The following is a 288,358-nucleotide window of genomic DNA, read 5'->3' as shown; positions in this document are numbered from 1 at the left end:
TGCCATAACTCATCTGCTGCCTGCTGCCATATCCCACCTGCTGCTATAACTCATCTGCTGCCACAACTCTCTGCTGCCTACTGGCCTATACTCCATCATTATTGCTAACTGTGCCCGAGTTTGATGTCATTCCGGTCTGCCTGCTGCCCTAACCCATCGGCTGCCATAACTCATCTGCTGCCATAACGCATCTGCTGCCATAACACATCTGCTGCCATAAGTCATCTGCTGCCTGCTGCCATAACCCATCTGCTGCCATAACGGATCTGCTGCCTGCTGCCATAACTGATCTGCTGCCATAACTCTCTGCTGCCTGCTGCCATAACCCATCTGCTGCTGGCTGCCATAATTCTCTGCTGCCCACTGGCCTATACTCCATCATTATTGCTAACTGCGCCCGAGTTTGACGTCACTCCGGTCTGCCTGCTGCCCTAACCCATCTGCTGCCTGCTACCCTAACTCATCTGCTGCCTGCTACCCTAACTCATCTGCTGCCATTACTAATCTGCTGCCTGCTGCCCTAACACATCTGCTGCCATAACGCATCTGTTGCCATAACTCATCTGCTGCCATAACACATCTGCTGCCTGCTGCCATAACTCACCTGCTGCCGTAACACATCTACTGCCATAACGTATCTGCTGCTATAACTCATCTGCTGCCATAACACATCTGCTGCCTGCTGCCATAAATCATCTGCTGCCATAACTCATCTGCTGCCTGCTGCCATAACTCATCTGCTGCCATAACTCATCTGCTGCCTGCTGCCATAACTCTCTGCTGCCATAACTCATCTGCTGCCATAACCCATCTGCTGCCATAACTCATCTGCTGCCTGCTACTCTAACCCATCTGCTGCCTGCCAGCATGATGCATCTGCTGCCCTAACTCACCTGCTGCCATAACACATCTGCTGCCATAACTAATCTGCTGCCTGCTGCCCTAACACATCTGCTGCCCTAACACATCTGCTGCCATAACTCATCTGCTGCCTGCTGCCATAACTCATCTGCTGCTGCTGCCATAACTCATCTGCTGCCTGCTGTCATAACGCATCTGCTGCTATAACTCATCTGCTGCCTGCTCCCATAAATCATCTGCTGCCATAACGCATCTGCTGCCTGCTGCCATATCCCACCTGCTGCTATAACTCATCTGCTGCCACAACTCTCTGCTGCCTACTGGCCTATACTCCATCATTATTGCTAACTGTGCCCGAGTTTGATGTCATTCCGGTCTGCCTGCTGCCCTAACCCATCGGCTGCCATAACTCATCTGCTGCCATAACGCATCTGCTGCCATAACACATCTGCTGCCATAACTCATCTGCTGCCTGCTACTCTAACCCATCTTCTGCCTGCCAGCATAATGCATCTGCTGCCCTAACTCACCTGCTGCCATAACACATCTGCTGCCATAACTAATCTGCTGCCTGCTGCCCTAACACATCTGCTGCCATAACTCATCTGCTGCCTGCTGCCCTAACACATCTGCTGCCATAACGCATCTGCTGCCATAACTCATCTGCTGCCTGCTGCCATAACTCATCTGCTGCCATAACTCATCTGCTGCTGTTGCCATAACTCATCTGCTGCCTGCTGTCATAACGCATCTGCTGCTATAACTCATCTGCTGCCTGCTGCCATAAATCATCTGCTGCCATAACTCACCTGCTGCCTGCTGCCATAACTCATCTGCTGCCTGCTGCCATATCCCACCTGCTGCTATAACTCATCTGCTGCCACAACTCTCTGCTGCCTACTGGCCTATACTCCATCATTATTGCTAACTATGCCCGAGTTTGATGTCATTCCGGTCTGCCTGCTGGCCTAACCCATCGGTTGCCATAACTCATCTGCTGCCATAACGCATCTGCTGCCATAACACATCTGCTGCCATAAGTCATCTGCTGCCTGCTGCCATAACCCATCTGCTGCCATAACGGATCTGCTGCCTGCTGCCATAACTGATCTGCTGCCATAACCCATCTGCTGCCTGCTGTCATAACTCATCTGCTGCCATAACTCATCTGTTGCCATAACTCATCTGCTACCCTAACTCATCTGCTGCCTGCTGCCATAACTCATCTGCTGCCTGCTGCCATAACCCATCTGCTGCCTGCTGCCATAACTCTCTGCTGCCATAACGCATCTGCTGCCTGCTGCCATAACTCATCTGTTGCCATAACTCATCTGCTACTCTAACTCATCTGCTGCCATAACTCATCTGCTGCCTGCTGCCATAACCCATCTGCTGCTTGCTGCCATAACTATCTGCTGCCATAACTCATCCGCTGCCTGCTGCCATAACTCATCTGCTGCCATAACTCATCTGCTGCCTGCTGCCATAACTCTCTGCTGCCTACTGGCCTATACTCCATCATTATTGCTAACTGTGCCCGCGTTTGACGTCAATCGGGTCTGCCTGCTGCCCTAACCCATCGGCTGCCATAACTCATCTGCTGCCATAACCCATCTGCTCCCATAACTCATCTGCTGCCTGCTGCCATAACACATCTGCTGCCTGCTGCTATAAACCATCTGCTGCCTGCTGCCATAAATCATCTGCTGCCATAACTCACCTGCTGCCATAACTCATCTGCTGCCTGCTGCCATAACTCTCTGCTGCCTACTGGCTTATACTCCATCATTATTGCTAACTGTGCCCGAGTTTGATGTCACTCCGGTCTGCCTGCTGCCCTAACCCATCTGCTGCCATAAATCATCTGCTGCCATAACTCATCTGCTGCCATAACCCATCTGCTGCCATAACTCATCTGCTGCCTGCTACTCTAACCCATCTGCTGCTATAATCCACCTGCTGCCTGCCGCCATAAGGCATCTGCTGCCCTAACTCATCTGCTGCCATAACGCATCTGCTGCCATAACTAATCTGCTGCCTGCTGCCCTAACACATCTGCTGCCATAACTCATCTGCGGCCTGCTGCCCTAACACATCTGTGGCCATAACACATCTGCTGCCATAACTCATCTGCTGCCTGCTGTCATAACGCATCTGCTGCCATAACTCATCTGCTGCCTGCTGCCATAACTCATCTGCTGCCTGCTGCCCTATCCCATCTGCTGCCATAACTCTCTGCTGCCTACTGGCCTATACTCCATCATTATTGCTAACTGTGCCCGAGTTTGACGTCATTCCGGTCTGCCTGCTGCCCTAACCCATCGGCTGCCATAACTCATCTGCTGCCATAACGCATCTGCTGCCATAACCCATCTGCTGCCTGCTGCCATAACTCTCTGCTGCCTACTGCCATAACCCATCTGCTGCCTGCTTTCATAACTCTCTGCTGCCTACTGGCCTATACTCCATCATTTTTGCTAACTGTGCCCGAATTTGACGTCACTCCGGTCTGCCTGCTGCCCTAACCCATCTGCTGCCTGCTGCCATAACACATCTGCTGTCATAACCCATCTGCTGCCTGCTGCCATAACTCTCTGCTGCCTACTGGCCTATACTCCATCATTATTGCTAACTGTGTTCGAGTGTGACTTCACTCCGGTCTGCCAGCTGCCCTAACCCATCGGCTGCCATAACTCATCTGCTGCCATAACCCATCTGCTGCCATAACTAATCTGCTGCCTCATACCCTAACCCATCTGCTGCCATAACCCATCTGCTGCCTGCCGCCATAACGCATCTGTTGCCCTAACTCATCTGCTGCCATAACTAATCTGCTGCCTGCTGCCCTAACACATCTGCTGCCATAATGTATCTGCTGCCATAACTCATCTGCTGCCTGCTGCCATAACTCATCTGCTGCCATAACACATCTGCTGCCTGCTGCCATAACTCATCTGCTGCCTGCTGCCGTAACACATCTGCTGCCATAATGCATCTGCTGCTATAACTCATCTGCTGCCATAACTCATCTGCTGCCTGCTGCCATAACTCATCTGTTGCCATAACTCATCTGCTGCCTGCTGCCATAACACATCTGCTGCCATAACCCATCTGCTGCCTGCTGCCATAACTCATCTGCTGCCTGCTGCCATAACCCATCTGCTGCTTGCTGCCATAACTATCTGCTGCCATAACTCATCTGCTACCTGCTGCCATAACTCATCTGCTGCCATAACTCATCTGCTGCCTGCTGCCATAACCCATCGGCTGCCATAACCCATCTGCTGCCATAACTAATCTGCTGCCTGCTACCCTAACCCATCTGCTGCCAAGGGCCATCTGCTGCCTGCTGCCCTAACACATCTGCTGCCATAACTCATCTGCTGCCATAACTCATCTGCTGCCTGCTGCCATAACTCGTCTGCTGCCATAACACATCTGCTCCCTGCTGCCATAACTCATCTGCTGCCTGCTGCCATAACACATCTGCTGCCATAACGCATCTGCTGCCTGCTGCCATAAATCATCTGCTGCCATAACTCACCTGCTGCCATAACTCATCGGCTGCCATAACTAATCTGCTGCCTGCTGCCATAACTCTTTGCTGCCTACTGGCTTATACTCCATCATTATTGCTAACTGTGCCCGAGTTTGATGTCACTCCGGTCTGCCTGCTGTCCTAACCCATCGGCTGCCATAACTCATCTGCTGCCATAACCCATCTGCTGCCATAACTAATCTGCTGCCTGCTACCCTAACCCATCTGCTGCCTGCCGCCATAACGCATCTGCTGCCATAACGCATCTGCTGCCATAACTCATCTGCTGCCTGCTGCCATAACTCATCTGCTGCCATAACACATCTGCTGCCTGCAGCTATAACTCATCTGCTGCCGGCTGCCATACCTCATCTGCTGCCTGCTGCCATAAACTCATCTGCTGCCATAACCCAACTGCTGCCTGCTGCCATAACTCATCTGCCGCCATAACTCTCTGCTGCCTACTGGCCTATACTCCATCATTATTGCTAACTGTGCCCGAGTTTGACGTCACTCGGGTCTGCCTGCTGCTCTAACCCATCGGCTGCCATAACTCATCTGCTGCCTGCTACCCTAACCCATCTGCTGCCATAACTCATCTGCTGCCTGCTACCCTAACTCATCTGCTGCCATAACGCATCTGCTGCCACAACTAATCTGCTGCCTGCTGCCCTAACACATATGCTGCCATAACTCATCTGCTGCCTGCTACCCTAACTCATCTGCTGCCATAACGCATCTGCTGCCATAACTGATCTGCTGCCATAACCCATCTGCTGCCTGCTGCCATAATTCTCTGCAGCCCACTGGCCTATACTCAATCATTATTGCTAACTGTTCCCGAGTTTGACGTCACTCCGGTCTGCCTGCTGCCCTAACCCATCTGCTGCCTACTGCCATAACTCATCTGCTGCCTGCTGCCATAACCAATCTGCTGCCTGCTGCCATAACCCATCTGCTGCCATAAATCATCTGCTGCCATAACTCATCTGCTGCCTGCTGCCATAACCGATCTGCTGCCTGCTGCCATAACTCTCTGCTGCCATAACTCATCTGCTGCCTGCTGCCATAACCCATCTGCTGCCATAACTCATCTGCTGCCTGCTGCCCTAACACATCTGCTGCCATAACGCATCTGCTGCTATAACTCATCTGCTGCCTGCTGCCATAAATCATCTGCTGCCATAACTCGCCTGCTGCCTGCTGCCATAACTCATCTGCTGCCTGCTGCCATAAATCATCTGCTGCCATAACTCACCTGCTGCCTGCTGCTATAACTCATCTGCTGCCATAACTCTGCTGCCTGCTGGCCTATACTCCATCATTATTGCTAACTGTGCCCGAGTTTGACGTCATTCCGGTCTGTCTGCTGCCCTAACCCATCGGCTGCCATAACTCATCTGCTGCCATTACGCATCTGCTGCCATAACCCATCTGCTGCCAGAACTCATCTGCTGCCTGCTGCCATAACTGATCTGCTGCCATAACCCATCTGCTGCCTGCTCCCATAATTCTCTGCAGCCCACTGGCCTATACTCAATCATTATTGCTAACTGTTCCCGAGTTTGACGTCACTCCGGTCTGCCTGCTGCCCTAACCCATCTGCTGCCTACTGCCATAACACATCTGCTGCCTGCTGCCATAACACACTGCTGCCATAACTCATCAGCTGCCATAACTCATCTGCTGCCTGCTGCCATAACCAATCTGCTGCCTGCTGCCATAACCCATCTGCTGCCATAAATCATCTGCTGCCATAACTCATCTGCTGCCTGCTGCCATAACCCATCTGCTGCCATAACTCATCTGCTACCCTAACTCATCTGCTGCCATAACTCATCCGCTGCCATAACCCATCTCCTGCCTGCTCCCATAACTCATCTGCTGCCTGCTGCCATAACTCATCTACTGCCCTAACTCATCTGCTGCCTGCTGCCATAACTCATCTGCTGCCATAACTCACTGCTGCCTACTGGCCTATACTCCATCATTATTGCTAGCTGTGCCCGAGTTTAGTGTCACTCCGGTCTGCCTGCTGCCCTAACCCATCTGCTGCCTGCTGCCATAACTCCTCTGCTGCCATAACCCATCTGCTGCCATAACTCATCTGCTGCCTGCTGCCATAACTCATCTGCTGCCATAACTCATCTGCTGCCTGCTGCCATAACCCATCTGCTGCCTGCTGCCATAACTCTCTGCTGCCTACTGGCCTATACTCCATCATTATTGCTAACTGTGTTCGAGTGTGACTTCACTCCGGTCTGCCTGCTGCCCTTACCCATCGGCTGCCATAACTCATCTGCTGCCATAACCCATCTGCTGCCATAACTAATCTGCTGCCTGCTACCCTAACCCATCTGCTGCCATAACCCATCTGCTGCCTGCCGCCATAACGCATCTGTTGCCCTAACTCATCTGCTGCCATAACTAATCTGCTGCCTGCTGCCCTAACACGCCTGCTGCCCTAACACATCTGCTGCCATAACGCATCTGCTGCAATAACTCATCTGCTGCCGGCTGCCATAACTCATCTACTGCCATAACACATCTGCTGCATGCTGCCATAACTCACCTGCTGCCTGCTGCAGTAACACATATGCTGCCATAATGTATCTGCTGCCATAACTCATCTGCTGCCTGCTGCCATAACTCATCTGCTGCCATAACTCATCTGCTGCCTGCTGCCATAACTCTCTGCTGCCTACTGGCTTATACTCCATCATTATTGCTAACTGTGCCCGAGTTTGATGTCACTCCGGTCTGCCTGTTGCCCTAACCCATCTGCTGCCATAACTCATCTGCTGCCATAACCCATCTGCTGCCATAACTCATCTGCTGCCTGCTACTCTAACCCATCTGCTGCCATAACCCATCTGCTGCCTGCCGCCATAATGCATCTGCTGCCCTAACTCACCTGCTGCCATAACACATCTGCTGCCATAACTAATCTGCTGCCTGCTGCCCTAACACATCTGCTGCTTTAACTCATCTGCTGCCTGCTGCCCTAACACATCTGCTGCCATAACGCATCTGCTGCCATACCTCATCTGCTGCCTGCTACCATAACTCATCTGCTGCCATAACTCACCTGCTGCTGCTGCCAGAACTCATCTGCTGCCTGCTGCCATAACTCATCTGCTGCCTGCTACCATATCCCACCTGCTGCTATAACTCATCTGCTGCCATAACTCTCTGCTGCCTACTGGCCTATACTCCATCATTATTGCTAACTGTGCCCGAATTTGATGTCATTCCGGTCTGCCTGCTGCCCTAACCCATCGGCTGCCATAACTCATCTGCTGCCATAACTCATCTGCTGCCATAACGCACCTGCTGCCATAACACATCTGCTGCCATAAGTCATCTGCTGCCTGCTGCCATAACCCATCTGCTGCCATAACTGATCTGCTGCCTGCTGCCATAACTGATCTGCTGCCATAACTCTCTGCTGCCTGCTGCCATAACCCATCTGCTGCCTGCTGCCATAATTCTCTGCTGCCCACTGGCCTATACTCCATCATTATTGCTAACTGCGCCCAAGTTTGACGTCACTCCGGTCTGCCTGCTGCCCTAACCCATCTGCTGCCTGCTGCCATAACTCATCAGCTGCCATAACCCATCTGCTGCCTGCTGCCATAACCCATCTGCTGTCATAACTCATCTGCTGCCATAACTCATCTGCTACCCTAACTCATCTGCTGCCTGCTGCCATAACTCATCTGCTATCTGCTGCCTGCTGCCATAACTCTCTGCTGCCATAACTCATCTGCTGCCTGCTGCCATAACTCATCTGTTGCCATAACTCATCTGCTACTCTAACTCATCTGCTGCCATAACTCATCTGCTGCCTGCTGCCATAACCCATCTGCTGCTTGCTGCCATAACTATCTGCTGCCATAACTCATCCGCTGCCTGCTGCCATAACTCATCTGCTGCCATAACTCATCTGCTGCCTGCTGCCATAACCCATCTGCTGCCTGCTGCCATAACTCTCTGCTGCCTACTGGCCTATACTCCATCTTTATTGCTAACTGTGCCCGAGTTTGACGTCAATCGGGTCTGCCTGCTGCCCTAACCCATCGGCTGCCATATCTCATCTGCTGCCATAACCCATCTGTTGCCATAACTAATCTGCTGCCTGCTACCCTAACCCATCTGCTGCCATAAGCCATCTGCTGCCTGCTGCCATAACGCATATGCTGCCTGCTGCCATAACGCATCTGCTGCCATAACGCATCTGCTGCCTGCTGCCATAACACATCTGCTGCCTGCTGCTATAAACCATCTGCTGCCTGCTGCCATAAATCATCTGCTGCCATAACTCACCTGCTGCCATAACTCATCTGCTGCCTGCTGCCATAACTCTCTGCTGCCTACTGGCTTATACTCCATCATTATTGCTAACTGTGCCCGAGTTTGATGTCACTCCGGTCTGCCTGCTGCCCTAACCCATCTGCTGCCATAAATCATCTGCTGCCATAACTCATCTGCTGCCATAACCCATCTGCTGCCATAACTCATCTGCTGCCTGCTACTCTAACCCATCTGCTGCTATAACCCACCTGCTGCCTGCCGCCATAACGCATCTGCTGCCCTAACTCATCTGCTGCCATAACGCATCTGCTGCCATAACTAATCTGCCTGCTGCCCTAACACATCTGCTGCCATAACTCATCTGCTGCCTGCTGCCCTAACACATCTGCTGCCATAACACATCTGCTGCCTGCTGCCATAACTCATCTGCTGCCATAACTCATCTGCTGCCTGCTGTCATAACTCATCTGCTGCCTGCTGCCATAACTCATCTGCTGCCATAACTCACCTGCTGCCTGCTGCCATAACTCATCTGCTGCCTGCTGCCATAACTCATCTGCTGCCTGCTGCCCTATCCCATCTGCTGCCATAACTCTCTGCTGCCTACTGGCCTATACTCCATCATTATTGCTAACTGTGCCCGAGTTTGACGTCATTCCGGTCTGCCTGCTGCCCTAACCCATCGGCTGCCATAACTCATCTGCTGCCATAACGCATCTGCTGCCATAACCCATCTGCTGCCTGCTGCCATAACTCTCTGCTGCCTACTGCCATAACCCATCTGCTGCCTGCTTTCATAACTCTCTGCTGCCTACTGGCCTATACTCCATCATTATTGCTAACTGTGCCCGAATTTGACGTCACTCCGGTCTGCCTGCTGCCCTAACCCATCTGCTGCCTGCTGCCATAACACATCTGCTGCCATAACCCATCTGCTGCCTGCTGCCAAAAGTCTCTGCTGCCTACTGGCCTATACTCCATCATTATTGCTAACTGTGTTCGAGTGTGACTTCACTCCGGTCTGCCAGCTGCCCTAACCCATCGGCTGCATTAACTCATCTGCTGCCATAACCCATCTGCTGCCATAACTAATCTGCTGCCTGCTACCCTAACCAATCTGCTGCCATAACCCATCTGCTGCCTGCCGCCATAACGCATCTGTTGCCCTAACTCATCTGCTGCCATAACTAATCTGCTGCCTGCTGCCCTAACACATCTGCTGCCATAATGTATCTGCTGCCATAACACATATGCTGCCTGCTGCCATAACTCATCTGCTGCCTGCTGCCGTAACACATCTGCTGCCATAATGCATCTGCTGCTATAACTCATCTGCTGCCATAACACATCTGCTGCCTGCTCCCATAACTCATCTGCTGCCATAACACATCTGCTACCTGCTGCCATAACTCATCTGCTGCCATAACTCACCTGCTGCCTACTGGCCTATACTCCATCATTATTGCTAACTGTGTTCGATTGTGATGTCACTCCGGTCTGCCTGCTGCCCTAACCCATCGGCTGCCATAACTCATCTACTGCCATAACCCATCTGCTGCCATAACTAATCTGCTGCCTGCTACCCTAACCCATCTGCTGCCATAACCCATCTGCTGCCTGCCGCCATAACGCATCTGTTGCCCTAACTCATCTGCTGCCATAACTAATCTGCTGCCTGCTGCCCTAACACATCTGCTGCCATAACGCATCTGCTGCCATAACTCATCTGCTGCCTGCTGCCATAACTCACCTGCTGCCTGCTGCCGTAACACATCTGCTGCCATAAATCATCTGCTGCCATAACTCATCTGCTGCCTGCTGCCATAACTCTCTGCTGCCATAACTCATCTGCTGCCATAACCCATCTGCTGCCTGCTGCTCTAACCCATCTGCTGCCTACCAGCATAATGCATCTGCTGCCCTAACTCACCTGCTGCCATAACACATCTGCTGCCATAACTAATCTGCTGCCTGCTGCCCTAACACATCTGCTGCCATAACTCATCTGCTGCCTGCTGCCATAACGCATCTGCTGCTATAACTCATCTGCTGCTGCTGCCATAACTCATCTGCTGCCTGCTGTCATAACGCATCTGCTGCTATAACTCATCTGCTGCCTGCTGCCATAAATCATCTGCTGCCATAACTCACCTGCTGCCTGCTGCCATAACTCATCTGCTGCCTGCTGCCATATCCCACCTGCTGCTATAACTCATCTGCTGCAACAACTCTCTGCTGCCTACTGGCCTATACTCCATCATTATTGCTAACTGTGCCCGAGTTTGATGTCATTCCGGTCTGCCTGCTGCCCTAACCCATCGGCTGCCATAACTCATCTCCTGCCATAACGCATCTGCTGCCATAACACATCTGCTGCCATAAGTCATCTGCTGCCTGCTGCCATAACACATCTGCTGCCATAACGGATCTGCTGCCTGCTGCCATAACTGATCTGCTGCCATAACTCTCTGCTGCCTGCTGCCATAACCCATCTGCTGCCTGCTGCCATAATTCTCTGCTGCCCACTGGCCTATACTCCATCATTATTGCTAACTGCACCCGAGTTTGACGTCACTCCGGTCTGCCTGCTGCCCTAACCCATCTGCTGCCTACTGCCATAACCCATCTGCTGCCATAACTAATCTGCTGCCAGCTACCCTAACCCATCTGCTGCCATAACCCATCTGCTGCCATAACCCATCTGCTGCCTGCCGCCATAACGCATCTGTTGCCCTAACTCATCTGCTGCCATAACTAATCTGCTGCCTGCTGCCCTAACACATCTGCTGCCATAACGCATCTGCTGCCATAACTCATCTGCTGCCATAACACATCTGCTGCCTGCTGCCATAACTCACCTGCTGCCTGCTGCCGTAACACATCTGCTGCCATAATGCATCTGCTGCTATAACTCATCTGCTGCCTGCTGCCATAAATCATCTGCTGCCATAACTCATCTGCTGCCTGCTGCCATAACTCATCTGCTGCCATAACTCACCTGCTGCCTGCTGCCATAACTCACCTGCTGCCTGCTGCCGTAACACATCTGCTGCCATAATGCATCTGCTGCTATAACTCATCTGCTGCCTGCTGCCATAAATCATCTGCTGCCATAACTCATCTGCTGCCTGCTGCCATAACTCTCTGCTGCCATAACTCATCTGCTGCCATAACCCATCTGCTGCCTGCCAGCATAATGCATCTGCTGCCCTAACTCACCTGCTGCCATAACACATCTGCTGCCATAACTAATCTGCTGCCTGCTGCCCTAACACATCTGCTGCCATAACTCATCTGCTGCCTGCTGCCCTAACACATCTGCTGCCATAACACATCTGCTGCCATAACTCATCTGCTGCCTGCTGCCATAACTCATCTGCTGCCATAACTCATCTGCTGCTGCTGCTGCTGCCATAACTCATCTGCTGCCTGCTGTCATAACACATCTGCTGCTATAGCTCATCTGCTGCCTGCTGCCATAAATCATCTGCTGCCATAACTCACCTGCTGCCTGCTGCCATAACTCATCTGCTGCCTGCTGCCATATCCCACCTGCTGCTATAACTCATCTGCTGCCACAACTCTCTGCTGCCTACTGGCCTATACTCCATCATTATTGCTAACTGTGCCCGAGTTTGATGTCATTCCGGTCTGCCTGCTGCCCTAACCCATCGGCTGCCATAACTCATCTGCTGCCATAACGCATCTGCTGCCATAACACATCTGCTGCCATAAGTCATCTGCTGCCTGCTGCCATAACCCATCTGCTGCCATAACGGATCTGCTGCCTGCTGCCATAACTGATCTGCTGCCATAACTCTCTGCTGCCTGCTGCCATAACCCATCTGCTGCCGGCTGCCATAATTCTCTGCTGCCCACTGGCCTATACTCCATCATTATTGCTAACTGCGCCCGAGTTTGACGTCACTCCGGTCTGCCTGCTGCCCTAACCCATCTGCTGCCTGCTACCCTAACTCATCTGCTGCCATAACTAATCTGCTGCCTGCTGCCTTAACACATCTGCTGCCATAACGCATCTGCTGCCATAACTCATCTGCTGCCATAACACATCTGCTGCCTGCTGCCATAACTCACCTGCTGCCTGCTGCCGTAACACATCTACTGCCATAACGTATCTGCTGCTATAACTCATCTGCTGCCATAACACATCTGCTGCCTGCTGCCATAAATCATCTGCTGCCATAACTCATCTGCTGCCATAACTCATCTGCTGCCTGCTGCCATAACTCTCTGCTGCCATAACTCATCTGCTGCCATAACACATCTGCTGCCTGCTGCCATAAATCATCTGCTGCCATAACTCATCTGCTGCCATAACTCATCTGCTGCCTGCTGCCATAACTCTCTGCTGCCATAACTCATCTGCTGCCATAACACATCTGCTGCCTGCTGCCATAAATCATCTGCTGCCATAACTCATCTGCTGCCATAACTCATCTGCTGCCTGCTGCCATAACTCTCTGCTGCCATAACTCATCTGCTGCCATAACCCATCTGCTGCCATAACTCATCTGCTGCCTGCTACTCTAACCCATCTGCTGCCTGCCAGCATAATGCATCTGCTGCCCTAACTCACCTGCTGCCATAACACATCTGCTGCCATAACTAATCTGCTGCCTGCTGCCCTAACACATCTGCTGCCCTAACACATCTGCTGCCATAACTCATCTGCTGCCTGCTGCCATAACTCATCTGCTGCTGCTGCCATAACTCATCTGCTGCCTGCTGTCATAACGCATCTGCTGCTATAACTCATCTGCTGCCTGCTCCCATAAATCATCTGCTGCCATAACGCATCTGCTGCCTGCTGCCATATCCCACCTGCTGCTATAACTCATCTGCTGCCACAACTCTCTGCTGCCTACTGGCCTATACTCCATCATTATTGCTAACTGTGCCCGAGTTTGATGTCATTCCGGTCTGCCTGCTGCCCTAACCCATCGGCTGCCATAACTCATCTGCTGCCATAACGCATCTGCTGCCATAACACATCTGCTGCCATAACTCATCTGCTGCCTGCTACTCTAACCCATCTTCTGCCTGCCAGCATAATGCATCTGCTGCCCTAACTCACCTGCTGCCATAACACATCTGCTGCCATAACTAATCTGCTGCCTGCTGCCCTAACACATCTGCTGCCATAACTCATCTGCTGCCTGCTGCCCTAACACATCTGCTGCCATAATGCATCTGCTGCCATAACTCATCTGCTGCCTGCTGCCATAACTCATCTGCTGCCATAACTCATCTGCTGCTGTTGCCATAACTCATCTGCTGCCTGCTGTCATAACGCATCTGCTGCTATAACTCATCTGCTGCCTGCTGCCATAAATCATCTGCTGCCATAACTCACCTGCTGCCTGCTGCCATAACTCATCTGCTGCCTGCTGCCATATCCCACCTGCTGCTATAACTCATCTGCTGCCACAACTCTCTGCTGCCTACTGGCCTATACTCCATCATTATTGCTAACTATGCCCGAGTTTGATGTCATTCCGGTCTGCCTGCTGGCCTAACCCATCGGTTGCCATAACTCATCTGCTGCCATAACGCATCTGCTGCCATAACACATCTGCTGCCATAAGTCATCTGCTGCCTGCTGCCATAACCCATCTGCTGCCATAACGGATCTGCTGCCTGCTGCCATAACTGATCTGCTGCCATAACCCATCTGCTGCCTGCTGTCATAACTCATCTGCTGCCATAACTCATCTGTTGCCATAACTCATCTGCTACCCTAACTCATCTGCTGCCTGCTGCCATAACTCATCTGCTGCCTGCTGCCATAACCCATCTGCTGCCTGCTGCCATAACTCTCTGCTGCCATAACGCATCTGCTGCCTGCTGCCATAACTCATCTGTTGCCATAACTCATCTGCTACTCTAACTCATCTGCTGCCATAACTCATCTGCTGCCTGCTGCCATAACCCATCTGCTGCTTGCTGCCATAACTATCTGCTGCCATAACTCATCCGCTGCCTGCTGCCATAACTCATCTGCTGCCATAACTCATCTGCTGCCTGCTGCCATAACTCTCTGCTGCCTACTGGCCTATACTCCATCATTATTGCTAACTGTGCCCGAGTTTGACGTCAATCGGGTCTGCCTGCTGCCCTAACCCATCGGCTGCCATAACTCATCTGCTGCCATAACCCATCTGCTCCCATAACTAATCTGCTGCCTGCTACCCTAACCCATCTGCTGCCTTAAGCCATCTGCTGCCTGCTGCCATAACGCATCTGCTGCCATAACTCATCTGCTGCCTGCTGCCATAACACATCTGCTGCCTGCTGCTATAAACCATCTGCTGCCTGCTGCCATAAATCATCTGCTGCCATAACTCACCTGCTGCCATAACTCATCTGCTGCCTGCTGCCATAACTCTCTGCTGCCTACTGGCTTATACTCCATCATTATTGCTAACTGTGCCCGAGTTTGATGTCACTCCGGTCTGCCTGCTGCCCTAACCCATCTGCTGCCATAAATCATCTGCTGCCATAACTCATCTGCTGCCATAACCCATCTGCTGCCATAACTCATCTGCTGCCTGCTACTCTAACCCATCTGCTGCTATAATCCACCTGCTGCCTGCCGCCATAAGGCATCTGCTGCCCTAACTCATCTGCTGCCATAACGCATCTGCTGCCATAACTAATCTGCTGCCTGCTGCCCTAACACATCTGCTGCCATAACTCATCTGCGGCCTGCTGCCCTAACACATCTGTGGCCATAACACATCTGCTGCCATAACTCATCTGCTGCCTGCTGTCATAACGCATCTGCTGCCATAACTCATCTGCTGCCTGCTGCCATAACTCATCTGCTGCCTGCTGCCCTATCCCATCTGCTGCCATAACTCTCTGCTGCCTACTGGCCTATACTCCATCATTATTGCTAACTGTGCCCGAGTTTGACGTCATTCCGGTCTGCCTGCTGCCCTAACCCATCGGCTGCCATAACTCATCTGCTGCCATAACGCATCTGCTGCCATAACCCATCTGCTGCCTACTGCCATAACTCTCTGCTGCCTACTGCCATAACCCATCTGCTGCCTGCTTTCATAACTCTCTGCTGCCTACTGGCCTATACTCCATCATTTTTGCTAACTGTGCCCGAATTTTGCGTCACTCCGGTCTGCCTGCTGCCCTAACCCATCTGCTGCCTGCTGCCATAACACATCTGCTGCCATAACCCATCTGCTGCCATAACTCTCTGCTGCCTACTGGCCTATACTCCATCATTATTGCTAACTGTGTTCGAGTGTGACTTCATTCCGGTCTGCCAGCTGCCCTAACCCATCGGCTGCCATAACTCATCTGCTGCCATAACCCATCTGCTGCCATAACTAATCTGCTGCCTCATACCCTAACCCATCTGCTGCCATAACCCATCTGCTGCCTGCCGCCATAACGCATCTGTTGCCCTAACTCATCTGCTGCCATAACTAATCTGCTGCCTGCTGCCCTAACACATCTGCTGCCATAATGTATCTGCTGCCATAACTCATCTGCTGCCTGCTGCCATAACTCATCTGCTGCCATAACACATCTGCTGCCTGCTGCCATAACTCATCTGCTGCCTGCTGCCGTAACACATCTGCTGCCATAATGCATCTGCTGCTATAACTCATCTGCTGCCATAACTCATCTGCTGCCTGCTGCCATAACTCATCTGTTGCCCTAACTCATCTGCTGCCTGCTGCCATAACACATCTTCTGCCATAACCCATCTGCTGCCTGCTGCCATAACTCATCTGCTGCCTGGTGCCATAACCCATCTGCTGCTTGCTGCCATAACTATCTGCTGCCATAACTCATCTGCTACCTGCTGCCATAACTCATCTGCTGCCATAACTCATCTGCTGCCTGCTGCCATAACCCATCGGCTGCCATAACCCATCTGCTGCCATAACTAATCTGCTGCCTGCTACCCTAACCCATCTGCTGCCAAGGGCCATCTGCTGCCTGCTGCCCTAACACATCTGCTGCCATAACTCATCTGCTGCCATAACTCATCTGCTGCCTGCTGCCATAACTCGTCTGCTGCCATAACACATCTGCTCCCTGCTGCCATAACTCATCTGCTGCCTGCTGCCATAACACATCTGCTGCCATAACGCATCTGCTGCCTGCTGCCATAAATCATCTGCTGCCATAACTCACCTGCTGCCATAACTCATCGGCTGCCATAACTAATCTGCTGCCTGCTGCCATAACTCTTTGCTGCCTACTGGCTTATACTCCATCATTATTGCTAACTGTGCCCGAGTTTGATGTCACTCCGGTCTGCCTGCTGTCCTAACCCATCGGCTGCCATAACTCATCTGCTGCCATAACCCATCTGCTGCCATAACTAATCTGCTGCCTGCTACCCTAACCCATCTGCTGCCTGCCGCCATAACGCATCTGCTGCCATAACGCATCTGCTGCCATAACTCATCTGCTGCCTGCTGCCATAACTCATCTGCTGCCATAACACATCTGCTGCCTGCAGCTATAACTCATCTGCTGCCGGCTGCCATACCTCATCTGCTGCCTGCTGCCATAAACTCATCTGCTGCCATAACCCAACTGCTGCCTGCTGCCATAACTCATCTGCCGCCATAACTCTCTGCTGCCTACTGGCCTATACTCCATCATTATTGCTAACTGTGCCCGAGTTTGACGTCACTCGGGTCTGCCTGCTGCTCTAACCCATCGGCTGCCATAACTCATCTGCTGCCTGCTACCCTAACCCATCTGCTGCCATAACTCATCTGCTGCCTGCTACCCTAACTCATCTGCTGCCATAACGCATCTGCTGCCACAACTAATCTGCTGCCTGCTGCCCTAACACATATGCTGCCATAACTCATCTGCTGCCTGCTACCCTAACTCATCTGCTGCCATAACGCATCTGCTGCCATAACTGATCTGCTGCCATAACCCATCTGCTGCCTGCTGCCATAATTCTCTGCAGCCCACTGGCCTATACTCAATCATTATTGCTAACTGTTCCCGAGTTTGACGTCACTCCGGTCTGCCTGCTGCCCTAACCCATCTGCTGCCTACTGCCATAACTCATCTGCTGCCTGCTGCCATAACCAATCTGCTGCCTGCTGCCATAACCCATCTGCTGCCATAAATCATCTGCTGCCATAACTCATCTGCTGCCTGCTGCCATAACCGATCTGCTGCCTGCTGCCATAACTCTCTGCTGCCATAACTCATCTGCTGCCTGCTGCCATAACCCATCTGCTGCCATAACTCATCTGCTGCCTGCTGCCCTAACACATCTGCTGCCATAACGCATCTGCTGCTATAACTCATCTGCTGCCTGCTGCCATAAATCATCTGCTGCCATAACTCGCCTGCTGCCTGCTGCCATAACTCATCTGCTGCCTGCTGCCATAAATCATCTGCTGCCAAAGCTCACCTGCTGCCTGCTGCTATAACTCATCTGCTGCCATAACTCTGCTGCCTGCTGGCCTATACTCCATCATTATTGCTAACTGTGCCCGAGTTTGACGTCATTCCGGTCTGTCTGCTGCCCTAACCCATCGGCTGCCATAACTCATCTGCTGCCATTACGCATCTGCTGCCATAACCCATCTGCTGCCAGAACTCATCTGCTGCCTGCTGCCATAACTGATCTGCTGCCATAACCCATCTGCTGCCTGCTCCCATAATTCTCTGCAGCCCACTGGCCTATACTCAATCATTATTGCTAACTGTTCCCGAGTTTGACGTCACTCCGGTCTGCCTGCTGCCCTAACCCATCTGCTGCCTACTGCCATAACACATCTGCTGCCTGCTGCCATAACACACTGCTGCCATAACTCATCAGCTGCCATAACTCATCTGCTGCCTGCTGCCATAACCAATCTGCTGCCTGCTGCCATAACCCATCTGCTGCCATAAATCATCTGCTGCCATAACTCATCTGCTGCCTGTTGCCATAACCGATCTGCTGCCTGCTGCCATAACTCTCTGCTGCCATAACTCATCTGCTGCCTGCTGCCATAACCCATCTGCTGCCATAACTCATCTGCTACCCTAACTCATCTGCTGCCATAACTCATCCGCTGCCATAACCCATCTCCTGCCTGCTCCCATAACTCATCTGCTGCCTGCTGCCATAACTCATCTACTGCCCTAACTCATCTGCTGCCTGCTGCCATAACTCATCTGCTGCCATAACTCACTGCTGCCTACTGGCCTATACTCCATCATTATTGCTAGCTGTGCCCGAGTTTAGTGTCACTCCTGTCTGCCTGCTGCCCTAACCCATCTGCTGCCTGCTGCCATAACTCCTCTGCTGCCATAACCCATCTGCTGCCATAACTCATCTGCTGCCTGCTGCCATAACTCATCTGCTGCCATAACTCATCTGCTGCCTGCTGCCATAACCCATCTGCTGCCTGCTGCCATAACTCTCTGCTGCCTACTGGCCTATACTCCATCATTATTGCTAACTGTGTTCGAGTGTGACTTCACTCCGGTCTGCCTGCTGCCCTTACCCATCGGCTGCCATAACTCATCTGCTGCCATAACCCATCTGCTGCCATAACTAATCTGCTGCCTGCTACCCTAACCCATCTGCTGCCATAACCCATCTGCTGCCTGCCGCCATAACGCATCTGTTGCCCTAACTCATCTGCTGCCATAACTAATCTGCTGCCTGCTGCCCTAACACGCCTGCTGCCCTAACACATCTGCTGCCATAACGCATCTGCTGCAATAACTCATCTGCTGCCGGCTGCCATAACTCATCTACTGCCATAACACATCTGCTGCATGCTGCCATAACTCACCTGCTGCCTGCTGCAGTAACACATATGCTGCCATAATGCATCTGCTGCCATAACTCATCTGCTGCCTGCTGCCATAACTCATCTGCTGCCATAACTCATCTGCTGCCTGCTGCCATAACTCTCTGCTGCCTACTGGCTTGTACTCCATCATTATTGCTAACTGTGCCCGAGTTTGATGTCACTCCGGTCTGCCTGTTGCCCTAACCCATCTGCTGCCATAACTCATCTGCTGCCATAACCCATCTGCTGCCATAACTCATCTGCTGCCTGCAACTCTAACCCATCTGCTGCCATAACCCATCTGCTGCCTGCCGCCATAATGCATCTGCTGCCCTAACTCACCTGCTGCCATAACGCATCTGCTGCCATAACTAATCTGCTGCCTGCTGCCCTAACACATCTGCTGCTTTAACTCATCTGCTGCCTGCTGCCCTAACACATCTGCTGCCATAACGCATCTGCTGCCATACCTCATCTGCTGCCTGCTACCATAACTCATCTGCTGCCATAACTCACCTGCTGCTGCTGCCAGAACTCATCTGCTGCCTGCTGCCATAACTCATCTGCTGCCTGCTACCATATCCCACCTGCTGCTATAACTCATCTGCTGCCATAACTCTCTGCTGCCTACTGGCCTATACTCCATCATTATTGCTAACTGTGCCCGAATTTGATGTCATTCCGGTCTGCCTGCTGCCCTAACCCATCGGCTGCCATAACTCATCTGCTGCCATAACTCATCTGCTGCCATAACGCATCTGCTGCCATAACACATCTGCTGCCATAAGTCATCTGCTGCCTGCTGCCATAACCCATCTACTGCCATAACTGATCTGCTGCCTGCTGCCATAACTGATCTGCTGCCATAACTCTCTGCTGCCTGCTGCCATAACCCATCTGCTGCCTGCTGCCATAATTCTCTGCTGCCCACTGGCCTATACTCCATCATATAATTTCTCCCATACACCCAGAGGGGTGAGGGCAGGAGCCCCCCCAGCCCTACAGCCCAGCAGAGGATCCACAGCAGGACCCAGGCACGGAGCGTGCCACTGTGCAGGGCCTGCCTGACCCTGTCCGGAAGAAGTGCCTGACTCGCCCATGCCGGGCGCATCGCGGCACGATATCGAGGCTGAACCTCGATTTGATCTGAAAGAACCGCCGGCAGGCGGAATCGCCGGCGGCCAATCCTAAGGCTATACAAAGGCCTGTTCTGCGCCTGTTACGCGCATGGCAGCGCGGAGTGGCCATCAACTCGGCTCAACCTACACCCCACCCTCCACCAGAACCCTCTCGCATAAGGAGAACGTACTGTAAGTACCTGCAAGTACCGGGACATTACTGCACGCATGTACTTTTAGCCACCTCTACCCAGATGGTCTAAGGTCACTACTACCAGTCACACACCCTCTGGTCATATACTGTGTTGTGCCTTACGGTCGTATCTAGACCACACTACTGTGTTGTGCCTTACGGTCGTATCTAGACCACACTACTGTGTTGTGCCTTATGGTCGTATCTAGACCACACTACTGTGTTGTGCCTTACGGTCGCATAGTGACCTCACTACTGTGTTGTGCCCTATGGTCGCATAGTGACCTCACTACTGTGTTGTGCCTTACGGTCGTATCTAGACCACACTACTGTGTTGTGCCTTATGGTCGTATCTAGACCACACTACTGTGTTGTGCCTTATGGTCGTATCTAGACCACACTACTGTGTTGTGCCTTACGGTCGTATCTAGACCACACTACTGTGTTGTGCCTTATGGTCGTATCTAGACCACACTACTGTGTTGTGCCTTACGGTCGTATCTAGACCACACTACTGTGTTGTGCCTTACGGTCGTATCTAGACCACACTACTGTGTTGTGCCTTATGGTCGTATCTAGACCACACTACTGTGTTGTGTCTTACGGTCGCATAGTGACCTCACTACTGTGTTGTGCCCTATGGTCGCATAGTGACCTCACTACTGTGTTGTGCCTTACGGTCGTATCTAGACCACACTACTGTGTTGTGCCTTATGGTCGTATCTAGACCACACTACTGTGTTGTGCCTTACGGTCGTATCTAGACCACACTACTGTGTTGTGCCTTACGGTCGCATAGTGACCTCACTACTGTGTTGTGCCCTATGGTCGCATAGTGACCTCACTACTGTGTTGTGCCTTACGGTCGTATCTAGACCACACTACTGTGTTGTGCCTTACGGTCGCATAGTGACCTCACTACTGTGTTGTGCCTTACGGTCGTATCTAGACCACACTACTGTGTTGTGCCTTACGGTCGCATAGTGACCTCACTACTGTGTTGTGCCTTACGGTCGTATCTAGACCACACTACTGTGTTGTGCCTTACGGTCGCATAGTGACCACACTACTGTGTTGTGCCTTATGGTCGCATAGTGACCTCACTACTGTGTTGTGCCTTATGGTCGTATCTAGACCACACTACTGTGTTGTGCCTTACGGTCGCATAGTGACCACACTACTGTGTTGTGCCTTATGGTCGTATCTAGACCACACTACTGTGTTGTGCCTTACGGTCGCATAGTGACCTCACTACTGTGTTGTGCCCTATGGTCGCATAGTGACCTCACTACTGTGTTGTGCCTTATGGTCGTATCTAGACCACACTACTGTGTTGTGCCTTATGGTCGTATTTAGACCACACTACTGTGTTGTGCCCTATGGTCGCATAGTGACCACACTACTGTGTTGTGCCTTATGGTCGTATTTAGACCACACTATTGTGTTGTGCCTTATGGTCGTATTTAGACCACACTATTGTGTTGTGCCTTATGGTCGTATCTAGACCACACTACTGTGTTGTGCCTTATGGTCGTATCTAGACCACACTACTGTGTTGTGCCCTATGGTCGCATAGTGACCTCACTACTGTGTTGTGCCTTATGGTCGTATTTAGACCACACTACTGTGTTGTGCCTTACGGTCGCATAGTGACCACACTACTGTGTTGTGCCTTATGGTCGTATCTAGACCACACTACTGTGTTGTGCCCTATGGTCGCATAGTGACCTCACTATTGTGTTGTGCCTTATGGTCGCATACTGTGCCCTGATTTTGCTGCCCACATAGCATTCTGATTCTAGTTGTGCCATGTTGAACGATACCCTCGTCATGCCTCAACAATCCACTAGCTCACCAGCTGCCCCACTGGCATTCCCCTCCAACATTCCTCCTACCTACTTCCTACCATCATTCTTCACTGAAAGTATCCCCACAGCACGTCACCCTCCACCCAGCATAACTTCCTACACTAGACCCATCCACACCAGGAACCAACTCCTAGGTCTCCGTTCTAGATACCCTAGATTCACCCACCAAGCACCTCCCACCACTCTCAACACGCCTAACACGCCATCCCTTACAGTCAAAACACCCTTACCTAAACCCACCATGCCGCACCCCATCCCGGCGACACCACTCAACACCACCCCTACCTCGGCCCAACACACACACAACCTACAGTGTGCCCTCATAAACGCCAGATCCATCCCTGCCCATGCCATTGAAATTCACGAACTCCTAATTAGCTTGGACCTTGACATCTTAGCCATCACCGAGACTTGGCTGCACAGCGCTGCAGGGCCAGCCCTCAACCTTACTATCCCACAGGGGTACGCCATTATCCGGCAAGACCGCCTCTCCTCAGTAGGTGGTGGGGTAGCATTCATCCTGAAAGATCACCTCGAGGCCAGACAAATCACCTCCAATCTAGGTGACACCATAGACTCTCTAGCTATAAAAATTGCCCTCTCCCCTAACTCCACCATCACCTTCAACCTAGTCTACCGCCCGCCCGGCCCACTAACTGAGTTCCATGAGAACCTTGTACACCGCCTAACAGAAAACCTAAAACTCACCTCCAAAAGCATCCTTCTAGGTGACCTTAACCTGGGGTATAACGACAAAAATGACAAGCCAGCTAAATCTCTTGCACTAGCCTTAAAAGAACTAGGCTTCGACCAAAAAATAACCTCACCCACACACAACAAAGGCCGTATCCTGGACTGGATAGCTGACCACAATTGTCACGTCGACATTAGCTCCATCACCCCGACTCCTTGGTCAGATCACCACCTCATTCACTTCTTTATTCCCGCCGTATCTAACACAAACAAACCTAACCCCATCCCCCCAGCACTGGCAAGATGTGTAAAAAATCTCACGAAAGATAAAATTACACCCCACCTTCACATCCTCTCCACAGACCTCAAGTCATCTGACCCGTCAGAATTAGCAGATATCTACAAGAGCACCATAAGCACCGCCATTGACGCCATTGCCCCCTTGCAGACCAAAAAAGCCAAAACTATCAAACACTCAAATACCTGGTTCTCCACTGAACTCAAAGAACTCCGCTCACAGAAAAGAAAAGCACTAAACTCCTGGCAGAAATCGCCTTCCCCAGCCACCCTATCCTCCTACAAAAAAATCACTGCCCAATACAAAAAAGCCATAATCACAGCTAAATCAGTCTCTTATAATGACAGAATTGCTAATGCAAGCTCCGAATCCAAAGAACTCTTCGCCATTTTCAACGAACTCACCACACCGGCCACCAAATCACAAGACATTGTTAAAGACCAAATCTGGTGCAACTCCATACAATCTGCCTTGTTAAACAAAATTGAACTCCTACAAACAAAAATTAACGAGCACCACAAAAACCTATCACTGCACCTCAAATCTCCCACCACCACGAGCCACATGCCCACCCCTAGCTCGGGAACCACATCCACCAAAGCCCCCACTACCCCGTTCAAATTCAGGGAAGTCACAGAACACGAAGTTATTGAGATAATGAACAAGATCAAACCATCCAATTGTAAAGGAGATCCCTGCCCCGCCAGCCTGATCAAAGACTGCACTGAAACACTCGCACCTTTCCTTAGATCATTCATTAATGCCTCTTTCAAAGCCAATACTGTCCCTGACAGTCTAAAAGAAGCCTGGGTGCGCCCGCTTCTAAAAAAAACCACCCTCGACCCTGAAGTAGCTACCAACTACAGGCCCATCACCACTGTGCCTTTCCTGCTCAAGATTCTGGATAAAATGGCCTACACACAAATCCAGGATTATCTCGAAACCAACCATATCCTAGGAAAAAGACAGTCAGGCTTCCGACCAGGTCACGGAACAGAGTCAGCCCTACTTGATCTGAAAATACAGCTTGCAGACACTATGGATAAAGGCAAACCTGCACTCCTTCTCCTACTGGATCTATCTGCCGCCTTTGACCTTGTCAACCACGATATCCTAGGCATGCACCTAAAAAATGAAGCACACTTCTCCCCGGAAGCCATTGCATGGGTGGCCTCTTTCCTAAATGGCAGACGCATGAAAGTCTTCTCAGACACTGCCTCGGCAACCCCTACCACCATCCACTGCGGCGTCCCACAAGGCTCCTGCACCGCCCCCACTCTCTACAATATATTCACCCTTCCTCTCTTCAATGACCTCGACTGTCGTAACATAGCGTACACCAACTACGCAGACGATACGCAGGTACTACTCCCTCTAACTGGTACCTACGAAGAAGATGCGACAGCATTAACCAAAATCTACACAGCCATCCAAACCTGGATGGCGGCCAACGGCCTCTGCCTAAACGGGGACAAAACCGAAATCCTCATAGTAGGGACCAATGAAATTCTCAACAAACTCCCCCCCCAATACAAATCCTTCAACATCGACAACTCCACCATCACAGTCTCCAAGACTGTTAAAACCTTAGGCGTTCACCTAGATGCCTCACTATCTATGTCTCGCCAGGTCAACGCCATAGCCTCTTCCTCGGCACTTACCACCAAGATGATAAATGCTGTCAAGCCTTTTCTCTCCGCTAAAAACTGCCTGTCCATCGCCAGAGCCACTATAGGGACAAAACTAGACTACTGTAATGCCCTGTTCCTAGGCACCTCCGCCCACAACCTAAAAAAACTCCAAATCACGCAAAACAATGCGCTCCGGGCAGCACTGTCCATTCCAAAAAGAGAACACATCTCGCAAGCAAGGAAAGATGCTCACTGGCTACCCGTGAAGGAACGCATACTCTTCAAAGCCATGACCATCACACATAGATGCCTATCCCTGGATGCCCCACCCTATCTCGCAGAAAGAATCACACCGAAAGCCTCCATCAGACCCACCAGAGCTCACCGCACCAACATGATTGATGTCCCCACGTTTCAAAGATCCAGGGCGGGAGGAACCAGCTTCCAACACCTCGCACCTAAAAACTGGAACTCCTTACCTACCTCACTAAGGAACGAAAAATCATACCATACCTTCCGTAAAAACCTCAAAACCCTCCTATTCCGCTAAAGTCTACCACATGCACTCTCATGCTTGCATTGTAACCACAGCATAGCATAACCTTTAAGCTCAATGTTTATTACCAATGTGAAATGTACTCTGTAACTCGGTTTACATCTGTAAACACATTCCTATGCTTGTGTTCATGACTAAGTCTGCTGTAACAGCGCCACGATGCCCCAGGGCAGTTCTGTGCGCTTTATAAATGCAAATAAATAAATTATTGCTAACTGCGCCCAAGTTTGACGTCACTCCGGTCTGCCTGCTGCCCTAACCCATCTGCTGCCTGCTGCCATAACTCATCAGCTGCCATAACCCATCTGCTGCCTGCTGCCATAACCCATCTGCTGTCATAACTCATCTGCTGCCATAACTCATCTGCTACCCTAACTCATCTGCTGCCTGCTGCCATAACTCATCTGCTATCTGCTGCCTGCTGCCATAACTCTCTGCTGCCATAACTCATCTGCTGCCTGCTGCCATAACTCATCTGTTGCCATAACTCATCTGCTACTCTAACTCATCTGCTGCCATAACTCATCTGCTGCCTGCTGCCATAACCCATCTGCTGCTTGCTGCCATAACTATCTGCTGCCATAACTCATCCGCTGCCTGCTGCCATAACTCATCTGCTGCCATAACTCATCTGCTGCCTGCTGCCATAACCCATCTGCTGCCTGCTGCCATAACTCTCTGCTGCCTACTGGCCTATACTCCATCTTTATTGCTAACTGTGCCCGAGTTTGACGTCAATCGGGTCTGCCTGCTGCCCTAACCCATCGGCTGCCATATCTCATCTGCTGCCATAACCCATCTGCTGCCATAACTAATCTGCTGCCATAAGCCATCTGCTGCCTGCTGCCATAACGCTTCTGCTGCCTGCTGCCATAACGCATCTGCTGCCATAACGCATCTGCTGCCTGCTGCCATAACACATCTGCTGCCTGCTGCTATAAACCATCTGCTGCCTGCTGCCATAAATCATCTGCTGCCATAACTCACCTGCTGCCATAACTCATCTGCTGCCTGCTGCCATAACTCTCTGCTGCCTACTGGCTTATACTCCATCATTATTGCTAACTGTGCCCGAGTTTGATGTCACTCCGGTCTGCCTGCTGCCCTAACCCATCTGCTGCCATAAATCATCTGCTGCCATAACTCATCTGCTGCCATAACCCATCTGCTGCCATAACTCATCTGCTGCCTGCTACTCTAACCCATCTGCTGCTATAACCCACCTGCTGCCTGCCGCCATAACGCATCTGCTGCCCTAACTCATCTGCTGCCATAACGCATCTGCTGCCATAACTCATCTGCTGCCTGCTGCCCTAACACATCTGCTGCCATAACACATCTGCTGCCTGCTGCCATAACTCATCTGCTGCCATAACTCATCTGCTGCCTGCTGCCATAACTCATCTGCTGCCATAACTCACCTGCTGCCTGCTGCCATAACTCATCTGCTGCCTGCTGCCATAACTCATCTGCAGCCTGCTGCCCTATTCCATCTGCTGCCATAACTCTCTGCTGCCTACTGGCCTATACTCCATCATTATTGCTAACTGTGCCCGAGTTTGACGTCATTCCGGTCTGCCTGTTGCCCTAACCCATCGGCTGCCATAACTCATCTGCTGCCATAACGCATCTGCTGCCATAACCCATCTGCTGCCTGCTGCCATAACTCTCTGCTGCCTACTGCCATAACCCATCTGCTGCCTGCTTTCATAACTCTCTGCTGCCTACTGGCCTATACTCCATCATTATTGCTAACTGTGCCCGAATTTGACGTCACTCCGGTCTGCCTGCTGCCCTAACCCATCTGCTGCCTGCTGCCATAACACATCTGCTGCCATAACCCATCTGCTGCCTGCTGCCAAAAGTCTCTGCTGCCTACTGGCCTATACTCCATCATTATTGCTAACTGTGTTCGAGTGTGACTTCACTCCGGTCTGCCAGCTGCCCTAACCCATCGGCTGCATTAACTCATCTGCTGCCATAACCCATCTGCTGCCATAACTAATCTGCTGCCTGCTACCCTAACCAATCTGCTGCCATAACCCATCTGCTGCCTGCCGCCATAACGCATCTGTTGCCCTAACTCATCTGCTGCCATAACTAATCTGCTGCCTGCTGCCCTAACACATCTGCTGCCATAATGTATCTGCTGCCATAACACATCTGCTGCCTGCTGCCATAACTCATCTGCTGCCTGCTGCCGTAACACATCTGCTGCCATAATGCATCTGCTGCTATAACTCATCTGCTGCCATAACACATCTGCTGCCTGCTGCCATAACTCATCTGCTGCCATAACACATCTGCTACCTGCTGCCATAACTCATCTGCTGCCATAACTCACCTGCTGCTGCTGCCAGAACTCATCTGCTGCCTGCTGCCATAACTCATCTGCTGCCTGCTACCATATCCCACCTGCTGCTATAACTCATCTGCTGCCATAACTCTCTGCTGCCTACTGGCCTATACTCCATCATTATTGCTAACTGTGCCCGAATTTGATGTCATTCCGGTCTGCCTGCTGCCCTAACCCATCGGCTGCCATAACTCATCTGCTGCCATAACTCATCTGCTGCCATAACGCATCTGCTGCCATAACACATCTGCTGCCATAAGTCATCTGCTGCCTGCTGCCATAACCCATCTACTGCCATAACTGATCTGCTGCCTGCTGCCATAACTGATCTGCTGCCATAACTCTCTGCTGCCTGCTGCCATAACCCATCTGCTGCCTGCTGCCATAATTCTCTGCTGCCCACTGGCCTATACTCCATCATTATTGCTAACTGCGCCCAAGTTTGACGTCACTCCGGTCTGCCTGCTGCCCTAACCCATCTGCTGCCTGCTGCCATAACTCATCAGCTGCCATAACCCATCTGCTGCCTGCTGCCATAACCCATCTGCTGTCATAACTCATCTGCTGCCATAACTCATCTGCTACCCTAACTCATCTGCTGCCTGCTGCCATAACTCATCTGCTATCTGCTGCCTGCTGCCATAACTCTCTGCTGCCATAACTCATCTGCTGCCTGCTGCCATAACTCATCTGTTGCCATAACTCATCTGCTACTCTAACTCATCTGCTGCCATAACTCATCTGCTGGCTGCTGCCATAACCCATCTGCTGCTTGCTGCCATAACTATCTGCTGCCATAACTCATCCGCTGCCTGCTGCCATAACTCATCTGCTGCCATAACTCATCTGCTGCCTGCTGCCATAACCCATCTGCTGCCTGCTGCCATAACTCTCTGCTGCCTACTGGCCTATACTCCATCTTTATTGCTAACTGTGCCCGAGTTTGACGTCAATCGGGTCTGCCTGCTGCCCTAACCCATCGGCTGCCATATCTCATCTGCTGCCATAACCCATCTGCTGCCATAACTAATCTGCTGCCATAAGCCATCTGCTGCCTGCTGCCATAACGCTTCTGCTGCCTGCTGCCATAACGCATCTGCTGCCATAACGCATCTGCTGCCTGCTGCCATAACACATCTGCTGCCTGCTGCTATAAACCATCTGCTGCCTGCTGCCATAAATCATCTGCTGCCATAACTCACCTGCTGCCATAACTCATCTGCTGCCTGCTGCCATAACTCTCTGCTGCCTACTGGCTTATACTCCATCATTATTGCTAACTGTGCCCGAGTTTGATGTCACTCCGGTCTGCCTGCTGCCCTAACCCATCTGCTGCCATAAATCATCTGCTGCCATAACTCATCTGCTGCCATAACCCATCTGCTGCCATAACTCATCTGCTGCCTGCTACTCTAACCCATCTGCTGCTATAACCCACCTGCTGCCTGCCGCCATAACGCATCTGCTGCCCTATCTCATCTGCTGCCATAACGCATCTGCTGCCATAACTCATCTGCTGCCTGCTGCCCTAACACATCTGCTGCCATAACACATCTGCTGCCTGCTGCCATAACTCATCTGCTGCCATAACTCATCTGCTGCCTGCTGCCATAACTCATCTGCTGCCATAACTCACCTGCTGCCTGCTGCCATAACTCATCTGCTGCCTGCTGCCATAACTCATCTGCTGCCTGCTGCCCTATCCCATCTGCTGCCATAACTCTCTGCTGCCTACTGGCCTATACTCCATCATTATTGCTAACTGTGCCCGAGTTTGACGTCATTCCGGTCTGCCTGTTGCCCTAACCCATCGGCTGCCATAACTCATCTGCTGCCATAACGCATCTGCTGCCATAACCCATCTGCTGCCTGCTGCCATAACTCTCTGCTGCCTACTGCCATAACCCATCTGCTGCCTGCTTTCATAACTCTCTGCTGCCTACTGGCCTATACTCCATCATTATTGCTAACTGTGCCCGAATTTGACGTCACTCCGGTCTGCCTGCTGCCCTAACCCATCTGCTGCCTGCTGCCATAACACATCTGCTGCCATAACCCATCTGCTGACTGCTGCCAAAAGTCTCTGCTGCCTACTGGCCTATACTCCATCATTATTGCTAACTGTGTTCGAGTGTGACTTCACTCCGGTCTGCCAGCTGCCCTAACCCATCGGCTGCATTAACTCATCTGCTGCCATAACCCATCTGCTGCCATAACTAATCTGCTGCCTGCTACTCTAACCAATCTGCTGCCATAACCCATCTGCTGCCTGCCGCCATAACGCATCTGTTGCCCTAACTCATCTGCTGCCATAACTAATCTGCTGCCTGCTGCCCTAACACATCTGCTGCCATAATGTATCTGCTGCCATAACACATCTGCTGCCTGCTGCCATAACTCATCTGCTGCCTGCTGCCGTAACACATCTGCTGCCATAATGCATCTGCTGCTATAACTCATCTGCTGCCATAACACATCTGCTGCCTGCTGCCATAACTCATCTGCTGCCATAACACATCTGCTACCTGCTGCCATAACTCATCTGCTGCCATAACTCACCTGCTGCCTACTGGCCTATACTCCATCATTATTGCTAACTGTGTTCGATTGTGATGTCACTCCGGTCTGCCTGCTGCCCTAACCCATCGGCTGCCATAACTCATCTACTGCCATAACCCATCTGCTGCCATAACTAATCTGCTGCCTGCTACCCTAACCCATCTGCTGCCATAACCCATCTGCTGCCTGCCGCCATAACGCATCTGTTGCCCTAACTCATCTGCTGCCATAACTAATCTGCTGCCTGCTGCCCTAACACATCTGCTGCCATAACGCATCTGCTGCCATAACTCATCTGCTGCCTGCTGCCATAACTCACCTGCTGCCTGCTGCCGTAACACATCTGCTGCCATAAATCATCTGCTGCCATAACTCATCTGCTGCCTGCTGCCATAACTCTCTGCTGCCATAACTCATCTGCTGCCATAACCCATTTGCTGCCTGCTGCTCTAACCCATCTGCTGCCTGCCAGCATAATGCATCTGCTGCCCTAACTCACCTGCTGCCATAACACATCTGCTGCCATAACTAATCTGCTGCCTGCTGCCCTAACACATCTGCTGCCATAACTCATCTGCTGCCTGCTGCCATAACGCATCTGCTGCCATAACTCATCTGCTGCTGCTGCCATAACTCATCTGCTGCCTGCTGTCATAACGCATCTGCTGCTATAACTCATCTGCTGCCTGCTGCCATAAATCATCTGCTGCCATAACTCACCTGCTGCCTGCTGCCATAACTCATCTGCTGCCTGCTGCCATATCCCACCTGCTGCTATAACTCATCTGCTGCCACAACTCTCTGCTGCCTACTGGCCTATACTCCATCATTATTGCTAACTGTGCCCGAGTTTGATGTCATTCCGGTCTGCCTGCTGCCCTAACCCATCGGCTGCCATAACTCATCTCCTGCCATAACGCATCTGCTGCCATAACACATCTGCTGCCATAAGTCATCTGCTGCCTGCTGCCATAACACATCTGCTGCCATAACGGATCTGCTGCCTGCTGCCATAACTGATCTGCTGCCATAACTCTCTGCTGCCTGCTGCCATAACCCATCTGCTGCCTGCTGCCATAATTCTCTGCTGCCCACTGGCCTATACTCCATCATTATTGCTAACTGCACCCGAGTTTGACGTCACTCCGGTCTGCCTGCTGCCCTAACCCATCTGCTGCCTACTGCCATAACCCATCTGCTGCCATAACTAATCTGCTGCCAGCTACCCTAACCCATCTGCTGCCATAACCCATCTGCTGCCATAACCCATCTGCTGCCTGCCGCCATAACGCATCTGTTGCCCTAACTCATCTGCTGCCATAACTAATCTGCTGCCTGCTGCCCTAACACATCTGCTGCCATAACTCATCTGCTGCCATAACTCATCTGCTGCCATAACACATCTGCTGCCTGCTGCCATAACTCACCTGCTGCCTGCTGCCGTAACACATCTGCTGCCATAATGCATCTGCTGCTATAACTCATCTGCTGCCTGCTGCCATAAATCATCTGCTGCCATAACTCATCTGCTGCCTGCTGCCATAACTCATCTGCTGCCATAACTCACCTGCTGCCTGCTGCCATAACTCACCTGCTGCCTGCTGCCGTAACACATCTGCTGCCATAATGCATCTGCTGCTATAACTCATCTGCTGCCTGCTGCCATAAATCATCTGCTGCCTGCTGCCATAACTCTCTGCTGCCATAACTCATCTGCTGCCATAACCCATCTGCTGCCTGCCAGCATAATGCATCTGCTGCCCTAACTCACCTGCTGCCATAACACATCGGCTGCCATAACTAATCTGCTGCCTGCTGCCCTAACACATCTGCTGCCATAACTCATCTGCTGCCTGCTGCCCTAACCCATCTGCTGCCATAACGCATCTGCTGCCATAACTCATCTGCTGCCTGCTGCCATAACTCATCTGCTGCCATAACTCATCTGCTGCTGCTGCTGCCATAACTCATCTGCTGCCTGCTGTCATAACGCATCTGCTGCTATAGCTCATCTGCTGCCTGCTGCCATAAATCATCTGCTGCCATAACTCTCTGCTGCCTACTGGCTTATACTCCATCATTATTGCTAACTGTGCCCGAGTTTGATGTCACTCCGGTCTGCCTGCTGCCCTAACCCATCTGCTGCCATAAATCATCTGCTGCCATAACTCATCTGCTGCCATAACCCATCTGCTGCCATAACTCATCTGCTGCCTGCTACTCTAACCCATCTGCTGCTATAACCCACCTGCTGCCTGCCGCCATAACGCATCTGCTGCCCTAACTCATCTGCTGCCATAACGCATCTGCTGCCATAACTCATCTGCTGCCTGCTGCCCTAACACATCTGCTGCCATAACACATCTGCTGCCTGCTGCCATAACTCATCTGCTGCCATAACTCATCTGCTGCCTGCTGCCATAACTCATCTGCTGCCATAACTCACCTGCTGCCTGCTGCATAACTCATCTGCTGCCTGCTGCCATAACTCATCTGCTGCCTGCTGCCCTATCCCATCTGCTGCCATAACTCTCTGCTGCCTACTGGCCTATACTCCATCATTATTGCTAACTGTGCCCGAGTTTGACGTCATTCCGGTCTGCCTGTTGCCCTAACCCATCGGCTGCCATAACTCATCTGCTGCCATAACGCATCTGCTGCCATAACCCATCTGCTGCCTGCTGCCATAACTCTCTGCTGCCTACTGCCATAACCCATCTGCTGCCTGCTTTCATAACTCTCTGCTGCCTACTGGCCTATACTCCATCATTATTGCTAACTGTGCCCGAATTTGACGTCACTCCGGTCTGCCTGCTGCCCTAACCCATCTGCTGCCTGCTGCCATAACACATCTGCTGCCATAACCCATCTGCTGCCTGCTGCCAAAAGTCTCTGCTGCCTACTGGCCTATACTCCATCATTATTGCTAACTGTGTTCGAGTGTGACTTCACTCCGGTCTGCCAGCTGCCCTAACCCATCGGCTGCATTAACTCATCTGCTGCCATAACTAATCTGCTGCCTGCTACCCTAACCAATCTGCTGCCATAACCCATCTGCTGCCTGCCGCCATAACGCATCTGTTGCCCTAACTCATCTGCTGCCATAACTAATCTGCTGCCTGCTGCCCAAACACATCTGCTGCCATAATGTATCTGCTGCCATAACACATCTGCTGCCTGCTGCCATAACTCATCTGCTGCCTGCTGCCGTAACACATCTGCTGCCATAATGCATCTGCTGCTATAACTCATCTGCTGCCATAACACATCTGCTGCCTGCTGCCATAACTCATCTGCTGCCATAACACATCTGCTACCTGCTGCCATAACTCATCTGCTGCCATAACTCACCTGCTGCTGCTGCCAGAACTCATCTGCTGCCTGCTGCCATAACTCATCTGCTGCCTGCTACCATATCCCACCTGCTGCTATAACTCATCTGCTGCCATAACTCTCTGCTGCCTACTGGCCTATACTCCATCATTATTGCTAACTGTGCCCGAATTTGATGTCATTCCGGTCTGCCTGCTGCCCTAACCCATCGGCTGCCATAACTCATCTGCTGCCATAACTCATCTGCTGCCATAACGCATCTGCTGCCATAACACATCTGCTGCCATAAGTCATCTGCTGCCTGCTGCCATAACCCATCTACTGCCATAACTGATCTGCTGCCTGCTGCCATAACTGATCTGCTGCCATAACTCTCTGCTGCCTGCTGCCATAACCCATCTGCTGCCTGCTGCCATAATTCTCTGCTGCCCACTGGCCTATACTCCATCATTATTGCTAACTGCGCCCAAGTTTGACGTCACTCCGGTCTGCCTGCTGCCCTAACCCATCTGCTGCCTGCTGCCATAACTCATCAGCTGCCATAACCCATCTGCTGCCTGCTGCCATAACCCATCTGCTGTCATAACTCATCTGCTGCCATAACTCATCTGCTACCCTAACTCATCTGCTGCCTGCTGCCATAACTCATCTGCTATCTGCTGCCTGCTGCCATAACTCTCTGCTGCCATAACTCATCTGCTGCCTGCTGCCATAACTCATCTGTTGCCATAACTCATCTGCTACTCTAACTCATCTGCTGCCATAACTCATCTGCTGGCTGCTGCCATAACCCATCTGCTGCTTGCTGCCATAACTATCTGCTGCCATAACTCATCCGCTGCCTGCTGCCATAACTCATCTGCTGCCATAACTCATCTGCTGCCTGCTGCCATAACCCATCTGCTGCCTGCTGCCATAACTCTCTGCTGCCTACTGGCCTATACTCCATCTTTATTGCTAACTGTGCCCGAGTTTGACGTCAATCGGGTCTGCCTGCTGCCCTAACCCATCGGCTGCCATATCTCATCTGCTGCCATAACCCATCTGCTGCCATAACTAATCTGCTGCCATAAGCCATCTGCTGCCTGCTGCCATAACGCTTCTGCTGCCTGCTGCCATAACGCATCTGCTGCCATAACACATCTGCTGCCTGCTGCCATAACACATCTGCTGCCTGCTGCTATAAACCATCTGCTGCCTGCTGCCATAAATCATCTGCTGCCATAACTCACCTGCTGCCATAACTCATCTGCTGCCTGCTGCCATAACTCTCTGCTGCCTACTGGCTTATACTCCATCATTATTGCTAACTGTGCCCGAGTTTGATGTCACTCCGGTCTGCCTGCTGCCCTAACCCATCTGCTGCCATAAATCATCTGCTGCCATAACTCATCTGCTGCCATAACCCATCTGCTGCCATAACTCATCTGCTGCCTGCTACTCTAACCCATCTGCTGCTATAACCCACCTGCTGCCTGCCGCCATAACGCATCTGCTGCCCTAACTCATCTGCTGCCATAACGCATCTGCTGCCATAACTCATCTGCTGCCTGCTGCCCTAACACATCTGCTGCCATAACACATCTGCTGCCTGCTGCCATAACTCATCTGCTGCCATAACTCATCTGCTGCCTGCTGCCATAACTCATCTGCTGCCATAACTCACCTGCTGCCTGCTGCCATAACTCATCTGCTGCCTGCTGCCATAACTCATCTGCTGCCTGCTGCCCTATCCCATCTGCTGCCATAACTCTCTGCTGCCTACTGGCCTATACTCCATCATTATTGCTAACTGTGCCCGAGTTTGACGTCATTCCGGTCTGCCTGTTGCCCTAACCCATCGGCTGCCATAACTCATCTGCTGCCATAACGCATCTGCTGCCATAACCCATCTGCTGCCTGCTGCCATAACTCTCTGCTGCCTACTGCCATAACCCATCTGCTGCCTGCTTTCATAACTCTCTGCTGCCTACTGGCCTATACTCCATCATTATTGCTAACTGTGCCCGAATTTGACGTCACTCCGGTCTGCCTGCTGCCCTAACCCATCTGCTGCCTGCTGCCATAACACATCTGCTGCCATAACCCATCTGCTGCCTGCTGCCAAAAGTCTCTGCTGCCTACTGGCCTATACTCCATCATTATTGCTAACTGTGTTCGAGTGTGACTTCACTCCGGTCTGCCAGCTGCCCTAACCCATCGGCTGCATTAACTCATCTGCTGCCATAACCCATCTGCTGCCATAACTAATCTGCTGCCTGCTACCCTAACCAATCTGCTGCCATAACCCATCTGCTGCCTGCCGCCATAACGCATCTGTTGCCCTAACTCATCTGCTGCCATAACTAATCTGCTGCCTGCTGCCCTAACACATCTGCTGCCATAATGTATCTGCTGCCATAACACATCTGCTGCCTGCTGCCATAACTCATCTGCTGCCTGCTGCCGTAACACATCTGCTGCCATAATGCATCTGCTGCTATAACTCATCTGCTGCCATAACACATCTGCTGCCTGCTGCCATAACTCATCTGCTGCCATAACACATCTGCTACCTGCTGCCATAACTCATCTGCTGCCATAACTCACCTGCTGCCTACTGGCCTATACTCCATCATTATTGCTAACTGTGTTCGATTGTGATGTCACTCCGGTCTGCCTGCTGCCCTAACCCATCGGCTGCCATAACTCATCTACTGCCATAACCCATCTGCTGCCATAACTAATCTGCTGCCTGCTACCCTAACCCATCTGCTGCCATAACCCATCTGCTGCCTGCCGCCATAACGCATCTGTTGCCCTAACTCATCTGCTGCCATAACTAATCTGCTGCCTGCTGCCCTAACACATCTGCTGCCATAACGCATCTGCTGCCATAACTCATCTGCTGCCTGCTGCCATAACTCACCTGCTGCCTGCTGCCGTAACACATCTGCTGCCATAAATCATCTGCTGCCATAACTCATCTGCTGCCTGCTGCCATAACTCTCTGCTGCCATAACTCATCTGCTGCCATAACCCATCTGCTGCCTGCTGCTCTAACCTATCTGCTGCCTGCCAGCATAATGCATCTGCTGCCCTAACTCACCTGCTGCCATAACACATCTGCTGCCATAACTAATCTGCTGCCTGCTGCCCTAACACATCTGCTGCCATAACTCATCTGCTGCCTGCTGCCATAACGCATCTGCTGCCATAACTCATCTGCTGCTGCTGCCATAACTCATCTGCTGCCTGCTGTCATAACGCATCTGCTGCTATAACTCATCTGCTGCCTGCTGCCATAAATCATCTGCTGCCATAACTCACCTGCTGCCTGCTGCCATAACTCATCTGCTGCCTGCTGCCATATCCCACCTGCTGCTATAACTCATCTGCTGCCACAACTCTCTGCTGCCTACTGGCCTATACTCCATCATTATTGCTAACTGTGCCCGAGTTTGATGTCATTCCGGTCTGCCTGCTGCCCTAACCCATCGGCTGCCATAACTCATCTCCTGCCATAACGCATCTGCTGCCATAACACATCTGCTGCCATAAGTCATCTGCTGCCTGCTGCCATAACACATCTGCTGCCATAACGGATCTGCTGCCTGCTGCCATAACTGATCTGCTGCCATAACTCTCTGCTGCCTGCTGCCATAACCCATCTGCTGCCTGCTGCCATAATTCTCTGCTGCCCACTGGCCTATACTCCATCATTATTGCTAACTGCACCCGAGTTTGACGTCACTCTGGTCTGCCTGCTGCCCTAACCCATCTGCTGCCTACTGCCATAACCCATCTGCTGCCATAACTAATCTGCTGCCAGCTACCCTAACCCATCTGCTGCCATAACCCATCTGCTGCCATAACCCATCTGCTGCCTGCCGCCATAACGCATCTGTTGCCCTAACTCATCTGCTGCCATAACTAATCTGCTGCCTGCTGCCCTAACACATCTGCTGCCATAACTCATCTGCTGCCATAACTCATCTGCTGCCATAACACATCTGCTGCCTGCTGCCATAACTCACCTGCTGCCTGCTGCCGTAACACATCTGCTGCCATAATGCATCTGCTGCTATAACTCATCTGCTGCCTGCTGCCATAAATCATCTGCTGCCATAACTCATCTGCTGCCTGCTGCCATAACTCATCTGCTGCCATAACTCACCTGCTGCCTGCTGCCATAACTCACCTGCTGCCTGCTGCCGTAACACATCTGCTGCCATAATGCATCTGCTGCTATAACTCATCTGCTGCCTGCTGCCATAAATCATCTGCTGCCTGCTGCCATAACTCTCTGCTGCCATAACTCATCTGCTGCCATAACCCATCTGCTGCCTGCCAGCATAATGCATCTGCTGCCCTAACTCACCTGCTGCCATAACACATCGGCTGCCATAACTAATCTGCTGCCTGCTGCCCTAACACATCTGCTGCCATAACTCATCTGCTGCCTGCTGCCCTAACCCATCTGCTGCCATAACGCATCTGCTGCCATAACTCATCTGCTGCCTGCTGCCATAACTCATCTGCTGCCATAACTCATCTGCTGCTGCTGCTGCCATAACTCATCTGCTGCCTGCTGTCATAACGCATCTGCTGCTATAGCTCATCTGCTGCCTGCTGCCATAAATCATCTGCTGCCATAACTCATCTGCTGCCTGCTGCCATATCCCACCTGCTGCTATAACTCATCTGCTGCCACAACTCTCTGCTGCCTACTGGCCTATACTCCATCATTATTGCTAACTGTGCCCGAGTTTGATGTCATTCCGGTCTGCCTGCTGCCCTAACCCATCGGCTGCCATAACTCATCTGCTGCCATAACGCATCTGCTGCCATAACACATCTGCTGCCATAAGTCATCTGCTGCCTGCTGCCATAACCCATCTGCTGCCATAACGGATCTGCTGCCTGCTGCCATAACTGATCTGCTGCCATAACTCTCTGCTGCCTGCTGCCATAACCCATCTGCTGCCGGCTGCCATAATTCTCTGCTGCCCACTGGCCTATACTCCATCATTATTGCTAACTGCGCCCGAGTTTGACGTCACTCCGGTCTGCCTGCTGCCCTAACCCATCTGCTGCCTGCTACCCTAACTCATCTGCTGCCTGCTACTCTAACTCATCTGCTGCCATAACTAATCTGCTGCCTGCTGCCCTAACACATCTGCTGCCATAACGCATCTGCTGCCATAACTCATCTGCTGCCATAACACATCTGCTGCCTGCTGCCATAACTCACCTGCTGCCTGCTGCCGTAACACATCTACTGCCATAACGTATCTGCTGCTATAACTCATCTGCTGCCATAACACATCTGCTGCCTGCTGCCATAAATCATCTGCTGCCATAACTCATCTGCTGCCTGCTGCCATAACTCATCTGCTGCCATAACTCATCTGCTGCCTGCTGCCATAACTCTCTGCTGCCATAACTCATCTGCTGCCATAACCCATCTGCTGCCATAACTCATCTGCTGCCTGCTACTCTAACCCATCTGCTGCCTGCCAGCATAATGCATCTGCTGCCCTAACTCACCTGCTGCCATAACACATCTGCTGCCATAACTAATCTGCTGCCTGCTGCCATAACTCATCTGCTGCTGCTGCCATAACTCATCTGCTGCCTGCTGTCATAACGCATCTGCTGCTATAACTCATCTGCTGCCTGCTCCCATAAATCATCTGCTGCCATAACGCATCTGCTGCCTGCTGCCATATCCCACCTGCTGCTATAACTCATCTGCTGCCACAACTCTCTGCTGCCTACTGGCCTATACTCCATCATTATTGCTAACTGTGCCCGAGTTTGATGTCATTCCGGTCTGCCTGCTGCCCTAACCCATCGGCTGCCATAACTCATCTGCTGCCATAACGCATCTGCTGCCATAACACATCTGCTGCCATAAGTCATCTGCTGCCTGCTGCCATAACCCATCTGCTGCCATAACGGATCTGCTGCCTGCTGCCATAACTGATCTGCTGCCGTAACTCTCTGCTGCCTGCTGCCATAACCCATCTGCTGCCTGCTGCCATAATTCTCTGCTGCCCACTGGCCTATACTCCATCATTATTGCTAACTGCGCCCGAGTTTGACGTCACTCCGATCTGCCTGCTGCCCTAACCCATCTGCTGCCTGCTGCCATAACTCATCAGCTGCCATAACCCATCTGCTGCCTGCTGCCATAACTCATCTGCTGCCATAACTCATCTGTTGCCATAACTCATCTGCTGCCTGCTGCCATAACCCATCTGCTGCCTGCTGCCATAACCCATCTGCTGCCTGCTGCCATAACTCTCTGCTGCCATAACTCATCTGCTGCCTGCTGCCATAACTCATCTGCTGCCATAACTCATCTGCTGCCTGCTGCCATAACCCATCTGCTGCCTGCTGCCATAACTCTCTGCTGTCTACTGGCCTATACTCCATCATTATTGCTAACTGTGCCCGAGTTTGACGTCAATCGGGTCTGCCTGCTGCCCTAACCCATCGCCTGCCATAACTAATCTGCTGCCTGCTACCCTAACCCATCTGCTGCCATAAGCCATCTGCTGCCTGCTGCCATAACGCATCTGCTGCCTGCTGCCATAACGCATCTGCTGCCATAACTCATCTGCTGCCTGCTGCCATAACACATCTGCTGCCTGCTGCTATAAACCATCTGCTGCCTGCTGCCATAAATCATCTGCTGCCATAACTCACCTGCTGCCATAACTCATCTGCTGCCTGCTGCCATAAATCATCTGCTGCCTACTGGCTTATACTCCATCATTATTGCGAACTGTGCCCGAGTTTGATGTCACTCCGGTCTGCCTGCTGCCCTAACCCATCTGCTGCCATAAATCATCTGCTGCCATAACTCATCTGCTGCCATAACCCATCTGCTGCCATAACTCATCTGCTGCCTGCTACTCTAACCCATCTGCTGCTATAACCCACCTGCTGCCTGCCGCCATAACGCATCTGCTGCCCTAACTCATCTGCTGCCATAACGCATCTGCTGCCATAACTCATCTGCTGCCTGCTGCCCTAACACATCTGCTGCCATAACTAATCTGCTGCCTGCTGCCCTAACACATCTGCTGCCATAACTCATCTGCTGCCTGCTGCCCTAACACATCTGCTGCCATAACTCATCTGCTGCCTGCTGCCATAACTCATCTGCTGCCATAACTCATCTGCTGCCTGCTGTCATAACGCATCTGCTGCCATAACTCATCTGCTGCCTGCTGCCATAACTCACCTGCTGCCTGCTGCCATAACTCATCTGCTGCCTGCTGCCATAACTCATCTGCTGCCTGCTGCCCTATCCCATCTGCTGCTATAACTCTCTGCTGCCTACTGGCCTATACTCCATCATTATTGCTAACTGTGCCCGAGTTTGACGTCATTCCGGTCTGCCTGCTGCCCTAACCCATCGGCTGCCATAACTCATCTGCTGCCATAACGCATCTGCTGCCATAACCCATCTGCTGCCTGCTGCCATAACTATCTGCTGCCTACTGCCATAACCCATCTGCTGCCTGCTTTCATAACTCTCTGCTGCCTACTGGCCTATACTCCATCATTATTGCTAACTGTGCCCGAATTTGACGTCACTCCGGTCTGCCTGCTGCCCTAACCCATCTGCTGCCTGCTGCCATAACTAATCTGCTGCCTGCTGCCCTAACACATCTGCTGCCCTAACACATCTGCTGCCATAACTCATCTGCTGCCTGCTGCCATAACTCATCTGCTGCTGCTGCCATAACTCATCTGCTGCCTGCTGTCATAACGCATCTGCTGCTATAACTCATCTGCTGCCTGCTCCCATAAATCATCTGCTGCCATAACGCATCTGCTGCCTGCTGCCATATCCCACCTGCTGCTATAACTCATCTGCTGCCACAACTCTCTGCTGCCTACTGGCCTATACTCCATCATTATTGCTAACTGTGCCCGAGTTTGATGTCATTCCGGTCTGCCTGCTGCCCTAACCCATCGGCTGCCATAACTCATCTGCTGCCATAACGCATCTGCTGCCATAACACATCTGCTGCCATAAGTCATCTGCTGCCTGCTGCCATAACCCATCTGCTGCCATAACGGATCTGCTGCCTGCTGCCATAACTGATCTGCTGCCGTAACTCTCTGCTGCCTGCTGCCATAACCCATCTGCTGCCATAATTCTCTGCTGCCCACTGGCCTATACTCCATCATTATTGCTAACTGCGCCCGAGTTTGACGTCACTCCGATCTGCCTGCTGCCCTAACCCATCTGCTGCCTGCTGCCATAACTCATCAGCTGCCATAACCCATCTGCTGCCTGCTGCCATAACTCATCTGCTGCCATAACTCATCTGTTGCCATAACTCATCTGCTGCCTGCTGCCATAACCCATCTGCTGCCTGCCGCCATAACCCATCTGCTGCCTGCTGCCATAACTCTCTGCTGCCATAACTCATCTGCTGCCTGCTGCCATAACTCATCTGCTGCCATAACTCATCTGCTGCCTGCTGCCATAACCCATCTGCTGCCTGCTGCCATAACTCTCTGCTGTCTACTGGCCTATACTCCATCATTATTGCTAACTGTGCCCGAGTTTGACGTCAATCGGGTCTGCCTGCTGCCCTAACCCATCGCCTGCCATAACTAATCTGCTGCCTGCTACCCTAACCCATCTGCTGCCATAAGCCATCTGCTGCCTGCTGCCATAACGCATCTGCTGCCTGCTGCCATAACGCATCTGCTGCCATAACTCATCTGCTGCCTGCTGCCATAACACATCTGCTGCATGCTGCTATAAACCATCTGCTGCCATAAATCATCTGCTGCCATAACTCATCTGCTGCCTGCTGCCATAAATCATCTGCTGCCTACTGGCTTATACTCCATCATTATTGCGAACTGTGCCCGAGTTTGATGTCACTCCGGTCTGCCTGCTGCCCTAACCCATCTGCTGCCATAACTCATCTGCTGCCATAACCCATCTGCTGCCTGCTACTCTAACCCATCTGCTGCTATAACCCACCTGCTGCCTGCCGCCATAACGCATCTGCTGCCCTAACTCATCTGCTGCCATAACGCATCTGCTGCCATAACTAATCTGCTGCCTGCTGCCCTAACACATCTGCTGCCATAACTCATCTGCTGCCTGCTGCCCTAACACATCTGCTGCCATAACTCATCTGCTGCCTGCTGCCATAACTCATCTGCTGCCATAACTCATCTGCTGCCTGCTGTCATAACGCATCTGCTGCCATAACTCATCTGCTGCCATAACTCACCTGCTGCCTGCTGCCATAACTCATCTGCTGCCTGCTGCCATAACTCATCTGCTGCCTGCTGCCCTATCCCATCTGCTGCTATAACTCTCTGCTGCCTACTGGCCTATACTCCATCATTATTGCTAACTGTGCCCGAGTTTGACGTCATTCCGGTCTGCCTGCTGCCCTAACCCATCGGCTGCCATAACTCATCTGCTGCCATAACGCATCTGCTGCCATAACCCATCTGCTGCCTGCTGCCATAACTCTCTGCTGCCTACTGCCATAACCCATCTGCTGCCTGCTTTCATAACTCTCTGCTGCCTACTGGCCTATACTCCATCATTATTGCTAACTGTGCCCGAATTTGACGTCACTCCGGTCTGCCTGCTGCCCTAACCCATCTGCTGCCTGCTGCCATAACACATCTGCTGCCATAACCCATCTGCTGCCTGCTGCCATAACTCTCTGCTGCCTACTGGCCTATACTCCATCATTATTGCTAACTGTGTTCGAGTGTGACTTCACTCCGGTCTGCCTGCTGCCCTAATGTCATGCATGCTGGACGCTACGCTCGTAGAACAGCTAGACCGTTCTACTCCAAATGGAGGCTATTCGATACGTTACCGGGAAAACGACGTTTACACTTTTCACGTCGCTAACTTCACGTGACTTTTGCTTCGTCACGTGAACTACGGTATCACGTATTTAAGCAGCGTAGAAACTTCACTCGCTGCTTCTGATCGTCTCTATTGGCGTCGTGTAGCTGAACCTCTGATCTACATCCTGGTATATTCCTACAGCTACTTTTGGGCCTTCGATAGCGTGTGTTCCGCCACACGCTGATTCCTGGAGCTATCCCTTCGCGTGATAATCCACACGCGCTCTTTGTCTTCATACGCGGCTGGCCAAGGCTGCGTGAATCCTGCCCGCGTGTAAAATCCACACGCGCTCTTTGTCTTCATACGCGGCTGGCCAAGGCTGTGTGAATCCTGCCCGCGTGTAATATCCACACGCGCTCTTCGTCTTCAAGTGCGGCCGGCCCAGGCTGCGTGAATCCTGCCCGCGTGTAAAATCCACACGCGCTCTTTGTCTTCATACGCGGCTGGCCAAGGCTGCGTAAATCCTGCCCGCGTGTAACATCCACACGCGCTCTTCGTCTTCAAGTGCGGCCGGCCCAGGCTGCGTGAATCCTGCCCGCGTGTAAAGTCCACACGCGCTCTTTGTCTTCATACGCGGCTGGCCAAGGCTGCGTAAATCCTGCCCGCGTGTAAAATCCACACGCGCTCTTCGTCTTCAAGTGCGGCTGGCCAAGGCTGCGCGAACCCTGCCCGCGTGTAAATCCACACGCGCACGTTGTCTTCACACGCGGCTGGCCCAGGCTGCGCGATTCCTGCCCGCGTGTAAATCCACACGCTCACGTTGTCTTCAAACGCTATTTTCTTCTAACTCCTGCATCTGTGGAATTAACAGAAGGATTGATCCCAAATTGGGAAGGAAGCCTTTCAAGGATTATTGGAAGTGACTTTGAACTGAACTTTGGACGCTATCCTGTGGTGAATTCAACCCGTATCTAGCGTGAGCCTCGTTCCGTCCGGGATAAGTCTCCCTTACTAATTTTCCCTTCCCTGTCGTTTTGTTCTTCATTTCAAATCCATCAAGAGACTTCTGGATTGTTCTACCCAGAGATACAGGTCAGTGTGATCATTCCTGTCATTATCTAACTCATCATACTCAGGTTGGAGCAGTTATTCATGATACTTTAATTTGTCCTAGGCTGGATTACTATACCTTACCCACGCCCTTTCCAGTGATCCATCGCTCTGCCTGTTTTATCAGCCAGAGGGTTGTATCATTTGGAAGGTCTTTGTTGACTTCACGACTATCAAGTCGGGTGAACAGGGATCCGGAAGACCCTACCTCCTGTATCCTTTTGAATATTGTATCCTTTTCGGTTGATACTTTGGTGCATTCTGACAGAATCAGAAGCCATGGAGGGTACGGATCCTTTAACTGTTTTGACACAGTTGATCCACGATTTGAGAAACGAAATGGTTACTGCACAGGACATGTTACGGCACCGTATGGACGTTATGCAAGACGCCCTACATGGTAGTCCTCAGGGAACACAAGCGCCGATGGCTACCGCATCCGGATCTGGGACTACGGCACCCCCACAGGAGACTATTAACGTGGTTATGCCCACTCAGTTTCCCTTGGCCCCTCCAGAAAGGTTCACGGGTGATCCCAAAACCTACAGAACCTTTGTAAACCAGTGCCGACTCCATTTCCTTTGCCGTCCTACATCTTTTCCTGACCTAACCACAAAAGCAGCCTTCGTGCTTTCCCATTTAGGGGGCACGGCTGCTGCTTGGGCTAACCCTTTGTTGGAAACTAATAGCCCTTTGTTGTACGATTGTGACGATCTCTTGACTGCTATGAGTAAAGTCTTTGACATGCGTTACTCTACTCAAGCCACAGATTTAGAGTTGCTTAACCTACAACAAGGCAGCCAACCCCTTATGTCTTACGTCGCCCGGTTCAATCAACTGACGGCGGAAACCCAATGGCCTGACAGCAAGAAAACGGCTGTTTTTTACAAGGGTCTTTCTGAAGAACTGAAAGACGCCTTATCTACTGTTCCTACGGGTTTCCCAGAGCTGCTCGATTTGGTTCTACAAATCGACGCCCGAAGGAATGCTCGAAAGGGAGAGAAAAAGCCCTTCATGCCAGTCTCGGGGCGGTCAGAGACACCAGCAGTCATCTCTAACGACCCTGAACCCATGCAAATAGGCGCCGTGAGAGGCCGATTGTCCAATACAGAACGGGAGAACTGAAGAAAAAACCACTTATGTATGTATTGTGGTTCTTCCGAGCATTTATTGGCAACATGTCCTAAAAAACCCGTCAAGCGTGCGGGAAACGCCAAAACTCGACATTAGCAGGAGTCCCTATGTCGAGTGTTTCATCGGACTCCAGTACCATTCCTAAACATGCACCTGTAATAGTTCAGGTGACGTTACTTTGTGATGAGCGAGAAGTGGTTTCCAAGGCCATGGTTGATTCTGGAGCCACCAGCAATTATATAGACATCACCTATGCCAAGAACCGTTCCTTACCCCTAGTAAACAAAAAAAAACCTGAAACGGTGAATACCGTGGACGGATCTGTGTTAACTTCTGGTATGGTAACCCAGGAGACGGTACCTGTTCGGATGACGTTATCAAATAACCATTCAGAAGAAATCGTCTTCGATGTTATTGCTGCTCCGCAGTACGAGATCATACTTGGTCTTGCATGGTTAACCCTTCACAATCCTACTGTTGACTGGGTTTCGGGATCGCTCCAATATCCTTCGACTCATTGCAACGAACATTGCTTTACCAGTCAGGCGGTGTCAAATAAACAACACATATTGGCCTCTGTGGTGGAGGATTCTGCTATCAGCGTTGTACATCAATGCGACAATATCATACCATGCGAATACGCTGATTATGCTGATGTCTTTGATAAAGGCCAGGCAGAACAACTACCTCCTCATCGACAGTACGACTGTCCTATCGAACTGATTCCGGGTGCCAAAATTCCTACAGGCCGTGTTTATTCTTTAACACCTAAAGAAGATGTCGTGTTAAAGGAATACATTGACAAGGCGCTAGCCACGGGCTTTATACGACCCTCGCAATCTCCTGCTGCATCTCCTCTATTCTTTGTTCCTAAGAAAGAGGGAGACCTCAGACCCTGCATTGATTACAGGGCACTTAATGATATCACCATCAAAAACCAATACCCCTTACCGCTAATAAACGTGCTGTTGGATCAGTTAGGCACTTCCAGTTACTTCACCAAACTGGACTTGCGAGGTGCATACAATTTGGTTCGCATTCGTGAAGGCGACGAATGGAAGACCGCTTTTAAGACACGGTATGGTCTTTACGAATATTTGGTGATGCCTTTTGGTCTGTGCAATGCTCCCGCCACATTTCAATTCTTCATGAATGATATATTCAGAGACATCATGGACCGATTTGTGGTTGTCTATCTGGACGACATTTTGATTTACTCCTCATCTCTATCGGAACACGTCAGACATGTTTCTACAGTCCTACAAAGACTTAGGGAGAACCACCTTTATGTGAAAGCCGAAAAATGTGTCTTTCATTCGCAGGAAGTGGAATTCCTTGGTTACGACATTACCAATCTAGGTGCTCGAATGAGTCGTTCCAAGGTAAAGGCCGTCTTGAATTGGCCAATTCCACATAACGTCAAGTCGCTACAGTCTTTCTTGGGCTTTGCGAATTTCTATCGCAGATTCATCCATTCCTTTTCCAAAACAGTAGCTCCTTTGACGGCTTTAACTAGTTCCAAAGTACCTTTCTGTTGGAACCAACATGCCCAAGCAGCATTCGAAAAACTGAAGGAAGCATTTACCACTGCACCCGTGCTTCAACATCCGGATCCTGATCGCCAGTTTGTCGTTGAAGCGGATGCATCCAGTGTCGCTATTGGCGCAGTGCTCTCGCAAGTCTGCACAGAAACCAAGGAGGAACACCCAGTGGCTTTCTTCTCTCGTAAACTCACCTCATATGAACGGAACTACACCGTTACTGAGCGGGAACTACTGGCTATCAAAGATGCCTTCCGAGAATGGCGTCATCATCTTCTTGGGGCCAAACAACAGGTGTTGGTGTACTCTGACCATAGAAATCTCCAAGCATTCAAATCCATGAAATGCCTTACGGCCCGTCAGGCCAGATGGCATGTCTTTTTTGCCCAATACGATTTCCAGGTCACCTATCGTCCTGCCCGAGAACATGTTAAGTCGGACGCTTTGTCCCGTATGAGTAAAGAGGCGCAGGAAGAAAAACAAGTACAGATCCAGCTGTTGGCAGATCATGTGATTTGTGGTTGTTCGGTTCAACCATCCTTAAAAACCGAAATACAAGAGTGGGTAAAAAATAATCCACAAGTAGTCCAGGATATGAATCTAGACGTGCATAACGGTTTACCATTCACACAGGGGGTGCTTTATCTATCAACTCCTTCAATGCGGGATAAAGCCCTCAAATGGAATCATGATTCCTTGATTGCAGCCCATCCTGGACAGAAGAAAACACTGGACCTGCTCAAAAGGTGGTGCTGGTGGCCATCCATGGCAAAAGACGTTATAAACTACGTATCTTCTTGTTCCGTATGTATCCAATGTAAAAATACTCCTGGTAAACCAGTGGGCTTACTCCAATCCCTGCCTGTCCCTACCAAACCATGGGACATGATATCTATGGACTTTGTGGTGGAACTCCCCCCAAATCAAGGATACGATACCCTATGGGTCGTAGTGGATTATTTCACTAAATTGGCCCTATTTATTCCTTGTATTGGTTTACCAACTGCTACTGTTCTGGCTGATCTATTCATCCAACATATATTCCGTTTCTTTGGTCTACCATCAGTAATCATTACTGACAGGGGCTCGCAGTTAACGTCACGCTTTTGGAGAGCCTTAACATCTGCATTACTAATTGATGATAGAATGTCCAGCGCTTATCATCCTCAAACCGACGGACAGACTGAAAGGGTCAATTGTACTATGGAACAATATCTGCGGTGTCTGTGTTTGCAATACCAATCGGATTGGCTCACGGTACTGCCGGCGGCTGAATTCGCCTATAACAACTCTTATCATAGTGCCATAGGCACTTCACCGTTCTATGCTCTCTATGGACAACACCCCCGATCAATACCTCTAGATTCCGGTCTATCCCTGGACACGCCTGCCGCAGGCCGTACGCTTCGTGATCTGAAGAGTTTACAAAGAAAGGTGAAGCAGCAATTGGAGCAGGCCAAACGACGTGACAAGTTCTATGCCGACGCTCATAGGGTGTCCGCACCTGTCTATAAGGCTGGGATGAAAGTCTGGCTATCCACTAAGAACTTAAGAATTCCGGGCAAAAAGAAATTGTTGCCTAGATTCATCGGTCCGTATGTTGTGCTCCATGTTCTTAATCCTGCTGCTGTACGTCTGGCTTTGCCACAACGATGGCGGGTGCATCCTGTATTCCACGTCTCGCTCATCAAGCCTTTCTCTGACACTACTAGACTGCCGGTACGGCCTGTTGCTATTTCTGTGCGGGGGTCTGATGAATACGAGGTACAAGACATACTGGATATGAAACTCCGTTCTGGTAGACCATATTATCTGGTGGACTGGAAGGGCTATGGACCCGAAGATAGGTCCTGGGAACCTCTTTCCAACATTCATGCTCCTGCTTTATTGAAGCGCTTCCACACAAGAAGGGGAGAGGTTGTCCCTTTGGGGGATGGCACTGTCATGCATGCTGGACGCTACGCTCGTAGAACAGCTAGACCGTTCTACTCCAAATGGAGGCTATTCGATACGTTACCGGGAAAACGACGTTTACACTTTTCACGTCGCTAACTTCACGTGACTTTTGCTTCGTCACGTGAACTACGGTATCACGTATTTAAGCAGCGTAGAAACTTCACTCGCTGCTTCTGATCGTCTCTATTGGCGTCGTGTAGCTGAACCTCTGATCTACATCCTGGTATATTCCTACAGCTACTTTTGGGCCTTCGATAGCGTGTGTTCCGCCACACGCTGATTCCTGGAGCTATCCCTTCGCGTGATAATCCACATGCGCTCTTTGTCTTCATACGCGGCTGGCCAAGGCTGCGTGAATCCTGCCCGCGTGTAAAATCCACACGCGCTCTTTGTCTTCATACGCGGCTGGCCAAGGCTGTGTGAATCCTGCCCGCGTGTAATATCCACACGCGCTCTTCGTCTTCAAGTGCGGCCGGCCCAGGCTGCGTGAATCCTGCCCGCGTGTAAAATCCACACGTGCTCTTTGTCTTCATACGCGGCTGGCCAAGGCTGCGTAAATCCTGCCCGCGTGTAACATCCACACGCGCTCTTCGTCTTCAAGTGCGGCCGGCCCAGGCTGCGTGAATCCTGCCCGCGTGTAAAGTCCACACGCGCTCTTTGTCTTCATACGCGGCTGGCCAAGGCTGCGTAAATCCTGCCCGCGTGTAAAATCCACACGCGCTCTTCGTCTTCAAGTGCGGCTGGCCAAGGCTGCGCGAACCCTGCCCGCGTGTAAATCCACACGCGCACGTTGTCTTCACACGCGGCTGGCCCAGGCTGCGCGATTCCTGCCCGCGTGTAAATCCACACGCTCACGTTGTCTTCAAACGCTATTTTCTTCTAACTCCTGCATCTGTGGAATTAACAGAAGGATTGATCCCAAATTGGGAAGGAAGCCTTTCAAGGATTATTGGAAGTGACTTTGAACTGAACTTTGGACGCTATCCTGTGGTGAATTCAACCCGTATCTAGCGTGAGCCTCGTTCCGTCCGGGATAAGTCTCCCTTACTAATTTTCCCTTCCCTGTCGTTTTGTTCTTCATTTCAAATCCATCAAGAGACTTCTGGATTGTTCTACCCAGAGATACAGGTCAGTGTGATCATTCCTGTCATTATCTAACTCATCATACTCAGGTTGGAGCAGTTATTCATGATACTTTAATTTGTCCTAGGCTGGATTACTATACCTTACCCACGCCCTTTCCAGTGATCCATCGCTCTGCCTGTTTTATCAGCCAGAGGGTTGTATCATTTGACAGGTCTTTGTTGACTTCACGACTATCAAGTCGGGTGAACAGGGATCCGGAAGACCCTACCTCCTGTATCCTTTTGAATATTGTATCCTTTTCGGTTGATACTTTGGTGCATTCTGACACCTAACCCATCGGCTGCCATAACTCATCTGCTGCCATAACCCATCTGCTGCCATAACTAATCTGCTGCCTGCTACCCTAACCCATCTGCTGCCATAACCCATCTGCTGCCTGCCGCCATAACGCATCTGTTGCCCTAACTCATCTGCTGCCATAACTAATCTGCTGCCTGCTGCCCTAACACATCTGCTGCCATAATGTATCTGCTGCCATAACTCATCTGCTGCCTGCTGCCATAACTCATCTGCTGCCATAACACATCTGCTGCCTGCTGCCATAACTCATCTGCTGCCTGCTGCCCTAACACATCTGCTGCCATAACGCATCTGCTGCCATAACTCATCTGCTGCCTGCTGCCATAACTCATCTGCTGCCATAACTCATCTGCTGCTGCTGCCATAACTCATTTGCTGCCTGCTGTCATAACGCATCTGCTGCTATAACTCATCTGCTGCCTGCTGCCATAAATCATCTGCTGCCATAACTCACCTGCTGCCTGCTGCCATAACTCATCTGCTGCCTGCTGCCACAACTTTCTGCTGCCTACTGGCCTATACTCCATCATTATTGCTAACTGTGCCCGAGTTTGATGTCATTCCGGTCTGCCTGCTGCCCTAACCCATCGGCTGCCATAACTCATCTGCTGCCATAACGCATCTGCTGCCATAACACATCTGCTGCCATAACTCATCTGCTGCCTGCTGCCATAACTCATCTGCTGCCATAACTCATCTGTTGCCATAACTCATCTGCTACCCTAACTCATCTGCTGCCTGCTGCCATAACTCATCTGCTGCCTGCTGCCATAACCCATCGGCTGCCTGCTGCCATAACCCATCTGCTGCCTGCTACCATAACTCTCTGCTGCCATAACTCATCTGCTGCCTGCTGCCATAACTCATCTGTTGCCATAAGTCATCTGCTACTCTAAACCATCTGCTGCCTGCTGCCATAACACATCTTCTGCCATAACTCATCTGCTGCCTGCTGCCATACCTCATCTGCTGCCATAACTCATCCGCTGCCTGCTGCCATAACTCATCTGCTGCCTGCTGCCATAACCCATCTGCTGCCTGCTGCCATAACTCTCTGCTGCCTACTGGCCTATACTCCATCATTATTGCTAACTGTGCCCGAGTTTGACGTCACTCGGGTCTGCCTGCTGCCCTAACCCATCGGCTGCCATAACTCATCTGCTGCCATAACCCATCTGCTACCATAACTAATCTGCTGCCTGCTACCCTAACCCATCTGCTGCCATAAGCCATCTGCTGCCTGCTGCCATAACGCATCTGTTGCCCTAACACATCTGCTGCCATAACGCATCTGCTGCCATAACTCATCTGCTGCCTGCTGCCATAACTCATCTGCTGCCTGCTGCCATAACACATCTGCTGCCTGCTGCCATAAATCATCTGCTGCCATAACTCATCTGCTGCCTGCTGCCATAACTCTCTGCTGCCTACTGGCTTATACTCCATCATTATTGCTAACTGTGCCCGAGTTTGATGTCACTCCGGTCTGCCTGCTGCCCTAACCCATCTGCTGCCATAAATCATCTGCTGCCATAACTCATCTGCTGCCATAACCCATCTGCTGCCATAACTCATCTGCTGCCTGCTACTCTAACCCATCTGCTGCCATAACCCACCTGCTGCCTGCCGCCATAACGCATCTGCTGCCATAACACATCTGCTGCCATAACTCATCTGCTGCCTGCTGCCCTAACACATCTGCTGCAATAACGCATCTGCTGCCATAACTCATCTGCTGCCATAACTCATCTGCTGCCTGCTGCCATAAATCATCTGCTGCCATAACTCACCTGCTGCCTGCTGCCATAACTCATCTGCTGCCTGCTGCCATAACTCATCTGCTGCCTGCTGCCCTATCCCATCTGCTGCCATAACTCTCTGCTGCCTACTGGCCTATACTCCATCATTATTGCTAACTGTGCCCGAGTTTGACGTCATTCCGGTCTGCCTGCTGCCCTAACCCATCGGCTGCCATAACGCATCTGCTGCCATAACCCATCTGCTGCCTGCTGCCATAACTCTCTGCTGCCTACTGCCATAACCCATCTGCTGCCTGCTCTCATAACTGTCTGCTGCCTACTGGCCTATACTCCATCATTATTGCTAACTGTGCCCGAATTTGACGTCACTCCGGTCTGCCTGATGCCCTAACCCATCTGCTGCCTGCTGCCATAACCCATCTGCTGCCTGCTGCCATAACCCATCTGCTGCCTACTGGCCTATACTCCATCATTATTGCTAACTGTGCCCGAGTTTGACGTCACTCCGGTCTGCCTGCTGCTCTAACCCATCTGCTGCCATAACTTATCTGCTGCCAGCTGCCATAACTCATCTGCTGCCAGCTGCCATAACTCATCTGCTGCCTGCTGCCATAACCCATCTGCTGCCATAACCCATCTGCTGCCTGCTGCCATAACTCATCTGCCGCCATAACCCATCTGATGCCATAACTCATCTTCTGCCTGCTGCCATAACTTATCTGCTACCCTAACTCATCTGCTGCCTGCTAACATAACTCATCTGCTGCCAAAACCCATTTGCAGCCTGCTGCCATAACTCACCTGCTGCCATAACTCCTCTGCTGCCTGCTGCCATAACTCATCTGCTGCCATAACTCTCTGCTGCCTACTGCCATAACCCATCTGCTGCCTGCTGCCATAACTCTCTGCTGCCTACTGGCCTATACTCCATCATTATTGCTAACTGTGCCCGAGTTTGACGTCACTCCGGTCTGCCTGCTGCCCTAACCCATCTGCTGCCTGCTTCCATAACCCATCTGCTGCCATAACCCATCTGATGCCTGCTGCCATTACTTTCTGCTGCCTACTGGCCTATACTCCATCATTATTGCTAACTGTGCCCGAGTTTGACGTCACTCCGGTCTGCCTGCTGCTCTAACCCATCTGCTGCCTGCTGCCATAACGTATCTGCTGCCAGCTGCCATAACTCATCTGCTGCCTGCTGCCCTAACCCATCTGCTGCCTGCTGCCCTAACCCATCTGCTGCCATAACCCATCTGCTGCCATAACCCATCTGCTGCCTGCTGCCATAACCCATCTGCTGCCATACCTCATCTGCTGCCTGCTGCCATAACTCATCTGCTACCTTAACACATCTGCTGCCATAACTCACCTGCTGCCATAACTCATCTGCTGCCATAACCCATTTGCTGCCTGCTGCCATAACTCATCTGCTGCCTGCTGCCATAACCCATCTGCTGCCATAACTCATCTGCTGCCTGCTGCCATAACTCATCTGCTGCCATATCCCATCTGTTGCCATAACTCATCTGCCCCCCCGGGCGACCGTGCGCTTTAGAAGTAAAGTTAACATAACATAACATCGCTAAACCTCAGCAGAGAAACAACCTTAAATGGTTTTCAAATGGTTCTTCCTGCTTGCTCAACGACCCCATACTTTATCTCAAAGTGGGAGAGGGGTCCGAGTAATCCATGGTCTGTGGGAAATGTCTTGTATGCTGGATGATTGTGCAGGCCTCCAGTGTGGTATTTTGCAGACGCATTCCAAGATGTTGCTGTGCTTTGCAGACTATTAGCCTGGGCTGTGGTATCACCAGTGTACCCACCAAGGAGGCAGCATTGCATCACCTGTGCCAAGGGGCAGATGTATAAGCAGGTGAGGGGCAATGGAGGAACCACAAGAGTGGTCAAGGTCACTGCGGAGGATTAGATTGTGAAGTGGAGTCTAATGTCGCAGTCAGTTTGGCGGGGGAATGTTCTGGTCAGCAGTGGCATAGTCAGCTGAGGAGGCAAGGGGTACCGGCACACTTTTTCCAGGGACCTGGGGTTTGCCCCAGTTTTGGTTGCTCTAGCTAGATTGAACTGCTCAACATCTGCCAATAGTTGATTTTCAAAACAAGCATTAAAATACTGTGCCATTTACGCAAGCGTAGATCCCTGCTCTAGGGTTACTTTCCGGATTCCAGTTGGGCCACTTTTGCCTAGTGCTAAAAAAAAAAATAGCAATGCCATGAAAGGGTCCTATGGTTTATCTGGAAGCTCGTAACAGAGTGCAACTTGGGCGCAAGCATAAGTTGGAGGTCTTGAAATTGCTGGGAGCTATTTAGCTCCTGCTTCTGCACTAGGAGAGCCTGGTTAGCTTAACATCAACAGTTACCAGGAGCTACTTTTGTCTCCCCAGGGAAACTGGTGCCTTATAAGCAGCCTTTAGAACGGCCGGCCCCTGTTTCACGGACACGTTCGCGACATTTCCGCTTGGAACATCAGCGATAAATCATCTCTTTACATTTAGAGATTTCATCGGGGCGAACTGGCCAGTAGTCAACAGTCTATAACTACACAGCCGCACAGTTTGAAATTGATCTCTGAAACCGCGAGGCTCTGTTCCTCATTACACAGGTCTTTTCTCCAAGGGACAACCTTTTGGAGCCACCAAACAGCAGAGAGGGAAATCTCGGCACACAGTGCCTACGGTGGACTGTTTTGCAGTTGACATTACAGAGACAGTGCATTTTTCGCTTGAGAACGGATGCTCACAATCGAACATCGCCAAGTAAAATATTTTAGAAAACAGACAAACTTTTCGGCAAAATCAATTCATCATACACCAATGCGATCCCAAAAGAAAATTGCTTTCTATGTCCTGATGAGGGCAGGGCGTTGGTAGGAGAAATTCCATCAAACCAGGCTCGAAACTCGAGTCGACATGACAAGTTCCTTCTTAGGGTCTTGATTGTATTTTGGTTCACACAAATACGTACGGTAATTGAATATATTAGAGCAATCCGACAATATAGGCCAATATTCTATTAAACAATCGATGCATTTTTTGAATGTCGATTGATATGAATGTGTTGATATATGAGATCACAGTATGGTGTGTTGCTTTTACACAATGGAATTGTACAAGCTCAGTGCTGAATGTATTTTTTCATTAAGGTTTTAATGATTGTCAACCAATGATTGTCATTTTAGTACACAGTCTTTATATATGATTAGGATGTTGATAAAAGAAAAAAGAAAATAAGAATAAAATAATAAAACAGTAATGACAAAATTCAGTTTCTGAAATCAATTTTAACAAGAAGGTATTGTATTCAAATTGCTTATAAATAATACTAATGACAGTTAACAGGAACTACTTTTGTCTCCCCAGGGAAACTGGTGCCTTGCAAGCATACATATGTGACATTAACTTTGAGTGTTTGAGAATGTAAATCCAGAAGACTTTAGACATGTCAAACTATACTAGATCATATATAAGGGACAAGAAGTTAACAGGTGGACCTCATGTGAACGCTGTGTACTCTCTCCTCTTTCCCCAGTGGTGGGTCTTGTCTACTGTGTGATGCCTGACACAGAGGAGCTGCTTTTAGCTCCTGCTAACCAAATATTCATTCCAACTCTGAGTTGTAGATTGGTTCCATAGTGTGTCAAGTGGGGGTCCAGGACACTTGACTAATGCGATCTCCGAGAGCCATGGAAGGTATCGCAGTTCCTCACAGCACAAGCAGCTGCTTACTGTGAACTGCAGGGTGTAGCACAACAGCTTTGCTCTTGAAGGCATTCGAAGCAACGTTTACAAACAGAAGGTCAGTGAAGCACATTTCATCCATTAATTTGGTGATAAACACGTATGGGGAGGGCTGTCCAGCCAGTAAACGCCCACAGTCATGCAAAGCCCATTAACAGACAGCTGCAATCAGTTACCCGCTGCAAAGACAATGCCAATGGGTTGATTGCTATCAAACTCTGCAAAATGTTGAGGGAGGTAAAGGGTATCTAAAATAAAGGTTTCCTTTGGTCAAAAGCTGGCCCCATTTGAGCAACATTTTGTAACAACAAAACATTCCCAAAGCAAAATGGCAGCCATGGAAATACAAAAAGAGCTCAAACAAGAGTTCCCATTCAATTACCATGGTGACCCACGAACCTGCGGACGGAAAACTCAGGTATGACTTCATTAACTTAAATTAAAAAACAGTCAGTGTTCTTGCAGGAGAGGAGCTGAAGGTGAGATGGTGCCATCAGAAAGAGCAGGATGTGGGAGTCAAACCAACAAATAAGTTCAGAACCTGGGTTTATAATTACATAACCTTTCTTCATAACATTAATTTCATAGGAATTTTAAATGTAGGACCAAACTGCAGACCATGATCATTGAAAACACACAGGGGCCAGTTTCGCACCCCCGAATCTGCCACAGCACTCTTCTGAAAATCTCATTATTCACAAACCCACAAACTGAACCCTCCTTTCGTCCAAGTTGTGCTGCACGTGTCACTTGGAAGGTTGAAGGTTAGATTTATTTTGTTGCCCATTCAGAAACCCAGAGACATCCGCCCCGTCCAGCAGGAGTTGGTCCTCCACTCTCTGAAGCACCTAGTCCCACTCCGAAGACTGAAGACGATTGGTCAGTCCCTAGCTGTGGACCCAGAGCAGCCTGGGCTTTTGGGGCCAGGTTCAGTGAATGGTGCTGTGATGTGCTTCGCAGGACATGCGGTTCAGACTTCAGAGTTTGGAGGTGGCCTGGGCCACCTTAGAACCGCTCTTCCTGTTCAGAGATCTGCAGATAAATGATCCAGCGTCTAGAACCTTCTGCAGATCCACGCCCTTTTCAGGAGAAGAAAACAAACAATTAGAGGCGAGAAAAACACATGCTTACATTCCGTTTAGAAATAGGATGTGAAGGGCAACTGTGCTACATGCAGACTCGTGCAGTGTATGCAAAGCTCAGACACACTGCAAGCTAGTAGCTTGGGCCATGTCTCAAATGCTGTGTACAGGGGTGTTATTATCACTCCACGCCTATGGTCTACACACTACAATGAGATACAAGGCCCATGAGCAAAAGCGGCCGCACAGGGAGTGACCAAGCCCCATGGAACGGAAGTGTGCGCGTGTGGGGGAAGTGCAAGCGAGAGTGGTCTCAGTGTGGTGGTCTATAGCCTGTGTGTTATTAGCCGCTTGCAAGCATGCCAGTACTCAGTGTGTGTGCATTAGAGGATGAAACTGTGGACACCCACATCTACACCAATACTACTAGCGCATGCTTGGACCAAGATGGGAGCAGTTCCACTCACAGTGCGTATTCCGAGCCCGTGGAGCATATACACGACATCCTCGGTCGCCACGTTGCCGGACGCCCCGCGTGCGTATGGACAGCCGCCGAGGCCAGCCACAGAGGAGTCCACCACACTCACGCCCATCTGTAAGACAAAGAGGTAGAGTGACACATGAGGGGACAGAGACCAGCGTAACGGAAAAGTCCCCCAACAGAGACCAGAGTAACAGAACAGTCCCCCAACAGAGACCAGAGTAACAGAACAGTCCTCCAACAGAGACCAGAGTAACAGAACAGTCCTCCAACAGAGACCAGAGTAACGGAACAGTCCTCCAACAGAGACCAGCGTAACAGAAAAGTCCCCCAACAGAGTCCTCCAACAGAGACCAGCGTAACAGAAAAGTCCCCCAACAGAGACCAGAGTAACGGAAAAGTCCCCCAACAGAGACCAGCGTAACAGAAAAGTCCCCCAACAGAGACCAGCGTAACAGAAAAGTCCCCCAACAGAGACCAGCGTAACAGAAAAGTCCCCCAACAGAGACCAGCGTAACGGAAAAGTCCTCCAACAGAGACCAGCGTAACGGAAAAGTCCTCCAACAGAGACCAGCATAACGGAAAAGTCCTTCAACAGAGACCAGAGTAACGGAAAAGTCCTCCAACAGAGACCAGAGTAACAGAACAGTCCTCCAACAGAGACCAGAGTAACAGAACAGTCCTCCAACAGAGACCAGAGTAACAGAACAGTCCTCCAACAGAGACCAGCGTAACGGAAAAGTTCCCCAACAGAGACCAGAGTAACAGAACAGTCCTCCAACAGAGACCAGAGTAACAGAACAGTCCTCCAACAGAGACCAGAGTAACAGAACAGTCCTCCAACAGAGACCAGAGTAACAGAACAGTCCACCAACAGAGACCAGAGTAACGGAAAAGTCCCCCAACAGAGACCAGAGTAACAGAACAGTCCTCCAACAGAGACCAGCGTAACAGAACAGTCCTCCAACAGAGACCAGGGTAACGGAAAAGTCCCCCAACAGAGACCAGGGTAACGGAACAGTCCTCCAAGAGAGACCAGAGTAACAGAACAGTCCTCCAACAGAGACCAGGGTAACGGAAAAGTCCTCCAACAGAGACCAGAGTAACAGAAAAGTCCTGCAAGAGAGACCAGAGCAGAAAAGTCCTGCAAGAGAGACCAGACTAACAGAAAAATCCACCAACAGAGGCCAGATTAACAGAAAAGTCCTTCAGCAGAGACCAGAGTAACAGAAAAGACCTCCAACAGAGACCAGAGTAACAGAACAGTCCTCCAACAGAGACTAGAGTAACGGAAAAGTCCCCCAACAGAGACCAGATTAACAGAAAAAAAGTCGTAAAGTCCTCCAACAGAGATCATAGTAAAATAAAAGTCCTTCAACAGACTAACAGAACGGTCCTCCAACAGAGAACAGAGTAACAGAAAAGCCCTCCAACTGTTAGGCAGAATTACATGCAGTACCCTTTTGGAACACCACACACAATTAAGACTACAAGTGACAGTACAAATTCACCTTTGGTACAAGCCTGTACTACACAGTAAAGGTAGTAGCGATGGCTAAGCAGCCAGACTTATCTCAAGAGTAAGTGAGCAGTATCAAATAGTTACACAAAGGACAGCAATTACTATGATTAAGGCAAACACCGACTCAAGGTTTTCAAGTAAAAGAATATACATTTATTTCACTCTTGAGTTGTATAACATTTCGCTATTCTAAGCACTTTAAAAATCACTCTCTTAATGCACCACACCACTTCCCTTAAATTTCAGACAAGTTAAGCTCACAAAATGAAGTGGGAGCAAAATGGCACTCCAGCAATTTAAAAGGGAGGGAGAGACAGAAGTTAACAGAAATTGAATCACCCCAACAGGTAAGTACTCAGGGCAATCGAACAAGAGAGAATACAATGGTAAAATCAGATAGAAAAGGCTTAGGACCAAAGTCAACGGTTCAGAAGTCTTTTGCTCAAGATTAAACAGTTCAGTGTAGTTCGCGGTAAAGTTCGTGGCATGGTTTCCGGATGAGGTTGGTTGGTAGAAAAGTTAGTTCAAAGAGAAGAGAAGGACAAGCCCACAGATTGGAGAAAGATTTCAAACACTTTCACCGCGGCTGAACGAAACGAACAACCGGATTTGCACAGTACCTTAAAACAGAGAGGGAGCTGTAGCTGAGGCAGAAGTTCCTGGTAGTTCCTGCAGGCTCACGGTTCCTGAAGCAACTGTTGGACTGACAAGAAGTAGGAAGACTGGAGGGTCCTGCACTACCCAGGGAAGAAACCAGCAGCAGAGCAAAGCAACAAATAAAAGGTGTGCTCCTTAAAACCCAAGCAGGGTCCGACCTCCCTGGCTATACGGCCCACTTTAGCTCTGTACAGTGAATTCGACCAGAGGAGGGGTCCTGGCTTGCAGTTTGGGTGAACTGGTTGGTCCCACCAGCTCAAGGGTTGACGTTTCCTGGAGGATCTTCTCTGTCGTCGGATTCTGACGATTCGGACCTGCAGCAGGGCTTCACCGGGCAGTTCAGTCGTGGTAGGGGTCCTCTTCCGTCAGTTCCTCGTAGGTTCTTTCGTTCAAGTGGTGACTCTGCTCTTCCAGTCCCAGAGACCTGCTTATTATGCAGTTTTCCCCCATTCACACAGCCTGGCTGTCAATCACACAGCAGGGTGGCTGTCCTGGCAAGGACAGTCGCCCAGCCAATCAAACAGGAGTGCGACTTGGGTTACCAAGAGAACCCATGGCAGGGGTCCTAAAACCCCTCCCTCACATCCTACCCAGACTCTCAGACGCCTAAAGGAGGGCTTCTGTGTGGAAGCCTGCGAAAAGGCGATGAACAAAGGGATCAAACCTGGTTTGGCGTGCAGAGTGAAACACGAGAAAGACATTTACAAAAAGAAATGGCGAATAAACCCAGCCAGAACCGTAATAAATTATATATGGTCAAGCGGGTTTATGTTTGTGGCTACTATAATAGCCTAAAACAATACCATGGTTATTTAAGATAACCGCGGTATAAGAAATAGGGTAGATACCACTGCCACCAGCCAAGTCTTAGTGTAAAGGGAGCGAAACAATGCTCCAAGAGACAGACAAAAGAGATAAGAATTAACCCTTTCCAATACTCCATGGAAGATGGGGTGTACTGGGTCTGTGGTAAAAGTGACAAATGGAGTCGGTGGGAAGTGTAAAAGCCAACCCTGTGTTACTGCACTGAAGGTACTGTGTAACACACATGGAAGAAATTGGTGTCATGGAGTAGGTGAGGCTCCAGTGCCCAAGATCACACAAAAAGTAGAAATACACATAGCAAAACACATGTAAGAGTGGGAAAAAAGGCTCACACACTTACCAGGTGAAAAAAATAAATCCTAGAAATCCAGCAAAGCTGCAGAGGGACTCAGTAGGTAAGGGAAATCAACCGTTTATGAGAATTCTCCCTAACACCAACAGAGACCAGAGTAACAGACCAGTCCTCCAACAGAGACCAAAGTAACAGAAAAGCCCTCCAACAGAGACCAGAGTAACAGAAAGGTCCTCCAACAGAGACCAGAGTAACAGAAAAGCCCTCCAACAGAGTAACAGAAAAGTCCTCCAACAGAGACCAGATTGACGGAAAAGTCCCCCAACAGAGACCAGAGTAACAGACCAGTCCTCCAACAGAGTAACAGAAAAGTCCTCCAACAGAGACCAGAGTAACAGAAAAGCCCTCCAACAGAGTAACAGAAAAGTCCTCCAACAGAGACCAGATTTACGGAAAAGTCCCCCAACAGAGACCAGAGTAACAGACCAGTCCTCCAACAGAGACAAGAATAACAGAAAAGTCATCCAAGAGAGACCAGAGTAACGGAAAAGACCTCCAACAGGGACCAGAGCAACGGAAAAGTCCTACAACAGAGACCACAGTAACAGAAAAGTCCTCCAACAGAGACCAAAGTAACAGAAAAGCCCTCCAACAGAGTAACAGAAAAGTCCTCCAATAGAGACCAGAGTAACAGAAAAGTCCTCCAACAGAGACCAGAGTAACAGAAAAGTCCTCCAACAGAGACCAGAGTAACAGAAATGGAAAATCTCATAGTCTACATCCAATTTTTTTATTAGGTGTTGCGAGCCCACAACCATGAGCTCTGTCTTGCCTTTGTTAAGAGCTAGATTATTCTGGATCATCCAGTATGCCACAATGGCAAATACCTTTATTGAGACGATGTTCATCATACTCATGGTTACTAGTGAGGGGTATCAGACACTGAGAATCACCTGCATAGGTAGTACATTCTATGCCATTAAAATCAAGGTATCGGAAGAAGGGTACAGTACAAATATTACATATACAGGGCAATAAACAGGCTCCTTGAGGAACCCCAAATTTTAAAATAATTGGGGGTTAGGGGGGGGTTAACTCTGCTTCACCAGAGAAAACCCTACATTCCCTATCACGAAGAAAAGATGAGAGCCACATGGATGCCCGGCTGGAGATGTTTGCTACCTCCTTCAACCTGGGGATCAAGATGGTGTGATCCACCAGGTTGAAGGCTGCTGAGAGATTTAGTAACATTAGCACGGATGGCAAGCCTCTGTCCATATGATCCACCAATCTCAACTTCAATTGTAATAGGGATGCTTCAGTGCCGAACCCCTGTCTGAAGCCGAATTGGTGGGAATGGAGGATGGGATGAGCGTTCAAGTGGGCAGTTAGCTGTATATAGGCTACTCAGTAGATAATTGTAGTGTGAAGGAAGTTGCATTTCCCTCAGGTGCATTAGCCTGCTGAGCTAACCATATTACATATTAGGCCCTACATATATGGCTGCATTAACAGCTAAGACTAATACCTTATTCGAAGTGTGTACTAAATGCTGAAATAGAACTTTATAAATGGATTAGTAATGATTTAGTAGCGCCTACATACCAAGCATAGTGAGCTACATTGAACGTGCAGGTGTCAAAAGGGTGGAAGGTTACATTCATAGCTTGCAAAGGCAGGGCAGAGGCCCAAGTTTAGTAGCTAATAGAGACCTGTATTTGAGTGCTTAAAGCATTATAGCGCTTAGATAGCCAGTCTTGTAGTATCAAGACACTAGCTAGCAGAGTGCAGGCCCGGTAAAGTTTCTCACTAGGGGTTAATGCAATGCATATTATTCCAGCTTCTCCTGGAATACCATGGCTCTGCCATACTGCTGCTTCGACCCTAGCAGTTCATACACCCAGGGCTCCACTCATAGACTGAACCCTCGGCAAGCCACTGCCCAAGCATTCCCCGAGAGACGCCCTAGCAGTTCATACACCCAGGGCTCCACTCATAGACTGAACCCTCGGCAAGCCACTGCCCAAGTGTTCCCACAGAGATGCCCTAGCAGTTCATACACCCAGGGCTCCACTCATAGACTGAACTCTCGCCAAGCCACTGCCCAAGCATTCCACCGGAGACGCCTTAGCAGTTCATACACCCAGGGCTCCACTCAGACAACCCTCGACAAGCCACTGCCCAAGCATTCCCCCAGAGACGCCCTAGCAGTTCATACACCCAGGGCTTCACTCATAGACTGAACTCTCGCCAAGCCACTGCCCAAGCATTTCTACAGGGATGCCCTAGCAGTTCATACACCCAGGGCTCCACGCCTAAACTGAACCCTCGGCAAGCCACTACCCAGGCATTCCCCCAGAGACGCCCTAGCAGTTCATACACCCAGGGCTCCACTCATAGATTGAACCCTCGCCAAGCCACTGCCCAAGCATTTCTACAGGGACGCCTTAGCAGTTCATACACCCAGGGCTCCACTCATAGATTGAACCCTCAGCAAGCCACTACCCAAGCATTCTCCCAGAGACGCCCTAGCAGTTCATACACCCAGGGCTCCACTCAGACTGAATCCTCAGCAAGCCACTACCCAGGCATTCCCCCAGAGACGCCCTAGCAGTTCATACACCCAGGGCTCCACTCAGACTGAACTCTCGCCAAGCCACTGCCCAAGCATTCCCCCAGAGACACCATAGCAGTTCATACACCCAGGGCTCCACTCATAGATTGAACCCTCAGCAAGCCACTGCCCAAGCATTCTCCCAGACACGCCCTAGCAGTTCATACACCCAGGGCTCCACTCAGACTGAATCCTCAGCAAGCCACTACCCAGGCATTCCCGCAGAGACGCCCTAGCAGTTCATACACCCAAGCCTCCACTCATAGACTGAACCCTCGGCAAGCCACTGCCCAAGCATTCCCTGAGAGACGCCCTAGCAGTTCATACACCCAGGGCTCCACTCAGACTGAACCCTCGGCAAGCCACTGCCCAAGCATTCCCACAGAGATGCCCTAACAGTTCATACACCCAGGGCTCCACTCAGACTGAACTCTCACCAAGCCACTGCCCAAGCATTCCACCGGAGACGCCTTAGCAGTTCATACACCCAGGGCTCCACTCAGACAACCCTCGACAAGCCACTGCCCAGGCATTCCCCCAGGGACGCATTAGCAGTTCATACACCCAGGGCTCCACTCATAGACTGAACCCTCGGCAAGCCACGGCCCAAGCATTCCCACAGAGATGCCCTAACAGTTCATACACCCAGGGCTCCACTCATAGACTGAACTCTCGCCAAGACACTGCCCAAGCATTCCCCCAGAGACGCCCTAGCAGTTCATACACCCAGGCCTCCACTCCTAGACTGAACTCTCGCCAAGCCACTGCCCAAGCATTCCCCCAGAGATCAATGTCACAGAGATCCTGCTCAGTCTCATATCGTACCTCCAAGATTCCACTGACGGATCATACCCTCGGCGAGCCACTGTCCAGTCACACCCGTCAAAGTCATCCCAAAGAAATTGAAGTGACACACACCTGCAAGGGGCCCTTTCAAACTGGTATCCCCCCCATGTTCCTACCACTCGCTGCTTGCAGAGGTGTTCATTTCACTGTCTCACATTGCCAGTCAGTATGTCTCCGATAGGTTTTTGAACATGTGCCACAAGGATCTGGGAATTGCATATGTGGGATGGGAGCACTGGGGAGATTCCACTCATAACAATAAGCTCGGAGCTAAGGGCTATGTTATGATATGATGTGGCATTTATAACGCGCCTGTACACAAGTGTTTCTATGTGTGACAAGACAAGGAGGGGGAAACAAAGGGAGGACAAAATAATGATCTTACTAGGCCTTGTGTCATTCAGATCGCGCAAGTGAAGATAGAAGGCGAGAAGTGCCAGCGGGGATGGGGAAGTGCAGTTACCTCACAAGTGCAGCCAGTGGGTGGCTCATAAGTGCAGAGAGAAGGGACAGTAGGGTTGCAGATACAGCCCCTTAAGTGCTGGGGACCCCGGGGGCCGTGCAAGGGCAACTTGACATGCAGGAGCCTGGGCCCGAGATCAGAGGATGACCAGTGCATGGAGCAGTCAGGTGCATCAGCAGGGGAGAGGAAGAGAGAAAGCAGAAGCGAAAAGGAAGGTCTTGAGTTGCTTCCGGAACCAGAGGTGGTTCTGCTCAAGTTTGAGAGTGGCGGGGAGGCTATTCTAGAGGGAGGCCCCAGCCAAGGAGATAGATCTGCCCCCAACTCACTGCTTGGAGAAGCGACTGACCCTCAGAGAGTTGGAGGTGGATGAGCAGAGAGCTCGAGAAGTAAGATGTTTTGGAAGAGAAAGTTCGAGGTAGAGCGTTCCCAGGCCCCAGAAAGCCTTGTGGACAATGCAGAGGGTCTTTAAGTTGATCCTTGCAGTCCCAGGGAGCCAGTGATGAGGCCAAGGACAAGTCTTGCAGTACTGTTCTGGATAAATTGTAAAGGGCGAAGAGTAGAGGCAGGAAGATTTAGAAAGAGGCTGTTGCAATAGTCCAGCCTAGAGAGGACGAGAGCTCTGGAGACAGTGAGCTTCTGGGGGAAAATTAGAAAAGGAAGAATACCTCTGAGGAGGTGCAGCTGATAGTTTGACTTCTTAGAGGCGTCAGAGATGTGAGGAGAGAAGGAGAGGGTGGAGTTGAAGATGAGACCAAGGTTCTTAGCCTCACAGGAAGGAGTAGGAAGAGGGCCCAGAGTGGGTGGCAGGAGAGAGAGAGGAAAGGAGGGAGCGAGTGTCCCAATGAGGAGGATCTAAGTCTTATTGGCATTAAGTCCGAGATCATTGGCGGCACACCATCCCTGATTTGCGGCCAGGCAGTCTCGTATGAGAGAAGAAGCAGGGGTGTCTGAGGGGAGCCTGAAAGAGAGCCGAGTATCATCCGCATAACATTGAAAATTGGAGCAGAAAGTATCGATGCAGTGGGCAAAAGGCACCAGGTAGTGGTTGAAGAGCTAGCGAAAGAGGTTAGACCCCTGGGGAACAACACAAGTAGAGAGAGATATAGAAGAGAGGAAAGACCCCAGTTGGACCTGAGAAGGTCGGTCGGTGAGAAAGGAGGTCAACCAGGCCAGGGCCTGATCAGTAATACAAAGGTTGCTGCGGAAACAATTGAGCAGGATGGCATGGTTGACTGTCAAAAGCAGAGGATAGATTCAGGAGAATGATGACAGAAAGGAGATTAGAGTCAAGATTGGAGAGCAAGTCTTCACAGGTGTTCGGGAGAGTAGTTTCCGTGCTTCTGCCAGCTCTGAAGCCAGACTGGTGGTCATGAAGGCAACCAACAGATTCAGTATGTAGATTAAGCTGGGAGATGGCCAGCTTTTCCAAGCGTTCGACCAGAAAAGGAGTGATGGAGATCGGGTGACAGTTAGCCGGAGTGGAAGGATCGGCCGATGGCTTCTTTAGAAAGGGGTGCACAAGAGTGCTTAAGGGGGGAAAGTTGCTAGGGAAAAGTTCCAGTGGCAAAGGAATTATTGCATAAATTAGCCAAGGCTGGAGCAAGGGTGTCGATGCGGTCCTTGATGGTTCTGGATGAGCAGGGGAGAACCTGCTTCGCCAAGACTTTCAAAGATCGGATTTGTCTAGAAACATTGTCAGGGGTGAACAGGGAAAATGAGGAGGAAAGACGGCCTAAGGCAGGCCAGGAGTGGTAGAGGAGGAGGAAGAGAGGGTGGACTGGATGTCCTGAATTTTAGTAGTGAAATGAGAGGTCAAGTCCGTACAGAGGGCATGGGAGGGAACAGGAGATGTAGAGACTGCAGCAGGATTGGCCAGCTCCTTGCAGATTTCGAAAAGTTTGGCCGAGTTGTTAGATGGTGCAGAGATGCAGGATTGGATGTAGACTCTCTTTTTAGAGAGGACAGAGAGTCTGTACTGCCTTTGGAGCAGGCAGCAGGCCAGTTTGTCAGTGGGTGCGCCTGATGCCCTCCACTTCCTCTCCGTAGCCCTACACTTGTCGCAGAGGTTGCAAAAGAGTCATGAAGAAGGGCTAGTAGCATCCAGTTAAATGTTCAAGTCTCCGAGGAGGAGAAGTTGAGAGGTAGAGCAAAGAAACGAGGAAGAGAGGTCAGCACACTCAGAGAGGAAGAGGGTGACCTGGCCAGGTGGCCTGTAGATAGCGACCACAGTGAGAGAGATGCCAGGAGAGATGGAGAGCTTGCAGACCAGGCATTCAAAGGAGGAGGAGTGCTGCATTGGAATGATAGAAGCAGGGATCCACTCTGTGAAAATTAAGGCTACACCCCCACCGGGATGGTTGGTTCTGGGTTCAGAGTGGATCTTGTAGCCATCGGAAAGTGGTGAGTCCAAACTCGTGATAGAGCTGGCCATGAACCAAGTCTCGGTGAGACTGAGTACATCCAAATCAAGCTCTTCCAGGAGACGGCAGATGTCAGAGGAGTGTTTGACAGTTGAATGAGAGTTGAGAGTAGCAATGTAGAGAAGGTTGCCACATTTGAAGGACTTCTGGGGAGGGGTATAGGCCAGAGGTACACCCTGCAGAAGTGTTGGAGGTGCCCGAGAATGGGCAGAGGAGGAAGGAAGAGAAGGCAGAGTAGTCAGAGAGGGAGAAGATAGTGCCAGAGGGGAGGCAGGGGAGGTAGGCAACAGGGTGGCCAGAGAAGCAACAAGGGGTGCCGAAGAGGTGGCAGAGGAAGGAGGTGGCAGAGGAGACAGGGACGGGTAAAGAAGGGACAGCAGGAGAGGAAAGGAAGTTGATGAGGCTCGGGAAGCATCTATCAAAGAGGAGGAAATTGGCCTTAGGGCCCTGGACCAAGACGGTGCCATTTAAGTAGACATTAATGATGGTCGTAGAGGAGTGGAAGGGGGCCAGGAGGGCCTCCCAACGGGTGCCACCATTAATAGGAGAAGAGGAAAAAGAAGAGCGAGAACAGAGACCATATGAGGGGTCCATAGGACTGGAGAGGAAACGACAAAGAGGATGTCGGTAAGGGTCTGTCTGGAGGAAGCACTGGTATAGGTATTGGCGATAGGAAGGCATGGGTTGGAGACCAGGATGTCCCTTTTGATTTTCCCCCTGCCAGACGTAGTGAGGGGGACAGGATAGTCGATAGAAAAGCAGTTAGAAAAGAAGGGGGGTGGGGAGAAGGGAGTCCAGTTAGGGGGGGTTGCGCAGGAGGGGGCAGACAGGAGGGAGGCACAGGGGAACACACGAAAGGGAGAAGGGGCACATCGAAGAACAAGAACAACAGACCTAGAGCACAATAGGGAACCTGGAAGTAGAAAATGCAGATGCAATACAGGACCAAAAGCAAAACACAGAGGTCAGCAGGGAACCTAGACGTGAAGAATGCAGGCAATTGCAATGTGATGCCACAAACCGTGGATAGCAACATAATATCAAGAACCGTAGAGGCACAGAACACAACAGAAACCTAGAAGAAGAATGCAGGCAATGCAAAGTAATTCCAGAAGAACCGTGGAGCACGAGACAGTGTCAGAATAGTATACAATCGATCAAAGAGGGAAAGGCTGAGATGTGAGAGAAAGGAAGGGAAACACGGGGGGGAGGCGGAACAGATCCGACTTTCCTAAAAGGGGAAAAAAAGGCTACTTTTTTAGCACAGCACAATACAACACACCCACATACGACTTACCTGATCAGTTGCAGCAGGTCGACGGTTGCAGGCTAGGTGCTAACACGGCGGACACTGGCAGACACCACTGGAGCTGTCCTTGGCTGAGGGGCTGCCATGGCAGGGGGTGCCTTGGGTGGCCAATTTAAAAGGCTACGCCAACCAATGGGAGCCCGGTGGGAGGGAGGGAGGGCCAACAAACAAGGAAGCAACCAGGACAAAGGGAGGGGGGAGCAGGCACACACGTGGTGCGTTAATTGAAAGCAGCAGCTGGTGAAGAGAAACAGCTGATTGATATCTACAGTGTCCGATCATACACATCCCTGGGAGCCACAGTCAGATCCTACCACAGTCCCATGAAAGCTACAGTGAGCCACGGTTAGTTCCCAACAACCCCTCTCCCAGTGAGCAACCGCCCTATCATACCCCATTACACCATTGTCCCATAAAACCCAAAGTGATTCACTGTCGGCTTTAACACCCCCGTCCCTCAGTGAGTAAACGTCCTATCATACCCCCATTACGCCACAGTCCCATGAAACCCACAAGGAGCCACGGTCAGATCCCAACACCCCCCCCTCCCCGAGTGAGCAACCCTCCTATCAAACCCCATTGCACCAAGGTGCCATTAACCCCACAGTGAGCCACAGTTAGTTCTTAAACCTCCCACCCCCGGTGAGCAACCGTCCTATCATGCCCCCGTTGCACAACAGTCCCATGAAACCCACAGTGAGCCACGGTCAGTTCACAACAAAGAGCCACCGTCACTGTGAGATCTAACCCCACACCCTGTGTGCCAAAGTTCAATAATACCCCTAGGGCAGCCAGAGTTTTTCATAACATACAGAGTGCCATCAGATTATACCCCCATGGTGCCACCATCACTCCACCATGTCTCTTGATCTCCCCAGAGCATGAAAGGAGGGGGGGGGCATCTGGGAGGAGGAGGCTCATGGAGACAAAAGGCTATTACTGCTGACAAGTCCAGCAGGGTCTAGCGGTACCCCCTCCCTCGGTGTGTGGTCAAGGCAAGGGTAACAATCTTAGCTCGGCAAAGCTCATTTGTTCCCACCACTACGCAATACGCAAAGGATGGTGGGGCTAGTTTTAAGTACGGAATAACCCCCCACACACTTTGGTTGTCACGGCATGGCGTCAGCATTGGAGTGTCCCATTATGTAAGTGCGCAATGGTTAGAGACGGCACCCTCCGCATTCAGTTGTCAGATTAAAGCCTTGGTATCAAACATTATACACAGTGTATTAAATCAGAAATATTTGTATTCATTTTTCTTCGAATTGGTTAGGTAAGTAGGCACATTTAAAAACCATAGATGGGGTGGGGCAAGGGGATAGGATAAGGTAGGGGGGAATTGTGGGGGGGATCTCCCCCCACATAAAAAAACAGAATAAAAACAAATGAGAAGATTTCTCCTTTAGAGGAAGTGGATTCGGTGAAATTACAGACATTCCTGCTAATTGCCTCTGCATTCACCTCTGCATTCCTGCTAATCGCCTCTGCATGTTACTGCCTGAGATTACACGCGCAAGGTGCAGAGTCTGCTTACACCCTCAGCATCACTGCTCAGCACTATGTTCAGTGCACAGACTGTGCTACAATCCTACTCATGATATCACCTTGCGTTCCTTCTCCTGCCACCATGAGGGCAAGGATGCTTGATCCCTGTGAAATGCAGCCTCAGCCTTGAAACACAGAGACAGAATGAGCGACTCTTACCTGTAAAGCCACCAGGATGTTGGCAAGCGCCTGGCCGTATGTATCATGGCAGTGGACAGCCAGCGCCCCCACTGGCACCTCATGTATGACTGTTGCAAGCATCTCCTGCATGTCGCCAGGTGTACCAATGCCGATGGTATCACCCAGTGAGATCTCGTAGCAGCCCATCGAGTACATCTTCTTAGCCACCTAGAGGGCAAGAAAACACAATTCTGCAACGTCCATTTTTCACAATCCTCTACAAAATATTCCGAGCATCACAACTGTTTGAAAGTGTCATTTTATTATAAAAGGGGCAGGAATGGCGCCCTCCAACCTCCAGCAGTAACTCTTGTACCCATATCCACACTAATCTCTTGCCCTCCTCGTCCTACGCAATAGATGTGCTCAGCAAACATCAGGTCCACAAGCACCACTGGCGCTGCAAGAGGACTCACCAACATCAGGTCCACAAGCACCACTGGCGCTGCAAGAGGACTCACCAACATCAGGTCCACAAGCACCACTGGCGCTGCAAGAGGACTCACTGACATCAGGTCCACAAGCATCACTAGCGCTCCAAGAGGACTCACTGACATCAGGCCCAAAGCACCACTGGCGCTGCAAGAGGACTCACTGACATCAGGTCCACAAGCACCAGTAGCGCTCCAAGAGGACTCACTGACATCAGGTCCACAAGCACCACTGGTGCTGCAAGAGGACTCACTGACATCAGGTCCACAAGCACCACTGGCGCTGCAAGAGGACTCCCTGACATCAGGTCCACAAGCACCACCTGCGCTCCAAGAGGACTCACTGGCATCAGGCCCAAAGCACCACTAGCGCTCCAAGAGGACTCACTGACATCAGGCCCACAAGCACCACTAGCACTGCAAGAGGACTCACTGACATCAGGTCCACAAGCACCACTAGCGCTCCCTGACATCAGGACCACAAGCACCACTGGCGCTGCAAGAGGACTCACCAACATCAGGTCCACAAGCACCACTGGCGCTGCAAGAGGACTCACCAACATCAGGCCCACAAGCACCACTGGCCCTGCAAGAGGCCTCACTGACATCAGGTCCACAAGCACCACTGGCGCTGCAAGAGGACTCACTGACATCAGGTCCACAAGCACCACTAGCGCTCCAAGAGGACTCACTGACATCAGGCCCAAAGCACCACTGGCGCTGCAAGAGGACTCACTGACATCAGGTCCACAAGCACCAGTAGCGCTCCAAGAGGACTCACTGACATCAGGTCCACAAGCACCATTGGTGCTGCAAGAGGACTCACTGACATCAGGTCCACAAGCACCACTGGTGCTGCAAGAGGACTCACTGACATCAGGTCCACAAGAACCACTGGCGCTGCAAGAGGACTCCCTGACATCAGGTCCACAAGCACCACCTGCGCTCCAAGAGGACTCACTGGCATCAGGCCCAAAGCACCACTAGCGCTCCAAGAGGACTCACTGACATAAGGTCCACAAGCACCACTGGCGCTGCAAGAGGACTCACTGACATCAGGCCCACAAGCACCACTAGCACTGCAAGAGGACTCACTGACATCAGGTCCACAAGCACCACTAGCGCTCCCTGACATCAGGACCACAAGCACCACTAGCCCTGCAAGAGGACTCACTGACATCAGGCCCACAAGCACCACTAGCGCTCCAAGAGGACTCACTGACATCAGGACCACAAGCACCACTAGCCCTGCAAGAGGACTCACTGACATCAGGCCCACAAGCACCACTAGCGCTCCAAGAGGCCTCCCTGACATCAGGTCCACAAGCACCACTAGCGCTCCAAGAGGCCTCACTGACATCAGGTTCACAAGCACCACTAGCGCTCCCTGACATCAGGACCACAAGCACCACTAGCCCTGCAAGAGGACTCACTGACATCAGGCCCACAAGCACCACTAGCGCTCCAAGAGGACTCACTGACATCAGGTCCACAAGCACCACTAGCACTGCAAGAGGACTCACTGACATCAGGTCCACAAGCACCACTAGCGCTCCCTGACATCAGGACCACAAGCACCACTGGCGCTGCAAGAGGACTCACCAACATCAGGTCCACAAGCACCACTGGCGCTGCAAGAGGACTCACCAACATCAGGCCCACAAGCACCACTGGCCCTGCAAGAGGCCTCACTGACATCAGGTCCACAAGCACCACTGGCGCTGCAAGAGGACTCACTGACATCAGGTCCACAAGCACCACTAGCGCTGCAAGAGGACTCACTGACATCAGGCCCAAAGCACCACTGGCGCTGCAAGAGGACTCACTGACATCAGGTCCACAAGCACCAGTAGCGCTCCAAGAGGACTCACTGACATCAGGTCCACAAGCACCATTGGTGCTGCAAGAGGACTCACTGACATCAGGTCCACAAGCACCACTGGTGCTGCAAGAGAACTCACTGACATCAGGTCCCCAAGAACCACTGGCGCTGCAAGAGGACTCCCTGACATCAGGTCCACAAGCACCACCTGCGCTCCAAGAGGACTCACTGGCATCAGGCCCAAAGCACCACTAGCGCTCCAAGAGGACTCACTGACATAAGGTCCACAAGCACCACTGGCGCTGCAAGAGGACTCACTGACATCAGGCCCACAAGCACCACTAGCACTGCAAGAGGACTCACTGACATCAGGTCCACAAGCACCACTAGCGCTCCCTGACATCAGGACCACAAGCACCACTAGCCCTGCAAGAGGACTCACTGACATCAGGCCCACAAGCACCACTAGCGCTCCAAGAGGACTCACTGACATCAGGTCCACAAGCACCACTGGCGCTGCAAGAGGACTCACTGACATCAGGCCCACAAGCACCACTAGCACTCCAAGAGGACTCACTGACATCAGACCCACAAGCACCACTAGCACTCCAAGAGGACTCACTGACATCAGGTCCACAAGCACCACTGGCGCTGCAAGAGGACTCACTGACATCAGGCCCACAAGCACCACTAGCACTCCAAGAGGACTCACTGACATCAGGACCACAAGCACCACTAGCCCTGCAAGAGGACTCACTGACATCAGGCCCACAAGCACCACTAGCGCTCCAAGAGGCCTCCCTGACATCAGGACCACAAGCACCACTAGCCCTGCAAGAGGACTCACTGACATCAGGCCCACAAGCACCACTAGCGCTCCAAGAGGCCTCACTGACATCAGGACCACAAGCACCACTAGCCCTACAAGAGGACTCACTGACATCAGGCCCACAAGCACCAATAGCGCTCCAAGAGGACTCACTGACATCAGGTCCACAAGCACCACTGGCGCTGCAAGAGGACTCACTGACATCAGGCCCACAAGCACCACTAGCACTCCAAGAGGACTCACTGACATCAGGTCCACAAGCACCACTAGCGCTCCAAGAGGACTCACTGACATCAGACCCACAAGCACCACTGGCGCTGCAAAAGGACTCACCGATATCAGATCCACAAGCACCACTGGCGCTGCAAAAGGCCTCACTGACATCAGGCCCACAAGCACCACTAGCGCTCCAAGAGGACTCACTGACATCAGGTCCACAAGCACCACTGGCGCTGCAAGAGGACTCACTGACATCAGGCCCACAAGCACCACTAGCACTCCAAGAGGACTCACTGGCATCAGGCCCAAAGCACCACTAGCGCTCCAAGAGGACTCACCGACATAAGGTCCACAAGCACCACTGGCGCTGCAAGAGGACTCACTGACATCAGGCCCACAAGCACCACTAGCACTGCAAGAGGACTCACTGACATCAGGTCCACAAGCACCACTAGCGCTCCCTGACATCAGGACCACAAGCACCACTAGCCCTGCAAGAGGACTCACTGACATCAGGCCCACAAGCACCACTAGCGCTCCAAGAGGACTCACTGACATCAGGTCCACAAGCACCACTGGCGCTGCAAGAGGACTCACTGACATCAGGCCCACAAGCACCACTAGCACTCCAAGAGGACTCACTGACATCAGTTCCACAAGCACCACTAGCGCTCCAAGAGGACTCACTGACATCAGACCCACAAGCACCACTAGCGCTCCAAGAGGACTCACTGACATCAGGTCCACAAGCACCACTGGCGCTGCAAGAGAACTCACTGACATCAGGCCCACAAGCACCACTAGCACTGCAAGAGGACTCACTGACATCAGGTCCACAAGCACCACTAGTGCTCCCTGACATCAGGACCACAAGCACCACTAGCCCTGCAAGAGGACTCACTGACATCAGGCCCACAAGCACCACTAGCGCTCCAAGAGGACTCACCTGCATCAGGTCCACAAGCACCACTGGCGCTGCAAGAGGACTCACCGACATCAGGCCCACAAGCACCACTAGCACTCCAAGAGGACTCACTGACATCAGGTCCACAAGCACCACTAGCGCTCCAAGAGGACTCACTGACATCAGACCCACAAGCACCACTAGCGCTCCAAGAGGACTCACTGACATCAGGTCCACAAGCACCACTGGCGCTGCAAGAGGACTCACTGACATCAGGCCCACAAGCACCACTAGCACTCCAAGAGGCCTCACTGACATCAGGTCCACAAGCACCACTAGCGCTCCAAGAGGCCTCACTGACATCAGGTGTACAAGCACCACTATCGCTGCAAGAGGCCTCCCTGACATCAGGTCCACAAGCACCACTAGCGCTCCAAGAGGCCTGACTGACATCAGGTTCACAAGCACCACTAGCGCTCCAAGAGGACTCACTGACATCAGGTTCACAAGCACCACTAGCACTGCAAGAGGACTCACTGACATCAGGTCCACAAGCACCACTAGCGCTCCCTGACATCAGACCCACAAGCACCACTGGCGCTGCAAAAGGACTCACCGATATCAGGTCCACAAGCACCACTGGCGCTGCAAAAGGCCTCACTGACATCAGGTCCACAAGCAACACTAGCGCTCCAAGAGGACTCACTGACATCAGGTCCACAAGCACCACTGGCGCTGCAAGAGGACTCACTGACATCAGGCCCACAAGCACCACTAGCACTCCAAGAGGACTCACTGGCATCAGGCCCAAAGCACCACTAGCGCTCCAAGAGGACTCACTGACATAAGGTCCACAAGCACCACTGGCGCTGCAAGAGGACTCACTGACATCAGGCCCACAAGCACCACTAGCACTGCAAGAGGACTCACTGACATCAGGTCCACAAGCACCACTAGCGCTCCCTGACATCAGGACCACAAGCACCACTAGCCCTGCAAGAGGACTCACTGACATCAGGCCCACAAGCACCACTAGCGCTCCAAGAGGACTCACTGACATCGGGTCCACAAGCACAACTGGCGCTGCAAGAGGACTCACTGACATCAGGCCCACAAGCACCACTAGCACTCCAAGAGGACTCACTGACATCAGTTCCACAAGCACCACTAGCGCTCCAAGAGGACTCACTGACATCAGACCCACAAGCACCACTAGCGCTCCAAGAGGACTCACTGACATCAGGTCCACAAGCACCACTGGTGCTGCAAGAGGACTCACTGACATCAGGCCCACAAGCACCACTGGCGCTGCAAGAGGACTCACTGCCACCCATCAAAAGGTGGTGCACTATGACAATTCAGAGTCACTTTTTGGCAGGAAAATTAAAAGTGTATTTTATTAATGACTGAAAGAAACAGTCCTGTACTTTCAACGAAAAAGCAAAGCGGGCCCTGAAAAACCACTGTATTTCAAGGACTCAAGGCTGATGTTTAGAAAATGCAACATGTGAGTCCATTTCAGCCCAGGGCAAATGGTGGGGCTCTGGGCGGAATTCACAAAGGCCTCCCTCTCTGCCAACCTAGTTTGTGCATCCTGGCGGTTTACAACTGCAACAAAATGTGTCCTGCTAAGAGGTGTTGGAAACAGATTTTCCCTGGACCTACTGTCTCTGAGGGGAGTTCTGAGCAGGCCAGATGCCCTGGCTGGTGCATGGCCAAAGTAGGAGTGAGGTGTGAACACAGGGGCTATAATTAAGGCTGAATTCTGGAGAAAGAATACAGGAAAATAGAAGCTTTTCAGATAAGAGGACAGGATGCCAGATGTGTGCAGTGTGTAGCAAATGCACCCCCATTTACAATCTGCAACCTAGACCTCAAACAACAAAGAGACTAATCAAACAGGCTGGCCCAGAGAGACACATGTCCAGGAGGAAGTGAAGCTCATATGTTCACATATGTTAATGTGAATGTTATGAAGATTCCCTTTGTATAAATGGATTGTCACAATTGTGGCTTTTCCTCAGAAACTTACCATTCACACTGTATACATGTATGTTTTATTGTTTAGATAATTTCAAGGCAATTCTCCTCCACCTGCTACTTAGGGAATTATATGGGCAAGCTAACATGTGTTCCGGGCTGCTTTTTAAGATATCCCGAACGTGAGAGTTGTCGTGCTGGTGGAGTTACATGTTCCTAACTGTTATGCTTTTTGTAAAAACAGCCGTAAATTGCCAAACAGCAATGCAAAATGGCATGGAAAACAAAGTCCACGCTGCAAACAACTTAGTATGTTGTTCACATTAAGATTATTTATAAAAAGTTCATATCTTGCAAAATAAGTCACGGAGAGTATCTCTAATATTCATAATACAGTTTTTATGTATGCAATAAATGAAAAAAGGAGGGTATAGTATTGTTATTTTATTAAAGGATATGGACGAAACACAAAAAGCATATCTGCAGGGATTGGTTGAGACAAATACTAAGTCAATAAAGTGAACAGAGTAGATGCAAGGACACAAATGACAAGAAAAATGGCAAAGAAAAATCATAAAAATAAGATCACATTAGAAATGTGAAAATCATACATTTGTTATTTACAATCCAACTAATGAGGCGCTTCAGGGTAAGTTAATAATACCCTGAAGACAGATACGATTAGTTAATAATCATGCCTTGAGTCTGCCTACGAGTGCGTTTGGAATCTAATGTTTTGTAGTGCCCCTTCTTATCTTCTGGGCATTCATACACGTTTCGGCATGCCAGCAATGATGGCATCCATACACGCCTGCCTCAGGGCAGGTAAAGGACCCTAGGCAGAAAAGAGAATGTTTTGGAAAAGTGTTCTAATATGAGTTTAAGATATTCTGCAGTTCATTTGGTTAGCTGCCCATCGCATTCAAAGTAACCCACATGTCACTTACCCTGTACTTCTCGCAGGGGTGTGTGGGGATTTTATATATATCCAAAACTGCGGGTACCTCACACTCGGGGACAAAACCTTTCTCTCAAGGTCCAACTGGAAACCCGGTTAGTGGCAACTAAAAGCAGAACGTTGTTCATATCATTCACATGCCCGTGCAACGTGCATGCAAGGGAGTAATAGCCTGGTACATGCAGTGGAGTAAAAAGGCCATATATTGTGTGAAATGTATACAAACAAATTTACCTGGTGGTTCTGTAATGGTGGGGCCTGGCTGTCATTTTATTAAATTCCCCCCGATTAGCTCAATCAGAAAATATATATATATTATGGAAGTTGCTAGTAAAATTATGAAGTTTTGCCACATAACTCGTTTTTGCCAAAGATTTGACATGAGAACAAATGGGGATTGCAAATGGAGGCTGTCATATGTCTGCTCCAGACTCCTAAGCCAATCCTTAGAGAGGCTGAATTTGGGAGGAGAGAGAAAGGTAACTGTCCAATCCTATTTGTGAGAAATCTTGCAGGGTCCTCCCCAAGTTTGTAAACTTGATGGTGTCCTCCCTGCTATATAAAGTGAATGCACTATGAGTAAAGGGGAGAGAGCTACAGAAATGTACCATCGGAGAGACCTGCAGCAATTTACCATCGGGGAGAGCTGCTGAAGATTAACATCTGACAGCTGCCAGGAAAAACCAAAAGGAGACTTTGCATAGATTGTCTCTGAGTGGAGCTGTCCATTTCTGGGAAGGCCTAAAAACGGACTGTGTACTATGGTAAAGAGCTGGAGGCCATCCTTGAGAGTGGAGTGACCAGACGCCTGCCCTGTCCTTCCAGAGGGTCCTGACATGCAGCTGGCTTTCCTGACTTTAAACAAAGGTTTTCTACGTAAGTAGAAGTGAACCCTGGGAGCCCAAAAGGTGGGGGAATCTGCTTGCCTAAAATCCTTTCTCTTTATAGTGGGCAAGGGATGGGGGGCAAAATTGTGTAGATCCTTAGCCTATTTAACTAAACATATGAATGTAATTAATTCCCTTTGGCAGTACACCACAGGGTGAATTCTTTTTAAATTCAAAATTAATAAAGCTCATTCGCAGTGTGCACAGAAAACTATAGACCGTAATCCACACGACTGGGGATAACAAAGTCAACCTCGAGAGTCGACTCCTAGGGGACCTCAATCTAGGCCTTTCTGACCCTACAGACTCATGAGCCACAGCAGTAGCCAATGCTCTACTGGACATTGGATTTAAGTACTGCATGCTCACCCGACCCACAGTAAAGGCAGAACCTTGGACTGGGTAGCTGACATGAATAGCCATATTTCTATCACATCTATCACCCCATGTCCTTGGTCGGACCATCGCATCGCGAGATTCAGTTTCCCATTGCATAAACAAATAGGACCACCCCTACCCATGCTACCACCCTCACTAACCCGTAGCTCTTGGAAAATCTCCAAAGAATCGATTTCCTTACTCCTCCTGCCCCTCGGCCCAGCATACCTAGACTCCTCTGACCCGCATGTCCCTGTTGACCTTTACATAAGCACCCTTACGAACACTGTTAACCCAGTGGCTCCGCTCCTGCCCAGAAAAGCTAAGCGGACAGGACACTTCAACCCCTGGTTCACCCCAGCTCTCCATGCCTTGAGGGCAATGAAAAGACAAGTGGAGACCACATAGGAGAAAGACCCTTCAGAATTCCATAAAAAGGCCTTCAACAAGATTTCGACAGAATACAAACTGTCCATCCTAGCTTCCAAAGCAGAAGCCTACAACGTAGGAATCGCCAAAGACAATTCCAATTCACAAGAAATATTCAAAATCTTAAGAGAATTAGAGACCAGGTGCTCTAGTATCCAGACCGCCATGCGAACCAAAATAATTTCACTACAACAAACAATGCGACAATGGGGGCTCACGATGATGAATGGTAGGACTCAGGGAGATATACCCGGAGCATACACCTGGAAGGGAAATAACAGTGAATCAACTCTTGACTATATCTTTGGGAACAACGAAAGCCTAGAAAGAGCATATACTTTGATAATTACTCCTATGACTAATATTGATCACAAGATGGCAATCCTAGAGATCAACAAACATCAACAGGAGATTTTTCACAGTGAATACAAAAATATTGCTGTTAACCATGCAGGAACAACCATCCGTTGGACAGGAGCCAACCTAGAATACATCAAAAAAGAGTCTGAAACATTTTGCAAAAAGTTATTGTCTGAAATTAAACAATTATCAGCTGATGAAATAGAATACAACTAAGAAAACAGGCGAAAACAAAATGAAACATCGGATACTATGCCAGAAAAATCAGTATACATATGATGTTGCTGTCTGCAACGCAAAATGAGAAATGAGGAAAAAACTACGAAAGCTAAAAACCTTGGGGTTAAAATGTTATCAATATATAGAACAAAGAAAGCTAATAAGAGGCCATTATCAACGGTGAATGAGAAAGCATAAATATTCCATACTAAACCAAGACTGGCAAGTAATGATTAAAACGTTAGCCAGCAAAAATATAAAGAACATATGGGCAAAACTAGCAAAAGCCAAAGGAGATACGCGCGAACAGACAGTGAACTCCATCCAAGGAAACACCTGGGTAGCTTTGTTGCAACAAAAACAAACTAATAGTTTGGAAGACTGTATTATAAATAAAAATGAAAAATGGCTCATGCAGTTCACTGCCGAGAAGTTGAAATTGGCAATCATAGAATTAAATGACTCAAAAGCCCCTGGCCCCAACGGACTTGCCAATGCCATTTTTAAACAAAACTCGCATGAATGGGCAATAATACTAAGCAAATTATTTAACAAAGTCTGTAAGACCCAACAAATTCCAAAAACATGGTCACAGGCAATAATTCTTCCGGTATTTAAGAAAGGGGCACGGGGACTACCTGAAAACTACCGGCTACTATTGATGCTTCTGGAAAATTATTTTCTACCTTTGTTTCTCAAAAACTGCAAGAGTGGGCCAATAGTAAAGAGATTGTACACTTCACACAAACAGGCTTCAGACCGGGAGCAGGTACTGCACATAATCTAAGGGTCTTAGACTCATGTATTGGTGATACAAGACAACAGAGGGGCTCCACTCTATACGTGATTTTCGTGGACTTCGCTACTGCGTTTGACAGCGTAGACTGCAAAAGACTATGGAATAAAATACGGAAATGGGGATGCCCCAATTGGCTGATTACAATAGTAGCACAATTACATCAAGGTACACAAGCGTGAGCACGTTTAGATATAGATGGCAGTACTACTGCACCTATTGATATATCATGTGGGGTGCGTCAAGGTTGCCCGATGGCTGCGTTATTGTATAACTTGTACATGGCAGATCTTCCAGATTGGCTAGCTCCTGTGCATGGCTGCTGTCCGAAGCGGGGAGGTAAAGCTATACCATGCCTAATCTATGCTGACAATTTGGTTTTAATGAATTATACATATCTCGGGATTAAAGACATGTTTACATCACTCATAAAATACGCAAAAGTAAAAGAAACTAAAGATAAACATGGGAAAAACTAAAATCATGGCATTCTCCACGAAAAAGCCTTGCATCCGGATATGGTAACTGAAATAGGAACAATAGAATATGTGAATTTGTATCCGTATCTCGGATTAGACTTGAGTAATGATAGTGCTTACAGAAATATAATTGAAAACAAACAAATAAAAGCAAAAAAACTCACAGAGCTAATGGCAAACTTTGCAAGAGAAACGGCTGGGTTCTCGTTAAAAGGAATCATAATCCTATATAAACAATGCTTTAGCCCGATGATTCTATACGCGATAGAGGCGTTAGCAATGGAAAAACTTGACTGGTTAGATGTATTAGAAGGTCGGTTCTGGAGAAGACTTCTCAAATTGAGCCCAAGTACACCTATACAATATATTCGCCTCGAACTAGGTTCAACATCGTTAAAAGGTTTGATATGGATAAAGACTGGAGCACTGCACTTAAAAATACACTCATCTCCACAATGTAAACTACTGGATTTATTAGATGAAAGTACCAGAAGGAATGATGCATTTGAAAACATATGCAATAACATCTTTAATACAATCCAATGGCATCCACTGTACTATAAGAAGACTGCATACGTTAACACTGAAACAGATGTACACCAATAAGATAAAATCGTGGGATTGGACTAAACATTATGAACACGTAGAACAACTAAAGAACTACAATTTTCTATCTGGGATTGTTCATAAATATTTACAAGCAGAAACTTTCTAAAAAGATGTCCAAACACCGCAGTCAGACAATTTCGATTAAGGTTGAGAACTAACCAACTCCCTCTGTTAACAATTATGGGGGCACAACAAAAAATCCTGCGTGAGGAAAGAATATGCAAAATATGTAAAAAAACTTAATTTGGAATCACCGCAACATGTTCTGCTACAGTGTCCTGGATTAAGTACAGAATATATGATATATTTAGGACATTTGGTACATAATTATGATTATATCAAAATTGATGCCTTCTGGATATATTGTTTGAATACCAATCTGGAGACAGTCCATATAAGTTTATACCAATTGTGGAAGTGTATCAAAAATACGTTTTTAAATAAGAAGTTGGACAATAACCTGATGAATACAGAACAGTAATCAGTCAAGTTAATAGTAAAGCATAATGGACACATATGTTAAGATTATAGAATTACAAAACTTGTGCTCTGTAATTGACACAACCAATAATGATGTTTTAATAATACTATGTAAGAATGGAAAGCGAGTATAGTGACAAGGATTTTAGAATGCACATTGTACTAATGCAATGTAGGATATAATGTGTACAATTTTATCTAATGTAATTTCTATTTTATGTAATTATTACAATTTTAGTTTGTATACAAATATTTGTAATTCTGTAATTTTATGCAATTTCTAACAAAAATTTGTAAAGTTTCTTTTAAAACTAAACAAATAAACTAAATAAATAACTACAACAAAAAATAAAACTGAAACAAGCAGTGACCTGCGCCCCCAACCTCCCTCTCATTGCTATAACTCATGATGCAGCCCCCTTCCAATTCAGGGATGTCTCATAAATAGAAATTGCTAACATCCTCAGCAAGCGCAAGGCTGCTGAGGTAGGTGCTCTGTGTTTTATCTGTGTTGCACCTGCGGATTGTGCATTTTTATTCTTGAATTTGTGCCGGACCCTCGGCCCGTTGGAGTGCCCTCCCTCGTTCTCCTTCCCTTCCATGTTGTTTCCCTCCTGCCTCCCAGGCCATCCACCTCCCCTCATTGGTTTAATCCTAAAACTTAATCAACCCTCCCTGGGCAGCCTCTGCCCGGCAGCCCCTGCGGCTAAGGGCCCCAAGGCAAAGGGCGGCTCCAGCTAGTGTCGGCAGGTGTCAGCAGGGGAAGCCAGTGGCCAGCCGTCATCCAGCTCCGACTAAGGCAGGTAGGAGTATCCCGGGTTAGGTTCAGAACCTCACTCTACCCTGCTAACCTGACCATATAGCAGACTCTCAAACTTAGGTGTGTTTGTATCCTGCTTTTAAAATTGCATTGTGGAAGTATTTAAAAATGCATTGTGAAACTTGGGCCTTTTTCCCCACTATTCAGGTCTCTCAAACGTAGGTGTGTTTTATCCTGCTTTTAAAATTGCATTGTAGAAGTATTTAAAATTGCATTGTTAAACCTAGGCCTTTTTCCCCACTATTCAGGTCTCTCAAACGTAGGTGTGTTTTATCCTGCTTTTAAAATTGCATTGTGAAAGTAGTGCCTCCTAGCAAAAGCACTCATCTAGCGAACCTTTCTACCACTATCTAAGCGCCTGTCGTCCTGTCCAACTGTCTACTTGTCTCGTCTGCTTGCACCCTGCTGTGTGTTTTTGCCTAGTGATCTCCCCTACTCCCTTCCTCTTCTTTCCTCTCCCCATCTACTCTATGGGGCTCTCTGTCTCTCCTATCTTTTCTAACTGCCCCACTATCGAATATCCTGCTCTCCTCGCTAAATCTGGTAGGAAGAAATTTAAAAAGGACATCCTAGTCTCCAACCCAAGCCTCCCCATTGGTGACAATTATACTAGTGCCTCCTCCAGGCAAATTTTCACCAACATCCTCTTTGTTGCTAGACCTATGGACTCTACATATGGTCTCTGTGCTCTCTCCCTTCTCTTCCTCTCCAATTAATGGTGGCACTCGATGGGAGGCCCTCCTGGCCTCCTTCCACTCATCTTAGGTCATTATTAATGTTTACTTGAACTGTACCGTCTTGGTCCAAGGCCCTCAAGCCAACCTTCCCTTTGATAGACGCTTTCCAAGCCTCATCAATTTCCTTTGTTCTCCTGCTGTCCCCTCTCTCCCCTCCACAGCTTCCTCGTCTCCCCCTTGGCTACCTTGCCCTCTTCTCATTCCTCTTCTGCCTCCGCCCCCCTCGGGCAGCTTCTACACCTCTGCAGGGCATACCTCTGATTTGTACCCCTCCTCGGAAGACTTTCAAGGATGGCAACCTTCTCCATATTGCCACTCTAAACTCTCGCTCAGCTATACAACACTCATGTGACATCTGCCGCCTCCTGCAGAAACTAGACCTCGATGTCCTTGGTCTCACCTTGACATGGTTCACGGCCAGCTCTGTCACAGCTTTGACACTCTACTCCCTGATTGCTACAAAATCCTCTCTGTGCCCAGGTCCAACCGTTCCGGAGGGGGTGTAGCCCTGATCTTCCCTCAGCAGATTCCTGCCTCGGTCCTTCCTACGCAGGCCTACTCCTCTTTCGAATGCCTTGTCTGCAGGCTCTCTCTCTCTCTCTCTCTCTCTCTCTCTCCCAGCCATTCCCTTACTGTGGCTACCATCTATCAGCCACCTGGTCAGATCTCCTCCTTCCTCTCTGAGTGGGCGGACCTCTGCTCTTCCCTCCTGGTCTCAACCACTCAACTCCTCCTTCTTGGAGACTTCAACATCCACCTGGAGGCTTCCTGTCCTTCCACTGGACTCTTTTGTGACCTTTGCTACTCTCTCTCACTCTCTATTCTTGTTACGCTCACCTGGTATCCACAGGGACGCCACCCAGCTGGGTTACTCGCTGGTATGCTTCTCAGCTTTGCCCTGATGTGGTCTGCGGGGAAGGTTCTGCCTGAAAATACAGGAGGACTGTGTTCAAGACTGACCGACTGGGATAAGTATCCTCCCTCCACCCCCATATGCTTTCAGTCCCTCTGGCGCCCTCGCCTCACCTTGTGGTAGAATTAGGCGTGCTCTCCATCCTGCCTTCTTTGCAGGGGCGTGTTGTCTTTCATGGGCGAGTGCGGTCCAGTTACTTCACTGACGCCGGCCCGTTTGATATTGTTCAGGTAGGTCTTATTGCTGTTCTTTAGTTTTGTTGCTATCCTGCATGCCTTTCTTTGTTTAAAATGTCTCTTTTTTCTCCCTTTGGTATGCGGAGCTTCAGCGCGGCGAACTGGCTTGGTTGAGCCCTGCTGGTAAATGATGGCACATTAAGAGCGCTATGATGCGGTTAAGTAAGCGCTATGCACAGGGCTGCAAAGTCTTGCCTTTGCTAACCTGTGTTTTCCTTCCTTGTAAGTCGCGGTGTTCTTCAGCGCGAGTGGAATGTCCGGAGTGGTGCTAGCCGAGAGGCGACCAGCCAGGTAAGCCTTTTGAGCAGTTCGTAATTTGTAAATGTCTCTACTGCTTTCTTTAATGTTGCCTCTATCTTCCTCTTTCAGGTCGTTGTGTCCGGGAGGCGTGCAGATTCGAGGAAGCAGTTCTCAGTAGCTGCGAGTGTTTAAAGATGAAGACTGCAGGTAAGATGCTGCTGCTAATGATGCTCCTTTTGTCTCCTTGCAGGTTCTGCTTCTCTGAGGTTCGAGGGAATAGCTGGACACGGTGAGCGTCACGTTGCAAGCTGCAAAGTAACACGAAGCATGTTCTGCAGTCAGGGTGTGGTTTATATAGCCCAGGTAAAGTAGTACCAGGGAAAGAAGTTCCAGGCCTGCCACACCCAAAACACTAGACCGCATAGCTTGGTTCTTAGGAACCAAGCTATGTGGATGCCTCCATGTTGGCTGACAATACAATAAAGTAGTTCCCAAGCACAATGTTGTTCATGGTGTATGATCCTGGCGCCATAGGCGCCAGGACTGGCCCCATGAGGGCTTTTGAAGAGGATGCCAGGTTCTAGAGGCCCAAGTCCTGACTCCACCTGGCCAATGGCTTTGCCAGAAGGGGTTTTGGGCGAGGGTCGTGACAATTCTCCCCTCTGGCCCGGCTCACTCTGCAGGGAACACTCTGGATGTTCTGATCTCCTCAGACCTTCCCCTTTCGTCCCCTCTCATCACTCCTCTCTCCTGGAGTGACCACTTTCTCCTTTCCTCCCATCTCACCCTCTCTACCCCTCAGGCCAAGCCAACTCCAGCACTGCCACCTACCTTCTCAGTTATCTGACCTATGAAGTGTGTGTCAGTTGAAGCTTTCGCCGCCACTTTGTCACACCCTCTCCACCCTTGGCTGACTCACACCCAGACACAGTCCTTTCCATGCTCCACGCTGCTATATCTGATACTCTTGATATTCTTGCCCCTGACATGAGGATCTGCTTGAACCCCAAAGCCAAGTGCAACTCTTGGTATGATTCAGATCTTGTCATCCTTAACGGTAAGTGCAGGGTGGTTGAGAGGAAAGGGCTAGCTTCTGGTACATCCTCTGACAAACTGGCATGCCGCCTGCTCCAAAGGCATTACCGGCTCCCTGTCCGCACAAAGAAGAGAGCCCTCATAAAAGTCTGCGTCTCTGCGGCATCTATCAATTCGGCCAAACTCTTTAAAATCTGCAAGGAGCTGGCCAATCCTGCTGCAGTCTTTACCTCTCCTGTAACCTCCCAGGCCCTCTGCACGGCCCTGGCTTCTCATTTCATCTCTAAAACTCAGGACATCCTGTCCTCTCTCTCTTCCTCTCATCCTCCTCCTACTACTGCCTGCTCCTCCTCTGGCCCGTCTTCAGCCACCTCTCCTCCCTGTTTCTCTGCCTTTCCCCTGTTCTCTTCAGACGAGGTTTCTAGACAAGTCTGATCTATCAAAGTCACGTCGAAACAGGTTCACCCCTGTTCCTCCAACCCCATCAAGGACCACATTGACACACTGGCTCCTGCTCTGGCTCACTTCTGCAACCACTCCTTCACCACTGGAGACTTCCCATCACCCCTGAAGCACTCCCTTGTGCACACTCTTCTTAAGAAAGCCTATGCCGACCCTTCCTGCCCTGCTAACTACCGTCCAATCTCCATCACTCCTTTCCTGGACAAACTCCTGGAAAGGTTGTCCATCTTTCAGCTTAATCTTCACACTGAATCTGTTGGTTGTCTCCACGACCATCAGTCTGGCTTCAGAGATGCCAAAAGCACGGAAACTGCTCTCCTGAACATCTGTGAAGCCTGCTCTCCAACCTCGATTCCAACACCCCCTGTGTCCTCATCTTACTTGATCTCTCTTCTGCCTTTGACACGGTCAACCATTCCATCCTGCTCAACCGTCTCCATGATAACCTGGGTATCACCGATCAGGCCCTGGCTTGGCTGACCTCCTTTCTCTCGGACCGACCCTCCCATGTGCAACTTGGGTCCTTCCTCCCCTCCATCTCTACCTGTGATGTTCCCCAGGGGTATAACCTCTCTCCCTGGCTGTTCAACCAATACCTGGCACTTCTTGCCCACCGCATTGCCGCTCTCTGCACCAACTTTTCGTGCTATGCGGATGACACTCCGCTCATTTTCAGGCTCCCTTCAGCCACCTCTTCTTCTCTCATCTCTGACTGTCTGTCCGCCATCCAGGAGTGGTGTGCTGCTAATGATCTCTGCCTTAATGCCAGTAAGACCGAGATTCTCCTCATCGGTACACCTGCTCCCTCCTTTCCTGTCACTCTCTGGCCAGCCTCTCTTGGCCCTCTTCCTGCTCCCATCTGTGAGGCTAAAAACCTGGGTGTCATCTCCGACTCCACACTTTCCTTCTCTCCTCACATCTCTGACACCTAAGAAGTCGCACTACCAGCTGCACTTCCTTCCTTTCCTCTCCTTCCCCCAGAAGCTCACCGTTTCCAGAACTCTGGTTCTCTCTAGGCTGGACAACTGCAACAGCCTCTTTCTAAATCTGCCGGCCTCTACTCTCTGCGCTCTGCAACTCATCCAAAACAGGACTGTGAGACTTGTACTTGGCCTCAAGCCCAGGGATCGTATCTCTCCAGGAATGAAATCTCTGCACTGGCTCCCAGTGACTGCGAGGATCAAGTTCAAAACCCTCTGCATTGTCCACAAGGCCTTCTGGGGCCTGGGACCTCAATACCTTCAACTTTCTCTTCCTAAATATCTTCCTTCTCGAGCTCTTCACTCATCCGCCTCCAATTCCCTCAGGATTAGTTGCTTCTCCAAGCAACGAGTTGGTGGTAGATCTCTTTCTTCTGCTGGAGCCTCTCTCTGGAACAGCCTTCCTGCCTCTCTGAAACTTGAGGAGAACCATCTCCGGTTCCGGAAGCACCTCAAGACCTTCCTCTTTGCTTCTGCTTTCTCTCCTCCTCTCCCCAGCTGATCTCCTGGTTGAATCTGATACTGCACTGGTTACCTGGCTACCCTCTGATCTCAGGCCCAGGTCCCCCCCTCCTGCCAGTTGCACACCTGCACTGCCCCGCTGGCAACCCTTGCACTCTGGCACTATTTCTGTATCCCTACAGCCCCTACTAGCTCTTGACACCTGATGTCTGCACTTACCCTTGCACTTGCCACCAGCTGGCTGCACTTTTATTTATTTGTCTTTTTTTATTTGTTTTTCTGTTATCCTATGTACTGCACTGTTCCCTCCCCCCTGCAAATTTCTCCTTCTCCCCTCCCTTGCACTTGCGCAATCTCAATGTCACCTGGCCTAGTAGAATCGTTGTCTATGTCCTCCCTCTGTTTCCCCTCCCTTGCCTTGTCGCGCTTTGAAGCACTTGAGTATAGGCGCGTTATAAATGCCATATCATATCATAAACCCTCGAGTTGCAAAGGGGATATCTACCCAGCATTTGTCATCAAAGACGGTGCAAATGAATTACTGCTTTTCATTACAAAGTTTATCAATGCCTCATTCTCCTCTAACTCTGTACCGGGCAACCTAAAAGAATCCTGAGTTCTCCCCGTATTGAAGAAACGCTTACTTGACGCAGCTGCTCTGAATAATTACTGTCCCATCACAACTGTACCCTTCTTGCTGAGGATCCTGGACAGAGCAGCCTACAACCAGATCCAACACCACCTCGAAACTAATCACATTCTAGGGACATGACAATCAGACTTCCGGCCAGGTCATGGCACCAAATGGGCCCTATTAGACCTAAAAATCCAACCAGATGCTCTAAGCGATGAAGGCCAACCAGCACTTCTCCTTTAACTTGACCTATCGGCCGCCTTCAACCTGGTAGATCAGGAAATCCTTTGCCATCATTTAACAACATCTGCCAATTTCTCACCTGAAGCGGCTTCATGCATATCCTCTTTCCTTGAAGGTAGGACAACGCGAGTATTCTCAGACATTGCTAGTGCCCCTCCTATACCCATTCCATGCGGGGTACCACGAGGCTCATGTGTCCCCCCCCTCCTTCTATACCATTTTCACCAAACCATTATTTGACTTCTGGGATAACATCAGCATTTCATATACCAACTACGCTACCAACACCCAAATCCTCCTACCCCCGACAGGCTCTTACGAGAAAGACTCCCACCTGGTCAACAAAATATATTCTATAATTCAGGCCTGGATGGCAGCGAACCACCTCTGCTTGAATGACGAAAAGACTGAGATCCTGCTGGTTGGCTCACCTGGCATGCTTAGAAAACTCCCCCCTCAATTCCCCTCCTTCTCTATTGATGGTACCCTATCTCTATCTCAGCATCGGTAAAAACACCAGGCGTCTACCGGGATGCTTATCCCTCACTCACCAAACACGAAAGCGCAGTGGCGTCCTCCGCAGCTTACACCGGCAAGCTGATCAATGCAGCTAGACAATTCCTGACCCCACAGAGCTGCCTGACTATTTCCAGAGCCATCACTGGTGCAAGACTGGATTACTGTAATGTTCTCATCGCCAGAACATCCAATCAGAACATCAACAAACTACAGATAATCTACAACAACGCGCTCAGGGCTGCACTGAACATTCCAGGAAGAAAGCTCACTGGCTACCAATCGGGGAAAGAATTGTTTTCAAATTGTTTTCAAAACTCTTTCCATCACCCACAAATGCTCGAGTAACACAGCCTCCCAATACTTGGCGCAGAAAATTGAAAGGGCCAAATCCATCAGTCCGGTAAATTCCTTCCTTGCCCATCCCCTGGTCCCAAGGAAAGTAAAAAGAGCGAAAGGAGGAGTATTTTCCCCTACAGTTGCGGTTAACCATTGGAATGCCCTCCCTACAAAATTAAGAACAGAAGAATCATATTGGACTTACTGGAAAGCCCTAAAAGGTGGCTGTTCACTTAACAGGGCGAGGGTTCCTTCCTTCATCCCCCTGTCCACAGCATCCGTTCCTGTCTCTATGTATGTATTGGTGTGGCATGTCACCACTATTATAAGATACTGTATCATGTAACTGGTTGCAACAGCGCTCTGATGCCCCTGGGATGAGGCGCTTTACAAATGAAAAAAAAAAAAAAATAGATAGATTAATAAATAAAATACAGAGGGTAATTTTCCTGTCCGGCTTCACCAACACAGGCCTAGTGGAATGGAGACTGAAAAACAAAATGCTCATATCATCCCAATGTTTACCATCCAGCTTGCACAACACAGACCTTTCAGTGAGGGGGTAGTGGATCTGAAAACAAATCGCTAAATCAACCTGTGTTTATTTTAATCCAATTGTGTGGGTGAAAACATAATTTCCCTAAGCATTTGTACCAATCCATAAACCCAACTGCTCGCCTTGTAAGCGGGCAGGAAAATCGAAATTGCACAGCATTCATTTTTTCTTGAAGTGGGATCTGTAAAAAAAGAAAAGTATTGTAATTCGTGTGATTTATTTGTGTAACCAGAAGTTAACAGTGAGTCACAAAGAAGGTGGCGGGTCTGGTTTATTGTGATTTCTATTACTTCTAATTTAAATAAATTCAAATATATTTCCTGTACTCGGTCCTGGTTCTTGGCTCATTGGTAGCTCAGGGGGAGGGACCGAAGGGGTATTAGATGAATTGGAGATGGGGCTGAATAAAAGAACTGACATTAACCGTTTATTGTGTGACACTTAGCTTGGGGAGGAAAGGAACTCCCTGTGTGGAGGGTGGCCTCTCAATGAAGCGTTACAGTAAGGAGATAGAGAGAAAAGTAAAAAGTGATAAGAGGCATAGAAGGGACAAGAAGACACAGGCGCGGCTGAAGGAAGTGAGGAAAAGATCAGGTCAAGAGAAGAGCCAGACTGATGGGAGGGCGGGGATAGGAACCGCTGAAGATAACAGGAGTCAATTAGTGAGATCAACTGAGAGCAGAAAGGATTAGAAGAAGGGTGCTTAAAATCGCCCAAATGGAAAAAAGAAGAAAGGATAGAAGGAGATCAAGATGGTTCAGAAAATCACTGGCTGGACCTGGGGACGATACACAACAAGAAGCGAGAGCGGAAAGGGGCCAGAGAAGGAAGGAAAATAATATTCCAAAGGCCAGAAAAAGATGGTAAGAGTCCAGGAGGAATTATAGAGAACCCCAGTACCTCCACCGCGTCTGAGAGGGCGGGGACTATGAGAGAATAGAGTAGAAGCAGTATGAAATGAAGCTGGTATAAAAGATTTGTCAGGAGCATTCCAAGTCTCGGTAAGACAAAGAAAGTGCAAATTAGAACGGGAAAACAGATCAAGAATCGAGTGAGACTTATTGCAGACTGAACAGGCATTGAGAAGACCCAAGTAAAAAACAGGCAAGGCATCTGTATAAATTGGAGGGGAACATAGATTGGAATGGTGATGAGAACGAGCAGAGACTACCCGAGGAAAGGAACGGTGGGTTATCCTAGATGGAATAGGGCAAGCCATGAAAAACATTGTGTACAAGATTTGTGGGAAAAGGAGCAGGTGGGCGGCAGATGGCTGCTTGATCAGGCACGAACAGGGGCAAACAGGGAAAGATAATGTCCTTAGAGGGTCGTCCAGGGCTAAGGGCGCCCTAAGGCAACTTCCTGAAGTAGCACCCAGGTGATAGTCATGTGCCCGAACCTGCACGTCCAGGGCGGCGGGGCTCCAGAGGGGAGTCTGCAGCAGTGTTTACACTGCAGATTGTAAGTCCACAATCCAGGTGACAGGGCAGGACCCAGCAGCAGATGAAGTCAGGGAGGCAGGCAGACAGCACACACTGCAGGCCGGAATGGCCTACCACTGCAAGGGAGCAACCGGGAAGCTCCAGGACACTTCCTAAAGTACCAGTCGGGTGATAGTCACGTGACCGCTCTGGCACATCCAAGTGGGCAGGCCACAAAGTGGAGCCCGTGTTAGCAGCAGTGTTTATACTGCAGATGGAATGCCCACAATCCAGGTGGCAGGGCAGGGGCCAGCAGCAGATGAAGTCAGGTAGGCGGGCAGCACACACTGCCAGTCGGTAACGGCCTAACACTTGTTAGAAAACTGTTGTGCTCTGTAAAGCAGAACCCTGCTCAAGTCCCCCTGCAACTGCAACCTTTTTTCCTAGGTTGTCCTAGGGTAGCCATCATATCCTCTAGGACCACAATGCTTTCGCAGCCCAACACATAGACCTTTGGGTGATTCGATCACCCATTACATGGGTTGTCGAGGAGGCTGGTGGCAGCTGTAATTTAGATTTGGCTTCAACAGAGGTGGAGTCAATTTTACAATATTAGTAGCCCAATGTACCAGTTTGGTAGCCATTGGGGTCTGTGGCGGGTTGGAAGAAGGACAGAGAAGAGTGTCTTCCATTTGAAGTTTTTTTCATATTATAATGAGAGAAAAAAAAACTCCAAGATGTCCCTAAACTATGAGCTTTCTCTACCTGACACAAACTAACCAGGGTGCTCGTCTGTTGTCGGTCAGTCCAAAAGGAAGATCTGTCCTCTGTCCAAATCTAGTCTACTATGTCCCCACCACTATTCAGAAATGAACTAAAGACCCAGAAGAATGTCTCCCTTCTCCTGTGTTCTGCTACCCAGCAAAGCCGCTTTAGTAGCTGATTCTCAGGTAGTCCTTGGCAACTACTTTCACAGGCTCATACAGTTCAGAAGTAGGGCCCGTCAGCTTTTCTAACATGTCTTTGACACTGTGCTTTTCCCTTCTGAGATTTCTTCTCTCTCTCTTCCTTGGTTTGCTTTCTGTATTGCTCTTCCTGGACTTAATGTCCACACTCTTCCCTGGCTGACACTTTCTACAAGTTCTATACTTTGCCTCCACTGTTCTCTATTAATGGGATGAGTATGGAGGTTTGGATAATGATCATCACTTGACTTCCACTCTTCACCCTCACTGTGAGGAGTATAATTCTTATACTCCTTAGATTCGTAATCCCTGCCTGGTTTCTTGCTGTCGCAGTTACCCCTTTTCCTTGGGGTTAGTGTCACTGCGCCTGTTTGCAGGAAGGGAAACTCTTCTTGCACTCTCAGGTTGGCTTCACTCTTCTCTCCTTCTCGCTCTCTCCCTCTGCATCCGTTCTGTGATGCAGAACTGTCTGTAGTTTTGGCGTTGTTACTGGACTAGACAGTGTACTGTGTTGCGGTCATTCGTGTTACGGTCATGCCCCACTCACTGGTTGGCTTCTTCGTTGGGGTGTCCTTTCCCCAGTTTCTCCGGCTTCTAGCTGTTCTTGCGTCTCTCACACGGCAGCTGTCTTCTGGGTCTGCATGCTGCACTTCTCAGCTTCTCTCAGTTTTCGCAGCCACACAGGATATCTCCCTGGCGTCCTTCAAGGTTAGAGCTTGTCCTCTTTTTATGACGTGTAGCTGGGCCTTCCCCAGCAGAGCTGTATAGTGTTTTCTCCCTTTCCATTGAGCGTTCTATATCGCTCGATCACTCTTCTTCTTCTCAGTATTACCAGTCTTCACTACTTGAGGGTTCTGTATCATTCAATCACTCTTCTTCTCAGTATTACCAGTCTCCAATACTTGAGGGTTCTTTATCATTCGATCACTCTTTTTCTTCTCAGTATTACCAGTTTCCAATACTTGAGGGGTCTGTATCATTCGATCACTCTTCTTCTTCTCAGTATTACCAGTCTCCAATACTTGAGGGGTCTGTATCAATTGATCACTCTTCTTCTTCTCAGTATTACCTGTCTCCAATACTTGAGGGGTTTGTATCATTCGATCACTCTCCTTCTCAGTATTACCAGTCTCCAATACTTGAGGGGTCTGTATCATTTGATCACTCTTCTTCTTCTTTGTATTACCAGTCTTCACTACTTGAGGGGTCTGTATCATTCGATCACTCTTCTTCTCAGTATTACCAGTCTCCAATACTTGAGGGGTCTGTATCATTCGATCACTCTTCTTCTTCTCAGTGTTACCAGTCTCCAATACTTGAGGGGTCTGTATCATTCGATCACTCTTCTTCTTCTCAGTATTACCAGTCTCTAATACCGGAGGGGTCTGTATCATTCGATTACTCTTCTTCTTCTTGGTATTACCAGTCTTCACTACTTGAGGGGTCTGTATCATTTGATCACTCTTCTTCTTCTCAGTATTACCAGTCTCCAATACTTGAGGGGTCTGTATCATTCGATCACTCTTCTTCTTCTCAGTATTACCAGTCTCTAATACTTGAGGGGTCTGTATCATTTAATTACTCTTCTTCTTCTTAGTATTATCAGTCTTCACTACTTGAGGGGTCTGTATCATTGGATCCCTCTTCTTCTTCTCAGTATTACCAGTCTCCAATACTTGAGGGGTCTGTATCATTGGATCACTCTTCTTCTTCTCAGTATTACCAGTCTCCAATACTTGAGGGGTCTGTATCATTCGATCACTCTTCTTCTTCTCAGTATTACCAGTCTCTAATAGGGGTCTGTATCATTCGATTACTCTTCTTCTTCTTAGTATTACCAGTCTTCACTACCTGAGGGGTCTGTATCATTCAATCACTTCTCAGTATTGGTAATATATGTTTTTTTCCCCAGGGACGTACTGGTGTTATATCACAATAACAAACAGTAGCTTTTTCTTCTCAACTTCTTTGTATTATAGCTGTAAATGGTGGGTTGTGAGTGAGTTAGGGAGTTCCTCTTTGAACCTTGAGTCCTTGTGCCCTCTCTACAGGTGAGGTTCCTCATACCTCTACCTTTAGGGAGGATATTGCGTTGCAGGCTCACCTCCCTAGCCCCACAAGGAAAGGCTCCACCCTGAGTGCATTTTTTAAGTACTCTCCTGACCATTTTGTTTGGGGCATCCCTTTGATTGTGGTAACCAAGAGGTAAGCCTTAAATGGCCATTGTGCAAACATGGGCTCACTTTGAGTCCAGTCTTGCACCCTCAGTAGTGGTTTGGACTGGTTTAGACTGGTCCTATGACCCAGACTGCTCCAATATTCATACTCTCTGGTGTTAGGCAGTTTCTGGGGGCAGCCTGATTAGCTGGCAGCCAAAGCCTTTGTGTTTCTACCTGGTTTGTGATTGGCTGGCAGACAAAGCCACTGTGTTTCTGCCTGTTGTGTAATTAGCTGGCAGTGAGAGACAGACAATGCATCAATAGAGATGACACTGACACCAAAGATACAATTCAACCAAGTTTGATTAAATTATCAGGATGGTAGAACGCCCAACTACCCCTATGCTATGGCGGAATTTCCCTGCCTAAAGGAACCTAAGGAAAGTGTATGTCGAGAAGTCAAAAACAGGAGTCTGTCTGTGTCAAAACCTATGTGTGTACTCACAACTATAACAAAACTAACGGGGAATGCTCTCAACTAAAATCAGTTTCCCAAGCAAATGTTCAAAGAGTGACAATTCAAGTTCCTAGAAAAGTCCTCTGGTTCAGTTTCAATAGTTCCAATATAATACCTTTTCAATAGGAACTGGACAAGTTCTGAAGGAACCTTTTGTGGGTTCGCAGGTATCACTGTTCACATCAAAACGAAGATCTATGGCTTTCCCTTCCCCAAGTTCAAATGCAACAAAACGTTCACACAACACTGAGGTATTGGGACTCCCTCCCCCCCCCCCCCAACTCTGCTTCAGGGGGTGCTCCCTCTCAGCACACCGGTCATAGTGCTGGGCTCTGCCTCCGCTTCTGCAGTGGTTGCGCTCCGCCTTCCTTCCCAGTTAGGCACTGTACTTCTCGGCAGGACTACTGGAAACCTTGTCCGTGTCTCGGTCTCTCACCCCTTCACCAAGGCTCCTTCCAGCTTCTCTCCTGCAGCTTTCCTGCTTCTCGTGCACCTGCTTCCCCGGCTTCGCCGTCCTCTTTGAGCACCAACATTTATATGTTCCCTGAATGTTAATGAGCTGCAGGTCAAACAAATCATTCTTAATTGCCTGACCTTGTGTACACCCATTAGTGTGACATGCCTGATGTCTCTGGCTACAGGCTTCCAACCCTCTCTTCTTCATCACAGTACCAAAGTGGGTTTTACATGGGGAAATCTGCATTGCTCCTGGTTGCCTCTTCTTCATAGAGCTCAAGGGGAATTTAAAGAGGTTGACTGAATAAGACTGGCAATAGCCCACAAAGGCTAAGGGAGTGGAGGGTAAGTCAATATCAGGAAAGTGGGGATACCATGTCTTGCCATCAGGTCTCTCCATAACCAAAGGACCCTCTACTCAGGTGATCCTCCCTCGCTTGTCCACCCAGAGGGTGGGAATCAAAGAGCGTCGCCCTTCCCTGGCCACCTGAACAAAGGATCCTGGGAGAGTAGATATTAGAATACCTTCAGGTTTCTCACACCAGTTAGTCTTTGTGTTTTTGCCTGTTGTGTGACCAGCTAGCAGCCAACGTCTTTACGTTTCTGCCTGGGGATTGGCTTGAGCCTAAGCCTTTGTGTTTCTGCCTGTTGTGTGATTGGCTGGCAGCCAAAGTCTTTATGTTTCTGCCTGGGGATTGGCTTGAGCCAAAGCCTTTGTGTTTCTGCCTGTTGTGTGATTGGCTGGCAGCCAAAGCAAGTTGTTTTAATGTATGACCAGTCTTGTCATGTCCTGCTGTCCATTGATGAATGCTGGTAGAATGTTGGTGCGTGTTATGATTGGCAGCTCAGGAGAATGTTGGGCTAGTGTTGTATCTGAATGCTCCATGTGTGTCAGTTGGGGGCCTGAGCTGGTGATGTGAGAATGGCCGGTGGGTGTACTGCTTGTCTATTTACCTGTACTATAGTCAAGAGTACCTGGATCTGTATACCTGTACATATGTACAATACATTCTCCTGGAATTACAACTGAGGCTCCACAGCTGGTCTGTGTGTGAACCATTGAGCTCCCTACCTCAACCACAACACCTTTGTGTTTCTGTCTGGTGTGTAATTAGCTGGCAGCTAAAGCATGCATGTTTCTGCCTGTTGTGTGATTGGCTGGCAGCCAACGTCTTTGTGTTTGTCTGGGAATTGGCGGGAGTAGAAACGACGGGTGCAAAGCCTTTGTGTTCCTGCCTGTTGTGTAACTGGCTTGCAGCCAAAGCCTTTGTGTTTCTGCCTGGTGTGGGACTGGCTGGCAGCGAAAGGCTTTTGTTTCTGTCTGGTGTGTGATAGGCTGGAAGCCAAAGCCTGTTTGTTGCTGCCCGGTGTATGATTGGCGGGCAGCCAAAGCCAGTGTGTTCCTGCCTGGTGTGTGATTAGCAGGCAGCCAAAACCTGTGATTTGCCTATTGTTTGATTGGCTGACAGCCATAGCCTTTGTGTTTCTGTCTGATGTGGGATTGGCTGGCAGCCAAAGGCTTTTATTTCTGCCTGGTGTGCGATTGGCTGGCAGCCAAAGCCTATGTGTTTCTTTCTGCCTAGTGTGTGATATAAGACTTGGTATGATATGATATGATAGTTTATTTATTTAGCGCCTATACACAATGTGTTTCAAAGCGCTTCAAGGCAAGGGAGGGAACAAGGGAAAATACAATTACATTCTTACAGGCCATGAACAGTAAGGATGTGAAATTAACGATCGTACTCGACCTGACGACATTTCAGATAGTGCAAGAGCTAAGACATAGATAAGGAAGGGAGGGGGAGAGTGGGAAGGAAATGGAAACAGACAGGTGACTACCGTACTAGACCTGACGACATTTCTTGTAGAGCCGGAGAAAAACAAAAGGTGAGGGAGAGGGGTGCAGAAAGGGAGGGGAGGAACAAAACAAGCGACTATCGTACTAGGCCTGACGACATTTCAGATAGTGCTGGAGGGATTTTGGGGAGGAAAAAAACAGTAATGGGAGGGCAGAGGAAACAGATGAGTTTGCTATCATATTAGGTCCAGGGACAATTCTGATAGAGTAAGTGCATAGAAGAAAGTAAGGGGAGGAGATAGGAAAAGGGAGAAGGGAAAGGAGGAGAGAATAGAGAGTAAGCAGTCAAAAAGAGTGGAGAGCGAATACAATTGCAGAAGTCAATAGTAACACATAATGTTGCAAGCCAGGATACAAGATGAAGATGGGAACAGCATGATTCAGGGGCCCCATAAGTACAAGTTGCAAAGGAAGTCCAGCATGAGAGTTGAGAAAGGGTGACGCACCGTGAATCAATGACGTCCATAAAAGTAAAATCCAGCATTGGTCACAAGACGGTGATGGTGAAACCAGAATGCATCAGGACAGACTCCTGCAGAAGTAGGCTGGAGGAGGTTGATGGGGAGCAGGGTAGAAAAATCAAGCAAAACAGGCAACACCTGTGTGCGAGAAGGGGGGGCACAAGGGAACATGACAGGGGGACCAGAGGGGGTGGGGATGGCCTGGGGGTACAGAGGGGGTAACCCATGTTGGTGCATGCTTAGCTGCTGTCTGAGCAGGGGGTCGGGCCCTGGGTCCTCCTGGTCTGAACAGGTCCAAACAGGAATTGCCCTTTTCTCCGTCTGCCCTTCACTGCAGACGCCCGGGAGAGAGACGCCCTTGATCTAAGAGTTAAGAGCAGGAAGGAAAAGGCAGGGCTTAGAAGGTGGGTGGTGCTTAGACCAGGTGACATAGATCCACTTGCACCTGCTCCCCATCTGCAAAGGAAAAGAAGCTGGAGGGCTCCTTAAGTAGGGAAACAGAGCGGCAAGCAGGAAGGCACAAGGTGGGCGGGGCTTGCTAAGAGGTGAAAAAAAGCGGCAAGCAGGAAGGCAGCAGGTGGGTGGGGCTTGCTAAGTGGTGAAAAATAGCGGCAAGCAGGAAGGCAGCAGCTGGGTGGGGCTTGCTAAGTGGTGAAAAAGAGCAGCTGGCAGGAAGGCACCAGGTGGGCGGGGCTTAGGGCAGGTGACCTAGATCCACTTGCACCTGCTCCCCATCTGCTAAGGAAAAGAGGCTGGAGGGCTTCTTAAGTAGGGAAACAGAGCGGCAAGCAGGAAGGCACCAGGTGGGCGGGGCTTGCTAAGTGGTGAAAAAGAGCGGCAAGCAGGAAGGCACCAGGTGGGCGGGGCTTGCTAAGTGGTGAAAAAGAGCGGCAAGCAGGAAGGCACCAGGTGGGCGGGGCTTGCTAAGTGGTGAACAAGAGCGGCAGGCAGGAAGGCACCAGGTGGCCGGGGCTTAGGCCTGGTGACCTAGATCCACTTGCACCTGCTCCCCATCTGCCAGATCACAGACCAGCTCATGAGTGAATGTGCATTTGTAGGAGAGACACTGCATTCATTAAGGCTGCTGATTCTTATCCTGGACTGCTGGAGGATTTGGGTTGTCACTGTGCCCGTCAAGCTGGTTCAGGTTTCTTCTTTCGGCTGCTGGACGCCCTTTCTCTTTCTCTTCCTCTTCCTAGTAAACCGCACTGACTGGACTGCATGCATTGAGCAGGGTTTCACTGGTTACCCTTGGGGACATACAGCCTGGCAGCAGGAAGGTCTGTTCTCCAGAGTAGAGTGGTTGTCATGAACTTCAGATCACGTCTCTTTTGCACCTCCTGGTCTTTGTCTCAACGGGGCTTACATTCCGTGCTACTTCTAACATGGCCGTCCAGAGCTGATGCCCTTGCTCGCTCCATGCGCTGAATGCGGCGTGATCTATTTATAGACCACGCCTTCCGCGGCTGCGCGCGTCTCAATGCTATTGCAGAGTAGCCTCAGACGTGTGTTCGTAGCTCGCAGTATTGTTTCCTTGTCCCAGTGCTATTACCCGCTCCTGACCCTTTTTCCCCCTTCCCGATTCGAGCATTACAAGCCTTTCCCAGACTCCCGGATTCCTGGACTCCGCGCACCCAAAACTAAACGCAACCTGGAACCAGACGAGACTCGAACAGCGCTGTTCAAGACCAGGAGCGTTCGCAAGAAGGCAGCGATCGAAGACACCGGCAAACACCGGACCCAGGTGAGAAGGCGGGAACTCCTTGACAGTTTGAGACGCCACCCGATCAAACCTAAAAACGAGATGGAAGCCGCTGTGCAGGACTTAATGCGACGCATGCAAGAATTATCAACCGAGGTTCAAAATCTTAAGGCGGAAAATGCCGCGCTCAAACAATTGGTCTTATCCCAGGATTCTGCTACAAAGGAGGGTGCCCTGTTGGGCGGTATTGTTGACAAGTATGATGGTTCGACAAAAACACTTCGCGGATTCCTGGATTCATGCCTGGTCCACTTTACCTTCAAGCCCTATTATTTCTCGACTCCTAGGGCTAGTGTAGGTTTCATCATATCCCATCTTTCCGGCAACGCCTTAACTTGGGCAACACCCCTTGTTAACTCGAGCGATGCCCTCCTAGACAACTATGATGGGTTCATACAGGCCCTTAAAGGCATGTTTGACCGTCCAGAGCAGGTCTATATAGCCCAAGAACGCTTGCTGGACTTTCAACAGGGCTCCCAAGATATGCTCACTTATGTGACCGGATTTAAACAATTGGCTAAGGAAGCAGACTGGTCCTCTGAGGCTAGTTTTACCCTGTTCAGGAGAGGCCTGAACAATGAGATCAAGGATGAACTGGCCGGGGTGGCCAGACCAAATTCGTTCCAAGCACTAATGGACCTGGCCTTGCAAATAGACTTTCGCATCCAGGAAAGGAAGGCTGAAAGGAAGAAATCCAAGGGAAACCCACCCAAGACGTCCTTTGAGAACACAGCCAGAACGGACGCAAACCCAAGTCCAGCCCCAGAACCTGAACCCATGCAAATTGGAGCCTTTCGTGGACCCATATCACCTCAAGAAAGATTGAGAAGGATCCATACGGGTTTGTGTATGTATTGTGCTTCAGACAAACATTTGGTCAGGGAATGTCCTCTGGCACCTCCTCGGCGTTTGGGAAACACCAGCTCCCGATCTTAAATGGAGCAGAGATTCGGGAGAGAGATGTTTGCTCCACATCAATTCCATCCTTGAACTCTCCTGGACAAAACAGTTTGGTGATACTACAGGCCTTCCTGTCGCCCTCCAAAGACAAGACCTATCCCATTCGGGCCTTGGTGGACTGCGGAGCTATGGGGAGTTTCATTGATCAAGACTGGGTTGTTAGTCATCATATTCCGTACGAGACACGAAACACCATGCAGCCGGTGGAAGCAATTGACGGAAGACCCCTCTCTTCAGGACCCATAAGCCTGCAGACTAAAGAGATCCAACTTTCCATAAACCATCATCAAGAGCGGATTACATTCGACATCATTAAGTCAGCCCATTACCCCATAGTTTTGCGAATTCACTGGTTACAAAAGCACAATCCGTATATCAATTGGACAGCAGGATCATTATTCCTGGGCTCAGAGTTCTGTATGTCCCACTGTCTATCCCTGGACCCCTCCTCGATAACTTCTAAAGAACCACCAAAAGATCAAGAAACACCACTTATGGTTTCCAATATCATACAAGTTCCAGAGGCCTATCAGGGGTATGCTGATGTATTTTCTACTGCCATAGCCCAAGCCTTACCCCCTCACAGGCCCGAAGATTGTGCCATAGATACGGATCCTTCAGCTGGAATTCCCTTCGGCAGAATGTTCATTCTTTCCGAAACCGAGAAAAAGGCCCTTTGGGAATACCTAGACACTAATCTTGAAAACGGCACCATAAGACCCACGAAATCTCCAGCGGGTGCTTCGATGTTCTTCGTTCCCAAGAAGGATACCAAGGAACTCAGACCTTGCCTCGACTATAGAGGCTTAAATCAATGCACCCTCAAAGATCGGTACCCACTGCCCCCGATCTCGGATATCCTGGAAGCTGTGAGAGGAGCCGTAATATTCACCAAATTGGATCTCAGAGGTGCCTACCATTTGATCCGTATCCGGGAAGGAGACAAGTGGAAGACCGCCTTTAGAACACCCTTTGGCCACTACGAGTACCTGGTCATGCCCTTTGGACTAGCCAATGCTCCAGCAGTATTCCAATGTTTTATGGATAGGGTGTTCTCCGATATGTTGTTTCTCTTCGTCATTGTCTATCTGGACGACATATTGATTTTTTCCAAGGATCCTCTGAAGCATGAAGGACATATTAAGGCAGTTCTACAAAGACTCCGGGATCATCACCTCTTAGCCAAGCCTGAAAAATGTTTGTTTCACATTACCTCTGTGCACTATCTGGGATTCCAGAGGGGATTGGCATGGACCCTTCAAAAGTAAAGGCCATTCTCGCCTGGCCTACTCCCACATCTGTGAAACAAATTCAATCCTTCCTAGGACTAGCTAATTTCTACCGAAAGTTCATAGCCACCTTTTCCGAGATTGTACAACCTATAGTGGCTCTGCTAAAGAAGGACACCCCATTTGTCTGGTCTACATTACAAGAAACTGCATTCCAGTGTTTAAAGACCGAGTTCACACAAGCTCCCATTTTGGCTCAACCCGATACAAGTCGACCCTTTTTAGTGGAAACAGATGTCTCTAATTACGCTATAGGAGCAGTGTTGAAGCAGAAAATGGAGGACGATTTGGAACACCCCGTTGCTTATCTTTCAAGAACCTTAACGCCGAGTGAAACGCACTACTCCGTCCTGGAAAAGGAACTCTTAGCCATTCGCCAAGCCTTCACTGAATGGCGACACCTACTTCTGGGAGCCAGACATCCTGTCCAAGTCCGTACTGATCATCGAAACCTTCAGATTCTACAGTCACTGGAGTGCAGGAACAGTCGTCAGGCACGTTGGGCCTACTTTTTTGCCCAGTATCAGTTCCACATTACTCATGTCCCTGCATCACAGAACCTGATCGCTGACGCCTTGCCTCGCCGTCCTGACTACGTGACCACTGAAGATGACATTTCCTAAAATGTTTTCTCCCACGATCTTCGTAGCCCAAGCAGTTGATCTCCTGGAAGAAGTCTGATCGCAAACACAATCCTCGGAAATATAGAAGGACATTTTAGCAAGGAATCACTGGAAATTAAGAGCCAAGGAAGGCTATTTATTCAAGGACAATGCACTACTCATTCCTACACGGAAGTTAAAGCAAAAAATAATAAACCTTTGCCATGACACACTCCATTCCGGGCACCGAGGTATCACCAACACCCTCCGTCTTATACAGAGACAGTTCTGGTGGCCTAAAATGAAGTCTGACGTACAGCAATACATCCAGGCTTGTATAACCTGTGCCCAAAATAAACATGATAACAAAAGACCAGCGGGTCTCCTTCTGCAGCCCACTCTACCCTCTAAACCATGGGAAATCATTGCTACAGACTTTATAGTGGAGTTACCACCTTCCCGAGGATATACTACCATCATGGTTACCATAGATCTGTTAACCCATATGGCCCATTTTACGCCACTGACGAAAACTACCCTCCTCTTCATAGCTAGCTGGAATATTTCTGGAACATATATTCCGACTACATGGGCTTCCTTCCAAGATCATATCTGACCGGGGTCCCCAATACATTTCACAATTCTGGAAACACCTCTGTCGGGTACTAGGAATCCAACGTGCCCTCTCTTCAGGATACCACCCCCAAACCAACAGAGCCACAGAACGTGCAAATCAGACCCTCGAACAATATTTCCGATGTTTCGCCACCAAGGTCCAGGATGACTGGTCTCTCCTGATATCCGTTGCGGAATTCGCTTACAACTCCGAACACTCAGCGCTACAGACCAGCCTTTTCTATTGTAGTCAGGGCTTCCATCCATCGGTTTTACCCTTGGTTCTTCCTTACCCTACACCAGTGCCTACTGTTGACTCCTGGATCGAAACTCTTATCAACATTCACTGGGAGGCTAAAGAATACTTAGAGAAAGCCAGATTACAGACCAAGAGGTATGCGGATACCAAGAGAAGGCCAGGTCCTTCCTATACGGTCGGTGACTGAGTGTGGTTGTCCTCAAAACTACTCCCCCGACACTTGCGACCACACAAGCTGGCTCCCCGCTATTATGGTCCATTTCCCATCAAGGAGATCATCAATCCCGTCTCATACCGAATCAAGCTACCGGACTCCTGGAAAATAATTCATCCAGTTTTTCACACGTCCCTATTGAAGCCCTACATCCAATCCTCTCGAAAATCCAGTAGACCTCCTCCTCTACTGGTTGACAACCAACTGGAATATGAGGTGTCCCGGATTTGTGACTCCAGGTATAAGCGGGGCCATCTTCAATACCTAGTGGAGTGGAAAGGATATCCACCTAGCGAAATGACCTGTGAACCTGTTTCAAATATCAAGGCTCCTCGTTTGCTCAGAAGATTTCATCTAATACACCTGGGCAAACCTGGAGGGAAAGGCCTTCGGAGGAGGCATGCTGTCATGAACTTCAGATCACGCCCCTTTTGGACCTCCTGGTCCTTGTCTCAACGGGGCTTACATTCCGTGCTACTTCCAACATGGCCGTCCAGAGCTGAAGCCCTTGCTTGCTCCATGCGCTGAACGCGGCGTGATCTATTTATAGACCACGCCTTCTGCTATTACCCGCTCCTGACCCTTTTTCCCCCTTCCTGATTCCGAGCATTACAAGCCTTTCCCAGACTCCCGGATTCCTGGACTCCGCGCTCCCAAAACTAAACGCAACCTGGAACCAGACGAGACTCGAGCAGCGCTGTTCAAGACCAGGAGAGTTCGCAAGAAGGCAGCAATCAAAGACACCGGCAAACACCAGACCCAGGTGAGAAGGGGGGGAACTCCTTGACAGTGGTGGGACAGCATTGCGCGCCACCGTTCTTTAGTTGGGCTGTCTCGGGTTACCGCCACTACTGCCTCAGGCTGGCTTCCTATGCTTTGCCCTTAAAGATGAACGGATCCACTTGGCTGGATTCCTAGGTCTTCCTGCTGTCTGCCTTCTTCATCGTTGCTTCAGTTCCTGGTTGGTGGGTCACCACCATCTGATGACAAGTGTGAAACATTCTAACTTAAGAAATATCCCTCTGTGGTAGTAGCTGTGGCAGAGCAGTCCGGCTTAACTCACGAGAGGAGGAAGACCGACAATGAAGTACAGTTTAACCCCAACCGTTACCCCCAAATGGTACACTACACTGGTACACTAAAAAATACACACCATTCTAAAAATCACACATAGAATACCTATTGTGTAAAAGAAGTACTTTGGGTTAAACATAACAGCCGTCCCGCTGCCAGGTGGCATCTCACAGGGTTAAGGGATCACCAGACTCTGCAGAATAATAAATTAATTGTCCTAGTCAGGACCCAAGACGCCAACAGAGAATACTCATCACAGTAACCCCTAAACCTCGAGTAGATAGTGACCTGAATGGCACAAATGCACACCCGACATTAGATATAGCACCTAGAGGGAGCAAAGGGGGCTAATACTTCAGAACACAGCCCCCAAGGCGCCAGGGTCATATTACAGTAATAACTTACAATGTATTACTTATAGCACCTAGAGGGAGCAAAGGGGGCTAATACTTCAGAACACAGCCCCCAAGGCGCCAGGGTCATATCACAGTAATAACTTACAATGTATTACTTCCAGCTGTAACTTGTACCCACAGTGCTCTTCCCGCACCCAATATGCTGTGCACTGTGTGGCCTCTAAGACAGCCCAGCGTCTCCTAGGAGAGTTCCACCATTTCATAAAGCGCTACAATGCGAATCCCAAGCAGGCTGAGCTTGGGACTCATTTTCTTCCTTGCAAATGGCATAAATGCTGTTCTTGTCTTTGCCACAGGCCTGGACATGGTGCCCGGGAGTCATGTGACCCATGTCTTCCAATTTAAACATTTTTTAACCCCTGGAGCACCAGATGCCTAGAGTGGCCACTTGTTCACTAAGTGTGACAGCAAGGAACAGAAGCAACATTTCAATGGGAGCTGATTAATCCACTCGCCAAGTGGAGATCAATGGAATAACTAATTTCATCCACAGTCATGAAGGCTACTGATCGTGTTATGTGTGAGGCCACTGTGAAAAACCAGAGAGTATTTCACAGCCTAGCCCCCGGGGATCCCGCACTCAGGTGGCCAGGAAAAGCCCATCGCTTTTGGATCCCGACCCTGGGGGTGGACAAGCGAGGGAGGATCACCTGGGTTTGGGGTCCTCGGAGCGTGGGGGTGAAGCACCCGATGATGAGACATGGTATCCCCCTTTTTCCTTAACCCATCTAACCCATATACCTGCATATTTTGTGGGAAACTACAACTCCCATAATTCCTCCCCATTTCACATTGACAACACTACTGAGCTAAAGAAGATGAAGAATGAGACCAGGAGGATGACCTCTACTGACATGCAATGGCTATGTCCCTCTAATAAGATCAGGCAGAGTCAGGCACGTAATACGAATTACATACACCTGCCACTTGTTAACACTCCCTGTGAACATAAAAGGTGGCGCGCACAGGCACACTCTGAGCGAGGCTAGATGCAAGAAGGAACAGCTCTTTTAGGGCTGATGCAACCCAGGCCATGGAAGTTGGAAGGCCAAGGGGCTGATCGGCTGCTGCGGAGAACGAGCAAGAGTCCGGCAAGAATTCCATCCTTTCGGGAAGCCCTAAGCTTTCCACAACCGAAAACGAGTGAGCGGAGAAGAGAACCCTTCAAAGTGCTGCTTCCAATTGGCCCTCTACCCTCCCGGGTGAACGACGGAGTTGGGGAAGAGCAGAGGAGGTGTTGGTAACAGCCTTGACTGCTACAGGAAAAGTATTGAAGACAGAAGTTATCAAAGGCAAACAAAAGCCCAGTTTGTGTTAAGAGCTAAAGAGGCATATAACAAGTTGAAGGCTGCGCGTGTGCCAATAAAACACGTAATGAAAAGCACAATGATTGAATGCTGAGAAAAGTATACAAACTAACTGCGAAGCGGAATCACATGTTTGAAATTCTCTGTGAAATGTTCTGAGTAATGGAAACCGGGAAACGAAGGCAAGAAAGTAACCGCGATCCCGAACCAGAGTTGATTGGTTGAAAAGCAATATATATGAACTTTGAATACTGCCAAGAGGGCAAAAGTTAAAAGGATATGAAACTACAAGTAGCAAGAGGCATTGGTGTTGCATGTGAACTTGGAATGATGCCAAGAGGGCACAAGGAAAGATAATAAAACAACTACATTTACCAAAGAGCATTGGTGGTGTGAAGATTGTGAATTGTCAAATTGCTTAAAAGTAGGTTGAAGTATCATGCAGAGGTCTATGTAAAATCGTTGCAGTTTCGAAAGTCTTCGACAGTACAAGAGAAAGACAGGCTCGAGCCCAGAAGAGGGGAGCATGTGCTGAACTGTGGTAGACTGAAAGTTAAGCGTGAAGGACAGAACGTGGGGAAGGGAACCCCCACAAAGAGAAAGACAGGCTCGAGCCCGGCGGAGGGAAGCTTGTGCAGAAAAGAACTATGTTTGTGTTAAAGCGCACAACGCCTAAATAATTGATTAGCTGTTAAAAGCTTGAAGCCCAAGTCTGAACTATTGAATTATACCAGCAAGCCAGAGTGTGCCAGAGTGATAGAACTGTGCCATCATCCTATCCCTTTCAAGAAACTCTCGAGACCCCGTGCTGCTGAACGTGGGGGAGTTTGTTACATAAGCCATTCTGACACTTCTTTTCAGACACAATGTTTCCATTTTGTATTCCTTTTACACTTTTGTTATTTGAGAAGGAGCGCAAGGTTAGGTTTTCTTAGTATAGGCCTTTATTTTGACGAGACTGACTTGGACTTGGTTGTTGTTTTATTCTATGGCTGAGATTACTCCCATTTTAGAGTAAGGGACAGTTAGAAATGTCACCAATCCCAGTAAACTTCAAAATAAAGGTTTTCAAAACTTGCATCCATTGTGTCTGTGTCTACTGTTGATACCATGCCTTCCTCACACCACCATCTAACCAATCTTGAGAGTTATGGTGAACATACTTCTGAGTCTTTCTGTGCGAGTGTTCCTAGCATGAAACTTTTAAGTCACTTCAACTAGTGTTTTAGAGAGTTCACAGCGAGTTTTAAAATATTAAAATGCTTGAAGTCGTGGAGATTGGCAGCTCACTCGCATGTTAAATGGATGTCAATCCTCTGTGGTCCGACTACTCACCTCTGCCACTTTTTCAGGGGAAACCTTTCCTTCATATGGACATCCAAGAACACAGGAGACGTACCTGGAGGAGAGAATGGGCGTACTGTTAGAACAGACACACACGGCCCATTGGTGCACAAATGCCCCAAACAGCATTCTTTATATTCATGGTCACCCCCAGTGGGCTATTAGTTGTTACAGCTTCCCTTTTAAGTGAACTAATTTGGAGGGTCACACTAAGTTTTTAAAACAAATGACCACTATTCTGCAAAGATGTTCCAAAATGTCAATAAGCCTACCAACCTTCACTGCGAGTTTAATAAAACAGACGCTGGGTTGAGCACTATGCACCTGGTTCAAAATTGCTGGGAGCCAGTTAGTTCCTGCTTGTAGCTTGGAAGAGTCAGTTAGCTTCACAGCAACAGCCACCAGGAGCTACTTTTGACTCCGTATGTTTGGGAAAGGGCATAAAGGCGAATTAAGGCCAGATCTAGGGAACATAAAAACCTAATGAAATACTGCATTCACAAGCATTTAGCGTATGCAGGTGATGTGCAGGCTAGATTTGTGGAGCGATCTCGACTAGCTCTTGGTTCTGTGAGAACTTGAAGGTGTCTCACCCGGTTTATAATCATTCCATTGACAGCCAAAACATCTAATGCCATACCATCTAAAAAAAAGGATCGAAAAAATTATCAAACTAAACCCTTTACCATCTTAAAAAAATGCATTAGATGCTTTTTTTTTCGATGCATTTTTTTTAGATGGTATGGCTGTCGATGCTTTGGTTGTCGATGCAATCACCGGATACCATCTCACCCACTAGTCCCCGGAGATCTGTCATCCAGGTGGCCAGTACACAGCTACCGCTTTTGGATCTAGTTCCTGGGGTGGACCAGTGCGGGAGGATCACCTGGATGAGGGGTCTTCGGGGAATCAAAGAGTGAGACGCGGTATTCCCTTCCTTGTGACACCTTTTTCCCATCCTACCAGGAAAGGATACCTGGGAGCTCAATCCCCTCATCCCCCTTTCCCCGACACAAACACTTTCCCACAGACAACACACCGTGAGCGACAACCGACTAACACCAGAGCAGTATTCCCGATATTTCCCAACACCATGTTCAGGCAAGGTCTGGCAAGGTCAGGCAATTGCAGATCATTACACACACCTGACTTCCATCATACTTCCCCACACGGATAAAAGGCGGAGCAGGCTAGCACACTCTGAGCGATGCAAAACACACGAGGAAACAGCAGTTCCAAGATGGCAATTTAATACAAGGAGCAAGATGGTGAGACCTGAGAGGGTCACAAGGAGGGAATTACCTTTGGACTCTAAAGACTGTTACTTTTGTGAACCATGGAACATAAGAAACCAAAGACCAGGAACGAAGGCTATGCAAACATGTGCAGTGTGTTGGATGTACCCGGGGCTCTCCCGCATCGATAACCCAGGCGGGGAGGAGCGATTGCCACCGTGGTACTGTCCTCTGCTCCTAAACAAATCGGCGTCCGAAAAGACAGCACAGCCAGTGAGTCGGAGAGACTGATACAGAACCAGCTTGTGTTTTGAATCAAGGTTGCAAGCGTCAACTTTGTAGAAAGAGAACAGTGTGAAAGGCGTTGGCAATGAGCGACACAAATATAATTAGAAACTAACAAGAGTAATTGAACTTTGGGAGGTGAAGCCAAGATACCATGTACAGAGTGGTCTGGCACCATGTGGGCGCTCATTTAAAAGTCTATGTTTGATATCCAACTAATGCTGAGTGTAAGAAAAGGAAGACTAAGATCGAAGTGGTCATGCAGCGGGTCAAGCTAAACCTGTACACATTTGAAAGTTTAAAGTACATCGCCATTGGTCCGATCCCAGCTGAGGAAGACTAATTGAGCGGGATCTGAGCCTGGAAGAGAGGGATCCAACCTGGAACTTCAAAGCAATCCCCATGAATACTCACACCACAGAGAATACAACCCATTAGGGAAGAAAGGCCCAAGTTGATCTTGTAAGGATAACAAGTTTTAATCTCATGCGCAGATGAGAGCAACAGCAAATAACTCTTCTGCAAAGAACGTTCTGCCAAAGAGAGGTACAAGCAGAAATATTTAAAGCAAAACATGGTCATAAGTGACGCAACACATACAGTGACAAGCCGCACAGCTGATTGGATAGACCCTATGCAGGTGCTGCCTTTATCCATATGGGATGACAGTTTATTGGTTCCAGCCCAGTCCGTATAGCTTCCATCACGTGGGTGCTGCGGGGCTCATCTTCTCACGTCGAAGGCCAGACAACAAATTAATTATACTCCTACTATACAGCTTGTTTGTCACTCATCGTGTGCACTTGGCAGGCTTCAAAACAGGCACACAAGAGGTTCCAGGGCACTCTAACCTCCACTAGGAAGGATAGCTCAGGGGAAACGTGCTCGCCTTGGAAGCAAGACACCACAGAGCAACACAGGTTCGATCCCCGGGTCCGTGCTTAGAAACCTCTGGGTATTACGCGCGTTATAAATAACCAATCATATCATTTCCGCACATTTCACTCACTCCCTCCGCGCCATCTGCCACCAGGGTCTCGCCCTGATAGATTTACCTATAATCTATCCCTCCCAGCCCCTCGCAATACAAATCAGACGATTGTCGCTGCAACAAAACACCCTGTTCATCCTCTTTGAACATTTCAGGACTGGTTACTTTGGGGTTGGTGGTCTCCTGGTGTCATGGAATTCAGGGATCTAAGGGTTCAGTCAATTATATGGGCTACAACTCGTGGTCACTCTGGAATGGGCTGGTCATACTTTGGCCAAAGTGAGATAACATGCACACCAGGCGCCAGCACCTGATCACAGCCTCGTGGGGCACATTTCGATAGGGTGAAAGATACATCTTCGCAAAACACATTTTAAGAACAATGAACAAACAGTGCGGCGGGTGGGGGTGCGAACTGTCCTCATGGGAGCTCGGGCATGACTGGAGATTTCCGTTGCCATGTGGATTTGGGCCTAGTGCATGTAATGCCGCCTGTACTGCGCAAGCCTTTTCATCTACCTATGATTGTTAAAATCTACGCAAAATAGTGATGCCACCCGTGCCTTGGGCCACACCATATGGTTACACTATAATTGGTTATATTAGCATGGGGCCCTACTTGACGGGGAGTCATCCCTTTCGCTGACCCTCCCTACCCCCTTGGCTCATCACAGCGCCTCAAATGCATCTCGCCTTATTTTAAAGCACCTCGTGGGTAGGGGGAGAGCTGCCCCCTTCTCAACAAACTTTTGAGTTAAACTTTGCTTTGAAAGGCTCTGAGCCCGGCAGAGGGGGAATCCAGGGTGTACACCCAAACTGTGTACATGCGAAATACTGAAGGGGAAAGAACGGTTCCTTGCACGAAGTAAAAAGGCTTGAACACAGGAGGTCTTGACATGTGGAAACTCAACTGTATCCTTGTGCCGCAGAAGCCAGAGTGTATGCTTTGCTCAACTGACCCGCCCTGCCCTGTGCTGAAAATGTGGGGAAGGGAGTTCAAGCATCCCGACATATCATTTTGTGAACAATTTTTTCATGAAAACTACCCTACATTATTTGTAAATAGTGGTAAGGAATGGCAATAGGTTTTTTAGTATAGGCTCTTTTTGTTTGACAAGACGCCCCTAAGACTGCCTTATTATTATTTGATGGTCGTAGCTTGCTCCCATCTTAGATTTAGGTTTAGATTAGGCATTTTCCAATCTACCAAAACAGTTTAATAAACATCCTTAAACTGTGATCACTTGTCTTTACTGTTGCCACCATGAGATCATTACACCACCGACAGGCTGTTTTTAAAAGCAGGTCTTGGTTTTGTTGTTTCCTTTTTAGAGATGCGGAAAAGAGACTAAGTTAGAGCAGGGTTTCAGACAAAGGACTTTATTCATGTTTAGACATCCTGACAATCACTCTTGACTTTCTTTTGCAGAATAGGGCTGGAGCTTATAGGTTTAGGTAAAGAATAGGCCTTTTTGGTTGTTTGAATAAAAAGTCACAGAAATCATGCCTCCTTGTCCATCTCCTGATTCCGGCCTATCACAATTCCTAGACACAGCCTGATGGAACCCAAAGTTCCAACAGCTAGGGACTGCCTTTAACCGTGGGCAGCCCTGATCCAAATGATATCATTGTGTGCTCCCAGACGTTGGTGGTAGATAAAAAAAAAAGAATCCATGGAAAGCCATAACTCCGGCGCTAGCTGTGCCGGTAAAAATGGCAGGCTTCCGCCGGAGTTATGCTTTTTTCCAGCATTTGGCAATGGGGAATCACCGGGGCATTACAGGCCCGGCGGTCCCTGAAGCCAGGCGTTGGAAAAAGGTACTCCCCATCCCCATTCGAGTCCAATTGGACACGAATGGGAATGGAGAGGGCGGATGCACCGGCACTGTGTGCAACAGTGCTGGTGCATCCGTATACGTATGCGAGCGGGTGCCTTTCCACCCAGACCTGACGAGTGGAAAGGCACCTGCACGCATAATTCGGAGTGTGCCGGTCTGGTAACAACGGTGCCGGTAGCTTACCGGCACCGTTGTTACCAGACTGGCATACTCATGATGAGGACCCATGTCTAGTTTGGATATGGTGGCCTCTTGGAATCTACAATTATGCTGGCTAAAACCCCTTCGTGTCATTCCCCCGTCAGATTATGTGTGTCTTGCTGTCTGGAACAAAGTTTCAGGAAGAAAAGAGCATTTGGGTTCAGCCCTAGCAAAGCCCTAGTAAGACATCACCTTCGGGTGAACAGGACCAGCCCCTATGGGTCAGGGAGAGGACCTGTGCTTCAAAGTACAGGTTTTGCCTGTAGAGTTATTACTACAGACCCTGAAGTAAGTAGAGAGGGAATCGGACAGAGTTAGAGTAGCCCAAGAGAGTAGTTGCAACCATGGAAGGATCCCACCACCTTGGAATCACCCACAGCCCCCATACTTCCTGCTGACAAAGCACTCAGGGAACAGACCTCACCAGAAAAAGACACTGGGCCTCATTACGAGGTTGGAGGTAAACTTGCCGGTTTGACCGGCAAGGCTACCCCCAAACTCGCATCCGGCTCCCGCAAAAGGGGAATCACCGGGCCATTCCGACCTCGGTGGACCCAGTAATTCCCCTTGCGCGGGTGCCGGAGCCGGTACATCCCCATTCCCATTTGAGCCCCCATAGGGCTCAATGGGAATGGGGAGGATGGTAGCACCGGTACCGTTTACAAAACGGTACCGTTGCCACCATCATGTTCTGCTCGCGGGTGCCGGTACGGCCACCTGGTCAGACCAGGTGGCTGCAGGGGCACCCGCAAGCAAAATCCCTAGTATGGCGGTATGATGCTGGAAATGCATCGGAGGGACAGGGCCTCCATATCCTTGTCCTTTACTGCTTTTTATCGTGTGTTCGGTCGTGTTTTCTGCGCGGGAGTTCATGTGGGACTCCTGGTGGTGCAGCTCTCTCCTTTGGTTTTGGTGAACAGACCCATGGGATACCCTTATGGCACCCAAGGGTAGGGGTGCAACCCTGTGCCCCTAGCGTATGTTTTTGGGCACCTGTGTGTGGCCTGCAGAGCAGGGTACGGGCTGGTGGCAACCCCGTGATGAAGTGACTGGTGCCCTGAGCGTCCTCCATCTTGGGATGCCCCGGCCCTGTCATTGGAATCGGTAGATTCCTGATGGAGACCAAATGGCCCCCATGGCCTCTTGCCTTCCATCGCCTGTTACCTTGATATTCCCAAAGTCCCGGGAAGCCCTGACTCTGTCCCTTCCCCCTGACTGGCTGTTGGGTGGAAGTTCCATATATGGTATTGTGGGGAAGTGCTGACCAGACTGGATGGAGCCTTCCGAACGACCGTATGTTGTGGGTACGCCTGTGGGTGGGACCTGGGTGAATGGAGTGTGTGACGAATACGCATTCTATGTTGTGGGTGTCTAGTATCTTGTGTTTGACACAATGACTGAGACAGCCCTGCCCGAAGTCGGTATGAATGCACTGTGGTGTGTTGAATGGCTGGGTACTTGTCCCAATACACGTAACTTGTTGTGAGTGCCTGGAGAGAAGTGAATGGCCTGAATACCTTGTGTGCTTGATTGGCTGCCTGCCTGCATGAATGCTCTTAGTCGTGATTGGATGCATGAGTATGACCCAGCAGAATGAATGGGAGATCAACAGTATATCTGGGGACCTCTCACTGCTAGGAATCGTGTTCAGAAGCTGAAGTCCACTACGACGAGTATCTGTAGTGACTGAAGCTTGACCTTGAAGCCCTGCTGGAAGAGAAGAATTGCTGTTGCTCTCCTTCCTTCACAATCTGAAAGCTGCTGTGTCTCCAAGGACTGACCCTGAGAGGACCTGGTAAGGCGCCCTCTTCCCGAGCTACGAGGGACCATCGTGCACCAGCTGATCTTTGCCAAAGCTTTGACAGGCTGCCGACCCGAGACGGGGACTGCAACGGAATCCCAAGGAGAAGCGCACAGACTGTTGTCTGCCACTGTCGCTGAACGCCGTCGCCCACTGGAGCTGCTGTGCTCCCCGTTTGCCTAAGAACTTTTGAATCCAAGGACGCTCTCGTCTGCATCGTCGCCGCTGTATCCTGCTGGAGAAGGCCTGACCATCAACGCACCGAGGAGCGTCTGCCGGTGGGTTTCCCGCCACCCAAAGACTACAGAGACACTGATGACTTGATGCCCTTGCTGGGACACAGTTCTTCAAACTCTTTGCGGTCCAGAACTATCGACACTGAGGTGCCCCGCACGCCTCTTCCTTGCAGGACTTTTATGCTTCCCTGTCAACGAGCACCGCTAGGAACAAAGCTGCCACTTCACCGACATATCTCACCCTGTTCTCCGTCGGACGTTCGACGACCCGTGACTCCTGCCTTAAAGGGAGGGCACTTAAGAAGGGCTGTCGATTCCCCGACAAGGAACGCTACAACACCAAGTACTTTGGGGTGGCAGAACTATTGGGAAGTCCCTTGTGAACAATATATGGACTGGGCTTGTATCTTTATTCTACAGGTTGCCCAGGTGGGGGGATCTCCACACAGAGCTGTGTTGAACGGTAGTGACCAGTATTTCTGCCAATTGTTCGTATCAACTGCTTTCCTCTTTTCTCTATCGTTGGTTTCCTTTATGAACTGATTTGTGTGCCATTTAACCGTACAGTTGATGCACTTTAAAGAGATCTAATAGTAATTGTGGTACCACGTAGAACTGTATATATTAGCCATTGTAGCTAACCGAGTACAAAGTGTGTTATCGTGATATTGTATATAACCTTGAATATTAATTATATAAAGACTGTTTTAACCGATACAGTGTGCAGGCATTCCTTTGTGGGTCCTTGGGGACTACACTGTACTTAAGAACCAGCCTGAGAAGCTAGGCCTTGATTGCTCGACCATAGCTACCAAATAGAGAATCTTGGCTGGGGTCCTCTGTGCCTCTACTCTACCATATAGAGAGCAGAAGTACAGACACCCCCCTCCAGTGTTTACAGGCAGTACGATACCAACGGTGCCGGTAGCGATATCGGTGCCGTTGTAGAGGAGGTCCCAGATACGACCTGCACCGCTGCGAGTTGCCAGTAAGGTACTCGCCAAGGTATGTGACGTACAAGGAGCAGCTGAACCAACAAAGGGCTGCAATGAGCCTCTGCCCTGGGTACATTAGAGGATCAATACCTGTTGAAATGCCCATAACCAGGCAACCCTGGGCAGCACGGTACCCAATCAGACAACCGTACCTGCCATTGGTAAGAAACGATGAGTATTTACAGACTGTCCACGAGGAAACCCCGAAGGCCTTAATGGAAGGCCAATGGAAATAGACTAAGGGCCTGGGCAGACCCGAGAACAACCAGAAGTGGCTACTGAAAGCTATGCATGCCAATACCGACAACTGCGAGGATAATTGTAATGGATGAAGGGGAAAGACACTGTGAAAAACGTATGAGAATGGTGCCATGAGACAAGATGGAAGCAACCGCCTTACTGAACACGTGTGTAATAAGCTTGAAACGCAAGATGCTAAGTAATCGAGTCTGCTTGCAATGCTTAGTAGAAGTTAGAGAAGCAAGCGCCAACTGTATACATCTACCTCAATACAGCACAATGTACACGTGCGACTCCATTTTGTATAAATAGAAGTACTCCCAGGCGGCCAAGGCCTGACTGGCCAAGTTTCATATCCAGGCCCAAGCAGAGGAAAAGAGCAGGATCGAAACTTAACAAAGGATAGCTCATGCCGGGGCAATCGAGGTCAACTAGAGAAGGGGAGGTGAGCATGAGCTCACGAGGCTCCAACTTCAGAGCACGCCAGCCCGCCCGTGAAGGTCAAGAGCGGCCCATGCAGGTGGCCAAGCGCATACAGAATTATTTTCCAAAGGTTGGAAACTGAAGCAGATTCACGGTGGACCAACACGTGACCAGGCAGGCGCGAATATGTACCACCGCCTGATGTCATCCAGAACCAGAGGGTGCTATAACTTTTCCTGATAAGAGACTACAGATCCGAGGCCATACCCAGCCAACTAATTGACACATAGCCCTAAACCACTGATTGATGGATGGGAGGCAGGGTGAATCTTGGGACACCAAGCACCAGGGTGTCTATTCTGCATGCTGCTAATTAAAAGTGGAGATTTATGTTTAGGGGTGTAACTCGCCCAATCACAAGGGACCATGTAATCTAGGGTCCTATAGACATTGTAACCAATGAGACGTCGTACTTGTAGTGACGTCAATCACGTGTGATGTAGAGGGATGGGCATAGACGCCCACCCGATAAGAGTTATCCAATCCGTATGTCTTATTTTTCATATACAGATATAACACCTATACTTAAGTTACCTTTCCCAACCAATTATATTGCATGATGATTTTTTTATAGAAGTGTACGCCATTGATGACGAAGTGAGCCCATAAAAGAGGCTGTTGTACTGAGGTTCGAGGAAGTCGGGGCGAGACAGGTGTTCGCGATACTGCTGATTTCCATAAGCTGATGTATGCATCATTAAACGGACTTCCCTTTGCCATTTTACTGAGTCCCTAGTATTGATTTGTGCTGGAGTACGTAAGTCCTGCACCCTGTCCTCACACGGTGCAGCTATCTTGTATTACAAGTTTTCGAGGGTGAGTGCTGATCAATGGGCCCGTCAGTAATGACCTCTCCTCGTCAACACTTGGTAGCGTGAGGATGGTTTCGGCCATCGATTATTGATAATCTATTAATGTAGTCATAAGACACCCTTAGACCGACAGCGCGAAGTAACTCTGGACCTCCGGTTACATTGCGAGTCCTTTCGCTATTCCGGCTGAGTAGGCCGAGAAGCTTCCCGTGGACAGTGATAGTGTATTTACTCCCAAAAATCTGCAGTGGGTCTGAAGGAACCCGCTTTTCCAAGCATAACCCTTTTCATTCCCATGGGAAGCAGATCGGACGAAAACCATAAAGCGGGAAGAAGGGGCGGTGATCCCGGAGATCCAGAGAGGAAAAGAGACGATCGGTGAGTGAAACAATGAAACTCGTTACCTTGGCAAATGACTTATAGGCATTAGAGCAAGTGGGGGAAAGGTAATGGAGGCCGGCGGAGAAAGATAAAATAGTTAGAGGTAGAGAAGACGGTATATATATAGAGGGGTAATGATTCGAGTATAAAAGGAAGACAGATATAGCGGAATACCGGGGGCACACCCGAGATTAAAAACTGTAAGGAGTACCGGGCGGGCACCCGAGATTAAAAACTGTAAGGAGTACCGGGGGGGCACCCGAGAGAAAACTGTAAATTCACCTTGTGCCTGCACTTTAAAGAGTGGTCAGAAGGAACTTGAACCCAGAGCCCACAGAGAAGGGGACGCTAGGCTACGATGACGTTTAAAGACGTCATAAAGGGGTAGTTCAAATACCATGATGGGGTAATAATTAGAAGGCAGGTATACGTCGACCAGCTGGTGTCTGTCTAGTCTGTCAAGCGTCTGTCCTATATGTTCTGTGTATGCTGAATGTGGAATTATTGTGCTTTTAAGTGATGGTAATGCATTTTGTTTTACGCGATTCTGTAAATGAGAGGGAATTGCCACTGAATTGATGTGTTTTGAGTAAAGCTGTTGGTGTAAAAAGTTAGCGGAAAAGTTGGATTGGAGCTTGCGTATGTGGTGCTCGCTCATAATAGTGTAAAAAATTGAAACATTATGTGATCATTGTTGGTGAAAAAAAAAATTAAGAATGGAAGAAGTTACCCTACTTGCACACTTGTGCAACCAATTGCCAAAACATGCAGCAAAGCTGAAGAAATACAGCCAGGAGTGGGTTAAGGGCACCGCAAAAAAAATGTTTATGCTGTGGCCCCAGAATGGGTCATTGTCTAAGGCTGTCTTACAGCACATGACCACGTTCCTACATGCCACATATAGCGGGAAGAAGCTCGAGAAATGCCTTGCCGTTCTCGAGCTTTGGAAAATGTTTGAACAAGTAAAGGAAGAAGAACCTCCCGCATACTGGATTTTAAATGTATGTATGGAGGGGGGTGAGACACCTACCGCGCCACCTGCCCCGCCGGAACCAGTTGTTGAGGGAAGTAAGTCGGAAGGCCTTTACCCACTACGAGAACTTAAAGCAGCCACGGGTTGTAGCAACCCTGCATATGAGTCACCTGTGTGTAGCAGTGACGAGACGAAAGAGACGGAACAGGAAATTGACTCGGCCTCCACGATCCCGTGGGACAAAGAGAGGAGAGATGAGGAAAGGAAGGGCCAGGCACAAACGAGTGCACCTCTCGATAGAGAGAGAGGGAAAGAAGCGGAAAGGAACCGATGAGGTAACATTTGCAAAGGACGAATGGATGGGAGGGCAGATACTATTGAAATTAGATGGAAAAGGAAGTGATGACGCAAAGCCGAGTGAACGTTGTGTTGAGGCGCAAAGTAAGGAAAAGAAGAAAGAAATGGCTATGAGAGACGAAAGGGCAAGAAAAAAGGATAGGTTGAGGCGAGGCCAACTATATCGCGAAGAGCAGAGTATAACGCTCAGTCGCACGCAATATGCAGCCTATGAAAAGTGCAGGCAGAACATGCTAAAGTTGGAGGAAGAAAGGAGGGTGCACGAAAGGAAAGTGAAGAAGAGAGAAGATGAAGAAAGTAGAAGGGCAAAAGAACGTAGAAACGAACAGATGAGGGAAGTAGATAAGGCTAGAGAGGAGGCGAAGAAGCGAAGAGAAATGGATGAGGAAGAAGAGCGTAAGCACAGGCAAAGGGCACGAGATTTAGAATATTTGCAGCGGGAAGTGAAAAAACCCAATCCTGTTGTAGACTGGGAAGACCTAGAATAGTTCTTTCCAGCAAGTGATGCAGTACCAAGTACAAGCGGGACAATTATTGATGATGACTTCGACACCAGAAGCATCGGGGAAGCGATTGATAAAATATATGATGAAATGGCACTGGAACGAATCTCCCAAGAGGGAAGGGAAGATGAGCGCTTAGAAAGCACTCAGTTATACGCCACTGAGGATGTCACCCAAAGTAGTGGGAGTAGGGGACGTTCCCTAGATAGACTTGAAGTCGAGCAGAACGAAGATGATACAAGAAGCTGTGTGAACTGGGAGTATTCAGGGTCTGACTCCGAAGGGGAAATGGAAGAAACTGTGTATGACGAAGGGAGACGGTGCGAAAAGCAGCTCCCAGGGAACCGAGAGGCAATGGGCTGATGCTAGGGGGTCCATAAAAAGGATACCGAAGTCTGCTGGACAGTCCAGCCGACATGAAGAAACACCCCACGGTCAGAGGGGGGCATCGGCACCTGCCTATACAGATAGGATTAGGGCACTGCCAGGTAGAAAGCAAGGCGGGAACGCCACCCCAGCAAGAGACCAAGGATGTAAAGAAAAGGAAAAGGAGGATTGCGCATTTCAATTCCCACTGCTAGAGAAAGGGGGACGCAATAGACCGCAATAAATTCCATGGCCACACATGGACCGAGAGAATCTCAAAACAAGCTTCCAATGTTGACATCGGGAGCCGGGAAGTGGATACATGAGCTAGAAATAATGACGGGGGGTGTCACCCGAGCCATAGGGGACATCAAGGGTCTCCTAATTGCTATACTCGGAGAGAGAGCAGACGATGTGTGGAAAAGAGCAGGCTACCCTAGGGTAACCATAACTAACACCTCTCATGACGGAGCACTGTTTAATAACTGTAGAGCAGCAGTATGGAAAGCGTATACTATATCCAGACACCTCCGATATGGGAGCTATAATGACTCAAAAAATTAAGGAGTCAGAGTATCTGTTGCTTTATATCCAGAATTTTAAAGACGCGTGGGTGCTCGAAACGCATGAGTCTTGGACAAAATCTATCCCTGTATTCTATCATATACTGTGCCAAGGGTTACCAGAACCGGTGCAAAAACAACTCAAAAAATTGGTAGGAATAGAAGCTAAACCGTGGGCCGAAATCCAGTTGTCAATTGCCCATTATTGTAGGCTGTTGCAAGAAAAGAATCGAAAGAAAGAGGCAACGCGTAAGGGAGAAGAGGCGAAGCTAGTGCAAAGGAAGCTCTCGAAGTATGCGCTCGAGGGAGCCATGCTAAGAAGCCCAGCCGATTCGACTGCGCAATGTGTCACTAACCCGCCGCAGAACAATCAGGGTAACGTGGGATATTATCCGAGAGGAAGGGGATTTGGAGGAAGAGGATGGCAGGGTTATAAGGGAGACTTTAGAGGTAACCAAGGAGGTTTTCAAAATGTTCAAGGTGGTATCCAGAGCGCACCAATGGGCAGTCCAGCTATGCCAGATGGACAGATGGCCCGACCACCACCAGTGTGTTGGCTGTGTGGAAAGACAGGACATGTGGCATGCATGTGCAGAAGCCAAGGTATGTGGCAGAACAATCAAGGGATGGGGGCAGACACGGTGAATCAACCGGCTACCCCACAACAGAGCAATGCACAAAACTATACCGTGCAGCAGCAGGCAGCTGGCTTGCGGCAAGGTGCACAGCAAGTGGTCCAACCACTGAACATGGGGAATGTACCACAGGGACAACCCCAGCAGACACTGACGCAAGTGGCTCAGAACACTAATTCTGGTGGGGAAAACCCACAGGTATACAGTGGACCGAACCTATACATGAAATAGGATGGCTCACAGGGATCTCTGATGTGCTCTATCATATCGGTGACACCAGACCCTAATAGGGAACCGAGGGTAAATGTCACCATAGGGGGAAAAGAGTATTCCTTCTTAGTTGACACAGGCGCGACGCGTTCGTGTATATGAGAAGGCAAGTTTTCCTTGTCCGGCGAGGCAATAGACATGCAGAGTTTCACTGGAGCTCATAGTAGAGTTCCCTTTACAGACACTCTCCCGGTCTCAGTGGGAGAGCATGAAATTATTGTACCTTTACTGTACTCCCGTCAGTCCCCAGTAAACACCATGGGTCGAGATCTAATGACAAAGCTGAATATGTCAATCTCATTTACTGAGGATGGCATAGTGTGCTCCATGCCAGGAATAGATTATTCTAACGTATGCGAAATGATCAGAGCATACTCGGGACGTGCAGCTATGAGAGCTTTACTGCTGGAGCCAGAGATCTTCAAATATGGCATGCGAGTGCTTATGGTGGGATTGCCGGGCCTCGCAGGCCAACCTATGAGGACCCCTGACGAGTTTCTTTTTAGACCAAGGATACCCATGCATGAAGAAGAGGGACAAATATTTCCTTTGGTAATACAGTTTGCCGCAGTAAAGGGGAAGGTGGTTTTAGTGGAAGGATATGATGACGAAGGAAGGCAATGGTGCGCAGTTATCGCCATTGAAGAAGGGTATAGAGTGACTGACGTCACAGATGATGATCTGTTCGAAGAGCACCCTGACTTAGAGGAGACATGGGTGGAAGAAAGTCTCATATTCTGGGTCAAAATTGTCAAACGAGAAGTGCCACAGCGAATGATGTTAGTGATGGCACGGCCAGAATACTTTGAGGAGGACATGGCCCAGGTGCAACGCTCTCAGAAGACTGGTTTGCGCCGAATCTAGCGGAGCATGTTGCATTCTTTATGGTCAATTGCATCATTTGCCAGCAATTCACCTCTGGGCACACATGAAGGTGATGAGAGGAATCATTCCCAGACCTGAAGGGCCTTTCCAGCACCTGCATATCGACTATGTCGATATGAGATGAGAGGAATCATTCCCAGACCTGAAGGGCCTTTCCAGCACCTGCATATCGACTATGTCGATATGAGATGAGAGGAATAATTCCCAGACCTGAAGGGCCTGTCGACATGATTCAGGTTTGTAATGGGTACAGGTATTTAATTGTCGTGGTGTGTCCCTTCTCTAGATGGATAGAAGCAGGGCCCTGTACATACCCTGACGCTGCCTGTGCTGCAGAATTCCTGGTGAGGGAGGTTTTCCCCAGGTGGGGGGGTGTGAGGTTATGAGGTCAGACAACGGGCCCCATTTTGTAAGCTCAGTATTTGAGTAGATTAGCTTGTTGCTTGGTATAAAGCACAAGTTCTCGTCAGCATATCACCCAGAAGGAAATGGCATATGTGAACGGCTCAACGGCCTGTTGAAAGAAAGGATAGCCAAATTGAAGCTCACATTAAAGAAGGGATGGCTGCACTGCCTACCACTGGCATTATATGCGCTTCGGAACCAGCCAGGCTCCGACCATCAACTCACGCCGCACGAAATGACCACTAGTAGAAGAATGAGAACCCCTCTTACCACCCGAGATCGGGCTAGATGGGAAGCCCAGCCTGCTAGGGAGGTTCTGGGAGAAGAAATGAAGAATTACCTTGACTGCCTTACCTCTAGAACATCTGTCATTTAAGGCCAGCTGCAGAGACGGCGTAAAGGGAACAGCACATCACAAACCACAACAGACAGTGCTGAGACAGGCGCAGCACACAGTCTTTGTGCGCCACTCATCTTCCCTGGTGACAGCGTTTTGGTGAGGAACTTTACGAGGATGAAATGGGACGAACCACGATTTAATGGCCCTTTCATCGTAGAGGACTGCACCCCGTCCGCTGTCAAGCTCCAAGGAAGAAGAGCCTGTATCTTCCTGAATGACGTCAAGCCCTTTATAGGAGAATGCACTCCCACTACACCTACTGCCGAGGAATCCGCAGACAATGGAGAAGAACCTCAGCATGTGCAGACAAGATCTATGGCGAGGAAGAAGGACGCATGAGCAGACAAGTTACAAGAAGGAGAAATACATATATAAAAGTGAGACTTTCAAACCAAGACAGTTCTTCAAACCAAGTGAAAGGTGATAAAGGGACAATTAAATGAACATTCAATGTAGCCAACAAAGAACTTGTGAAAATCCTGTCCAGACTGAACCTTTTCAATAGGCATAAAATGACAATAAGAAGCAAGCAAACGCCCTGTGTAGCCAAAGGTGCAGGGGAAATGAAGGAAAACACGTATTCATATCAGCAAAAGCGTTAAGCTCATGAACATTTAAAAGCCACACAAAGTATTGAAAAACCTAAGACTCTGGTAAGCAACAGAACCGGACATTCCTGAGGACTGAAACTGTTATCCTGAAAGCATCCAGTATCTAGACTTTGATCACGAACTTATGGTACACCCCAACAGAAGCCTTAAGTGGGATGTACTCACCTACTTCCAATTAGTGACATTGACTTATCCATCACTCGTAGGGAGAGAAACAAGTGTCACAGAATTCATCCAAGATCCAGAAAATAAGAAGGTAATCAGGCAACTATTGACTGTCATCGCAGAGGTCTTCGCCGAGTTGCCTGAGCACAGTGACTCAAAGACCAATGCACCCGCCTCAAGCAGTCATTGACGAAGTGACCTACATGTTATTCTTTCGAATCATTGAGGAGTGCCCAGAACTTGTCGGGAGGACCACAGATACACTGACGTTCATCAGAGATCCCCGAAACAATCATTTTCTAAACCAGATATGGAGTAAACTAAATAATGTGGTGGCCATCCAAGCAGCAGGCAAGTGCAAAGACTGCTCAAAGCAAAAGCGAGGCGTGTGATTGAGACTCTGCAAAACGAATAAATGTCCCTGTCCCCTGAGGACAGCCTAATAGCCCACAATGTCCTCTTTGGCTTAGTAAATGACTTTCCGGAAATGGTAGGGAGACCTGCCGAGGTTGACGCCCTCACCTTCCTCAGAGACCCTGCCAACGCGAGAAAGATAGGAACACTTTTCTATAGCATACAGCTACAAATGGAACTGTCCAGCTTTCAGAAGGAGTTTCTGAGAGAATTCCAGTGAAATTAGTCGGCGAGGGACAGATCGAGAAGGCAAGGACTGATCACACTGCAAAAAAGTCTGGTGACCTAAGAGACAGAGAATCCGAGCAAATGTCATTTTCACCTGAAGATAGCAGAATTGCCTTCACAGTCTTCTTTCACCTCATTGAGAACTTTCCAGAGCTAGTGGGTAGACCCATCACTGTCGACGTGCCCACGTTTATCTGTGATCCAGCAAAAAATGCACAACTCAACAGACTCCTGAGAGCTATTGCATCACAGCTAAGAAGCAATCATGGACATCCACTGCTGAGAAGAGCCTTAGAAAGGAGAGATCCAAGATAAAACCCTTTAGAAGCCCCAGCCGGGGGCAGAGCAAGGAAACAAGGACACAGTTCTTCATGCTTCCAACGTAGAACGAATCGAAAGGGGATAACTACATCCTGAACTTCTTTTCCTATTTTTATTTTTTTTCTCTGTTTTTCATCATCATCCCGCAGTGGAGTAAATGAGGGGGAGAGAGACTTTGCAGCAACTCGACCTCGAAGAACTAAATGAAAGGAGCAGAGCAACGAACTTCACTGCCGTGTTTACTTTTTTCAACCTTTTTCTTATTTTTTCCTACCTTCTCATATGTTCACTTTTATTTTTATTTTTTCAATGGTTTATCTATGCGTGATGTGCAGAGAAGCCACCCTTTTATGGTGTCACTGCAAACAAATTCCTGCATGTCCTCAGGGCCAAGACGAATTGGGAAGGTGCCCTGGGAATGCGTTGTATACACAAATGCAGGAAGAATGTGATGTGCAAAAAACGGTAGTCTAACCTTTTTCCATAGTCTAGCAAAGGATCTGTACTCCATAACTAGAGACTTCCGTCATCGCTCGCAAGAAGGGGGATATTAAACTGCACCCGCCACTTTAGTGTTTGCTGAACTTTTTAAGTAACAAAATCAAGATAAGAAAAGAAATAAACTATGGACTATGGACTTGTTCGAGATGGGGGCTCAAAACAGTAATTTAGTTGTGCCACCAGTGCATGGTCGCCCCCACTTTCCTGGAAGGAGGTGCTGCAAACTGTCCTTCAAGGTAATCATATGGATATGTATAGTGATTATTGTAGTATTTTTGTCGTTAACGATCAGAACTGCATTTTTTTATTGGTGCACGAAGCATCCCAATGTCCGATCATCCACCAGGTAATGAGCGTCTGGACCCCACAAAGGCACCCAGACCTTATATTGTTATCCCTGTTCCAAGAAAACCTGATAATAAAGCAAACAATTTACAGTTGAATGTAATTAGCAGTAATACGTACACACTTGAAGTAATGAATGGTGAGAAAAGCTGGAGAACGGGTCAGCACGGAATGAAGGATACCATAGCACTGTCCACGGCACGCACCCACACACTGAGTGCACACGAGCAAGGGCAAGTGTCAATGGCTGTGAGACCCCAGGCCGAACCGACAGAAAACAAAAAGATACCTGTGAAACGAACAGCTCCAGAGAACAGAGCACCAAGCGAGCAACCAGACAGAGATGGCATGACAAAATCCCTCAAGAGAACAGAGGAAGCCACAAAAGAACTCATGGGGAAAACACACGCGGTAGTCAAGTATGTGTGTCTGCTTGTACTAAGAGCAAAGAAGCTACACGAAGAGCTGAGCAAGAAAACTGCAGCAACTGTGATAGCGAGTACACCTGCTCCAACACCTGAGATAACGACCAAGCTTACAACACCGCCACATGTTGGAAGGATGATGAGCCACATGTGAAAGGAGGTCTACGAGAGAATGCATGAGGGAAGGAGAAGAAACACAAGACCTCCCCATAGTACTGCAGGGCAGGAAATGAAACCTGCCCTCCAAGGATAATACCCGAGAAACTACCTGAACGAAAGAGCAGTACAGATGCATTCAGAGACATAGTGATAGCTAATTACAGGAAAACGTTAAGAATCAAGAGAAGCCCATATGAAACGGACAATGAACTAAACAACTACTTGGACAGCACAGCCCATCTTGAAAACAACATATGGTACCAGCACATGAAGGAAGTTGGACGAAGACAATCAGAAGGGGAATGTTTCGTCTGTGCCATACAGCATGCGAAAGTCCAAGATCTTCGTGGCTGTAGAAGATGTCCCCACAGCACACTGTATGTCACACGTAGCTATGTGCAACATCAGAGGACAATTCATGGGAAGAGATGCCTCATTGATATGGGACAACGAAAAGGACTACCCTAATGAAGACAGGTTTGTCCAGGACATCAAAACAAGAAACAGGGCGCACACCAAGAATCACGTTATTAGATATGAAAACCCTGACGTCAAAGGATCAGGAATAAGGTGGGAAATAAACTCAAGACTGAACGTCCAAGGAAAAACTGCAGAAGAGGCTCAAATTTGGAAGAACAGAGGCCAAATGCAGATCTGGGGGTCAGTAGTTTCCCCAGACGGATGGGAAGAAGGAGTAGTAATCTGCCGAGCTTGGATGGTCCTTGGAGCCTGTAAAGAAGCAGTAGAGAACTCACAGAGACTATGCAGACCATTGTGGCCAAAATTGGTAAAGCTGTTGACATGGGTCGAAGACAGAGGAGGTCCCTTGCAGATAGTACCGCTGGAAAACCCGAAACTGTGCTTTAGAAGTAATGGTACAAGGAAAATGGGGGAGAATCAAAACTGCGGACGAATATATGAGGCACCAGGAATGGCACAAGGAACTGCAGTCCTGATGGACCGCTATTGGGCGTGTGGATCCAAAGCATACATAAGACTGCCAAGAAATTGGGGGGGCAGATGTACATTGGTCACTGTCCATGTTCCCGAACTGGTGATTCCAAAAAACGATCTGAATCTGGACAGCTTCCCGAAAGCAGATGCTCATCTGAGAAGGAGGAGATCCGCAGAACTGATATCCAGAATGAAGAGAGAAAACTACTTTTCTGCCAAATCAGAAGAAGCATTCTATGCGATTCCATACGAACACAGGCTGTTCAGCCGCACTTCAACAGTATTCACCACAATGCTCCTGCCACACATCCAAATTGGAGCGAATGCTAAATGGTTGCAGATAACCAGATGGGAGTTACTGCAGACCATCAACACCACAATAAAAGGATTCAATGCGATCAAAGAAGAGCTGAGAGCGGTTAGACTGATGACCCTCCAGAACAGATATGTGCTTGACATGATCACAGCAATGGATGGAGGTGTTTGTGCAAAAATCAGAGAATCATGTTGCACATTTAACCATTACACAACGAAGAAAATGGAACCCTCACAGAGCCGTAAGCATGTTAACAACCCTGAAAAACCAGATGACTGAGGAACCAGATGAAGTAGATGATGACAGCTGGTTTCGGAACCTATTCTCATGGGTCCCGCAATGGATGGCCGATATATTCAAGTTTCTGGGAGCTTTGCTAGCAATGGTGCTGCTAGGATTCTGTGTTATCAAGATAATCATCACACAATGCCAGAAAACTGCAAAGACGACAATTGGGATGAAAGTAATGATCGATGTCGAACCATCGTGGAAGCCCAGAGACCTGACAGATGAGGAGATAAAGGACTTTGTGAAGGCCATTGAATTTGCACCAGAGGGAAAAAAATTCACTTATCCCAAGAAACGAAGAAGGTATGAAGGCAAATGGATTTACTGCAATCCAAATGGACAAAGCCAATTGATGACCTGGAACAAAGATGAGCATGTGAAAACAGCAGGAAGCTTGAAAGGGGTGATAAAGATATGGACACCAAAATTGCATACTTTCATGCCGTCTTGTGTAAACCCAGGAGACGATGAGCAAGAAGCTGAGGAATCAAAGAAATTGAATATAAAGGAGGAAGTAGGAATGGTCGATGAACCGACCAGAGGGGGGGAGTATAGAGGAGGTCCCAGATAAGACCTGCACCCCTGCCCCCCAATACGAGTTGCCAGTAAGGTCCTCGCCAAGGTATGTGACGTGACGTACGAGGAGCAGCTGAACCAACAAAGGGCTGCAATGGGCCTCTGCCCTGTGTACATTAGAGGATCAATACCTGTTGAAATGCCCATAACCAGGCAACACTGGGCAGCACGGTACCCAATCAGACAACCGTACCTGCCATTGGTACGAAACGATGAGTATTTACAGACTGTCCACGAGGAAACCCCGAAGGCCTTAATGGAAGGCCAAAGGAAATAGACTAAGGGCCTGGGCAGCCCCGAGAACAACCAGAAGTGGCTACTGAAAGCTTTGCATGCCAGTACCGACAACTGCAAGGATAATTGTAATGGACGAAGGGGAAAGACACTGTGAACAACGTATGAGAATGGTGCCATGAGACAAGATGGAAGCAACCGCCTTATTGAATGTGTGTAAATAAGCTTGAAACGCAAGATGCTAAGTAATCGAGTCTGCTTGCAATGCTTAGTAGAAGTTAGAGCGGCAAGCGCCGACTGTATACATCTACCTCAATACAGCACAATGTACACGTGCGACTCCATTTTGTATAAACAGAAGTACTCCCAGGTGGCCAAGGCCTGACTGGCCAAGTTTCATATCCAGGCCCAAGCAGAGGAAAAGAGCAGGATCGAAACTTAAAGGATGGCTCATGCCGGGGAAATCGAGGTCAACCAGAGAAGGGGAGGTGAGCATGAGCTCACGAAGCTCCAACTTCAGCGCACGCTAGCCCGCCCGCGAAGGTCAAGATAAGAGGCCCATGCAGGTGGCCAAGCGCATACAGAATTAAATGCACAAAAGGTTGGAAACTGAAGCAGATTCACGGTGGACCAACACGTGACCAGGCAGGCGCGAAGATGTACCACCACCTGATGTCATCCAGAACCAGAGGATGCCATAACTTTTCCTGATAAGAGACTACAGATCCGAGGCCATACCCAGCCAACTAATTGACACATAGCCCTAAACCACTGATTGATGGAAGGGAGGCAGGGTGAATCTTGGGACACCAGGCAACAGGGTGTCTATTCTGCATGCTGCTAATTAAAAGTGAAGATTTATGTTTAGGGGTGTAACTCGCCCAATCACAAGGGACCATGTAATCTAGGGTCCTATAGACATTGTAACCAATGAAACGTCGTACTTGTAGTGACGTCAATCACGTGTGGTGTAGAGGGATGGGCATAGACGCCCACCCGATAAGAGTTATCCAATCCGTATGCCTTATTTTTCATATACAGATATAACACCTATACTTAAGTTACCTTTCCCAACCAATTATATTGCATGATGATTTTTTATAGAAGTGTACGCCATCGATGACGAAGTTTGCCCATAAAAGAGGCTGTTGTACTGAAGTTCGAGGAAGTCGGGGCAAGACTGGAGTTTGCGATGCTGCTGATTTCCATAAGATGATGTATGCATCATTAAACGGACTTCCCTTTGCCAACTTACTGAGTCCCTAGTATTGGTTTGTGCTGGAGTACGTAAGTCCTGCACCCTGTCCTCACACAGTGCAGCTATCTTGTATTACAAGTTTTCGAGGGTGAGCGCTGATCAATGGGCCCGTCAGTAATTACCTCTCCTCGTCAACACCGTTGTTGCCTTACCGCCATGCTCCTAACAAGGCCCGCTCTATCTCATCATCCAGGATTAGATCCATAAGGAATTCCTACAATGGACCAATCCACTGTGATAGACTACGTGATAGGGTGAGACCACCCTTTCAATTGAATCATCTTGGAATTCAGAAGAAGGATTTTGCCTCGATCTGTATCAGGGTACAGTCTGCCGAATGTCCATTGCCATAGAAGTAAAGACAGAGCAGAGAGGTAGACCCCCCCCCTTATCCATCCCTGAGAAACATTTGGGGTCAACTGCTGTGTGGGCAAGGCCTACCTGCTGCTTGAACACTGGAACCACTGCATGTGCTCTCTGGCAACCTTCCTGGCTGGAAAGGGTAGAAAAAGGACTCCCCTTAACCAAAGAGACTCTGGACAGAGTCTCCCATGAGCAAAAGTACAGCTCTGGGTTCCTCCATTCGTTTTCGAGCTGAGTCGATCGCTTTTGAGTAGTTCTCGAACCACTGGAGGCCCACTGGAACCGCTTTTGACACTCACCTGTTTGCCAATTCGATTTGCTGACTCGACCATGAACTTATCTACAGACCAGCAGTTTGAGTCAACCACCAATGAAGAACTGCATTGCATCACTGAACCTCTATAGACCGACTCGGCTGCTTCGAGATGCCAACTGAACCATAGTCTACCTGTTGTTCACCAGATTTTAGCCGATCAACACATCAATGGACCTTGTCAAACTGTGTCCACATGCTCAATCCATGGGAAACAACCGTACAGTACACCATCCTGTAAATCGGTACCTCGCCGGAAACAATCTAGACCTCCTTCAGCTCCTGCATTTAAGAACCCTGGAACCCCACTGACGGGACGACAACAGAAGTGTTGTGACATGTGCAATCCACTGACCTTGTCAAGAGTGGATGGGAAGAAGCATACTAGAGAGGAATCCAGAGCCAGTCCTACCCCAGAATGGGATGGTAGAAGTGTGAGGGACAATTTATATCCCATACCCATGTACCAGTATGTTTATGGGAAATACCAAATTGCCTCACTCCAGGTCTTGAAATACAGATACTGGCCAAGAGGTCTCTTCTCATTTTAGACACAAAGTAAACACCAGAGAAACCCAGAATCATCCGAGCCCCATGGGAATCAGCTGGAATTCTCTGAGAGAGAGAAATGAGAGAGAACGGAGTTGGTGGACCCACTCACCCAGCGAAGATCTTACGAAAGCAGCATACAGCCATGCCAGAATGAAGTGAAGCACCAATATGAGGAGCCGGAGCTTAGAGGAGGCTGCTGCCAACATCAGACACCATGAGAAAACATCAACCCGCGGTGGCGATCCTTCAGATAGCATCACTTCTCCACAGGGGAACCCCTTTCCATGAGGATAGGGAGGTGAAGCCGCTAAGCAATAGTCCCCCCTAGGGGTGGTAACATGCGGGAGGACCTCATGGAGAGGGATTCCTCTCCTTGGGATAAAGATGCGATTGGGAGGCACGGCCCCTTTAATCTCCAACTCCGTAGGCTGATGTTAATGCCTGAATCTTCTACACATAAACTCTCGTCCGAAACTATGTGTCATTGTCAAATATCAAACCACCCTGATGACATAGGTACAGGGGCGAATAAGAGCTTGAGAATGTTACAATCGAGCAGGACAAAGGCTCAAACAGCTGCTGTCAATTGGACGGACGTAATGCTGGGGCTGGCCCTACTATTTAAACTGAACCGTAAAGAAGGACTGTGTTCTTGGTCATATTCAGTTCTGTCCGGAGGTGGCCTGTGCGGTTCTGGTATGCTGAGAGCTGTTGTACATCCAGAAGGAGAACCCAGAGACAGAGGGGTCTGTATCGAAGCCCATAGGTTAAACTTGGGCTTCAGGAGATTGCAGCGAGGCATGTCTCTCCAAATATGACGAGCGAAGCAGCGGGACACCCGATAAGCGTCTTACATGTCATCTGGGAACTGGCACAGTGAACCTGGAGCGACAGAAAGGTGGTGACGCGACCTGTAGTGGGTGGACAGTCTGATCCCACAATGGTGCCGAGACCACATACCGTAGCCTACAGCAGAGCGGTGTAGGTGAATGTGCCGTGCGCAAGAGACTGTGGTGGCGGAGTGACCTGTCGTGGGTGGACCGAGGGATCCAACAAGAACACTGAGACCAGCAGCAGTAACTGACTGTGGAGCAAAACAGGCCGCAGAAGTAGGATGAAAGAAGAAGTTGAAGAAGAGAGAGTGGACCCGAGACACCTGGCGTAACTGGTGAAGAGTTCCCTGGGAGAAGGTAACGATAAAAGGTATGAGTCCGGTAGGGGGCTGGGACAATTGTGAGACTAAGTCGTGAAGAAGAAGATGAAGTAGCGAATCACTTTGTAGCAGAATTCCCTGGACAGTTCCACAAGAGTGGTGCAGGAGAGTCGAGAGCGACTCAGGGAGTATCTTCGTCGTCCCAGTGGAGGCAGGATAAAGAATCTAATGAAAGTTGAGTCTGTGAAAACCTCCATAAAGGATTTAAAAGAATTGCTGAAAACTATTAGAAACATTTGGGAACCAGCTAGGAGGAGGGAGCCACACCAAGATCCTGTAGAACAGTTTTGTTTTGTTGTCACAAAAAGCCTGGAACCTTTTTGGAACTTTTACTGAAAACAACCTTGACATCTTTGGGACACTTTTCATCCAGGAGAATGGAGTCATTCTCCTAGGAAGGGCGTCATTCTCCTGGGCCATGCGCAGAACCAGAACTTTAGTATTGTTTATTGTAGTGACAGAGATAGTGTAGGAGCCTTTTTGACTGTGACGGTGCTTTTTAATTTGGACGTTTACAAACTTCCTGATGAGCACCAGAGTTTCTTTACTTTAGGTAGGGAAATCCCATTAGAGTTAAGGACCAACAGGTTTATTTTTCTTCAGAACAAAAGTTTATAACATTCATCATGGCACCACTTAGTCAGTCTCTTCATTCCTTGCCGCCCCACCGCCCATTCTAGAAACCGGTGCACTTCACCTAAACCACCAGGGACACAAAAACCAAACCCCCACCAAAAAAGGACCGACTTACCCTCCACGGCAGTGCAAGGGTGCAGAAGTAAGACTGATATAGAGGGGCCAAGCAAAAAGGAAAAGAAAACCCTATCTCGCCATAACTCTAAGAGGGGTTTCCCTGTCTCAACCAATAAGTAGTGTCAGAATGTTCAAAGCATACATTCCAATGTCCAATGTCAGAATCCTAGCTCTGTCCCTCACACTCTAACTAAATGAAAAGAAGGGATTTCTATCCTAAAGGGAGTGGCTCCCTTCCCCTGGGCAAAAAACTGACCCTGATTGGCAGCCCTGGCTGCTTTTCACCTGGCACAGTTGAAAGGCAAAGGAGTTTGACCTTGTTTCCTCCCACCAAGCACTGCAACGAAGATGAATAGACTGGATGCCCTCTCAAGCTGTGGCGAGTCCCTGACCCTGGTTGGCAGACCTTGTTTCCTCCCACCAAGCACAGCAACCAAGAGCAATAGCCTGGATGCACTCTCAAGCTGTGGTGTCAGATACAGACTGGGTTTACCCGCCTGCCAAGTACTGCATTAATTGTGTCTCACTTTCACAGTTCTCTTTTTGTGGGTGCGGATCCCAGGCTCGCACTGTGGGTTTCCGCCAGTACCTAAACTTGGTTCAATGGTCAGTAAAGTATTATTCATTAGATTATGCTTTCTGAACGTCTTTGGATTTTTAATAGGGTTCCAGACCCATTCATGATGCTGCTTAGGCTTACTTGCCTCCCCAAATTGTCTCTACCACTTTGCAGGGCCCCTGGCGCCTTCCCGTTTAGCAGCGTACCTTATACTGTGGTCCGCAATGTTCCCAGGATGTCCTGTGCGCCTGCCGTCTGAGGTGGGGCTTCCCCACTGCTTCCTTCTCTCATAGCTGGAGGCCGGCGACTCCATCATGCTCACCGACCCGTCCCTGCACAGCGGACCAGCTTGGCAGCGACAACCTTCTTGTTTGGCTCCCTGGTCTGCCTTTCTTCTTCCAAGGGCATACTCCGTCTCGCTGTTCCTGCAGGGCGGGCTTGACACTTTGTTAAGTCATTCTTTACTTTTAACTTGGCTTCTTCCAATCGGCTGTTGAGAACCACTGGAATTGGAAAAGTGATTCTGTTTGGTATTTGATATTGCTCTGCGCTTCCTCCTCGATCCAGTACTTATTGAGTTATGGTGTTGTAACTCACTAGGTATCTTCCTCGTCTCGGTACTCGCTACTTCTGTTTTACTACAGAAGTACATGGCCTAGGAGAGTAGGGGTGACCAGGGAGGAGCTGAAGGAGAGGTGGGGGTGTAATAGGCATACCGCGTTCTCCTGATATGGTCGTCACTGGTCCCACAGGGGGTTTATCCGCTCCCATGAGAACCAACCGCTGGGTACCACCCCCAGGGGACTATCGGGTAGCAGCCTCACCTCCCTGACCTCATGGGAAGGGGCTCCCCCTTGAGAAGCAGTGACAACATTCTCGGATTCGCCACAGCAGCAAGGGCAGATCCTCCTCCCCCAACTTCCCCAAACACGAACTAGAGCATTTCACCACCACTGCTCTGTGTCAGTCCCTCGTGGAGAAAGGGAGCGGCCCTTAATTTACCACAACAAACCTTTGCTGCATGGAACCCCTCCTGTGCCAGGAACACATGACCAGATTGACGAGGGACAACAGACCAACCAGGAGATATGAGGGGGTTAAAAGAGATCCCGGGAAGTTGCAGGTTGTTCAGTTGAGGTCAGATGAGCAAAAGGGAGTGGACCAAGAGAACAGCAGGTGGAGGACATTTTTGGAGCCAGTGACGCATTAGTTAGTGAGTTCAAGTGGGACTGTGTTGTGCGAGTTTGTTAAACAGTGACAAGTACTTACTAGAGGGAGTGACTGAAGTGCTTGTGTGAATGAACAGAGGTGGCTTGAGTAGTAAGTGGGTGGAGTAGTAGTAGTAGTAGTAGTAGTAGTAGTAGTAGTAGTAGTAGTGTGGAGGAGGTTCAAAAAGAAAGAGTAGTAACATCAAAGGTTTGGAAGCCAGGCTTAGAAGGAGTGGAAAACAGCAGGTCCAGAAGAGTAGACGCGTGGAGTTGATGGGAGGAGAAGAGTAGATGGTACTGGGATTGGAGAGTAGGAGAGCGAGAGAAGTATGTGGGCATGACAGAAAGGAGATCGATTCGGGCAAAGTGTCCGGAAGGCAGAATCCACCACCCCTTTAGACTGCTAAGCCCTGGATAGAGTAAGGAAAGCGTAGGAAGTCCCTCAGGGAGGGTAGACGTGTAGGGAATCCACCTCTAGTATAAGATTAGAAGCTAGACGGTCGGGGACAACAATCCATATCTAGTACCCTGCGGCTAGGGACACCTGGGTCAGGGTGCAAGTGATTTTGTAGATGAGAGATGGCCGTAGAGCCCATAGAAATCTTAATGAAAAGCCTTGAAACATCTGTGCGACGGAGTATTTTATTAGTGCGATGCAGTTTAACAAACGTTTCACACATCATATAAAAGAAAACAAATAACACAACATTCCACATGTAAAAGTTAACAGTAAAAGCCTTAATGTGTGTTACAGTATTAGTTATAAAAAACAGAGATTTTTAAATTGCATTTCATTACTTATAAAACATATGAACTACCCATATAAAAAAAGAAAAATGTCATTTTAGAATTGATATAATTTCATAGCACTGTCCCACCTCTCTACCTTCTCAGTAATGTCCTTCAAGACTTCAAATAGAAGAGGGTACATAAAGCCCTTTTTTAAAAGTAATCAATTAGTTTTTTTTATCCAATTACCAATGGCCTCACTAAAATGCAGTCAAATATTGCATTTAATATCTGCAACAAATTTGCTTAGTGGTTGATCAGTTTGTAATGTAATTTTCAAATAAAATAATAACATTTTTAATTTAGCTGTTGTATCTATAGAGACAATACTCAGCTCAAGTCTGATCACTCAGATGCTGACACGGACCCAAGGCCTTTCTCCAAAATGTGCCTTCTAGTACAGCAAACATCCTCTGTAAACTAATAGGAGGCCTTTGTAAAGCCTCCATGCTTATTATCAAAATCATGGATTTTTGTTTTGTCTATGTTCTAAGTTTTTAGTAGCCAACTGCTGCGCTGAGTTCAAAGTACCTAAGTAAAGATAAGACTCCCATCTTTCAATTTGTCCTGGATATACCAATGGGTTTATAAACCCTACCCTTGCGAATTAGCTTAGTCTCTGTTTTGGAGGTATTCACCTGTAAAAGATTTGCCTTGGAATAAGTCAGTAATGCGTGAACCAAACGCTTCATGCCTGTGGCTGTGTGGTCCAACAAGAACACGTCGTCGGCATATCAGAGCCACTGAAAAGGTCTACATCCTATTTTACGTTGAAAGTCCTTACTAGAGCCAATGAATCCTGCAGGTCAGAAATATAAAGGTTAAGACATAAAGGTGCCAACACACAGTCCTGCTTAAGACTCGTGTTAGCAGGGATGGATTCTGAAAGTGTACCTTGGCTGTCGAAGCGAATTTGAACTGATGTACTTGTATAAAACAAACAGATCACATTGAATAAACCTAAGGTATTACTTAATTTAGCCCAAAGCCTACTCCTGTAAATGCTGCCAAATGCTGTGAACCAATGTCATAGATAGTGGCGCACTGGCCCCTCGTTTTGCCCTAACTAGAAGATTCTCCAAGATAACAATGTTATGGACAGTGGAGCATAGCTTCCTAAAACTGGCTTGAAACATATGCAATATTTGTCCTTCTGTAGCCCACTTATATAGCTCCTCATGTAATAATGATGCAAACAGCTTACCAGGCACATCTAGCATGGCAAATAGTCTATAATTAGCTGGTTCTGTTTTATTGCCCTTTTTGTGAATAGGAACAATGATAGATTTTGCCAGTAACTAGGGATTTTTTTTGTAAGAAAAAACAGAGTTAAAAAATAAAGAGTACAAAATATCGAATACAGTTAATAAAAATGCCAAATAATAACTACTAGAGCAGGGGTCTACAACCTGTGGCTCTCCAAATGCTTTGGACTACGACTCCCATGATCCCTCGCCATTGAATTTGCAGGCTGGGGCTGATGTGAGTTGTAGTCCAAAGCAACTGGAGAGCTAAAGTTTGCAGACCCCTGTACTAGAGGTATAATGTCGAATAACGGGTAGGAATGTAGAATTACATGGGTTAGGTTTGGTTGTAAAAAAAAAAAAAAAAAGTCCAATTAGACTTCAGCATAAAATGGTCTAGAAGGGAGGGAGAACCAGAAGGTTAACAAATAGACATGGTCATGATAGTTCGGAGGGTGTCCACCCCCCGTTAAGGGTATTTGTAAGGTAAATGTAGGTCAAAAGTAAGATGGGTTAATGAAATGACATTAAAAACCAGAAAAACAGGAATCAAATTATTAAAAGGTCCACTAGATGGTAGTATCAGACTATAGAAACAGACTGCATGTAGTTATTAGGCTCGTTGAAAAAGGTACATCGTTATTCTTTTAAAACTATTTAAGTTTCATTATATATGTATTTAGATGTTATCCCAGCGTTAAAATCACATATAACCATTTTGCCAAGAGGCTGGTATTACATTTTGAAGAAGAACTTAAAAAAATGTTTTTGGAGCACTGGCAGCCAGACTGCACTATTTCATTTGACATTGGCATTTCAAAGGACCAGGTAGGTGCACGAGAATTCTTAAGACATCTGCGTCCACTGGAGAGGGAGCTCTCAGCAGTCTTTAAGAATAGTGGATCAAACTCGCCAGGAAATAGAGTGGGCAGTTTATTTATTTATTTTATTTATTGGACATTTGTATGGCGCCTATGCACAACTGTTTCCAGACGCCACAAGACAAGATGGGGCAGGAGGGACACAGGAATAACAAAGTAGAGCAACAAAAAACTGTTATATTGGCCTTGTGACAATCCTACTGTGCAGGTTTGCCACAGCTTATAGGTTTAAAGAAACAATTCCTTGGCAGCTTTACTCCCCTCCTTTCTTCAACAGCACCAGCACAAAAATGTCTCTGTCAAAAACCACTTTGTAGCACTTTTGCCTCCACCTGGTTTACTCCCATGCCAGGCCCACTACTTCCAAAGGGGTACCATCCGGGTATACTCTCCTGTCTGAACAGGGTTCTACAACAAGTGCTTTTGGGACTAAGATAAACTGACAAAAGGTTCACAACAGCTTCACAGTATTCGACAATTTACCGATTCAAAACGTTTAACTCCTCTTCGGGGACGACAAGATTCACACAGGTACTCTCTAATACCCTTCTCAAAATAATGCTCCTCTCCTTCTGAATGTCCTTTTTCAGAAGGGCAGCCTGTTTGCCACTCGTTTCCCCACTGCACATTACCAAACATTGACAATGATAGGGTGTCACTCTGCTTCTCCCAGCTTTTACCATATGTTGGACAAAGCATGGGCAACAAGTTGCACAACTTATAGACCTTTCATTAGCCCGCTTCTATCATTGGCACCTGCTGAATTGTAGTTGCCTTGAGTGTAGTCTTGCTTGGCTTGGGCAATGCTTCTGTACATTAATTCTTAGCAGTATTGGCCTATCAGATTGCTGGGTTTTCCACAGACTCACACTTTTAAAGTTACAGTCATTTGGTTTGGATACATAAGGTTGTTGCTGCTTTTCAGTTTCTCTGTATTCACAATTACTTTGAAAACCACTTTCACTCATACGCAAGTGCCTCGTCTGCTGCTTTACAATGGTTCAATATTCACAGTTACCTTTAGAATTACTATCACTCATATGCACGTGCTGCTTACTTGCTGAACCCCTGCCTTTTACTCACGAGCAAGGGTGGGGGAGCACTTCGGGGTCACTCCCAACTTGTGAACCCACTGGGTAAGGCGTGCTTTCTGATCCCCACGCCGTTTGCAGGAATTCTGCGGCTTCTCGCGACCCAGAAAACTGCTTCTTTTAATCCGCCTTTGCCCGTGCCACCTGCAACAGGAGCTCCTTTTAAAAACAATTGTGGTGAATCTAGCAATGTCATCACTCCCTCTCTGGGGAAACTCTCCTCCCATGTGGCCTGGGAAGGGCAGCTGCTACCTGATCCCGACACTGGGGGTGGCTGACTGAGTGAGGACCATATGTGGGGAGACAACCCTCAATGGAGAGAAGGAAACTCACTGGCAAGAACATGGTATCCCCTTTACCACTGTAAGAAAGGCATGGAATCAAGAATAGAGAGACATAAGTGATCACAGATCAAGGTTGTATATTAAACTGTATATGCGGGTTGGAAAAACGCCTAATCTTAACCTTAATCTAAGATGGGAGCAAGCTGCGACCATCAAACAATAATAAGGCAGTCCTAGTGGCGTCTGGTCAAAATAAAAGGGCCTATACTAAGAAAAACCTATTGCCAATCCTTAGGCTAAATACAAAAAGAGTGTGGGATAAGGTTCACAAAAAAGAAAGAAGTGTTCAGAAAAGATAAGTCAGGATGTGTTAGCCGGGGGTCTCCCCTCCCCACGTTTTGAGTACGGGACAAGGCGGGCCTCCTGAGCACAGCACAAGCTCGAGCTTTCCCAGCACAAGACAACAGTTCCATTCTCAGCTCTTAGAACCGTTGGTGGTCAAGTCTCTTTGCTGCCTTCGAGGACCTGATGTATTCCAAAAATAATAAATAAAATTACTTCACCCCTGGATCCCCCTCTTCCGGGCTCAGGTCTCTCTTGATCGTCAGCCTCACTCCGTCGGGTTCACTAGGGCTTTCCTTGCATTCACAAGTCTTCATGTCTTTTTAAACAGTTCACTGGGGCCATCCATCAGTCGGGTTCACCTTTGTCAATATACGGTCCGTTGGGTCGCTAGGCTTTACCCCTTCCCATCGACATCCCTCTGTCGGGTTCACTCTTTCCAACATTTGCCAATCAGGCAACTTCTTCTACTTTCTTAAGAAGCAGGATTCACTTCCCTTAGCTTTACTATCGTCTGCTGGTCAAAGACTTTCGACTGTACAGAGGATTTTGCTAGACCCCTGTATGACCACTTTGTCCCCTTTCTCGCCCTGTTTCCAAGACCTTCTGGTAATGGTAGTTTCAACTATAGGGTAATTGCACAGAGTTTCTCGAGTGAGCACCCACGTGGTGCCGGACTCTTTAGCAGCTGGTTATCCCCTCTCATACAAACAGTTTTGTACTTTTCTTCAATTAGCCGATTGCTACTTTTGCTCAACACAGTTCGGTTTCTTATCGGTTCTCCCCTCGACTCACCGGCTGTGATGAACAGCTTGGCTTTTCCTGTATCTGGAGTCAAGGACGGTACCACAGTAGCAGGTGTCCCTCTTGGTCCTGCTTATCCATGTAGGCATGCTCTGTGTACCGTTGACATGTGCAGCAACAAACGTTGGCTATTGATTGTGGTCTTACGATTCCTTTCAGGGAGGCTTTGCGGGTCTGGGTTGGAAAGGGCAAGGTTGCTTCTCTCCTTGTCACCCTCTCGATTCTCGCCACCTTTCTCCTCCTCTTGAACTGCCGTACTTGGATAGCTGAGTTGTTGTGAGCTCTGCCTTGCTCGTATTGTGCTTTCATGCTCCACCTTTTATCCCTGTAGGGAAGGGAAAGGGGCGTCAGCTATGTGTGATTTTGGTCTATTGCCCGATTTTGCCCTGGGACATGACATTTTGTATTGGGACATGTCAGGTAAATGGCACTAGCGTTAGTCCGTTGTCTTTCGTGGTGAGTGTTAAGATGGATTTCGAAACTCTGACCTGGTGGCCAGAAGTTTCGGAGGACACCCTCGGTTTAGGGAAGCAGGGGAACCTTCTGGACAAACCAGACCAATCTAGGTAGCTTAGCAGGCGATCAAGACTAAGTCTCAGTAGGGGTGAGAGTGATTGGAAGCCCACAATGAGCACACACAGCAACGAACCACAAATTACTCTTATATGAAAAATATCTATACATTTATTGTCGGCCGGACCAAATAGACACAAGTAACTTTTGCAAGGAGTAAAACAATGATCACACTATCCTTAATCTATACAGTACATGTACATTACATTTCCTGGTGCAATTTAGTTCGAGGCTACAACCACAACCTATGAAGAGAGGGTGAGGTTTAGTACACAAATGACAATAGGCAATTCTCCAGAGTTCGCTCCATAACTTTCGTGTCCAATCGTAAGAAGAGTGGAGCCTTGTGCTCAACCGTACAGTTGTGAGTAAAAGCGCACAACCGCATAGATGAAGAAAACGCGGGTCTTCTTTGCAGGGCTGTAGCAAGTCAGGAAGGGGTTTGAGGCAATGAAGAATAAGTTCCCACTATTCGAGTAGGCCCTGCCCTTGGCGGCATAGCGTGTTGAAAGAGGGAGAAAAGCTAGGGAGCGCAGGCTAACCCAGCCAAGTTACCCTGAGGTAGAGCTGGACAGTTTGGTGGATGGCCCAGGAACACTTCATAAGGGGCTTGTTCGGTGGCTAAACAGTGGGCGCGGAGAGTAGTTCCCACTTCTCCAAAGGGGCGGAGCGCCTTGGCAGGCCTTCTTGATCGAAGAAGAAAGCAGGGGTCCAACGAAACAGCAAAGGGCAATGGGTGCCAAAACCTTTCAAAGCGTCTCTGGCGGTTTCACGAGTCAGTTTCTTCAAGTAGGAGACTTGGCTCCTTCTGTAGTTTGGTAAGAACACAGGTGATCGGCCTGGAAGGGATGCAGAGCCCCTTCTCGTATCAAAGATTAGCTTTGCGCCAAAATGGAGGACTTCCAATAGAAGATCTGCTCTCTTGCAGGCATCCCAGACGTGGTCTAATCATGGCCCACAGTGGTCTCGGTCACTCAGGCACTCGAGACATCCTGGCACCAGTAGTGTGGATTGGAACTAGACAGTTCCAACCCTCTTCCTGGGCACACATGCGTGACAGGCAGAAGCCCACGAAAGAGATTGGTTTTCGCAGGAGGCTGCATGCCCAAATAAGGAAAACCCGGGTTACTCGACCTGGGTGAAGGCAAGGGACAAATTGGCCATGGGAAAGAACTTTGTGGCTCTGCCATTTTCAGACCTGACCACAGTCTTGCGGTAAACGCTGTTTAACTCAGTAAAAAGAAGTCAACATTATAAAAAGTAACTGCTGCCATCAGCTTGTCCCAGGCACACTCATACAATCACCAAAAAATCATTTGCAGGTGTCAAGGGCCATAAAACAAAAAAGAACCCAAGCGCACGGTACTGGAAGGTACCTTGTGTAGTGTTAAAAAGTTACCATGAAATGACAACATAGTAAAAGACTAAGGGAAACATAGTTTCCCAGTACGGACAGTCTGAAGGACCTGTCAGTTTCCCCATAACAAGTGAGAAAAATCCCAGGGCGTGCAGATGAAGGCTGAGCTCCACTGGAAAGTCTGTTTAGCATAGCCAAACAAAAGTAAAAAGTTTGGGGGGTCCATAAATGGAGGGATAATTGCAAACAAATGAAATCAAACACTTGCAAGCTTATTGACCGCCTGAGCAACTTTGGATTCTCTCCCTTCATGTTCATTAGCCACTTTAAGGGCTTTTGGTCAGTCTGCACAATGAAGTGGGTCCCATAGAGGTAGGGCCTCTGCTTCCTTAGAAAAATTATTTCTCTACTGTGGACCATCTGAGCTCTCTGTCCTTAAGCTGGCGACTAATGAAGCCAATAGGGTGTCCTTACCTTTCTCATCTATCTGTGATAGTACAGCTCCTATCCCAGTGTCAGAGGAATCTGTCTACACAATAAAAGCATGTTTGTAGTCAGGGGCTCTGAGGACATTGGCTTGGCACAGGGAGTCTTTTAAGCCATTGAAGGCCTTCTCATACTCTTCAGTCCAAGTTACCTTCTTGGGTTTCTTCAGAGTTGTGAAAGCAGTCAGAGGGGTAGCTATGGTGCCATAGTCTGCCATAACATTTCGGTAGTACCCCGTGAGTCCTAAGAAGGCTCTCACTTGGGTTTCTGTAGTGGGGGTAGGCCAGTCTTGTACTGCGTGTACTTTATTGGGTAGAGGCTGTATCCTCCCTCCACCTACTTCATGCCCAAGGTAAACCACTGAGACTTGTCCAATCTGGCATTTACTGGCCTTTATGGTCAAGTGGGCCTTCTGAAGAGCCTGCAACACAATCCTGATGTGCTCTACATGTTCCTCCCAGGTGGCACTGAAAACTGCTATATCATCCAGATATGCTAAGCAAAAATCACCCATCCCATTAGGTTTACAAGCCTCTGAAAAGTGACAGGTGCATTTATCAATCCAACGGGCAGTAACCTGAACTGGTAAAGCTGTGGTTTACCCTGAGGTGGAGCTGGACAGTTCGCTGGATGGCCCAGGAACACTTCCGAAGGGGCTCGTTCAGAGGGTGAGCAGGGGGCGCTGAGAGTAGTTGTGCCCACTACTCCAAGGGGGCAAATCGCCTTGGCAGGCCTCCTTGATCGAAGAAGAAAGCAGAGGTCTGACGGGACAGCAAAGGGTTCCGAAACCTTTCAAAGCGCCTCTGGTGGTTTCACAAGTCTGTTTCTTCATGTAGGCATCCCAGACGTGGACCAATCACGGCCCACAGTGGTCTCAGTCATTCAGGCACTCCAGACATCCTGGCACCAACCCTCTTCCTGGGCACACATCCGTGACAGACATAAGCCTGCGAAAGAGATCTGTTTTCACAGGAGGCTGCATGCCCAAAAAAGGAAATCCAGGTTACTTGACCTGGGTGAAGGCAAGGGACAAAATGGCCATGGGACAGAACAAAAGACTTTGTGGCTCAGCCATTTTCGGACCTGGCCACAGTCTTGAGCCAAACGCTGTAAAACAAAGTAAAACATTATAAAAAGTAACTGCCGCCACCAGCTCGTTCCAGACACACTCGTGCAATCACCAAAAAATCCTTCAAGGGTGTCTTGGGCCATAAAACAATAAAAGGGACCCCAGCGCACGGTACTGGAAACAGTTTCCTAGTACTGACAGCATGAAGGACGTGTCAGTTTACCCATAACAAGTGAGAAAAAGCCCAGGGGAGTTCAGCTGAAGGCTGGGCTCCACTGGAAAAAGCCAGGTTAGGACATCCAAACAAAAGCAAACAATTTGGGCGGTCCATAAGTGGAGGGTAAATTGCACCTAAATTAAATGTTTCCTAACACTGTGCAAAAGTGTTTGTGTGAAAATGGGGCAGGGGGGGCAGTGTTTCCGAATGTCCTATGTGGTAGGATTGGGAAAAGGTGTTGGAAGACGAGGGATAACGCGTCTCACCCGTCGGTGTCTCACTTCCCCCATCTCCCTCTCAGAGGACCCCCCTTCCATCCAGGTGATCCTTTCTCACTGGTCCACCCCCAGGAACTGGATCCAATAGCGATGGCCGTGTCCTGGCCACCTGGATGACAGATCCCCAGGGACCAGCCAGGGAGACTCCTTCAGGTTTCACACACCGCTCAGGGTATAACACCGACCCCTTTGTGAGGAACCAGGAATGAGACACGGACACATAGACTTATCGTTTTGCCCATACACTTATTGATAAAGAAAAGGGGTTTGGAAAGTGCCTTTCTGTCCCTGCACTAAAAGGTGATTTCCCTACCTCAAATAAAACTAAGGGTATGTCGGGTGTCAGAATGTCCAAAGTGAAACATCCTGTGTCCAAAGTACTATTCTGGCCCTCACATTCTAACAAAATAAACTCTACGGTGATGTCTTTGGCCGTGAGTGGTTTATAAATGTTCAAAAAGGAAAACATGCATAACACCAACACAAAGGTTCCAAAAGGATGGAGTTCCTTGCTCCAGAGGGTGGCCCCCTTCCCCTGGAAGATACTAGTTCCTCGAGTTTCTTTTGATCCATAATGTCACTGGTAAACAAAATAACTTGGCTCTTTGTCTTTATCGTTTCTGATTACCTAGTGTACTCTCCTGCCAGGTTTCCAGTCCTCTTCTCTTAATCCATAATGCAACTGCTACACAAAACAACTTGGCTGTGAGTTTGTACCTTGGCCAAATATCTGGTGTACTTCCTGCCAGGTTTTAACTCTTCCTTTCTTGCTCAACAATATTTCTAGTATACAAAACAACTATGCTGTGAGTTTGTGTCTTTGTAGAATACCTGCGATACTTCCTACCAGGTTATTACTCCTCTTTTCTTGATCAGCACAGCTGTGTTGTTAGCCCTGATACACATGCCCTTCTCAGGACGGCTTTAGGGGATACATTTCTTATACACTGTTACATGTGTCGTTGCCTAGTATAGTTCCAGACCAGGGCTTTCTTATATGAATACTCTTGCAATTGCCTGGTATATTCTCCTGCCAGGGCTCTGTTAAAAACACATACACACACCCACACACACCTGCAACTTCCTGGCATACTTTTCCACCAGGGCTTCCTTCAAACACACTTGCAAATGCCTGGTATACTCTCCTTCCAGGGCTTTCTCTCAAACACACTTGTAGCTTTATCTTGCCTGGTATACCCTCCTTCCAGGGATTTCCTCACGTGTACCCTGCACACACGTTCAAACGTAATATCTTCTTGTGTTTGCTTTATCTAACACTGTACCTGTCTGGTTCACAATCCTGCCAGGGCTTTTCTTCAATGTGTATTGCATGTACTGACAAAACTTAAAGTTGCTTATTATTAGCTAATTTGCCTTTTAACGAAAGGTTCAGTGTTTCATTCTCTTGCAAGTATTTCATTTGAATCTTTTACAATTATTCACCTTCGGCATGTCTACCAATGGGTCCTGGTGTCCCTGCTTCCCTTTCAGGGGCTCGGCGGCTCTCACTGGCATACTTCACTCTTCCCGTGGAAAGCCGGTGGCGGTCGTTCGGCTTTTCTTCCCGTCTCGCCGCCTTCATTCACCAGCCTTTCTGCCTCTCGCGGTCCCTGCTGGGCTCTTCTGCTTCGCGTTAGGCTTTGGCAAGATAAACGCTGCCACTCCGTGCCTGCAAATGCCCAGGAGCCCTGTGTTGACTTGTGGCATTCCCACAGCATGTCACCTCTCAAGGTCAGCTTTCCTATTCAGTCTTCTTGAGCCGGATGGCTCCACGACACTCTCTGCATCCCCACAGTCTCTTGGTCTGTCCAGAGAGAAGCAGCTTTCTCCCTCCAGCAGTGCGCCCTAATAAGCTGTTGCTGAGATTTAAATCTCCTGGCTACAGGTGTGGGGTCAGAACAGCTAGAGTGCATCCTGTACTGTGGGTCTTTTCGGCTCTGTATTTGTATTTTAGTATTTGTAAAGCGCATATCCGATTGGAACCAAGCAAGGAATTGCATCTGGGCGTAGATGGAATAGAGAAAAAAAAAACAGAAAGCCAGTTTTATCTGCACGATTAATCAAAAAGATAGGTTTTCACATTTTTCCTGAATTCAAAAAGAGAATCCATTTTCCGATGGTCATAAGGTAGGGCATTCCATGCTCTTGGCCCTGAGCAGGTGAAACATCTCTCACCCCAGGTCACAGATCTTGATGGAGAACCACTAATAGATGCTGTCCTGAATATCGAAAATAGGGGTCTGGATGATAGGCAGAGATGTTTGACACAAGATATCTCAGAGCAATCCCGTGGAGGCATTTGAACGTCAAATAGAGGGTCTTGAACAACACCCTTTGCTCCAGATCAATATTTTTCTTAATCTGATCAATTTTATCTGTGAAAAACACATAGAACTCATTTGCCAGGGACAGGGAGGGAGTGAGATGTGGAATTGTGCATGGTGAGCAGGTGAATTTTGTAACAGTTGCAAAAATGGCTTTTGGTCTATTTTGAGCAAGGTCTATCTGTTTTGGAGGCATGCAGCTTTAGCTAGAACAATACCTTCCTTATATGTGTTTAGTGCTATTTCAGGGGATCTAGTCTTTAGCCACAGCTTTTACTTTCGACGATATTCCTTTTTTAACATCCTCAATGAATCATTATACCACTGATTATTCCTGCTTCTAGCTTTATTTGAACCGGTTATGGGAGCAAATATAACACAGTTATTTTGAAGACAGGACGTAAGATTCACATATAGTGCTGAACGTTTGAATCAGCCGAATAGGGGAGTAGACCTTTAAGTAGATCTACACTAGTGATGGTGTCCATTTTCTTCTTACTATGTGTTAGCCAGATGCTACGATCTGTGTTTTTTTTTTCGTATTGCTTCTGTCCTATAGGGATAGCAAACTTTACCACAGAATGCTCAGATCATGTAACCGGAATGTTATTCCCTCTAAACATCACTATGTCGAAACAGTGGCCATCTACATGGGATGCCATTTCAGTTAGTAAGCAAAGATCATGAGAATACATAATATCCTTAAGCTGGGCATATTCCAAGTTATCTGGTATATTGCACCAAATAGTAAAATAGCCCAGGTTAATTATATTTGAGTAATGTAGAGCTCCGGCTCCAAGATAGCTGTCAAGCCCTTGTAAAAAGGGGCAGCTTGACCTGGGGGTCTATAACCCAAAACAAAAAGGTATGAGCAATTATGAGATGCATGTTACGTGCAAGTAAGAAATCGGGAATGTATAGCCCAGGTTGGTGCTATCTGCAAAGATGAACTAGCAATAACAGTGACGCCTCCCCCCTCGCAAGCTCTCTATTTGCCCATTTGATTTGAAAGTTCTCCGGCACCAATAAGTGAAAGTGAGCAGCGGAGGAATCATTGAGCCAGGATTCTGATATAAAAAGAATATCCAGGTTCAGTGAAACAATCAGATCACTCAGGGTAGCAGCATTCTTTATTGCCGATCTGGCATTGATCATAGCAACCTGTAGAGAAGCAGTCGAATGCACAATCGGTGCATAATCAGTATTTCAAATACCCAGACGCCTAATTTCATTCAAGTCCCTCAGGGTAATGGTACCACCCCTATTCATTAGCTGCAAACCCTGCCAGTCCCCGGAGGAATATTGCAGCATTATTGTTCCCTCTGGGAACAACAGTAACTACAGGATGACTCTGCGGCTCTGATGCAATAGGAGGGGAATAATATCACCTCTTACAGGTGTGCACCTCCTGGCGATAATGGTAGTATACCGCCATCGGGACAATAGCAGGCCAACAGGGCCCCACGCCGACCGGTGAACTGCCCCAACAGGCCCGAGCAGGCTTTGTGTCAGCACGAACGTGGCCGCAGGCGACTGGCCTCGCAGGTCAGGAAATGAACTCAAAAAGGCTTCAAACTACTCTGACTAGAGATGAGCAGACGCCAATATGAATAATATACAACAAACTTTAAAACCAGTTTAAAATTCTTATAAAATGTTAAAAGTAAATTGATAAAGCAATAGCAGCAGAATGCTACTAGCTCTCAGGCACTATTTCACAGCGCTTAGCCCCTGTGAATGCACAATAGGGCCAACAAACAGCATTACTTGGCTCAGCCTCCTCGTCCCAATATTCAGGCAGTTATGGGAATGGAAGTCCATTCTTGTTGTTCTATCTGTAGAGTTTGGGAAGTGTTCTCAGAAGTCTTTAAAGGCAAATTAGCCCTGAATGACGTGCAGGTAGAGTCTGAGAATATATTTGCATGAGTATTGGAGGGCAAGTTAAATCTTAATGGCTCACATACAGATCTTGTCAGAAGGTCTTCAGTACCCTTCCTAAGTGCATGAGGGGAGGTGCAACAAAATGCCATTAAGGAAGTGGGTATGGATGGGGTATCCTCAAGAGAGGAATCGTCTCTGTGATCCTCTCGGCATCACGGAACGAGCACTGGCTTGGCTGACCACCTTCCTATCTAACCGACCTTACCAGGTGCAACTGGGCCCCTTCCTCTCCTCCACCTCTCACTCTACCTGCAGCATCCCCCAGGGCTCCATCCTATCGCTGTGGCTTTTCAACATCTACCTTGTCCCTTTGGCCCACTTGATCTCCACCTTCTGCCCTCACTTACATTGTTATGCTGATGACACACAGCTCTTCTTCAAGCTTCCCTCCTCTTCCTCCCCTTCTTCCGCTCTCATACCGGACTGCCTGACTGCTATTCAGGTCTCGTGCTCGGCCAATGCTCTCTGCCTTAATGCCAGTAGAACCGAGATCCTTCTCAATGGGACTCCTGCTATCTCTTTCCCTCCCACTCTCTGGCCACCCTCCTTGGGCCCCCACCCTCTTGTAAGGCAAATAACCGTCATCTTTGACTCCACTCTCTGCTTCTCCCCTCACATCATAGCCCTTGCCAAGAAGGCTAACTTTCAGCTCCAACACTCCAGAGACATTCCCCCTTTCCTCACCTTCCCGCAGAAGCTCAATGTCTCCAGAGCTCTTGTCCGCTCTAGGCTGGACTACTGCAGCAGCCTCTTCCTCAATCTCCCTCTTTCATCTCTTCGCCCCCTCCAACTTAAACAGAATAGAACTGCAAGACTTATCCTTGGCCTCAAACCCAGGGACCACATCTCTCCAGCCCTAATATCGTTCCACTGGCTTCTGGTGGCTGCAAGGATCTGCATCACCCACAAGGCTTTATGGGGCCTGGCACCCCCCTACACCCAACTCTCTCTCCCTATTTACCTCCTGGCTAGAGCACTTCAGTCCTCTAGCTCCAACTCTCTTCAGATCCGTCGCTTCTCCAAGAAGAGAGTGGGGGGTAGATCTGTATCTTAGTCAGGAGCCTCCCTCTGGAACAGCCTCCCTACCTCTCTCAGACTCGAGCCAGATCTCCTTAAGTTGACCCAGACATGGGGGCGAGCATTCTGCACATATGCCATCCTGCCACAAGGCGTACAGCTCACCTGCAAGTCACGTTTACACAGGGAGCATAGCTCATGTGCACATCACATCTCTGCTTTTAAACACATCCCTCACCCTTGCAGAGGGATGACCATTCATGCACATCTCACACTTGCACTGGGAGGACTACTCCTATGCACATCTCACCCTCGTACGGGGATGCTGGCTTCTTTCGATGCCTTCATGACTTCTTGGAATCGCTGTAAACTTTCATCGATGGAACAGTTGATATTCTTCTTACTGAAAAGTTCTGAGGCAGCTCCAAATATGGAAACTTCCTGCGCTCCAGACACCACCTGCAAAAGGGGCAATTGTTTAAGCCTAAATATAAGGTGTGTAAAGGCAGCAGAAAGAAAGTGTAAACAGACAACTGAATAATATTTGGGCTCCAAACTTTTATTCAAATCAAAAGAGGGTTGGGAAAAGGCCTACCTTGCCCTATGCTAAGGTGGGATTTCCCTACCTAAAGAAAATAATGATAATCTGTTTCAGGAAGTCCAAAGTAAATGTTAGTCTTTGTCCAAAACCTACACTTGCCCTCACGTCTGACTGTATACAGTGTGTAGGGATGTCAGCGAATGAGAAGTGTTCAAATAAAAGTTCAGAGCTTCTTCCAGCTCTTGGTTGGAAAGGGGTTCTCCCTTCCCCAGGATTCAGGATAGTTCACTGTTCCTTTTTATCAGGGAACTTCACCAACTGCTTTCAATCCAATTGGTATTCAATCACACTTGCTTTCTTTCAGTATTCAAAAATAGTTTAATTTCATCCCAATTAGTCACATTGAATAAAGCAACCTCAAATTCCCAGTTTACTCTCCTGCTTGGAATGTGTACCCTGGTCACGTGTTTGTTCACAATTTCAAAGTTCACGGTTTCTCTGGCCCGTGCTTGGCCTTACCAGTTTCACAGTTCGGTATTCACAAAATCCTTTAATTCATTCATTCATTCATTCATTTCTTTCAGCCTTCATGTTATCGTAGTTATCAATCATCTGTATTTTAAGTACGACCGGCTTTCCAATTGCCTCCATGGTCCCTCGCTCACTCGCGAGCGATCCAACCTGCATTAACCACGCGGTTCGCACGACATCATCCCAGAGTCATTCAGACTGCTTTGATTCACTGGGTATGCTGTCTCTGGGTGCTTCTCTACACGTCAGTAGGCTCTCTGTGGCTGTTGCTGCTTCTGGCTCGGCAGGCCTCTCTTCCAGGGTCTCTGCCACCTCGAGTTAATAGAGAGGGAATCCTTCTGACTCCATGAGGGTGGCAGACCAGCCCTACCACCGGAGCCTTCCAAATGCTCCTGCCACAATCCGCTTCCAATGCAGTGACTCTGCAGCTCCTTGGCGCATTCGGGCACGCGTCTCCCTGTCTTCACCCCCGGCTTCTACTGCAAACATTCCACCGGCGATCTCATTAGAATCACCTGAGCGGGCCATTTATACCGCCCTCTCAGCTCCAAGTGCAGACAATGTTCCTTTTCTGCATAACAATCTGGGTACTCGGCCTCCCTCTTCCTCGTCCCAGTACCAGAGTGTGTTTGTGTATGTCTGAGTTCATAAAGGAAGGAGGTGTGACTCTGGGTTATCTCTTCCTCGTCTCAGTACCTGACTGGTGTGTTTTGGGAGAATGTTTTCTGGAGAAATAGGGAAGAGATTGGTAACACCCTATAAAAGCCTGGGGAACATTTGACTCCTTATAAAAGGGAAATGGGGAATACAGTGTCTCACCCAAGGGCGCCTCATCCCCACTCCCAAAGTCTCCTCCACCAAGGTGATCTTCCTTTGGATATCAACCCACAGGTTCAGGATACGATAGCGACAGCCTTTCCCTGGACACCAGGGAGGAGGATATATTGGGGAAAGAAGTGAGGACGCCCTCAGATTCCTCACAGGCGCCAGGGTTGAACAACGTGCTGACGGCACCATGTGTATCACATATACAGAATGAGGGCAGAAGCTGTTCACATGATGTGGTGCCACATGACAGCATGCTCTAACAACATGCAGTCAACATGACCTACCAGGATGGTTACATCTTCTTAAGGGTTGGGAGGGGTGCAGAAAGGAGTTCATAATGGAAGAGCAGATGCCACCCCCTCACAAGCACTGAGATTTGGGGATTGGAGTCCTGCATGGAGCCCCTGCCACACCTCTCACCAGTTGAGGTAATGGAGGTATCACTGTTAGGAACTGTAGAGATGCAAAATTGCAAGAAGTAATAAACGCCTACCGCTGCATGGAATCCCTTCAGATTCGGGGTCAGCACCGGGTAGCTAACCTTGGGGAACCTCTGAATCCCCTGCATAACTTCCACCTGGTCTGACATCTAGAGAAGAAAAGAGGAGAAATCACTGGTTAGGCTCTGATGAAAACTGAATAGAGAAAGATAGGGGGCAATCAAAAGCATGAACAGAATACAAAGAGTACAAATGGATAGGGATTCGGGCTGGAACCGGAAACAGAATGCAAAGCGTGCAGGCAAACAGAGACTCCCCTCCCTCAGGACTTATAACCATGTGCATTGTTCCGCTGAAGAAGGGCTCACTCTTGGGGACCAGTTACTGCATACACTGTGCAGACTATCAATGGCTCAGGCTGGAACCACAAATAGAATACACGGCCTGAAGCCGGTTACAGTATGCACTTACCATACAAATAGACTGAGACCATTGATAGTGTACACCAGGTCATGCAAACAGGGCTTTAACTGCCCAAGGGCTAAGGGGCAAGTGACAGAATACCCTTTTTGCAAAGTAACAAGCACGGGATGTGACAGTAACAAATGATTCACTTCCCTTGCACAAACCCCTATTATGTGGACACTATATATGCAATCCCTGTGAAGCACAAAGCTTTTTTGTGTACCTTCCTTGGCATCCCCGAGTGCAGGATCCTTGCCATCACTTCTACAATCTACGGGGACCCTCCAAGCGCAATCTACAGGGACCCTTCTTGCGCAACCTACGGTGACCCTGCCCGCGCAACCCGCGGGGACTCTACCTGTACTGTTTGCTGCACTAAGCTAATGCACCAATACTCACCTGAGGGACCCACTTGGGGGAGACGAAACTTGTTGCCTCTATGACGGAAATTCCAGCCTCAGAAAGTAGGTTAATCAAGCAGATTTTCACTTCGGTTGGGACCATCGTCTGCAAAACAAATAGTGCATCTGAATCTATAGCAGAGAATCAAACATGCTCACATTCCAAGTCCAGGGGCGGGTGTTCTCATGGGACCATCTGAGCATCCTCCACACTGAACCCTTTTCTGAACCAACATCACTATCAGTGCAGGCTGTGAGCATCAGCCGCAGGCACTGCATGTGGTGGAGCTCGGCGCCCTGGAAAGCAGTCACTGGCAGTGTGCTCAGTGCATGTCTAGACACTGAACAGGAGTCACAGTTACTAGGAGTATATTCAGTGCTGCTCAAGGCTGCATCCCTGGCAGTGCACTCGCTGCTGCTATATGCTAAGGAGATCAGTCCCTGGAGCGGTCCTCTGGCTGCCAGGAATGGAATCGACTTAATTTACGCTCTTCTTCATTAGCACAATGCTTTCCGCTTAGAAATAAATGTAACTGTTCCTTTCCTGGACTACTCTCCTGCCAGGAATGGGTTTTAATTTCGCACAACTCTGATGTTTTCTTCCTTTGTGGTATTGGCAATGTGGGTTGTAGGTTTCTCCAAACTGATGTCCCAGGTGAGGAGATACGCACCCTTCTCGCCCTTCCTTTTCTGCTTTATATATTCTTGGCTGCTGGCAATGTGAATCCCATGTTTCCTAACTGACTGCTCGTCCCAAGTCATCCTGGGCACCTTCTCCTCTCCTACCTCCTTTTCCACCTGTGGTGTCCCCACAGTTCTACCTTCTCCCCGTGGCTCTTTAACATCTACCTTGCTCTGCTGGCACACCTCATCTCCACCCCTTCCCCCGACTTCCAGTGTTATGCAAACAACACAGAACTCTTTCAAACTTCCTGCTGACCCCCTTGCACCTTCCATCATCCCTGACTACCTATCTGCCATCCAGTCCTGGTGCACCTCCAACCCATCAGGTCCTTGGGGGAAGAGACTTTTCGTAGAAAAGAGACTTAACCACCGAATATCCTGGTACGTGAAGCCCAACTGTTGTCTCATGCTTGGAAAGCTCGAGCGTGTGCTGTGCTCCGGAGTCCTGCCTTGTCCTGTGCTCAAAATATGGGGAAGGGAGACCCCCGGCTAACATATCCTGACTTATAATTTGTGAACACTTCTTTCGTTCTTGTGAACCCTATCCAACACTCTTTTTGTATTTGGCATAAGGCTTAGCAATAGGTTTTTCTTAGTATAGGCCCTTTTATTTGACAACGCCACTAGGATTGCGTTATTATTTGATGGTCATAGTTTTTCTCCCATCTTAGATTTAGGTTTAGATCAGGGGGTTTCCAACCTACCTTTACAGTTTAATAAACACCCATGAACTGTGATCACTTTTATTTATTGCATTTGGTTGTATGCCCAAACCCTGGGGTATCATGGCATATTTTTACAAGTATACTTAGCATCTTAGTAGTTGCATATAACATATTTACAGGCATAACAGTCTTAAGGCTTACATAGAGATACTTTGTTACGTGCTGGAATGGGTGAACAATGGTACAGCTTAGAGTTCCAAGCATACTTACAGTCTTAATAGTTGCAAGGCAAAGAAACGCTTACAGTGGTTACATCTTAGTGTGATAGGTGTAGGAGTGGCTGTGAGTGATAGTGCATAGGATTAGGCTGGGTCAGGGGCCAACCTATGTCAATTTGTGTGTCAGCGGTAGGATCAGAATTTGTTAGAGTCAGGTTTTAAGGAGTTTCTTGAATTTCGGATGGGATGGCTCATTGCAAAAGTTAGCTGGGAGAGAGTGCCAGATCTTCGGCGCTGCTACTGGAAAACCTGAGCTACCTGTTCTTACTTTCTTGAAGTGGGGGATGCATAGGTCATATCAGCATTGGATCTGAGTGTTCTGGTTGTGGTTTTGCGGCTAAGGCTTTGGCTGAGATAGATGGGGGCATTACCTGAGATACATTTGTGTGTGAGGGTAAGGGTTTTACTTGTGTCAGTCTTTACTGTTGCCACCATGGGTTCATTACATAGCTGTGCCAGAAATCAAATCATAGCTCCCAGCTCCACCTGGGAACTCTGCTTGGTCCCTATGCACTGATTGCTTCCTCTACAGGTGCAGTTGTGCCAGGAATCAATTCATAGCTCCGAGGTCCACCTGGGAACTCTGCTTGGTCCCTATGCACTGGTTGCTTCCTCTACAGGTGCAGTTGTGCCAGAAATCAAATCATAGCTCCCAGGTCCACCTGGGAACTCTGCTTGGTCCCTACGCACTGGTTGCTTCCTCTACAGGTGCAGTTGTGCCAGGAATCAAATCATAGCTCCCAGGTCCACCTGGGAACTCTGCTTGGTCCCTATGCACTGGTTGCTTCCTCTACAGGTGCAGTTGTGCCAGGAATCAAATCATAGCTCCCAGGTCCACCTGGGAACTCTGCTTGGTTCCTATGCACTGGTTGCTTCCTCTACAGGTGCAGCTGTGCCAGGAATCAAATCATAGCTCCCAGCTCCACCTGGGAACTCTGCTTGGTCCCTACGCACTGGTTGCTTCCTCTACAGGTGCAGCTGTGCCAGGAATCAAATCATAGCTCCCAGCTCCACCTGGGAACTCTGCTTGGTCCCTACGCGCTGGTTGCTTCCTCTACAGGTGCAGCTGTGCCAGGAATCAAATCATAGCTCCCAGCTCCACCTGGGAACTCTGCTTGGTCCCTACGCACTGGTTGCTTCCTCTACAGGTGCAGCTGTGCCAGGAATCAAATCATAGCTCCCAGCTCCACCTGGGAACTCTGCTTGGTCCCTACGCACTGGTTGCTTCCTCTACAGGTGCAGCTGTGCCAGGAATCAAATCATAGCTCCCAGCTCCACCTGGGAACTCTGCTTGGTCCCTACGCACGGGTTGCTTCCTCTACAGGTGCAGCTGTGCCAGGAATCAAATCATAGCTCCCAGCTCCACCTGGGAACTCTGCTTGGTCCCTACGCACTGGTTGCTTCCTCTACAGGTGCAGCTGTGCCAGGAATCAAATCATAGCTCCCAGCTCCACCTGGGAACTCTGCTTGGTCCCTACGCACTGGTTGCTTCCTCTACAGGTGCAGCTGTGCCAGGAATCAAATCATAGCTCCCAGCTCCACCTGGGAACTCTGCTTGGTCCCTACGCGCTGGTTGCTTCCTCTACAGGTGCAGCTGTGCCAGGAATCAAATCATAGCTCCCAGCTCCACCTGGGAACTCTGCTTGGTCCCTACGCACTGGTTGCTTCCTCTACAGGTGCAGCTGTGCCAGGAATCAAATCATAGCTCCCAGCTCCACCTGGGAACTCTGCTTGGTCCCTACGCACTGGTTGCTTCCTCTACAGGTGCAGCTGTGCCAGGAATCAAATCATAGCTCCCAGCTCCACCTGGGAACTCTGCTTGGTCCCTACGCACGGGTTGCTTCCTCTACAGGTGCAGCTGTGCCAGGAATCAAATCATAGCTCCCAGCTCCACCTGGGAACTCTGCTTGGTCCCTACGCACTGGTTGCTTCCTCTACAGGTGCAGCTGTGCCAGGAATCAAATCATAGCTCCCAGCTCCACCTGGGAACTCTGCTTGGTCCCTACGCACTGGTTGCTTCCTCTACAGGTGCAGCTGTGCCAGGAATCAAATCATAGCTCCCAGCTCCACCTGGGAACTCTGCTTGGTCCCTACGCACTGGTTGCATCCTCTACAGGTGCAGCTGTGCCAGGAATCAAATCATAGCTCCCAGCTCCACCTGGGAACTCTGCTTGGTCCCTATGCACTGGTTGCTCCCTGTGCGGGTGCAGCTGTGCCAGGAATCAAATCATAGCTCCCAGCTCCACCTGGGAACTCTGCTTGGTCCCTACGCACTGGTTGCTCCCTGTGCGGGTGCTAGCTGTACAGGTAATTCCAATTCGTTCTCCATTCCCCAGAGTTAACCGAGCTTTAACAGGCCCCTGGCTTTACCACTCAAGTTAAGAATTTGGCAGAGTACGATCAGGGGTTTCATTTACTTTGAGATGTTGGGAATATGCAATTAGACTAGACATCTTTTGTTTAGGAGTTGTAGATGCCACTATATTTTTAGGTTACGTTTTTTATTTCTTTTCAGTTTATTAGGCTAGTAATTTGTCAGTGTTCATTTGTAATTTTTACATTATTATCGACCCACGTGAAAACCGCACGCATTTCACTACACCACGATGACGAAACAACTCAGGTGGTGACAGTGCGCGGTATAAATATCCTTTAGCATAACATAACTTGCTATTAAAAGGAGGGGATGGTACACTTACAAGCCACAGTTTCTCCCTTATGGTAGGATTACGTAACCAAATTTGGCTTTAGCTCTGATCTGGCTGGGTGAATGATAGCCCTATTGCTCACTGAAGCAATAGAACCCGAGGAAGCGTAGGAGGGCATTACCGGTCATGTAATGTCCCTTGTCCCATAGTTAGAAGCCAGAGCGAGACCAAAAGGTGATAACAGGCAACACTGTCTGGTTCCCCTCCCCAACAGTATCAACTTTCATTTTGGAGATCCTGAAATTAGCCATAATGTATTTAGTGATGTTAGGACCAAACCCATATGCCCCCAATAAGGATTCCAGGATATTCCCAGTTGATAATTATAAAATAATGTCTGATGATTTTAAGTTTCCCCAGTTCTGCAGTGGTCCTTACTCCCGTCTGATGTTTCAGGGCCATGATATAATTATGCAGAGACAGCGTAATGTGGTTGCCAGCAGTTATTGCCTTTATTTCCTTTCGCATAATGGGATTGTCTTGTGTTTAAGATCGACAAGACAGTTTTCTCAGTCAAATGGGCTTTGAGCATTTTCCTAGCCAAATCCCTCAAGGCCTTCTGGGATCCTCTCTGTTCATGAGCTAATTCCATAGTCCGAACATTATCTTCTACAAGTGCCCGGGGGGCTGTGTGAGGAACCTGAGGGCCTTCTCACTTCTACCCCTCCTGGATCCTCCGCTAAGGTGGCCAGGGAAAGGCCCATCGCTCTTGGATCTTGACCCTGGGGGTGGAGAAGTGAGGAAGGATCACCTGGGTGGAGGGACCTTGTGGAGTGGGGAGAGGATGTGTTAGGGTGAGACATGTTATCCCCTTTTCCCTTGTCAGAATGAACCCTCCCCTCCCCCTGCCTTTGTAGGTTACTAGGAGTTATACACACTTGTATTCATTCACACCACTTTGGTACTGAGACGAGGAAGAGGACTGTGGAGGAATGACATTGCTGTAGTCAGGCATGTCCAGCTAATAGGCTTGATTGTGATCAGGCAATTGAACACAAGGACTTGCACCTGCAACCGCTAAACAGGCCACAGGTGCATAAAAGGGAGACCGCCACGTGGGAAGGGGAGACCTGCCTGGAGAGCAGAGCGCGGCGTGCAGACGTGGAACAGGCTGGAGAGGGGGTGGCAGTAAGGACGCTGTGTGCAGCAGAAGGACGACAGAGATGCCGGGGCCCGAGTGGGCCGTGAGAGGGTTGAGACACCTACAGTTCCCCTTGCCTTGTGTCCAAACAGTTACTGTGAACTGTGTCCCATTAGGCTCTCTCACACTCTCTAGGTCGCCGTGCATCTGTTACCGTTGACTGTGACAGGGCCTCTGAATCCTTGTCCTTTATAGCTTTTTATCATGTGTTCTGTCTTGTGTTCATGTGGGACTCCTGGCGGTGTGGCTCTTCCTGTATTTGGTTTGGAGAACAGACCCTTGGGATACCCTTATGGCACCCATGTGTGGGAGTACGACCCTGTACTCCTAGTGTATGTTTTTGGGCACCTGTGTGTGGCCCACAGAGCAGGGTACGGGCTGGTGGCAGCTCTGTGCTGAATTGACATGTGCCCTGCGCATCCCCCATTTTGGGATGCCCAGACCCTGTCATTGTAATCGATAGATTCCTGATGGAGACAAGATGGCCCCTGTGGTCTCTTGCCGTCCATCGCCTGTTAACTTGGTTTTCCCGAAGTCCCCGGAAGCCCAGACTCTGTCCCTTCCCCCTGACTGGCTGTTGGGTGGAAGTTCCATATATGGGACCTTCCCAACGACCGTATGTTGCGGGTATTCCCTTGAGGTGGGACCTGGATGGATGGAGTGTGTGACGAATATGCATTCTGTGTTATGGGTGTCTAGTATCTGGTGTTTGACACAATGGGCCTCATTACGAGTCCGGCGTTAACCGAGGCGGTAAAACCGCCTGGTTAACGCCGGACTCGTATTACCATTCCGCCTCCGTGATTCCCGGAATTACCGGGGCATCACAACCCCGGCTTTCCGGGAATCACGGAGGCGGAATGGTGTAAATCCCCATTCCCATTGAGTCCTATGGGACTCAATGGGAATCGGGATCATGGAAACACCGGCAGCATCTTGTAATGCTGCCGGTGTTTCCTCGTCCGCCTGCAGGCGGGCGGTGTTAAACCCGCCAGCTCAGACCTGGCGGGAACATCACCTCCCGCCTGCAGGGGTCGTGATCAGGCGGTCCGGAAACAACGGTGGCGGCGGGTTTACCGCCACCGCTATTTCCGGACCGCCACGGTCGTAATGAGGCCCAATGACTGAGACAGCTCGGCCCGAAACTGGTATGAACGCAGTGTGTAGTGCTGAATGGCAGAGTACTTGTCTGAATCCTCATTCCGTGTTGTGAGTGTCTGGATGGAGAAGAATGGCCTGGATGCACTGTGCGCCTGATTGGCTGCCTGACTGCATGAATGCCCTTCTGAGTGATTGGTTGCCTGAGTGTGACCAAGCAGAATGAATGGGAGATCAACAGTATATCTGGGGGCCTCTCATTGCTAGAAATCGTTCAGAAGCTGAAGTTGATACTTGATGCTTACTCTCGAAGCTGAGCCAGAAGAGGAAGGTGAACCGCTGGTCCCTTCTGTGTAATCTGAAAGGTGCTGTGTCTTCAAGAACTGATCCAAGAGAGGACCTGGTAAGCAGCCCTCTTCCCGAGCTACGAGGCACCATCGTGCACCAGCTGATCTTTGCCAAAGCACCCTGGTAGACAGAGCTACGAAAGGCTGCCGACCGGAGAAGGGGACCGCCGAGGAGAATGAAAAGAAGCACCGGACAGCCATCCACGACCGCCATTGCCGACTGGAGCCGCCGTGCTCCGGTTTGCCTAAGAATATTTTGATCTAAGGACTCATCATCGTCGACCGCTTTCGTACTGCTGGAGAAAGTTCAGGTCATCGACAACCGAGGAGAATCCGCTGGTGGGTTTTCCGCCATCCGATGACCTCAGAGATGCTGACAAAGCTACTAAAGCCAGCCGTGGTCACGTCCCGATAGCCGAAGCCAGACGCTGATGACCCAACACCCTTGGTGGGCCAAAGTTCTTCACTAACTCTTTGCAGCAACAAACCATCGTCGTCGAGGTGCACCGCGCGCCTCTCCTGTTGTAGGACGTTTTCGATTACTCGTCAATGAGCACCGCAAGGACCGAAGCTGCTGCCTCAACGACAACCTTCACCCTTTCTTCATCTCAGAAGTTCGATGACCCATGGCTCTCGCTTGAATGGGAGTGCACTCAAGAAGGGGCCGTCGATTCCCCGACGAAGAACTCTACAATGCAAGGTACATTTGGGTTGCAGAACTACAGAAGAAGATAAGACTCAAATAGAAAATACATGGACTGGGCTTGCACGATATCTCTTTATTTACAGGTTGTCCAGGTGGGGGGATTCTCATACAGAACTGTTCCTAGTGCTAGGGACTCAGTATTCTGCCAATTGTCTATCCAACTTATCTTCCTCCTAAATCTATGGTTGACATTGTTCTACTGCGTTGAATCATATGCTATTTGAACTGAGTACAGTTGACACATTTTAATGGAATCAGAGTAATCGTTGTACCACCTAGGACTGTATATATTTACCATTTTAGAAATGACGGAGCGCAAAGTGTATTATCGTAATTGTGTATATAGCATTGAACCTTACTTATAGAAAGACTGAGTTTTAACTAATACAGTGTGTGGACATTCCTTTATGGCTGCTTGGGGACTACACTGTACTTAAGAACCGGCCCGCATTACCTCCTGAGAAGCTAGGCCTTGATTGCTCGACCATGGCTACTGTAATAGAGAATCTTGGCTGGGGTCCTCTGTGCCTCTCCTCTGCCATATAGAGAGAAGGAGTACAGACACCCCCCTCCAGTGCGTTTCTTTACACTATCCTCTAATGAAAAATAACTTGAGTGAATGATTGCATTTTTCCCTATACGAGTGAAAATCCCTCCCCCATCCGGCGAAGATTACAACATGCGTCAGATGATAATTACCAGGGACTGCTCCAACCTGGCCCCCATGGAGTACAATCATATATAATCTCCCCCTTACCAATTCAAAAAACATGCATATAAATTGTGAAATACCGCTTCTACCCTGCTGCAACTTGGGGATACCAAACTACAATACACATAAGGGATCTACCCAGTGAACCAAGGTAGTGAACAGGATGAGAAGACCTTAAGGCAACAGTGCAACCCCCATCCCTGCCCATAATCCCAGGACACTTTGTGAACATCCCTAGGTTTTGCTATGGGTTTCTTCTGTGCCGGGCCCCCAGTTTCTGTCTGACTGCCTTTTGGATTCCTGAGTGGTCTGGGGTTCTCCTCCGCCTCCAAGTCATGTCACATCTCTGAATCTTTACGATCTGCTGCTGCAAGTCCTTCCGAGCTCCCTTCCATGAGTGCTGCTGACCCAATTGCGTAGTGTTGGTTAACATACTCAAAGAGGAGTTTGCATGGGAAGTCCCACCTGTCTTGCACTTTATGTAATCTTAGCCAATCTGTGGCTACGTTGTGCTTCCGCCTGTTAACCAGCGTGCACACAGATTGAAATAAGCCAATCTCTGTTCCCCAGAATTCGATAGCCCCCTTGTTCCTTGCTGCCAACATGATCTTCTCCTTTTGCCAAAAAACATTTACTCTGGTCAGGACATCCAGTAGTAGGTTACACAGCTGTTAGAAAGCTGTTAGAAAGAAGAGTACACTCTACAAGTCCTGTCCAGGGCTATTCTGAGCAGTTTGAGAGACCAACAAGGGTGCAAAATAGACTCTGAACATATTCAGCAAGGTCTTGGGGCCTCATCACAGGTTGGGCAGAGATGTAAAAATATGGGGGTAACGCTATTAATACTGCATTACTGCTCTGCCCAATCTCTAGTAGCATTAGTCGGTATCCAGGCGAAATTACCATCGGGATACAGCCAGACTTGTTTTTGAGCCCCTGTTCTTGTAGCTGTCACGGAATACCTCTCACTCGAACATTGTTTCTACGGGAGCGATTTTATCAAGACCAGTTCTACAATCACCCTGTTCAAGAGTGCCGCTTGACCGTGAGCCTGCTCAGATACCGTAGCTGCCATATCGTCAAACCTTGACTCCACGGCGTGCAGATGATTATTGAGATCTGCTATAAATTTAGATAGCTGGTCCCCAGACGAGTTTATCTCTTGTTTAATTTCAGATAGTACAAAGAAAAGACCACGCTTAGTGGCCGGGGCATCAGTGCTGTCAACATCTGCATGAGGAGAGCGGGTCTGTGCTGCCCCTCCTGAGTTGAATTGATATTTTATTTCTATCACGCTCAAAGGGGAGAACAAAACAACGATCTTACGAGGCCCAGTGACATTGAGAACGCGCAAGTGCATGGGAGAGGGGGGGGGGGAAAGTTGTCAGTATGGATTTAATATCTCCAGATTTTGATTTAGGAGTAGGTTTGGACATCTTTATTATGTATTACAGGAAAATATACTGCAATGTCACAATCCAGGTGGGGGGTCGCCTCAGCACCGATCTTAGGCAAGGGGCAGTACTTGTAGTCATCAAGTCCCTGGTCTTTTGTGCCTCCCAGTCCCCTACCTGGTTATGTGCTCAGGGATTCTATCTGAGGAGCCCACCTACTCTGAGACAGGCATGGTATCAAGAGAGATGACACAGATGACAGATGTGCAGTTCTAAACAAAACTTTATTGATCAGGATGGTGTAACATCCAAGTTGCCCTTTGCTGTTGTGGGATTTTCCATGCCTAAAGAAACTAAGCAAAGTCTGTGTCTGCAAGTCCAGAATAAACGTCTGTGTGTCAAAGCCTATGCTTGTCCTCACAATTATAACTAAACATCGTGTGGGAATCTTCTCTGCAAAATATAAGTGTTCAAAAGTAAAGACTAATCTACTTTCAGCTCAAGTTCTTCTTCGGTTTCTAATCTCAGTTCAATATAGTTCCAATAGAGGTTCACTTCAATAGTGTTTGCTCAAGTTCTGAAATTACCTTGGACGAGTTCGAATGTACCACAATCCACACAAAGAGGAGGTCTTGGGATTCCCTTCCCAAAGTTCAAATGTAGCACAGTTCACATAAAATGGAGGTCCTGGGACTCTCTCCCCAAGACTTTTATATAACACCTGCGTCGGTTTCATCTGTTCAAAGTTCAAAAGAAAACACTGGGTCCGTTTGACCCACCTTCAGGCTTGCTTCACCAGTTGATTCTCAGCTCTGTGCAGCTTGTTCACCATTCAGGGTTTTCTGGTCAAGGCGCAATTGTCAGACAACACGGTCCACCCATTATAGGTCATGCAACCAGTAACCCTATACTATCCTTTGGCTTGATTCTTAATGTTTGTAATGCGCATATTAGGAGATTTTCTGGTCTAGGTGCAGTTGTCAGACCGCACGATCCACCTATCACAGGTCACGCAACAATAAGTCTCCCCAAAGCTGTTGGACCCCTCATAGACCCTTTCACTTTACACAATTGTATTCCTTGTAACACTCTTTGATATCAGTTTGTGGCTTGTCATACAAGTGTGACTCCCTCTCATGTTTGCAGTTATATCTGACATCCTTTCTCATCTTTGCACTTGTAATGAGTAAAGCAGCTCAACAATCCTGCACATGCCTTTAGTTCTGTTCACATTGCATTTTATTGGCAGTGAGCAGTTTGATATGTCTATTTGACTTAGAGTGTTCCTTCGCCATTCAGCACATCGTAGTTTACTCAATTAGTAGCTTTCTTTCAGTTCAGGATTCAATACAAATAGCATTTACTTGTGCTCGTGGACCATTACTTATTTGCGGTCCTTTACAAGTGCTCCAATCTCTCCAGTGTCTTTTGACACTTAGCGGTTCTTTGCAGATCCGACCCGGCGGCTCTCCCCAGTTTGCCAGGCATGTCTACACACACTGCTCCACATGCGGTCTGCGTCTCCGGCCTCTTCTGCAGGTCCAACTGCACCCGGGCTTGGGCGCAGATTGCTCGTCTCGTTCCTCTGCTTGACGGCAGCGCCTGCTGCCCGCCTTCCAAAAAGAGGGTTCCTGGGCCTGCAAAGTCCCTCTTGCAGGTGTCCTGGGATCTTCAACGGAATCTCTGCTTCCTGGTCTTGTCCCTCTCTCCCTGTATGATTCTGGGCTCCACCTTTTATGTTCTTTACCATTATTAGCAGGCTTCAGGTGAAATGGGTTTGACTGAATTGCCTTACCTTGTATAAGCCTGGTAGTGTGACATGCCTCCTGATCCTCATTACTGGATGCCTCCAGGCCCCTCTTCTTCGTCCCAGCTCTAGAGTGGTGTTTGCAATAGGAAGTGTGCACTACTCTTAGCTGCCTCTTCCTCTTTTCAGTATTTGGTGGGAAACTAAAGGGAGGATGGCATAAGATTGACAATATCCTATGAAGACTGAGGCAGGGCAGGTCAGTGTTATTAGGGGGGATACCATGTCTCGCCTTCAGGCACGCACCCTCCAATCCCCAAGGACCCTCTAACCAGGTGATCCTCCCTCGCTTTTCGACCCCCAGGGTCGGGATCCAAAGGTAATGGCCCTTCCCTGGCCACCTGAACAAAAGAGAACTGGGGAGTGGTTGTGAGCGTGCCGTCTGGTTTCTCACAGTACGCACCTGAAATTGTTAGCAGATCAAATGAATGCCCTGGAACAGCAATTACTACGTAGTGTTCAGCTCTGTATGATCAGGGTATTGCCTTGTCCCCTGCTGGCTCTGCTCAGGCGATTGAGGGACTGCGGTTCCTCATTGTGGCCATCGAGCGCTCCTCCTCCAACTGTATTTATGGCTTATCCACAAGGCTGTGACCTGTGCAGTAGCTCATTGGCAGCTTAGTGGAACAACCTCTATTACCAGCGAGAGGTAGGTAGAGTCCCAATGCGCTAGGATATTCTCGCGGGGACCCAGGGTTCTTCTTGCAGCTCTCGATCCTCGCAGCCAACCAGAGGGTGCGACCCAAAGACCCACCTGCAAAAGGGCTCTACAGAAGCCATGGCAATGCCCCCTGTCCCAGTCCTGTGCCCACACTCCTCTGGCAAACACGCATCGGCTGACAGGGTTCACCGCGGGAGCCCTCTGCACATCAATCAAGCTGTCTATGTTGCCAACTGTTCAGATGCGTGCATCATCTTGGTCAAAGCCAAGCACAGCTCTGAGCTCTTCAGTGGCCAACGGCCCCACTTCACCAGCTCAGGGCACCACATGCTGTAGGCTTATCACAGGGATAAGCGCTTCGGAAAGATCTGCATTCAGGGGAGAATAAATGCTTTTATCGGGGTGTCATAGGAGAGATATGGAGCTTCGTCCCTCAGGGGCCTAAGACAAACATGTCATCGTCCGCCGCACGGCCACACCCCCATGATGGGAGTACAGAATAGACGTTTTACTGTGTTCTCCGAGCCGTTCAGAAAGAGCACTCAGTGAGATGCAAAATGGTTTACTTGTGTTCAACTGCTGCTGTGTTTGGTGTCTGGTGAGGGGCATTATGCATGCTTATTTATTTTCCTAGCATTTTAGGATTGTAGCAGTAATAAGATGTACAATTGGGAAGTATCCTTTTAACAAACAAGCAAAGCTTCTTTAGGGAATGCTTGCTTGCACTGCACAAAAGTATTTATCAGGTTCTTGTGTTGTATGCATTTATCAGAAAGTTGCATCTTTGTGGTGTGTTCATACACAATGGGCCTAATTACGAGGTAGGAGGTAAGGGAGAAACTGTACCGGTAAAGGATTACCGGCATCGCTAACCGCTCCGGTCTATTATGACCCGCCTACCCGCTATTAGCAGCAGCGCAAAGAACGGTGCCTCTAATAGTGGCATGGCAGAAATAGGAGTACATCACAAGTCAAGCGAACATGCAAATAGCTGCATGAATCAGGCCCAAAAAGCGGATACCGGCATGGCGGAAATACCGCCATCGCGAACCACCCGTAAATGGCCATGTGCAGTGTTCCCAACTGCCACAGGTGCACACAATCAGCACAGGTGGTGTTACTCACCGAACGGGAGTAGACAAGACAGGAGGCCTGACCAGCGAGACTGTGCGTTGATTGAAGAGCTCGGGTTGGAGCCTCCACCCGAGCCTCCTCTCTATGAGGGAAAATGACCTTTCTGATGATATGACCCACTGCTGATAGGTGTGCCAGACAGAGGGACCGATCACCCGAAAGAACGGGGAGAAACACACCGCCACGGACCCAGCTGCAAGAAACAACACACGGTTAATCACTTGGAATAACTGCAACTACCAATAGGTGGGAATAAGACAAAGTAGTACCTGAACAACCAAGTCCCTGGATTCTGAAACCACAATGCCCTGGTATCCCCTGAAATTATAGACAAGGAATTAGAACTATCCTGAGTAGTGTAAGTAACAAGGAGAAAAGAAAAGAGACTGAAAGTCTTACCCTAGGAAGTCAGAGTTTTCTTGTACTCCAGGATGCAGAACACAACGACAGTGCAAAATAATAAACGGGGAATGTTAGTTGGGTAGCTAGTCCCGGGCGGAATGAGGGACGCACTAGATCTGGGTGGGTGCACAACTGCAAGGCGTCCCCAAAGTGCACTTATAGGGCGGAACCAGGTAGAATCCGCAACAGCAAGCGCCCTTTGACAGTGGAGCCAAATGGAAAGATTCCAAAACAAACGAGAGGAGGAGTGCAGATGGGAGTAGGGCGTATGGAGAAGGCACACAAAAACACAAATACTTAGAACTTTGAGAAAAAGTGCTAAGGCAGTCCGTTGGGCAGATTTCCAATTCGGTAAACAAGCGAGCAAGAGGGTAATAGAGTCAGCAGGCAGGCAGTCCTTACATCAATACTTGAGTTGGTACACGGGTGAGCAAGAAGGCTATAAACGGCAGACAGGCAGTCCTTTGTTCAAACGAGGGTTCGGTACACGGGAAGACGGAAACAAGGAGCAGGAAACAGAATTCCGTTGAGCAGACTGGAAACTGTAAAGAGGAGCTTCAGAAACAAGGCGATGAAGACGGAACTTAAACGCCGGCTGTAACATTCAACCAGAAGCAGCGTCCTCCGGGCTGCAGCAGCTTAAATCAACGAGGAGGTGGAGCCAAGTGAGGGGAGGAACACGTGATGCTATGGACTACGAATTCCCTTAGGTTTCATGGGAATCGTAGTTTGAAACCGTCTGGCTGGTGCAGTAGTCGCTAGTCTCCAGGGCATTCTCCACTTTGTCAAGAATGGCGCTGCAAAATGCCGAACAGAACGGCGAAGCGCAATAGTTTTGGCAGATGTCTTTTCCACTGTCGGCCCTGAGGTAAGTATGAAGCACGGGGTCGTAGTGTGGAACGGCGCCGAGGTGTGACAGGTGGAGGCAATGTAGACTGGCCCAGCACAAAAGGAGCCCACCACACCCCTTCCCACACCCATTCACATACCAAAATGATTCCAATTCTAGTAGCAATCCTGGGGCTGGAGGACATGATTGCATTGCAACAGCAACAACAACAACAACAGGCAGCACAGAGGAGATGCAGGAGAAGAAGGAGGGCGATACAGGCCCAGCAAACCCCACCAGTGCAGCCAGTGGTACCACGCAGGCAGTCCCCATCCCTTGCATCAGAGCCAGTCCATTCAACCTACCCCCATGTGGATCCACACCCTGTGCCGTCTGGAACGGGACACCATCACCACCATTGTGGACATGATACACAACAACATTGTTAGCCACATAGACATCCGTACCGCCATCCCCCCCTCTACTTAAGGTGGTCTCTGTGCTCCACTTCCTGGCCACAGGCACCTACCAGCACACGGTAGGGCAGATGCATGGCATATCACAACCAGTATTCTCACGCATGCTGAACCAGGTGCTTGATGCCCTCCTGAAGCACACAAGTGAACACATATCCCTGCCACGGACTGCCCAGGAGATCTCCAACACCAAAGTTGGCTTCCATTCACTGGAAAGCATCCCAAGTTGCATCGGGGCCCTCGACTGCACCCATGTGGAATTGTTGTTCCCACATGCCATGGAGGCAGTGTACCGAAACCGAAAGCAATACCACTCCATCAACGTGCAAATGGTATGTAACTCTAACAAGATCATCACACATTGTTGTGCCCGATATCCCAGATCAACCCATGATTCAATGGTCCTGCGGAACTCAACGATACCACGCTACATGGAGCGACATGCCGGACAACGTTCCTGGCTATTCAGTGAGTAGCATGGCAAACACATGGCAGTGTGATGTGGGGAGTAGATTTGGGGGGGGGGAAGATGCATACTCCAACTGAGTGTGATTGGGGAGGGGGGGAGATGCATACTCCAAATGGGTGTGATTGGGGAGGGGGAGATGCATACTCCAACTGAGTGTGATTGGGGAGGGGGGGAGATGCATACTCCAACTGAGTGTGATTGGGGGGGAGATGCATACTCCAAATGGGTGTGATTGGGGGGGGGGTGCATACTCCAACTGAGTGTGATTGGGGGGGGGGGGAGATGCATACTCCAAATGGGTGTGATTGGGGAGGGGGGGATGCATACTCCAAATGGGTGTGATTGGGGGGGGGGAGATGCATAATCCAACTGGGTGTGATTGGGGGGGGGAGATGCATACTCCAACTGGGTGAGATTGGGTGGGGGGGAGATGCATACTCCAACTGGGTGTGATTGGGGGGGAGATGCATACTCCAAATGGGTGTGATTGTGGAGGGGGGGGAGATGCATACTCCAACTGGGTGTGATTGGGGGGGGGAGATGCATACTCCAAATGGGTGTGATTGGGCGTGGGGAGAGATGCATACTCCAACTGGGTGTGATTGGGGGGGAGATGCATACTCCAACTGGGTGTGATTGGGGGGGGAGAGGTACATACTCCCAACTGAGTGTGATTGGGGGGGAGGTACATACTCCAACTGAGTGTGATTGGGGGGGGTACATACTCCAACTGGGTGTGATTGGGGGGGAGAGGTACATACTCCCAACTGAGTGTGATTGGGGGGGAGGTACATACTCCAACTGAGTGTGATTGGGGGGGTACATACTCCAACTGAGTGTGATTGGGAGTGGGGAGATGCATACTCCAAATGGGTGTGATTGGGTGGGGGGGGAGATGCATACTCCAAATGGGTGTGATTGGGGGGGGAGAGATGCATACTCCAACTGGGTGTGTTTGGAGGGGGGGCAGATGCATACTCCAACTGGGTGTGATTGGGGGGGAGGTACATACTCCAACTGAGTGTGATTGGGAGGGGGGAGATGCATACTCCAAATGGGTGTGATTGGGGGGGGGGAGATGCATACTCCAACTGGGTGTGATTGGGGGGGGGAGATGCATACTCCAACTGGGTGTGATGGGGGGGAGATGCATACTCCAACTGGGTGTGATTGGGGGGGGGAGATGCATACTCCAACTGGGTGTGATTGGGGGGGGAGAGATGCATACTCCTACTGGGTGTGATTGGGGGGGAGATGCATACTCCAAATGGGTGTGATTGGGGGGGGGATGCATACTCCAAATGGGTGTGATTGGGCGTGGGGAGAGATGCATACTCCAACTGGGTGTGATTGGGGGGGGGGGGAGATGCATACTCCAACTGGGTGTGATTGGGGGGGGGGAGATGCATACTCCAACTGGGTGTGATTGGGGGGGGCGGTACATACTCCAACTAAGTGTGATTGGGGGGGATGCATACTCCAACTGGGTGTGATTGGGGGGAGATGCATACTCCAACTGGGTGTGATTGGGGGGGTACATACTCCAACTGAGTGTGATTGGGAGGGGAGGAGATGCATACTCCAACTGGGTGTGATTGGGGGGGAGGTACATACTCCAACTGGGTATGATTGGGGGGGGGGAGAGATGCATACTCCAACTGGGTGTGATTGGGGGGGGGGGAGATGCATACTCCAACTGGGTGTGATTGGGGGGGATGCATACTCCAACTGGGTGAGATTGGGGGGGGAGAGATGCATACTTCAACTGGGTGAGATCAGTTGACAGACTAAACAATGCCCATACTGAAATAAACCACTGTCCCCCAAGGCAGGCCAGACTGAACCTGACACATGAAAACAACATGCAAGACGTAAGCTGCACAACAATGACAATAAGCCATTACTACAACCATGCCATATCCATCCACATGCACACTGCACATCAACAGACAGTACCCTCTACTACACAATGCAGCAACATGCTGCCAATATGGTCAATGCAAATGTCCGCTGAACAGCATCACAACGGAAATGCGACCTTGAGTGCATACAAAGGGATCACCTGAAGCTAATGTACGGAATCTCACCCGTACACCACAACAGAAGTGCTGCATGCCAGCATGGGGACATCAAGTTTGGAATGGCAGATTACTAAGAGTCTGGTTCCAACTGTGACAGGACCAAAGGATATGAATGACTGGACATCACCTAGTACATTGCAACAACTGCCGTAGGCATGCACAGTGCATAAACACTTGCAAGGACTAGATCACCTACCCACATTGCAGTTACTTTGATTATCTCCATGCATGTAGGGATATGTGGATGTCATCCACAAATCAAAGTTGACTTGTGTGTGATAGGTACTAGTTTCATTTGATGTAATCACTTACACATATCCATTGTTGCACCCATGCAGGTGATGCTGGCTATCCCCTGAGGAGGTGGCTCCTTACCCCTGTCCGGAACCCACAGAACAGGCACGAAGAGGACTACAATCGTGCACATTCCCGTACCCGTGTGGTGATTGAGCAGACATTTGGCCTTTTGAAGACACGGTTTCGCTTCCTCAGCAGGTCGGGTGGGGCACTCCTGTACGGGCATGAGAAGGTGGCCAAGATCATCATGGCATGTGCCATGCTGCACAATATGTGCATCAGACGGAATGTGCCTCTGCCCCCTGACATTGAAATGGAACCACCTGGTGAGGATGATGATGAGGATGAGGAGGGAGGAGATGGGGCAGCACATCATGCAGGTGGCGATGCACAGGAGGGACGTGCTGTGCGCCAGCATCTGATAGACCAATATTTCTAATACACATGGATGAAGAGGGTGCGGTGCAACGGATGTGGAACTCAGGGCACTGGGTGTTGTGGGGAAATGAGCACTGTGCACTGTCCGACAATAAAACACACATACACATTGAAGAATGTCCACTCATGTGATTTTTCATGACACAATGGGTATATTAAGTTTTATAAGATAATGAAGTGTATGGACCCTCAACCCCAAACACCCTTTCCCCCCTTCCCCCACAACTCCCCCAAACACCCTCCCCCCTCTCACTTCCCCCCACAACTCCCCCAAACACCTTTTCCACCCACAACTCCCCCAAACACCCTCTCTCCCCCCCCCCACAATTCACCCAAACATGGCTTGCACTTCAGTGCAGCATTAGTGTACACGAGTCACCAACATCAGGCTGCCCCTACTTCCCACCTCCTCTACCAGCATTGGGTGGTTGCAAGTTTGTGCGCCGCATGGCCCACACAGACCTGTGCAGGGGGCTGGTCTGCTTTGAGCTGGTAGAGGAGGAGGTGCGCGGTTTGTCCAGTCCCTGTGCGGGACGCTGGCTCTCCATAGCATCTACGATGCGGGTGAGGACCTGCCTCACAGCTGATAATTTGTCACAAATGCGGTTGGTGCTGGCTTCAATAGCTTGTTTAATTCCCTTGGCATGTTCCCTGCACTCCTCCCTCGCCAGGGCACCCTCGCCCACATGCTGGCCAACCAGCGCAGTCAGCTCCTCCTGGCTCTGTCGTATGATGCCGATGCCATGGTCTCTGGGCCTGCTTTTGGTGGTTCTCGACGCAGCTTGTGGCAACTTCAGGAGTATGTGGAATGCCACGAGATCTTACACCCCCAACAATCTGGCTTTCGAGCGGCTCACAGCACCGAGACCGCCATGCTGGACTTACAGTCCAGAATGCTGGAAATTATGGACAAAGGAAAGGCCGGCCTATTGGTCTTGTTAGATCCAAGTGCTGCATTCGACCTGCTAGACCACCAGCCCCTACAGAATGCACTCGATTGCAAACTGTTCTAAAGAGTCCATACGTTGGTTGTCATCATTCCTGGAAAACAGAATATCCAGAGTACATTGGGGCGACAAATTCTCATCCGAGTTTAACATCTTCTGTGGGTTAACACAGGGAGCTAGTCTGTCCCCTTTGCTCTTTAACCTATACATTTGTTTCTTATGTGAGCTACTACAAAAACTCCAGGTTTACTTTACCAACTATGCTGACGATACTCAGCTGGTTTTAGAGTGGGGATCATACTAAAGACAGTATGACATTAAACACACTATACGAAAACATCGAAGATTGGATGGACTATAATTGGATGTGCCTGAACGGCAATAAGACCGAATGAATGGTTTTCGGCTCTACTCAGGCCCGTGCCAAACTCTCTGAAGATTATAAGGCCTTCCAAATTAAAGAAACCCAAATTCCAGTGGCAGACAAAGTCAAAATACTAGGCATGACACTGGAAGCCTCCCTAAACTCAGATGCACAGGCTATGTACGTTAGTAAAAATTGCAACTATTACATCAGGCTTCTTAAAGCAATTAGACCCCGACTAAGCGAGAAGAACTGCGCAACAATAGCAAGAGCTACCGTCATGTCGCGTCTGGACTACGGCAACGCCCTCCTGGCAGGAGCTAGCAAGCAAAGTATCCAAAACTCCAGCTGGTCCAAAATAATGCGATTAGAACGGTAAAAAAGAAAGCAAGAAGTGAACACATTAGTGAAGTGAAGCTAGACGGGATCTTCACTGGCTGAGAATAGAGGATCGCATTCAATTCAAGTCCATGTGTCTAGCCCACAAGTGCTTATATGGTAAGGCTCCGGCCTATCTGAAATCCAAACTTTCCTTCTACCATTCCTCTAGGACATTAAGATCTGAAGCAAACGGACTTATGACTCCCCAGAAATATAAGAAGGAACTCGGCTTGGGTAGAGCTTTCCCCAACCGAGCGGCAGCCAATTGGAATAAACTGCTGAAGCACATCAGATTGGAGCCAAACCTTACGGCTTTCCGTTAAAAGCTTAAAACTGAGCCATTTAGGTAACTCTAGACCTAGAACCACTTAATTAGGTCTCCGGTATCTTCGTATCTGTCCTGTTGCACCTTTTAGGCTCTCTCAGAGTCTTGTCCTTGTCTCTATGTGAGCACCCCGATGCCTGCGGGCGGTCGGCGCTATACAAATAAATAAATAAAATAAATAAATAAATAAATGTGTCCGCCATCAGGTGATGACTCCATGGGACTCCAGCTCCCTGCCACAAACTCACCACCAGACAGCTCATGGCTGCTGGCATTTGATGTGGGGCATGGGCTGTGTTGGGCCGACTGCGTGTGTGGTGTTCCACGGGTGCAATGCACGTTTCCTCGACATCTGGCTTGGGTGCCGTGGCTGCTGCCTCGCCAATCGAGCTGTTTGCGGCAGACAATGATCCTTCTGCAACAGGCTCCTGCATGGTGGAAATGGCTGGTGTGGGTGCTACCACAATATCGGACGGCCTTTCACACCTTGGTGACGTGGGTACATGTGTGGCTTTGGCCCTATGCGGCAGTCCAGATTTCCCAGTGCCTCTCGATGTGCTGGGCCTGGTGCCTACTTCCATGCCCTTGGCCTGCTTCTTTGGGTCTTGACTGGGCGTATACCATATCTTCAAAGGTGATGTGTAACACACGGCTGGCTCTTTGGGCTGGACCTCTGTGCACTGCATGTCTGGCTCGAAGGGTAAGATGTCTGCAGATAGAAAATGTGGGATTAATGAACTGGGTTATTGAATGTCTCTCTCTTCTTCCCTTTCTCTTCTCCTGTAGAACCCCAAAGGTTAACGCTCTCACCTTAGGTAAGTGAACGCCGTGCTCTCCATCTGCCTCGAGGCAGGGTGCTGTAACCAGTTTCTTCACTGGATAAGGGGAGCAGGCCTCTTGACTTCAGAGGACTGCTGTCCGTCGTTTACTGCACGAACGGTAAGTTTCGAGTAATTCTAATGTCTTTAAAGTCTTTAGTAATGATGTCTCTTGTTTTGCAGGGTTCCGGCGATGGCGGATGGCGGGCTGAAGTGAGTTGAAGATGGAGCCTGTGTGATGAATAGAAGCGCCTGGAAGCACGTAAGTAAGCGCTTGTTGCCTGCTTCACGATGCGCTCTAACTGTCTTTTTATTTTGCAGGTGCAAGTTCGGGGCGGCTGCAGGGTGCCGGAATACCCACTGGGTTAGATGTGGAAAGGAGTAATGGCACGTGAGTATTAAAGTTCCCCAATGTCTTTAAACGCACCTTGTTTTGTCTTTCAGATGCGGGATGCAGCGCCGAAGAGTTGGTAAGCTTTTGTCTTTCAGATGCCGGAATGCAGTGTGAAGACTTCCGGAGCGCACGAAGAGTAGGTAAGCCTTTGTCTTTCAGATGCCGGAATGCAGCGCGAGGCGTTGGTGACAGCCGATGGACCAGGTAGGTGAAGAGCTGTCACTGAAGACCGTAATGCTAACCTGTTCTTTCTTGTCTTTATAGGTGTTGCTGAAGACTGGATTCAGAATGGTAAGCCTTTTTCCTTAGGCCCAGGATCAGATGCAGAAGACACGATGAGCGTTCTGCTGCTGAGGATGCAGAATAACGCAAAGCAAGATTCATCCATCGGGTGTGGTTTAAATAGCCTCCTGTAGTGCTTAGGTGTCTCCTTCCACAGCCACGCCTAGGTAAGAAAAGAGTTCCTGCTTTCCAGAAGAGTTCCAGTGTTCTGAATCTAGAGAGTGGCTCCTGCCCCACCCAACAGGAAAAGTAGTTCCAAACAGAAGAGGATCAGAGACTCAACTGGCAGGCAAGTAAGCAGCATGGTCTGCTGCAGGTAAATCCACCCAAGCATTATGAGCCCGGCGCTTCCAGCGCTGGGACTGGGCATATTTATGAGCCTGGTGCCACTGGCGCCAGGACTGGGTCCAAAAGGTCCCAATTGGGACTGGTTGGCACGCGGAACCTGGGTTATGGATCTGCTTCCAAGGGCGTTGGGAAAACCCTGACCTTTTGGAAGCAGAGATCATGACAGTCACAGAGTCCTGCTCCTCACTGTCAGATTGTGAGCCTGTGGGGGATCATGAGAGGGACAGCATCAGTGGTGGGTCAACGTGCATCATGCAGATGTTGTTGTTGCTGCAGTTCAGTGCATTTGGACTTCAAGTTTGGCCATACAGGTTGTTAGCCAGATGGGTGGGTCATAAAGCCATGAGTCTGGGTGACACGTGTCTGAGGTGCTGCATGCATGTAGTTGTGTGGGTATGTGCACAGCATGTGGGCAGGGTTGTGTACATGTGTGTGTGATGCCCCATCCATTAGCTGATTTCCAGGGCACATTTGGGGGGAGTACCTTGTGCTGTGCATTGCAGTGTTTTGTGTGGACACTCACCTCCATATGACGATGACTGCACACTGCGCTCCATTTCACCCACTCCCTCAATGGTTTCGATGCCAATGGTGCTGGCACATGTCTCCTCCCACTCTTGCATCTTGATTGGGGATCCTCCTCCGCCTCCTGTACCCATGGCCAGGCTCCTGTTGGCTGCTAGTATACTCCGTACACAGAGGCGTAGATCGTCCAACAGCTTGCGTACGTCCTTCACAGTGCGGGGGGTGTGGCCCACTGCACTGACTTTCCGTGCCACCTCGGCCCAGATCTCTTTTTTTTTATCAGTGCGGGACGCCGCATGTCGTTTGCAAAAACAATCTCTGCGTTAGCAGCTAGTGTGTCTGCTAACATTGTTAGTTCCTCATTGGAGAAGCGTTCCTTGCACTGGCGCGCTGACCCTTTCTTTAGGGCCTTAGGCATTCTCAGGTGTTGTAGGAATATGTTTGGCCAGCTGTAATGTTGCTGCAGGTCCAGGGGGCAGAGGATGGCAAAGGATTGTGTTTTTAAAGATGGCCGCCGTGCTCTTTCCCCTTCCTGTGCGATGACACTACCTCCGGTTCCGCTTTTAGCGGTCACCGCTAATGCCGGATTCATGGATGGCGCAAGTGCTATCAGCGCTTTCCTTGATGCCGCTAAGGGACTTTTGGGGCCTTTAACGGCATGGTGGTAGTGTCCTTACCGGCATGGCGCAAAGCTTGTGCCCGCATACTCGTAATGGCCCGCAATTAGCGGGCTGGTTACTTCACGGACACGTTATTTGCGCCATGCCGGTAAGAACTGTTACTTACCACCTACCGCGTAATGAGGCCCAATGTGTTGGAGAACATTTTCCACAAATGTAATGATCTGTATGAAGCCAGGCATCTTTGCTACACAACTGTTTTGGTTATGTTTTCTATTCATTTTTAAATGATGTTCTGGTTGCTTGTCGCATTCCATTTTACTCTTACAATTTAATTTTGTTAAAACAATGTGTAAAATACTACACAACTTAAAACCTTAGTTCAGGTATGGATTAGTACTCGATGGGCCTCATTATGAGGTTGGTGGCATCTCAGCAGAAAATCACAACACTGGCGACAATAAAGACAGACACAAGGGATCACAGTTCAAGGGTGTTTATTAAACTGTATAATGGGTGAGATGAACGCCTAATATAAACCTAAATAATAAGGCAGTCCTAGAGGCGTCTTGTCAAATAAAAAGAACATGTACTAAAAAACCTATTGCCAGTCCTTACAACTAAGTTAGATCATGTTCATCAGAAAAGAAAGAAGTGTTTGTAAAATACCAAGTCAGAAGGGTAGGGCTGGGGTCTCCCTTCCCCGCATTTTTAGCATGGGACAAGGCGAGACTCTTGAGCACAGCACACTCCTGGGCCTCGCCAGCATGAGGTTACAGTTAGTTTCCAAAATATCAGGGCCTTCTGTGGCCAAGTCTCTTTCACGCAAAGTTTCTTGCCTCAGAGGACCTGATGTGTACAATCAACAAAACACAAACGTTCCTTCAATAAATCTTCACGGGCGATTACTCTTCGCCTTAGGATCCCCCAATGTCGGGCTCCGATCCTTCACACAATGTGGGCCTCCCTCTCCCAGGTTCACTAAGGCCTTTCCTTCACAATGTAACATTCAAGAGTCTCAATGTCTTTTTAAACAGCTATTCACTGTGGACAACCCTCAGCCGGGTTCACTGTTGTCGAAACAATGTTCATGGGTGTATTACTGTTCACCCCAATTCGCAGGCATCCATCAGCCGGGATTAATTTGCCAAATACACAGTTCACTTTGCTTTATCAATTGTCGTGATAAGCTGCTAGGCGCTTGCAGTAACCTGCATTTGCACTAACCCACTGAGCTATCTTGTGTGTATTAGAGCCTATTCGAAGCATGGAGGAAAATGCTGACATCAACCAGGCCTCTCGAACTGGGTGAGCCTGCATGCTTGCAAGGGGTTAATTGCGAAGGCCTTTTCTGAAGACATAAAACATCTAGCATTTGCAAGAGGCTCTATGCAGCCCTTGGGAGCCAGGCACAGCTTTGCTCGTCTTCGCTCTGCGAGTCAGGTGCACTGATAAGGCAAGAATGTCAGATCTTCTCAAAACACAGTGCCCGAAGCCTGAGAGCCAAGACTGGCTGTTTCCAGTCTTGTAACTTTCCAAGCGAAAACATGTTTACTGCCCGGAAGGGTGAGCCTAGAAGCTTCTCGAAGAGCTGACACGTCATGATGATTGACGTGCAGCTCCTAATAAGAGAACTATACTTGGACCAGGGAAGGGAGGTCTCATCCTGGGCTGTTGGAAAGACGCGCGTATCAAGAAGAACAGTGCCTGGACGACCAGCTGTGCACTATCTGGGCCGAAACTCCTAGCATCACATCCCCGCTCTGGTGTAGGACTGTGGGGGCTTGGCCAGTCCTCCCCTCCTCTTCCGAGGAGTGCCGGGCACCTGTAGCGGCGAGGGTCCTGGGTGTGATCTGATCGTACCTTCATCTACATTTCATTAGCAGCGTAAGACCAAATAATTGCATATTCATCTGTGATTGATAATTGGCATTATATAGCTTGCACTTTCTATTTCCACATTATTGTAAATTGATGCTTAGTTCTCATTAGACACTGTAGATAATAAATGCAAGCATCATATATTCTGTGTGATTGGCTATTTTCCAGACTGAGTTCATCGTGCGTCTTAAACCTTATTTGTGTGGGAAGGTAATTAGGAGTGATTTACTTTGCACAAAGGGCTGGATCTCAGGGAGGCTAGGGTACTGTTTATCACTACATTAATATGCAGCATTCACTCTCCTTATCTTTCCCCTTGGCATCCCTCCGTCGGGTTCACATAGCCATTCTAACACATGATTTGCTCTTTCTCATCAGAAAGCGGGGTTCCCCTCGCCAAGCTTTCTTTCGGCATCCCTCCGTTGGGCTCACACTTGCCACAATTCTCAAAATAGTCCCTTCAGACCACTTAAGTTCCCTTCTTACCTAAGTTCAGGTCTCAGCCCGTCAGGCTTTCCTTAAAGCCACCAGCCAGGCTACACACAGTTCTGTTAACCCACTTTACTTTGCTTTCCTTCTTGTCAATGTGTCGGAGACTTTCATTTGTAGAAGGGGTTTGACTCGACCCTTGTATGACTCCTCAGACTCCTCACGCTGGCCTCTCCTAGGGTCTCCTGGTACTTGCAGTTTCAACAAAGGGGACCAGCCAGAGTCCTGCGATTGAGTGTCCACGTGGCGCCTGACCACTCTGCTGCTAGTCTTTCACTGGACTTTCTTTCAAGCTTTCACACCCAAGTTCAAACAATGATGCCGTTCGCAACCTTGGGCTCAACACAGTCTGGTTTTCTATCAGCTCTCCCCGACTCACCGGCTGTGCTGAACCTGTTGGCGTTTTTGGCCTCTGGAATCAAGGACGGTACCACGATAGCAAGAGCGTCTCCCCGCCTTGGTTATCAGTGCGGGAGGGCTCTGGGCACCATTGACATCTAATACACCACATGCCAGCTGGACTTCCCGGTCTTACGATTTCTCTTTCAGAGGCTTTGCGGGTGTGAGTTGAAAAGGGAAATTCCCTCCTCGTCGTCCTTTCAGGTCCGCCGCCGTTCTCCTCTGTTTGAAATGCCAGTCCAGAATAGGTGCTTCCTCGTGCATTTGGCCTTGCTCAAAGTGTGCTTTCGTGCTCTGCCTTTTATCCCTGTGAGGAAGGGAAAGGGCCGTCAGGTGTGAGCAGTTATTATCAATTGCCTGATTCAGCCTGACCCTGGTTTGGGACATGTCAGGTAAACGGCTTGGGTGTTAGTCCGTTGCCTGTTACGGTGTAGGAAAGTGTTCGTGTTGAAAAAGGGGGAGTAGAGCTTCTGAATACCGTACGGGTTAGGATGGCAAAAGGTGTCATAGGGAAGGGGGTACTGTGTCTCACCCTTAGGCGTCCCACCTCCACTCCCCGAAAAACCCCTCATCCAGGTGATCCTCCCCCACTGGTCCACCACCAGGAACTGGATCCAATAGGGTTGGCCGTGTCCTGGCCAACTGGATGACAGATCCCCGGGGACTAGTAAGTGAGGTACCTTCAGGTTTCTCACAACTACCAGTTCCAGTAAATGAGGACTTTCATTAATCATCGAGAGACATTGCTGCTATCAAACCTCAAAACACATAACACAAGTCATGTTTGCATTGCTGTATAATTGTTTAGGGTGGGTTTCGTCTTAAAAATTAAAACATATATACAGAAGAGATCAAACGAAGGGCATACTGAGTGACTTAGCCTCCTGTAATGTTAACACCCCCTTCTGCAGCATGCCTTAGGAAGTGGACCAGCTGTAGCGTGGCCGGGAAATCGTACACAAATCGTTTGTTGTTCCAAGGTTGAAATCCTTCCAAGTACGGTTTACTAAATACCTACTATGTGGAGCTTTTTTCTGGATTTCAGAAGCAGAGCTAGCCTTCCCATTTGAACGTGTCGCTATGCATGCTATATTACTTTTATCTGTGAGGAGCTTGCACTAAAGAGGCAATTAACTTTGCCTGTTCTATGTGGGTGGTGCTCCTATTTTATCGGAGGTCTCAGATGACTTACCCACTGCTGGATATTATGGCCTGTTAAGCAAGCCTGTGCTGTTTCAGATCTATGCAAGTATAGCTTGCATTGCTGACTCGTATGTACCTGTTCAGTGTGGGGGGGTGCTTGCACTGCTCTACCCCATGCAGCTCCTTCTCTATGCGAGTGTAGCTTGCACTGCAGAGGCCCTTCATTCACCCCTTCAGTGTGGAGGTGCTTGCACTGCTCCATCCCATGCTGTCCCTACTTCTATGTGAGTGGAGCTTGCAATGCTGAGGCCCCTCATTTACCTCCTCAGTGTGGGGGGTGCTTGCACTGCTCCATCCCATGCTGTCCCTACTTCTATGCGAGTGGAGCTTGCATTGCTGTGGCCCCTTGTTTACCCCTTCTCTGTGGGGGTGCTTGTACTGCTCCATCCCATGCAGCTCCTTCTCTGGGAGTGAAACCTCTTCTGCTTCGATAATCTTGTACTGTTGAGGCCCATTACCCCTACTTACCTTGCACAGATCCAGTCTCTCTGCCTGTTGTACATGATGGAAGCTCCTTGCTTACCTTGCACTGATCCAGTGTCTCTGCCTGTTGTACATGATGGAAGCTCCTTGTTTACCTTGCACTGATCCAGTGTCTCTGCCTGTTGCATATGATGGAAGCTCCTTGCTTACCTTGCACTGATCCAGTGTCTCCGCCTGTTGCACATGATGGAAGCTCCTTGCTTACCTTGCACTGATCCAGTGTCTCTGCCTGTTGCACATGATGGACGCTCCTTGCTTACCTTGCACTGATCCAGTGTCTCTGCCTGTTGCACATGATGGAAGCTCCTTGCTTACCTTGCACTGATCCAGTGTCTCCGCCTGTTGCACATGAGGGAAGCACCTTGCTTACTTTGCACTGATCGAGTGTCTCTGCCCGCCTGTTGCACATGATGGAAGCTCCTTGCTTACCTTGCACTGATCCAGTGTCTCCGCCTGTTGCACATGATGGAAGCTCCTTGCTTACCTTGTACTGATCCAGTGTCTCCGCCCGCCTGTTGCACATGATGGAAGCTCCTTGCTTACCTTGCACTGATCCAGTGTCACCGCCTGTTGCACATGATGGAAGCTCCTTGCTTAACTTGCACTGATCCAGTGTCTCCGCCTGTTGCACATGATGGAAGCGCCTTGCTTACCTTGCACTGATCCAGTGTCTCCGCCTGTTGCACATGATGTAAGCTCCTTGCTTACCTTGCACTGATCCAGTGTCTCTGCCTGTTGTATATGATGGAAGCTCATTGCTTAGCTTATGATGGAAGCTCCTTGCTTACCTTGCACTGATCCAGTGTCTCCGGCTGTTGTACAGGATGGAAGCTCCTTGCTTACCTTGCACTGATCCAGTGTCTCTGCCTGTTGTACATGATGGAAGCTCCTTGCTTAGCTTATGATGGAAGCTCCTTGCTTAACTTGCACTGATCCAGTGTCTCTGCCTGTTGTACAGGATGGAGGCTCCTTGCTTACCTTGCACTGATCCAGTGTCTCTGCCTGTTGTACATGATGGAAGCTCCTTGCTTGGCTTATGATGGAAGCTCCTTGCTTACCTTGCACTGATCCAGTGTCTCTGCCTGTTGTACATGATGGAAGCTCCTTGCTTAGCTTATGATGGAAGCTCTTTGCTTACTTTGCACTGCTCCAGTGTCTCTGCCTGTTGTACATGATGGAAGCTCCTTGCGTAGCTTATGATGGAAGCTCCTTGCTTACCTTGCACTGATCCAGTGTCTCCGCCTGTTGTACATGATGGAAGCTCCTTGCTTACCTTGCACTGATCCAGTGTCTCTGCCTGTTGTACATGATGGAAGCTCCTTGCTTACCTTACACTGCTCCAGTGTCTCTGCCTGTTGTACATGATGGAAGCTCCTTGCTTAGCTTATGATGGAAGCTCCTTGCTTACCTTGCACTGATCCAGTGTCTCTGCCTGTTGTACATGATGGAAGCCATTGCTTAGCTTATGATGGAAGCTCCTTGCTTACCTTGCACTGATCCAGTGTCTCTGCCTGTTGTAGATGATGGAAGCTCCTTGCTTAGCTTATGATGGAAGCTCCTTGCTTAACTTGCACTGATCCAGTGTCTCCGCCTGTTGTACAGGATGGAAGCTCCTTGCTTACCTTGCACTGCTCCAGTGTCTCTGCCTGTTGTACATGATGGAAGCTCCTTGCTTAGCTTATGATGGAAGCTCCTTGCTTACCTTGCACTGATCCAGTGTCTCTGCCTGTTGTACATGATGGAAGCTCCTTGCTTAGCTTATGATGGAAGCTCCTTGCTTACCTTGCACTGATCCAGTGTCTCTGCCTGTTGTACATGATGGAAGCTCCTTGCTTAGCTTATCATGGAAGCTTCTTGCTTACCTTGCACTGATCCAGTGTCTCTGCCTGTTGTACATGATGGAAGCATCTTGCTTACCTTGCACTGCTCCAGTGTCTCTGCCTGTTGTACATGATGGAAGCTCCTTGCTTACCTTGCACTGATCCATTGTCTCTGCCTGTTGCACATGATGGAAGCTCCTTGCTTACCTTGCACTGATCCAGTGTCTCTGCCTGTTGCACATGATGGAAGCTCCTTGCTTAGCTTATGATGGAAGCTCCTTGCTTACCTTGCACTGCTCCAGTGTCTCTGCCTGTTGTACATGATGGAAGCTCCTTGCTTAGCTTATGATGGAAGCTCCTTGCTTACTTTGCACTGCTCCAGTGTCTCTGCCTGTTGTACATGATGGAAGCTCCTTGCTTAGCTTATGATGGAAGCTCCTTGCTTACCTTGCACTGCTCCAGTGTCTCTGCCTGTTGTAGATGATGGAAGCTCCTTGCTTAGCTTATGATGGAAGCTCCTTGCTTACCTTGCACTGATCCAGTGTCTCCGCCCGCCTGTTGCACATGATGGAAGCTCCTTGCTTACCTTGCACTGATCCAGTGTCTCTGCCCGCCTGTTGCACATGATGGAAGCTCCTTGCTTACCTTGCACTGATCCAGTGTCTCTGCCTGTTGCATATGATGGAAGCTCCTTGCTTACCTTGCACTGATCCATTGTCTCCGCCTGTTGCACATGATGGAAGCTCTTTGCTTAGCTTGCACTGATCCAGTGTCTCCGCCTGTTGCACATGATGGAAGCTCCTTGCTTAACTTGCACTGATCCAGTGTCTCCGCCTGTTGCACATGATGGAAGCTCCTTGCTTACCTTGCACTGCTCCAGTGTCTCTGCCTGTTGTACATGATGGAAGCTCCTTGCTTAGCTTATGATGGAAGCTCCTTGCTTACCTTGCACTGCTCCAGTGTCTCTGCCTGTTGTACATGATGGAAGCTCCTTGCTTAGCTTATGATGGAAGCTCCTTGTTTACCTTTCACTGATCCAGTGTCTCTGCCTGTTGCACATGATGGAAGCTCCTTGCTTACCTTGCACTGCTCCAGTGTCTCTGCCTGTTGTAGATGATGGAAGCTCCTTGCTTAGCTTATGATGGAAGCTCCTTGCTTACCTTGCACTGATCCAGTGTCTCCGCCCGCCTGTTGCACAGGATGGAAGCTCCTTGCTTACCTTGCACTGATCCAGTGTCTCCGCCTGTTGCACATGATGGAAGCTCCTTGCTTACCTTGCACTGATCCAGTGTCTCTGCCTGTTGCACATGATGGAAGCTCCTTGCTTAGCTTATGATGGAAGCTCCTTGCTTAGCTTGTACTGCTCCAGTGTCTCCGCCTGTTGCACATGATGGAAGCTCCTTGCTTAGCTTGCACTGATCCAGTGTCTCCGCCTGTTGCACATGATGGAGGCTCTTTGCTTACCTTGCACTGATCCAGTGTCTCTGCCTGTTGCACATGATGGAAGCTCCTTGCTTAGTTTGCACTGATCCAGTGTCTCCGCCTGTTGCACATGATGGAGGCTCCTTGCTTACCTTGCACTGATCCAGTGTCTCTGCCTGTTGCACATGATGGAAGCTCCTTGCTTAGCTTATGATGGAAGCTCCTTGCTTAGCTTGTACTGCTCCAGTGTCTCCGCCTGTTGCACATGATGGAAGCTCCTTGCTTAGCTTGCACTGATCCAGTGTCTCCGCCTGTTGCACATGATGGAGGCTCCTTGCTTAACTTGCACTGATCCAGTGTCTACGCCTGTTGCACATGATGGAAGCTCCTTGCTTACCTTGCACTGATCCAGTGTCTCCGCCTGTTGCACATGATGGAAGCTCCTTGCTTAGCTTGCACTGATCCAGTGTCTCCGCCTGTTGCACATGATGGAAGCTCCTTGCTTAACTTGCACTGATCCAGTGTCTCCGCCTGTTGCACAGGATGGAAGCTCCTTGCTTACCTTGCACTGCTCCAGTGTCTCCGCCTGTTGTACAGGATGGAAGCTCCTTGCTTAGCTTATGATGGAAGCTCCTTGCTTACCTTGCACTGATCCAGTGTCTCTGCCTGTTGTACATGATGGAAGCTCCTTGCTTAGCTTATGATGGAAGCTCCTTGCTTACCTTGCACTGATCCAGTGTCTCCGCCTGTTGCACATGATGGAAGCTCCTTGCTTACCTTGCACTGATCCAGTGTCTCCGCCTGTTGCACATGATGGAAGCTCCTTGCTTACCTTGCACTGATCCAGTGTCTCCGCCTGTTGTACATGATGGAAGCTCCTTGCTTACCTTGCACTGATCCAGTGTCTCTGCCTGTTGTACATGATGGAAGCTCCTTGCTTAGCTTATGATGGAAGCTCCTTGCTTACCTTGCACTGATCCAGTGTCTCCGCCTGTTGCACATGATGGAAGCTCCTTGCTTACCTTGCACTGCTCCAGTGTCTCCGCCTGTTGTACAGGATGGAAGCTCCTTGCTTAGCTTGCACTGCTCCAGTGTCTCCGCCTGTTGTACAGGATGGAAGCTCCTTGCTTAGCTTATGATGGAAGCTCCTTGCTTACTTTGCACTGCTCCAGTGTCTCTGCCTGTTGTACATGATGGAAGCTCCTTGCTTAGCTTATGATGGAAGCTCCTTGCTTACCTTGCACTGATCCAGTGTCTCCGCCTGTTGCACATGATGGAAGCTCCTTGCTTACCTTGCACTGATCCAGTGTCTCCACCTGTTGCACATGATGGAAGCTCCTTGCTTAGCTTGTACTGATCCTGTGTCTCCGCCTGTTGCACATGATGGAGGCTTGCATTGCTGCTGCCCCGATTTGTCCTTTCTGTTTGTGGGGGAAGCCTGATTGGCTCCTACTCGAGATGACCTACATGTTCCGTCTGAGCAAAACGTTAAAAGGTTTATTTTTTTCAAATGTTTTATTTGTCATTTGTATAGCGCCAAACTACCCACAGGCATCAGGGTGCAAACAACAATAGCAAAATACAAACACAAGCAACACAAATACAGCAAAACAACACATACAAATAAACAAATCCCAGAGACCGAATATGAAGCTCATTACTCGGATATAAAACAAGACATTGACGCCCCAAAATGTCAGGGTGAAAAAATACTGAACTAGAACTTCATCAAGGAATTACTTCATGATGATGAACCCCAACTCGTTTATACTCGGGCTCACAAACTCTGAACCCTCTAACAAATCAAGAGGACTTCAGGCCGGATGGTGCATTAGATCGGATTTTGCAAATGTTAAAAAAATGGGAGAGATTACTTTGTCCACAACCCATCACTATACAACCACTGTTGCTCCCTGCACACCAGTCTGAAGAACTCTGAAGAATATTCCTTCTGTCCATGACAAGCCCTTCTAAGTTGGTGTCAGGGGTAGCAGGCATTTGCAACTTTCATATATGGATGTCCCTCAGAATGAGAAGCCTGGCTGCCCTGTGTATGATATCTACAGATCCAACAGGCTCTTGATGCGATGGTGCAATCTCAGAAGGAGGTTCTGCTGGCGCCGGTAATGAAGCTAGGACAGATCAACACACCGCCATACTGCCAGCTTCCTCCTGATCCACTATGCCATGATGGACCAGAGGCATAACCATATCCACAGATCCCTACCACTGGCAAAACTCTACTATATATTCACACTGATGGAGCTTAGATATAAAGCTCGCTTTAGTGTGTTGCCAGCTACCAGGGTCAACTAACTCCCAGTCCTTCGCAGCATGTTCCAGAGGGGCATGCAGAGGAAACTCTGGTAGAGCTTTCCCCACCTTTTTGGTTAAAGTCTGCAGTGGAGTAATCAAAGATGATACTAGGCCATTAGCATGTTCTACCTGACTTCCTCCTGGAGCATCCACCATCACACTATGGTTAGTCCAAGCGTCCTGCACGCTCACCCGTCATCACTGCTAGAGGGAGCTGTTGCCTTACGCATACAACAATAAGACTTCAAGTCCATCTTCCAGGTGAACAAAATGTGTATTTGAACAATAATAACATACAATTAGTGGCGGAAAAGGCACACTAAAAAAGATATACATTTAAGAAATTGCCAGCCACTGAGTTGCTTTCATGCCTAGCCCATACAGGACCAGCCTACCTTGATTTATACACCCCCTGCCACTGCATTGTCTACTACTCCCACCTACTACGATGTGCCTTAGCAAGATCCAGGTGCCGCTTTGTTGTGCCGCACCATACCTCACCATACCTCACCATTCCACTTATTGCCTTCATGATGTCCTTCTCTAGATACACACCCTGTCCCACTCTGGACAGACACAGCAGACTTCGAGCTAGATTACCCCGCCTTTACGAGCCATAGGCTATAGTAACAAGGCCCTTCACACCCAACACAAATCTACTTCACGGTACCCTGATCCATGTCCCAACATAACCATACCTTACAACAACACCATTCAACCTAAACTCATTCCAATAAAAATCCAGAATACGCCTAAAGTAACCATATTATCTGGAGCCTTGATCAACAGCAGGTCTTTAGTGGCCCACACCACTGAAATAGCTGACACCCTATCCTCTGACAACCTTGACGTCCTGGCAGTCACTGAATCATGGCTGCACGAAGCAGCAGGTCCAGCACTCTCCCTAGCCATCCCTGAAAATGATCAATTAATCAGAATGGACAGACCTAACAGCAGAGGAGGTGGTCTGGCCATTATATCAAAAACGAACCTCGCTTTAAGACTACTAGCTCAACCTCCCCTCAAATCATGCAAACTCCTCGTAGCCAAATTGCCTATCTCTTACTGCCACACCTTAACAATCTACCTAATATATAGGCCACCTGGCCCCATTGGGACTTTCGAGGAGGATCTATCTAGCCTCTTAGCCTACAATATGAAAGATTCCTCACACATCCTATTACTAGGTGATTTTAACTTAGGATTCAATGACCCCGATGACAAACCAGCCCAATCTATAGCCACTATGCTAGCTGAACATGGCCTAACCCAAAAAGTTCTCACCCCAACACACGATAAAGGAAGGACCCTGGACTGGGTTGCTACCTTGAACTGTGATACTACTATCAGCAAAACTACCACTCAACAATGGACAGACCACTACCTTATCGACTTTGCACTAACGCTGAATAAACAAATGACCAAAGAGAAAATGATAGCACCACCGCTACCCACCAGAGCCAAAAAAACATCACTCCAGACAATCTCCTGCCGTTCTTACTCCCAACTATCAATGCTCTTACCAACAACTTGGATCCTGAGCTCCTTGTAGAAAGTTACAATAATGCCATGAAGAAAGCATTAGACAGTATTGCTCCTCTAAAGCTTCAAAAAAGTAAACAACAAGCACACCTAAAAGCACACCTAAACGCCTGGTTCACCCCTCACTTACAAGAATTAAGAATGCAAAAAAGGAAATTAGAATCTCAATGGCGACACACCGCATCTGAAGAAAATAAATTGAAACTTAAACACTTCGCTAATAACTACAAAAAAGAAATCCTACTCACAAAAAAAATCTCTTTAACGAAATAATCTGCAATGCAAGTGCCAATACCAAGGAACTATTTGCCATCCTAAGGGAGCTGGAATCCCCCGTACCCTCAACTGACAACATAGCCAAAGACAAACAATGGTGCACCAGCATCCAGAATGCTCTAGCCAATAAAATAAAAACCCTCCAAACCAAAATCTCTCTAAAAAAACCCTCTCTAACTCCCAACGAGAAAGCACTCCTCTCTAGCCCTACGACAACTAACTCACCAGGCCCTGACCCATTTAAATTTGCCAAAATCTCCACTCAGGAAACCGAAAGGATTATCGCATCCCTCAAACCGTCCAACTGTAAGGGAGATAGCTGCCCAGCCCAACTTATCAAGGATACGTCAAGGGACCTAGCCTCCTTCATAACCAAACTGATTAATTCATCCTTCTCCACCAACACTATCCCAAGCAACCTAAAAGAGTCATGGGTTTTACCCCTCCTCAAGAAGCAAACCCTAGACCACTCTATCCCCACCAACTACAGGCCTATTACCACAGTCCCCTTCCTTCTCAAGATGCAGTATACTCTACTGCATTTACTTACAAATCCAGCGTTATCTTAAATCTAACCAGCTCCTAGGTGCCCGCCAACCAGGGTTTAGAACGCAGCACGGTACAGAGACAGCCTTAATTGATCTCAAAGTACAGATTGATGAGCTCAAAGACAAGGGAAACACCATCATGCTACTCCTCCTTGATCTGTTGACGGCCTTTGAACTGGTGGTTCACACAGTCCTGTGCGAACCCCTGGCATCGGCCACCCATTTTTCAAGTGAGGCCATACCCTGGATCCAATCATTTTTGGATAACCGCACAATGAGCGTCTTCTCCACATTTGCATCAGCAGACCCTATCAACATAGTGTGCGGTGTACCCCAAGGTTCTTGCGTCTCGCCAACTCTGTACAACATCTTTACCAAGGCCCTATTTGACAAATTGGACAGACTGGGTGTCACCTACGCAAATTATGCAGATGACACTCAGATCCTCCTTCCCCTTTCGGGCAATTTTGACTCTGATACGGCCTTGGTAAACAAAATATAAATCATCATTCAGCCATGGATAGCCACGCACTGCCTTTGCCTGAATGATGATAAAACAGAAATCCTGCTCCTCGGATCCGCTGCCAACCTAAAGAAACGTATCCCCAACTACTCTGCATTCAGCATTGATGGCAACATAATTACAGTTGCCAAGGTAGTGAAAACGCTAGGCTTTCACCTTGACTCTGCCTTGACACTGAAGAAACCAGTGAACTCCATAGCACCATCTACTGGCAAGCTCATTAGGGCATGCAGAGCCTTCCTCAGCCAAGCCAGCTGCATCATCATCGCCAACACCCTCATACTCTCCAAACTTGACTATTGCAATGCTGTGTACTTGGGATACAACAAATACATCATTGACAAAATTCAAACATTGCAAAATAATGCCCTTAGAACTGCCCTTAACCTACCTACTAGAGAACACATCGCTAACATAAGAAGAGAACATAAGTGGCTAAAAGAATTCCAACTGGCTACAGATACCCAAATTCAGACTAAAGAAAACAGGCAGCAGCAGCTTCCCAGTTAAGGCAGCCCAGTACTGGAACGCTCTCCCACTTGACATTAGAACTGACCAATCCTACTATAGCTTCAAATGGAATATTCTCACATGGCTACATTCCAATGACTCCCAAGATTAACCTCGTCACAACCAACACCTATAGATCCTACCCAAGCTGACTGTATATATGTATACTCCTCCACAGATTTGCCGAGAAAACTACCTATAATGTTTCATATGTATCTTGTGCCTCACCTTGTAACTAAGTTTTTAAGTATCCATGTTTTTCTACTCTCTGTTGCGCCCAGTTACCCTCGGGTTTGGCGCGCCATACAAATAAATAAACAAACAAAAAAACAGAAATGCATTCGATTAAGCACTATTGCCCTAACAAAATTCATTACTTTGATTTTTCAATATACTTAAATATTATGTAAATATTCATCATAATATTTCTTGGTATGTATTTATTATAGCAATAATATTCTTCATGTACGTTTTATTGACTTCATATGTATTTACACTCAAAGTTTCTTCCTTTGCGCACATTAACTGAGCATCTTGATGAAGCATTCCATCCTTCTCCTACTCTGCGCTAATCATTGAGGAACCCATGCTCTGCCCTCATTCATCACCAGTAACCTCCACTCTCTGAGCCAAAAGACGCGGCCTCCTCCGTGCGCTTCTCACCATAACCTCGGGCAGCCGATTCCCTCCAGACACTGGGGAAGCAGACTGTATCCAGCTCTAGTCAAACCCGGTCCATTATCTCAGATGTCTTCCCTTTTTTAGGAAACCCCACTCTAGCCCTGCATCACAGAGCTTGGACCGAGAGGGCAATTCAGCTTGATACTCAGACGTCATTGTAATATCATGGGATCTGGCAATGGTCATTCTCTTCTCTCAGGTGGACTTAGGTGGGGTGATAAAACCCTCCCCCGACTTATGGTGCTTGTACAAAACAAACCCACAATCTAGAACCTCAGAGGTGCAGCACGCAATCTGCGACATGCCACCTTCCTAAATAACAGTATACCTTTGGCAGACTCTTGGAGCTCGCTAAGCCCAGTGCGCATCCAGCAACGTCGTCCGTGGCAAGACTGAATGAAGGGGAGACTGACAACCAGCAGGCTCGCCATCAACCTCAGGCTCGCCGCACCTCTATCGCAGGATTTTGCCACAACCCTAGCATGGACACTAACAGCAGAAACGGGAGCCGTAGCTAACGACCATCAGAGACTGCCAGAAAGCTGCACTGAAGACGTGCGCATCGCTGACTCACAGCGTACGCACAAACACAAAGGGTGAAAGTGTGTTTTGTAATCTGTTAATTGTGAGAGAAACCTGCTTTTCTGTCATGATATGGATGATGTGTACTGCTGCCGCATAATGATTTCCATCTATTTTTAACTCTTTAGATGAGTCGGCTGGATTCTCACATACCATTTAGTCTCTTGTGGAGGACAAAACTAATTTTGACTCCTTTGAAATTGCATTTGCTCTCAACGTTTAAAAATAGGGAGTAAAATACTCCCACCTAAAAATCTTATCTGGAGCACTGGTCTCGCCTCACTATATAGAACAGAGGCGCGTACAATATACAGAATGCAGAGCAGCCCTTCCCCCTTCCTGCAATCAAGTATCACCTCTCCCTTCCACTAGCCATTCCCACCTCACCTGCTTGCACTCGAGTCAAACCCACCCTGGGTGTCTCTCCTAATCTGAAAGTATCCACAAATGCAGTCACTTCGGCCCTAGCACAGTCACTTCGGCCCTAGCACACAGGGTTAGATGTTACAGTGAGCAATGTACGGTTACCTTCTCATTCTGCAATCCATCTCTGGGACCGACCTCAACAATTTTAACAAACTTCGGAAGTGAAGCACTGGACGATGTATTGAACTGTAAACAAAGACGAAAAGCGGTTACCAATTAGAAATATGAAGCATGCGAGCACAATGCACTTCAAAGTCATGTACATGAATTCTGGGTTCTGGTATTTTACACACATCACGGGTGTTGGGGGGGGGTTGATGGGATGAGGGACTAGGAGTATGGTAGTCACTATGGTGAGCAACTTTTCCTATGCCTTTGGTTACATTTCCTTTCCGCCCCAATCAAGAGCAAGCTTCCTTGGTTTCTTTGGCCAGCTGTTGGGCAGGGGTAAATTCCACCCCAATCAAGAGCAAGCTTGCTTAGTTTCATTGGCCAGCTCTTGGGCAGGGGTAAATTCCGCCTCAATCAAGAGCAAGCTTCCTTGGTTTCATTGGCCAGCACTTGGGCAGGGGTAGATTCCACCCCAATCAAGAGCAAGCTTCCTTAGTTTTATTGGCCAGCTCTTGGGCAGGGGTAAATGGGCCCCAACTAGTGAAGATCCTTGATAAGCATTTACATGATTTACAACAGGTTCTTTTGGAGTGGGCGGGTGGGGTGGGAGTTCGATCACTTGTATACATTTAAGGCAGACTCATGGATGTAGTGACTGGGAGTACCTGCGACTTATTGTTTGAGGACTAACCAGTTCATGCTGGTAGTATGATGGTGGTGGGGGAGTTAAGGTTTTCAGTCAGGGCATCTGGCTTGGGTCAGACCCACACAGGACTCCCATAATTCCAATTGATGTTAATGCTTAATATTCTGAGTATAATCGCAATATAGTAGTCAAAAGTAAAGAGTGGGAGGTCTGCACTGATTAGTTGCAAACTGCCTGGTTGCTGAGAGAATGAGCATTGGAAGTTGGGCCAAGCTAAATTGCGCTGATACAAGAACAATTTTCAAAGTGAAATTTACATCAACAAAGGCTTAATCATTGGCTTGTACTATTCATTGAAGCCAACATTTTTCATGCATCAGCCAGAACTGTTATTCAGGACTGGTGTATACATATATATGTAGCAAAGCAACCGGAAGGGTAGGAGTGGAGAGATGAGAGACAGAGTCCAGGAACTTGACCCTTCTGAGGCCTGCTTCCATCTTTGTTGTAATCCTCAACCAACCATGCACAGCGTTCCTTTGCTTCCTGCTAGGTGGGTGCTGCTTAAGCCCAAATGCCATGATGACACGATGCAGGGGGTAGCTGTGCTGGCACACCTTGCTACCCTTTCTTGTGATTTTGTGCACTGAAAGGAATGTGTGCTGTATGTATACACACAACACTTCCCTGCTGATTCTGAGGTGTGTGGTGGTGTTGGGGGCGGGATGGTTTCAACTGCTGGCTGGCTGGTGGTGGGTGGGTGTGTTTGGCCTTCATAGAGCATTTGCAGGGCACATAAGCCTGGAAGTGGCATAGTGCAGGGAAGAGATAGTGCCAGGCAGTAAGTGTAGCAAATGACCATCCCTAGCACCATACATTGCATGCATGTAATAACAGACACAAACACGGGGTAAGGTGGGAAAACATAGGCCATGAGCTTTATTACACCTAACAAAATACTCATCATAAAAGACACTGCTCAAACAATATGCTTTTGGGGAACATGGGATCGGGTGAGCGGGGGCCCGGATCCATCGCAGGACAAACTCGAGGGTGAAACATGCCGCCACCCTGAGAGGGTCCCCCAAAAGTCCCTTATATGCATCCTCTTTCTGCCAAAGTCCAAAAACATTTATCGTGAAAATGTCCATCCCTCTATTGAGAGATGGACCCTGTCTTGGTGGAACAATTTGTTATTATTCAAAGCAATGGCCCTGTGTTTGATGAATTGCAGGCCGTTGTAGGAGCAACATTTTTGCTTAGCTCTTCGTTTACTTTTCTTCTGGATATTTCCATTGCTTTATTTGACTCTGCCCCCTGCCATTGCTGCCAAGGTAGTATCTCGGAGACCATGACCTCTGTCTCCAGTAGCTTGCGATCCGTCTAAGTGAGTTGCACATTTCCCCCAAGAGTGCCTTTCTACCCAACCGGGGCAAACATTTCCACCTAAATGTATTATCAGAAATTCTGGGGAAGGATCCCTGAACCCCTAAAAGATCGGCTAACCTGCCGTGTAGATCCCCTCCACTTCATGCCCGGTGTGCCCCACCATGCTGTGATTGCCCCTCTTGTGTGTCTTCCAGCCATCTGCTTGCCACAAAAGAGTGGCCCACAATCCAAGCTGATTTAAGGAAGTCTGTGGGGCAAAGGGGGGGGGGAGGGGGGGGGACTGTTCAGTTCTTTCCTGATATATTTCTTGTAAGCCCCAGATTTCCAGCCCCCAATTCCTTTGACCGCCTTCTCATCCATCCATCCCATCCAGGCTGAGGTTGCTGCCCCAATCTGGAAGGAATGCGACTCGAGTTCTGATGGATCCCAGCCTACCCCCCAACCCCCTTATTGCTTTCTTAAGGACAGTTTGCAATTGGAACCTGCTGAGGGCCTTGCCATTTTAATGCCTGAAGAATTGCCCGCTGGGTTGTGGGCATAAGCGGAGGAATGCTTTGGTGGTGCAAACGGGCCAGTACTTCTTGTCATCTACACAATACAGATTCATTATCCTCCTTTCTACCAGCTGGTCTGTTTTGGATATGCTTAATTTAATACCCATGTATTCCTTGCCCAAATTTATGTCGGATATCGCTCGGCCTTCTTCAGAGAGGGTGTGTTTTGCCGTTATTTCACTGATCCTGAAGTGAACGCTACTCTGAATAATGTGGTTTCATATGTGTCATTGCATACTTTGTATAGAATGTCAATTAAAATGTTTAAATTTGTCAAAGTTTAATGGCCGCCTGGTGTCTTTCTTTACTCCCTCCAGTTTTGCCCAACCTTTTAATGCATAGCGTGTCAGCGAGCTGTGTGTGGGATCCACTCCCCCCTGCTAACCTACTATAGTAAGAGACGGCCGCCAGGTGTGATGACTCAACCTTTTAATGCATAGCGTGTCAGCGAGCTGTGTGTGAGATCCGCTCCCCCTGCTCACCTACTATAGTAAGAGACGGCCACCAGGTGTGATGACTCAACCTTTTAATGCATAGCGTGTCAACGAGCTGCATGTGGGATCCATTCCCCCTGCTAACCTACTATAGTAAGAGACGGTCGCCAGGTGGGATGACGCCCATGCTTTTTTCTTGTTTTGCCTGAATGCCCATTCAAGAAACTTATTCACATGCTTTTCCTCAATCTCTCTGATGTTACCAACCTTGGTTATTTTACCAAATTCTTTGAGGCATTTTCTGTACAGTTTGGCCATTTTCTGGGCCAATGCAGTTCTTCCAGCTCCCCCAATGGCTCCCCCAATGGCTGAGGGCTCAGCTGCATTTGCTGGATGGGATGCTCTAAGGCCTGCAGCACCCGTACCTTGGGTGCGGTCATGGGCAGGATTTTGCCTTGCATTACCCTTCCTTGTGTATGGGTGTAGACTCAGCAGTTTTTTTCTAATATTTTCCATACTTCTTGCGGTACTGCTGTCCTCAGCACATCTGCTTGAGGGTTTATGGCTCTGAAGGTCTGCAGCTGAAAACGAGATAATGCATCAGCAGCGTCAATACTCCTGCCAGCAATATGTCGGCCTTTACCACAATGTTGTATTTCAAAGCATGTTTGGTTATCTTCCCTTGGTACCGTTATAACTAGCTGACATGATCTGGACCCCTTGTTTATGACGTGCACCACCACCATGTTGTCGGACCATGTAATCAGCTCGGTATTGCCCAGTATGGCGCCCCATATGCAGACAGCCATCCATATAGGAAAGATTTCCAGCAGAGTAATGTGTTTAGTCTACCTCCTGTCCCGCCACAGGGTCAGCCAATGACCAGAGCACCATTTGTTACCAAAGCAAACCCCAAAACCCTTGCCACCTGAAGCGTCCGTGAACAGGACTCTTTTGTTGCCGTCATTCATGGGCGTGCGCCAGATGACTTTACCATTGACATTTTTTAGAAAATCCTCCCAAACTTCTAGATCCTTCTGGATTGTGCTACCCAGCCTTATGTGGTTGTGCTTTTCTGTTGCCCCTCATATTTTCTTCATTTCCAGGCTTCTGTGAAACACCCTTCCTTGTGACATCAGCTTTGTTGCAAAATTCAGTTTGCGCGCTAGGGAATGGATTTCCTTCAACGTCTCCTTTTCTCTGCTAGTTATTTTCCTGATGGTGACGGATAAATCCACCACCTTCTCCTGTGGCATGCCACATTCCCCTTTGAGTGAGTCAATGTCTATTCCCAGGAAAAACACCACGTGCGTTGGCCCCAGTGTTTTGTCGCCAGCTAGTGGGACCCCTAAGCCTGCCATGATTTCCTCAAATGTACTAAGGGCTGTGGTACAGAAATGGCACCCTTCTGGTCCAGCAAACTAAAGGTCATTCATGTAATGGACAACTAATACCCCTGCAGGGCCTTCTGCAGTGTTCATTGCAAGACGGAACTTATGAGCCCACAGGGAGGCATTTATCAAAGTAAAATTTGCTGTGAAAATGGAAACAGAGCCAAGGAAAAGCGCTCTCCTGGACCGGCAAGAGCCAAAAGGCAGATTGTACGTCTGCTTTTGCCATTAGCGCCTTCTTTCCTGCCAACCTTACTATGTTGACTGCTTCCTGGAAGCTGCTGTACGAGGCTGCGGCTTCTGTGGCGGGAATTCCATCATTCACTGAGCTGCCCTGTGGGTGAGATAGGTGGTGGATTACCCAGAATTCACCTTCACCAGCCCCAACGGGGAGCATATGAAATCCTTGAAAGGGATGTTGTCAAATGGGCCCTCCACCCTGCCCAGTTCCAATTCCTTCTTTATTTTTGCTTTAACTATTTGTGAGTGGGTCAAAATGGATTATAGGTTATTCGGAATGTGTTGTGACCCTTGCCCCTTGAATGGTATCATGAAACCCTCTATGAAACCTTTTTCAATACGATTTCTGGCTGTGCCATCCGGGAAATGTTGCGGCCATTGTGTCAATTTGTGCAACTTTACTGGAGATGCCCCCAATGCAGATCTAGTGGGTGTTTTTGCCCTGTGGATTTTTTGGGCCTGGGCGAGGTGACTGGTTCGTGGGCATTTCCCACTACCATGGTCTCCCCTACATGTGCTGCATTGGTATTTAAACGTACACTCCTTGCCCCAACTGCAGAAACCGTTCTCATAATTCTAACAGTATGCTGAGTGCGTTACCCCTTGAAGCCCCTTGGTTGTTTGCAGCTGCTGATGACCCCGCTGCCCCCATGGATCAGGTTTCCGTCTGCGGTGAGGTGCTTCATGGGGTCTTTTGTGTATTGCAGTATCTTCAGAAGTCCCCTTCTGGCCCTGCGTGTCTCCCCCGTGCCTACTACTATGCATGTTATGCGGGGTGTTCTCTTTCAATAGGTGAAACATATAGAACTTCCAATCCTCTCTTCCCGGCTTAAATCTGGGAATGTTCGCATCTCTTTCCTAAATTCCCTGTCATAGTTTAGCTAGGCTTCTCCGCCAAATGTATTATGCATTTGGAGGATCCTATGGTGAGGTGCTATTAGCACTGTGCCTTCTTCTGGGAATTTTTCTAGAATGATTGTGGTCAGTATGTGAAAAGCTACTTCTCAATTTTCTAGGGTTTTCTCTACTATAGCTTGCTTGGCCCTCCTCCTTTCTGTCTTTTTGTACTATGTCATACACCATTGCCTCATCCTCTAGCAATGAAAATATCTCTATAAATTGTTTTCTCCAAATCTTTCTCTTAATATTTGTTTCGATATGCCAGGAGATAGTCTTTTTTAAATCTTTTTGGTCACATTTTCACCTGCTGTCCGCCTAACAAATTTGGTAGTAGCGGGCCCTGGACCCTCTTTCCACACCTGGCCCAGACCCTAGTCATCCTCAATACTAGTGTCAGACTGAAGAGTCTGAAATGTCTTCCTCACTACTGGAGCTGTCCCCCCCAGATTCCCCCATCCTTATGCCATTGCAACAATTGTTCTAATATCACCCTCAAATCCTTCTGGACAGTACCTGTTTTCTGCTTTCTTTTCCTTCCTGCATTGCCCTCTGTTACTGGCATGCTGATCACATCCGGGCACCTCTTTCTTCTGTCACCCTCTGTTACTGGCATGCTGATCACATCCTGGCGCCTCTTACTTCTGTCGCCCTCTGTTACTGGCATGCTGATCACATCCTGGAGCCTCTTTCTCCTGTCGCCCTCTGTTACTGGCATGCTGATCACATCCTGACGCCTCTTTCTCCTGTCGCCCTCTGTTACTGGCATGCTGATCACATCCTGGCACCTCTTTCTCCCATCGCCCTCTGTTACTGGCATGCTGATCACATCCTGGCGCCTCTTACTTCTGTCGCCCTCTGTTACTGGCATGCTGATCACATCTTGGCACCTCTTTCTCCCGTCGCCCTCTGTTACTGGCATGCTGATCACATCCGGGCGCCTCTTTTGCCTGCATCACCCTCTGTTACTGGCATGCTGATCACATCCTGGTGCCTCTTTCTCCTGTCGCCCTCTGTTACTGGCATGCTGATCACATCTTGGCGTCTCTTTTGCCTGCATCGCCCTCTGTTACTGGCATGCTGATCACATCCTGGCGCCTCTTTCTCCTGTCGCCCTCTGTTACTGGCATGCTGATCACATCCTGGCACCTCTTTCTTCCGTCGCCCTCTGCTACTGGCATGCTGATCACATCCTGGCGCCTCTTTCTTCCGTCGCCCTCTGCTACTGGCATGCTGATCACATCCTGGCGCCTCTTACTTCTGTCGCCCTCTGTTACTGGCATGCTGATCACATCCTGGCGCCTCTTTCTTCTGTCGCCCTCTGTTACTGGCATGCTGATCACATCCTGGCGCCTCTTACTTCTGTCGCCCTCTGTTACTGGCATGCTGATCACATCCTGGCGCCTCTTTCTTCTGTCGCCCTCTGTTACTGGCATGCTGATCACATCCTGGCGCCTCTTTCTTCTGTCGCCCTCTGTTACTGGCATGCTGATCACATCTGGGCACCTCTTTCTCCTGTTGCCCTCCGTTACTGGCATAATGATCACATCCTGGCACCTCTTTCTTCTGTCGCCCTCTGTCACTGGCATGCTGATCACATCCTGGCGCCTCTTTCTCCTGTCGCCCTCCGTCACTGGCATGCTGATCACATCCTGGCACCTCTTTCTTCTGTCGCCCTTCGTCACTGGCATGCTGATCACATCCTGGCACCTCTTTCTTCTGTCGCCCTCCGTCACTGGCATGCTGATCACATCCTGGCACCTCTTTCTTCTGTCGCCCTCTGTTACTGGCATGCTGATCACATCCTGGCGCCTCTTTCTTCTGTCGCCCTCTGTTACTGGCATGCTGATCACATCCTGGCGCCTCTTACTTCTGTCGCCCTCTGTTACTGGCATGCTGATCACATCCTGGCGCCTCTTTCTTCTGTCGCCCTCTGTTACTGGCATGCTGATCACATCCTGGCGCCTCTTTCTTCTGTCGCCCTCTGTTACTGGCATGCTGATCACATCCTGGCACCTCTTTCTCCTGTTGCCCTCCGTTACTGGCATAATGATCACATCCTGGCACCTCTTTCTTCTGTCGCCCTCTGTCACTGGCATGCTGATCACATCCTGGCGCCTCTTTCTCCTGTCGCCCTCCGTCACTGGCATGCTGATCACATCCTGGCACCTCTTTCTTCTGTCGCCCTTCGTCACTGGCATGCTGATCACATCCTGGCACCTCTTTCTTCTGTCGCCCTCCGTCACTGGCATGCTGATCACATCCTGGCACCTCTTTCTTCTGTCGCCCTCTGTTACTGGCATGCTGATCACATCCTGGCGCCTCTTTCTTCTGTCGCCCTCTGTTACTGGCATGCTGATCACATCCTGGCGCCTCTTACTTCCGTCGCCCTTTGTAACTGGCATGCTGATCACATCCGGGTGCCTCTTTTGCCTGCATCACCCTCTGTTACTGGCATGCTGATCACATCCGGGCGCCTCTTTTGCCTGCATCACCCTCTATTACTGGCATGCTGATCACATCCTGGCGCCTCCTTCTTCTGTCGCCCTCTGTTACTGGCATGCTGAGCACATCCTGGCACCTCTTTCTCCTGTCACTCTCTGTTACTGGCATGCTGATCACATCCTGGCGCCTCTTTCACCCGACGCCCTTTGTTACTGGCATGCTGATCACATCCTGGCGCCTCTTTCTCCTGACGCCCTTTGTTACTGGCATGCTGATCACATCCTGGCACCTCTTTCTTCCGTCGCCCTCTGCTACTGGCATGCTGATCACATCCTGGCGCCTCTTTCTTCTGTCACCCTCTGTTACTGGCATGCTGATCACATCCTGGCGCCTCTTTCTTCTGTCGCCCTCTGTTACTGGCATGCTGAGCACATCCTGGCACCTCTTTCTTCTGTCGCCCTCTGTTACTGGCATGCTGATCACATCCTGGTGCCTCTTTCTTCTGTCACTCTCTGTTACTGGCATGCTGATCACATCCTGGCGCCTCTTTCTTCTGTTGCCCTCTGTTACTGGCATGCTGATCACATCCTGGCACCTCTTTCTTCTGTCGCCCTCTGTTACTGGCATGCTGATCACATCCTGGCGCCTCTTTCTTCTGTCACCCTCTGTTACTGGCATGCTGATCACATCCTGGCGCCTCTTTCTTCTGTCGCCCTCTGTTACTGGCATGCTGAGCACATCCTGGCACCTCTTTTGCCTGCATCGCCCTCTGTTACTGGCATGCTGAGCACATCCTGGCGCCTCTTTCTCCTGTCGCCCTCCGTCACTGGCATGCTGATCACATCCTGGCACCTCTTTCTTCTGTTGCCCTCTGTTACTGGCATGCTTTTCACATCCTGGCACCTCTTTCTCCTGTCGCCCTCTGTTACTGGCATGCTGATCACATCCTGGCGCCTCTTTCTCCTGTCGCCCTCCGTCACTGGCATGCTGATCACATCCTGGCACCTCTTTCTTCTGTTGCCCTCTGTTACTGGCATGCTGATCACATCCTGGCACCTCTTTCTCCTGTCGCCCTCTGTTACTGGCATGCTGATCACATCCTGGCGCCTCTTTCTCCTGTCGCCCTCCGTCACTGGCATGCTGATCACATCCTGGCACCTCTTTCTTCTGTTGCCCTCTGTTACTGGCATGCTGATCACATCCTGGCACCTCTTTCTTCTGTCGCCCTCTGTTACTGGCATGCTGATCACATCCTGGCGCCTCTTTCTTCTGTCGCCCTCTGTTACTGGCATGCTGATCACATCCTGGCGCCTCTTACTTCTGTCGCCCTCTGTTACTGGCATGCTGATCACATCCTGGCGCCTCTTTCTTCTGTCGCCCTCTGTTACTGGCATGCTGATCACATCCTGGCGCCTCTTTCTTCTGTCGCCCTCTGTTACTGGCATGCTGATCACATCCTGGCACCTCTTTCTCCTGTTGCCCTCCGTTACTGGCATAATGATCACATCCTGGCACCTCTTTCTTCTGTCGCCCTCTGTCACTGGCATGCTGATCACATCCTGGCGCCTCTTTCTCCTGTCGCCCTCCGTCACTGGCATGCTGATCACATCCTGGCACCTCTTTCTTCTGTCGCCCTTCGTCACTGGCATGCTGATCACATCCTGGCACCTCTTTCTTCTGTCGCCCTCCGTCACTGGCATGCTGATCACATCCTGGCACCTCTTTCTTCTGTCGCCCTCTGTTACTGGCATGCTGATCACATCCTGGCGCCTCTTTCTTCTGTCGCCCTCTGTTACTGGCATGCTGATCACATCCTGGCGCCTCTTACTTCCGTCGCCCTTTGTAACTGGCATGCTGATCACATCCGGGTGCCTCTTTTGCCTGCATCACCCTCTGTTACTGGCATGCTGATCACATCCGGGCGCCTCTTTTGCCTGCATCACCCTCTATTACTGGCATGCTGATCACATCCTGGCGCCTCCTTCTTCTGTCGCCCTCTGTTACTGGCATGCTGAGCACATCCTGGCACCTCTTTCTCCTGTCACTCTCTGTTACTGGCATGCTGATCACATCCTGGCGCCTCTTTCACCCGACGCCCTTTGTTACTGGCATGCTGATCACATCCTGGCGCCTCTTTCTCCTGACGCCCTTTGTTACTGGCATGCTGATCACATCCTGGCACCTCTTTCTTCCGTCGCCCTCTGCTACTGGCATGCTGATCACATCCTGGCGCCTCTTTCTTCTGTCACCCTCTGTTACTGGCATGCTGATCACATCCTGGCGCCTCTTTCTTCTGTCGCCCTCTGTTACTGGCATGCTGAGCACATCCTGGCACCTCTTTCTTCTGTCGCCCTCTGTTACTGGCATGCTGATCACATCCTGGTGCCTCTTTCTTCTGTCACTCTCTGTTACTGGCATGCTGATCACATCCTGGCGCCTCTTTCTTCTGTTGCCCTCTGTTACTGGCATGCTGATCACATCCTGGCACCTCTTTCTTCTGTCACCCTCTGTTACTGGCATGCTGATCACATCCTGGCGCCTCTTTCTTCTGTCGCCCTCTGTTACTGGCATGCTGATCACATCCTGGCGCCTCTTTCTTCTGTCACCCTCTGTTACTGGCATGCTGATCACATCCTGGCGCCTCTTTCTTCTGTCGCCCTCTGTTACTGGCATGCTGAGCACATCCTGGCACCTCTTTTGCCTGCATCGCCCTCTGTTACTGGCATGCTGAGCACATCCTGGCGCCTCTTTCTCCTGTCGCCCTCCGTCACTGGCATGCTGATCACATCCTGGCACCTCTTTCTTCTGTTGCCCTCTGTTACTGGCATGCTGATCACATCCTGGCACCTCTTTCTCCTGTCGCCCTCTGTTACTGGCATGCTGATCACATCCTGGCGCCTCTTTCTCCTGTCGCCCTCCGTCACTGGCATGCTGATCACATCCTGGCACCTCTTTCTTCTGTTGCCCTCTGTTACTGGCATGCTGATCACATCCTGGCACCTCTTTCTCCTGTCGCCCTCTGTTACTGGCATGCTGATCACATCCTGGCGCCTCTTTCTCCTGTCGCCCTCCGTCACTGGCATGCTGATCACATCCTCGCACCTCTTTCTTCTGTTGCCCTCTGTTACTGGCATGCTGATCACATCCTGGCACCTCTTTCTCCTGTCGCCCTCTGTTACTGGCATGCTGATCACATCCTGGCGCCTCTTTCTCCTGTCGCCCTCCGTCACTGGCATGCTGATCACATCCTGGCACCTCTTTCTTCTGTTGCCCTCTGTTACTGGCATGCTGATCACATCCTGGCACCTCTTTCTCCTGTCGCCCTCTGTTACTGGCATGCTGATCACATCCTGGCGCCTCTTTCTCCTGTCGCCCTCCGTCACTGGCATGCTGATCACATCCTCGCACCTCTTTCTTCTGTTGCCCTCTGTTACTGGCATGCTGATCACATCCTGGCACCTCTTTCTCCTGTCGCCCTCTGTTACTGGCATGCTGATCACATCCTGGCGCCTCTTTCTCCTGTCGCCCTCCGTCACTGGCATGCTGATCACATCCTTTCTCCTGTTCCTCTCCTCTTGCTCGCACTGATACCTCTTTTTCCTCTACTTTGGACCTGCTGGCAGCTACACCCATTCTTTCTTCCGAGGCAACTTCTGCCAGCTTCTTATTTATGGCGTTGATGCCATGGGCTAATTCTGCCTCTTTAGCCCATTCCAAGAGCAAACGTTCCTTTAGGCTGAGGGCATTGGTCATCTTGTGGCCTGTCAGTCGCATTATATCAAATGCTTTCTGTAATGCTTGTGCATATGCGGCTGTTGTTGGGTTGTGCCACCTCTCTCAGCACAAAGTAAGTATATCTAGAAGTTTTCTTTATGCTTATCAATTGCCTTGTTGTAACTGAGTTGTTTCCTTGCCTTTTACAAAGCGACCTGTGAGCGGAATTCTTTTTAGTTTCGGAAGAAGTTGTAATGGACTTTCCCGTCTGCACAGACGAGCGCTGCACTTTCCTTCCTTTTCCCTGCTGCACAGTGCCACAGCAATCAGATGTTATGCGCTGTTCTTATGGCGATGTCCCCTGGATTTAATTCCCAGGTCTTCTCTGTTGCTAGGCAACGGCCGGCGGCACCTTGTTCCTCGCTGAGGCCTGGCGGGCTGAGGCCCCGATTCTCATCAAGGTGTTAAGTACCGAAAAGGAAGTTAAAAGGGTTACCGACCTTTTCGGTACTTAAGACCTATTCTGAAGGTGGCAAATTCTTCAGAATACATGTGGCGGTTGCTAGGATGGGTTGGAAACCAACCTAGCAACCGCCACATTTGTAAACTGGCTTTTTGAAAGCCTATTCTTGTGGCACTCCTCCAGTTTAATATGTGCGCTAAACTAGCCCACATATACCGTACCCTTTTGGTGCCGTTAAACTGGAGGAGTGCCACAAGAAGCCTTGCTTGGTGTAAATTGAAGTGTCCATAAACACCCGTGTTGTATATGGACACTTTCATGTACACCAAAGCAAGCAGCTTCAACATTGCTGCAACGTTGCGGCTGCTTGCTTTGGTGTGCATGAAAGTGTTCATATACAACACACGGGTATATATGAACACTTTCATTTACACTAAAGCGAGCAGCTTCAACGTTGCAGGATGCAATGTTGAAGCTGCTGGCTTTGGTGTAAATGAAAGTGTTCATGTACACCGCACGGGTGTATATGAACACTTTCCTATACACCAAGGTAAGCAGCTTCAACATCCTGCAATGTTGAAGCTGCTCGCTTTGGTGTAGCGGCAGCATTTTCGTTAAATAACGATTCCCTTGTTATTTAACGAAAATGCTGCCGAGCTACTGCAATCCGCCTGTGTCCATTAGAAACAGGCGGATTACAGCGAAAGCACTGTCGTGCTTTGCAATGACCCCCAGGCCCACTTCGGAATAGCAGTGGTACCTGGGCGTCAAGAAAGGGCGCAGTGAGTTGTGCTATTTAGCATGTTCACTGTGCTATGATGAGAATCGGGCCCTGAGGCAGCTTGTGCAGCAAGCAGCCGTGAGGTTCAAACAGTGTGCTGCCCTGGCTTTCGCTCGGGACGCACCTTTAGTTTCCCACTGGGCTTTCAAATTAATGATTGTTGCGATCGCTCTCTAGACGCCTTGTCATGCATTTAGTAGCTTTCTTATCCCTCCAATTAGAAACGTGCTAAAGAGCACCTCTGGGCATATATTTTTTCCCTGATTCCGACGCACCGCGCCTCTCTCCAGGCCTCCAGGTAACCAATCACAGTAGGCGAGTTTCTTGGAGTAGGGGCTCACGATGCTGATGAGTACCAGCTGGGCGCTTGCTGCTCTTCGCCACGCTGAGGAAAGAAATATGGAGAAGAGTGTCATGAACCGTCGGATGCACCCCTTTTGGACTTCCTGGTCGCTGACACATCAGGGTTTACACTCTGCTGTGCTTCCAACATGGCCTTTAAACACAGAACGCTGTCTACCAGCTTTTAAGTCAGACGTAGCACGTTGTATAAAGAGGCCACGCACTCGCGGCCCCACGCGGCTCAACGCTACTGATTGCTGTGGCTAGACGTGTGCTCCGTAGTTCACCTTTGCTGAACTCTGTTGCTTCCTGGTTCCCAGACCCTCGCTTCCTCCTCCTATCTTCCCTTCCTCCTTATCCTGTATCCCGGAATCCATCTACTCGCCTCCGAGTACTCCTCCTTCGTTCCTGGACTTCCTGGAGTTTCCTATCGGCCCTGAACGAAGAACGCTGAAAGAACGCTGGAACCCGTAGACACGCGTACGGGGTTGTACAAAGCCCGAACCGTACGCAAGAAGACTCCTTCCAAGAAATCCAGCAAGCATCAAACACAGGTGAGAAAGGGGGAAACCTGTGACAAAGAGGGGCCTTTCCTTCTCCTCTTATGGGCCACAATTGGGCTGGGGGCAGCTGGACCCCTCATTGTGTTGGCTGGGAGAGACATGGCCCCAACCAGTCCAGTTGGTGGCCGTCCTTTGGTCTCCTTTGTTGTGGAGGCATGTGTGCCCCTTCCCTGGTAAGTGTTACCTGCACCAGCTCCTTTCCCCAGGGCCCAGGCGCCTGTGAGCCTGGTGTTTCTTTTGTTTCTGCCCGGTCAACTCCCTGCACACATTGGTGCAAAGGAGATGGGCTGTTTGGCAGCACCCTTTTCCCCTTTGTTACGTAGGAGGAACTTCCTTCCTCACTTCCTCAGCCATTCTTATGTTACTGGGCATTCCACCTTCGGGTCAAATTGTAACAAGCGTGATTGGTTTGGCGTATGACTTCTGGGATTTCAGCTTTGGGCAAGATACAGGTGAAAGGGGGAGTCAGGGTGGGACAGAGCATGCTGGTTAGTGTAGCAGGAATCGCACCATGTGCACAGATATTTTGTTTTCTAGAGCAGCGACAATCCGTTTGCCCGCTTGCACCTGAGCATGCAGGGCGCACGCTCTCCGTGTGAGATGGTGGAGTTCGTAAGACCCTGCAGCATGCTCAGTTTATGTTCTTGTGTTCAGAAATGGAAACTAATGTACTGGGGGGACCGTCTCCTGCTCTGTATTCTCACCCTAAAAGGCATATACACAGATGTGGACAGCTGCCTGCACCGAGTCTCCTGCAGCACAGACAAATATGGGAGTTTCCTGGGCCAGCACCTGGGCCCCAGGACACGGCAGCGCCCAGGCCAGACACACTTTGCTGGAGCTCCGCGGCCATTTCCTACCCTACTACTGTTGGGAGGGCTCCAGAGAAAATCTAGAAGTGGGGGTATTTCACTATCTATGTTTTGAAGTTTGGACTAAAATTATATTTGGACTCCAAACAGGTATTTTTGCAAACCATACTTTGTATACAGAAGCAAATTAAAAGGCGCTTTAAACGTCATTTTCGATAAGGCTATAACATTGAGCTGTATGTGGAAGCAGGTGCCCTCGCGGCCTTCTGGGGACTCATTTTGTTGGGAGCATTTTCCTCCCATTTATTTTTGGTTGCGAGTATTTGCCTATTTTTAGAAAGCAAAGGTGGCCACTAGGCTGCTTTTCAGTAGTCCGAGGTTGAGGGGTCCTGCAGTGGGCACCCCCTGGGCACGGCGTGATGATACAGGATTAATTGCAGATGATATAGCAAAATCATTTATACCGTTTTGGGAACAAGCAATAAATTCATGTAATATAAGGAAACTGTCCAGGGTGTTAGAAAAAACGATAAATCGAACAACTGATATATTGTATAATATGACATTAAAAGAGAAGGCAGTTAGATTAATGACACTTCAAAATAGAATGGCTCTTGATATAATTTTGGCCGATCGTGGAGGTGTGTGCAAAATCATGGGGTCAGCGTGCTGTGTATTTGTAAGTGACTCCTCCCCTACGACTTTTGAAGCAATCAAGAAATTGCGCATCCTGAGATCTGCCATTCATACCCCGACAGGCTGTTGGCATTTGAATACAAGTTAATGGTTTTGGGAACTGCTGCGTTCATGGAGATGGAAACTAATTTCAATCTTAGTAACATTACTTGGAATCCTCATGTTCTGCTGTTGTTGCATACACTGCCTGCCAATTTTTTGCTCTGAAATAAAAAATGAATGTGTACATGTGATGACGGAAAAACGAACTCCCAGGTTGAATAAGGATGTAAATAACGAAATGGAAACAATGAAAGAATTCATGTCAATTAATATTGAAGATTATGATTACAGTAGCATGCGTAGTTCAGAATTAGATACATGGTCAGATGAAGATGAGATGTATGGATGATGCTCTTGGTTTATGGCCAAAAGGAGGGTTTGTAAATCTAGAAAACAACCCTAACCAAGTATAGATGGTATATTATGTTGGCTGTAAACCAATTGCATCACATAACCAACACTGCGAACAGAGATTAGTCAGTATAACCATAGGGCGTCCTCTTGTGTGACATTCGCCATTTTGCTTTTTTCCTTTCTGTCAAACGCTTTTGCAAAACGTATAATGCTCTGAAAGCTCATACACAGTACGAGGCCACAGCTTGCATGTTGATAGATCGACCCAGACAGGAATGCCAAGGAGTGTAGAAATATATTGTTTTCCTCCCTCACTAAGTCCTTGAGAGCAAGCAGAAACAGCATTTAATCAACAGACCAGGTGCCGGCCTGTCTCACTACAGCTGTAGCAATAGGCAGTTAAAGCATTAATTATACTTTTCTAGCGGTCCTCCTTCGTGGAGCTTCCTTAGAGCAGGCTGACCCCTAGTTCACGAATAGAAACTGGTAGATAAAGTGCTTTGGCATGTGTCTCTCTCGGGAACATGATATCCTTGATGAACAAGTGCTTTGTGTTCTTAATAACGAAGAACTATGTCTGCAACTGTAGCTAAGTATAAGAAACTTGTCATAATGTGTACCCTAGCTCAAAAAGATACATTATGGGTGGTTCCGATGTGCCTTGAAGGCTGTTCTTTTGTATATATGTAACTGTTAGTATGATGTTCGCTCTCTTGCGTCTCACGAGGTCTGGGTGACACACGTTGCAATACGTTAGACCCAGTCGGCCGACTGAGCATATTTTTTGCAATCAACCATAGCACTTGGAAAATCGAACCTCGTGCCTGTCGTATCACTGGTATATGGTGATTGTGCCTTAGTCTCCATATGCGAGGGTCTTCAGGGCCTAGCACAGTGGTTGTTGGGAGTGCAGCATATTTTGTGGGGCCAATGGCGAGGCGTTTCCCATTACTGGCTTGTGTTGTAGGCTTGTGTTGAAGACTGACACTGGCCAGAGCATCGTCTGGCTCACCTCCTCTAGATGGGGGAGGAGACGGGGGCTAGTGGGGTGCTGCAGCGGGCACCTCCTAGGCCTGCTCGGTCGATGGTGGGGAGGGGCAATGGTGCAGCCTTTCCCATTACTGGGATGGGGCTCAGCATGTGTTGTAGCCTGGCACTGGCCGAAGAATTGTCTGGCTTGCCTCCTCTAGATGGGGGGCTTGGGGGGTCCTGCAGCGGGCATCTCCTGGGCCTGCTCGGTCGCTGGTGGGATGGGGCAATGGTGCAGCCTTTCCCATTAGTGGGATGGGGCTTAGCATCTGTTGTGGCCGGGCACTTGCTGAAGCATCGTCTGGCTCACCCTCCTCTAGATGGGGGGTGAGTGTCTGTCAGGAATATGGGATGGTGGAGGCGAAAGAGGTGTTTAAAGCTGAAAAGAGCTTAGTATTGGTACCTGGACTGGAAAAACTACATTTCCCAGCAGTCCTTTGTCATATCGTAGTCCTTGCCGTGTGCGTTGACCAGCTGTCTGTAATTAACAACAGCTTATCAAGGGCCTCGTCTGGGACGGCTTGCGAGTCTCCCAGACGCACAGATAAGTGCCCAATGCTTTTGTTGCTTATCATGAATTAACGTAGGGCAACGTTTGCAGGACTTCTTTGAGCAGATCATATGGGTCGAATTCTTGATTAGACCAGGTCTGGGAATTACTGAATGTTTGACACTAAGGAGGAAAACAGCGGTCACACTGTACAACATACAGTTTATCATTAGGGGCCTGCTACCTCATTATATATATATATGTGTAGGAGTTCTTTCTATGTGGGTGTTGAAAATCACACCTTTTGTCCTACATGTTTTATGAGTGTTTATGTTGCTTTTGCTTGCCCAAAAGGAGCCATGTGTCATGTTCTTCATGTTGGGCAGTAATAGTCCCTGAGTTTGTTTCATTCACGCTTGCTTATATGTATTCCGTGTCCTAGTAATAATTACATGTGCCTGTATCAAGAGGCTATTAGAGAGAACAAGTACACTATCTAAGGTCCTTATTCAGCCTGTATTAAGGGGGCATATTGGTGATCTATGTGTGTGTTATGTTTCATGGTTTACCATATTACACAGTGTAGGGTTTCTCCCTGTTACTTCCCCCATCCTATCCACTGTAGGTTTTTTCCTAACCCTCTATCCGGTTTTCCTTAATCTCCCCATCCCCGTCCACAACCTCTCCCTAACCCTCTTCCCCCCATTGGCTGCCATGTGGTATCCTGTGTTTTGAATATCAGGTATCTGTGCCAACCACGGGTGGAGGGTCGACTTCATTTGGCTTCTGGGGTTTGGGGGAGAGTGTCGATACTTTCCTCCCCTATGGTGTTTTTGACATAATAAGCAACCCCCAAATTGGGATACTTACAACCTCCCGAGCCAAATGGAGGCGACCGCTTTGGCCTTGGCAGATGTGCTCAAGGCACTTCAGGATATTCAGGTAGAGTTAGTACAAGCAAAACAGGATTCGGATACGTTAAGGGCCCAGGTACAGGGTCTGGTAGCTCAGCGGACACTGTTGTAAGGAGCCAATGTGGCTAGGGGGTCCCAGAGTCAGAATCCCACGGTTATCGTCCAACCCTCCAGTAGTGTCCCGTTAGCAGCACCAGAACGTTTTGCTGGTGATCCTAGAAAGTATATGACATTCCTGACCCAATGCCGTCTTCATTTTTTGGTAAACCTACTGCGTTCGAATCTATTCAGGCTAGGACAGCATTTGTAATTTCATAACTGACAGGAGATGCGGCTGCATGGGCAATGCTGTTGGTACAGAAGGATGATCCTTTATTATACAATTGGGATGGTTTTCTAGGAGAATTTGGCAGGCTATTTGATCGCAGAGAGGTGTCATTATCTCAAGAAAAGGAACTGTTGGGATTAAGACAGGGAGGTCGGGATTTAGTCACATATGTTACTCAGTTTAACAGGTTGGTCATTGAGACTGAGTGGCCGGTGGCAAAACAGACAGTGTTATTTTATCAGGGATTACGTGAGGAACTGAAGGATGCCATTGCTCAAGTGGAACCACAACCCACCACTTGCACGACTATGATTGATTTAGTTCTTAGATTGGATCATCGCATGAAAGAAAGGAAAGGTGATCAAAAGAAACCGGAAATGGGCCCTTTTGTGCGATTAGACAGAAGTAGAGGAGGAAGAACAAGTGAAGTGGAACCAATGCAGACTGGTAGTGTAAGAGGACCCCTGTCAGCAGCAGAGAGGTAGTGTAAGAGGACCCTTGTCAGCAGCAGAGAAAGAACAACGTAAGGTGAATAAACTGTGTCTTTATTGTGGGCAAGCAGGACATTTCATACGTACATGTCCCAATACTCCACAGAAAAGTGGGAACAGTGTGAAAATTACCAAGGAAGCGGGAAAAGAGATGGGCCGGCCTTAAGGGGAACACAGGTGACAGGCCCCATGGAGATCAAGTTCCCCAGATGGGTTGCAAACACAGTGGGGGTAAGACTTCCTACTTATATATATTGGTGACATTATGTTTTGCTCTGACAAATCAGGAGGTTCTGGTTATGGTGGATTCAGGGGCTACTGGTACTTCCGTGGATATTACTTTGGCGGAACAGTTAGGATTGCCTCTGTGTGACAAAAGCAAGATGGGAGGAGTACAGTCAGTGGATGGGTCTCCTTTGGTATCAGGCATTATAAGCAAGCAGACAGCAACATTGGAAATGATTTGTGGAAATTTCGTTTGATTTGATAGCAGCCCCTCAATTTGGATTAATTTTGGGAATACCCTGGTTGGTGCTTCATAACCCCAGAATAGATTGGGTAAGACGGACAGTGTGGTTTGAGGAGGAGCAATGTCAAGAGCATATCTTTTCGGACACAGAACCTGTGACTTGGTTAGTTGAAAAGAGATCCGAAGATCAAATTGTGGGAGCAGTGTCGGAGGAAATTCCTGCACCATACGGAGAGTTTAGTGAGGTGTTTGACAAGAGACTGGCTGAGCAATTACCTCCTCATAGACGGTATGATTGTGTAATAGAGTTGGAGGAAGGAGCAAAATTACCTTGCAGCAGAATTTATGCCCTTACAGAAAAGGAAAATCAGTATTTGAGAGAATATTTAGATGAAATGTTGTCCAAAGGATTCATTAGGCATTCCACCTCTCCGGTCTCCTCACCTTTATTTTTTGTTCCGAAAAAAGAAGGAACTTTACGTACTTGTATTGACTACCGAGCTTTAAATAGGGTAACTATCAAGAATAGATTTCCCTTGCCATTGATTTCAGTTTTGTTGGACCAAGTGAGGTCCGCTAAGATTTACACTAAGTTGGATTTGAGAGGAGCGTATCACTTCATATGGGTTAAGGTGGGTGATGAGTGGAAGACGGCTTTTAGAACTAAGTTTGGTTTGTTTGAATACCTTGTAATGCCTTTTGGTTTATATAATGCCCCTGCTGCCTTTCAGTTCTTTATGCAAGATGTTTTACAGGAATTCATTGATGTTTTTGTTATTGTTTATATAGACGATATCTTGATTTGTTGTGAATCCCCAGAGCAGGATGTGCGACATGTAAAAACAGTATTGCAACGCTTACAGGATTGTCAATTATGTGTCAAAGTGGAGAAATGTGCCTTTAATGTAACACAAGTGGAATTTTTAGGATTTATTTTGACAAATACAGGTATTGTGATGGACCCTAAGAAAGTGCAGGCAGTGAGAGACTGGCCTTCGCCACAATGCATCAAAGATATCCAATCCTTTCTAGGCTTTGCCAACTTTTATAGGCGATTTATCAGCAATTTCTCTAACATAGTCACTCCCATCACGCATTTGTTAGAAAAGGCAGTGAAATTTACTTGGAGTGAGGAAGCGGAAAACGCCTTTCAGAAGTTGAAAGTAGCCTTCACTACTGCTCCTGTGTTACAACATCCAAACACGGAGAGAGTATTTCAAGTTGAGACAGATGCTAGCAATGTGGCAATAGGAGCTATTTTGTCACAGAAAGACAAAAAAGAAACTTGGCACCCGGTTGCATTTTATTCCAGAAAGCTTTCAGGGTGTGAACACAATTATTCTATAACTGATAAGGAGTTGTTGGCGATTCGAGCAGCATTCCTTGAGTGGCGACACTACTTGTTGGGTGCTAGACATCAGGTGGTGGTGGTAACCGACCACAAAAATTTGCAATATTTCAAGACAGCACACACACTTAGTCCAAGACAATTGCGATGATCTCAATTCTTTAATGAATTTGATTTTGTTGTTACTTTTAGACCAGGTAACAAAAATGGGAAGGCAGATGCACTTTCTAGACAACAAAATTTGGAACATCCAGTAGGGGAAGTCAAAACTGTTATATCACCAGATAAAATTGTTGGGGCCATTACCACACAAGTCACAGACTTAGTCAAGAAAGCGTTAACATCCAGACAGATGGTACAGTGGCGGAACAGTCATCCGGCACGCATTATACGAGAGGGGTTGCCGTATCATCAGAAGAGATTGTATTTACCAACAAAAGAGTTACAGGACAAGGCGCTATTCTGGTGTCATCAGTCTCCTTTAGCAGGACACGCAGGGTTGAGAAAGATGCAGACCACGTTGGAAAAATATTTTTGGTGGCCTTGTCTGAAACAAGATCTGGAGAAGAATGTGGAATTATGTGAGGATTGTGCATGGAATAAAGCAGAGCATGTTAAAAAGAAAGGGTTGCTACAGCCTTTACCTACACCTGAGCAACCATGGACACACATTTCTATGGATTTTATTACTGATCTGCCACCGGATAAGCAATATGACACCATATGGGTAGTGGTAGATTTTCTGTCAAAACAAGCTCACTTCATTCCTTGTGAAGGAATACCTGGGGTAGGCAAATTGGCTCAGTTATTTCTACAACATGTGGTACGGCTGCATGGATTGCCAAAATATATTGTCTCCGATAGAGGTTCGCAATTTACCTTCAGATTTCGGCGGGCTTTTTGTCGAATCTTGGGAATCAACTGTGCTCTTTCCACCATTTATCACCCACAGACTGATGGGCAAACAGAGAGAGTGAATCAAACACTTGAACAATATTTACGGGGCTATTTGAGTGATGGTTGGAACTCTTGGGTGCACGCTTTATGGTTAGCGGAATTTACTTACAACAATACCTATCATACTTCCTTGGGCATGTCACCTAACGAATGCCTATATGGTCATGAACAAAATATGATACCAGAAGAATTGCCGGAAATAGGAAATATGCCAGTGTTACAGGAGCGCCAACAGTTGATTCTTGAGGCCAGACGGAAGGCACGAGAAAATCTGTAGAGAGCCAAGAGACAATACAAAAGACAGGCTGATAAGCATCGACAGGAAGGTCCTCAATATAAAGTGGGAGACAGAGTTTGGTTATCTACTCGCAACTTGTCTTTAATAGGGTCACGAAAATTTCTGCCTCGATTCATTGGGCCGTATGAGATTTGCAAATGTATATCTGCAACTGCCATGAAATTGAGTTTGCCTGCATCTTTACATATCCACCCAGTGTTCCATGTCTCTTTACTTAAACCTGCAGCTCCAGGCATGACTACGAAATGACCCCCAGCAATCATGAAAGATGGTCAAGAAGAATACGAAGTGCAGAGGATTCTGGATGTAAAAAAAAGGAATCAACAATTTTGGTACCTCATTCAGTGGAAAGGGTATGGACCAGAAGATTATTCTTGGGAACCCGCAGCTGAGGTACATGCTCCAAAATTGGTCAGACAATTTCATCGGCAACATTCTGATAGACCAAGCCCTTGGAAGGGCCCTGAGAGAGGAGGTAATGTCAGGAATATGGGATGGTGGAGGCGAAAGAGGTGTTTAAAGCTGAAAGGAGCTTAGTATTGGTACCTGGACTTGAAAAACTACATTTCCCAGCCATCCTTTGTCATATCGTAGTCCTTGCTGTGTGCGTTGACCAGCTGTCTGTAATTAACAACAGCTTATCAGGGGCCAACGGCGCACAGCAGGTGTGGCTTCTTGTTTCCACGAGGCGAAGCCATGCCGGAGGTTCGTGCGGTCCAGCGCACGCTTACAGCAGGATTCAGGAATCTTGGCAGCACATAGAGAACTATGCGGTCTTAGAAAGTACGTGCAGCTAAGCACATGAAGCAAGAAGACTCGTGCTACTTCATTAAAGCTCTGCTCTTCTCCCGGCGGAGACATTGCGAGCGGGGTCGCTCTCATTTCCATCAAGGCGTCATCGTTTCTCGTCTGGGACGGCTTGCGAGTCTCCCAGATGCACAGATAAGTGCTCAATGCTTTTGTTGCTTATCGTGAATTAACGTAGGGCAATGTTTGCAGGACTTCTTTGAGCAGATCATATGGGTCGAATTCTTGATTAGACCAGGTCTGGGAATTACTGAATGTTTGACACTAAGGAGGCAATCAGCGGTCACGCTGTACAACATACAGTTTATCATTAGGGGCCTGCCACCTCATTATATATATATATATATTACATGGATGCAGTAGCATCCATGTAGTTATGGTTAAGTTGGTGTTTCCATAGGAAGAGCATTTTTTGGGTGGCTTATAACTTAGCTCCCTCTGGACGAATCCTCACCAAAATTTGCAAAAAAAAAAAGTATATGGCCCGCTCTGAATTTTTTTGCAAAGTTTGGAGAGGTTTGGTCCAGGGGGTGCAAAGTTATAGGGGGGTCCCAAAACTTTTGTTTTTTCCCATAGACATAATGGGAAAAAACTTTGTGCACGCCTACAGCCCAAACCGCTGGACGGATTTACACCAAATTTGCGGCAGGAGCGGGGGCTTGGTCCCGAAAGCGTGCTTTTGCAGATTTGGTGTAAATCCGTCCAGTAGTTCTTTTTTAAATTACCAAAATGTAAGGCGAAAAAATTAGTGATATCTCCGTTCGCTTCGAGGACGGACTTCCCGGTTCGCTTCGCGGACAGTGCCCGGATTGGCCGAGCGGCTTGCGTGATGTCCGCGGACATGCAACGTGTTCGCTGATTGGACGGCGTGGTGCGTGAAGCGCTTCAGATTTTCTGTGGCGCCCGCATCTTGCATTCGCGGATGACCGCGGACAGCGCGGTGAAACTTGGATTAAAAATTGCATTTAGTGGAGTGTGTTGGTGTGTAAGAGTGTTTGGGGAGGGTGGGGGAGTCTGAGATAGGTTCAATGTTCTGTTTTTTTATGTGCTAGACAATTTTGTTGTGTTCGATTTTTCTGCGGACAACACGGCTGTTTTGAAATGTTAGTAAATAAACAGAATGGATTCGGTGTCAAGTTGAAAGCATACTGTTGAAAGTGTTCTAAGAAGACTCATGGGGTCCTGGAATGTTCGCAGGGGGTGTTCTGAAGACGTTGTCTGTATTGTTCGTTGTCAAGCTGAAAGTGTTCACTCGCGGTGTCCTGAAATGTTCGTACATAAGGAAAATGGGGGTGTTCTGAGGACGTTGTCTGTATTGTTCGCTGGCAAGTTGAATGTGTTCTAAGAACACTTGCGGTGTCCTGAAATGTTAGAAAATAAACAAAATGGGGGTGTTCTAAGGACGTTCTCCCTATTGTCTGCCTAGTTAGCTGTATCCAATTAGCGAATGGCGCAGAGAATGAAGTGGAAATGGTAGAAGGGCTGTCTAAGAGTTATGCGGTCTGCGGACAGTCTACATCCGGGGTTTTCCAGCAAATCCAGCATGGAAAGAAGACTGTAGGGATCAGTCAATCAGATGTTGAGGTTGTGGATTTGTGTTCAAAGAGACTGTGTGTAGTGAAGATGGCAGAAGTGGATAAAGTCAGGGTGTTGGTGCTTGGAGATATGTTTGTGCATGGTTTACAACAGTATGCTCAATGCAGACATGTTGCAAATACTTTTGATGTTAAAGGAGTGGAGGTGGTGTGGAGCACTGTGCCTGATTGCAATGTACAGGGAATTTTACAAGTTTGTGAAGATATGGGCAGGATCAACAGTCCCCATGTGGTAGTTTTGCACTATGGTGCTTTCCATTTGGGCTATGTCAGTGCCCCTACTTTGTTGGCAGATTTGGAACACTTGGTTCAAGCAGTAATGAACATCCTTCCAAATGCCAAAGTAATTTTTTCTGGATTACTACCTAGGGCAATATGGGACAATAGTTCTGTTTTTTGTCCTCAGCAAAACAATGCTAGGTGTGTAATCAACCGAGGCATGTGTGCCTTCATGCTTAGAGCTGGTATGTTCTTCTGTAATAATGAGAATATTGATTCCAGTAATGCTGTTTATTTTAAAGAAGATGGAATGTCCTTATCTTTTATGGGACATGCCATTCTGTTTTGGAATGTAAGGGTTGCTTTGGAGAAGGTTATGTGAGGATTTTAAGAGTAAAATAAGAAAAGAAAAAAAATACAAAATAACAGGTGTCTGTCAAGCATCTGCAAAAAACCCCCAAAAAATGGCTCTTTTCAGAGCCAACCTCAAAGGGGAAATGGGGCACACTATTTAAATTTACATTCACCACGCTCAGATTTTCGACATGTCCGCGGACATGGCAGTAGTCCGCAGACATCGAAATCACTAGCTAGGGGTTCAGTATGTTCTATGTTACATGTATATAAAGTCAGGGATATTATGGTTAAGTTGTGCTACTAAAAACATATGAAATGCAGTAAAAAAAACTTTGTTAAAAGGGACGTTATGGTTCAAAGTAAAACCGAAAAACCCCTGAAATTCGGCAGTTATGGTAAGATAAGCAACCATAACTCGCGCCACCGTGCACTGCTAACACTAACACCCATGACATCAAAGATGACATCACAAATTTCATTGATGACATCATTGATGACATCACATGTGCATTTACTTTTCATGCAAACTCTGTAGGAGGGATTCTTATAATGTTGACCAAAAAGTGTGAAGGATCATTTCAATAAATATCATGAGCTAATTAGTGCATTAAGCAATGCATTGATATAAATAGCATTCTATTATGAGCTTTTCCAGTATACTAAGCAACTCATTCAGAAACGTAGGCAGTGTGTGCAGTATACATGATGAAGGTGCAATTTTCATAATCTAACATGTAATAAGTAGCTAATAAAACCCACTTAATACATAATTACACTTAATACAGACAAAACACAAAGAGACAACAACACATACAAATAGGAGTATATACAGGGACAGAGAAGTAAGCAAAAAAGCAGAGGTAGTAGCAGAAAGAGTTCATAACCTAACTGATTATCTTTATGCAGAGAAATGATTGCTCTGTTTCAAAGGTGCTACTTACTGTATGTATGTGTATCAAATGATGTCAGCGAACCCTAAGTAAAGGAGTGTGAGTACAATGTATACAAATATGAGCATATACAGGGAAGGTATAGTAATAAAAATAAAACTATGAGAAAATGCTGATAACTCCAATGATTATCTTCATGCACAGAAAGGATTGTTCTCTTTCAAGCCTGTGTCTTCCGCTATATATATATATATATATATGTTTCATATGATATGACTTGACCCTAAGTCTACAAATATAGTACCTTTTCAATTTTTACTTCCTGACTGTTACTGAAGAAAACTATGTGGCCTAGATATGTCAGTAAAGGAAAAAAAGGGAGAGCCAGCCATGTGATGTCATCAGTGATGTCATCAATGACATTTGTGATGTCATCTTTGATGTCCTTAGTGTTAGCAGTGCATGGTGGCGCGAGTTATGGTTGCTTATCTTACCATAACTGCCGAATTTCAGGGGTTTTTCGGTTTTACTTTGAACCATAATCTCCCTTTTAACAAAGTTTTTTCACTGATATATATATATATATATATATATATGTGTTAGAGTTCATTCTATGTGGGTGTTGAAAATCACACCATTTGTCATACATGTTTTAAGAGTGTTTATTTTGCTTTTGCTTGCCCAAAAGGGGCCATGTGTCATGTTCTTCATGTTGGGCAGTCATAGTCCCTGAGTTTGTTTCATTCACGCTTGCTTATATGTATTCCATGCCCTAGTAATAATTACATGTGCCTGTATCAAGAGGCTATTAGAGAGAACAAGTACACTATCTAAGGTCCTTATTCAGCCTGTATTAAGGGGGCATATTGGTGATCTATGTGTGTGTTATGTTTCATGGTTTATCATATTAGACAGTGTAGGGTTTTTCCCTGTTACTTCCCCCATCCTATCCACTGTAGGTTTTTTCCTAACCCTCTATCCGGTTTTCCTTAATCTCCCCAGTCCCGTCCACAACCTCTCCCTAACCCTCTTCCCCCCATTGGCTGCCACGTGGTATCCTGTGTTTTGAAGATCAGGTATCTGTGCCAACCACGGGTGGAGGGTCGACTTCATTTGGCTTCTGGGGTTCGGGGGAAGAGTGTCGATACTTTCCTCCCCTATGGTGTTTTTGACAGTGTCACAACCGTGGGCGACTGGCGTGTGTGGAGGAGGTGGAAACACAGACGCCATTAGACTGTGCCGTCACGTTTCCTTGTCAATGTGGTTAATGGTCTAGTTTTTCCCAACATGGCCGCCGCCGACTGTATTTACCATTTCGCACTCGGCGGCTCGGCGCGTTGCAACTGTTCTTTCCTCGTTGCTTGCGCTCCGTGTTTTGCTTTCCTGGCGTGTTTATTTTCCGCCCGCTCCAGTTTTCGCTCTCCCTCCCCGCTCCTGGCTTCGCCTCTCTCTTGCTTCCCATCAGCCTCCTCTCGCTGTTGCCAGTGCTAATTTTTTCTCCTTTCTCTTCTCCCATTACCCTTCCTCCTGGTTCACTCCTGCTGCCCTTCTATTTTTGGATTACTTACGCTGTGTTCCCGCGCCTGCTTTCTCCAGGGGAACCTTTTCAGTGCCTTTCCCTCCAGTTGGCCACCCATCCTCCATACTTGGCGTTTTTTTTCATTGCATGGTCTACATACTTCAGCCGTGTTGGAATCTGGCTCCTGCCATCTTAGTCAAGTCATTATCTGCTAGTCCAGCATTCTTCAGTTCTATCCAACGAACCGAGGGGTTTTTATGCCCAAAGGCTTTTTCCCCTTGCAACATTACTGGCTGTCACGGAGGGGAGCCACTGTGGATTTCTGGTCCTAGAGTCACGGTGGCTTCCTTTCGAGGCAGACCCCATCTGCTCAAGAAAAAAAAGCCCAACGCTCGACACACCCGAAGGAAGAAGTTGGACTATTCAACTACCTCAGGTAAGGAGGAGGGGGAATCAGGAGATCTCCATTATTTAAGTGAAGAGTAAGATATTACTGACAGGTCTGCCAATATTACCGATCAGCCTGATAGTTCTGATAGCTTGCAACGCCAGAGTGAAATTATGGCAATGCCACAACAGCTGCAAGAGCTGGTGGCAGCTGTCCAGAACCTCAATGCGGAAGTCCAGGCACTCAAGACCAACAATGCAGCCCTCCAGCAAAGAGTAGCCGCCAGGGAACAACAGGCGCTAGATCTACCCCCTCTACCCCTGGTGTCAGGGAAGTTCGACGGCTCAGAAAGGAAGGTGAAGGAATTTCTGGAAGCCTGAAATATACACTTCACCTTCAGACAAAACGCCTTTTCCACTGATCATGCCAAGGTGGGTTTTATGATAACTTATATGACGGGGAATGCCTTGGCCTGGGCAACTCCTTTGGTGTCCCAGTCCGATCCTGTTCTACAAGACTACGCTGCATTCAAGGACCTTCTAAAACAAACCTTCCTTCGGACAGAATGTGCCCATCTAGCCAGCGAGGACCTACTAGATGTGCACCAAGGAAACTCTGACTTGCTTTCCTACATTTCGACCTTCAAAAAACTGGCCACAAAAGCAGGCTGGCAAGAACAGGCCCAGTACACTATTTTCCGTAGGGGTTTTTGGGAAGAATTAAAGGATGAACTAGCCCGGATCCCTCGTCCTGAATCTTTCTCAGATCTAACGGCTGTCCTAAGAATTGATTTCCGTCTGACAGAACGGAAGAACGAAAAGAAAAAGACTCGAAGTCCTGCACTCTTTCCGGAGACACACGCTTCGGCCTCCTCACCTGCTACATGCACTGCCCGAGAAGAACCCATGCAGATAGGGACTACCAGAGCCCCATTGACTGCGGAAGAAAAGAAGAGGAGACGTGAAGGAAGTCTTTGTATGTATTGTGGATCAGCCACCCACCTATTGAGAGATTGCCCTGATGTGCCCCCGAGGAGGGCGGGAAATGAACGCCCTCGGTAGCTGGTAGGACAGACTATGGAGGGGCATTTCCTTGTTCCTACACCACTCTCTCTGTAACCTCCGCCAAGTCGTCTGAGGATTTGCGCCTGATGGTAATATCAATCAAACTTCAATTCAGAGGAAAGGAAGTTGACACTCAGGCACTACTGGACTGTGGAGCTGCTGGGAATTTCCTGGACACCTTATGGGCTGATAAGGTGGGGCTGCTCAGGATCGCCAAACAGGAAGACCAAAAGGTAGAGGGAGTAGATGGAACTCCTTTATGTTCCGGACTTATAGCCCATACCACGGAAGAGGTGCATGTATCCATTCAGCAACACTCTGAGCTGATAAAGTTTGACATAATCCGTGCAGCTCATTTCCCAGTCATACTGGGGATTGGTTGGCTCCGAAAGCACAACCCCACTATAAACTGTACGGATAATCTATTGAGTTTTCACTCCAAATATTGTCAAGAAGAGTGCCTACCCGAGCCTTTGTTCGAAACCGTCAATACCGTATGTGCTACTGAAAAGAGCTCTATTCATTGTATTCCAGGGTGTTTCACTGAGTTCTCTGAGGTCTTCAAGGAACAGTTACCCATTAGACTCCCTCCGCATAGACCCGAGGACTGATGTATAGACCTTGTACCTCAGGCCTTGGCTCCCTTTGGTAGGATGTATCCCCTCTCGATGTCAGAAAAGGCGGTACTCCGGTGCTATCTCGATGACAACCTCGCTAACGGACTTATCCGACCTTCCAGATCATCTGCAGGGGTCTCATTATTTTTTATACCCAAACGGGATACCAAAGAATTGAGGCCTTGTATCGACTATAGAGGATTAAACAAATTAACCATCAAGGATCGCTATCCCATGCCCATCATCTTGGAAGCAGTCCAGGGCTCAGTGGTGTTCACAAAATTAGACCTATGGAATGCCTATCACCTTCTCTGTATCAGAACAGGGGATGAATGGAAAACGGCTTTTCGCACTCCCTACGGTCTGTTTGAGTATCAGGTGATGCCATTCGGCCTAGTCAACGGCCCCTCGATTTTCCAAAGATTTATGGACCGTTTGTTCTCGGATTTATTGGGTCAAAACATAGTGGTCTAACTTAGACGATATACTGGTTTATTCCTGCAACCAAGAGGAACATACACTTCATGTTAAGGAAGTACTACGCAGATTGCAGCAGCACCATCTTCTGGTGAAACCGGAGAAATGTGCTTTTGCTCAGTCCTCCTTATCTTACTTGGGGTTTATCCTGTCTAAGCAAGGGATTACCATGGACCCCAAAGAGTTAGATGCCATCTTGGCCTGTCCGACACCCTCATCGGTCAAAGAGATCCAACGGTTCCTTGGACTGGCAAATTTCTATCGGAAGTTTATTCCAGAATTATTCCAGAATTCTCCCAACTTACGCTTCCAATAACCTCTTTGTTAAAAAAAAAGTCTTCCAGTCCTTTCATCTGGTCCAAGGAAGCTGATGACAGCTTTCTCAGTTTAAAGCAGAGATTCTGCACAGCTCCTGTTTTGAGACAGCCCGATCAACAACAGCCCTTTATCCTGGAAACTAATGCTTCAGCAGTGGCGGTGGGTGCCGTTCTCCTTCAATCTGACCAAGGCCAGGAACATCCCGTAGCCTATTTTTCAAAGACCTTGAGCCCAAGCGAACGAAATTACTCCGTCATAGAATGAGAACTCCTTGCCATGAAACTGGCTTGCCTAGAGTGGAGACATTTAATCCAGGGGAGTCTGCATCCATTTCAAATACGGACTGACCATAAAAATCTCCAAATCCTCAAACAACAAGAATGTTATAACACCCGACAACCCAGATGGGCGCATTTCTTTGCTCAATTCCATTTTTCCATAACGTACATTCTGGGCTCCCAAAATCAGATCGCTGATGCTTTGTCCCGCAGAGACGACGCCAGTCCGACCTACAAGAAGGAAAAGATATTTCCCCATCATTTCTGCAGTGACCTCTTTTTTGCAAGAAGTAAGAGAAGCTTCTCTGGAAGAGTCAACCCTAGGCCTTGGGAATCTGCCAGTCGATACAAGAGACAGCCTGTATTTAATCCGCGGGAAAGTGTTTCTTCCATCTCAAGCTCTCAGACTATGAGTCCTTCGATGGTGTCATGACACTAAGACCGCCGGACATCGAGGCATACGAGGTACCCTAGAATTGCTTCAAAGGTCTTTCCATTGGCCCAACATGAAGGCAAATACCCAAGCATACGTACAGTCATGTCTAGTGTGTTTACAGAACAAGCATTCCACTCTAAAACCTTTGGGGTTGTTACACCAAGAACAAATTCCTCCGGGTCCCTGGAAGTACATCTCAACGCACTACATTGTTGAACTACCTATTTCCCAAGTTTGCACTTGCATCATGGTGACAGTGGACTCTTACTCCATGCTTGCGCATTTCTCCCCACTGTCCAAGAAACCTTCCGCCTCCGTCATGGCCGAAATATTTCTGAAAGACATCTTCAGGCTGCACAGCCTTCCACAGAAGATCGTATCGGACCGGGGGTGTCAATATACCTCAAGATTTTGGATGGCCTTGTGTAACTTATTGGGTATTGAGAGGGCTCTTTCTTCGGGTTTCCACCCCCAAACCAATGGCCAGACCGATAGGAGAACAGAACCTTGGAACAATATTTAAGGTGCTTTGTCAACCAACAACAAGACAACTGGGTATCTTTGCTCCCCACCGCATAGTTTGCATATAATAACGTGGTGCATACTGCGATTGGTGTTAGCCCTTTTTATTGTACCTACGGGTTCCATCCTCAATCTATTGTACCTACTTTTTGGGGAGAAACAAACATACCGTCCATAGAAACTACGCTCGAGCAGCTCAAAGAAGCCCATAACACTGCCAGACAGAGGGCCTCATCACGACCTCGGCGGTAACCCTTAAATCCGGCGGTAGCGCTATTACCGCCGGATTTAAGGGTCCGCCGAATCAGGGCCTCACGGATTTCAACCCAGCTCTGAGCTGGTGTGAAATCCGCCGAGAATTCGCGCTCATACCACCGGTGGGAAATCCGCCGGCGGTATGAGCGCAACATTTTCCCATTGAGCCCAATGGGGAATGGGGCATTCCCGAATGGGCTCAATGGGGAATGGGGACTTCCAAGTCCGCCCAACTCGTGATCCCGCGCTATTAGCGCCGGGGGCTATGGCGGTCACGCTAATAGCCCCTGCGCTAATACCGCCGGCATTACCGCCGAGGTCGTGATGAGGCCCAGAGTCTTCAAGAGGCCAACAGACGCTACAAGGAGCAATCTGATAAACATCGGAGACAAGTAGCTACTTGGGAAAAGGGCACCAAGGTCATGTTATCCACCAAGTTTTTGCCTTGTTGGGTCCGTCCATCCAAACTGTCTCCCCGGTACATCGGACCCTTTGGAATACTGTCAAGGATCAATCCCGTTGCCTATCGTCTTAAACTGCCAAAGACCCTTAGAAGGGTTCATCCGGTATTTCATTCTTCAATTCTACGTCCTTTTGTACCGGATACCCGGAGGCAGGTTACTCCCAAACTATGGATCTTGCCCAATCCGGTCTCTGAGGAATACGAAGTCTCCCAAATCCGAGACTCCCGGTACCACAGAGGCCGCCTTGAATATCTCATTCACTGGAAAGGATACCCTTCGTCGGAGGATACCTGGGAACCACATACTCACGTTCAAGCTCCCTGTTTGTTGCGACAGTTCCACAGATTTCATCCGGGAAAGCCGGGAGGAAGAGGCCTTTGAGGGGGCATACAGTCACAACCGCGAGCGACTGGCGTGTGTGGAGGAGGTGGAAACACAGACGCCATTAGACTGTGCTGCCACGTTTCCTTATCAATGTGGTTAACGGTCTAGTTTTTCCCAACATGGCCGCTGTCGAGTGTATTTACCATTTCGCACTCGGCGGCTCGGCACGTTGCAATGGTTCTTTCCTCGTTGCTTGCGCTCTGTGTTTTGCTTTCCTGGCGGAGTTTATTTTCCGCCCGCTCCAGTTTTCGCTCTCCCTCCCCGCTCCTGGCTTCGCCTCCTCTCTTACTTCCCATCAGCCTCCTCTCGCTGTTGCCAGTGCTCATTTTTTCTCCTTTCTCTTCTCCCCATTTACCCTTCCTCCTGGTTTACTCCTGCTGCCTTTCTATTTTTGGATTACTTACGCTGTTTTCCCCCGCCTGCTTTCTCCAGGAGAACGTTTTCAGTGCCTTTCCCTCCAGTTGGCCATCCATCCTCCATACTTGGTGTTTTTTTTCATCGCATGGTCTACATACTTCAGCCGTGTTGGAATCTTGCTCCTGCCATCTCAGTCAAGTCATCATCTGCTAGTTCGGCATTCTTCAGTTCTATCCAACGAACCAAGGGTTTTTTTTATGCCCAAAGGCTTTTTCCCGTTGCAACATTACTGGCTGTCACGGAGGGGAGCCACTGTGGATTTCTGGACCTAGAGTCACGGTGGCTTCCTTTCGAGGCAGACCCTATCTGCTCAAGAAAAAGAAGCTCAACGCTCGACACACCCGCAGCAAGAAGTTGGACTATTCAACTATCTCAGGTGAGGAGGAGGGGGAATCAGGAGATCTCCATTATTTAAGTGAAGTGGAAGATATTACTGACAAGTCTGCCAATATTACCGATCAGCCTGATAGTCCTGATAGTGTGGTGGGGTGTGCTGCAGTGAGCACCTCCAGAGCCTGTTCGGTAGCTGGGGAGGGGACAATGGTGCGTTTTTCCATTACTGGGCTGCTGCTCAGCATCTGTTGTGGCCTGGCACTGGCCGAAACATCGTCTGGCACACCCTCCTCTAGATGGGGGGTGAGGGGATGCTGCAGCGCCAACCTCCTGGGTCTGCTCAGTCGCTGGTAGGGTGGGGGGGCAACGGTGCAGCCTTTCCCATTACTGGGCTGGGGTTCAGCATGTGTTGTTGCATGTATGGTATGTATTGCATTCACTATTCTCCCCACCTTACAGAGTACTAGGGAGAGTATAGGTCCGTATTGCATTCACTATTCCCCCTACTGTGCAGAGTACTCGGGAGAGTATAGGTCATATTGCATTCACTATTCCCCCTATCGCGCAGAGTACTCGGGAGAGTATAGGTCCGTATTGCATTCACTATGCCCCCAACTGTGCAGAGTACTTGGAAGAGTATAGGTCCGTATTGCATTCACTATTCCCCCTACTGTGCAGAGTACTCGGGAGAGTATAGGTCATATTGCATTCACTATTCCCCCTATCGCGCAGAGTACTCGGGAGAGTATAGGTCCGTATTGCATTCACTATGCCCCCAACTGTGCAGAGTACTTGGAAGAGTATAGGTCCGTATTGCATTCACTATTTCCCATACTGTGTATAAAATTCGGGAGAGTGTAGGTCCGTATTGCATTCATTTTTCCCCCCTACTCTGCAGCGTACTGGGGAGAGTATAGGTCCGTATTGCATTCACTATTCCCCCGCACTGTGCAGAGTACTCGGGAGAGTATAGATCTGTATTGCATTCACTATTCCCCCTACCATGCAGATTACTCGGGAGAGAATAGGTCCATATTGCATTCCCTATTCCCCCTACCGTGCAGAGTACTCGGGAGAGTATAGGTCCATACTGCATTCACTATTCCCCCTACTGTGTAGAGTACTCGGGAGAGTATAGGTCTGTATTGCATTCACTATTCCACCCTACCGTGTAGAGTACTCGGGAGAGTATAGGTCCATATTGCATTCATGATTCCCCGTACTGTGCAGAGTACTCTGGAGAGTATAGATCTGTATTGCATTCACTATTCACCCCTACCGTGCAGAGTACTCGGGAGAGTATAGGTCCATATTGCATTCACTATTTCCCCTACTGTGTGTAGTATTCAGGAGAGTGTAGGTCCATATTGCATTCGTTATTCCCCCTACTGTGCAGAGTACTCGGGAGAGTATAGGTCCGTATTGCATTCACTATTCCCCCTACCGTGCAATGTACTCAGGAGAGTATAGGTCTGTATTGTATTTACTATTCCCCCTACCATGCAGAGTACTCGGGAGAGTATAGGTCCATATTGCATTCACCATTTCCCCTACTGTGTATAGAATTCGGGAGAGTGTAGGTACCTATTGCATTCACTATTCCCCCTACTGTGCAGACTACTTAGGAGAGTATAGGTCCATATTGCATTCACCATTCCCCTTACTGTGTATAGTATTCGGGAAGAGTATAGGTCCGTATTGCATTCACTTTTCCCCCGACCGTGCAGAGTACTCGGGAGAGTATAGGTCTGTATTGCATTCACTATTCTGCCTACCGTGCAGAGTACTCGGGAGAGTATAGGTACGTATTGCATTCACTATTCCCCCTACCGTGCAGAGTACTCGGGAGAGCATCGGTCCGTATTGTATTACTATTCCCCTACCATGCAGAGTACTCAGGAGAGTATAGGTCCATATTGCATTCACTATTTCCCCTACTGTGTATAGTATTCAGGAGAGTGTAGGTACATATTGCATTCACCATTCCCTACTGTGCAGAGTACTCGGGAGAGTATAGGTCCATATTGCATTCACTATTTCCCCTACTGTGTATAGTATTCAGGAGAGTGTAGGTCCATATTGCATTCACTATTTCCCCTACTGTGTATAGTATTCAGGAGAGTGTAGGTCCATATTGCATTCACTATTTCCCCTACTGTGTATAGTATTCAGGAGAGTGTAGGTCCATATTGCATTCACTATTCCCTCTACCGTGCAGAGTACTCGGGAGAGTATAGGTCTATATTGCATTCACTATTTCCCCTACTGTGCAGAGTACTCGGGAGAGTATAGGTCCGTATTGTATTTACTATTCCCCCTACCATGCAGAGTACTCGGGAGAGTATAGGTCCATATTGCATTCACTATTTCCCCTACTGTGCCTAGTATTCAGGCGAGTGTAGGTCCATATTGCAGTCACTATTCCGCCTACTGTGCAGAGTACTCGGGAGAGTATAGGTCCGTATTGTATTTACTATTCCCCCTACCACGCAGAGTACTCGGGAGAGTATAGGTCCATATTGCATTAACTATTTCCCCTACTGTGTAGAGTATTCAAGAGAGTGTAGGTCCATATTGCATTCACTATTTCCCCTACTGTGTATAGTATTCGGGAGAGTGTAGGTCCGTATTGCATTCACTATTTCCCCTACTGTGTATAGTATTCAGGAGAGTGTAGGTCCGTATTGCATTCAATATTCCCCCTACCGTGCAGAGTACTCGGGAGAGTATAGGTACGTATTGCATTCAATATTCCCCCTACCGTGCAGAGTACTCGGGAGAGTATAGGTCCGTATTGTATTTACTATTCCCCATACCATGCAGAGTACTCGGGAGAGTATAGGTCCATATTGAATTAACTATTTCCCCTACTGTGCAGAGTACTCGGAAGAGTATAGGTCCATATTGCATTCACTATTCCCTCTACCGTGCAGAGTACTCGGGAGAGTATAGGTCCATATTGAATTCACTATCCCACCTACTGTGCAGAGTACTCGGGAGAGTATAGGTCCATATTGCATTCACTATTCCCCCTAATGTGCAGAGTACTCGGGCGAGTATAGATCCATATTGCATTCACCGGGACGAGGAAGTACCGATTTGTGCTGCAGGCATGGTATCAACACTAGACACAGACGCCAGTGGTGCACGTTTCAAAAACCTTTATTTTGGTATTGCAAAGGTTTGTGTGAATTCCTAACTGGTCCTAACACTATAATGTGTGTAGTCTCCACCATTAAACAAAGACAAATAAGTCCAAGTCAGTCTAGTCAAAATAAAAAAGCCTATGCTAACCTAGCCCTCCTCCTTAAATCACAAATGTGTGAAGGGAAATAAAGAAAAGAGAATGGTGCAAAAGGAAATGTCAGGATGGTATAACTAGCAGTTCCCTTCCCCATGCTCAATAGCACAGGGTTCTGAGAGTTCAAATGGACAGGTGGCTCACTTGGTATTCACTCACAGTTCACGCAGGCTTCCCTTCGTCGGGCTCCAGCCAATAACAGTTCCACACATCCTGGGGTTCCCGTCCCCAAGATTCAGTTCATCCAGTTGCTATTCTGTCAATAGGCTTTGGAGACTTTCGAGACTGCAAGGACTTTACTTAAACCTCGGCATGACCACTTCGACTTTCCCCTCTTGCCAGTTCTCAGTTTTCACAATGTTCAATATAGCACTCCGCAGCAATGCCCCTTGAAGATTTCAGGATGTTCAGATGGCCCTCAGCAGTAAGGTCTCATGCTACTTGTCGTTTTCCTCATATTTGATCTTCATTTCCAAAACCAAGCAAAAATATTCAATGACTTTGTATTCTGCCTTCTTGGCCTTTGACAAATGTTTATGAGTCTCAGGTTATCCACATTATTGCAATTACTCTTAACCTTCATTGTCTTGCTTCCCCTATCTTACGGGCGCTTGCAGAGTCTTTTGATTAGGCGATTTCTCCTCGCCTGACCCGTCTCTCACAGTTCGCATTAGTCTGCCACATTATGCGATTCATCATTACGAGCATGACTTTCAGCTTTGGTAGTCTTATCTGCTCGCCTTGAACTCAATCACTGGTCAGGTTGGCTTTTCTTTCTTCTCAGCAATGCCTTCCTTAGCTATACAAACGCGCTGCCAGCGTCTCCCCTGCACCTGCTCTAACTGGCCTCGCCTCCGGAGGGGAGCAGACAGCTCTGGGGCACCTGTACGGGTTGCCACTCCTCCTAGGAAAGCTCATGGCTATGCACAATTGCAGGATTCCCGCCAGCTTCTCTCCTGCTCCGTACATCCGTGGAGCAGTCCTCTGGTTTCCCTTTTCCGTCAGCCTGCTTCGAGTTCACTCTGGAAGGGTTGCACCCTGTGCTCTCCAGCCTCACTCTCCACTGCTGTTTCTGGTCCCTGCTTTTATACTCTGCTGGGCAGTTAACAGGCTTCAGGTGTTCAAGATAATAGTTAGGTGCCTGACCCTGCCTGTCCTCATTAATGGGACAAGTCCATTGAGGTCTGCCATAGGAACTTCTCATAGTTCTTAGTTCCATCTTCTTTGTGCTAGTAATTTGGTAGCTTAGTGTGCAAAGGGGATTATGGGAGTTGTAGTGTCCCACGGGGACTGTAGGTAAGTCAGGTAACTTACAGTCAGGGAAAGTGGGGTAGATATGTTGCTGTAGAGAATTATGTAATGGGTTTAATCCTCTTTTACGTCTCCTCTTTATCTCACGGGGAGGGAGTAACAGGATAAGACTTACAGTAGCCCATTAATGCAGAGGGAATGGCGAGCAGGGGTTTGTTAAAGATAGGCGGATACATAGAGGGCGCTAGAGGGCCATCCAAGATGGCCGCTTAAGTCTCAGCTTCCGTGTAGCCCCGCATCAATCCTGCCTAATCCTGCGGTTCCTGGCGCTGCTGTGTCCCGGAACCCCTGTCCCTGAAGTGCTAGCCTCCTTAACAACACTCTCCCGAAATTTGGAGGAAAATCGGCGCTCCCTGCCCGAAAATCGGCCCGATCGCCGAACAGCGCAGGGCCGGCCCACTCAACTCCACGCTCCCAGGGCCGGCCAGTCTAACTACATCGAGCACCTCCCGTGCTGTCTACCGAGAGTGTGCCCAGAGAGAGGGAGAAAGATCAGCAGCGGGCCGAAGAACGCACCCCGGCCGGTGACGAACCATTGGGTGATCCTGACTTCCCTCTCTCCCCCACGTGCAGCGGAGACAACAGTCGGTGGATTGGGCTGCTTCATCGTCCGCCCCCATCTGCTCCGGCAGCCGGCTTCCCAGCCGTGGGCCGTGGAGCGTAGCCTCACCCCCCTGCTGAAGAAGGCGGTGAAGAACCAGAGAGAGCAGCAACGACGCGAGGAGTCGGCGTGCGGCTGCGCCCCCAGCAGCCTCTTCATCTGAGCCCGGCCTCCTCCATCGAGCCCGTCCGGCGATCGGAGCCCGGTCAGGAGAAGCATTAGGAGAGAGTGCCCAGTGCAAATCGAACACAGTTGGTGGCGTCCCAGGGCTGCCGGGAGGTAAGGAGGGGTGGGGAGACTGCGACTCTCCCCAGGAGCTTCCCCGAGGGGTGGGGACCCGCTCCCCCAGCTAAACTTACACACCAGCCCCCGCCAGTCAAGGATTGTTGACACACCTGTGCGCTCGGAGCGCTTGAGGTACCCTGTACTACTACACAGGGGTAAGGACATTAGACTATCCCCCCTCCTCCTCCAGCGCTAGATTTGCCCGAAAGGCCCAACGTTAAACATCCCGGACATCTATCAAAGGCGCCCCATGACAGTCGGCTCCTCATTCTAAGAAGCCCATAGGGCGGGCATCCCTCGTCACACATCAGTCCTGCTACGAAACTTATCGTGGAATCTGCGCCATCGGAGGAGGGCTCCATATACGACGAGAACCGAAACCCCCCTCCCCCCTACTCCTGTACTGCCGCTAAATCTCCTATTACGCTCAACCTCGCCCGAAGGTGGACCCAAGAGGGGTGAAAGGGCACAGCAAGACCTCCCGCATCCCAAATTTAAGCTGCTTCGATCCCGCAGCCACGATGGGGAAATAAGATAAATCGCAGAGGAAGCTGAACTTCGAAAGTGGCACGACCCCCAGGGCTCTGCTCCACCAAGAAGACCAAGCTTCTTCGTCTGTCTGCCCCCAACAGGAAGCAGTCGCGGAGAACCCCTTTGAAATAAAAGAAATCCTTCTAGACCTGAAAGCAGGCATTGGCAGTTTGAGTAACAAAATGGACGGTCTAGCGTCCAAGGTCGATCTCCTACAACATTGCATGGATTCCCATGCCGAACGCATGAACGAGATGGAGCAAAGGGTGTCGGATCTCGATGATAGTTCGGCAACCCTAACCAACAGAGTCTCTCAGCTGGAAACACAGATGAAACTAACCACTGCCAAGTGTGAGGACCTAGAGGGTCGATCGAGGCGGAACAACCTGCGGATAGTCGGGGTGAGAGAACAGCAAACGCAGGAGAAAATGGAAGACTTTGTGGAATCTCTATGCACCAATCTATTTGGCCGTGAGGCCTTGTCCCAACTATTTATTATTGAGAGAGCCCACAGGATTCCCGTGACGAGACCAGCTCCAGGCGCTCCTCCCAGGCCAATAATAGCGAGGTTGCTGAATTACAGAGATCGTGACGCCCTGCTCCGTCTCGCCAGGGAAAAGGGCGAGCTAAGCTACGACGGGGACACAATTCACCTCTATCCCGACTTTTCCCCAGCAGTACAGTCACAAAGGAAAACATTTGCTAGCGTCAAACAGAGACTCCGTTACAACCAACTGCCGTATTCAATGCTCTATCCAGCACGCTTGAGAATCCAGCACGAGGGGAGGGTCCAGTTCTTCCAAACCCCAGACGAAGCAAATCTGTTCCTGGATCGCCTAGGTCTCCCAGATCAGAACCAGGCTCGCCCCAGACCTCAAAGAGACAGGAACCCCAGGAATCCTCCTTAAAAGGCACTTCAAAGCTACGCACAAAATGCGGCACAGCAGCGCAGAGTAAACCAGTTCATTTACAGCAGTACGAGTCGGGGAAAGGTCACTTGGGAGGCCCCAGGTGCCCCCAGCACAGCTACTGTTCAGTTACTGTTTGCCTACGTTGAGTCGGTACATTCGGGGTGTGATCTAACGCCTCGGCATGGCGACTCCGTGGGCCTTCTTGGTTTTGTGTTGGGTAATTCAGAAACTCCCGGTGGGCCAGTTTGGGGTTGCCCGCCCAGGGGAGAGTTACGTCTCGGGCCTGTTGAGGTTAGCCCGTAGTTCGAGCCCCTCGATGTTAAGGGGAAAGTTAAGCGCCACCGGTCCTCGCCAGCTCCCTGCCCGCTGCCGAACCCGTCACCGCACCGGGGCCCACAGCCCGGGAGCGAAGACCCCGACGAAAGCTTAAATACGGCCAGACCTTCGCAACCCATGAAACCAGAAACACGGCTCGATATAAAATCTAAATCTCCGCATTCAATGTTCTAACGTGGAATATAAGAGGCGGAAACATTCCGGCTAAATCCAGGAAAATTCTGCAATACCTAAGGCGCCACGAAGTGGACGTAGCATTGATTCAAGAGACTCATTTTACTCAAGGGAAAGACCACCAGTGGGCCAAAAGATGGGGCTGCCACAGATACTTTTCCTCTTACTCCACATACTCGAGAGGAGTCGCCATCCTTATACACAGGCGGCTCAGTTTCCGGCTACTACACACGGCAAAATACGACGAAGGCAGAGCACTATTGGTGAGCGGCATTATCGCAGGTCAGAAAGTGACCTTTGTTAATTCTTATGCTCCGAATATAGATGGCCCCGACAACTTTGGCTGGGTGTTAACACAGCTCTCGTCGCTCAACCCGGCAACAATCGTCTGGGGCGGAAACATGAACACGGCGATAGACCCTGTAAGAGACAGATCGACGACCGCTCAACATCCACCCTCCAAGGCCAGTCTCCAGATAAAAGAAATTTGTAGAGAATTTGATTTACAAGACTCGTGGAGAGTCTCCAATGGGGAACAGCGTGAATACACCTTTCACTCGACAGTCCACAATACAAGCTCCAGGATTGACTACTTCTTCACCTCAACAAACGCCCCCCTATCATGCGGCCGGTGCTCCATCCACCCGAGAACACTCTCAGACCACTCACCAATCCTCCTTAATCTCAAACCAGCCAACCCCGCTCCGCCGCTACAGCGTTGGCGCTTTAAACAGGGAGCACTTCGGGACGAGGTCTTTGCATCCGAACTAAGAGAAGAGATCGACGTGTTCCTGGAGGCCAAACTGGGGTCGGTCCCCTCAGCAGGCATAATCTGGGAATCCTTAAAATGCTTCATCAGAGGAGTCTGCCTCGCCAAAGAAAAGGGCATTCTCAAACTCATTAGGAGCGAGCTTACAACCAGCGAAAAAAAATTGAAGCAACTCGAGATCCAGAATCCGAACAAAACCAACCCGCAGTCATCAGTCGCTATAAAAACGGAACTGCAGAAATTCAACGCAGCAGCGGAAAGTGAGGTTAAGTTTCTATACCGCACCAGCCAAGTCCGTCAATACGGTGAGGGCCAGAAACCAGGAGCTCTACTGGCAAATCTAATCAGAGCCGACAACAAGCAGTCCCAAATCGAAAAGATCAGAACCAGGCAAGGAGAGGAAGTCCACGCGGATGAAAAGATAGCAGAAGAATTTAGGCTTTTTTACCAAGATCTCTACAGCGCCAGGCTCCCGAAAGACTCGAACCGCCCTCTGAAATACTTAGAAGACACTGAACTCTATTGGGTCGAGCATCAGCTACGCGAACCTCTGAATGAACTGATTTCACAGGAAGAGATCCGAGCAGCTATAAAAATCCTACCATCCTCCAAGGCACCAGGCCCTGACGGCCTAACGGGTGAATTCTATAAAGCCTTTGCAGAAACCCTGGCCCCCCTGTTGGCAGCAGTATATGAGGAAGCGTTGGAGCGTGGGTCCCTCCCTCACTCCTCCCGTGAAGCCAATGTCATTCTACTACACAAATCAGGAAAACCACCGGAAGAATGCGCTTCGTACCGCCCGATCTCACTGCTTAACCTGAACAATAAAATCCTTGCCAAAATCCTAGCGAATAGATTGATGCCCCTGATGCCTGCCCTGGTGCTAGCTGACCAAGCGGGCTTTATACCAGGCCGAAATACGACCTTCGGCATCCGAAGAATGTTTGGAATCGTCGAGGCTCTTGACCCAGCAGACCAAGCAATTGCAGTCCTGTTAGACGCAGAAAAGGTGTTCGATTCGGTGGAGTGGCCGTTTATGTTCCTGGTTCTCACCAGGATGGGGTTGGGCGCTCGCTTCATCAAGCTCGTCTCCCTCCTATACACCAATCCACAAGCTAATATCGTAGTGGGCACGGCAAAATCATCCTTAATAAACCTACAGCGTGGCACAAGATAAGGGTGCCCTCTTTCGGCACTAATATTCGCTCTGGTGATGGAGCCACTAGCCTCCAATCTGCGGGAACTCTGTCAACAGAGGGGTCTCATCATCGGCCCACACAAGCTCATAGTATCTCTATATGCCGATGACGTGGCCCTATATATACGTGACCCAGAGGTTAATCTGGACCCAGTCATGCAGGAAGTCATCAAATTTGGGGCGGCCTCCGGATTGAAAATCAATCATTCAAAATCAGTCGTCTTCCCACTGACCCGAGACACGAAACAGTTTGCCGATGACTTCGGACTCACGTGGAGAACCGCCGGGGTTCGATATCTGGAGATCCAGCTGTCACTAGACCATCAAGTAGTATTCCGGGATAACTATGAAGAGGTGCTCAAGTCCCTGCACGACAAGGTTTCTCGCTGGAAGACACTCCCACTGACACTCTGGGGCAGAACCTCATTAGTCAAAATGGTAGTGTTGCCAAAATTACTGTACCTCTTCAACAATATACCGCTGTTACTACCACAATCCTTCTTGAAAAGGCTCAAAAGCTTGGTCCTTGAGTTACGCTGGGCTGGCAAACCAGCTAGAGTGGCGTATACGATACTGACACTCCCCGTGTCCAGCAGCGGCCTGGCCCTCCCTGACCTTGAAAAATATTTCTGGGCAGCCCAAGCACAGTACCTCAGCCACTGGTATGCAACGCAAACAATCCGCCCTCATGTACAGGTGGAACGAGCCCTGGCGACTCCCAACTTCTTGACTGCAGTGGTCTTCGCCCAGCTCCCCGTTCCCAATCGCACGATGAACGTGATGCTCACAACATACAAGGTCTGGAGGACTGTGGCGAAGAAGTTGGGGGTGCACACAAGGTACTCACCCCTCTTGCCAGTCAAATTTATCCCTGGAATCCCTCTGACATCAGAGAAAGTGTTTCACCAGTGGGTTGATAAACTGCATATACGATCCCTAGGGGATCTATTCACAGAAGAGGGTTTCATGACACCAGACCAAGCCAAACAGAAAGGGGGCAACACTGCGCTAGATGTGTTCCTCTACTTCCGAACTCGCTACACCCTGCAGACCCACCTACCAGACTTCCCGCGACAACCACCTACGTGGCAATTGCTGCACAATGTCATTCAAGCACAAGGAGACGGCAGGTTGGTGTCGCAAATATACAAAACTCTAACCACTGGAACACCCCCCGTCAACACTGGGGCGAAAACCAGATGGGAAAAAGCGCTAAATACAAATATATCAGACGCAGATTGGAGCTACATATTGAATCAGACTCAGAAAATTGCACTTAATTCCCGGCTCAAACTTATTCACTTCAATTTCCTTCACCAAACATACTACACACCGGAAAAAGCTATCAAACACCATCCCGACATCCAGGCAGAGTGCAAGAGATGCGGAACCATAGCCGCGAGCTTTATACACTTGGCATGGGAATGCCCCGAGGTAGCCCCCTTCTGGAACAGGGTGCTAGATATGTCAACGGCAATCGTGGGAGAAGCAATACAACCGAGATGCACGGCAGCCCTGCTGGGGATGACCAGACTGCTATCCGCTCCATCTAGGAAACTGGCCGGAGTCCTACCAACACTGGCCCGCAGGAGAGTCGCCCTGGCATGGGGCCGCGGCCCCCCTCCGTCCTACACAGCCTGGCGAAAGGACCTACTCTATTACCAGGATGTAGAGGCAGACTTCATTAAACTTCTTCCTCAGCACGCACTCCCGCCCGACCTCTGGGGCCCGCTGATAACTTTTCTGATAAATGAAGAAGAAACCTCCTCAACAGGCACTTCGGAGTCAGGCAACGCACCCCGATACAGTCTGAAGTCAGGCCAGTAATCCCAGGTGCAAGGACTCAGTGGGGCAAACTGTTGCCCACCAGCATATCTGCCTTGTGGCGGTGGGGGTTCGGGGGCGGGCGGGGAGCACGGGGAGGGGGATGGAAAGGGTCTAAGTTAACGGCGCAAAGTTGATAATCCACCCTAATGTGGGTGTGTAATTGTTCGGTGTGTTAAATACCAAAAATAAAGGTTTTTAAAAAAAAAGATAGGCGGATACCATGTCTCACCTTCGGGTTCCTCCTCCCCAATCCTCGAGCACCCTCTACACAGGTGATCTGCCCTCACTTGTCCACCCCCAGGCTCTGGATCCACCTGAACAGAGGATCACCAGGGAGTAGGAAGGTTTTTCAGAGCACTCAGGTTAGTTAGACCCTAAAGATGCCTACCTACCTTGCAAAGCCAATCTCTTAGGTTCTCAGGCCGTTCCTAAGGCTTATCTGCCAGAGAAAGACCAGGGAATTGTGAGGAACCTGAGGGCATCCTCCCATCTACTCCCCTTGGATCCTCTTCTCAAGTGGCCTGGTAAAGGCCATCACTTTTGGATCCTGACCCTGCAGGTGGAGATGCGAGGGAAGATCACCTGGGTGGAGGGACCTTGGGGAGTGGGCAGAGGATGTCTGCAGGTGAGACGTGGTATTGCCCCTTTCCCTGTTGAGAATGAGTCATATCCTCCCCCGACCTTCATAGGCTATTGCAAGTCCTTTCCCCTTCCCTACACACCCACTGTCCCACATTCACATACCTTTACAACTGGGACAGGACGGGAAGACACAACTAGGAGTAATGCTCACTGTTAGTTTCACCATTATGGTACTGGGAGGAGGAAGAGGATTACGGAAGGTCAGGCATGTCCCATTAATTACTGTAATTGTGGTCATGCAAAGGACTTGCACCTGCGACCAATTGAAGCCGGTCAAGTGGCACAGCGAGTAGAGCGCTCGCTTTGACATCCGTGCAGAGCTTGCCAACGCAGATTTGAATCCCAGCAGGGCCAAACAGCCTTTCATCCTACCAAGGTCGATAAATGAGCACCATATACCGTGGGTAATAATAAGCAGCGCTCAGATACCTGAGGGTTCGTAGCGCTATATAAATGCAAAATTAATATTATAATTATTATTATTATTAGGTGCATAAAATGGTAGACCGAGAGAGGAGAAGGGTAAACCTGCATGGTGAGAAGATGGCAGCTGCGAGACGAGGAGCAGGCTGGAGCAGGGGTGGCGCAGAGGATGCTGTGTGTTGCCAGGGGGTGAGAGGTGCTGCGATCCGAGCAGGGCGTGAGAAGGCCAGAGCCCCGGCAATTACCTGAGCTGTGTGCTGGGAACACAGAAGACTCCCAACTGCTGCAGGCCGCAGCAGCAAGATTTCCCGGCAGCGGGTGCGGCTCGCTGAAGCTCCCAACGCTTACCCGGGAGGAAAGTCGAAGTCGTAGAAGCTGAGTACCGGTGAGTGTGAGAGAGGGAACACTCATATCGAGGCGCTCCACGGGGAGGAATTGGTCATTGGCAAGTAGCAACTCAGCTAAAACCCCTATGAGTGGAGTTTGGAACCCTAAGGGAAGAACACTGAATACTGAACAAACTGCAAACTACCTTTTGAAATGGAAATGTACTAACATTTACTGAATACCGAATTGAAGAGAAAGATAAGGAAAACAGGTGAAAACACAGCACGCGTTAAAAGCAAATGATGTACAGTTGTAAACGCAGAGAAAACCCGTTCAGAAGCATTTAATGAACAAAGTGAAAGTTCATGATAAGCACTATTGAAAAGCAGGAAAGCCAAGTATGAAGGACAAGCTGATGAACTTGAATGGAAATTGGGAAAGCCAAGTGTAAAAGGTATTTACACTGCAGTGTGACTTGAATATAAATTGTGTCAAAGCCAAGAGACTGTCATTGTGAAAATAAATGTGAATTACTGACACTGGTCCAGGGAGAAAACCTGTGTTGGCCCATGAAAACCAAGAGCATCACAAAGCGCCAAGGGTTATCGGTTGTGTGACCTGTAATGGGTGGACTGTGTGGTCTGACAACTGCACCTAGATCAAGTAGCCCTACTGGAGAAAGAACCAAAGAAAGCCATGACACAAAGGATATGCTACATGACAACTGCTTAAGTGAAAGGAAGCATCTGTTGCACCATTAAAGAGCCTAGGAGATTGCAAAGTTAAACTGACAGCATTCTCACAAGCCAAGAGGCTCATAGCAGTTCTGTGGGAGGAGCTGCCTGCTTGGGGAAATGAACACCGAAACTTTGTGAACTGTGTTACACTTAAGTAAGGGAACCACAAGGTTTCTGTGAACTGTGTTGAACTTGGGAAAGGGATCCCTGAGACATTTTGGTACGGTCTTGAACTTGGGGAAGGGGGACCCGAAACCTTTTGGAACTCCCTTCCCTCTCCCATACCTTTTTCCCCATCCCAGCCCGTTACTACTTGTGCTCTGCTGCTTTTTGTTCTAAGCCCCTTTTCTACTCGACTGCACTGTTCTTGTGTCTGCTATCTTTGACTGCTGTATACTTGTACTGTCCACTTCTGTATGTTTTTCACTCTCCTCCTTAGGTTCCCTTGATCATTGTTCTGTTACTTAGCCCTCGCTCTGCCTGGTTGTTCCCTCACATCTTGCTGCTGCCATCCCTATTGTGTTCCTTTGTTCTTTCAGGTTCCCTTGTTCTTATTCTGTTAACTGGTTTATGTTTTCATATCTACATGACCGCTCTTCTTTTTTGTCTCATCAAACCCATCGTGTATGGTGAATTTGTCCTTGTCTTGTTCCTGTATCGTCTGCTTGCACCACTCCTCTTGTGCCCACCCCTAGTGTCTCCTCCCCCTTACCCATGTTCTCCCACCCCTTCCCTCCCCTCTCCCTCTGCATACTCTATGGTGCTCTCTGTCCCTCCTATCTTCTCTAACTGCTTCTCTATTGACTATCCTGTCCTTCTTACGAGGTTTGGTAAGAAGTAGTTCAAAAGGGATATCCTGGTCTCCAACCCAGGCCTCCCCATTGCTGATACCTACACCAGCGCTTCCTACAGACAGACCCTCACTGACATACTCTGTCGTTCCTTTGCCAGACCTATGGACTCCACATATGGTCTCTGTGCGCTCTCCTTTTTCCTCTTCTCCTATTAATGGTGGCACCCGATGGGAGGCCCTACTGGCCCCCTGTCGTGATAAGCTGCTAGGCGCTTGCAGTAACCTGCATTTGCACTAACCCACTAAGCTATCTTGTGTGTATTAGAGCCTATTCGAAGCGTGGAGGAAAATGCTGACATCAACCAGGCCTCTCGAACTGGGTGAGCCTGCATGCTTGCAAGGGGTTAATTGCGAAGGCCTTTTCTGAAGACATAAAACATCTAGCATTTGCAAGAGGCTCTATGCAGCCCTTGGGAGCCAGGCACAGCTTTGCTCGTCTTCGCTCTGCGAGTCAGGTGCACTGATAAGGCAAGAATGTCAGATCTTCTCAAAACACAGTGCCCGAAGCCTGGGAGCCAAGACTGGCTGTTTCCAGTCTTGTAACTTTCCAAGCGAAAACATGTTTACTGCCCGGAAGAGTGAGCCTAGAAGCTTCTCGAAGAGCTGACACGTCATGATGATTGACATAGAGCTCCTAATAAGAGAACTATACTTGGACCAGGGAAGAGGGGAACTCATCCTGGGCTGTTGGAAAGACGCGCGTATCAAGAAGAACAGTGCCTGGGTGACCAGCTGTGCACTATCTGGGCCGAGACTCCTAGCATCACATCCCCGCTCTGGTGTAGGACTGTGGGGGCTTGGCCAGTCCTCCCCTCCTCTTCAGAGGAGTGGCGGGCACCTGTAGCAGCGAGGGTCCTGGGTGTGATCAGATCGTACCTTCATCTACATTTCATTAGGAGCGTAAGACCAAATGATTGCATATTCATCTGTGATTGATAATTGGCATTATATAGCTTGCACTTTCTATTTCCACATTATTGTAAATTGCTGCTTAGTTCTCATTAGACACTGTAGCTAATAAATGCAAGCATCATATATTCTGTGTGATTGGCTATTTTCCAGACTGAGTTCATCGTGCGTCTTAAACCTTATTTGTGTGGGAAGGTAATTAGGAGTGATTTACTTTGCACAAAGGGCTGGATCCCAGGGAGGTGCGGGTACTGTTTATCACTACACCCCCTTCCACTCCTAAGACCATCATTAATGCTAACGGTATGATGTGTTTGTTGGAGGGGAGTCTTTCAATGGTCACCTGAATTGCTTAAATGGGTTCACTACATTGACCATAATTCGTAGAGACTGCAACTGCATTTATATTGGTTTCACCTGAATTCAATGGCAGCCTCCCTGATCTAATGAGTATTGCAGACACAAAAGCGCTTGGAGGAGTACAACAGTGCAAGAAGGGAATTAACCCTGTGAATATTTTTGACCCTTTGGGATTCAACCCTGTAATTGTTTTTGGATACTTGTTCAGGTAATATACTGGCCAGGAACTGGAGTGCCCGCCTCGCCCCTGCTTTTTTGAACATATTAATGTTTACCTAAATGGCACCGTCTTGGTCCAAGTCCCTCAGGCCAACCTCCTCCTTTTTGATAGATGCTTCCCGCTCCTCATTTTGCTTTCTTCTCCTGCTGTCCCTTCTTTCCCCTCGGTCTCTTCTGCTCCCTCTATGGTGACCTCTGCTGCCTCTCCGGCAACCCTGTTGCCTCCTTCCTCTGACCACCCCTCTGGCACCCACCTCCTCCTCGACTACCTTGTCCTCGCCTACGTTCTCTTCTGCCCACTCTCGGGCTCCTGCTACACGTCCGAAGGGCGTACCTCTGACCTGTATCCCTCCATGGAAGTATTTCAAGGGTGACAACCTTCTCCACATTGACAGCTGTGCAAACACCCTCTGACATCAGCCGTCTCCTGGAAGAACTTATGTTTTCGGTCTTACCATGGCATGGTTCACAGACAGATCTGACATGAGTTTTGACACTCTCCTCCCTGATGGCTATAAGATCCGCCCTGTGGTCAGATCCAACTGTGCCGGTGGGGAGGTAGCCTTGATCTTCCCGGAGTGGATCCCTGTCTCTTATCATTCCATATGCAGGTCTACTCCTCTGAATGCCTGGTCTGCAGGCTCTCTCTCTCTCTCCTGGATGCTCTCTTACTGTGGCTACTATCTACCGGCCACCTGGTTAGGTAACCTACTTCCTCTCCGAGTGGGTGGACCTCTCCTCCTCCCTCCTTGCCTCAACCATTAAACTCTACCTCCTCAGAGACCTCAACATCCACCTGGATGCTTCTTGTCCCTCCTCTGGACTCTTTCGCAACCTCTGCGATTCTCTTTCTCTCTCTATTCTTCCCTCTGCCCGACTCACTCTGCAGGGCATACCTTGGATGTTCTGATCTCCTCAGACCTCCCACTCTCCAACCCTCTGCCAACTCCACTCTCCTGGAGTGACCATTTTTTCCTCTCTCCCCCCGCCCCATTTTCAGGCCGAGCCAACCCCTGCACTGCCACCCACCTTCTTGGTCATCCGACCAATGAAGCGTGTGTCAGTTGAGGGTTTCGCTGCCACTTTCTCTCCCCCTCCTGCACCTCTGGCTGACTCATATCCCAACAGCCCTTTCCAACCTCCATTCTTATATCTCTGACACTCTTGAGGTACTTGCCCCTGTCATGAGGATTGGCTTGAAGCCCAAAGCCAAGTGCAACTCTTGGTACGACTCAGACCTCGTCACCCTTAAACCCAAGTGTAGGTTGGCTGAGAGGAAATGGCGGGCATCATGTACACCCACTGACAAACTGGCCTGCCGCTTGCTCCAAAGGCAATACCGACTCTCTATCCACACTAAGAAGAGAGCTCACATCTAATCCTGTTTCTCTGTGGCATCTAACAACTGGGCTGAACTCTTTAAAATCTGCAAGGAGCTGGTCAATCCTGCTGCAGTCTCTACCTCTCCTGTCCTCTTCCAAGCCCTCTGCACGGCCATAGCTTCACATTTTATCTCAAAACCCCAGGACATCCCGTCCACCTTCTCTTCCTCTACTCCCTCTTCCTCTACTTTTTCCTCTACCTCTGGCCTTCCTGTGGCCGCCTCTCCTCCTCCGTTCTCTTCCTTTCCTTTGTTCACCCCCGACAAGGTTTCTAGACAAGTCTGATCTATGAAAGTCTTGTCAAAACAGGTTCTTCCCTGTTCATCCAAAACCATCAAGGACCACCCTGACACCCTCGCTCCAGCCTTGGCCGAATTCTGCAACAACTGTGTTGCCACTGAAACCTTCCCTTCCCCCTTGAAGCACTCCCTTGTGCACCATCTTCTTAGGAAACCCTCTGTCGACCCATCCTGCTGGGCTAACTATCGCCCGATCTCCATTACTCCTTTTGGAAAAGTTAGCCATCTCCCAGCTTAACCTTCACACTGAATCTGTTGGCTGTCTCTATGACCATTAGTCTGGCTTCAGAGCGGTCAGAAGCACGGAAACCTCTCTCCTGAACATCCGTGAAGACCTGCTCTCTAACTTTGACACTAACCACCCTTCTGTCCTCATCCTCCTCGATCTCTCTTCTGCTTTTGATACTGTCAACCATGACATCCTGCTGAACCGGCTCCGTGATAACCTGGGTATCACCGGTCAGGCCCGGGCGTGGCTGACTTCTTTCAGACCTTCCAGGATTTTGCAGCACAAACCTTTATTTATTGCAGCATTTTTTGCGAGACATTTTGTATGATCTGGAGGGTGTTAGATTGCCACATTGCAGGAAAGAGGCAGAATGCAAGGCTAAAAGAGAGTCATCAGGGTGTCATTATTATGTATCTTTTGTATTAATTTAAAAGGAAGAATCCCAGATGTCTCTGGCTTGGCAGAACAGTTTTTCAATTTTGCCGCGAATAGATTTGCACTTCAGCCAAACAACTCCAAATGTACCTTTCACCACCAACCCACCCCTCCCCTGCCGCTTCCCCTCCAACCCTGTGGTGTCAGATCAGTCTAATGCAGGATGGATCTGACGCCGCAGGGTCCCTTTTCAGATTTTTTTTGTTTTTGTTTTCAGTCCGCCACCTCCAATTTTGAGAAAGCAGGAGACACCCCTGCAACGCCCAAGGCAGAAATACTGAAGATAAGGAGTGGGTGACACCCCCGCTCCACATGTTCGGTATTTTAAAAAAGCGATCGAATGGTACTGGCGAAATAGGTCAAATTGTACCATTCGATCGATTTTTGGCAGCCAAAATGGGTAGTATCTTGAATAGAAGGGCTCTCCCGACAGTGTTCTGCAAGCTCCCAGCACGTCCCCTGTAAAATGCGACCCAAAAAACCCATTTCTATCCTGTTTGAGGAACAGAAATGCAAGCGACATAGCAGCGGTTCATATACCTTAAATAAATGCATGACCGGGTCAAGAAAGACCCTGGGGATCATTATGAGGTTGCCGTTCCTGAAACAACGGTACCGGTAAACTTGCTGCTACCGTTGTTTCTGGACCGGCAAACTATGAGTTCTGCGAGCGGGTGCCTTTCAGCCCGCCAGGTCTGACATGGCGGGCGGAACGGCACCCGCTCGCAGACATTGACGGATGGCCCGGCACTGTTGCACACAGTGCCGGTGCATCCGTCCTCCCCATTCCCATTGAGTCCAATGGGACTCGATGGGAATGGGGATTTTCTTCTTTCCAGCATCTGGCCGGAGGGACTGCCAGAAAAAAATGACTCTGGCGCCAGCTGTGCCATTTATACCGGCACGGCTACCGCCGGACTTGTAATGAGGCCCCCTGTCATGCAGTGGCACCCCCAGCTCCCGTGCGCACAATTTCTGCACATTTAAAAGAGCATCTTGCGTGGAAATTTAGGATGCGCTTTAAAATTGGTAGAAACGCCCCCTGATTTACTCAGGGGTGAAAAAGGCGATCTGAATGGGCGCGCATATAAAATCCACAAGGGACACCTGAATGGGCACATTTTAATAAAATGTGCCCATTCAAGTGTCCCTTGTGGATTGGGCTGCTCTTTTTTTGGGCGCAAGTGATGAGATGTGTGTGCGCATTTCATTTCTTGCATTGATACGTTTTGAGAATCTGGGACCCTAAGGATTTTTTTTCATTGTAGTTTTTGCAGGTTTATTTTGCAAAAACAGCGGTTTTTGCAGCATTTTGCGCAAAACGCCCATTTTTGCAGCGTTTTGTGGGATCGCAAAATCGCTATAAACTGGAGGGTCTGTTCTTTCCTCTCTGATCGACCCTCCCAGATCCAACTTGCGTCCTTCTTCTCCTCTATCTCTGTCTCTACCTGTGGTGTTCCCCAGGGGTCTAATCTTTCTCTCTGGCTTCTCAACCAATACCTGGCACCTCTGATCCACTGCATAGTTGCTCTCTGCTCGAACTTTCAGTGCTATGCGGATGACGCTCAGCTCGCTTTCAGGCTCCCCTCAGCCGACTCTTCTCCCCCTGTCATCCCGGATTGTCTGTCCGCAATCCAGGAGTGGTGTGGTGTGCCGTCATTGATCTCTGCCTTAAAGGAATGGTTCACCCAAAAATTATTATTGGCCAAAAAGATGGGCAATAAAAAAAAAAATATTCACTTTTTTTTTAAAGGAGAGTTCCGGGACTTTTTTTTTATTGTCCCTACGGGTCGGCCATGTGTTTGTAAGCATAAATCGGTAGATCGTAGGAAACTTTCCTATGGACCTTACCCGACTTTTCGCCCCTTATCGCACTCGAAATCAGCCTCCATTTTGTGATAATCCTATCATTCCGCCGCATCGACCTGGCTCACCTGCCTTTGCGGCACTAAATCAAATCCCCCGCCCCTGAGCCTGACATCAGCAGACGCGTACTGCCCATTTCAAGCACGTCTCGTGTCAACAATCGCTGCGCCTCAGCTATTGACGTGTTGCCATGGAAATGGCAGGACGCCTCTTTCCCCAATAAGTATAAACAGACCGTTTCACAACATACAGCAGCAGATTTTCGATTCCATTCCTCTCTCTGTGTTACTTTGAGTATTCTGTGACTCGTTTCAGTGCTCTGGTCAGCTACCTTCGCCGCTTGTAGCCCGTGTGAACAGATACCAGTACCACCGCTATAAATTATTTTACTATCTTTACCGCACAATGGCCACAATAATGCCGTATATGTACGAGCCCGAGTACACCGAGGAAGAACTACTGGAAAGGCAAGCACGCGAAAACGATGGGGATTCGGACGGCAGTTGGGAGGACCAGTCAACGGATGAAGAGCCTGGACCATGTCGCATGGACGGCGTCTCCACCTGGTGCACGTGCAATCGGTGCGAGCTAATGCCAACTGAGGAGGAGAACTGCTGCTGCCGTGAAAATTCCGGGTGCTTGGCCTACATTTCGGAAAGCGAGCAAAGTCAGCAGGAAGGCGAGCAAAGTCCGCAATGCATCACCGAGCTGCCAGAGTTCAGGGAAGCCTGCCTCTCACGGACAGTGTTGAGGATGATGATGGTGCTTATGCACGAACTTCGTGGCACTGTTCGTCCGCGTAATCCGAGTAACGAGTAAGTATACTCGGTTTGTGATGTCAGTGATGCCACCACTATTTCATGGTCGTCTCCCACATATAAAATTACATTTACATATCATTGGAACGCATGTAAATTGGTTCCATATAGTGCATTTTCTAGATATAATTTTTTTCTAAGAAAAATGACATGTGGTACCTGAATCGACATTGATAAGAAAGTTTGGTCAGTTTAATACAGTTTGCATCTTTTTTTTTCACAGGTGGTACAGGCTGGTGGCCTATCGTTGCTTCACTTGGTGGCTTCACGGGAGGCTCGGACACCGCGTTCGGAGAGTAATACCTGCCTGTGCGGTACTTGCCATTAGACAACATTTCCCCAGTGACAGTGGACAATACCGCGGATTTTCCCTCGATGTGCTGCAACCTCAACTTTACAATGTGTAATGTTTATTATTTATGTTTAATTAAAATCTAAAATAAAGCCCAACATATATTTTAACAATGGTTGTTTTGATTTTTTAAATGAATCTAGTGTATATTCTCCTGGGAGGGTGAGGTATTTATAAACTCACCCCCCTGCCTTCCATGTAGTAGATCCTGCAGCCATCCTCTTACATTCAGTTAGATGGCCTCTCCTTGGTGAGGCCCTGCGGCAAACGGGTCTTGTCTGCACGACCACCGCCCCGATCCACCCCCCGCCTTATCAAAGGCAGTTCGCACCGGGGTACTTGAGCTGCTGGCAAGTGGAGCTGTCAGGGAGCGATAAAGGCCAAGAGGTGCCAAAGACCATGTACACTTCAAAGTGGTCTATAGAGCATGGGTTTGTTGTTCCCATGTCTACCTCCAGACCCCGTGTCTCCTGCCAAGCATCCCCCTCACGCTGGACGGCCCCCTGCAATCCACATAAGTGTGTCTCCATTCACGAGTCTTCCTGTGTCTTGTCTGCACGACCACCGCCCCGATCCACCCCCCGCCCTATCAAAGGCAGTTCGCACCGGGGTACTTGAGCTGCTGGCAAGTGGAGCTGTCAGGGAGCGATAAAGGCCAAGAGGTGCCAAAGACCATGTACACTTCAAAGTGGTCTATAGAGCATGGGTTTGTTGTTCCCATGTCTACCTCCAGACCCCGTGTCTCCTGCCAAGCATCCCCCTCACGCTGGACGGCCCCCTGCAATCCACATAATGCCACGACATATACACGTCATTCATTCACAAACACACCCCTGGTTCGAATTCTTTATAACCCACCTCATATTTCTAATGAGAACTTCTTTGCGCTTTGCTAGTCAACCCGTGAAGGTGCTGGTTATCTGCTCTTCGTCTCTGTGAACTTCCGTGACCACTTTGAGCAAACTCGTCAGTTTGCAACCTGTGAACTGCTCCCTGTTCTACGACAAGAAACTACTCTGATCCCTGCATCTAACTGTTTGTTCGTCAAGGTAAGTCCATGTACCATAATCATTTTGCGTCCAATTTTTTAATTTATATCTATTTGCTAGTAGTCATCAAATTGCATCCATGTTTTCTTTTCGTTCACGACAGTACATGCAAGGAACTAGTCACATGTTCTGAGTTTAGTCAAATTACTTTTTCTATTTTTTGAAAGTTATTGAAATACTTATCCGCATGTGAATAACGTGTATAGTTCCAAGAACCAAAACGGACCTTGCATTGAACCTTTTATGTGTCATTTACTGTTTTAACACATTGGTATTCATAGAGAATTGTTGATCTTTACTTTTCAGAACTTTCCATAATGCCTGCCTGTTCCATTGGCGGTTGCCCTTCGAAGACCCATAACAAATCTGAAGGTACTATAATGCATGTTTTCCCTAAGACAATAGATCAGATAAGAGAATGGGTCCGATATTGCGGATATCCAGCCTCTGAGCTAGAAAGTAGAGTCCTAGAAGTCTTTGCGGACAAGAGGGGTGATCGATACCGCATCTGCAGCAGGCACTTTAGCCCAGACATGTACTCCACATCATTGCTAATAAAGAAGAAAACACCGCGAGCGAGGCGAAAATTGCTCTCAACCGCTATTCCCACTCTATTCGTCCACATCCCTCCACTGGTGAGTCAAGTTTACGTATTTATCTCTCGGCCTTGCGGTAGTGTGTAGCATTAGCTAACAATAATTTCCCCATTTATGTATCCACTCAATATGAAGGCGGAATATTCTCCATCCGTGTCGTTATTGCAGTCATCAGCCACTTCAAGCGCCTATCGGGTAATCTTACTTAGCTATTCTGACACTGACTTGTTTTAGGCATGTAAATCAATAGTTTTAATTGATCGTGTAATTATTTTACCTAATGGTACACCCTTGTACTCGTCCTCTAGTCTTTGTTTTCAGTTATAATTATTGTTATCCAAAATAATGCAAGTACTGTCTTTCAGGGAGATGCTGAGGAGTCCAACGCATTGACGACAACCGTAGATGTCACTCAGATGCTCGAGGTACGTTTCCGGACAGTTCCATCGATGGAGATCATCAGATCTTGCATTCTTGTAGCGTGATTGTTACACACAATGTTTCTTTCGTTTTTAGCCATTGATATGTCCTTCTGTCGTCGCCCTCCTATTTGTCTTCTTTTTTCAATATTGTGTTCATTACTAATGAAAGTCCTATGTTTCAGGGAGTCGATGGAGCATTAGTCCAAGTAGAAGGGGGAGCATGCAGTTACGGGTCGGCGCAACAGCTTGCAGAAGTGTGCACCGCAGTTACATCGTCCCTTGATGTTCTTATGCATTTCGAGGTATGGATACTGACAGTTCGATCAAGCGAAATCATATGACGTGATTACATCCGCTATACTTCCTTCTTTATTAACGCAAGTACTATGTTTCAGGGAGATGACGGAGCTTCTTCTACAAGAACATCACCCCTAGTAGTTGATGCAGATCTCTGGGTGGTGACACTTCCAACGATCGAGCAAATCGAATCATATTTACATATCCATTATTTATTTTAGACAACTGATCATTTGTGCAGGTCTATTTAGATGAGCCGTTGACGCCTGCTCAAAGTTTATGTTCTTTTTAACAAAATAGAAAAGCATACTAATGCAATTACTGTGTTTCAGGGAGTTGCTGAAGCGTCATCTTCAATAATATCATCAATGGAAGTCTATGCGGAGCCCGAGGTATGGATCTTGACAGTTCAATCTAACTAGATCAACAATGCGTGAACTATTGTCGTTTGAATGTTCTACACAATGCGTTCATTCGTGTTTTGCTATTGAGATGTACGTATGGGTATTGGTCCCCAAGTACATTTTGTGTTTTCAATATTATTATACATACTAATGAAAGTTCTATGTTTCAGGGAGTCGATGGAGCCTCAGTGAGTGATGGATGTGCTTATCATGAAAATATAGTCGTTGCAGCGCGAGAGGAAGTGGAGACATGCACACACGAGTCGGAGCAACAGCGTCCAGATGTTGAAGTTCGAGGCAAGAAAGTTTCAAAGAAAAGAAAGCAAAAGAAGGTTAGTGTCCTGTTCACTATATTATGTTGTCTTTCACTGTCAATAGTTCAATACTGTAAGTTGTGTTTAAACTGAACATCCCTTTTCTAATCTGTCCTCTAGTTGCGAGTGGGTGTAAGAACTAAATCTACACAGACAGTGAAGCGAACGAGAGATGTTGCTTGTCAAACCTTTTGGCAGGGACTTGAGACTGGAGATGCATCGTGCCAATGGGAAGAATATGAAGTGATTGACAACGGAGCTATACCACCACCAGCCATTGATAGTGAATGTCCTCCTGGTAGTTTGGATGCAGTCGGAGATCAATTCACAGAATCCACACCCGCAAAAAATAAGAGCGCGCGAAAGTTGAAGACATTGTTTTTTTCTCCCATCTCCGGACAAGGAACAGATGTTGCAATGGAAGAGAATGACGTGGACGACAATGAAACACCATCAATATCACTCAGCATAGCGGAAGACGATATCAGAGATTGTACCTTTCATGCGAGTGACATGTCCTCAACGTTACAGGCCGAACCAGCTGGGATGCAGAGTGAAAGTATAAGGAAAGAGGCCAAATTCATTGTATTCGATAGCTGTTTGATGGATATTATTATGATGATGAAATGTGGGCATTCGGTTGGTGGGGAAGTATGTGGGGAGCCATTGATTAATGTGACTCGTGCAATTCGAGGCACTAACCTTAAAATACATGCCACCTGTACACAATATCATCCGTTCGCATGGTCTGCACAACCCATGCTGGGGCAACTGCCAGCAGGCAATCTACTTTGTGCAGCGGCCGCACTTTTTAGTGGTTCAAGTTTTAAAAAGTTACAGTATTTCTTTCAGTTTGTGGGAATCCATTTCATTGCGAAAAGTCAGTTCTACAAATACCAAACCGATTATCTATTTCCAGCCATCAGCGAAGCTTGGAGAATGGAAAAAATGTCAATGGAAAGTACATTCGCGGGCAAACGCTTCAGGCTAGCCGGTGATGGACAGTGCGACAGCCCAGGATTTTCAGCCAAGTACTGCACCTACCACTTTCAGGACATGGAAAGTAAGAAAATTGTGAGTTCGGTGGTCGTGCAGGTGTCACAAAGTACATCCTCAGTGGCCATGGAGAAAGTTGGCTTTGTAGCATCATTGCAAGAACTACAATCGCGGGGAATGGTGATCGACCTGATAGCCACGGACAGACACGTTTCAATTGCCAAGACAATGAGAGAACAGTACAAAAATATAAATCACCAATTTGACGTTTGGCATCTTGCAAAATCAATCAATAAAAAATTGTCTGCTGCAGGTAAAAAAAAAGAATTGCAAGGTATTTCACAGTGGTCCAAGTCAATCAGCAACCATCTTTGGTGGAGCTCAAAAACATGTGAAGGGTCGTTGGAAATTCTACTGGAAAAATGGCGGTCAGTAATGTTGCACTGTAGCAACGTACATCGATGGTCGACAAATGAGCATTTCCACAAATGTGAACATGGCCATTTGTCCACAGAGGAGGCACGGAAGAAGAAGTGGTTGATTCCTTCATCACCCACTCACAAAGCCATTGAAAAGATTGTATTTGATAAAACTATAACAAAAGCTTTGAGGGGACTCACGGAATTCTGCCACACAGGAGATTTGGAGGTGTTCCACAATATGTGCCTCAAGTACAGGCCCAAAAGATTGCATTTTGGCATGGAAGGCATGATAAATCGGACTCTTTTAGCGGTCTTGGCACATAACCATAATGTTGGCCGTCAACAAAGTAGGACGACCGGAACTTTAGGGACGCTTCGCTACAATAAGGCCTTCACTAAAAGAAGTAAACAATGGGTGATCAAACCAGTGTTTGAGGATATGCAATATGAGTTTATTGAGAGACTTATCGTAGATGTCCTCGATAGGCACATACATGGAGTGGTGAACGAACCTATGCAGGGGACAACTGCATTGCCACCCAACATTGCCTCTGTTCCATGTCCACCTAAAGCAGAGCTCATTGAGAAATACACATCACGGTTTAAATGATTGTAATTTGATTGTCTGTTCTCTCGAGTCTCCTCATGTTGCAGGCCCATTGCAATTAAACCAAACAGTAATATAAATCATTTTTACAAAAATTATAGAATGTTTCCGTATTGCAAAAACATGGCCGACCCATAGGGACAATAAAAAAAAAGGCACGCAGACAAGATGTCCCTAAAACTAACTGCAGCTAACTAGAAATGTGTGCTCGCTCAAAGTGAAGGTCAGCTGCTTTGATGTTTTGCTCGGGTGGCGGAACGGCCCACGACCCAATATAAGGTTCTATTGTGATTTGACCTTGACAGGCCGGGACCATCCTGAAAGACTAAGAAAAGATAATGAATAAAATTTCAGAAACGAAACGATGAGCCACGTTCATTAGAAGAAGTAACGTCGGCAAAGAAGGAGTGGTGTTTCGGGTCTGCCCTACACAGAGACACAATGGAAAATGCAAATATAATGTAAGTAACTTTTGATGAGTTTATACCGCAATTTCATTACTATACAGTGGCTTTAAAGACGGGTTCAGTTGTACTTGTTCGTTCTATGTGGCATATTGTTTTCTACCGCGCACTATCTTGAGGAGAAACATCTGCTTTTACTGAAGCACCTCAAAACCTTCCTCTTTGCTTCTGCTTTCTCTCTCCCTCTCCCCTGCTACAACTGGTCCACTGTCTGCGACCTCAGTCCTGGGCCCTTCCACTCTCCACCTGCACTCCCCCCCCCCTCCATGCCTCGCCACGCCTTTAAACACTTGTGTACACCCAGTAGCGCTGTCCTCGCTATGAAATGAATAATTTTAATAAGGATCTGATGGTGAGACTAATTTCATTTTTTATGTTTTTAGGTACATCATTCACTACTGTCTGTGTCACGAGTACCAGACACCGGCGGACGGCTTCTACAGCCGCCAGTTGCTTCTCCGCGTGAACAACGTTACCACCCTGACCATTTTATGGGACGATCGCCAAGTACAAGTATGCCCTTACGCGGTACTAACGGTTAGATGCAACATACCTACCATTGTGGTGGCCTAGTGCCTCGTTGTTGGAACAGCCATGCGATTATCAGTGCGACAGAAGAGCTTATTTTTATCGTAAACCAACACCCTGTGTACTGCACACGAACATCGCTTCCCTCAAGACGAACTAATTTGGATCGAGAGCAAAGAAAAATGCAAATCGCTGAATATTCTCTAAACATTTGATGTCCAATAAACGTACTTTGCCAAATGTACAATCTTGCCGTTTGCTTTTAAACCACGGTTTCACATTCCGAATTGTGGTGCTGTATTGTGAGATGCTCTAAGACCCTGTGTACAGCAAAGGACCATCGCGTTCCTCAATACGAACTTTTTGGAACATGAGCAAATAAAAATGCAAATCGCTGAATATTCTCTAAACATTTGATGTCAAATAAATGTACTTTACCACATTTACAATCTTGCGGTTTGATTTCAAAGTACAGTTTCATATTCCGAATTGTGGTGCGCTGTATTGTGAGCTGATCTGTGTTGATTTCCGGGGTCTGTGTGGAGTCGCGTAGAAGACGCCTGGGCGCGTTTGCCTACGCAGCACAGTCACGTCACGGATAGAGGCGGGGAATATGAATGTTTTGATAAAGTCTGTTTCAGGGGCGGGGGATTTGATTTAGTGCCGCAAAGGCAGGTGAGCCAGGTCGATGCGGCGGAATGATAGGATTATCACAAAATGGAGGCTGATTTCGAGTGCGATAAGGGGCGAAAAGTCGGGTAAGGTCCATAGGAAAGTTTCCTACGATCTACCGATTTATGCTTACAAACACATGGCCGACCCGTAGGGACAATAAAAAAAAAGTCCCGGAACTCTCCTTTAAGTTCCTATGTAAAGTTTTGAGCAAATGAAGTTCAAACTTTACAAAAGGAAGCACATGGGGGGCATCCATTTTGTGAAATGGATGCCGGCCTGTGCTTGCTTTTGCGGCACTAATGAAGGAAAAGCCAGCCAGCTGTAGTAAACAAAAGCTACCACTGGGTGGCTTTTCCTTCATTGGTGCCGGGACTCGTAGACAACAGGCAGAAAAGCTGCAGCTGCACCTTGGTAAGTGCTATTTAAAAAAAAAAAAAAATAAGCACTAGCTGCGGTGCCCGGAAAACTTAGAAATAAAACCGCAGCTTTAAAAACGTTGTGTTTATGTTTGCGGTAGCTTTTGAAGCTACCGCAAACATAAATACAACGTTGTTATGTTTAAAGGAACAGTAAACAAAAGCTACCCAGTGGTAGCTTTTGTTTACTACAGCTGGCTGGCTTTTCCTTCATTAGTGCCGCAAAAGCAAAAGCAAGCACAGGCGGGCATCCATTTCACAAAATTGAAGCTCCCATGTGCTTCCCTTTGAGCTTCATTTGCTCAGAATTTTACATAGGGACTTAAAAAAAAAGTGTCAATATATTTTTTTTAATTATTGCCCATCTTTTTGCCCAATAATAATCATTCCTTTAATGGCAGTAAGACAGAGATCCTCCTCATGGGCTCACCAGTACCTTCCATTCCTATCACTCTCTGGCCGCCCACTCTGGGCCCTCTTCCTGCTCCCACTTGTGAGGCGAAGAACTTCAGGGTCATCTTTGACTCCACACTCTCCTTCTATCTTCACATCTCTGACATCTCTATGAAGTCAAACTACCAGCTACACCTCCTCAGAGGTATTTTTCCTTTCCTCACTTTCCTCTAGTAGCTCAGTCTCCAGTGCTCTGGTTCTCTCTAGGCTGGACTACAACAGCCTCTTTCTAAATCTATCTGCCTCTCCAACTCATCCAGAACAGGACTGCAAGACTTGTCCTTAAGCCCATGGATTGCATCTCTCCAGCACTGAAATCTCTCCATTGGCTCCTAGTGGTGGCAAGGATCAGGTTCAAGACCCTATGCATTGTCCACAAGGCTTTCTGGGGTCTGGGACCGCAATACTCCCAACTCTCTCTACGGAAATATCTTCCTACTCGAGCTCTTCGCTCTCCACGTCCAACTCCTTGAGGGTCAGTCGCTTCTCCAAGCAACGAGTTGGGGGCAGATCTCTTTCTTCGGCTGGTGCCTCCTCTGGAACAGCCTCCCTGCCTCTCTGAAACTTGAGCAGTACCATCTCTAGTTCCGGAAGCACCTCCAGACCTTCCTCTTTGCTTCTGCCTTCTCTCTTCCTCTCCCCTGCTGATCTCCTGTCTGATACATGCACTGGTCACCTGGCAACACTCTAAATTCAGGCTCGGGTCCCTGCCTGTCCAGCTGCATATCCGCACTGCCTCTTGGCACCCCCTGCAGTTTGTGGTCTTTATCATTAACCCTATAGTCCCCTTTCCTGTACTTCTTAGACACCTGCTGTCTGCACTTCTATCACTCGCACTTGCACTTGCCACCTGTTGGCTACACTACTTGTGTTCCGATTCCTTGTCCTGCACTTGTCTCCACTCCCCCCCCCCCCCAACTCCCCTGGCACTTTTACCCTCCCCGCTCACCTGCACTTGCGCAATCTCAATGTCACTAGGCCTAGTAAGATCATTGTTTTGTCCTTCCTCTGTCCCCTTCCTTTTCTTGTCACGCCTTGAAACACTTGTGTATAGGCGCGTTATAAATGTCATATCAAAACTATTCTTGAACTTGGTAACAGTTAATCTGTAAGCAAGCCAGAGCTGGAAGAGGCTCAGAACTTTACTTTTAACACTGTTTATTTTAGTGCTGGCATCTCTACACATTGTATAGCTTTAGTTGTGAGGTCAAATATAGGTTTTGGACACAGGCAGGTTTTTGATTTGAACTTGATGACACAGACTGGCCTTAGTTTCTTTAGGTAGTGATATCCCACCTTAGCTTAGGGCAAATTGGGCATTACTCTAGCCTGACACAAAGACCAAGGGCCTCCTTACGACCATGGCGGTATGGGGTTAACGCGCCGGTAGAGCTGCCGGCGCCGTTACCCCCTACCGCCTCATTATGGGGTCTGCACGCGGGACCCACTATTGAGCCCTATGGGGGCTCAAATGGTAATGGGGATGTACCGGGTCTGGGTTCCTTGAATGGGGAAATACCGGGCCCTCCAAGGTCGAATGGCCCGGTATTTCCCCATTCAAGGAACCCGGACCAGGTACACGGTAAGGGGGAAGCCATGCCGCAAAAAGCAGCATGGTTACCTCCATGGTCGTAATGAGGCCCCAAGACTTTATGCTAAGAAAAGTGAGTCTGTTGTCTGTGTCTTGCTTCATGATGCCTTCATAGAAACCAAATATCTGCTATTCAGTCTATTCTTAGCTCCTTGCTGTTTTACCAGGGTGGTGAGACTGGTTGCAGCACCCCTCATGGACCAGGGGGTCAGAATGATCATTTATCTAGAAGACAAGATCGCCCAGTTGCAGGAAGCTCAGACAAACAAAGCCATACAGCTGTTGAGGGATTTGGGTTTTCCAGTGCGTGTGGCAGGGCAGAGAAACAGGTCCTGTCAGGGGAGGGGAAGAGCTAGATTCCCAACACCCCAGCAGGTGCTGCAATATCTGCAAACAGAGCCCCTCCTAACCCCTGCTTACCTTCTTCTGCAGCAGTGGGGATGACGGTGCCACATCGAGACGCTGGGGGGTAACAGGCATCCCCAGCGCTGACATGGAATGCGTCTAAGCCAGGCTGTGCCAGTTTGCGCAGCAAACCAGTATCTCACAAAGCACTCAAGCAGAGAGATGGGGAGGCGGAGTCAGCACCAGAAGGACCACCATCGTGCAACACAGCGAGAGCGTGGCTCCAGCAGACCAAACCTACTGGAGCTTGCGCTCCAGGGAACCACCACTAAGCTGCCAAGTACTTCTATTAATGAAAGGCCTCCGTGGAGGCTTTCGTAACAAGTCCACTAGCCCACCAGGGAAATGGAATAAAAACTGGGCCCTCAAAAAGGCAGCAAGACTACATGAAGAACAGGCAGGGCTTACAAGCCCTTTCAAGCCCTGCCCATAGCCTTCCCCTGTGGAGAATCCAATGGGATTCCTCCCAGGAACGTGGTCTGGGATCCTCCTCCTGTGGCCAGGGAAATGCAGGCGCTTTCTGATTCCGACCCTAGGGGTGGAGTACTGTGGGAGGATCCCACATAATCCCTCCCTTTTGATGGCTTTTTGCCAATCGGAAGAAGTAGAAAGACCAAAGTTCAATGAACTACATCTCCCAGAATGCCCCAAAGACTGGGACGAAGAGGAGGACCCAGGAGGCATGTAGAAGAAAAGGACAGGCTATTAGGCATAGTAGCCTTTGCTTAGGTCAGGCAATTAATACTAAGGGCCGGCACCTGAACCTAATTTCTTCATCTGAGCGGCATAAAAGGCAGCATCAGGAAGGAGCAGGAGCTAGAAGGCTAGCAGCAGGAGAAGAGCATGAGGCTGGTATATCACAAGGAAGTGTGACCACTTAAGGAACACCGGGATGAGACGAGAAGAGCAGATTTCACCTGCAGGTTCTGAGTTGGTCCTGTGTTCACAAACCCTGTCTGGCCGTAGCTGCACTGAGAGAGACGTGGCGTTGAAGGTCTTTCCGGGTGCGCCTAGTAGCTGTGATTGCAGAGCAGAAATCATGCTACAGCCCGAGGTCCGTTTGCAGAAGCAAGCCGAAGGATTGGGGAGTGAAGGAGACTCCCTGTGATCAGGGCCGGACCGGAAACACCCACACTGCAGAGATGTGTGGGTTCCAACAGTGCCTGAAGTAGTAGCAGAAGGAAGAAAAGTCAGGAAGTGAAAGCAGCCTGCAACCGCTGGGTTTCTGGAGTCAGTGATTGAAGCGCCATACTCAGAATCACTGATAATCTCTTGTGGTAACTGTTACCAACTCCATTATTGCCTGCGTGATAGCCAAAGCGAGTAGAAGTCATCTGAAGTTCTTCGTCATCGTAGAAAGTCTTGTGAACAAAAGGAAATGCAACACGCACGCAATTAAAGCAAGTTGAAATGGTTGCGTAAATGAAAAAGATTTTAGTTTCCATTGTTGAACTTTATAAACGTACCGAAGTGGTAGCGTGTCTCCAATCGAGAAGGGAGGAGCGCTATGTTAATCACTCCGAAAATGTTAATTGACTTTCACGATTATTTGTTACAAGGGATACAACAACAGGGAAAGGATGTGTGTGGACTATTACGATTCCCACACAGAATCAAAAAATCACTCTGTTTGAAAAGGGAACGCAAGTCCTTACAGTTGTTTAATGGTAAGAAAACTACATTAAAGAACAACCGTGTATATATTTCTTTTGAGAAGCCTAACCCTTGTAAACACTGAACAAGTACATTAGAAGTTGTGGAAGTTGTTGAAGCAGAGAGAGAACAAGCACTACTAAAGCCAGTACGCCAACAAGCACTACTAAAGCCAGTACGCCAACCCTTTTTATAGTGAAACCAGCCACATTAAAACCTGACCACCTTTCCTTTGCAGTTGCTTAAGTTGCTAAAAGGTCCAGTGTCCTCTTATACAAGTGTGAGAAGGTTATCCAGAGCTGGATGAGTGACAATACAGCTCTGGGTTAGCTACTGGAACAAAGAAAGTGTGATTAAAGCCGGGGAAGGGAGCCGAGTGCTTGTAAGAACACTAAATCAACGATCTGTAAGGCTAAGGCTGTTGCAGCAGAGAGAGAAAGAGAAACAGCCTGAGAACCAAGACAGATGATCCTAGTGGCAGTGAGACAGGCTGAAGAGGCAAAGAGGCTGCCCTTTCCCTGCAACCTATGGAAGAAGAGGCAAAGATGCTGCCCTTTCCCTGCAGCCTAGGGAAGAAGAGGCAATAAGGCTGCCCTTTTTTCCATGCAGCCTAGGGAAGAAGAGGCAAAGAGGCTGCCCTTTCCCTGTAACCTAGGGAAGAAGTGTTCCTTACGTTGTCTAAGAAGCCATATTGAAGCAGACTTATCAGAATTATGGTCATCTATGAGACTGCCATTAAATGTTACATTAGAGAGGTTGAAGCAGAAGACTGCTGTGGGGCAAAGGAGCTGGCCTCAACAGTAACAGTAGTAGAAGGGAGTTGTTAAGAAGTAGCAACACCCTGAGAAGATGCATCCTGACAAATCATACTAAAGATGCTGTAGAGGTGATAAACAGATTGTTGTTGAAGTGTTAGGACAGTTTCTATAAAGTCCAACTAAGAGCGTTATAAAACCATACATTTGAGACAGTAAATAAGCTCCACTCTTAGTATAAGGCTGTTTCACATGAGAATGTTTTGGTAGCATGGACAGAGCAGCCAGCCTTATTTTAGGAGGGAGAGGGGCCTGAAGCTTGTGCGAGAAACCTGAAGGCACTCTCACAACCACTCCCCAGGGATATGCTGTTCAGGTGGCCAAGGAAGGGTGGGCAATCGCTTTTGGATCTAGACCCTTGGGGTGGACTAGCGAGGGAGGATCAACTGGGCAGATGGTCCTTGGGGAGAGCGTGCCAGAGGGCAAGACACAATATACCCCCCTTTCCTGACAGTGGGGGCCTGACTTTACCCTCCCTCCACCTTTGTAGGATATTGCGGTCCATATCCTACGTTTCCCCCTGAAGTCAGGCCAAGTACTGAGAAGAAGACAACAACCCCAAGAGTAATGCAGATTACCTATAGGAAACACCACTATAGTACTGGGACGAACAATAGGGAGCCTGAAGGCTACCGAGCTGAAAGTCAGGCATTTCCCAGCAATTGGCCTAATTGGAGTCAGGCAAGCCAGGCAAGTGGAGCACACCTGAAACCCCTTGAGGGGGCACATGTGTGTAAAAGGTGAAGCAGAGAGCAGTAGAAGTGAGAGAGGGGCAGGAAGACCAACGCAGCCCACCAGAAGCTGGAGGAGAATGGACGCCAAGACACTGAAGGACGACACAGTGTAACAGGGTCTCATTGCGTGGCGAGGCAATTCGCTGTGGTCAAGAGGTGCTTGTTCACCTGATTGGAAGAGCCATCCAGGGATGTCTGAGGGGCAGATGGTGAGACCCTGACCTCAAGTCCCAGAAAAAAGCTGAACAAAGAAACAGGAATGCTGCGACCGGTGAGTTTCAGAGAATGCGAGGAAACCTGGTGCGTGTATGAAAGTGAAGGAATTACATTGATTTGGAGTGGCCGCGTGCAGTCGTCACGTTCTCGAAAGCCTCCGATTGAAGTAGTAGAATGAAGTGAAACGAGAGCAATGTATAAAGAGGACTTTGTAAAAACATATGAGAGTGGTGATGTGTAAGTGGTACGTGTTTAGAAGTCTCTAATTAGCCCAGAACATTAAGAAAGCAAACAAAAGGGGAATGCTGTGAATAAGAAGCTGAAAGCTGTGAGTGAGCAGCTGAGGGGAGCGAGCAAAGTACGAGCAAAATGCTGAATGGGCAAAATTATGTTGAGCAAGCAGAGTGAGGGCTTTACAGGAAAGCCACCAAAGTATATTAAAGAAAACAGAGCATGAGAAGTGTCAAGAAACACAAAAGCATAACCTATGAGTCTTTGTGAACCGCTAGGAAGTAGAAAGCTCGGTAAGGGCTACTGGTTGTGTGAGCTATAATGGGTGGGCCGTGTGGCCTCTTAACTGCACCTAGACCAGGAAGCCCCAACACATGCAGGAAAAGGATGAAAGCGATCCTATGCCAAGATAAAAGATGAACATTGTGAAGCTGTTGTGCGATCCAGTGCTTGAAGCTTGGGGAAAGGAACCCTGAGCTCCTTGGGAACATTTTTTGGTGAGACAGTACTTGAAACTTGGGGAAGAGGAACCGAAGTCCTGAAAGAACATATGAGATCTATAATTGTTGGAATTGTATCCTGAACTTTGGGAAGGGAGCTAGAGACAGCTCCAGAATTTATGTTTAAGTTAGAGTATCCCTACACTACATGTCTGCATTAGATATGAGGGCAAGCATAGGTTTTGACACAGACAGACTTTTTTGAGTTGGGCTTGCAGAAATAGACTTTCCTTAGTTTTTTTAGGAAGGGCAATCCTCACCATAGAGATAGGGCAAGTTAGGCATTACACCCATCCTGACATTTTAATAAAGGTTTTGAACCGGTTACCTCTGTTGTCTGTGTCATCTCTTGAGAACATGTCTGTCTCAAACTTAGTATAAAGAAACTTTAGCGTACATATGGTCCAAAGAAACACAAACATATGGGCCTCATCACGAGTTTTGCGGTAACCCTTAAATGCGGAGGTAACGTTACTACCGCCGCATTTAACGGTCCGCCAGATCTCAGGGCAAATCTGCTGCGAATTTGCCGATTTTCGGCGCTAATACCGCCAGTGATAATACTGCCAGCAGTAATAGCGCCAAGAATTCCTGAATGGGCCCAATGGGGAATGGGAACTTACCCTTCCACCAAACCAGTGATCCAGCGCTAATAGCTTTCAACACATTGCCCGTACGCAGCGACTGACGGAGGGGGGAAGCTGAATTCAGGATGCTCATCTCCAGCAGGCTGCAGTCCCTGGGAAAAGAACTGGGCGATACTATTGAGGTCGGCGAGCCAGTCCCACGGTTACTGGGGGGAGCTTGGGAAATCAACCTACTCCAGGGAGGCACTCACATGACAAAAGGGCGGCTTCTACTCTCCCTTTGGGCAGTGGGTATGGGAACAGAGATGTGGAACGAAGGAGCACTCTGAGAAGAGTCTATCAGGCAGTAGGTCTTGGTGTCCCTGGAACGTAACAAGCCCACAGAGTGTTTGTTTATTTGGCGTATCTGGGCGCATTACACGACAGCTTACAATCACAGTAGTTACATACACAACAGAAGTGACAGTGGCAGAACAAAAATGAGTCCATAAAATGTAAAAGTATAGGCATGCAACACCAGTGATGGTTTGACAAAGGTAGTATGACAATAGTAGTAAGGCAGATACAGTAGAGGAATTGAAGAGTTCGTGTCCACAATAGTGTTTGCGAAGGTTATCATCAGGCAGGTGCCGTGTGAATGTCTCCCTTCCACCAGTTCAGGGTGTCTCATGTTCCTTCCTTTATGGTGCTGACCAATGGCAGACAAAGATATTGAGGTCAGAATAATTATGTTATTACTAATTGCAAATTGTTTGCGGGGTGGAACGGGAAGCAATGTGGCACCACACGGGGAAGAGTTGAGCCGGGAGAGGGCAGATCTGTTTGCTCCAATCATATCTAACTAACGTATGTCTAACTATAGGGACATGACGAATTGTAATCACCTTCATGAGAACTGACTGAAAAGACGTAAAGGTTGAAGTGCAACTGTTTCTAACTATATACACATTGTATTAGCAGTATAAAAAGGTACGGAACGCTGTCAGCCAGTTTGTCAGCTCTCATCAACCAGTTCTATTCCACTGTGCTATTTGATTTGTGCTCGCCCAGCTGTAAAAAACAGTGTTACTTGTCTGGTGTACGCTCCTTCTTGGACGACTGGTAACTTGTTGAATGTGGGCTCTAGAGGACTCCTAACACAAAAGCATAAAGCTTGCCACCATGCCTAACAGAATCATGACACCCTGCACGATTCTAGCCAGAGTAATCTTCCTTACAGGTATCCCCTTGACATTCCAGTACTTCCTGGTGAAGGTCATCCACCAGAACCCTTTCCTAAAAAGTCATTTTTTTCCTCTTTTCCTTTGTAACCGCTACTCCTCCTAGCGGGAGTATAAAGTACGTGAACAGCACCAGAATCCTCCCGTTTTGCTTTTTGTGCTTCCGGGCAGTGCACCCTGGAGAAGCCTGCTGTGCTGTCCTTATTCCTGTAATTGTGACCCTGATGATGGGTTTTTTGTTTCGAATGCTCCTCATCTCCTCATCCCAACCTATTTTATCCCCGTCGGTCTAGGACTTCGGGGGGAGGGGTGGTGCGGGCTGAGAGCCGGGTAAGTAGGTGGAGTAACTATGCAAGTTCATTCTGGGCCAGGGTGCTATGGCTTCTGGAGGGCTGCAGAAAGCTCTCCCTAAGCCTGCTACTGGGTGAGGCACATGGATTGAGCCGAAGAGGTCTGTGAGCTGGTGGAATTGTGGTTTGGGACCACAAAAGACAGTGGCAGCACTACTTATTGGTGAATAGATTGCTGGTGCTCCCCTGGAGAGAGTTGGATAAGCAGCGAGTGCACAAGTGTGGAAGGAACAGTGGCATGAGAAGTCTGTCTGTTCTTATATTTGCACAGTAGTGTGGACACCTACCAGAGAAGATTCTACAAGCTCTGAGTTTTATAGTGGGCAGGAACATGTATTCTGGTGTTCTGTTCAGACACATATTGTCATACAAGCTTGCATCCTCCATAGTTGAAGGGGGTTATAGACAACGCCCCGCCTTGTGAGAGACAAGGTGTGAGAGGCATTAAGAAATGCAATCCACTGCGCCTAAAGCAATGTATTTATAATAGGAAAGCGAGAATGACTGTGTGTGCACAAGGAATAGTGGCTATGCCCTTTTGCCACTGAAGTCAGAGCCAGCTTTAAGCTTGGGCGATCCGGGTGGTCGCCAGGGGGGCCACGATAGCACCCCTGCCACGTCAACGTGGGGGGAGTCTTTTAAGGGCTCCCCCGAACTGGCTTGGTGAAGGTGCCATATTAAAATCAAAAGCACAAGTTGTGCGCTTTCCATTTCAAAGGCTGCTGTAGCAGCAGCGCTCAAATCAAGTGATACGTGCCCCACTCCAGCACGGGAGTAGGGCGCTTTCCATTTCCTCTGCTGGTGCGCAACCCCAGCGTAACATGCTAGAGGCGAGACAAGAGAACATCCTGCTAGCATATTACCCCCCTTCAGGAGGTAGTGCTTAGGGGTAACTCCTGGAATAGGCTTCTGTAACACGGCACAACTTTGGAGGTCTACAGGCACCCACGCAATACAGGATTTATATAATATCCATGCTAACATGGCGTCTGGTCCTCTCTATGGTGGACAGACGGATTTTATTAACGTGCCTGCATTGGGGTTCTGCTCCTCATTTCCCCTGACAATGCAGGGTGGGCAAGCTGATCCTTCTCCCTAAGTGAGGTAAACATGGCGGGAGACTTAGAAATGGGTGTATCTCAGACCCCAGGAAATGTTCCAGGAATGAACATACACACCTCAAATTAAAGGGTCTGTACTGGTGTACGAAAAGAATCGGCACAGCACCGCTAAACATACTTACTCGAGTACCCACACTTAGCGATTTACGATTAGGGAAATTATACTCTTCAGTTGCTCACTGGACACAAGACACTTTTTAGACACTGCTGGCCGGGTGCTGGCATGAGGTGTACATGTGTTTGCATGGCTCTAACCACACTGTACCTGCTCTCCGCTCATCCTGCACTCTCCTCCCCAGGCTTATATGTCGTGGTGCGTTGCCCATGGGTTTGATTGCTGCTTAAACTTGCTCTGCAAGCATTTAAACTTGCATTAGGCTTGTGTACACCCAGCCTTTGTGTGTCCGACTCTCCAATGTACGGTCAATTCCAGCACAATTTTCATGGTGTATGAGAATCAGCTTGATGGATGGCTGACCAGTGACTGGTTAGTGTTGTACTGATCAGGGGTTGCTGTCGTGGCCACAACAGAAGGGAGCAAAGTAGGGACAAACCGCTGCGTATAGCAGGAATCCCCCGCTCCTTTACTCTCCTGGGTTAAACATTCTACACTCGCCCCATCCTTTCCTGAATGTGTTTATAGACAAGTCAGGGGTTACCTCTTGGCATATCTAAATGAAATGATATTTTATTTATATTGCGCTCGTACACAAGTGTTTCAGAGCGCGACCAGGCAAAAAGGGAGGAGAACGAGGGAGAGAAAAAACAGAAAAAAACAGCGATCTTACTAGGCCCAGTGACATTTAAGAAAGCGCAAGTGCATGGGAAAGGAAAATGGGGGAAAGTGCAAGGAAGGGGGGGGAGTGGAAAGTGCGAAGCAGAGGAGAGAAAACATAAATAAATAAATCAAATAAATTAAAAATAAGGGTTTTAAACCATGGTAGTGCAGCCAGCAAGTGGCAGGTGAAAGTTAGTCAGAAAGGTATATCTGATGAGTGCAGAAGAAACGTGGGAGGGGGACTGTATGGGTACAGACACAGAACCCTAGTGCAGATGGTGGCCTGGAGGCAGTGCAGGAGGGTGGCAGAATGAGCAGATACCTGGGCCCGAAAGAACAGAGGGTGGCCAGGTGCACAATGCCATGAGAAGAAACAGATCAACAGGGGAGAAGGGGGGCAAAGGCAGAGGCAAAGAGGAAGGTATTGAGACGTTTCCAGAACCAAAGATGTTTTTCCTCAAGTTTCAAAGTGGCCCGGGAGGCTGTTCCAAAGGGAGGCACCAGCCGAAGACAGGGATCTACCCTGTTAGGCAGAATCCTGTGCAGTTCCCTTAGGGAGCACTGCAGAAGATTACGACTATAGGTGAGAGCAATAAATCCCCTTTGGTATCAGTCTGTACCACAAAGATTTAGTTGGTAGCTGTGGCTGAGCAGTGAGACTTATCTCAAGAGGGAGATGAAGAGTATCCAGGGTTTACACAATAGGCCTACAGTACTATGGAACAAGGAAACACTGACCAAAGCTTTGTAGTAAAAGAATATATATATTTATTTTATACACTTCTAGTTAAATACATCTATCACAGTTCTTAAAGCAAGTTAAATTCTGTCAAAGAAAGTATACACAACTCCCTGGTTAAATTGTAGACAAGTTTTAGCAAGAGTGAAAACTAAGCAAAACGGCACAGTGCAAACCAAACACAAATGGCACTAGCAATTTCTCACAAGGGAGGGAAAGCACAAGTTATACAAAAATTCCTTCTTACACACCCTAGCAACACTTCCCATAAGTTTGTGAACCAGTTTAAGCAAGGCAGTACATCAGTATGAAAAATACTTAAAAGAAAACTGAGCAAAATGGCATTTCACAAGGTTTAAAAGTGGGAAGGAAAGGGTGGTTATAAGAAGTAGGTGCACCAACACATTTCTAGTTGAGAAGCAATCTAAAGAAGGCAGTTCTAACAAATGTAGCCAGAGTCAGTAGGCATGTGCCAGAGTCAGTGGTACAGGACAAGGGCCCAGAAGCAAAATGTTCTTGTAGCTGCAGTGAAGACTTTGGTTAATGATTCGCAAAAGTGGAGGCAGAAGGTGAAAGACAATGTTAAAAGAGAGGGGCGGCCAACCCAACTGGTAGGTAAAGGATTTAAAACACCTTTAGCACTACCACGCAGAAAGGGCGGCCTGGCGGACCAATGTACCTTGTAAATGAAGAAGTGGCTCCTGCGGTTCCTGGTAGTTCCTACAGTTCGGGGGATCCAGCAGAGGAAGAGAGGCTCTCGTTGTGGGGGAAGGTTCGATCTACTGCACTTCCCAGGGATGAAACCAGCCGCGGTGCTGCCCGATGAATAAAAGGTACGCTCCTTTAAATCGGGATCCGGGTGGACTGGTGCCTGGCTATCCGGTCTCCTAGATTCGACCAAGGCAGATCCGGGAAGGCGATTGGCAAACTGGTTGGTCCCCCCAGCTCAAGGGAAGAAGGCTCTTGTAGATGAAGATCTTCTCTCGTTGTGTGGAGAAAAGTGGTGAGATGCTGCAGCAGGGCTTCACCGGGGGTTCAGTCGTTGCAGATGTCTTTGGCTTCTCTCCTCTTCGGCTTCTTAGTTCCAGTGGCGACATCTTGCTCTTCCAGTCCTCAGGAGCCTGCTTTTATGCAAAAAGATCCCCATTCATACAGCCTAGCTGTCACTCACACAGTGGAGTGGTCATCTTGGCGGGAGACCCTCCAGCCTATCAGGATAGAGTGCGACCTGGGTTGCTGAGGCAACCCTGTCCAGGGGTCCTACTCCCCCTCCCACACGGACCCACCCCAGACTCAGTGGTGCCGAAAGGAGGGCTTCTCGGTAGAAGTCCACCAAAAGGACGAACAAAGGATCCCCGACCTGGGTTAGGAGTTTAGAGAAAGACACGAGAAAGAAGTTATATTAAAGTTCTGGAAAATAAAACCTACTGGAGTAAAGTTATTATTGAAATACACCGGCGGTATGTTAGAGGCTGTCAGAAAATGTGGTAGCCTCGAACAATGGGAAAATCCCATAGGAAAATATTCGCGGTTGAATATTTACGGTAGTAACCACTGCCACCAGCCAAAAACCTTTGAGAGAGGGACTGTACGGTACCCTCTCGAAAATGACCATAAGGGAAAAACTATTAACCCTTCCCAGTACTTCCATAGTAAGATGGGTTGCACTGGTTTAGTTCACAAAAATTGACTAGTAAAGTCAATGGGGGCTTTACATGCCCTGGGAGACAGTAGTCAGTCCCAGGGTATGGAGTCTATGTTTGGGGGTCGTGTTACGCCTCCCACTACCCCACGCACTTACCTGGGTCCACGTAACCCCGTGACCCTCAACCATCCTGTCAGATCACTGCATGGCAGACCCGGCGTTTATCGCCCCTCCCGTTCTTGGCAGCTGAATTGGAGATTGACATCACGCTACAACGCAAAGCGTTGCTCACGGAGACCCGCGCGTTCACGGATCACGTGATTGCCCTTCACGCAGCAACGCTCCCGTGTCACGTATCACGTGACCCCTGAACTGCTATAAGAGACTTCCGGAAACAAGGAGCGTTGCTTCACAGCTGTTTTCCTCCTGGATCACGTGACGCTACGCCTTTGGATACTTACGGATTGTCTTTGTGCCTCGACCACGCTTTGTTTTCACGGATTGTCTCGCATTACCCTTCTACTACCGAACTTTGGATCTTCAGTTGCCGACCTACGCTTTGCTCCACGGACTGCTACTGCCTCACCCTCCTGCTTCGAACTTTGGTCCTCTTGGGTACTTGACTTCGGCTTCGTCTCTGGATATTCTACGGATCACGTCTGTCTGTTTTGGTAACCTGGCCTTCGGCCTCCGCTCTAGGTGTTTACCTATCCATCCATATTCCTAGCCTCCAGCTGTTCCTGCTCCGGGGTTCAGCCTTCCCTCACATCTCTGGGCCTCCTCTTGTACAGATAGGTAAGCAGCACCAACTTACCTGTGTCTTCAGTTGTCATTCCTATTCTGTGCATAACTGCCTAACCTTTTGCTTTACAGCGTTCAAGGGGTTCTTCCGGCTGTTCTCAAATCGGCTCGACGGATTTCCACCTGTGGCCTCAAAGACCGCACAGGCAGTATTTCTGGTGTTGTCTGTGTGGTACTTGGGGACGGAGGTATTTATACTCTGCACGACCATCAAGTCCATAACAGGTCGCTACGACACCCCTGTGTCACTGCACGGAGGGTGCTGTGAATAAAGGTGGTTCCTATGGAGGTGTGAGAAACCCCATAGACATTTAAACAAAAAAATATCCTAGAACACATATAGCAAAAATGCCTAAGAGTGGGAAAAAGAGTCTCACTCTTAGCAGGTACAAAGAAACAAACCCTTCAAATCCAGCAAAGCTGCTGGGGGACTCTATAGGTAAGGGAAATTAGCCATAGAATGAGAATTCTCCCCAACATACACCCAGCTCGTTTTTTTGCAAAACGACTAACCCTGGGGGAGTTAGAAGTATAAGAGCGAAGGGCTCGAGAGGGGAGGTATTTACGGAGGGATAGTTGAAGGTATTTTGGATATTTGGATCTAGAAATACAACTATATAATGTTACGGTAAAGGCCTGGAAATAGCACTGGCAAGCTCATGCTCTCATCAATGATTCATTAGAGATGACTGTCAAGTGTTGCTAATCACAAGCATGCAATGTGGAGTCTCCTCTTGGTCAATTAACTTAAAAAGGACAGTATTAATCCAGGCACCAGATGCCCTGAAAATTGATGCTTTTAGAAGGAAGACATTCACAGAATACCGGTGTAAAGACGGGAGGGAGGTATCTGTACTCTTGCCCTCTATATGGCAGAGTAGAGGCACAGAGCAACCCAGCCAAGGTTCTCTATAGGAGAGCTATGAATGAGCAACCAAGGCCTAAGCTCTCAGGAGGTGATACAGGCTGATTATACAGTGTAGTCCCCAAGACCCAACAAAGGAATGTCCACACACTATGTTATGTGCTAACACAGTTCTTTATATAAAAATAAGCATATATATATATACATATACATATATATATATATATACATACATACATACACACACACAATTAAGAACACACTTTGTACTTTGGAAAATATATACAATGACTATGTGGTACCACATTAAACTATTGACTCCTTTAAAATACATCACCTGCTGACAGTTCTAGTGGCATACAAATCAAACAGTAATGTGTATCAGCATAGGACATAGGAAGAAAGACAAGTTAGTTTAAACAATGGCGGAATGTTGTCTCCCTCTACCAAGGCACAATTCTGTGTGAGGATCCCCCCATCTGGGCAACCTGTAATAAAGTGTATTAACAAGTCCAGTCCATTAATGTTTAAAATAGTCTTGTTTCCTGGTTAAAAATGTTCCACTAACCCCAATGTACCAAGTTTAGCCGAGTTTCTTCGACGGTTCGTCGACGTGTCCCTCCAGGGTGGACTCCCTTTAAAGCAGGAGCCACAGGGCATCGAGAGTCCTTGAAGAAATGTGAACCTTGGCATTGAAACTCCTCGGAGAAGAGAGTTTGATTATGCAAAGAAGACTCGAAGAACGAAGGCCCGGCAGCGGGCGTCGGCACTCGCCCACGGCTCGATTTCGGATCTTCACTTGTCTGAGTATTTGTGGGCTTCGGGTGGCAGGAAACCCACCGGCGGATTCTCCTCAGTCGTCGACGACCTCAACTTTCTCCAGCGGGACAAAGCGGTTGACGGTGATGCCAAGGGAGCCCTTTGTTTAATGTTCTTAGGCAAAGGTGGAATGTTGTGGCTCCGGTCGTCGAGAGGCACGGCATCGAGCTGTCCCCGCTTCTGGGCAACACGACTTGACTGGCTTCCAGCAATTACGGAAATCCTCCCAACCCCAGTCGACGTAGATGGACTTCGATCGCCTCGATGTCCGGGTGCTTTACTTCGACATTCCTTGACGCAACCAGTCTCCGGTCGACAGCCTTTCGGGACTGGCTGCCAGGGTGCCTCTGTGAATATCAGCTTCTGCACGATATTCCCTCGTAGTTCGGGGAGAGGTCTCCTAGCCAGGTCCTCTCTCGGATCAGTCCTCGACAGATTTGACAGCTTTCAGATTTGGCTGAAGGAAAGCAGCAGCAATTCTTCTTCTTCCAGCTGGGCTTCAAGGATAAGCAGCTTCAAGTTTCAACTTCAGCTTACGAACAATTTGGGAAGTGAGAAGTCCCCTGTCCCTTATTCACTCTGCTGAGTCAAGCTCAGTCAGTTAATCAGACACAAGGGCATTTATGCAGGCAGACAATCAGGCTCACAGTGCATTCAGGCCATTCACTTCCACCGAGACACCCATAGCAAGGAATGTGGATTGGGGCAAGCACCCAGTCTTTCAGCACACTACACTGCAATTGTGCCAGTTTCAGGCAGGGCTGTCTCATTCATTGTGTCATCCACACAGAAACCAGACACTCACAACATACAATGCATATTGGTGACACACTCCATTCCCACAGGTCCCACCCCAAGGGTGTACCCACAACATACAGTCACTGCAAAGGCTCCAGCCAGTCTGGCCTGGACTTCCCCACAATACCATATATGGTTTCTTCCACCCAACAGCCAGTCAGGGGGAAGGGACAGAGTCAGGGCTTCCCAGGACTTTGGGAAAAGCAATGTAACAGGCAATAGAAATCAAGGGGCCACAGGGGCCATCTTGTCTCCTATCAGGAATCCACTGATTCCTATGGCAGGGCTAGGTATCCCAAAACGAAGGATACTCCGCGCACCTGTCAAATTCAGCATGGAGCTGCCACCAGCCCATAACCTGCTGTGGGGACCACACACAGGTGTCCAAAAACATACACTAGTGGTAAAGGCACCAATAGGTGCCATAAGGCTATCCCAAGGGTCTCTGTTCACCATGACCGAAAAGAGGAAGAGCTGCACTGCCAGGAGTCCCAACTGGACTCCTGTGCAGAAATCAATACAGAACATACATGATAAGGGAGTACAGGGCAAGCACATGGAGGCACTGTACCTCCAACGCATTTCCAGCATCACAACCGGGTGGGAACATGTTGGTCGCCCTCCTTTCCTTTCAGAGGGTTTCACACGAACGTGTGTTTACTTGCACTATATGATATCATATCATATCACTGTATATGATGATTTATGGATGGATTTATGGTGGACCATATCATTATCTACCCTAGGGACTGGTTCTGGGAAGAGGGTAATTGTACCAGGCACTACATATATACATACAAGCCAGTGTGCTTCTGAACAAACAGCAGGGTGGATTCATGTTTGGTTCACAAGCTCAGTCCTACCCTTCATCTTCTAGGTTTTTTGGCCCACAGATACAGGTCAGGTGGCAGGTGTCATACACACCCAGTCAATGCCTCCTAATGCATGAACTGTTGCAATGTGTTTTCTTTGTGAGTTTGAGGTTTGCCATCTCCCCCCATGACATGTCTTTGTCCAGGGCAAGCCCTTTCTCTTTACTTTGGCAAACGCTAGCAAATCGTCCTTGCAAGCGGCCACCCCCACCTGATGGTGGGCCTCTCAGTGACCTATTGGTTGTCCATCCTACCAGGACAGTCTTCAGTGGTTCCCATGTCTGATCTTCGTTTTTGGTATACTTTATGAGGAACTACTGGGCCAAGGAAAAGTAACATGGGGGTAAAGCCCCATTTCCTGACCGGTAATCTGTATTACTCCTACAGCTACTCTTCCTCGTCCCTTTTTGGGAAAAGCTTCCTAAGTACCGGGAAGACCACGACGTGTGGGAGGTGCAGCTAAGGCTGGGGGTTACCCTAAAGGCAGAGGGCGCCATTCAGGCAGGAACGCATTTACTAAAGGTAAGGGCGGGTGGTGGGTGAAGTTTCACTTGGCCAGGTGGTCGCACATGTATGAGGTCACAGTAGGACGTGGGGGGCGTGGCTGACGCCACAGCGCCTGCCGGGGTCACTTACCGAGCGTAGCCCGCGCGCCAGCGCGTCGGGGAAGGCGCCCCAGTCGCGCGCCAGGGCCGCCATCTTGCGCAAGCCTCGGAGCCGCGCGTCCATCTTTCCTCGGGTGAAAGGTTAGCGCCGCAGCCGGGTCCAAAGGCCGGAGATACGAGGCAGAGCGGCGGCCATGTTGGATCGGTCTAGTCCGCGTTCACCAGCTGGAGGAAACGGCGACTCTCGCACAGATCCCGCGAGATTCCCTGAATGTCACGCGAGAACCTCTGGGTGCTGGTCATACCTGCCTACATTTGAAAATCAAAATTCCTGAGATATATGCCCCGCCCACAGTCACATAAAACTCCGCCCATTTTTACATGACTCCGCCCACATGTCAAAAAGGTAAACTGTGTTGTGATGTGAGGTCCGAAATTTGCAGTTCAAATTGAAATATGCACATTTCATTAAATTGCCTTTTCACATTGCATCAACACGTTAAAATGTGCACGTGTAAAATCCAAGAACCAATACAAAGATTTTCCCTGAATTTTGCAGAACTGAAATTGGACATCTCACCTTAGTTGTTTTTCATCAGGTTATGCAGTGCAGTGGTGAGGTGTCCAGCCTGCAAACCTGATGGCTGAGGTTCATTGGGGCTGAGTCCACCCTAACCTGGGCAAAAAGAACGAAAGCAAAAGAGATGCGCGTTATTTTGCGTCACATGAATCCTTTTTGCCAATGTGCTCGAAGCGTTACAGTCATTGCTGCAGCGATAACGCCAAACTCAGGCAGGGAGTCTGTGGTGGCGAAGTCCTGCAAGCATAAAAAAACAAAAAAAGCAATCAGTGACAGCTGTCCCCCACCAAAATTCCTGAGATTCCGAGGTCTTTCCCGGAGACCCGGAGAAATGGTTAAAATTCCTGTGTCTCTGGGAAAAATCCGGAGGTTAGGCAGGAATGGTGCTGATGTGTGGCCACTCCCTGGGCGGGAATAATGCGACCCTGAGAGCCCATCGACCCGCCCGGCCCAGCAAACTATGTTTAGCAACATTGGCGTCGCCGGGAATCAAAATTATGACGGAAGGGGTGAGGGGAGCGGAGGGTTGGGGGGGGGCAAAGGCAAAAGTCGGGGGGGGCCTATGAAAGGGAATGTGTGACATCACAAGCATGGCAGTTTCTAGCCAACTTGGCCCAGGGGCGAAACATCAGAATGTGCCCCTCCCCCACTGACTGCCACATGTCACTCCCAAAAGACACCTCTGTCGTGTGACAAAACCCCTCCTCAATATGAATAAATGATTGCTATATACATTAAGCTGGGTTCATTACATTGTAATTCAAGTACAAGCCAAATTCTAATGTGGAAACACAGCTGTTGCTGCCCAAGTACATGTTTTTTCTATCACCTGCTCTTAGAGAAGGCCTTGCCTAAATGCAGTTTCAAGCTCTTCGTACTGGCACGCTGTGTTTGAAAAGCTTACCAGGGTCTGAAGGACCACTGACCTGGCCATGTGTTGCAGGTGTTCTGTTCGTACCACCTCACTTGTATTGCGCAAGGGGCAATACTAGACTAATCCTTTGAATTATTTTCTGATAGAAGGTTATCATTCCAAGATGAACAGTCTGGTACACTTTTATTGTACTCTTTCAAAATTCCTCTCTGAGAGTGGAAAAGCGGACAAATAGCACCAATGAGGATTCATGTATGCTTTGCATTCATTCACAGAGCATTTCAGGACTATAACAGTGATCAGAGCTCTACACATTTGATAAACAAGTCTGTGATAAAAGGATTGTATGTGTGAATCTCTAAATTCATAACTGATGCATGGCTTGGTGCTCACATCACGGTTCATGATACTCACCCTAACATTAAAATGTTTGTAACTGTGAACCATACATGCTCATTTGGAGAGCTTACTGTTATAGTGTAGCTTTTATGAGGTATATATATATATATATATATGTTGACTAAGATGCAGATTCAAAGATGTAGAAACATAAGTAAGTTAAATGTTGTGTCCAGTAAGAATGGAAAGCAAGCATCGCCATGGAGAGAATGCATCTTCGTCTTTTCAGTGTAGCCTGGAATGGAGGCGTGTCATACTGTTAGAGAACATTCCATTGTGCTATGATGCTGCTGTTTACTTTTGTTGGCATTCTATTTTAATCCGTTGCTGCTTTTCTGTGTGCCTGGATGTATTGCTATGCAGCTGGAGGTCCTTTTATCATAAAGATAACTTAAATAAACTGTTCACTAAACCTACGTTTGTCCAGACGTCCATACATAACATTGGCGACGAGAATTCACTCAGCAAGTTAGCCAGGACCTTCTCTGCGCACCGGTGCATAAACTAAAGTGCTCTGATCCGCCCTCACGCCGTGCTTCGTTGCGGCCGCTCCGTTCCTTTGAACGTTGTAGCGGCCTGGTAAGTGGTTTCTCTTTTTATTCCTGTGTCTCCGCGCATTGGCATAAGTCCCCCCTTCACCCGACACGGCCCTGCTTTCGCACGCGCTGCATCCGAAGCGCGTTTGGAATTGTATCCCTGATCATCCTCCCATTTGCTGTGTATACCGTAATACATGGTGAAGCAGCGCACCGCAGCCTAAGCAAAGACCTGTGGGATCAAGACTGAAATAAGGGGTGAGCAGGGGTGAACATGGAGAGCATATGAGGTGACAGGTGAGACAAGTAAGAGAACCAGCCACAAGAGGAAGAGACAAGAGGCATTAAAGAGGCATACACTTTAAGTGGGGCAAGAAACGTTAAAGAGGCATACATTGTGTGTGTGCAATCAGGAGTTAAAGTGAAGCAGACACACTTCACCAGGCAATACAAATTGTTGAGAAGCAGGCACACATTACACTCAGCAAACAGTGTGCAGAGAAATTGTTGAGAAGCAGGCACACTTTACACTCAGCAAACAGTGTAAGCGCACAAACAGGTACTGATAAGAAGATATCAGACAGCGGCAACAAAAGAAAAAAAAAGGTGGGAGAAGTGTGTTCGCATCATAGCAGTGATACTTCATGAATAGCACCATGGCTATGTCGAATCTTAGTGGCCCACCCATGTTCATGGCCACTCCAGGACCAATAAAGATCAAATGGGCCCAGTGGAAGAAGGGCTTCATGCACTATTTGAAAGCAGTTGGCGGAAATTCGTTTTCCAATGACAGGAAGCTTGCTCTTTTAATGCACCACTTAGGTTATCAAGGAGAGAGAATTTTTGAGACTTTGCCACAGGTTGCAAGTGATGGTGTGGGAGACAACATCTCTGATCTGGAAAGTGCATTTGCGAAGTTAGATTTACATTTTAACCCGAGGACAAGCACTATACTGGAAAGGTATAACTTTCACATGAGAGTACAGGAGTCTGGCGAATCAGTTGAAGAATACATTACTGCACTTCGACAGTTGGCATCCTCATGCAATTCCTTGGAGCCTATGATGAACATCTACGTGACCAATTCATGACTCACTGCAACTCTGATCACATACGTGAAGAGTTATGGCTCAAAGATGAACCCACATTGGATGAAGTGATAACCATTGCTAAGAGAGTTGAACATTCGTTAGCTTGCATTGCTAAGTTGGTAAAGCCCGAGCGTGTTAAGGGCGAACCAGTATCTACCTGGCTGTTTGGCGTTTGCTGCTGGCATCTGCAGCATTGTTTCCCGGACGAGGAGCGAAGCGGACTGAAGCCCCGCCTCCATCAGGAAGTGCAGCCTCCCTTGCGGCGTAAAGCCCGAGCGTGTTAAGGGCGAGCGAGTGTCTACCTGGCTGTTTGGCTGTTTGCTGCTTTGCGGAGACGGAGACTCACAGCCCCAAACGTGAAACTACATATCAGGAGGAAAGTTGCAGTGTCTACACTTGGATCCACTTATAAACTTGGAGGAGCTGTACGACCGGACTTAAATGGGACGCCTGACAAGTGAGCCTACTGAGTCGGCAGAGCCGATGGTGAAAACACAGCTACAGGTAAGACAGAGGCTAGCCTCCCATCCAGCCTCCCAAATGTCAGCCTCACCACTGCGATTAACGAAAAGTAAACAGTTGCCCATTTTAAAGCAGCTGAGACTCCCCTTTATGAAAGTCAGACTCCCCGTGGACCCGGAGATGCTTACCCCCCCGGCAAAGAAACAACTAAGTATATTAATGTCATCTAGTCCACTAGAGGGGGAGGCATCTATAAAAGAGGACATTACATCATGGGCCCTGACTAGACCTACTAAAGCAAAGAGTGAGACCCCCGGGGGAGGGGATGAGGCGCAGGAGGTCTCTCCTCCACAGGTTCTGACTTCGGGGGCCCAAATGGGGTCATTTGGCACAAGCAATGATTCCATAACACCAGAAAGTGGCCCAAACATGCCAATGGAGTCCTTAGAAGTTATGGAAATCCCCCCCTTACTGTCTCAACCCAGGAACTTTAACGCGGAACAGGGGAGTAGACAGAATACTGAGGAGGTGGGCGATCCTCATTCAACTACACCAGATTCATCTCAGCCAGTGTACAAGGCATTCCCCTTTGCTAACCAAATGGGAGAGGAATCTCAGACAATAGAAAATAATCAATTAAAAATGAATGAAGGGGGGGTGAACATCCCGCTACTTCCCCCCCTTCTGACAACAGGACAGAACTTAAATGCGGTGGAAACAGAAAATCATAAGGCTGATACGATCCAAGAAGCTGAGGAAAATTGGAAAGAAAAACTCTCAGCACTGGCGAGGACAATTGATCCTCTAATACAATCCGCAAACGAGGAAAATAGCATGAATTCAATACAAAACGCTGAAGAAAGGGAAATAGTAAACATTGCTACTGATATATCTATACTGGAACTCCCGATAAGACCGCATGAGTTGTCAGGCCCGCCCAATCCCGGTAGCTTACAGCTGAGCAGCAGATGGATCAGAGCCAGAATGGGGACGTTTATGAAACTGGAATAGGAGAGTTCAGCGAAAACGAGTTATCTGGCAGGACGAGTCTTTGTGGGCAGACACGGACAGGTCTGCGGAGATTCAGACCTCAAAGAATATAAAAAACAAAACAAGGATTGTCTTAGCAACGGAGCCAGACCATCCCCTGAGGGGGGGAACCAACTCAATGGTATCACTGGGCACTCCAAATTGGAAGATTAGAGAGGAAAGAAAGACCACGGAAAAATACAACAAAGCAACTCCAGCTTGGCGGAGAAACTTATTCAGGACATTTCCAATTTAACTGGGGAAATCACCTCGGAAAAAAGGAAAAGCCTATCCTTCATTAAAGAAATAAATCGACGCTCTTGATGTGGAGAATCCTTTTGAGGGGGCTAGTCAAAGATCTGGCAGGAAAAAAGTAACAAAAATCCACACCCCGGCAAATAAACCTATTACTGGGAAAAGTGAGGAAAATACTCAGGGCTCTAAAGAGAAATCGGAAATAAGGATTGACGATAATTCCTTGGAAAAAATAAAAGAGTTGTGCAGAAAGGGGAGAATGGATGACCTCGTGCATACACAAAATGTGGTGATGGCGGCCCTGAATATTGCAATTGCTCCATTCCTTAAGCTCTATGAAAACATCAACGAATCCCTGCAAACGGTTCTTGCAGTAAACTCCGGAACACGGGAACAGACAAATGAAATGGATGGTTTCCTGAAAAGACTAGAGCTGAGAATGGATATGGAAGCTGACAAGTCAAACAAATGGCAGGACAGGTTAAGTGACATGGCACACCGAGACTCCAACGATAAGCAATTACTTATGGAGGCAATACTAGAAGAGCACAAGTGGCAAAGAACAACCTCACAACAAACTCCTTCAAAAGGCCCAAGGACCGGTGAACGAAGACTCGAAACAGAAGAACCAGGATACATAGAGGTCCAGAGACTGCCATTGTCAGGGGTATAAAACAGAGATCGACGAAAGGAGGTCCCTTGATACTCGGCCGGGGTCTCAGTAAATCAAAATTAAATCAAGAAGGAAAAGAATCTCATCCCTTTGATCATCCTCAAAAACGGACAGAAAAGGAGATAAACGGGGAAAACCCGAAAGTAAGCTATGAAATATTTCATGAAGCTCCAAAGGAGAGTAAAAAACCACCAACACCAGGCTTAAAGTCAGCCGTAAAAGATCCACAAAATAAATCGCAAAATAAATCGAAGAACCAAGCAATTAAGAGGAATGAATGTGGCTCAAGAGCCTTCCTAAGAAACATCAAAATGCCAGAGGGTGAAGAGCAAAGACACCCAGCGAAGAAACCAAGACTGGAGTTGAAAATAGGCAATCCTGCAAACGAAAATGAAACCCAAAAAAATCTGGCAACTATTGAAATAGAGAGTGACTCAGAGGCAGATGGGTACTTAAGCGATTTATTGGAAATAATAGAAGAAAATCAGGAGAATGAACGTTGGTTAAACATAAGCCCGTCAGACTGGCAGAATATTGACAACCAGCCACACATTTCAAATTGGAAAAAAAGACAAAAGGCGAGGAAAAACATAAAAGATCGGAGAGGATCAGCAAAAAAACTGAGGAAAGGAAGATAGATAAAGTCAGGAAACGTCCTCGTAGTGAGGGAAAAAAAAGAAGAAATCGTAAAATCAAGATCAGATTTCTGGAAAAGACTAGAAGAACGTAGAGCAGAGGTCTTCAAACTGTGGGGCACGCCCCCCCAGGGGGTCGCGGCCGCCTCCTATGGGGGACCCCAGAGTCCAGCATGAAATGTAAAAAAAAAACAATTATAATATATATATATATATATATTTTTTTTCGATTGGAGGAAATGGGAGGGGGCAGCTCACATGTTCAGACTGGACCATAAAACGGTCTTAGGCACCAATGAAAACATGGCCAGCAGTTGCAAATGGATATTCAGTCCTTTAGTAACAGACTGAATAGTACCCAAGGGGTTGTATTTTATTCAAATGCAAACAAATTGTGATATTTAAAGACTATTTATTCAGCAACAATGGTCAAAACTACTAGCTGCATAGTGAAGCAACTCCTCAAACTGGCCCACGTTGGCCAAAAAAGTGACCCATTTTGATTGGCCTACAATAGCATTTTGCATTTTTGGTACAGTCATCGCCCTATTGCCCTATAGGCCAGTCCAAGCATGCCGACTCATCCATAATGGGTGAGGGGGCGTCCACCCACTGGCCACCTCACCCATTATGGAGGAGGCGAGGAGCCAGCCCAGTGAAACACTGATCACTCCCTCAGCTGCTTTTTCCAGCTGAGGGAGTGCTCCTGGGCTGGCTGAACTGTCAAAGGGAAACACTGTTTGCCTTTGACAGTGCATTTCCCCAGCCGCACATGATCACTGAGCCATGCAACGTTGGGGGTGTTTTGCTTCGCCAGCCTTGCATAGCTCATTGGAAATGCTGGCTGGGGCACTGCATGTATGTATATGCGAGGGGGTGCTCCTGCACCTCCTCGCACATACGGGCAGAGCAACCTGGAGCGGGGCATTTTAGCAACCATGCGCAGGCCCCTGCAGAAGGTACGTTTATGGCAATTTATTTTTTATTTAAATGTGTATGGATGTGTGTATGTTTGTGTTATGGGACTGTGGTGGGAGCAGGATGGGTGGCAGCACTGGGAAAGTGGTGGGAGTATGGTGGGGGAGAGCCCAGGGTCTGTACTGGGAGTAGGGTGCGGTGACAGCACGCAAAAGTTCATAGCGATTTCTACATACTCTCCATCCGGCACTTTTAGGGTGGCCCGGCCTGCCAAAACTTGGCTCAGGGGGGGCCCAGGCCAAAAATGTTTGAAGACCACTGACGTAGAGGGTCGATGCTGCATTCATCAAGACCGACCAGAGGAATGGATTCCAGAGACAAACTGAAGCTGCAAACAAATACAAAGAAAAAGGGACGGAGTGAGGAACGGAAACCCGAAGCAGCCAGGAGAAGAAAGGCCACTTATCAAAGGTATAATCTCAAATTGGAAAGAGTGTCAAAAGATTCAAAAAGAAAATTCTTGAATAGAAAAAATGTGATGACCATTTTTAACCAACTGTCAATACTCAGAAAGATCTCAACAGACGACATCTTGATTATCGAATTCCTGGAGGAAAAGAGGCCGGATGTGATAATCCTCCATCTAAGATCACAAAGGATAAAAGAAAAAATGATGAAAGCAAAGGAAAGGCTGGCTGAAGCCGGCTTCAGACTATCGGAAATTGAGTTAGTGGAAAGAAGTAAAAGAAAGGCGATCAGTGATCACTTAATAAATGTAAGTCAGAAATCCAGGTTGAAAGCACCTGATGGAGAACTTAAGAGTCATCATCATAAAACCCCAGAAAGAGAATATATTAAAACCTGGTCTGGGGAAAGGAACAGAGAAAAAAGACTCGTCCATGGCAATACTGGGAAAGAGACTGTACCACCTAAATCTGCTTTGAGAACTAAACAAACAAAATGCTCTGCCCAAAGTGATCAAGAATACCCAAAGCGAAGGCAGAAGGATACTCAGTGCGAGGGAAACAAAAGCAGAGACGACTTCAGACCATTGACAAACAATTCAATGGCAGCACTGAGATTTATGGTGGACAACTCCAATTCAAAAGAAATAGCACAAAGAAGCCGTAATTTAGGGGAAAAAAAAGAGATTGTGACTTAAAACCAGAGAAAAAGAAACAATAGGCCAAAAATGAGGCAGGAAGGGGGAAATCCCTACTGGCCTCACGGAACACCAGGGGCTTCAGCCATCTTTTCTCAGGGGAGAGTGCATTTCTGGGGAAATACGACATAATATGTCTGCAGGAATCTTGGATAAGACAGCTCCCAATCTGTGAAGGTTACAAGGTCCAGATCCTAAGGATAAAGAAAAAGACAAAATCCCAGGAAATTGGAATCCTTGTAATTAACACTTATTGGAGCCAAATTGACTGTGCAATTGAAACATACTTGTCCGACATCATGGATGAAATAGATGAATCCATGATTGTCACTAGGGTCGGTAATATCCTCTTCTTCACAAGAGGACTCTGTTTCACCACCCTCCCCCAACTCCTCACCTTCGTCCTTCTTCTTGGTTTTCCTTTTCTTGTGGCTTGTGGGTCTCTCCATTTTTTTTATGGAGGTAGGGACGTCCACGGAAGGATGCCACCGTGCCTCCGCAAAAGGTGTGACGGGGGTAAACCCTCCGTGAACGTCATGCTAGAGGAAAAATCCAAAGGCACAAAAAAACCCTTGAGAGACTTCCTCCCAGAGAATGTGGGACAGGCTCGAGTGGACTGGAACCTGAAGCAGGTGGAAGACTGTGAGAAAATCCGCAAGTAGGCTGAAGTAGATTCAATGCGGCTGTAGAGCTACAAACGTGTGGCGGAGACAATCCGAATATAACAGGCAGAGGTCCGGGACACAGCTGACAGGAAGGTATAACAGGGCTTGGCAAAGGCAATCCGTTAAGCAGGCTGAGGTCTGGTATACAGCTGACAGGAAGGTATACAGGGCTTGGCAAAGGCAATCCGTAAGGCAGGCTGAGGTCTGATACACGGCTGACAGGATAGAGCCAGAGCGGAACAGAAGATGCGAAAGGCAGGCAGAGGACTGGAAAATACGCGTGGAAGAAAGGGAAGAAGGAAAAGGGAAAAGAAAGGGGAACAAGAGGGAGCAAGGGAGAGAAACAGAAGGAGGAGCGAGCGTGCGAAGCAGAAAGGAGAGGAACCAGAAGGCAACGGAGGGAAAAAATGAGAAGAACGGACAAAGTCTGAGAGTGGAACAAAAACACTCAACGAGAGCAACGGCAACACAGCAGGATACCCGGAAACGTTGCAACGCGTCCTCAACCAGGAAGTGGTGCAATAAATACTTCCGGTTACGTGCGCGTGTAACAACTAGACAGGTAAATACGTAGAAAGGAAAGAACGTGATGGGAAACGCTATGGCGGACCATAGCGCCAGCGGTTCCAAACCCGCCATCCCTGTGGAGACATGACAATGATAATGGAAAAAAAAAACGTATTCTCCTCTGTGGAAACTTGAATTTAAAGTTGCTGGATAAGGAAGGGAAACCAAAACCTAACTCTCGGCTGGAGGGAAACGCCAAATGCTGGATGGAAGAAATGGAAATAAGAGAAATGAAAATCCTAAATGGCCAGACGAAAGGAGACCTTGAAGGAACCTCCACATGGACTAATAACACTAGCAGTGCGGTTCTAGATTACTGTTTTATAGCGGGGAACACCCAAAGATGGACAAATTCCTTGAGAGTCAAGAAACAAAAAGCCAGTGACCATGCTCTCCTAGTGTCAGGAATGGCACTCTGTCAAGAGTGGCACAGTGTACCCAAGTAGGGTTTGGGTGGCTCTGCTGAGGTAAGGTAGCAGATAAGCACACACAGCAGGAAGTTCAACAAGAAAGAAGAGTAGGAAACAGTAGCTGTGAGCCAAAAGGGGCAAAAGATACAAAGGTACTAACAAACTGGATTCCCTCTTGGGGTGTATGCTGAAATGGGAAAGAGGGTTCCACGAACCTTAGGAAACTCCAGCCTTCTGCACAGATTGCTATAACAGAGGCCCACGCTGTATGCTCATGGCTGGGAACAACAGCAGTGGGTCTCTGTAACACTGAAAACGCGACAAAGGAAGGGGCAGAGGTTGCCTGCCGGAAACCAACAGGCAAGCTCTGTACAAAGGGATTACATAAGACATATGAGAAAACAAGAACAGAAATATCCAGCCAAAAGGAAGTCAATGAGCAATCTAGCAGAAGGAAATGAAGGAAAGGCAGTTAGACTGAAATAGATAACCTAAGGTGGAGTACAGAGGACTCAAGGAAGAGAACAAGGAGCAGCAGTCAGGAAAACAGAAGGCTGCAAAGTAGGAAGCAGGTCTGCAGTCAAGAGTGGCACTAGGTGCAGGCAAACTGTATTGGACTGCGGAGGACTGTAGTAGGCTGAAAGGCAGGGAGTCCAGAAGAACAGGACAGAGAGAGATTAGTAGTAGGCGACAGACAGAGAGCCCAAAAGAATAGGGCAGCTAGGTAGGGAGCCCAGAGGAGCAGGGCTGTAGGCAGCGAAGAGGTACAGGCTCCAAGGTAGGGAGCCCAGGGAACAAGGGCTTGGAGACAGCAGAAGGTTGCAAGCTGCACGGTAGGGAGCCCAGAGGACAAGGGCTGTAGGCAGCCGGAGTGAAGCAGGCTGCAGGGCAGGGAGCCCAGAGGACAAGGACAGTAGGCAGCCGGAGTGAGTCAGGCTGCAGGGCAGGGAGCCCAGAGGACAAGGATTGTAGGCAGCCAGAGTGAGGCAGGCTGCAAGGCGGGCAGCAGAGGACTAGGATTGTAGGCAGCCGGAGTGAAGCAGGCTGCAGAGCAGGGAGCCCAGAGGACAAGGACGGTAGGCAGCCGGAGTGAGGCAGGCTGCAGGGCAGGGAGCCCAGAGGACAATGACTGTAGGCAGCCGGAGTGAGGCAGGCTGCAGGGCAAGGAGCCCAGAGGAGCAGGGCAGCAAGGAGTGAGCCCAGAGGAGCAGGGCCGCTGACTGTAGAGGGCTGCAGAGGACTGTAATAGGCTGCAAGGCAGGAAGCCCAGAGGACAAGGGCTGTAGGTAGAAGGCAGCGGAGCGTGATCGGCTGCAAGGCAGGGAGCCCGGAAAGGGCACTGGATCAAAACAGGATAATGCAGCAACAGGAACAGCATACAAAGTAGCGGGTCAAGGCAAACAGGAGCAGGGAGATCTCAAGATGCAAGACACTGTGCTCCTGCAGGCAGCTGCTTATATACAGCCCTGCCCTGTTCTGAGGCAGGCTAATTGACAGCACCTGTAGCAGCACACCTGAAGACAATCTGCCTCCTCCCTCTCTGGTCCTGAGCAGGTGGAAGCAGCACTGGCCGCTAGGGCTTCTGGGGATTGTGGTCCCAATAACGATGAATGAGAATAGCCAGGAATTGAGGACTGCCGCCAGGTGCATTATGGTAAATGTAGTTAATTGAATAAAATAAGAAAGAACCAAAGTTGAGCAAATGGAAATAAAAGACCAAGGCATGAAAAGGAGTTGTTCAAGGAGTATTAGGAGGATAAATGAGTACCAAGTAGTCCATGATGGTTGCCAAAGCGTGCGCCAGCGGCGCGGGCATGACAGTATGCCCCTCTCCATGCCCCTCTCCAGGCCCCCTGAAGACTGACCAACACGAAGAGCATGTCCAAGGCCTGTCGCACCGCGAGAGAGTCGTATACCAAAAAGGCACATCATGAAGCACCAAAAACTGTTAATGCTGCAAGGTGAGAGTCTTGAAGGGAGGAGACATTACCAATGTTTCGAACCTTTGAGGTAGAAGTCAGAAAGGACAAATTCTTAAGGGCCCAAAACCCAACAGTGCGTTCATGAACTGAGGAACTGTGGAGATGTGCTGCAGGCTCCATGGCATATATTGCTTTGAAAGAAGTGGTCTTCCTTAGGACTGGCAATGATACAGTGCTGAAAGGTGGAACCAGAGATTCAGCTGAATTGGTTGCTCTAGGACGGTCGTCCAAATTGTCAGAAGCAGCAATGGCAACATGCAGATTTGCGACAGAGACTTCAGGAGTAACAAATGTTGCAGGAACACCATGAGTTGCAGGAAGATCAGGAATGGCAGTAGGAAGTTCAGATGCTGTAACAGCTGGAAGTATAGGTGTCACAGGAGCCCCAGCCAAGAGGGACGCAACTGAGACTGATGGTGTCGTGACTGGTAGTTTAGGTGCTGCAGAGGCACCAACAGGATCTACCGGAGCTGTAGCCTTAATAGTAGAACTTTTAACTGGCTTTGCAACAGGTACTGTCCTTGCAGGCAGAGAGGAAGGGGGTGCTTCGACTGCAGTAGGAGTGATCTGAGATGAGGCATCCGTAGCAGATTCAGGAGTACTAGCAAGGGGAGCAGCAGAGATTGGGCTATTAGATCTTGTAACAAGTAGCATGGTGGATGTAGGACCAGGAAAGGGTAAGACTTCCGAAGGCTGGCCTGCAAAGTCTTGTGTGCCCAAGTTGATACATGGATCTGGGTTATTGACAGTAGGCAAAGTTGGATTCCAGACAGGTACTGGGTATGTTTCAGGATCTGACTCATGGTCAGGAGTGCCAATGTTCATAGAAGCAGAGTACATCTCAGATCTGGTCACTTCAGTAGAGGCTATAAGTGGGAGTAAAGGACTGACATCAAGGGCAAGAATGAAACAATCCTTTGACTCAGCGGAATGTCCAGTCAGATGATTACACTTGATCTTTGGTGTAATGGCCGTGTGAGCGATCTGGCCCACTGGAGGAGTCCATTCTTCACTATCTGAACGACAGCCCGTGTTACTGTGGCTAGTAAGTGAATGAGCGGTGTCAAGCTTTAACTGGTATGTATATGCCAAGTTCAGGTCTTCTAACTGCTCTGTATAAGTCTGTATCCTCTTCTGTGTTACCAGTACATGCCTTAATCTGTTAAACTCTAAAGACAGAATGTCGGGTTTGGACATAGTGTCAGATGGTCTGGTAAATTGTGTCCCTTAGCTAGATTCTTATAATGCAGATAGACAAATTCATCATAGAGGTCTTCGGTTTGTCTTTTAAGGCTTAAGAGTTGTTCTTGTAACAGGTATGTCCCATTAGCCTGTTTTACAGCTTCAGAATCTGGTGCAGCAGAAAATTCGGGTGTTGCAATAGGAAGACTGACCTTAGAGTTATCATGGTCAGTAGTTACTGGGGAAGCATTAAGACAACCGATGGTCAGTATTGGTCTTTTGTACCCAGGACCAGCTGCACTAACCTCAGGATACTGAATGCCTTGTCCGGTTAAATGAGTGTTCACAGCAGTCAGGGGAGGTTGTGTAGCTTGCCAAGCTGATCTTGAGCATATCACTTTGGCAACAGCGTACTCTGGTTGAGAGTCTGCCACAATGTGTGCAATATCCTTGGCTGTAGAAGTGTTACGACATTGGTCCTGAGACAGGGTAGCCTGGGATAAAGGAATACAAGGTTCGTGTACCGGCTAAATGTCGAATGTAGTGTCAGAAGAAATGCCAGAAACCGCATGTGTGTTTTCCACTGGTTGGGCTAACAAAATCTGCAGGAATTCATTTTCTTGCTGTAGTTCTTCTATAGATAGAGACTGCGGCTCACAGTTGCAAATGTCATAGTAGTTACACATGGAAGGGTCAACGAGCCAGTGAGTGTAGTACTGTGCTTGTAAACCTTTGTTTACTAGGGCGAGTCTGTCTTTTAAACTATGGTTTCTGTTTGCAGTCCTTAAGAAAACTTTAGATTTTTGCAGAGGTTTCTTGAACCGAAAAGAAAGCATCTTAGGTCTGTGTGTGCCCTTCCTGCCTATGGAACAAGAATCTTTTCGGTCTTACATTCTGTCATGAATGGCACTCTGTCAAGAGTGGCACAGGGTACCCAAGTAGGGTTTGGGTGGTTGTGCTGAGGTAAGGTAGCAGATAAGCACACACAGCAGGAAGTTCAACAAGAAAGAAGAGTAGGAAACAGTAGCTGTGAGCCAAAAAGGGCACAAGATACAAAGGTACAAACAAACTGGATTCCCTCTTGGGGTGTATGCTGAAATGGGAAAGAGTGTTCCACGAACCTTAGGAAACTCCAGCCTTCTGCACAGATTGCTATAACAGAGGCCCACGCTGTATGCTCATGGCTGGGAACAACAGCAGTGGGTGTCTGTAACACTGAAAACGCGACAAAGGAAGGGGCAGAGGTTGCCTGCCGGAAACCAACAGGCAAGCTCTGTACAAAGGGATTACATAAGACACATGAGAAAACAAGAACAGAAATATCCAGCGAAAAGGAAGTCAATGAGCAATCTAGAAGAAGGAAATGAAGGAAAGGCAGTTAGACTGAAATAGATAATCTAAGGTGGAGTACAGAGGACTCAAGGAAGAGAACAAGGAGCAGCAGTCAGGTAAACAGAAGGCTGCAAAGTAGGAAGCAGGTCTGCAGTCAAGAGTGGCACTAGGTGCAGGCAAACTGTATTGGACTGCGGAGGACTGTAGTAGGCTGAAAGGCAGGGAGTCCAGAAGAACAGGACAGAGAGAGATTAGTAGTAGGCGACAGACAGAGAGCCCAAAAGAATAGGACAGCTAGGTAGGGAGCCCAGAGGAGCAGGGCTGTAGGCAGCGAAGAGGTGCAGGCTGCAAGGTAGGGAGCCCAGGGAACAAGGGCTTGGAGACAGCAGAAGGTTGCAAGCTGCACGGCAGGGAGCCCAGAGGACAAGGGCTGTAGGCAGCCGTAGTGAAGCAGGCTGCAGGGCAGGGAGCCCAGAGGACAAGGACGGTAGGCAGCTGGAGTGAGTCAGGCTGCAGGGCAGGGAGCCCAGAGGACAAGGATTGTAGGCAGCCGGAGTGAGGCAGGCTGCAAGACGGGCAGCAGAGGACTAGGATTCTAGGCAGCCGGAGTGAAGCAGGCTGCAGAGCAGGGAGCCCAGAGGACAACGACAGTAGGCAGCCGGAGTGAGGCAGGCTGCAAGGCAGGGAGCCCAGAGGACAAGGACTGTAGGCAGCCGGAGTGAGGCAGGCTGCAGGGCAGGGAGCCCAGAGGAGCAGGGCAGCAAGGAGTGAGCCCAGAGGAGCAGGGCCGCTGACTGTAGAGGGCTGCAGAGGACTGTAATAGGCTGCAAGGCAGGAAGCCCAGAGGACAAGGGCTGTAGGTAGAAGGCAGCGGAGCGTGATCGGCTGCAAGGCAGGGAGCCCGGAAAGGGCATTGGATCAAAACAGGATAATGCAGCAACAGGAACAGCATACAAAGTAGCGGGTCAAGGCAAACAGGAGCGGGGAGATCTCAAGATGCAAGACACTGTGCTCCTGCAGACAGCTGCTTATATACAGCCCTGCCCTGTTCTGAGGCAGGCTAATTGACAGCACCTGTAGCAGCACACCTGAAGACAATCTGCCTCCTCCCTTTCTGGTCCTGAGCAGGTGGAAACAGCACTGGCCGCTAGGGCTTCTGAGGATTGTGGTCCCAATAACGATGAATGAGAATAGCCAGGAATTGAGGACTGCAGCCAGGTGCATTATGGTAAATGTAGTTAATTGAATAAAATAAGAAAGAACCAAAGTTGAGCAAATGGAAATAAAAGACCAAGGCGTGAAAAGGAGTTGTTCAAGGAGTATTAGGAGGATAAATGAGTACCAAGTAGTCCATGATGGTTGCCAATACGTGCGCCAGCGGCGCGGGCATGACACCTAGAGATTGAATTTAACTGGGATTCCGGGAGCGTAACAAGTCTTTCCCTACCTCCTCTATAAGTGACATGGGGCAGAAACCGACTCAGAATAAAGCCACCAGCAATCGCTAAACTAGTGGATGGATATAATAACCACGTCAAAAAAAATCTCGATGAGGTAGAATATAAATGGCTTTTAAAACAGTACGAAGTTCATTGTAAGGGAACTAATAATCCTTCAATATCGAGGAAACACGCGTATAACGCGGAACTGGTGGCCAAGAGAAAGGAACATCGCGCCACACTAAGAGGCTTAAAAAAAGGCTTGCTGTCGAACAAAGAGGAATTAATACAGAAATGCAAACAATCCTATAAAAATTGGCTGATTTCATCGAAGGCCTGGCGAGCACAATGTGACGCAGAGAAGATGTTTGCAGCAATTCAAACAGCAAATGCACGCAGCTTATGGGAGATCATTAACAAAGGCGAGGATTTCCAACCAGCTCTAACCACTTCCCAGGTCTCAAAAGAGCTATGGGTCAAGCACTACACAAGCCTCTTCAAGCTGAGTTCAGTAGTAGAAATAAATACATCCCCATGTAAAAAAAAAAAAACGCCCAGGCAAATTGAATGTGACTACGACGACATTCTGGGGATCATCAAAAAGCTCCGCTCAAGAGCAGCCGGGCCTGACGGGATATCAAATCATCTGCTTAAAGAAAACGGGGCGGCTTGGGCGTGTTTTATTTTACAGCTTTTCAATCAAATAAAGAAAACTCGCACCATCCCGTCATCATGGAAGGAGGCGTTGGTAGTACCAATATTCAAAAAAGGAGACCGGGAAGATCTGAAGAATTATAGGCCTATTGCCCTCCTGGACTCTATAGGAAAAATCTTTGCCTGAATTCTTCTAAGGGATCTTAAGAAATGGGCGACAAAGGAAGGTTTACTGGACAAACGTCAAACAGCCTTTGTTAGTGGTATTGGAACCATTCTGAATTTATTAATCTTGAATATATTAAAGCTCCGGGCCCTCGAAACAAAAACAAGTTTATACTTGGGCTTTAGAGATCTAGAGCAAGCTTTCGACTAAGACAGTAGAGACCTTCTGTGGGCAAAAC

General features: G+C 48.6%; 1 protein-coding gene across 1 annotated transcript; it reads right to left on the bottom strand.

Annotated features, from left to right (window-relative positions):
* Positions 1 to 56,061: 56,061 nt before the first annotated feature.
* On the bottom strand, positions 56,062 to 271,403 carry HMGCL (3-hydroxy-3-methylglutaryl-CoA lyase). The gene is made up of 9 exons (XM_069622384.1): positions 271,141 to 271,403; positions 191,591 to 191,674; positions 153,055 to 153,162; positions 152,244 to 152,339; positions 150,161 to 150,309; positions 108,534 to 108,597; positions 70,887 to 71,075; positions 58,221 to 58,346; positions 56,062 to 57,750 (listed from the first exon to the last, which is right to left on the bottom strand). The coding sequence occupies exons 1-9, from the start codon at positions 271,231 to 271,233 to the stop codon at positions 57,649 to 57,651; spliced, it is 1,011 nt and encodes a 336-aa protein (XP_069478485.1). The 5' UTR covers positions 271,234 to 271,403; the 3' UTR covers positions 56,062 to 57,648.
* Positions 271,404 to 288,358: the final 16,955 nt, after the last annotated feature.

Source organism: Ambystoma mexicanum, chromosome 11, assembly GCF_040938575.1.
Source record: "Ambystoma mexicanum isolate Mex_15411 chromosome 11, UKY_AmexF1_1, whole genome shotgun sequence".
In the NCBI taxonomy this organism is placed as follows: Eukaryota; Metazoa; Chordata; class Amphibia; order Caudata; family Ambystomatidae; genus Ambystoma; species Ambystoma mexicanum.
This window is presented reverse-complemented; position numbering and strand designations above follow the sequence as displayed.

Bases quoted from the DNA above. Each gene is read 5' to 3' on its own strand.
- HMGCL (XM_069622384.1), bottom strand. From the start codon at position 271,233: ATGGACGCGCGGCTCCGAGGCTTGCGCAAGATGGCGGCCCTGGCGCGC. The intron at 152,340-153,054 runs GTGAGTATTGGT...TTTCTTCTCTAG, and splicing joins CCCCCAAGTGGGTCCCTCAG to ATGTCAGACCAGGTGGAAGT. The intron at 57,751-58,220 runs GTGAGTGGAACT...TCTCCTGAAAAG, and splicing joins ACGGGCTCGGAATACGCACT to GGCGTGGATCTGCAGAAGGT.